Source organism: Lissotriton helveticus, chromosome 1_1 (genome assembly GCF_964261635.1).
Source record: "Lissotriton helveticus chromosome 1_1, aLisHel1.1, whole genome shotgun sequence".
NCBI classification, from domain to species: domain Eukaryota; kingdom Metazoa; phylum Chordata; class Amphibia; order Caudata; family Salamandridae; genus Lissotriton; species Lissotriton helveticus.
Window position 1 is genome coordinate 492,676,220 of NC_136057.1, and position 288,358 is coordinate 492,964,577.

Genomic DNA, 288,358 nt, shown 5'->3' on the forward strand with positions numbered 1-288,358 from the left:
TACTCCAATTTGTGACCCACTAGGAATTGCTGTCATCGCAGGAATGGTGGCGTGCTGGAGCCAGCAGATCACTATGCCTGTGATTTCTTTTCAACAAAGAGTCACAATGCCACTCTCTATGGTAATCTGGTGACACAGGCATCTTTATCCTTTCTAATCACTTCCATTGGATCAGACGGTGTTTTTCATGACTTCACAATGCACCTTTGAGGTGGCTCACGTCATGCCTTCTCAATGCCTGGTCGGGCCATTTTAGGCAATAGTTGTTTGTATAACAGGGTGCATCGCTGGATGCTGTGTCAGTAAATGTAACTGAATACAGAGCAGTGAAGCAATGTTTAAGTGTTTAAGGGGTGACTGCTGTTCAGTAAAATAAACCTTTATCATAAAATGTGTTTTAATACTCATGCAGTTGCATGTGTTCTCTTTCCCTATTTTTAGGGCTGGCCCATACTTTCACCTGAATGACACAGTTTCTTTACTCATTATTTCTCGGGGGTGGATCCTGCACTGGTTGTGAGTCCACTGATGTTGGCCAATAACCCCACCATGACAACGGTTGCCCTTCCGAAACTGTTTTGTGTCTTTGATGGTGCCTTTTGCGAATGTGTCTTTGAGAGACAGGGGTGCAGAATAAAAAACTGACCACTTATTATGTGTGAAAACAACCTCTTTATTTAAACAGGTTGCTGGACTTGGCCCTTTTTGGCAGGTTCACCCCTAAACTTCTTGACTTAAGTTCTGACATGGTGTTGGTGGTTTTAGGCCTCTAGGTACTTTAGCACTGTGGTCCAATGTAAAGTGCGTGTGCTCTCTGTGTACATTTGATAAGGTTGGCCTGCCCTCCCATAGGATTGAATTGGGGATTCCCTGACTAAGTGTGTCAGTGGTAATTCATGGCATGGGAGGAGCAGCGTGCTCAAATTTAGTATGTATGAAATTGTGAGAATAAATCCTGCGCAATGGTGTGCGCAGATTTATTGTGACTGTTGGAAATGGCCCTTTTTGCAGGGTTATCCCCAAACCTTTTGCTTCTTCCTCCTTTATTTTTCCTGACCTCTGGTTGTTGGAAATAGGACTCTGGGCACTTTACCACTGCTGATCAGTGCTAAAGTGCATATGCTCGCTGCTTAAATTGTATTGTGATTGGTTATCCATGATTGGCATATTTGTCTTGCCAGTAGGTCCCTAGTAAAGTGCACTGAGTGTTCCAGGGCTGGTGATTCAAATGCTGCTAGTGGGCCTGCAGCACTGATTGTGCCACCCACATGAGTGGCCCTAAAATGGTGTCTCAGGCCTGCCACCGCAGTGCCTGTGTGCAGTTGCTAACTGCCATGCTGACCTGACCAGTGTCCACACTGGCCAGGCATAACCCTTCCTTTTCTGTACACATTGGACACCCCTATGGAAGGCCGTAGGTACCCCCGCTGGGCAGGGTGCAGTGTATGTGAAAGGTAGAGCATGTACTAGTGTGGGTGACATGCTCTGGTAGTGAATTACATCCATTTTCATTTTTCACTATTGTAAGGCTATGTTGCCCATAGGCTATAATGGGGAATGCTGTGTATAATGTTTACTTGCATATCTTCCCATAGGAGCAAGATAGGAAAATTAAAGTCTGGTATCCCTGAACTCAATATTTAATTACCTATCTTTTAGGAAAGATGGCTTTTAAATCCTGTGTTTGAGAACAGCACTTTTAGAAAGTGGCTGTTATCTTGTCTGACCTTTCTGTGTGCCTTGGCCTGTTTGTGAATTGACTGTCTGGTTTGTGAGTGACAGGGGCTGGGGAGCCCCCAGGATGCAGGATGAGTCATCCCTAGGCTGAATAGATGCATCTGCATATTGAGTGGTGGGAGGAGATAGCACCTGGGCCTGAATAGGGCTGTGCCTGCCTTCCACAATGCTGGCTCCACCTCCTGCTGGGCAGCTGATGACCCTGCCCCTCTCTCTGAAAAGAAAGAAGAAGTCAGGAAAACAAAGTGCTCCAGGACTGACCAGAACTGGTTCGTACTACGCCAAGGCCTCTCTGCCTCCAGAGAACAAAGGAACGACTGGTATAAAAAGGGATGCCCAGACCTCAGAAAATTAGATCATCCTGGAATCAAGAAGGAACCTCTGCCAAGGAGAAAGCTGAAACTGAAGAAGAAAGACTGTCCAGCTGTTGCTCTGTTGCTGGACTGACCTGCTGTTGCTTTGCTGCCAAGGAGAGGGGAAGGACTTTGCTTTTTGTCCTGTGTCCCCGCGCTTGAAGGAATCTCCAAGAGCCTGAGGAGAGCTGGCCTCCTGTTAAGAAGTCCCAGGAACAAAAGGACTTCCCCCCAGCTTCCCCCCTGAATTCTGCTGTGCGAGTTCTGCCCTTCCTAGAGTGCTTGATCCAATTGTGGGGCCTCTGGAAGTTGTTGCCTGCTGTTTAGGAAGCTTGACAAGGAGAAAAGAAGAAGATATGCAAATACTTTACACATTGCTTTTGATAAGCCTGTCTGCTTGTGCCAAGCTGCCAAGGGGATGAGCAGGGGTTATCTAACGTGTGTATCCCCCTTACCCTGACTAGAAGCAAATGTCCCTATTTGGACATTGGTACCTACCTCTGCCAACTAGAGACCCCAGATCTAACAGTGACTATGGGAGAAATGCCACTTTTAGAAGTTGGCATTTCTGTGTGCTATGTATCTGCCTGCCTGATGTGAATTGCATGTCTGGCTTGTGAGTGACAGGGGCAGAGAGGTGTGTGTGGCTCCAGGAGGGGCAGGGTGAGTAAGCGCTGGGCTCAATAGGACATCTGGGCTGGGAGTAGTGGGAGGGGTAATCCCCTGACTCTGAATAGGATTGTGCCTGTCCTGTACAATGCTGGCTCTGCCCGCTGTGGTGTGTCTGATCACCTAGCCACCAACTGAAAGAGGGGAAGAGGAGCTTGCAAAACAAAGTGTTCCAAATCCCCCCGGAACCAGTTGCATCTGGTTCCCCAATGCCCTGCACTAAAGATAAAGAGAATGCTCGTATAAATATAGGGGCCGTGACCCCATGAAAATGTTCAGTTTCATGGTGCTGTGCTGATCCTGCTGGGGCATGCTGCTGCTGGGACCCAGGAGGAACCACCATTCGGGCTTGCCTCCCTGGTCCCGCTATGCCCCAGGGGCCTTTTACTTCCTTTTATCCTCAAGGACTTGATGGGACCGCTGGCGCACTGTGAGCAGTTTGCTTTTAATATGCCAGGACCTTTTTGCTGCATTTTTTGCGTCCTGTGAGCGCTTTGTTTTAAATTCCCCATGAAAGGGAGCACGAGGGCTCCGCATCGCTGAGCTGCCCGTGGAGGAGAGAATGCCCGGCTTAGGGATTCCCTAACCCTGGGCGTCCGAATCGGCTACGCCCACAGAGTAGGCGTAGTGTTGCCTCCTACGCATTTTGCGTAGACAGCGTAGCCGGCAACACTACGCCCACTCCGTGTGCGTAGCCGAGCCGGCCGCCACCCGCCTCCCTCCCGCCCTCCCCTACATACATTATTTAAGCAAAATACCCTTAATAGAGCAATTTTAAAGCATTTACCGTGTCCGGGGCTCGTCCGGGGCTCCCTCTTGGAATAGCGTCTCTTCATAGATACCAATGCGCATGCGCGGGCGGCCGCGCAAGCGCATTTCTCGGGAGAAATGCGCATGTGCGGCCGCCCGCGCATGCGCATTGGTATTTCCAAGAGGGAGCCCCGGACACGGTAAATGCTTTAAAATTGCTTTATTAAGGGTATTTTGCTTAAATAATGTATGTAGAGGAGAGCGGGAGGGAGGTGCGTAGTGGGGCTACGCGGAGTGCGGGAGTGGGCGTAGCTTCTCCCCCACTCCGCGTAGCTCCGCGGAGCCCCACTACGCCCGGGCTTAGGATTCCCCCACATTACCGCTGGGAGTAGCGGGTGCCCACCCCGCATTTCTACCTCTTACAAGCGGGAGCCTGCCACGCTTTATGGATGTTGATGGCGGGTGCCCACCCCGCATTTATGATTTAATTAGTGAGCGGGTGCCCACCCCGCCACTATCTGAGTTAGAACGGTTGCCCACCCCACGTTTCACCGCCGCGACCCGAGCCATAACAGGAAGTGAGGCGCGCCGCCTGACTGGGGGTGGGGCCTAGTGCGCATCACTTCCGCCTTCCCCTGTCCAGGGGAAGGCAACCCGGAATGCAGTAACTGCGTAGCGTGCTCCCGTGAACGGAGGGAAGCGCTCAGCCAGCCTATGCCAAGAAGATGTCCAGTAAAAGGATCAGTGAAGAGACCAGACAAAGCCTCCCCAGTGAGCGAGCAGAGCAGGGAGTCCAGCCTCCAGAACAGCCCTGGTGAGTGGGGCTTCAGAGGGCACACAAGTGGGACAGAGTGTTTTTGTGCCCAGGAGGAGCCTGTTGAACGGGGCCCCTCAAGCACACTTGGTGCCAGTGCCTATTTCTTGAGCGGCCCGCCTGGTAGAGGGCCGCTCCAATGTTGGGCATGTTCTATTGGTAGGGCTTCTGTGGGGGTCCAGAGGCACAGTGGTGTCCGTGGTTACCTGGATGATCCCAGCTGTCCTGCAGGAGCGCAGGCAGCTGCAATGAGGGGGCAACATGAAACATGAGTTAGAGAAGCCCGTGGGGCTGAGGAGGCACAGGTGTACCAGGGCCCTTTACTTCGTTTTTATCCTCAGCTGCACCGCACCAGTGTGGGCAGCTGCAACCTTTGGGCATAATTGTTAGAAATCCCTGAGTGGGACAACAGAGGGCATAGTGGTGCCAGGCCTTAGTCTCCACAGCTGCACGGCAATTAGCGTCAGCTGCTACGTTTAGGCCACAGTTCTTTGAGGGCATGGGTTATGAGATAGGAGTGAGATACATTCCTTTGCCCCAGCGCAATGGGGCACTTTGGATTCCACTGCCTTGGAGGCAGCCCTGACATTTTGGACGTAGGGCATTTGGGACCCTTTGAGAAGGCCAGTTGGACAGGGGGACTATTGGGTTCGTAGGGCACCAGGCGATTACTGGCTGTGTACTACGCTTATGAAATGTCCTACATTTACTAAGTTCACTTTGTGATGGTTCTGACAGTGGTCCAGTTGGCCCTGTCAGATGTACATAATCCCTTGTAGATATTACCTAGTGCCAGGTATTACTATTCTAATGTGTCATGAGAATACAAAGGCTATTTTTGATATAACCTTGTGTGGAGGTCCTTTTGTGGTGTGCCTGGTATGTTGTTGCTGTGTGCGTGAGCAAACGCTTTACACATGGCCTCCGGGATAGTCCTGACTGCTCGTTCCAAGCTACCAAAGGCGGTGAGAAGGGTTATCTTTGGCGGGTAACTCCCTTGCCCTGACTAGAGTGGTGGTCTCTGCCTGGCTGTGGCGCAAGCCTTAGCAAACCAGAGATCCCATTTCTAACACAGGTGTACATCACAACTTTTTGTGGCAAAACCACCTTACAAAACTAAAACCTTGCTATACCTCCAGTGTAGCCCCCACTCCATCCCCACCCCTACGCCCCTCAACATACCCACCTGCAAATAACTCATTTAACTGTGTTGCATTTCAATATTTCCAACTTTGTATTCCCTCTATACCCTATGACTATGTGTAAGAACCTGTAAGTAACAATGGGGGATATTATCAACAAAACGCGATACATATCGCAAAGCGCGTGTATCGCATTTTGTTTTATCGCCCTCTATCACTGGTTCACATCGCCTCATTAGCGGCCTATTATCAAGGCGCCGCTAGGATGCGATGTGAAAGCCAGCGATAGCTGCTTTTAGCGGGAGAAATCCTGCGATAAACCCAGTGCGCTAAAAAAAGCTTGCTAATAGGCAAGCGTCGTCGTAACCTGCCTATCCACCTCCCATGTAATGTAAGGCTAAGTCAAGTGTTTTATGTAGGCGTTCGGGAAATGCGATAAACGCGCTGGATTCGGGCTGCATTGGTAATAGGGCCATGATATGTCAGCGACCTTTTTCATGGACTTATAAGTCAGGAACGCCTACCTTGCAGGTCATTAGCGATGACACGCAAGGCGTAATTGAAAACGATCGCTAACATTATCAAGCAAGCACTAAAGCAGTTTAGCGCTTGCTTGATAATTGTGCGATAGAAATATCTCCATTTGCGCCCGAAAACGGACGCTAAAAGCGGCGATAAGTCTATCGCAAGCCCTTGATGATATGCCCCTAAATGTCCTAAACTGAAACTTGAACTACCTACCTACCCTCCCTTTGCACATGGTACCCCAACTAGCATACCAACAAACTTCTGCCAACTCCTGGCAAACTTTTCATGCCAACGGAGCACCTGTACAGGCAGGGTGGGGGAATTTTGCAACGCTATGCTCCCTGTTACCAGCCACCAGGTCACCTGACCCTAAAATGGTGACAGGTAGCCCAACTTGACCCCCTTAATATATATGTTTGACTATGTTTGGGCTATGAAATGTAGCCCAATACAAAATGGCAGTTGCTGGACTACAGAGCAAAAACATCTTCAGACAGAAATTGTCAGAAACACCTGTGTGCTTTTGCATTTGACTCGTGAGGGACACCTAGTAACGACTAGTTGAACTGCAGCTTTTAGAAGAATTATTTTGATATTGGATACTATAATATTCACTGACCACTGCTAATCTTGTCCCATAATGCTTTGCAGGGCCTTTGGTTGGGATTGTATTTTTGTTCATAACTGTGCTTGGGGTGGTCCTAAGAGGATGGGACCACCATTGTTCAGCAAGATGTGCTCATTGTTTTCAAGGCATCTGCCTGGTTCTCTCCCTAGGTTAGGGAGGATCCCAAAATCCTCACCTCTCTAACTGCTTGCTAAATTTTCATTTTCACTTTTGTGAAATGACTGTATGCATTTTAGCACGTAAAGATAGAGATACTTGTTATTTTACCAAAAGTATATGAGGATTCTGTTTTATTAATTGAGAGTCCAACAGAGTGAAGTTGCGGAATTCACAGAGATTTTGTTCAACTTTGTGGAATTCTGCGTAGTAGTACTCCGCCAACTACACCCACCCTTAAGCTTAACTCAGGCGCATTGCAAGCACAGGAGACATGTCTGGGCGTACCCATCCCACTTAGGACGACAAATGTAAAAAGAATAATTGATGGACTGAATGCTAAACTATGCCAAACATTCCCTCCCCAGTACACAGATCTGGGTTAAATCCATCTTTTTTGCCAGGCCAAAACCTACCATTTAATACATATGTTACCCCTGGAGTAGGCCCTAAACAGCCCGTAGGGCAGGGAGCAGTGTATTTAAAACGCTGGATATGTACTTTTAACTTTTACGTTTTCTGGTAGGGAAAAACCCTTACATTTTTTTTCACTACTGCAAAGCCTACCTCTCCCACAGGATAACAGTGGCTTGCCTTATTACAAGTAATATGTGCTAACTTTCAATTGGGAGCTAAAAGGAATGTCAAGTTAGCTGTCTAAAGAATTGTAATTTGAACCCTTCTTTAATGGAAAAGTTGGATTTTAAGTCACAATTTTGAAAATGCCACTGTTATAACGTTTTTTTGTCCTAAGCAGTTTGTGCCTACAGCCTGTATCCTGGGTCACATAATTAGGTGTAGCTGGCAGTTGGTCTTTGTGTATTGTACTCAGCGAGGTGTTGGCAGGATGGGCCATCTCTGACTTGATAGGGGTAGGAGTTGTCACCTACTAATTTGTACATCACAAAGGTTCTGCCTGAGCACCCTCACAAAGGGTTTGACACTAGTCGTTGGTGGCTCAGACTAGCTGAGGCCAGGAGCAAGGGAGGCAGGGAATTCCGAGCACCTCTGGGGGTGGAAGCCTGACAAAACTTCTCTGACTTCAAAGTAGGCACAAGGTATAAATACTAGATCCTCAGACCTATCTCTTCAGTACACCTCTGGAAATGTGGTTTCTACTGGAGAAGGACTGCTGTGCTGCTTAAGTGTCAGTAGGATTTCTGCCTTTCTGACCTTTTACTCTGCTACCTTGCTTGCTGAGAAGGAAGACTGGACCTGCACCCCTCATCCCAGGCTGATGTGAATCCAAGAGTCAGCTGAATGACCTCATTTTCTGAGCTACAGAAACATAATTATATCCAGAGGCTCCCTGCATCTGCCCAGCTGACCTTCTGGCTGGACCTGCAACTAGTCCTGCAACTGGTCTGTAATCCGGCCTGCCCGAGCCCTGCTGGCATCTGCTGGAGTGATTTCATGATTTCCAAGAGGTGCCCCAGAGGTCCTGGAAATCCTTAAGTTTTGGGCTCTTCATGACAGAGAACAGGCTAGTTTGCACCATGATCTTTCTGCCCTACCCACCTACCAACTCAAAGTTTCGGTGAACCTGACTCTTTGTGCCACGGCCACCAGCACCCACCAATGCACTATTTGCATTTTGCACTACAGCATCAGCAGCCTGCGGTGACCACCAACGTGAAACTACAGCAAAAGCGGTCTGTGACACCCAAAAGGTTCTTCATGCTACATCGATGGCCATCCGCAATGCCATCCCTACTCCTCATGGCCACTCCACCATGAATGAAACTCTTTGCACTGGACTTTTGAATGTAACTCTTTCAGCAGAACTAACCTGGTCCCTGTGTCTGGCAGGCACTACGTTGGGTCGTCTTGAACTTGTGACTTCCACATGGTCTTTCATGGCCAGTTACTGTGAGTGGTGCTTTGTGCTTATTTGCCCTATATTTATCCAAAATCTTTAAATTAGCATTTCTCCGGTTCTACTGATTGGAGTTTTGCCATATGCTCTCAAACAATTAATTTTATTTAACTCTCATTTTCTAAATTGGTTTCAGATCTTTTCTTGTTTGAATTGCCTAAGTTAAGCCTAACTGCTTTGTGCCAAGCTGTCAGAGGGGTGAGTGCAGGTTAATTTGGGGTTTGCTTGTGTATCACTCTGACAAAAATTACTGCTTGTGCAAATTAGCCTACAAATAAAAGCCATTTCGACAACCTGCTCATCTAAGAAAGAACTTAGTGAGGTGAACAAGCACCATCAGGAAACCTATTAATACTAGACATAAGACCTACATATTTATTTAACATAGAGAACATTCAGGGGGGGGGGACACAAAATATAAACAATTCCTACATTTCTGCTGAAAGCATGCACAGCAATATAATAAAAAAAAACTGGGCTCTCCAGGAAGCAGAAGCAAGCCTAACATCCCCATAACACATTGTAGCCAATCCAGACCGGTCTATAGAATGCCATTCTACCTAGCTTGAAGACAGCAACATAACATGTATTTGTAAAGCACCTTTACCCAGGGGCATCCTGGTGCTGAATCACTGATGTTTATTGTTACCCAATTCAATGGTACTCATTTTATCGACCACAGGAGGATGAAAGGTGAGTGAACCCACCAGGATTTGTACCTATGACGAAGAGGTCAAACACAGGCCCCTACAGTGGATGCATTAGCCCACTAAGCTACTAGACCTGGCTTAAAACACATCTCCAGTTGCCTCAAAGTAGGCCTTTCAGAACCATTCAAGGACTGGTCACAACCCAAAGTGAAATCAGCACAAAAATGGCCTCGATGAGCAAACAGAAACATCATCGCATATTACCATAGATGTCACTGAAAAGAAATATCTTCAATGCTGCCTTAGGAAACAAAGAAAATGCATTGAAGGAAGTGAAAGGCCAAGATAATTCCACTAGGCTTTGTTGTCATTTTAATATCACAAAAGTGATTGAGATTTTGCTCGGACCTACAAAAGCCATTTTCTTGTTTTTTAAAAGAGTGCCTAGAAAATGACAAAAATGACACGTGATCTGATGCTGGCATTGTGAATATTTCTTTCAAACTTTTTGGTAGCCCAACACTATTAAATTATTTTTCTCCAATTTAATTCAGTGCTGATAAATCATTAATTGATCAACACAATGCAATCAGCAACCCACACATTTAATTGGGATAAGCCTCACCTTTATCTGAATACATTCTAATAGGGTCTGTGAAAAGTGAAGAAAGCAATTTTAAAAAGCTACAGAAGAAAAATATTGAAGGTTCAGAAAGAAGTAGAGGTCAAGATAATTTACAAAATATAAGATTATCAGGGAGAAATATGTCTAACGTGACTGATGAAGTGAACTTCCTCGCTACTCTATATGATATCAGATATCTGCAATTTCATACCAGCAAACATTTAGATTTACTCAGGAGGTAGGCTCAATCTGTAAACACTAGAATCTATCACAATAGATGAGATTAAATCAGCTCCGGGGGAATCATTTATCAGGATCTCCTTTTGACTTATGTCCCCCTTATAATCCTCTGACTATGCAACTTAGCCTTGTAAAGCTAATTAAAGCCTTTGTAACATTTGGTAATTGTCCAGTTTCTTGGGAATCAGCTGTAGTGAAAACCTTCTTCAAGAAACCTTCTACTGACCCTCCCATCTTAGCAAATTGCAGGCCCATCTATTTACCACAACCACAATCTTGCAGAAAGTGATTATCAAGGGACATTTGTGATTCATTAAATTCATTGTCTGCTGGATGATTCCCAGACAGGTTTTCAAACAACAAGATAGCACAGAGTCATGCTTTGTTACAGCTTCTGAACCGCTAAGCAGGATTTTGGACCAGGATAGTTGCGCCAATTTGATGTTATTAGCTCTGTCAGCAGATATTGATACTGTATCCCATCCCATCTTACTGGAATGGTTTATCAGTGTTGGTAACCAGGGCTCTCTGTTCATATTGGTCCACTCTTTTCTGTGAGATCTTTCCCAACTGCTCATTGAAATCAACCCAACACCGATAGGACGGGGAATCCCTCAGGGCTCCCAAGCTCAGTCCCACCCTCTTCAATTTCTATATACTTCCAATGTCTCAGTTAGTGCAAACATTCAGTCATTTCTTCACATGCTATAGGGATATTTCTATAGGAGCAAGAGTTCAATTTCCATGAGCTTTTCAAAGGATGAGGACTATCAGTCGCTAGATGAAAGCATAACAAATGTTTGAAATTCAATCCTGTGAAAATAGAGACATTGGTCTTTGGCATCCCTCATTCTATCTGGGCACAAGTTTGGTGGCCTCCAGATCTTTTTCAACCTCCTATTCATATTAAGGCCTCTTAGAAAGGTTCCTAACTACCACTTATGAAGATGTAGAAAATCTATCGTCCATGTTTTAATTACTAATTACCCTGAGACTGAACTTTTCCAAATATGTCTTTCAGCGCTTACTGACTGTCAAGAACGCTGCGGCCCACTTGGTTTTAACACCTCCCTGTCATCCCTCAGTTCAAAGTCACTTAGGCTTTGTACATTGGCTGCCTATCTCCAAACGGGTTTATTTCAAAACCCTGGGTCTCCCTTATCGAGCTTTACACCAAATGGTTTCTGCGTATTTTCAGAAATGGGTCTGTCCTTACACCTGACATAGTTTTCAGCACCAGGATGCTCCTTGGGGCAGCTCTGCTCTTTATAAATGTTCATTTCATTAATTCTTCTGACTTGCTTGTGTTCCTTATATGTTTTTCCATCTTTCTCATCTTACCTTCCTATTTAATTACAGAATAGAGGTATTGCTGAATTGATTTGGGTAAGCATTGAAGTGCCTAATTATTTAGGTAACACATTTTTAGGGAAAATATTTGCAGCAAGACTTTTTCAAAACAACTATTTCTTAACAGGCTAAAATCATAAAAAACACTTGTCCCTAAATTTTCCAGTATTGTGAAAGGGAACGAGATCTGACACATTTGGATCACTTATTTGAATGAGACATGAACCAGATAACTACGTCAAGATTTTGTGGGTGGATATGACATGAATGTGGCAACGAGAAAGATCATTGAATTAAACCATTGCTGGTTACTTTTGTGTGTAGTATACAGATCACAGGTTTAAAACCCAGCAGGGTTGACTCAGATTTTCAACCTTGATAAAGAGAGTCCCATTAAGCTAGGTTACAATAGTGCCCATTATTGTTAGATATCTGAAATAACACACCTGTGGTAAAAAACATATACAAAAATGAATAATTACTAATTATATTATTTGAGGGATCACACTTGATAGGCCTGTGATGTGGCGGTGCATCGGATGGTTATAGTTCACCCAAAAGAGTTCTTGAACTGAAGTAATGATGACATCTGGCCGTTACTGTAGAAGCAAGGGTGGCTAAAGCAAAAAGATGAAAGCCCCTTTTGCAATCATGCTGGGGGTGGTTGCTGCTTATATCTATACTGTTGGACCCGGCCTTTTTGGCAGGTTCACCCCGAGACTTTTTTTGCTTTTTCCTAGCCTGTTTCTGTGACCAGGTGTTGGTGATTTTAGGCCTTTGCGCACTTTTTCACTGTGGTACAGTGTAAAGTGCGTGAGCTCTCTGTGTATGTGTGGTGAGTGACCTGCCCTCCCATAGGAATAAATGGGGAATATGTATGCCCATGGTAGTTCCTGATGTGTGGGGAGTGCAGGGTCGAGTTTGGTATGTGTGAACTCGCGAGATTGAATGCTGCACAATGGTATATGCGGCATGAGTGTGTCTAGTGTAGAAGTGCCACTTCTAGAAACGTTGGCATATTTGTGTAATTTGTGCCTGGCGTGTGATTGGCTGGTGAGCCTGGCCCAAGAGTGCCTGGGCCTGCTTGTGGATTGACTGTCTGGTTTGAGGGTGACAGGGGCTGGAGAGCCCCCAGGAGGTTGTCTGAGTCAGGCCGTGGATGAAAGAATGCATCTGCTGCCAGGGAAGTGGGAGGAGATAGCACCTAGGAGTGAATAGGGCTGTGCCTGCCTGCCACAATGCTGGCTCCACCTCCTGCTGGGCGACTGTCGCCTCTGCCCCTCACACTGAAAGGAGTTCCCTATAACCAGTTCTAGCTGGTTCTCACACTGCCTGCACCCTTTAGACAAAGGATTTTTCTGTATAAAAAGGGGCTGTGTCCCCTTACAAAATGTTCTTGTTTTTGGACTTGAATCTTGCCAGGGGCGTGCTGCTGCTTGGGCCCAGGGGAATCCCTGGACCCTGCCCAGCCCCTGGATACCTGATGGACTTGTCCTGGACCCCTGATGGACTTGTCCTGGACCCCTGAAGGACTTTTTGCTGGACTTTGCTGCCCAGGACTTTTGGGGACCCCTTTGCCTGGCTCTCCTGCCCCCTTCAATCATGGGGGCTGCTTTATTGCTTATAGCGCTGGGAGAGCGCTTTATTTGGTCCCATAGTGAGCGTGTCGCCATCACGCATTTTGCGTGAGGATTGGCAGGTGCCTACCCTGCGACTTTGCCGTTTATTTAATTATTCTGCGAGTGCCCACCTCGCTTCTGTATTTTATTTTAAACTCGAGGGTGCCGACCCCTCGTTTTTCCCCCGAAATCACCGCCGCGGCCCGAGCCGCCTCAAGATGGCCGCCGCCTGGTTGTGGGCGGGGCCGGGAGGACGTGGTTTCCGCTTCCCCCCGCCGGGGGGAAGCCTTCGTGGTGCCCGTCCGGTCTCCCGTGCCAAGGGGGAGACCGGGTGATGCTGCTGGCCCGAGGAAGAAGTGTGGGCTGGTGCGGGGCTCCCGTGTGCTGAGGGAGCCCCGGGAAAAGAGGAGACGCCGCCCGCCGCCGGCACCCGAGAAGGGAGAAGGAGAAGGAGTGCGGTCGGTGCAGGGCTCCCGTGAGCGAGAGGGAGCCCCGAGATGGACGACGCGGGAGGTCGGGAGCCCACCCCGCCTCCCGGAGCAGAGTGACAGAATCCCGGGTCCCAAGGAGGGGGGCCTGGGGGAAGCAGCGCGGCCTCTCGTCCTGCGGAGGGGGCCGCGAGGCACATTGCCGGTGCCTGGCCCCCACCGCATCGGAAGAAGAGTGAGAAGTGCTGCTGCAGAACTCTGGTGAGTGGGGCTCCGTGTGGCAGACCTGGGGGCAGCTTCGGAGTGCCGGCAGGAGGCACAGTTGCATGCAGAGCCCTGAGGACTCTAGGGGCCATTATCTCGTGAGTTCCCCGGAGGGGACTCCAACGTAAGGGGGCATTTCCTTTTGAATTCAGAGCCACGAAGCTCTAAAGGGGCAATGTTTATTTAAGGAGCTGAAGTGGCTCCCCCCGCCCCCCTTACTTTTGAGAGGAGCCAAGGTGCTCCAAGGCCCACATTGATCTTTAGAGTCCCCCCGAGGGACTTGGAGCATATTTGTTTCAGAGCCTGTGTGGCTCCAACGTTTGGGGCATGTGATATGCCCAGAGCCTGTGTGGCTCCAGCATTTGGCCGCAGTGTTTGGTGTCAGAGCCTGTGTGGCTCCAGCAGTGGGCGCAGTTTGCGCCTAAGGGTCAGTGAGGACCCTGTCGCAGTTTTGATGCAATTAGTGGGCAGCTGCACCGTTTAGGTCATGTTGGTGTTCCCAGGTGCCCAGCAAGTAGTGGGCACCTGCAACGTTTAGGTTTTGGCGCACCCCTGACTGGCGCTGCATGGCAGCGCGCCCTGACATTCTGGACACAGGGCTCTTTAGTCCCTTTATTAGATGGGGGCTGGTATGTGATTTTATTTAGGCGCAATGTGATTATCTATTTGATGGTAATTGCCTAATGTGAGTTTTGCGCAATGTGATGTGGTGCTAGGAAATGTAATGCATTTAATATGATTACGCACCTTGATCTTACACCTCTGAATGTTTTTAGGCATCATGTGTTTTTGCGCTATTGAGTTATGTTCTGGCACCTCTGAATGTTTTTATGCATCATGTGTCTTCCTTGAGTTTACACCTCTGAATGTGTTGGTTTATGCATCATGTGTTTTTCCTTCCCTGCACCTCTGAATGTGTTTTTGATGCATCATGTGCCTTGTTCTTACACCGCTGAATGTAGGTTTTATGCATCATGTGTTTTTCCTTCCCTGCACCTCTGAATGTGTTTTGATGCATCATGTGTAATGTGTTCTTGCTGATACCCCTAAATGTATTTTATTCTTAGGTGGTTGTTCTTTCCAGTACAGGTGGTCTTAGTGAGGTCCTGGTCCCGTGCGTGACATTCTCCTAAGGTGGTTAGGGTTGCGTAGGTGATACTTACCTGTTACCAGTAGTTACTGGTTGAGTGCTATTCTTGCTAATTTGTGCTACAGTGATTTTATATCCTTTTATTCTAATTTCTGACAGTGTTTCTATTTCTAAAAGTGTTGATTCTGACGGTGGTCCATGTGGCCCTGTCTTGTAAATAATCCCTTGTGAATATTGCCCGTGCCAGTTGGCACAATGTACATGTGTGATTTCTATCTGATGTGTTTTGACAATACAGAAGTTATTTTTATATAACCTTGTGTGGAGTTCATTTTGTGGTGTGCCTAGGATGTTGTTGCTGTTGTGTGCTGGCGCAAATGCTTTACACATTGCCTCCGAGTTTAGCCTTACTGCTCGTGCCAAGCTACCAAGGGGACGAGCAGGGGTTATCTTGGCGTGTGACTCCCTTGCCCTGACTAGAATGGTGGTTTCTGCCTGGCTTTGGCGTCAGCCTTAGCCTACCAGAAATAGCCAGTCCTAACATATACACAGTCTGGTGGCTTAGTAGACGAATACTTCCACTGTAGGGGCCTTTGTTTGACATCCTGGTCACAGGTTCAAATCCTGGCGGGTCCACTCAGACTTTTATCCTTCTGAGGTTGAAGAAATCAGTACAGTTGAGTGACAATAAACATCTGTTATTCAGTGCCGAGATACCCTTTTGGGTAAACATGTGTTTTGCAAATACACGTTATGTTATACTGTGACTGAGTGCATGGATTGCTGAAATAAGTTGAGAGTTCAACAAATGGATGCAAAGATTTCGGTAGGGACCTTACGTATGAGATGGCAGGTCATCTGCTGTTCAAGTTCATTGCATCTCCTCTCACTATCTAGGAAGATCTCAGGACCCATTCCCATCAAGACACAATTTGCAAGATATCTATAGACATAGGCAATGCAGGCATTGTTGTTTTTAATGATTTTTATTGGAAAGGTTTTCAAAAGAGGAAGGAAACAAACCATTCATTGTAATAGTACAATGTTGAGAAGTGCACGTGCTTTACATATTTGCAAACATCTATAACAGTGGAAAAATGATTTGACTAGTGAGCATTCTCGGTATTACTAAATATCATGCATCCTACAGATATAGAACGGAAGGGAGGACCATTGCATTAGGATCGCTAGCAATAACGATGTCTTTAAGGAAAATTGTGGCTGTAATTGAAAACCCTGTAGAGCTGTTAGATTGCGCTAAAGTCCCTTAATTGGATACAGTCTTCAAATGAGATTTTGGGGACATGGGCTACTTCATAGTAGGACTATTGATCAGTGAAGGGTAATTCTATAGAATATAAGGTTTCAGAATTCCTGCAGGTTTTAATTTTTTACATGTACAAATCTAATTTATCCCAAAGTTTGTGCAGTCCATGTGGGTTAACGTTCCTGTTAAATATAATATTGTCTTCACTGCTAGTGAAACAAGCCCATGCCAAGCATGTATGGGAAGGATAGACTGCTGTATGATTTCCATTCGCATGGAATTCTTTTGATTCCTATTGTTAGGAGTAGATCCATAGGTCATATATGATGGCCAATCATATTAGGAGGGGGTGCAATGGTCTGCGGACCCAGAGATATACTCATAAAGTCTAGGAAGATACTTGCATGGAAGTTCTTATTTATGGTGGCTTTCTCAATTCCTGCCCAGAAGGGTTTTAGTGTAGGACAGTTGAATAACATATGATCAATAATGGGGTGACAGATAGAGTGGATTCCCTACACTTTCCACACTGTAATTATGGTAGTCTTTTAAATAACCTGATAGCAAAATTTGATCTAGACTTGCTTAGCTGTAATAGAAACAAGTCCAACCATGCCTGTCCTACATTCACAGGCAGGCTTGCTAATACTAACATCGATCATATTTTGCTGTCAAACACTAGTGAATTTACCAACCTGTGGGTTAGGGAAGAGCCTCTAAGTGATCATAACAGCATCTCTTTAACTTTACTGGGTTGGGGATTAAAGTCACCCAATAAGGAATTTTGCTCCACTGATATAGCCCCCACGAGGCCGCACGGTCCAAGGATTAAATGGGCCGGAATTGACCCTGCGAAAAAAATCAAGGAGGTAGTGGAAAAATGTAGTAATGAGATTTCCTATTGTCTTGGAGAAGTTACCAATTCGGCAACCCTGCTGTCAAGTTACATCAGGATAAACACAGCCATTGAAGATGCATTTACAAAGAAGCAACCTAAAACTAGAATGGCCAGGTTGGGGTGGTTTGATAAACACTGCACCCTGTTCCTACGCGAACTCAAAAAGGCATTATGTCATAAACCACGCAATTATAATAACATCAAAACTCTGCGTGCTAAATATAAGGTGGCCCTCTCTAATAGGAAAAAGGTCCTGCAAGAAGAAGCTTGGGACAATCTAAAACGAGCAGCGGAAACCCAAAATAGCAAACTTTATTGGGAGACAAAAAATAGTAGCTTCTTAAACAAAGAGGGTACCCCGGAACTTACATCTTATGTAGCATGTAATGCTTGGATTGAACATTTTTCCAATATTTTTAACCCGGAAGGGCAGCCCCTAGAAACCCCGGTCCATGAGGATTCAGTTTGGTTGCCCTTATCATTGGGAATTAACTTGGATGAGGTTTATGAAGGCCTGTCCGACAGTAAAGGAGGAAAGGCCCCGGGCCCCGATGGAGTACCTATAGACCTTCTTAAAACCAAAATGAATCTGTGGGCGCCCATCCTAGTGAGGGTTTTTAATGCTGCAGCTGAGGGATGTTCCCCACCATCTTGGGGCCAGTCGGTCATCATTCCTATATTCAAGAAAGGCAGCAAATCGGAGGTGGGTAATTATCGCCCCATTTCCTTATTGGACGCCTCAGTTAAGGTGATGAGTCGAATTATGCTGCAGAGATTGGAAACCTGGGCAAATGAAAAGGACATTTTAACCAAGGTTCAATATGGTATTAGAAAAGGTATGGGGACACTAGAACAGTGTGTTAATTTAGATCTTTTAATTAACAAATATACGGAAGTTAAAAAAGGGAGCCTGTTTTTATGTTTCGCGGACCTGAGCAGTGCGTTCGATTTGGTCGACCACCCTATATTATGGCAGGTCCTGATAGAGGCAGGAGCACCAAAGGAGATTGTACATTTTTTGGCTTGGCTATATGAGAGACTGTCTTGTAAGGTACGCTATGGTTCCCTAGGCGAATGTACCTCTTTCTTTAAAGTTTCAAGAGGCATCCGCCAGGGCTGTGTATTGGCCCCCCTTTTATTTTCCCTTTTTATTAATCAAATTGATTCTATACTGTGCCAGACCCCTGCTGATGCACCTCTGATAGGAGGTAAACCGGTCCCAATTTTATTGTATGCGGACGACGCTGTGCTATTGTCCGGTACACAGATTGGTTTACAGCGCCTCATTGACAGATTTATGATGTTTATCGATAGTAGGAAACTACTAGTAAATAAATCCAAAACCTTTGCAATGTCTTGTGGGATGAAAGTTAAGAAAACCCATTCCAGCTTTTTTATTGATAAGGATAAGATGTCACAAGTTAAAACCTTTTGTTATTTAGGGATCACCTTTGCTAATAATGGGTCATGGCAACCGAGTTTGAAAACATTAGTTTAAAAACGATGAGGTCCACTAACAGCATCTTTAAATTTTCATCTAAACTTGGGGTGAGGAGTATTAAAGATATGATGAACATTTATAATGTAAAATGTGTGTCTTCAGCGCTGTATGGTGCGGGGGTGTGGGGACATTGTGTTGGTCCAAACGTACAGAGAGACGAAAATAAGTTCCTTAGAAAATTGTTATGTGCACCACCTTCTGCATCAGTAGAACTGATCCATGAAGAAGTAGGAATTGAATTTATTTCGGATCTAGCAGCACTGCGCCCCTTGCTGCTCTGGCGCTCAATCTGGGCCAAGCCTGAAACCCAATTCACTCAGGAGATAATCCTCGACTGTCTCAGGTTGGACCACTCCTCACGTATCCTGTGGCTCAAGTATATACACCATTGGTTTTATCTCCTATTTCAGTTTGACATTTTCCTTGATCCTAAATCTGTTGTTTCAATCTCAAAAAAAGACATTAAACAAAGGTTCTTAAGTCATAAAAAAGAATGTCGTGCAAAGGTGTCTGGAAAGCTGCAATCTGTGATGGCTTACCGGGACTGCAACCTACCCACTGGTTTTCAACCCTACCTCTCTGGGGTCACCCGTAACTCCCACCGGTTTGTCTTAACACGCTTACGATTGGGAATCGTTCATCACCTTGTTGCATTTCCCACAATGAAATCCAGATCTGATATAGCATGCCCTTGTGACAATGTTTCACGTCAGAGCTGCTGCCACTTTTTATTGTTTTGCAAATTCTATCATTCTTTTAGGGTAATATATTTAAAACCCGTCTTTTTAAAATACAATGTTCGTTCTACGAAGAACGCTCTGCAGCTACTTAATTCCCTAGAGGATATGGATATCTGCTTCTTCGTAGCATCATATATATTAAAATGTACAGCTGCCAGGAAGGCCATAGTTTTATGATACTTCGGACTGTGTTCTGTTGCTACTTTGGCCTCCTGTCTGTATATTAAAATGTACAGCTGCCAGGAAAGCCACAGTTTTATGATATTTCGGACTGTGTTCCGTTTTTACTTTGGCTTCCTGTCTGTATATTTGTCTGTTTATGTGTAATGTATTATATGTATAATGTATGTATTATGTATCATAAATTAATTTAGTCTTCCGGGTAACAGCATTTGTATAGTCCAAACCTAACTCCGGTCATATCATGTTCTTAGAACCCCCTCCCACTATGTTTACAATGGTTTTTAGGTTTCGACCTGGCGAGGGGCAAAGCCCCTCCCAGATCGAAAACTATTGTCTACAGTAGGGATGTTCGGACCGCCTCTGTTTCCAATTGGCTAGCTCCATAAATGGAGACTAGCCATTGGGAGACAGAGGCTGTCAATCGCGCTTTCTCTTGAAAACGCGATTCGGGGGCGTTTCTGGTGCTTTTTTTAAGCCCCGCCCCTTTGTCCCGGGCCGCGCTGCGATTGGCTGCCGGCCCGGGACACCCCCGTGACGTCATTCCCGGGCCGCGCTGTGATTGGCTGCCGGCCCGGGACACCCCCGTGACGTCAGCCAATCACAGCGCGGCCCGGGACCTGACTTGTTTTTTTTTGCTGTTTGTTTTCCTCATTTCATGCCGACCACGGCCGCCGGAAGAAGTCCAGGTGAGTGCGTGTCAGTGAGAGTGCCACTTTCTTATAGACTGTGTCAGTGAGAGTACCACTTTCTTATAGACTGTGTGTCAGTGAGAGTGTCTCGGTGTTAGTGGCAATGGCGGTGACTGTATTAAGCTCCTGTGATGAATCGATAGATGACAATGGCCTGACGTGGCGAGGGCGCAGGGGGAATACAGACGGGGCGAGGGGCGGGGCTGTTCCAAACTGCATGATATCTCCCTCCCCCTTCTCATGGCCAAGTGCACACATCTCTAAATTGTAAAAGGAAAGCAGCGGCCACGGCGGATGTTGATTGTCTAAAGTAAAGCGCTTGATATGCATGTCTGTGATATATGTAGCTCCTAGAAGCAGCAGGGCTGTGGGCGCACACGGGACATGTACACACACTGCGAGTCATGGAAGGCACGCGCAGAGAGCGCCGTCTGGGCCGGGCGATCACTGCGCGCCGCGAGGCTCCCGGAGCTATTGTGCTGGTGTCAGCTGGTGAGGGCGGGGCCACCAGAGGGAGGGGGCACGGGGAGGACAAGCCCGGGTGATGGCCCTCGGCAGCTGGAGGCCGGCCCTGAGCAGGAGGAGGCCAGCTCCCAGCGCAGCCTGCAGTGCCGCCTCTGCCCGGGTCCCAGCGCCCTCTCCCCGCCGCTGCTGCCCTGCCTACAGCTTCCACTGCCCTCGGCCCTGGCGCTCCCTGCTCCCACTGCCCCTCCACATGTCCCGGCTCTGTCCCTCCCTGCTGCCGTGCTCCTAGCCCTAACACCCTACCTGCTGTGTCCTGCTGAGCTCGCAGCTCCCTGGCTGGTAGTGCCCCGCAGCTCTGGCTGGCAGTGCCCCCTAGCTCTGGCTGGTAGTGCCCCAAAGCTCTGGCTGGTATTGCCCCATAGCTCTGGCCGGCAGTGCCCCCTAGCTCTGGCTGGCAGTACCCCCTAGCTCTGGCTGGTAGTTCCCCCTAGCTCTGGCTGGCAGTGCCCCCTAGCTCTGGCCGGCAGTGCCCCTAGCTCTGGCTGGCAGTACCCCCTAGCTCTGGCTGGCAGTACCCCCTAGCTCTGGCTGGTAGTGCCCCCTAGCTCTGGCTGGCAGTGCCCCCTGGGTCTTGCTCGCACTGGCCCTAGCCCTGGCTCTCCTTAGCTCTGTCGCTCCCAGACTCGCAGTGTTACTAGTTCTGCACAGTCTTCGGTAGTGCCTCTACCAGACCCTCTGCGCCGCCTCTCCCTGGCTCGCACTGTCCCAGGCCCTCCTCTCCCTGGCTCGCACTGTCCCAGACCGTCCTCTACCTGGCTACTGTCCCAGGCCCTCCTCTCCCTGACTCGGACTGTCCCTGACTCGCACTGTCCCTGACTCGCACTGTCCCTGACTCGCACTGTCCCAGACCCTCCTCTCCCTGGCTCGCACTGTCCCTGGCTCGCACTGTCCCAGACCCTCCTCTCCCTGGCTCGCACTGTCCCTGGCTCGCACTGTCCCAGGCCCTCCTCTCCCTGCCTCCATCTCCTGTCGAGTCCTGCCCGAGCCCCGCGTGTGCCAAGTCTTCTGTGTCTGCCCCTTGTTCGGCGGAGTCTGTTCCGGAGCCCGTTGTTCGCTGCCTCCCTCTCCTGCGTGCCCAGACTTGGACCAGCTGAGTTCCTGCCACCTGCAGCTCTCGCCCCGTAGGCTGCTGGCCTGCATCGGGGTCCAGGCCTGACTCCTCCAGAAACCAGCCGACCCAGTGCCCCGTGGATGAATGGCGGCAAAAGCCTTTTAAAGTTTGATCCGCTGCGGGTGATCTGTCCGACACATGCCGCAGTCAGCTTTGTTTTGGTCGCCCAGTTTGGTCACCCTGCTCTAAATGTTTGATGGTGGATCGGAAATGGAAAGAGGGTCTTCCGTGGATTGAACCTGGGACCCCCAGGGCACTGCCCGCGCATAGGCATGCCGGGCTTGCATAGCTCTGTTTGGTGACAGATTGAAATTCCAACACCAGCCTCCTCTTTCTTTGTTTGCCACCGACCTATCTGTCAAACGCCCACCCGGAGGACTGCCAACTCCCGCCCGGGTCTGGTGGCAGGTCTGGTGGCCACAGTGAACCGGAGGACAGCTCGACTGGGCATATGCACTGCCTGCTGCCCGTGTCACCCTCCCGGACGACATGCCCATGGTGCAGAACGCCCCATGGTGCCAGGAGAGGGGTCGAGTCGGCTGGCAGTGGGAGAGGCCCATCGGAGTGGACTGCAGTGCCCCCGAGCCTCGCTGTATCTGGCTGGCCAGTTTACGGGATGGTGGGGCAGGAGCGGGGCACAGATGGCATGGTGCCAGCCACAGTGGTGGGCAGCAGAAGCGATGGTCTGGCTCCCGGATGAAGAAGCCCGTGGCGGTAAGAGACCCAGAAATGCTTGCTTGTTCCCGCTGCCTCCAACTGCCTCACTTTCCTTATCTGCGCCCTGGTGTGTCAATATCACAATGTAATTATATGAAACTTCGCAATAGGTTTTGCTGACGCGCTTATCCGAACAAAGCAGAAACAGAATTCATCTCCTCCTTGTCTTTTATTTTAGATCGCTTAATTTTTTGTCCCGCATGGTATTTAAGGAACACATGAAATGGGAATGCTGTAATGGAGAAGAATCAAACACGTCACCCGATTCCATATCATAGACTGAGCGAATATATCAAATGAATACAGGACACAACATTTAACGTGATCTGCGAGTATAGACATTCTTTAGTGGAACAGAAAATGAAGTGTAGGTAGATTAAGTAAAATTATGTTATGGTACAGAGTCGCTATTGCTTGTTCTGTGATGTTATTGTCTGTGTATTAACTAATATAAGCAATATATTTACATACGTAGACTGTGCAGATACCTCGTGTGGCTGAATAATGCCAACTGAAAACCTAGGCTCAAATCCCAGCGTCCACGTTTACCCAAATTGTATGATCCTTGGCAGAACACCCTGCAGCGTAGTGCCTCGTGTTTCTTCACTGGCAAATTTGGGAACAACAAGAGGTGATTCTCTTCATGTTATCACTGTAAAAACGTTATTCATATGTGTTTAAAGATATTATGATGTTTCTCAGTATCTAACGAGGCCAGATTGTAGGCTGGGTTTGGCAAGGGACTATGGTGTGCATGTGATTTTTCTAAAGGTATCTGCACAGTCTACTTTTGTAGAAAAAAATGCATTACTTCGTGTTATTAATACATTAATTGCGAGAGATTAAGCTAATGGCAATGTAAATGACAATGCCATTTATTTATCTGTTTTCAAAACCAACACATAAATACAAATTTTGTCATTTACAATGCCAATAGCTCTAACTTTTTCAAAGGCGAAACCATTGCATTGTAAATGCTTGTTTAGATTGCTTTTAATTGTAGTGTCCTTGATGCCTTTTTTAGCAATGTATGTTATACATGTATGCGTTCTGCTTGTATGATTTGTTTTACAAATCGAATAAAGCTTTTGAACTGAACTGATCAATAGTACCAGTTAATTTATTACTGTTCCCTCTTTTGTTTGATGTTAACAGGCCCAACTTCAAACGTTTTACTCGTGTCCAGAAGGATTTGTGTAGGGTCCATATTTTGCAATGAGACAGGACAGGAGAGATATTTTCTTTTGCAGCAGAACTCCATGTTTCCGACCACATTTTTACAGTAGCTGGCTGAAAACTGAGCAGCAAGAAAGATTTGTTGCATTTATTTTGTGATGCAAAGATTAGTTTATTGCTGTGGTTGTTGTTACTGAGGGCCACATTCATCATCATTGATGTTGCTCAATGCAGCAAGACAACTTTTTGCACTGCGTCAAATGGCGGGGGCAGGAATATGCCATAATTACGAAGATATGGCGTATTCCTTGCTCTCACACTACTCTAGCACAAGAAGTGTTGCCTAACGCTAACGCAGGCAGCCATGGTGCAAAGGTGCCTACATTTCAGGCAGGATTGTTTTTGTGCAGGAAGGGACACCTAGCAAAAACAAAACTATCCTTGGAGGCGTTTTCCTCTTTCTAAGAATGCTGCAAAATGCAGCACACTTACAAAGAAGAAAAGAAAAGGAGAAATAAAGATTTGTTTTCACGTTGAGCCTCTCTAGGGAAGGTATACAATGCTGACGCATTCCCAGGCTTACTAGTTTTGGTAAATTGGGGATTGTGCCAAAAATCATGGGTGGATGCAAGGGAACACCTGCGCTCCACCCATGTAATGTCTTCATGTCGCAGAGAGGCATCGACTTGCGCTGCCTTGTGTTACTCCAGATTTACCAACAATACAGGGGCACAGAAGGTGGCCTTGCATGGCTTGGCAAATCTGACTTAAGGATTGCATTGCCCTTGGGTCGCCTTGCATGATTCAAGGGCAATGCAATCCTTTGATAAATCTGGCTCTTAGTGTTTTGTGTATGTTTGATGGTGGGGTAAGGGCCCATCATCCATGCTTGCAATATTGTCCATGGCGTCCTTGATATGCCACTGGGTGTGGGCGTTAGTGTTACAAACCAGCTCAAAAGAATGAAAGCATACACACTCCCTCTCTTACACAGTCACAAACTGCCAATCTTCTGTAGTTGGTGGAGTCATGTCACTCAATGGATTCCCTCTCACAACTGCTGATCCTTTGGCAAAGGTTCACTCCTGCTCATCAGGCTCCTTTGCCAGCATGGCTCTGCTCCTTTTATGGAGAGCATCAGACTAGACGTTTTATGTAGACTCACAAGTAGAAGAACACAATTAAGGGCTGCATTGTAAAATATGATTTTTACAGCTGTCAATCATTTAAATTCAAGAAAGTATTTTAATAAGTAATCAAGACAATCTGTCACAGTCCTGTGAGATATTATGGCTATTGCTACATTCTTCAAACGGTAATTTGAAATTAAAGGGTGCCAGGGCCAACGAACCGTTTGGTCACTTTTTTATGTTTCTGGTTAGTTAGACGAGTCCAAAACGTTTTGCGCTTCTTTAAAAGGGGTGCAGATCCCTTTCCAATGATAGGTGGCATGCCTCATCATGTGGGGTCACTCCTAACCAACAACTGATGTCTCTATGTGGGCTCTCTAAGAGCTCTCTTTTTGGTTTTGATAATGCAGGGTGGCTATGATTTTTATGTTGAGTGTCCTACGGTCTTATTGCTGCTAAAACATGCATTGTCTGGATCATTAATAACTGTAATTGTTGACTCTCTTTCTACAATGAGATAAGATAATGGGCTTGGTTTGTTATGACTTTATATGCCTATATTGATTGGTCAACACGTTTCTGCCTCTAATTAAATGCCTGAATGGTCACAGCTATTTTTCATTCTTCTGGACTGAATTGACCCCACTGTCTTTTCCCTATTTTAACCTTATCTCGATGTGTCAGTAAAGTGAGACATATGATATATTAAAGTCTTCATCTGTGGAGAAAATAAAATCACATTCCCGTCTCCACGTGGCTAAGCCACTATTAAGGCATTTATCCACCTTCATCCACCATCACACACTAAACACGTGTTCACACAAAACTGTATCAAATACTGTGCCTATTTGTTGCACTGTGTCTTCTTCACTTAAACCTTTGTTCATTATAGTACCATGGTTAGGGTGGTGGTATGCTAGTGGACTTTTATTTGTTTGTGTGGATTTTCCAGTTCCTGGTCTTAGTTAAAGGACTGATCTTTTTTACTAAAGTATAGTGTGAGCTCACGATGAAGTGTTTCACTCACTTCCTTGCCTCTACAGAAAGAGTCATCTTAGAGCCATTTTAGGGCCATTTTAGAGCCATCCTGTCTAAATAGCAAAGCTGATGAGTACAGAGGATTAAGACAACATTTTTCAAATGGTATGGCGAATTACTAGTTGTTAGATTAACACATTGTCATTCCTTTATCGTTTTAAAAGTATACCAATTCGTGCTATCTGTTACGTTTACTCTTTGAATTTCAGTGCTTTGCAAAAAGTCGGAATCTATATTTAATTCCATTTTCTTCTTGGATTTCCGAAGGGATGTCAGAAGACCTGAAAAACATTGGACGAATTTTAATTAATAACCAGAAATGCACAAATTGTTATTTGCATATATTTCTTCTTCTGTTGAGTCAAGTGCACTTACCTGCGTGCCTTTGTGTGCCACCCATGCTCATAAGGGCCTCCTCCCCAGAGTTGCCAGTAGTGATACCGTGGGAAACTCTATTTTTTGTTGGGGAGGAAATACCTCATGGTCATGAGTTGGTCCTTGGGGCTTGACTGAGAAATGGAGAATCACTACATCAAAATCCCGCAGTTTTTCCTTATTTTTCCTGCATTTCACCCTGACATTTTGCTGTCTTTCAGCAGGCAAAGTTTCCGTAAGACTGACAGTCCTGATTTGGAAGTAACTTCTATTACTGGCCCCACTGAGATTACTTCGCCACTTGAGATGAGGCCCCAAAGGTGCAAAGAATACCTATTCTGCCATTGTAAATGATTCCCACACTCAACCCACTGATCACTCCTGACATAACCTGGCGCACAAGAAGTCACACAGCTTTATTCAATCGATTTGTCTAGTTGACTCATCAAAGTCAGGGAAGGCAAACAGTTACGGCCTAATTACGAGTCTGGCAGTCCTTGGACTGTCAGACTCATGGTAGGGTGGCGGTCTTCTGAGCACCACCTCATGACCGTGGCAATCGCGCCACTTTGGGACTGCCGACTCCGCCAGGAAACCACCGTTCCCTGGCGAAGCGGTTTTGAGGCAGTAATATGCTTGGCAGGACCGCCGTGGTCCCAACTAGCATTTGACGACTTTCCTCACCGCCACTGATTTCATGGAAGTCTTTTCTCCATGAAAATAGTGACAGTGATGAAAGAAAGGGGGCCCTAGAGGGCCATGTTGGCCATGACTGTGGGACTTCATAATCGATGCTCTGCTGAAACTTCTTTTGACATTCCCATTGTGGTGCCTATTTTATAGGCATTGCTGTGGAAGTACCAAAGGAACCATCCACTAACGACTAAGAAAGTCATAGTAAGGCGGGCCGTTCTCATGCAGGTTTGGCAGTGTGGCGGCTGCACCTTCAAACTCGTAGTTGGGCACTTAATGTTATTTCAGCAGGTAGTATAATTGTATAAAGAGTAAACCTTCTAAAGGAATATTTATATTTTACAAAGTAGAGGTAATTAAGGTAGTAAAAATAAGGAACCAGAAAGAAAACATGAAGATACTAGCACATACTAAGACTAGGATATAAACCGAATTACATTCAATGCACTTAAGCAGTAAAGATTTTACAAAACAAATAATATTTTACATGGGAAAAATTTGGGCACTCTCAGCTGGCCTTGCGGAAATGATGCCCAGTTTTATTTTTCCTAAGTGCAAGCATAAAAAATCAGGTTGGTAAGTGCCCAGGTCGATGGTCCCAAAAACTAAAACCCCACTAGAAATCTCCAGCCAAATACACAGTAATCCCACACAATGTCCAATATGATGGTATTGGGGCATCAAAGTAACTTACCCAAAATCTCAATGTCAAGTTATAGGTTCAGTAAGGTACTTAGGAGCAAATTATCAAGAATGGCGCTAAAAATTGCTGCCACTTTAGCGGCAGGAAACTGCTGCTAAAGCAGTGATAATGGGCTTGATAATGTGCCCTTGAGAATTCCAATAGAAGCCCAGGTTCTAGTGTAAACATGGGCTTCTATTGGAATTCTCAAGGGAATATTATCAAGCCCATTATCGCCGCTTTAGCAGCAATTTCCTGCCGCTAAAGTGGCGATAAGTTTAATGCCGTTCTTGATAATATGGCCCTTGGTATTTGGTGATTTGGTGTAGATGCAGCTGATAAGCAGCTAGGTCCCTTGATACACATCCAAATCGATTATAAGACATTTTTAGCAACATGCAAATAAACATGCACTAATGACATGGTAAAGAGACATGAGAAATAATATGTGAGAAGTACTTAGTTACTCCATCGTGAAAGCACGCAGATAAATTGCTAGATGGATGCTAATTCTGTCAGTGGCAGTGACAGACACCTCCACTCGATCCTCGAAGACAACCACTGTGTGGGGGCGGGGGGGTGAAGGGGAGGCTCACGCGGTGAATTGGGCCCGCATCTTAATGAATTGAATTTCCGCTTTTAACATAGTGCTGCTAAAACCTGTTGATATATTTTAAAATTGTTAGTTACTGCTTATTTGGTTTCTCACCAATCTGTGCTTTCCTTCTTGGTTCCGCCCCGGTCCGCCGCGTCCATTGTGGCCGTTTGCGCGGAGGGTGAGGAATCCTCCACTTCCTGCCTCCTCAGCGCTCAGGTTAGCGCTCTAGTTTTCTCAATCCGACCCCCATATAATGACATCAGGTCTGAGACCGCGCAGCGGGCGCGCCGAGTGCGCGCCAAAGGCGCGCACAAGGCAAGCCTGTCTGCGCCCGTCCGCGACCGAACGCGGCTAGGGGCCAGAACCCCTGCCACCAACTCTTGGAAGACGGTAAAAAACATAAAGTACACCAGTGACCAACTGATTCGTCTTCGCCCTACATCTAACGTCGCCTGTATGCACAGTATACTACCTGAAAATTGGGCGCAGAAGTGCAGGCTGTGCCATTTTAATCCTGCCCTAGCTCTGATGAACACTAAGAGTGGGGACCAACTAACGGGGTTCTTAGTAAACTGCTGCTCACTTAAAAAACATAGCTTAGACATCTATGATGTCCTCACTGACCACCAGCCAGATCTGGTGTTTTTAACGGAGACATGGTTGGATGAAGCTTCGGCACCTGAGATTTTGGAGGCCCTCCCACCAGCATACAGGCTGCTGAGAATCAATAGAGGGATCCAAAGAGGGGGGGGGCATTGCAATGGTGTATAATACTAAGTTTGAGTGCTCATTGGAGAAAGTAAAAATTAGTAATTGTGAAGCTGGCCTTTTTTCTATTAAAATCTCCCCTGAGTGTACTATTATGGGCTATCTCATATATCGCCCCCCTGGGGGCTCTACACAGTTTACAGAAAGCCTATTGGAATCGGTGATCCAACCGGCCTTACGCTATAGTAGGTTCCTTATACTAGGTGACCTTAACCTACATTTTGAGGATGCGAAATGTGCAGAGGCCCAATCCATGATTTCCTCTTTGAAATCCCTGATGTTCACTCTTTCGGGTGAGATGCCAACGCATCAGGCGGGTCATCTTCTTGATCCCTGTGGTCTGACCATTATCTCGTTCCATTTATAATAACAGGCAGACCCAGAAGGGAAATACTCAAGAGACCTATCCTACCTAAACGCAGGAATTGGAAAAAATTTAGTCAGGAGACATTCGAATCTGTGCTAATGCAGGGAAAGCCTCCACTTAGTAAAACTTTTAAGGAAGCAAGGAAGGAGTATGATGAATGGGTATCTAAGGCTTTAGATAAGGTGGCCCCATGGAATCTAAAAGCCCCAGTACGTAGGACTAGGTCCGCACCTTGGTATAACGAGAAACTGTGTGCAGCTAAAGCTAGATGTAAAAAACTGGACTACGACAATGTCCGGAAAGAGTCATATAAGAACAGTCTGAAGGAGTACCATGGGTGGATTAATAAGGCAAAAAGACTATTCTTCAAAGAGAGGATTGAATCTGCTGAAATCTGCTGAAAACTCCTCCAAGGAGCTCTTCTCAATCTATAAGGAGCTCACAGCACTTACTAGGATAGAGACCAAAGATCTCGTCTCCACTGAGATATGCGAATCTATCGCCGATCATTTTGTAAGCAAAGTGGAGCAGATATACGTGTCTTTCCAGCAGGGTCCAGCTGAAGAAGTTTCGGCTAGGGATATCGGCCAAGGGCCTACTAAGAATGCATGTCTCCGAGGGAGGAACTCATAAAGATAATTATGAGCATCCAGTCAGGATCCCCTACGGACGTTGCTCCTCCTAAAATTCTTAGGAACCATGTTCTCCTCCTATGGAACTACATAGGTAATCTGGCTTCCCTTTCCTTCCAAGAAAGGCAGGTGCCTGAGGAATGGAAACTCGTTCAGGTAGTCCTGATTAAAAAGAAATCTAACCTGAGTATCTCTCATTTGGACAACCTTAGGCCCATTTCTCTCCTACCGTTCTGTGCCAAAGTAGTGGAAAAATTGGTTAATAACCAGTTGGTTAAATTTGTGGAGGATAACCATCTCCTACACTCCTCCTAATCTGGTTTTAGGGCGAAGCATTCCGCCGAAACTGCCCTCCTTTTCTCCACAGAATTACTTCACCAGAAAGTGGATGAAGGACAGACCGCCGCACTGATATTGCTGGACTTGAGTGCGGCATTTGATACTGTATCGCACTCTAGACTTCTTGCCCGTCTGAGCGAGATGGGAGTTGCCGGGCTGGCGCATGAATGGATGGTCTCCTTCCTGGTGGATAGAAAATTCCAAATACACTGTCCCCCCTTTAGATCCACGCCTCGAACTTTAAAACAAGGGGTCCCGCAGGGTTCCATTCTCAGCCCTGTGCTGTTTAATCTGTATATGGAACCCTTGGCCAGGATGGTGGAATCTTATGGAGTGGATATTGTATCATATGCGGATGATACGCAACTCTATCTCACAACCCAGTTGGAGACGGCAGATAATTTTTCTGCTTGTCTTGTGGCACTTGCAGCTTGGATGAAATGCAACTGCCTCCGCCTGAACGGGAATAAGACCGAACTTCTTGTGATTGGTTCCTCCCCTTCAATCTGGACATCAGCCTGGTGGCCCGCTTACTTGGGTCCTACACCCACCCCTGCTAATACTGTGAAGAACTTGGGTGTTATCTTGGATTCCAATCTCTCATACTCCCAACACATAGGCAAGATGGCGGGGAAATGCTATGGCATATTGAAGGTCCTGCGTAAAATCTTGGATCTCCTACCTATTACTAATAGGAAAACCTTAGTCCATGCCCTGGTCACGTCCCATCTTTATTATGGGAATGCCCTGCTCTGTGGCCTCAGTAAAAAGGGACTGAACCAGCTGCAATGTGTCCAAAATGCGTCGGCCAGGTTTGTTCTAAAATTACCGAAGAAGACGTGCGCTACAGATCTTGCACTGGCTCCCCATGCGAGAACGCATCCGGTTCAAGGCCATGTGCATTAGCCATCGTATTGCACACGGCAAGGGCTCGGCCTACCTCCATAGGATGTTAACTATTTATCGTCCAAAGCGCCTTTTGAGATCTATGGGCAGTATGCAGTTTTCGATACCCCGCATTTATAAAGCACGGATGGGTGGGCGTTCCTTCAGGTTCTTGGCCAGCAAACATTGGAACAAACTCCCTACTGAGTTGCGGATGGAACCGTCGGAAACCAGGTGCCGGCAGAAACTGAAGACCTTTCTGTTTCCTGAAGATTAGTATTTATTTCTGGGTTTCTCCTCCTTTTTCCTTTCTCCTCTTCATGGTTTGATTTTTGTTGGAGTCGTGTTGGAATGCATCCTAGCGCGGAGACGCACTGTCCTTAGTGTATTCAGGCGCTTAATAAATGTTTTTATTATTATTATTAGATGGATGGAACCATATAGATGAAATAATCTAGGTTTATACAAAAGAAAATCCTCAGCACATGAAAATATTGTCACAATGATTATCAAAATGCGGAGTGTGAGCACAAAATTCAACAAAGGAAAATAAGTTCTTGTTCTTTTCCTTCATTCCTTGGATCTTCAAACAGCTGACACGTGTTTCCTCGCTTACAATGGAAATTGTCAGGCGACTTTATTAAGGATATGTTTTCTTTGGGGAACATCCTTTTCAACGCGGATGTTACCCCGCAGTGCTTTTACGACGCGTCCTTTACAACTCAAGTCGTAACCACGACTTGCGCTGGAGGGCGCTAAAGGATAAAGAATAGTATATTTACTATTCCAACACCTTCCCTACTATCCACGGGGACTGGTGTTAGAATAGTAAATTATACTATTCACTATCCGCGCCAAACAACGCAAGTCGTTGTAACGACTTGCGTTTTTAAAGACGCGTTGTAAAGGCACGCGTTGAAACGGTACGCGTTGTACCATCATACATCCGTTTTCTTTATGTATATCCTTATATTCTGGTGATAATTCCAACTCACAAGGGGTTCTGTTTCTTGCGACGTCCTCTATAGTAGTGCATATATCCAAAAGGTCCAAGTGTGTCACACAGTCTCAGATTCATGATGCATGGTGACGTCGCTTCTCGTGTCATTCCGAATACGGAACACGATATAGGTTCATAGTTTCACCAGTTTTAGTTGCTAATTAAATGTATATCAGAAAGTTAATGTGATGTACTTAGGTGTTACAAGATTTCTAACCATTCCTATCAAAATAATGATTGGTGTGAAGAATTAATTAAATGTAACCTGATTTAGATAAATTTACATGCGACATTGAAAGGTTTCATATTGAATTCCATCATTACATGTGGGAAATTGTGCAATGAAAGTGACAAGAAAAAAATGGTGCTGTATAGTCATATTTAGTGCAATTGTTCTGAAACCTTCAGATTATGATCTTTATATATGTACTAATGTAAATCATTTAAAACAATATTAATACTTAATTATATGAAATTATTTTACACGTTAGTACTTTGCAAATGTAGTTCTGTGCCATACTGACATGTGATCCCTGAAATACAGCAAATACCAAAAATTTGAATGCTTATGAGTTAAAAAGGTATTAGAATACCGATTTATTTTTATTAAATGTATAGTTCTATTGTTTGTGAATTACTTTGCTGGTTTTGGAGGAACTTATTTTACTTTCCTGACTAGACACTTCCTTTGGGAACTTCTGCATTTCATGTGCTTTCCTTTCAGACTGTCGCATACAGTGTATGCGCTATTTGTGGATTCTTCCTCGATGGCACACTGCCTAGGAGCTGTTATGGCTCATGTCCTTGCTGAACTTTCCAGAGCTTTTTGTCATCTTATGGGAACTTTAAGCTAATTAAATACATTTGCGTTCTTTCAATCCTAATGTTTATTATTGATGTACTACTTTTAAAATATTTTATAAAATATTACTTTTAACTAAATCATAGACTCTGAGGTTTTCATGACTTGCCTCCTAATTGTAAACTCTTGAACAACAAAGGAGTGACTAAAAGTGTAAAATGACATACAAAGGTGGTGTTACCAAAATTTGCAGGTGCCAAACAAGTCAAAGAAAGGTGGTACACAATGAACGGGTGTGTGAAAAGGTGGGAAGTAACCTTTGTTAAAAAGTAGAACCCTCACTCACCAACATAGTTGATGACATGCTTCATTATAGGGTTCCACCAAGGAGACCGAATGTCTCCCTGGCGTGCTACCACGCCTGAGTTACAGCGGAGCTGGTATGTAACGGACGTGTGAAATGGTGCTCAAAAGAATTGATTGAATGGTGAGTTAAAAGATGGCGGACTGATCTCCAAAGAAACTTTAATGAAGGGTCAGAACACGATCATTAAAACCAAGTGAATCGGACACTAATGGTTATAAATTCGAACCAAATGTATCCTTTGAAGTGAATAGGTCGACATGTTTCTGCTTTTAAACGCTAGCTCAGCAAAGCTTTCATCAGGACCAGAATAAAATACAAGATCATGGCGCTGAGGTACTTCACTTGAATTACGATGCTACATGGTACTGCGGCAGGGGATCTCTTCACGTCAAAGGTTATCTGTCAAACGAAGAGAAACCCAAGTAAACGCCCTAAAATAGCTTTAACGGCTAAATTGCGTCAAAGCCAGTAACCGAGGTACAAAGTGATCCTAGGGATTGTGCCTAAGCAGAAACGTACTTGCGCCTCGACGGCTCCCCACCGGCAACCTAATTATGGTACTTCCGTGGCCCGAACGATGGTTCGAGTGCTCAACGCAGAAGTACATATGCCTCTGTGGCAGGTCATGTGATCGCCGTTACGGAGCCGGCATTGCGTCATCGCCATCACAGAACGGCGGCGTGTGTTGTTTAAAGGACCCTGCTCCGTAATATTTCAAATACAAAGTAACTTTATTTATTATCCCAAAATTGGACAGGGAAACAAAAATCTTGGCCAGTTGTATTGTACCAAGGCTCTGCTCTCGATGTAAATAGATACTGGGAAATTGTTCAATGATCTAATTTAACATGATTACGGACTCGATTATGAGAACCCGCATTTATGTACTAAATAGCAAAAAAAGGGGGACATGTTAGTAGGCCGGGCAAAATAAGAAAAATAAGAATAATAAAAAAGAAAGGATTTGCAGGCCCGAGGGATGTTACAACCCCCCGCGTTTTCTATCTCGTTGGAGACTTCGTAAAGGTAAAGTGAAAGCCTACCTTTAAAAACTAAAGAGTAGGGGTCTGATATCATTAGAATGGACTCAATAATAGTCAATCATTAGGGACTACATGATGGCAAAATCAACCTGATGAGTCTAGGGATTAAGGGTCTGATATCAGAAAACTAGAAAGGTCAATTCACCCCGTTCATGTATTCAGAAGGCCCACCAGATGATAATTTTTTCATTGCTGAGCCCCAAGGGATATCTTCATTGAGCCCTAGACGGTGGGTGGAAAGGCGGTAAATCCACCGTTGTTCCTTCTCAAATAGGCCTCCCTGTGGTCCGCTATTCGCACGAAGTTGTTCTATAATAGTCCATCTGATATCATTAGGCATGTGATTGTGTAGTAGAAAATGCGCCGTCAATTTTGAGGTATATTCTTCTAATGAAACAGTTGTGTAGCAGAGCATTTTTTGATATGCCCTATATGTCAGCATTAAAGCCACAAGCGAAAGAGATATAGGTCAAGAGGGATACTATCTTTGCATAGTTTTGATTATTGTTCCCTTTTTCCCCCCTTTTCCCTGACCTTGCAGATATCCTTTAGGGGGGTGCCTCACTTATACTACATATTTGAGATCACAGGGACATGTATTTAAGTACACAACATTGCCAGGGTTGCAATTGGTGTGACTGAGCTTTTGCCATAGTTTCCCTGGTTCAAGGCTCAACGTTTTTGTACTGGTGGTTAAATGGCACACACTGCACCCCCCACACGGATAATGTCCCACGACAGGGGGGAGGCCCCATGTATTCAATACAGTGCGGACTTCTTCTCCAGGTTGGTTTCTAGGGCGTGTATGTACCAAAGCATCTTTCAGACTTCTTGCCCGTTTAGAGGAAAAAAGGGGCTCATGTTTGAGAATCTTCCATTGCCTCCTAATTGTGCATTCCAATCTATTGATTAATGACAGGGAAAAATCAAAAAAGGGAGATCTCAAATCATCAGTAACTAATGCTCTTGTTTTATATTACCTTAACTGAAATATTGGTTTGGATCGTTTTAGTTTGGCTAAATTTCTTTAGAAGATTTGGGCTAGCATGGGCCATGTCAAAGCATTCCCTTCCAAATAGTGAGTCTCAAAACCATGTACTAATGTTTTGCGACTGCAATTGCAGTCACAAAACACTCGCAATTACCACCAACTTCAAGTAGGTGGTAATGCATTCACAAATGGAAAGAGGTCCCCAAAGGACCCCTTCCCCTTTGCAAATGCATGCCAAAATATGTTTTAAGGGCAGGCAGTTGTCCCCGGGACCACTGCCTGCCCTTAAAAATAAACCAAAAACGTTTCTTTTTTGTTTTTTTTAAATGCATCCCGTTTTCCTTTCAGGAAAACGGGCTGCGTTTGAAAAAAAATGCTTTATTTAAAAGCAGTCCCAGACATGATGGTCTGCTAAGCCCAGCAGGCCACCATTCCTGGGAGGGCCTGTCATTCCCAATGGGCTCGCAAATTGCAAGAGGCTCATTAATATTAATGAGCATCGCAATTTGCGACCTCATTGGGAATCGCGAACAATGTTAAGCACACTGTTGCTCATTTTATTTAGCACCTCGCAATTTGTGACTTGAATTAGTCGCAAATTGCGAGGCGCAAAATAAAACGGTCGTACATCTGGCCCATAATTATTTATTTATATAGTTTGGTATTGAGAGTAATAGAATCTAATTGTTAATATGTGAGTTAGTCATCAAATTACTGATTCTCAATTGAAATTTGGATATCAAATCTTTCATTTTTAACCCCTCAGTGGCACAATACCAGATCCATCAGAGGGTCAAGTCAGTGTCAAAAGAAATTAAATATTTGATGAAAATAGGAGGAAAAAAATTGTGACCCAAGACAAAAACCACTGCAACAGTGTCAAGAGTTATAGAACGACCCTCGAGGATCCAGAGGATAGGGACTAGGCATAACAGCTTTTTCCACATTCCAGTCGCAACAAACATGGAAGCACCAGCCTGTCCTCGTTTCCTATGAGGCGTAACCTACTCTTTTTTGAGCTTACATTTTTTCCTGACTCCAGAATCTGGATGTTTATCTGCCTGACTGTGAGCTACAGTTAGGTCCTGAGGGCCGAGGGTTGGGTGCACATTAGCGTGTGCATACCGCCCAGGTTCTTTCTCCTTTCACTTTTTGGTCCTGACGAAAACCTGGGAATCTCCAACACAGGTTGAAACATGTAGACCCTAGCACTTTCACATAGATATAGTCGGTCAATTTCACCTACTCTGATATCTTGATTTGATTTTATTATTGTCCAGTAACTTCATATTAAAGTTTTATTGAAGGAATACTGCGCCAATTTTTAAATCACTTTTTGCACTACACTCACAAAAATTACCCACTCCACTGTAATTCAGGTGTCGCAGCACACCCGGATGGCACTCGGCTGTCCGGGTGGGACCCCGATGATGAAGCATGTCACCAACCAGGTTGGTGAGTGAGGGGTCTTCAAAAAAGGAACAATTTCCTTTTGACTTCATTCCTCTCCCCACTCTCAATTAGGACCACTACCTGATCCTATGGTGATACTCCTCTTTTTTGTTTATACAAGAGTTATAGAGCACCATTATGGATTGACTAGTAAGCATTCCTAGTGTACCCACAGTTAATGTCAAATGTAGAGGGACTAATGGTGCTGGTGTGTGAGTACGTCTTGAAGCACCACCAACCAATGCCAGCCCCATTAAAGTGAGATTAGCCAAGGAGGCCTACTAAGCTTTATGAGAGGGCCTTGGAGAAGCTGGTTGGAATTTAGCTGTTCAAACAGCCTGCCCATTCACTGGCTTGCATTTCTGGCTGCCTAACAATTGTCAGGCGTACCCTATAGCCAGACAGGCACCTTGAAGGCACAGATACAGCAAGTGACAGGAGTGTAGCTTTATCCAGCCACTATGCGCTCTCACATACAAAACTACTACCACGGTTAGAAAAAAGACACCAGTAGAAGTATTTGAAACCCACTGAGGGGACTATTGCATAGAATAAATAATTCAGTCTCCCGAAACAATAATTCATGCAACCTTAGAAAATAGTGTGATGAAAAAAGATATACTCGAAAACAATAGGGTAGACTTCAGAAACAGAAGCTCCTCCTTTGGTAAATTAAAATCTTGCACAAACGTATCTCATTGACATCTAGTGCAAAGATGCTAGACATATCAGAAGGGAAGCTAGATGGGGCAGTATATGAAAACTCAGGATAAAGCACCAGTTAAAATCCAATGATCCGTCTTCTCTAATCACACAGCAGATGGTCACTTGTACACAGCAAAATCCCTCTGAGGCACCTCTATGGTAGCACTTATTGAAGCCCCAAGGCACACCTTTATGTAGGAAAGATGAAAAGAAGTCTCTGCATTACAGAGAAAGCCTGGATGAATAATCAGCAAGTAGATACAAGGACATCACACCCAAGCATACTCCATGATTTTCGAGATTTGTTTCCCCAGATCAATTGACCTTATCAACATCACCTGAAGTGGAAAACACAACAATTCAGAATGCTTGGGTAGGAACAATGGTGAGAAAAGGATAACGTCTACCGGTATGAGTCGTCATCCACGAGGTTAAACTCATTTTAAAGCATTAGATGATTTGCCGACATCCTTGAGCCCTGGAATAGTGAGGCAGAAGCCAAACACATGTAATATTTTTGTGCATAAAGCTCACATAAGTGAGAGTCAAAGATAAAATGATATAGAACAACAAATACTCATACACACCTCTGTTTAGGGTGAGAAATAGCCTAATTTAAACTCCACTAAGGTACAGGCAAACCTAGTTCCACAAAGCATGATACAACTGGAGAGTTTACATACACTAATATGCATCTGAGTATCTGACACATGTTGCAAAAGTTAAAATTCCTTTCAGGAGTTCCTTAAGAACAAGCACCAGCACTGGTTAGACTAAACAGAAGGATCTCATGCCTTCAGTATCCCAAGTTAGCCAATTGGATACATTCATAAATGAGCATTCAATTCTCTTCAGAGACCAGGAAGGAAATTGGCTGATGCAAAAAGAGACAGGAAGATATAAATCTTAGAGAGACTCAGGTAATGATAAACAAACAGACTTTCAAAGGTTTTGGGATGAATTCAATGAATAGGATGACGGAGGGGATGATTTTGAGACTCAAGTAAACACATCACTGAAAATGAAGAATAAGGTAAAGAAAAAAGATATATGATAAATAATCATTAATGTGAACAAAACACAGTTTTAATACTTTAAATTAAAAAGAAAGATTATGGTGGGATAGGATAGATGAAATAGTCCCCAAATTAAATTATCATAAAATCTCACCACAATCGACAAAGTACAACTCAAAAAATTTGTCGGACGATTTACAGAACTAATCTGGGATAAAATCCTAAATTTACTACTTTTGTTATTCACAGAAGGCATTTAGTAGTAGCAAAGTTATGACTCCTAAATTTACTACTACTAAACTGAGACAAAATCCTAACTTTGAGACTTTTGGTATTCACAAAAGGCATTTAGTAGTAGTAAGTAAATTAAATATGCCAATCATGTATTCACCAATGTCACCATGTTTAAGGGAGAAGCACATGTACTTTAGCACTGGTTAGGAGTGGTAAAGTCATCAGAGTCCTGATGCTGACAAGATATAGCAACAAGAGGAGGTAAGCAAGCAAAACGTTTTGGGGGAAGACCACTCTAAGGATCACAGGTCTAACAGAGTACTGTTTGGTAATTGCCTTTGTCTATAGAAAGCCAATGCTGCTTCTGAACATTGAAATAAAGTTTGTGATGGAAGCGTGATTGAAAATTGTTCTGAACAACAAGTGCCTTTTTAGCTTCATGTGACTCCTGCTGAGTTAAAATCAAGAGGCCCTGCCATAAAACTTATCATGTATTATGTTTCCTCTTAGGTGCGCACTTGTGCACCCACACACATGTTGCCTTCCTACTGTGCACACACAGTCTTGAGAGCGCGCACTTAAAAGTCAAACGGGAGCACAAAGCAATTATCAACCATTAAACTAAGGCGCTCAGACAATGCACTTGGATGGTTCTACACTTATGTAGGACTGTCTCTCACCCCTCATCAGGCTTCCCCAAAGTTTAACAAATGTTTAAACTATGTGCCTTTGCGATGCAGGTACTGACCCCCTGCTTCGCAACATTGAACTTTCCTGTAAGTGAGCCCAAATCACCCTCTAATGGTACAGTAAGGCCGGTGCAAGCTCTGTTACACAAATTGCTCAAAAGAAAACATTTTGTCTTCAACAAAATAACTTTATAGGGCCCTAGGGTACGCATTTATTGTTTCTCTCAGCTCTCTCTAACAGGGGGCCTATGAACATGGTTAAATGGAGAAATGTTACATTTTATACATTTTAAAATGTCGACCAGTTTTCCTAAAAAATGCACATAAACATAACTGACTAAGTCAGAAAACAATAAGAACATTATTTTAAAATGACAAGAAAACCCAAAAATGTGGCCTTGGCGAGCTGGTGCAATGGCCAATTTAAAACAAATATATATAAATTACAAGCACATGCACACAAATAAACAGAAGAAAAGAGACACCACCCAAACGTGGCAGCCATATAATTGTAATACAAATTTTAAAATTAAGAAAATAGTCATTGCATATAATTTCATTGAGCAGTAGTAGTATTTCCTAGCAGCCATGTGTACATAGTACAGGTGTAGAGACCCTTTTCAGTCGTTATGTAGACAATGGGAAATATGATTCTTAGTTGTACAAAGAAAATATACTATTGGGTTTAAACTGCAACAACCTGGATGCCTATTTTAGGCACACAAGGATTTAAAAAAACAAGATAATGAATTGCAAATAAAAAGTATTGGTGAAGGAAAATATATTGATGCACGAGACCTGTCAGGAAAACACAGGGACATATTATCAGGAACGGCGATGAAATGATCGCCGCTTTAGCGGCAGGAAACTGCCGCTAAAGCGGCAATAATGGGCTTGATAATATGCCCTTGTGAATTCCCATAGCAGCCCAGGTTAATACCAGAACCTGGCCTGCTATGGGAATTCACAAGAGCATATTTTCAAGCCCATTGTCACCGCTTTAGCGGCAGTTTCCTGCCGCTGAAGCGCCGATAATTTTAACGCCGTTCTTGATAATATGTCCCAAAATTCTTTTGAAGTAGATGTGCACATGTGAACAGGGACTGTTCCAGAGGGTGACAAGTTCTAGGAATCGTAAGGATAAACTTATCATTCAACTCAGGGGGTGCCTGTCCCAGCGCAATTTACATGCAATAAAATGTGGGACCTGTTGAAAAACAGCTCTATGCACTTTGAACTTAATAACAACTCTTTAATGGACTGTAAGCTAATGCAATTGTTTTAAGAAAGGTGAACTATTTTGGTACTTTGGAATCATGCAAATCAAACAGACAGCCACATTGTTTCAGGGATGTATCACCGTTTGACAGAGAGAACGATCATGTGCATTGATAAGAGGAGCATGAAATTTAATATGTGTGACTGTCAGAATATTTCATGTAGTTTTGAAATGGAAAAAATATATGCATGAAATCTTGGAAGTATGAGGGTCAAATATAAGTTAGCATCAGGGTAGGTTCCTAAATAATAGATTGTTGTATAGAAGGAGGGCTGGGGTCAATTATTGAAGGCCAGGCCACAGAATCCGGGGCGTCTATGCGCCCTCAGGAATAATTGCTAGCTCAGTCTTTGCTGCATCTAATTTCAAGCAGATCTGTGACATCCTGAGCATACCAGTAAACTCTGCACTAGGAAAGACGTGTTAGATTGGTCCCTCAAAGCCCCAATGATCAGTTCTTCAACAATTGGGCCAGAGTGTGAATGAAGATATTGAATAAAGAAGGAGAAAGCATTTTGCCATGAGGGATACCTTAATTGAGAACTCTGGGTTTGTTCACATTCAGAATAATTGACAATATTTGATAACTATGTAATTTTATTTATGATTTTTTTTTACATGAGGTTTGAGAGGCAGCTGGCCTGAGCTAGACCTAAAATGTGCTCAGTGCATGCCTCAACATGCCCGAACCTCATATTAGCACCTACATGCCTTATTTGTTTCAACCACTGCTTAGCCTCTTTTGCAGACCAATGTTGTAACTGTTTGTGGTGTCTTTGGACATGACATTTTTAGTTGTTGTTGTGAGGTTCCTTTGGTACTTGATTTGTCAATGTGCAGGGAGTCTCTCTTCTGATTTTGAAAGGGAAAACAAAACAAACACAATGCCCTGGTGCAAACACCATGAGGTTCCCACTCTAAAATGATCAGTAGGGTCAGTTCTATACAGTAGTAGGATCAGGTTTATGCAGTAATAAGTCAAGACTTTTCTTCCAGAACTTACTCTTCACATACCATGCAATTTCATTTGAATGTAGCTTTACAATGATAACTTGCTTTTGATATAGTGCTAGATACCATAGTCCTACCATTTATTAGTGCTGTACATAAAAGATTAGGGGCCTGATTTAGAGTTCGGTGGGCAGGTTACTCCATCAAAAATGTGAGAGATATCCCGTCCGCTAAATTACAAGTACTATAGGTTAAGATGCGCTAGTCATATGGCAGACGAGATATCCGTCACATTTGTGTGTGGTGTAACACATCTGCTGAGCTCTAATCAGACCCTAAATTAGCCTACCTAGGCTCGAGCACTGCTGATCAGCATTTATGTCAGTAGCTACCATTTAACTCACTGATACATCTTCCCAGTTATTGAACACTAGAGCACTTCTGCAGCAGTTTTTATCATTTGTGCAACTAAATGTTGTTACTATTGTTATTTGACAGTGTATAGTGTTCTTTTGCCTTCTGTCTGGCCGTGTACTGTTGCAACTGCCATCACTCATAGTAACACACTGCCTATGATCACTCCACTTTGGCTCATCACAACTCTCAAATGCGCACACAGTCAGGAAATGTGGGCACACAAAAATGTTGTCACCGCACACGGAGAAAAATAATTAGAGGGAACATTGACCATGGACATCTACTAGGTTCCAGATTACCCAGATCATCCTGTCTCGATAGACACTGGACTTTTTTTTACAGATGCAAAGCTGTCTAATGGACTTAGCAGTCTTTGTTTTATATCTTCAAGGTGTTTTGTATTTCTTTACAAGTGCATTTTTGTTGATGTGTGTCCTGACTCTGATTTAACCAAAGATAGAGGCCAAAATGTGTTCAAACAAAAAATGAAATTTGCTTTCAACAAAGAACCGTAACTCACTTTACACTAGATGCTAATCATTAATTTCATGTAATTGGCTCTCAATTATAATTAATGAAAACTAGATGCTTCATGTACCCTCTTGAACATATTTGAGATTTTTACCGACGCCTAGTTAGCAAGCTAATTAGACTAATCGTGATGGGACTTGTAATTTTACTCCCAGGTTGTAGGGGTCATTAGCTTTTTGATTTTCAAAAAATTGTTTAGGAAAAACAGAAATAAAATTAAAAGTTTAGGTAATGTCTGTCAAAAGGAACAGCAGCTGTCCAGCAAAATGTAAATTAATTGAAATTAACCACTGTGACGACATTTTGTTTCAATGTAAACTGATGACCGGCAGTTCACTCCAAATTTGGTGGGCAGTAGTTCATCACAATGGCAGAGGTAATTTCCTTCACCACCCTGACTCACTGTATTCCACCCACCAAACTCTAAATCAGATCCTTAATGACCTGAAATAATATGCTGTTGGGTGAAAAATCAGGACTGCCGACAAGTCCCCATTATGAGACGGTATAGTTGCCAATTTGAAAATCTGCTTGGTAATTATATGCAATGCCTGGTTTGATGTTGCTAAACTTACAAATTTGCAAAGTTCTGGATTTTACTAGAGTTTTCCGGCATTATGGAAATGACCACAGCACCAATTATTTCTACACACAAAATGAGCCCATATTATTATGGGAGTAAATCATTAAACCATTACACAGGTGTATCCAATGTATAAAGTAGGAATCATTAATCACAATCAAGTTGTCACTGCCTAACACTAGATATTTTGAAATAATATGTGTCTTGTCACATTATTATGTATAACATAACAGAATTAAATAGTACTAATTTGTATTTCATGATGGAGTGGAGCGTATGTGGTTAATTGTCTATGTTCCGTAAGTTTAACATCTTGCTATGAAATGTGCAGACTTATCAATATTATGAATTTTTTAGCCCACTAATACAAACTGCAGCAAATAAGTGTCACTTAAATGAAAGAGACACAATATTAATCAAGTCACAGAAACAGTAATATAATTTAGTCAACAATATTACAACTACATAAACCCTATGAATTTATATTTAATGTGCTTCATTTAGTTTTATGTAGACTATGTTTTGATTTCATCTGTAACAAATAACAGAAATGAAAGCTATATTACGATTTGATGTGAATGGATATTTTAATTTTATAAAGCGATCGAATGCCCTCGGGCATCTTGGTACTGTTGCTGTCATGAATATAAGCAATGGAGAAAAATAAACATTCAATGGTAGTGCAAAAAAAACAACAACAAAAACCAGCAACACTAAACACACAAAAATCAGTGGTGAAATGTAATGGAGACAACTGATAGATTGTTTATTCATTTTAAAAATAACTGGTCGATCAGGTAGGAGTGTGGCATCATATCACTGATTGCTTTGCAAATGTGTTTCAAAAACTAGGTACATCAATTTTATATTATCAATTAACAATTGCTATCAATATATATTATGTTAAATTTGTTTCCAGATCATAATGCTCTGTAGCTGCATATTCAGTTACTTAAACCATCAAATATATAGGTGTAGCTAATTATGTAAACTGATGCATACCCATATCCCTGTGCTATCCAGAAATTATGTGCCTAAAAGATACATTAGCTGATATTGTGTTGTATCTGATTATTGTCGCCCTTCACCAAATTTGAGCAACCTGCCTAAATGTAACAAACTATGCTAATGCCAAGCTATTGACCAATACAGTTTCCACTCATTAAACTCCTCTAGCATTTGTATTTTCATAAGAACTGAAAACAGCTAAATGGCCAAGATATAATACTTACTCTTCAACCAATTTAAAGATGTCTTCATCAAGTTCTGGGAAAAACACATCACAATTAAAGTGAGCCATAACATCGGTAAAGTATATCCGACTGCATAATGGGTGTTTCATTGCTTCCTGTTGAGATACAAAAACATTATTGCTTAGAAAATAAACATCTCCCTGTTGATTGCTGCCAACGTGCACACATTGACTCAGAGTGTTACTGTGTCCTTTAGATAGGGGAAACAGCCTTTACAACACAGCAATTACCATGCAGCTTTTACCATGGAGGTACTTACCACTTTGGGTCTTTTACCATGCATTTATGTTTTTGGGTCTTTCTTTTACCATTCATACCATTACTACGTATGGTAAGTCTGTTAACGTATATACATATATATATATCCATTCAGATACAAGTCCCTTTTGGTGGTGGGTGATTTCAACTACCACTGGGACAAGATACCCAGAGACCCTACTGAGATAGAGTTTGAAGCTAATCTCTCGGCGCTCAACCTACAACAGCTAGTGGTGGGCCCCACTCATGTGAAGGGCCACACATTGGACCTTGTCTGGTCTTCTCTGCCTAAGACAGAAATAATTGAGGTCAGTCCTTGCATTTGGTCGGACCACTTTATCATAAAGTGCTGGGTTCCGGGTGACCCCGTACTGCCTGTCCCAAATCAGTTTCGGAGGAAAGCTCGGCCCTGGAATAAGATTGAGGCTGACTCCCTAATTGCGGTCCTGCTCTCTTCTGCCCCCCCTAAAATGAGCGGTATTAATTTGGATCAGGATGCTACGGTGCTAAAGACCTGGATGCTCGCCGCTCTAGATAAATTAGCCCCTGAGCGGATGGAGAGGACTAGCTCTAAAGGGAAGGGAGCACCATGGTTTGATGCCTCACTGAAAGAGAAGAAGCAAGCCCTCCGCAAGGCAGAGAGAAGGTGGAGACTTAATTACTGTCAAGTAGAGGCTGAAACCTTTAAAACTCTACTCTCAAAATATAAGGCAGACATCTTGGAGAGAAAGTCAGCTTTCTATGAGGGAAGAATTAGGGAGGCGATTAACATACAGCGAGAGACCTTTGTGATACTAAGGGAACTCACGCAGCGGGGTGGGAACATTTCTATGAGTGATCAACCAGACTGTGACTCTTTCCAAAGTTTCTTTTTTCAGAAAGTACAGGACATCATCACTGATATCAATGCACGGCCAGTTACAACTATGCTGCCCTGTCTGGTGGCTCAGGTGCCGTCGAGGTCTATGAACAGTTTTCCTCCCATTGACGACAAGCGCTTAGCGGAACTTGTTGGACAAATTAAATCAGGCTCTAACACAGATCCATGCCCCCCAAGAATCTTTAAAATGGCCTTGCCAGGCATCCAGCCCCAGGTGCTGAGTCTACTGAACAACTCACTGGAAGCAGGCTATCTCTCAACTCAGATGAAGGAAGCTAGGGTCTCCCCACTTTTAAAGAAAGCAGGAAAGACACGAAGGCGTTAAAAAACTATAGGCCTATCTCGCATTCCTGAGTAAGATTCTAGAAAAACACGTCCTGGGCACATTAGCCGGTCATCTGGAGGAACACCATCTCCTTCATGCCAGGCAGGCTGGGTTTCGGCCCCAACATAGCACAGAACTAGTTATGGCCTCGGTCGCCGACGAGCTGAGAGTCAGGGCAGACAATAAACAACCATGCGCCCTGATTCGTTTAGACTTGTCGGCGGCTTTTGATCCGGTCAGCCATACCATCTTGCTGGACCGCATCGCGAAGCTGGGGATCACAGGCCAGGTGCTTAAGTGGCTGGAATCCTTCCTGTCAGGACGAACTCAGAGAGTGCAGCTGGGAGACCAGTTGTCTGGGATTAGTGATGTGACATGGGGTGTGCCCCAGGGGTCGGCACTATCCCCCCTGCTCTTTAATATTTATTTACAACCGCTGGTGGAGGAGCTTATGCGTAGGAATTGCGAAATCTTCAATTACGCAGATGATACCCAGCTATTGGTTCAGCTGGAAGACACCAAAGAGGCCCAGGAATCAGTGAGGAACCTGCTCAGTTTCACGGTCAACTGGATGACTAACAATCTGTTGAAAGTGAATGCTGACAAAACGGAGGTGCTGGTGATCAGCAACCGAGGGAATCCCTGGGGTGACCTGTATTGGCCCCCAGAGTTAGGAACTACTCCCTCTCCTGGGATGGTGGTAAAAAGCCTGGGTCTGAGGATCGATGCAGACCTCTCGATGGCCCCTCAAGTTTCAGCTGTGGTTGGCTCGTGCACAGGTGTGTTGAGGCAATTACGAAAGTTAGTCCCCATCTTATCAGCCTCCAGCCTGCAATCGATCGTATCTGCCACAGTTATCTCACGACTTGACTATGGCAATGCCTTATATCTTGGCTTGCCACAGAAGCTGTTGAGGAAGCTGCAGGTAGTACAGAACGATGCAGCAAGGCTGATTTTCTCCCTGCCCAGAAATTTGCATGCAACCCCCCTGCTCCAGAAGCTGCACTGGCTACCGGTAAAATTCAGAGTTCAGTTTAAGTGTCTCTGTGTGGCCCATAAGGCACTCTTTGGAAAGCCCCAGAGTACATTAAGCAACGTCTGAAGAGATATGTTCCTGGTAGATCTCTGCGCTCAGGAAAAACTTTCAATCTGATCCAACCCAGGTTTAAGTTAAAAACCAGAAGTGGGAGGGCACTGTCTGTGCTGCTCCCGCAACTGTGGAATGAGCTCCTGGCCACTCTGAAGGTAGAATCACAGCTACTACCCTTCAGAAAAAACTGAAAACCCACCTATTCAGAAAGGCAATGACTCCAGCTTAATTGGGGGGATAGCTGAGGGTTTGGGATAACAGTGTGTAATGTTCTTCTGTTAAGCGCTTAGAGACCGGCGGTGATAGGCGCTATATAAACAATCTGTAACATAACATAACATAACATTCACATGTTGTCCAGAGACGAAAGCGCGACTCCACAGAGGATTAAAAACACAGCTTTATTGATTGCAGGAGCATGACTGTGCACTCATGTTCGAAATTTAATCTGGCCTAATGCATTTCGAGCCTCCTGGCTCTTGTTCACAGGCTTTGCTGGCAAAACGGAAACCATCATTTTCGGCATTTTAACAGGTAACTTCCTCTTGGCGCCGTGCACTCTGGTCATTGAAGTGCCTATAATGAAAAAACCTTTTAGTAGGTCGTTCCGTTTGTCAGAAATGTTATTCATCAATGTTATAGCCCTCCAGTGGGCCTCCAAACACGCCTGCACAGTCCATTAATTATCCCCTGTGGCCACACTGAGGCACGAACAGTTCTTCGACCCAGCAGCACCTTACCAAACCTTTCACAAGGCGGTGCGTTTTCACGGCGGGACGGCCGTTAATTATCCATTCACATGTTGTCCAGAGACTAAAATAACATTGATGAATAAAATTTCTGACAAACGGAACGACCTACTAAAAGACCACCAAGAGGAAGTTACCTGTTAAAATGCCGAAAATGATGGTTTCCACTTTTCCAGCAAAGCCTGTGAACAAGAGCCAGGAGGCTCGAAATGCATTAGACCAGATTGAATTTCGAACATGAGTGCACAGTCATGCTCCTGAAATCAATAAAGCTGTGTCTTTAATCCTCTGTGGAGTCGCGCTTTCGTCTCTGGACAACATGTGAATGGATAATTAACGGCCGTCCCGCCGTGAAAGCGCACCGCCTTGTGAAAAGTTTGGTACGGTGCTGCTGGGGCGAAGAACTGTTCGTGCCTCAGTGTGGCCACAGGGGATAATTAATGGACTGTGCAGGCGTGTTTGGAGGCCCACTGGAGGGCTATAACATTGATGAATAACATTTCTGACAAACGGAACGACCTACTAAAAGGTTTTTTCATTATAGGCACTTCAATGACCAGAGTGCACGGCGCCAAGAGAGTGTTACCTGTTAAAATGCCCAAAATGATGGTTTCCGTTTTGCCAGCAAAGCCTGCGAACAAGAGCCAGGAGGCTCAAAATGCATTAGGCCAGATTGAATTTCGAACATGAGTGCACAGTCATGCTCCTGCAATCAATAAAGCTGTGTCTTTAATCCTCTGTGGAGTCGCGCTTTCGTCTCTAGACAACATGTGAATGGATATATATATATATATATACTAGCAGCCCGTCCGGACGTTGTCCGGGTACGAAAAAGAATGTCTTAAATAGTTAGAATAGGAAAGGCAAAGTTTTTTTAAAGTTCATGGCATAGTACATTTATTGTTTCATGCGACTTGTCTGTGCGGCGGCTCAGAACTCCTCTTTCTGTTGCGCGGAAGGTGAGCGTGTGCTCTGCGGTTTTTTGTCCTTTCCGCAGAATGCGAACGTGGTTGTCCGCTCCTGCCGACGCCCCTGATCAGTCCTGGCATGCACACTGAGGGCGTGTGCCTTAGTAGGTTCATGCACTCCCCAAAGACTTGCTTGGTGCACTTAGACGCCCCATATAGCGTCACTGCCAAACGCCACAACTCCAAGGACGCTAATCCCTCTCTCCGCAATGCTTCCAGCGTCTTTGTGAAAGCCACGCCCCTTTCTTTATGCCGGCTCTTGTGACAACGCCGAGGCTCACAAATGAGTAAAGCTTTGTTTTTGTTCCCGCCGCAAATACTGTGAGTGTTATCATTAATGGAGCGTGAATGGGCTTGCACAGTGAAATCGGCGGCCCTTTATTTATTGTTTCTAGTTTTGGGCCAGGCCCCTCTGACAACGTTGACGCCCAAAAAGGCGTGAATGTGGCGCCGAGTGAATTTCGCGCTAGTGAAAGCCGTGCCCCTTTCTTTATGCCAGCCCCGGCCCCTCTGACAACGTTGACGCCCACAAAGGCGTGAATGTGTCGCCGAGTGAAATACCGTGCTTGTGAAAGCCGTGCCCCTTTCTTTATGCCAGCCCCTCTGACAACGGTGACGCCCACATAGGCGTGAATGTTGCGACGAGTGAATAGTGTGCTCTTGAAAGCTGCGCCCCTTTTTTTGATGCCAGCCCCCTCTGGCAACGCCGAGGCTCACAAATGAGTGAAGCTTTGTTTTAGTTAGCACGGCAAGTACTGTGAGTGTTATCAGTATCAGTAATGGAGCGTGAATGTGCGCGCATATTTTATAATCGTTTTTTGTTTTGGGCCAGGCCCCTCTGACAACGGTGACGCCAACAAAGTGTAGTTTGAGACGCCCATCGCTACTTTGACATGCCCACGCTACTTTGACCCGCCCATCGCTGACAGCAGAACGCCAACGCCCATAAGGGACTACTTTACCCCTAAGGTTGTATGACCTTTGTAATGTATATGGTCGCCAGATGTATAGCCTATGTCCATCTGCTGCAACTCCCCTTTACAATGTTGTATTGGGTGTTGTGATTGGTGCTGTACTTCTTGAGATTACCCGCCTCAAAGGTTTCAGCTCTCTCTTTATAATAGTAGTATATATATATATATATTCACTGAAAAAACCATAGGTTTCACACCAGTTAGAGTTAGGAATTAGCATTTAAAAAACCTATTAAATTCACTGAAAAAACCATAGGTTTCACACCTGTTATAGTTAGCTGGAAGTTTTACTCGCATAAAACCATTGAAATTCCCACGTTATAGTTAGTTGGACTCACTATAACTTGCGCGTGCAATGCACTGCTGATGACGTCACATATTACAAGACTCATGACATGGTCAGTGACATCACTCATGACATCACTGATGACACCATCCAGTAAATGTGTGTCTTTTTAAAAAATAATTATGTGTTATATATGTATATGTAAAAATTGATGGAAGAATAAATGTTTAAATAAGTGTTTACATGGATGTTTTTAAAACAAAAATGATTAGTTAACTAGATTATTAAGTGTATCTTAGTGAATACATATATTAGTGAGTAATGTTTAAATATTTAAATATATGGATTAGTGTTTCACTTTGTGTATAAGTGGCTGCATGGGTTGGTGAGTAGCTACATGTGTAGGTATATGGGTTATTAGATGTTTTTCTTAGTATCAGTATGAGTGTTTGTATGGTTTGGTGGGGGTATTACCTAGCACATAGATGCATGAGTGACTGACTCTCTGTTTGTATGTGTTTTGAAGACAGCATATGTTCAGGACTGTATGGGTGGATGAGTGTATATATGTGTGTGTTAGTGACTGAATGACTGTCTCAGTATCTTTATCAGTAACTACATATGTTTTAATCTAATATATGTGAATATTGATGTATATAAGTGAGTATATGTGAGAGTAAGAGATTGTAAGAGTTCCTGTTTAAATAAGTATGTGTTTCTATAAGTGATTGTTTAAGAGAGTAAGTATGTGTAAGGTTCCTTAGAAGTAAGGTGGTAGTGTGTGTATAGCTGTATATGCAAATAAATGGATGTTCAATAGTTTATTTGCATGTGTGAGTATGTGTGAGAGTATCTTTTGGATGACTGTCGGTGTGTAACAGGATGTATAGGTGTATCACTACATATGATGAGTGAGTATACGTATGAGTGAATATATAGAACTGTTGGTGAATGAGTGGATGTGTATATAGATGGTAGAATTATTGAATTGGTTGTTGTAACTGGTATGGGTATCTCCATTTTTTTGAAAATTTTAGTTTCTATTTTTGAATATGTGTTTTAAGGGTTACATTACAGTGAAAGGAGGTCTGTCACTGTATCACAAGGATGGTGTCATCAGTGATGTCATGAGTGATGTCCCTGACCATGTCATGAGTGATGTAATATGTGACGTCATCAGCAGTGCATTGCACGCGCAAGTTATAGTGAGTCCAACTAACTATAACGTGGGAATTTCAATGGTTTTATGCGAGTAAAACTTCCAGCTAACTATAACAGGTGTGAAACCTATGGTTTTTTCTGTGAATTTAATAGGTTTTTTAAATGCTAATTCCTAACTATAACTGGTGTGAAACCTATGGTTTTTTCAGTGAATTTCAATGTTTTTTTAATAGCAAATCTCTATAGGTATAAAAAGTAAAAAAATGTATAGCGAATTTTATATTGTATAATTATGTAATAGTTTTTTTAAATTATTTTTTTTGCCCCGGAGCGCTCCCGGGGCGCGTACCGATGCGCTCACGGGTAAGCGCGGTGCTACGGCGCGCCCCGGGGCGTGTACCGGTGAGCGTCCCGTTAGCGCTATTGCCGCGAATGAAACCAACATCGTGACGTATCGCGTAGCCGCGTAATGCGTCATATGACGCACTGCGTAAGCGCACCCGGAAGCACGCGAGCGCATACGATCGCGCAACGTTCTGACGCGCTTACGCTACGCACCCTCGGGAGCGCCCCGGGGTGCGTAGCGTAAGCGCGTCGGGTCATGTGATCTGAAAATAACACTTTTCATTGGTGCAGATCAGTTTTGGTTTCCAAATGATGAAAACTCGGATCATGTGACTTGAAAATAACACTTTTCATTGGTCCAGATCAGTTTTGTTTTCCAAATGATGAAAGCCCCTACCTTTTTCCCTTATTCTGACTTTGTCCTTTGACTGAGGAAGACCTGTTTGGAGATCTGTCTCTAATCTTTTCTAATTTAAAATGGCTACAGTAGCAGCAGCAGCTGGAGCATCTGCACCACCACCACCACCACCAAGAGGACCACCACAACATCACATTGGTGGTCAAGAAGAAGAAGAGGAGGAGGAGGACGAGGAGGGGAGAAGGACATTCCTCCCAGAAGACAATACCCCATATAGGCCAAAGGAACATATTGTATGGGAGTTTTTTTCCATCCCATAGGGCAAGAAAAAAGTGAATGCGCCAAAGGTGACTTGCCGAATCTGTGGCATGGAACTTTCAAGGGGGAACCCTAATAGGAAATATTAATTTGGTAATTACACCATGATTAGGCATATGCAGCGCAAGCATCCCAACAACTATGCTGCTGCAGAGATGAGAGAAATGGCCAGTAACCTTCCCCAATCTTCACCCAGCACCTCCAAAAGAAAGCAACCCACTCCATCTGGACCAGACACAAGGGAGACGATGCCAATCATACAACCACGGTTCGGTGAATTCAGGGTCACTTGTATTTTTTGAGGTAAGACCATAGCTATGGTGAGCAGAGCGTAAAGCTCGTCGTTCTTGATGGTGACAACCACAATTGCCCCAAAAAACCCTAATTTTTTCCTGATTTTTTTTTGCTCCAGTTGAGCCGTTTACAATTCCCTGTTTTTTGTTTCTCCCCATAAAAAATACAAAAAAAATATAAAAGTGTTCAGAAAAGCCAAAAAAAGTAAAAAATGTTCAAAAAAACAATAAAAAAATATAAAACAACAAAAAGAATAAAAAAAACAGTTCTTTTTAGAACTACCTTTAATTTATAAAAATAAACCAATATTTTTAAAGAATCTCTGTCATTCTTTTTTCCTTAGGGTACGCGCACCGGGGCGCGCACCAAAAAAAAATAAATTAATGAAGGAGTGAGCATGAGGGAAGAACACAGAGAGAGTAATGTTAAGAGAAAGAGAGCTAGAGGGAGCAACACAGAGGGATTGTTTATTACATAGTAAAAAACAGAGAAGGTATAATAGGATGTTATTGAGAAAAGGAAAATGAATAAGGGAGCGAAATTAGGGAAGAGAGACGAAGAAGAGTAAAGTAGAGGTACTGGTAGAATGTGAGTGGGTGTTGAAAGAAAAAGGAAGGACAGTAAAGAATGGGGAAAGAAGGGTAGTGACAGAACCGGGATAAATGATCAACGGTGAGGGAGGGTGAGAAAAGAGCAGTGAGTGTAAGTAAAGAGGGGTGAAAGAGGGTGAAAAAACTGAATTAGGGTAAGACATGGGGAGTGACAGAGAGAAAAGAGAGAGAGAGTAAAGGAAACAGTGACTGAAAGGGTCTGAGTGAAACAGGAAAGAAAGGTAAGTAAGGCAGTGGGGGTGACTTATAGGGAGTCAGTGGGTGTAGGTGGGGGTGTGGGTGTGTAACGTGTGTGTGTCTGGGTGTGAGTGTGTGGGCTGTTTGGGTGTGGGTGGAGGTGTGGGTGTGTAAGATATGTGTGGGGGGTGTGAGTGTGGGGGTATGTGTGTGGAGTGTGTGTGTGTGTGCGGGGGATGTGTGGGGTGTGTCAGTGACGTGTGTGTGTGTGGGGGGGGAGGTGTGTATGTGGGTGTGGGTGTGTGGGGTGTGTGAGTGTGGGTGGGGGTGTGGGTGTGTAAGGTGTGTGTGTGGGTGTGGTTATGTGGGGTGTTTGGTTGTGGGTGGAGATGTGGGTGTGTGAGGTGTGGGTGGGGGTGTGGGTGTGTAAGGTGTGTGTGTGTGGGGTGTTTGGGTGTGGGTGGAGGTGTGGGTGTGTGAGGTGTGTGTAGGTGTGTGTGTGGGGTGTGTGCATGTGGATGTGTGTGAGATGTACATATAGGTACCTAAATCAGCCACAGAACCCAAAAGCTCTTTTTTCAGCTGCCCTACCTCTGAACACTCAAAATAATTATTTTACATTAACTTTTTTCACTATTTTTCACCAAAGTACACTCCCCGGTGCGCGAACCGGGCTCTCCCCCCGCGAAAATCGAGAAAAAAAATTATTTTTTTTGCCCCGCGGGGCCCTTTTATGGCCCCCACATCAAACCTAGGGGGTCAGGAGGGGTCTACCCTGCCCCCTTATGGTAATTTCCCCTTTGTTTTTGCCACCTCTTGTGTCTCGATCCTACCGAGACACAAGATGGCGGCCGCTCAGGACTGTTTCGAATGTTGACAGACACCCGAGAGCCAATCAGCTTTCCACGCGCGAACTCACGTTGCGCGCTGGTACGCGCCCCGGTGCGCGTACCGGGGCGCTTATAGATATATATATTTTTTTTAACCTAAATTACTCAAAATCCACTGGAGCACATATCTTGAGACATAGCAAAGGCACATCGGGCTACCAGTCCCTACAATTTTGCCAAGTTTCGTGGGAATCCATTCAGCCGTTCGGGCTAAAAGTGAGTCCAACCGCCCTATGGAAATTAACATGGTGAAAACACGTTTTGGGACCCCCCTTTTATCTCGGCCCCCGCTTGACGAATCCCCCCCAAACATTCAGAGAAGGAGCGGAACGTCGCGAGGCAAATTTGAGGAAAATTACAGGCAGATCCCTCAATCTGCACCAAAGTTATTCCCAATAGAATGTTGCGGATTCCCTATGGAAAACAATCCTAACTATAACTACCTACTGGCGACTGCCAGTAGGTAATATATATATATATATTTTATTTTTTTAACAAAAAAACATAGGTTTCAGGGATGTTATAGTTAGTTGAACATTTGACTCATATAAAACTAGAGAAATTCACCTGTTATAGTTAGTTAAGCTAACTATAACTCGTGCGCCCGCAATGCACTGGTGATGACGTCAAATATTACTCATAACATGGTCATGACATGGTCAGTGACATCACTGATGACATCTCAAATGACATCACTGATGACATCATCCACGTGAAAAATAATTCTAAGGTTTTTAAATGCTACTTCCTAACTATAACGCCTGTAAAACCTATGTTTTTTTTGTGAATTTTGAAAGGTTTTTTAAATGTTAATTTCATGTTTTCATGTTTATAAAACCTATATATTTTCTAAAATATTTTTAAATATTTTGGAACTCTATTATACTTCTTTTTTTAACTTAAAAAATTATATAATGCTGTATATCTTCCACCCAAAATATGTATATATTTTTTTTTGTTGAGAAAACTGCACTCCCATACCAGAAGCGTACCAAGCTCCATCACCACATGAATCCGATCCACCATATTGCCAAACTCGTAAATGATGCGCATTTCGTATCTGACAGGTTCGTGTCACCGCGTCCCGCAGAACATCATATACGCATGAAGTCGCCCCAGCTGCTACTTTGGTATACGACGGGTACGCAGAACCAAGCCACGTGTTACGTCATGTACGTATGGGGTCTCGCTCGCTGTGCGTGGCGTAAGCGACGAGTGCACACCGCCAGGCCCTGTGTCACGTCACAGACGTATGGTGTCGCACCGGGTACGCCATTCCCTCCTTTTTTTGTCTCATAAGTATATCTAAATAACTTTAAACAGTATATGACAGCAAGCGATAATCTAAAATATTTTAAACATTTATATATTTCTAACTTATGATAAATATATTTTCTCAAAATCGCGTCGGGTGCGGCCTACTTGCACGCTCGGTGCGTGATTGCCCAAAAAAATCAATTGATTGCTTCATAACATTTCCCATTGTAACAGTTGAATGACCCCACCCATTTTAGTCATTCTCTCTACAGTGTTTGATAAGAGACACCCCTTCACCTTAAACAGCTTTTTTGAAAGGTTTTCTTTCTGTGTACACATATCTTATACTACACACAACATGCAACGATCATCTTGATCAATATTCATGGTCTGTACATTAAGCCTTCCACGTGTGATAGCCATGCATCTCAAACGTTACATCAAAAAACAAATGTGTTTTACACGATGCCCCTGGTGTGTTTGTGTGCACATTATTGTACTGCCTTTTGGCCTGGGTATTGGTGGCTCTAAGGACTATCATCAGCCATGGGCAGAGTGCACATCCTAGATCACATGTGACAAACAGTACACAGTAATGTGTAGATTTGTATTGCTGTACGCTCTGTTGTCAGGCTTTACCAATATAGTGGTGTGTCATATGTGAGACTTTCAGATTCACGTTTGACATACATTGCTTGACTGTAATGAGCATTATCACTGTGTATGAGGTAGCCTCACTGCTGATCCTCCCTCCATCCGAGCACATTCACATGTGTACGCTTCACAATAGCAACACTTTCAATAATACTGCACACCATTGACATGCATATCTGCGCATATCCGCAACCTTGACAACGACATATAATGTTTGCCATTCAATCTTTTCGAACAGCATCTCATTAGTGATAGTTGACGCCCTCCCGATACATGCTACATTAATATAAATTGCGCATTCTGCTATGTCAAAACTGAAAAAGAAGCACACATAACTACACTTCCTGGCCAGGCAGGAACTGAACAACGCCCAGCTCCCCGGAACAATTATTCACACCCCTATGCTGGCCTGCCGTACGCAAGCCCAACCCACTTTGTGTACATATAAATAGGATAACGACTATGCCACATGTCCCAGTTCTTCCACACTGCCTCAGGTGATATGGCCGCATCCACCTTGCATATCACAATGCGCAACGAAAAAGTGATCCATGATGTGTACACCATCCTGCAATCAACACTGCAACTGAATTTTGAACACTGCTGCCCGTAGTGTTTGCACACACAACAATAACATCAGGTGGGCAGTGGGGCCTGGGTGCACAGCAGCTCCAATTGAGCACGGTGCTGAGGGAGGGGTGGGCTGCATCAGCCTGACTGAGCAAGTGTGAACAAGCGAAGTTCCTTGCGTAATGATGTGATCTCTGACCTCATTCAGTCACATCTCTGTCTCATTTTAAGGACCTGCTGGACCGTACTGTAGGCCTGAGCCAGTGGGCTGCGCTGCCCTACAGACACGTGTTGAGCACAGTGCTACGGGAGTGGTGAGCTGCATCAGCCTGGGTGCGCAGGTGCGAAAAAGCGATGTTGCCGTGCATAATGATGTGATCTCTCACCTCATTCAGTCACATGTCTGTCTCATTTTAAGGACCTGCTGGGCCGTACTGTATGCCTGAGCCAGTGGGTAGCGCTGCCCTACAGACATGTGGCGTTGGCTTTTAGGGCACTGTAGTGAGCTCATTTCTAAGTGTACATGCACACAGGCTTCCCCCACTGCATTACACGTGCACATTATGCTTCCTTTGGATGTGAATCATTGTTATAAAATATTATTATTTAATCTTGTGTATTGTCGTGCACTCCAACTCCTCTTTGAACCACAATTACCACTAATAGTTGGTAGATCGTACTTCAAAAACGAAGGATGCACTCAACTGGTGTTTTCTATTAAGCTTGAAATAAACCTTCATTTACCTCCAGACGTTTCCACCATTAAATTATTTCTCCCTTTTCAGACACTGAATCGATTGAACCAAAATGGGCAGAGCGGGTGCTCACCCCCTCATGATGCCATCGGCATTCTGACGACTTCCATCGTGGTATGAAGACACCATCCCCGACCGGAGACCTGCTCTCCCACCCTTCAAAGGTACCCCGGACTCGGAGCTTGCACCAACACGTCCTTGGACACACCGATGGTGGCAGGTGAGCAGTGAAGCCTCGGAGCGCAGGACCTACAATTGAGCACAGTGCGGGGGAAGATGCTGGGGTGCAGCACCCTGGGTGCAAAGGTGCAGGCAAGCGATATTCCTGTAGCTATTAATGTAATCTCTGGCCTCATTCATATGTTTCATTTTAAGGACTTTCTGGACCACACTCTTTCTTGCGGACAATAGGCCTACGCTCTGTCTCTCCTCCCTCTGTTCTTTTAACTCTCTCTCACCTTCTCCCTTCTACCCACTCTCTCTCTCTCCCAATCTTAATATCTTCCTTTCATTCGGACTACCTTTCTTTTCCTCTTCCACATGGCACACATACTTATGTTTCATTTTTGTCTTTCAGGTTTTGTATGCTGCTTCGGGAGGAGTCCCACCCACGTATTTCCTGTTATACTGTTGTTTGTTCTAATAAACCTGAGTTTCCATTTATTTGTGTTGTTTTAATAAAGAATTTGTTTTCCCCAATAAATAAGTGAGTGTATAGGTCTTCTTTTTCTGACAACACTTGTTTGTAGATTATTATGAAAATTGTCTGTTTATAGGAGGTTTTGAGAGAAAACATTCGTAATTTTGCGGTGCACCTATCAAATATAAACCACTAGACTATTACATAAATGAAGCCTGCGTAATTCTACAACTGCAAGGATTCTATGCGTGTATCACTTTATAACACCATGATTACTGCCTGTGTGATTACAGAACCAATAAGGCACTACCTAGGACCATCGCAACTTCATGGACTGCCGAGGCCCACCCTGCATATTTGAGGAAAGCCCCTGAGGGTGGCCATCCCCGGATTTCAGTTGGCCTTGACGCCCCCGAACAATTAGTAAACAATACCAGTGAAGGTGGTGATCCCCTAGGCTACGAAACGTCTCTGTGCCCTTCCGAGCCTAATTTACATGTGACATTAAGATCCCCAGTCCTATAGAGGCCCCGCAATATAATATTAGGATTACCCACCAGGAGCCTAATTTAAATCAACGAGTGAGACCCCGTTCTTTTTTTTCTCCATTTTTACCATCCGAATCAGCTCCATTAAAGCGAATGGAGGTTTTCCTCATCTCGCTTCAACTAGTCAAACAAGGATTTGCTATCACAGGGTGGAAGCCATGCACCACCCTCTAATAGCAAACATAAATGTCCTGTGGATGCACACCCCCGGACATTGTATGAGCTGCGCCTAGAAGGTTGCGCTCCTTAGGACCATGATGCATTGGTTAATATAAACGCATATTAACACTACTTACACAGGTGTAGTACAGCGACCAGAGTGTAGAGGCAGAGGAAGCACAAAATCTAAATCATACCAGAGGTCAGATGACATAGTTCAATGAGCCGACGACCTTAGGATGAGTAGAAACAGCTACACGAAGAAAACGGGTCATCAGTACAACGCAAGCAACTTTGAATTATTGGTGAGTGCTGACTTCTTTTTACCTTCTCCCGCTCATCGCCAAATTTATGTGATGAAGAGGCAGACAGTAGTGGATCCGATAAGTAGATTCATTGCAGGAAAACAAGACACCTTAAACACCTACCAACAGGAGCAGACAGCAAGGCAACCGTCTTCTCCAGCACCATGTACAAACTCCCCAAGGTTCCCCTCATGACAGCCCTACATTCTAACATTACATACTTACATTCTAGTAGAATTACATACTAACATTCTACTATGCCTTACATTGGAATACTACACAGATCACATGACTTTACAGCAATAAGCTCATGGTTTCATCGAGGAGTCTTAAGACCTCTAGGGGTGTGTAGGTCCCTTCCCACTCCCTGTATTATATAAACACAAACTAACACTACTTCCACAAGTATACTACAGCATTCAGAGCACATCACTTTACACCAATGAGCTCCCTATTTAGGCTCACGGTTTAATCCCCGATTCTTCAGACCTGTAGGAGAAAGTAGTTCGCTACCCACTCCCTATATACTATAAACGCATACTAACACTACTTACACAGTTATACTACAGCGGCTAGTATCCTACAGTGCCCAGAGCCCATTACTTTACAGCAATCAGCTCGGTGTGATCCCTGAGTCTTCACACCGGTAGGGGTGAGTACTTCGCTTCCGGTATAGTATAAACACACAGTAGCGGTCAGTAGTAGCTTCCCACTGCATGTATGGTATAAACGCGTACTAACACTACTTGCACGCGTATGCTACTAAGAGCAGAGCACATCACTTTACAACAATGAGCTCACGGTTTAGGCTCTCAGTTTCATACCCGAGTGTAGCAGCATATCATCTCCGCACCATGTCACTCTGAGCAACACCGCACTTTCAGACCGGTAGGAGTGACTACTTCGCTTCACACTCCCCCACAGAGCTTACAGAGCTTACAGTGCTCCTACCCTCCTTTCCTACTTTTTTGCCCTTTTTTCCCCTTACTCGCTACAACGGAATCACAAAATGGTGGCCAACACTTCCTAGTTGCAACCACTCGCAGTGCTCGTAACCAGCAAGCAGCAAGCTCATGCTCGTAACGCCTCAGCCAATCAGATGGCAGAATTTCCAAATATCGATATTTGTAAATTTTGATATTTCTCAAAAACTACTGAACGGATTTACACTAAATAAAGAAAAGCGTGCTTTCTAGACCAAGACCCTTCTCCCTGCCAAATGTGGGGTAATTCTGTTCACACGTTCAACCTGTAGCCTTGCTAAAGTTTCCTATGGAAGTTAACATGGAGAAAACATGTTTTGAGACCCCCCTTTTTTCTCAGTCCCCTTTGACAAATCACACCCAAACTTTCAACATAGGAGCTGATATGAACAAAGAATTAGTTTGGAATATTTCATGAAGATTCATCAAACGACGCCAAAGTTATAAGCAAAACAAAAAACGTTCTTCCCATGGAAACTAGGTCCTAACTATAACTACCTACTGGCGACCGCCAGTAGGTAATATACACATACATGTATATACACACACACACACACACACACACATATATAATTAATATACATATTCATATATATATATTCACTGAAAAAAACATAGGTTTCAGGCACGTTAGAGTTAGAAATTAGCATTTAATAAACATTTGAAATTCACTGAAAAAACCATAGGTTTTCAGGGACGTTATAGTTAGTTGGACATTTCTCTCGTACAAAACCATAGAAATTGCCCCATTATAGTTAGTTCAGCTAACTATAACTCGCGCACCCGCAATGCATGTCTGATGACGTCTCATATTACATCATTTATGACATGGTCAGTGACATCACTGATGACATCACTGATGATATCTCAAATGAGATCACTGATGACATCACTGATGACATCATCCACTGACTTTATGTTTCTGTAAAGTTTAAATATGTCTTGAAAATATACCAAGGTGTATTAAAAAATGAGTTTGTGTATAAGGGTGTGGATGGAGGATTTTGTAGGTGTGTGACTGATTGTATAAGTGAGTGATTAAACGTTACTGAATGCATGGGTTAGTGACTAAACTGTGTGAATGTCTGTATCAGTCTGTCTGCTGATGTGTAAGCTGCTGCATGGGTTGGTCAGTAGCTACATGAGTGTCTATATGGGTTATTGATTGGTTGCCTAAGTATGTGCATGGTGCCTGAATGTGTGTGTATAGGAGTAGTATGACTCTGTGCATAGATGTGTGAGTGATTGATTCCCTGGGTGTATGGGTACAAGAGTGCATGTGCAAACAGCTATATGGGTTAGTGAGTGTGTGTATGGGTGTGTTGGTGAGAGAATGGATGTCTCAGTGGTACATGGCCAAGCAACTATATATGTAAAAGGCAGTGTATGTGAGAGTTGGAGTATATAAATGACTATGCATGAGAGTCAGTGATTGTGAAAGTGGCTGTATGGATGAGTGTGTACTTGTATCAGTGATTGTATGAGAGAGTAAGTATGTATTCGTTTCTGTTTGAATAAATGATGTGGTGTGTGCATAACTGTATAGGTCAGTAAATGGAAGGGTGATTGATTCTTTGCATGACTGACTAGCTGTGTGAGTAACTCTATTGATGAGTGGTGGTGTGTTAGTGTCTGTAGAGGTGTCTGAGTGTTTATGACAGTGTTGTATTAATGAGTGACTGCATGTATGAGTGACTTTATGGGTGAATGAGTGGATGTGTATGTAGACCTAGTAATCAGTGAGTGTGTATGTAGTAACCTGTATTGGTGTGTCGATGGTTTCAAAAATGGTAGTCTGTATTTTACAGTGGGTGTATCAAAGGTTATATTAGTGTATGAGGAGGTGCATCAGATATTCACGTGGATGATGTCATCAGTGATGTCATTTGAGTTAGCTGAACTAACTATAATGGGGCAATTTCTATTGTTTTGTACAAGAGAAATGTCCTACTAACAATAACGTCCCTGAAACCCATGTTTTGTTCAGTGAATTTCTAAGGTTTTTTAAATGCTAATTTCTAACTATAATGTGCCTGGAACCTATGGTTTTTTCAGTGAATTTCAATGGTTTTTTAAATGCTAATTTCTAACTATACCATTCCTGAAACCTATGTTTTTTTCTGTGAATTTGAAAGGTTTTTTAAATGCTAATTTCTAACTATAACATACCAGTCGTGCTTCCAGAGTGGTGGAGAAAGGTGAGTATGGCCTCCGACACACCTCTTAGCAACCCCACAGTGTGGTATTTACTGGAGGTAACAGGAGGAGTAGTTAGCCCCCACCGTCAATCTTGGGGGCCAACTATCCCTTTTATTACCACCCGTAAGTCCCACACAGCAAGATTGTTAAGTTCTTACATCAGGCCCGCCCCCTCCCTGCACCACTGAGCAAATGTGCCCCCTAGCATGTTGTAAGTTTGGGGATTAAGTCCCCTTGAATCCTGAGGGTCCCTGGGGGCCAACTAGCCCACCCAGTACCTCCAAAAAGTGGCAGAGAGCTGCGTTGCAGAGAGATGTTCCTAGGCAACGCCCCTTTTGACACCTCTCTGAGACGCACCTCCTGAGTGCTTACTGGAGGTACCTGGTGGGCTAGTTGGACCCAAGTTCCCCTTGAATCCTGAGGGTTCCTAGGGTCCAACTAGCCCATCAGGTACCTCCAGTAAGCGCCACACAGCTGTGTTGCAGAGCAGTGTAAAAAGGGGCGTGGCCTTAGACCACCTCTCTGCAACGCAGCCCTGTGGCACATGCTGGAGGTACCTGGTGGGGTAGACAGCCCCCAGGATTCAAGGGGTACTAATTCCCCACCTTAAAACGCATCATGGGCATGTTTGTGTAGTGGTGCAGGGAGGGGTGGGCCCCCGGCTATTTGCCGGTTCCTTTTTAAAAAAAAGATTTGGGGAGGGGGCTGCGAGGCCCTCCTTCCCTGGCCACTTTTGGTCCCGGGGACCCCCATCCCCCAGGGCCTTGGACACTTTTTTAAAAATTATGCAGAGGGGGAACGCAAGGCCCCTCCTCTACAGGCCATTTATGGCCCCGGAGACCCCATCCCCCGGGCCCTGGACATCCGTTTAAATATTTTTTTTCTGAGTGCGGCAGTGTGGCCCCCCTCCTCAAGCCTAATATGGGCCCTGGGACCCCATCCCTGGGCCGGGCCTGCCTTTTAACAAAAATGTATCTAAAGGGGAGGAGGGGCATGTGGCCCCCGGGAGCCCCAATTGCCCCATGATCCCGCTGGCTCCCCACCTCCTGCGGGAGCCGGCTTTGTTTTTTTCTTAAGGGGATTTGCTGACATGCAGCTCCCCTTGTGTAAAAGTAATCTGCTTTGGATTTTGGAAGTGAGAGCAGGAAACCTGCTCTCGCTTCCAAAATCCAAACCAGTGTTTGCTATGACAGGGCGGGAACCGCACGGCACCCGCCCTGCCATAGCAAACAGCAGTGTCCCAGGCGTGGTACCTCGGGAGACTGCAGGAGCTGGCCCTGGCGGAAGGCAGTCCCAAGGGCCAACAAGGGCTCCAGGAGGGGGGCCGCGCGGCCCCCCTTCCAAACATTGCAAAGACCCAGGGAGGTGGTGGTCCTCGGGTCTGTCACGGACCCCCGCATTTACATGTTTAGTGCCCCGGGGAGGTGGTGGTCCCTGGGGAGTGTGGGGGGGGCTCGAGCCCCCACACACAGGATATTTTATTAAAAATAGAGCCCCGGGGAGGTAGCAGTCCCAGGGGCAGCGTGGGGGGGGTTGGGGCCTCCCCCTACGCTTCTGTTTAACAGCCCCGGGAGGTGGTGGGGGTCCCTGGGGCTGCGGGGGCACCCACGGGCCCCGCTAATGAATTTATTTAAACAAAGCGCGGGAGTCTGCTCTTTGTTTTTTAAATAATTTTGTTAGAATTCGTGACCCCATCGTGATTTTCACCGAAATTATTTTAAAAAATGCTTTTTTTTGGCCCTGAGCAGGTCTATGGGGTCAGGGTGTTTCTACCCTGTCCCCTTTTCTTCTTTTTTTTTAATCTTTTTCTGCTGTTTTCTTGTGACTCAGGTCTACCACGTCACAAGATGGCTGCCAACACTTCCTGGTTTGGAGTTTTGGCAGCCCATTAGAATGAAGCTTGTGGGCAGGAGGGTTTGCAAACCCACAGCGGCCATAGAACTTTATCTTTTTCTAATTTCTCAGGAACTACTGAACGGATTTATACCAGTTAACAAAACTGACTCTTTCTGAACCAAGGGCACCCTTTTTGCCAAATTTGGTGTAATTCCGTTCAGCAGTTCGGGCTGTAGCTTTGTCTAAAGTTTCCTATGGAAAATAACATGGGGAAAACACATTTTGGGACCCCCCTTTTTTCTCTGCCCCCGCATAGCTAATCACCCCAAAACTTTCAGGTCAGGAGCTGACCGGAGCTGATAATGAGTTTTTAGAATTTCGCGAAGATTCGTCAAACGGCGCTAACGTTATTGGGAAAACAAAAAAGGCTTTTCCTGTGGAAACTAGGTCCTAACTATAACTACCTACTGGCGACCGTCAGTAGGTAATATATATATATGTATATATATATTCACTGAAAAAACCATAGGTTTGACACCAGTTATAGTTAGCTGGAAATTTTACTCGCATAAAACCAATGAAATTCCCACGTTATAGTTAGTTGGACTCACTATAACTTGCGCGTGCAATGCACTGCTGATGACGTCACATATTACATCACTCATGACATGGTCAGTGACATCAGTCATGACATCACTGATGACACTATCCAGTGAATGTGTGTCTTTTTAAAAAATAAATATGTGTTATATATGTATATATAAAAGTTGATGGAAGAATAAATGTTTATATAAGTGATTACTTGGATTTTTTTTTAAATTGATTGGTTAACTGGTTTATTAAGTGTATCTTAGTGAATACATATATTAGAGAGTAATATTTAAATATATGTATTAGTGTTTCACTGTGTGTATAAGTGGTTGCATGGGTTGGTGAGTAGCTACATGTGTATGTATATGGGTTATTAGATGTTTTTGTAAGTATCAGTATGAGTGTTTGTATGGTTTGGTGGGGGTATTACTTAACACATAGATGCATGAATGACTGACTCTCTCTTTGTATGTGTTTTGAAGACAGCATATGTGCAGGACTGTATGGGTGGAAGAGTGTGTATATGTGTGTGTTAGTGAGTGAATGACTGTCTCACTAGTGTCTTTATCAGTAACTACATATGTTTTAATATAATATATGTGAATATTGATGTATATAAGTGAGTATATGTGAGAGAAAGAGATTGTAATAGTTCCTGTTTAGATAAGTATGTGTTTCTATAAGTGATTGTTTAAGAGAGTAAGTATGTGTAAGTTTCCATAGAAGTAAGGTGGTTGTGTGTGTATAGCTGTATATGCAAATAAATGGATGTTCAATACTTTATTTGCATGTGTGAATATGTGTGAGAGTATCTTTTGGATGACTGACGGTGTGTAACAGGATGTATAGGTGTATCACTACATATCATGAGTGAGTATATGTACGAGTGACTATATAGAACTGTTGATCAATGAGTGAATGTGTATATAGATGGTGGAATTATTGAATTGGTTGTTGTAACTGGTATGGGTATCTCCATTTTTTGAAAATTTTAGTTTCTATTTTTTAATATGTGTTTCAAGGGTTACATTACAGTGAAAAGACGTCTGTCACTCTGTCACAAGGATGGTGTCATCAGTGATGTCATGACTGATGTCACTGACCATGTCATGAGTGATGTAATATGTGACGTCATCAGCAGTGCATTGCACGCGCAAGTTATAGTGAGTCCAACTAACTATAACGTGGGAATTTCATTGGTTTTATGCGAGTAAAATTTCCAGCTAACTATAACTGGTGTCAAACCTATGGTTTTTTCAGTGAATTTCATAGGTTTTGTAAATGCTATTTCCTAACTATAACGTGTGTAAAACCTATGGTTTTTTCGGTGAATTTCATTGGTTTTTTAAATGCTACTTCCTAACTATAACGTGTTTAAAACCTATGGTTTTTTCAGTGAATATATATATATATATATATATATATATATATATATATATATATATATATATATATATAAATTTCTATGGCAAAATGAAACCCCTCATTTTGTTCCTTTTCAAATTAAATGTATTAAGTGTTACCACTTTATTCCAATCAAGATGACTTCAGGTGTGCCATACTTTTTTCATAAGTAAGACTGTTAGCGTTCTAGTGGTTCTTTAGAACACTCTAGGACATTCTGTCATTGGGCTATAGTTGGGCTACATCTGGCTGATATTTGGGCTACATTTGGGCTCTTTTGTCTCTGGTGGCCATCTTGGGAGACTGCATATCAGAATGTTTTTAATGAAATATAAGAGGATTTGAGAAGTCACTCAAAATGTGCCCTAATTTTTCTTTCTTCAGCACTAATCATAATTTCTATGGCAAAATGAACCCCCTCATTTTGTTCCTTTGCAAATTAAATGTTTTAAGTGTTAACACTTTATTCCAATCAAGATGACTTCAGGTGTGCCATACTTTTGTCATAAGTAAGACTGTTAGCGCTCTAGTTGTTCTTTAGAACACTCTGGGACATTCTGTCATTGGCCTATAGTTGGGCTACATCTGGCTGATTTTTGGGCTACATTTGTTTTTTTTGTCTCTGGTGGCCATCTTTGGGCTACATTGGGCTACATTGGGCTACATTGGGCTACATTTGGGCTCTAACATATTTATAGCCCAATGTAGCCCAATATATATTTTATTCAAAGTTAATTTTCTCAGCAACTACTGAACAGATTTACACCATTCAAAGAAAAGCGTAATCTGCGAGCCGGACTCTACCTTTCTACCAAATTTCTTATAAATCCATTCAGCCGTTCGAGCTGTAGCCGTGTCTAAACGTCCTATGGAAAATAACATGGGGAAAACACGTTTTGGGACCCCCCTTTTATCCCAGCCCCCACTTGACGAATCCCCCCTAAACTTTCAGGGAAGGAGCGGAGCGGAGCAGGCCATCTTCTTTGAGAAATTCGCAAAGATTCGTCCACCGGCGCCAAAGTTATTCTCAATAGAATGTTGCGGATTTCGTATGGAAACTAGGTCCTAACTACTGTCATTGGGCTATAGTTGGGCTACATCCGGCTGATATTTGGGCTACATTTGGGCTCTTTTGTCTCTGGTGGCCATCTTGGGAGACTGCATATCAGAATTTTTTTAATGAAATATAAGAGGATTTGAGAAGTCACTCAAAATGTGCCCTAATTTTTCTTTCTTCAGCACTAATCATATTTTCTATGGCAAAATGAACCCCCTCATTTTGTTCCTTTGCAAATTAAATGTTTTAAGTGTTAACACTTTATTCCAATCAAGATGACTTCAGGTTTGCCATACTTTTGTCATAAGTAAGACTGTTAGCGCTCTAGTTGTTCTTTAGAACACTCTGGGACATTGTGTCATTGGGCTATAGTTGGGCTACATCTGGCTGATATTTGGGCTACATTTGTTTTTTTTTGTCTCTGGTGGCCATCTTTGGGCTACATTGGGCTACATAGGGCTACACTGGGCTACATTTGGGCTCTAACATATATATAGCCCAATGTAGCCCAATATATATTTTTTCAAAGTTAATTTTCTCAGCAACTACTGAACAGATTTACACCATTCAAAGAAAAGCGTAATCTTTTTACCTTTCTACCAAATTTCTTATAAATCCTGTAGCCGTGTCTAAACGTCCTATGGAAAATAACATGGGGAAAACACGTTTTGGGACCCCCCTTTTATCTCAGCCCCCACTTGACGAATCCCCCCAAAACTTTCTGGGAAGGAGCGGAGCGGAGCAGGCCATCTTCTTTGAGAAATTCGCAAAGATTCGTCCACCGGCGTCAAAGTTATTCTCAATAGAATGTTGCGGATTTCCTATGGAAACTAGGTCCTAACTATAACTACCTACTGGCGACCGCCAGTAGGTAATATATTGCAAGCTCATTCTCCGTCTGCTTCACCTCACTCGCGACCGGGTGCTGCTTATATATATATCTATATATATATATAGATATATATATACATATATATAAAAAAAACATATATATATATATACGCACACATGTATATCCAAACCAAGTTCCCCTCCAAAGGAAAAGAACGAGCCACACCAGTTCTGTAGGTCAAGGCGCTCTTTAATCAACTTTCCAGGCATGGCATGACGCATTTCGTCTAACGACTTTTTCAAAGGCCACAAGATTAAAAAAATGCTTGCAAAGGTCCACCTTTTATCCCAGCTGGCCTCGCTACGATTGGGGGAAAACTGCTGGTAGGTACTAAGAAGCGTCTCGAAAACTCGGCACTCCGGTTTCTCGCAAGGCAGCCAAACATCGTAAGTATTCCCCAAGTGGGCGGTGACCGCCTATTCTCTCCTCGTACCTGGATCTTTTGTGGGAACATGCGGTTGACCTTGAACAAACATCCCCGCAGGATACAGCTCGATCCTTGGAGCCTCGCCTCAGTGTGCGTTGCTCCCTCATGAAGCCACGGTCCAACAAATAGCAGGTCACAGCTGCGGGATGTGGTGGTTTGGCGGTATCCCCAGTTCATGAGGTGAGTCCAAAACAGATGTTCTGCAGGTCAAGAGGCTCTTTAATCAACTTTCCAGGCATGGCATGATGCGTTTCGTCTAATGACTTTTTCAAATGCCACAAGATTTAAAAAACGCTTCCAACGGTCCACCTTTTATCCCAGCTGGTCTCGCTACGATTGAGGGAAGCCTGCTGGCAGGTACTAGGGAGTGTCTCGAAAACTCGGCACTCCGGGTTCTCGCAAGGAAGCCACGCATTGTAAGTACTCCCCAAGTGGGCGGTGACTGCCTATTCTCTCCTCGTACCTGGATCTTTTGTGGGAACAAGCGGCTGACCTTGAACAAACACCCCCCGCAGGACACAGCTCAATCCTTGGAGCCTCGCCTCAGTGTGCGTTGCTCTCTTGTGAATTCACGGTCCAACAAATAGCAGGTCACAGCTGCAGGATGCGGTGGTTCGGCGGTATCCCCAGTTCATGAGGTGTGTTCAAAACCGATGCCACTACTGCTGCCAAACTGCTTGTGGGGTGGGTGCTCAGTGCGCTGTGGCCGCACGCACAATATCCAAACCAAGTTCCCCTCCGAAGGAAAAGAACGACCCACACAAGTTCTGTGGTCAAGCTGGTCTTTAATCAACTTTCCAGAAAGGGCATGACACGTTTCATCTAACTATTTTTTCAAATGCCACAAGATTAAAAAAATGTTTGCTGGCCTCACTACGATTGGGGGAAGCCTGCTGGCAGGTACTAGGAAGTGTCTCAAAAACTTAGCACTCCGGGTTCGTCGCAAGGCAGCCACACATTGTAAGTACTCCCCAAGTGGGTGGTGACCGCCTATTCTCTCCTCGTACCTGGATCTTTTGTGGGAACAAGCGGCTGACCTTGAACAAACACCCCCCAGGCAGGACACAGCTCGATCCTTGGAGCCTCGCCTCAGTGTGCTAACTACTAGAGATCGCTAGTGGTTAGTTATAGTTAGGACCATTGTTCCATAGGAAAAGCGTTTTTGTACTTGCCCATATCTTTATACCATGCAAAACAAAGGGGTTGCCCTGTGTCCCTTAGAACCTGGGTATCTAATGTTCCAAACTACAATGCGTTCTGTCAGGTTTTGAAATGTATTTGCAATAAAGATAGTTGTTGAATTGTCAAATCTATATAAGAAGATCAATGTATGTTCTTCAGAAAACTGGCAGAGTGTGGGCCTATACTACTATTATTCAATCACCTAAGTAAACAACGCACAACACTAATTAATACTATTTAGTGCATTTAAAGTCAAATATCTAAATAACATGAACAATTGTTTGCTCTTTTTCATAAAAGGCTATCAAAACACAAAAATATACTGAATGACGTGACTTAGTGATAAGGTGACACACAGTAAAAAAAATAGGTTTGATATTACATAATGCAGACAAAGACTGATTTTAACATGCTATACATAAATACATTATTACAGAGATGTCAGTTCTTTCTCCTATCCACAGTTCAATAACTACCCTGTATCATTAACAATTCTGTACAATGGTTGACAGAGAACATGAAACAATAGAACTGCTGTTGACGTTTCAATCCTATGTGTATATGTTAGTAGTAAGACATCACAACAGGCCTTCCTCTTGACTAGAGGGATGTGGACAGACTAAATAATGTATGATTCTAGGAAAAACTAACTCCAAGCCCGAATGGAGTCCACAACACAGATCCATGACTATGTTAGTTCCATAGGGGCTTTGAACACGACTACGGCCCGAGCCGCTGGACGGAATTACACTGAATTTGGCAGAAAGATAAGTTTTGGTTAGAAGATCATGCTTTCAGTTATTTTCTTGTAAATCCATCCAGTAGAGTTATGAAAGAAAAAATAAATGTGTATATCCTTACAGTTGCTGTTCAGATATGCTCTGACTAACCAATTTAAAGGAGACTAGTCAATCCTGATTGATTGGTGACTTTGTCCCTGTATCCTGAAAATGATTTAAAAACAAATATGTAAGTGGGCAAGGTGAGCACCCCCAGAACCCAAAGGGCATATATGGTGGTTCCAAATCTACCCCCAACCCCCATTCTTGTTTGGCCACAATATGGACAACATGATGTGACAGCCCTTACAGGACTCTGTGGCATAGTCCCCATTGAAATGCATTGTAGTGAATAGCAGGTTTTGAGGGTCACGAAAAGGAGAACTTATAAAGGGTGAGAACAGATTGTAGTTACAATAAAAATCATTTGTTGATGGTACTATACTAATTGTAGGAATTATGATGTGTGCCTAGGTGATTTTACCCTGTGAAAACACCTTGCGCTGGTTTTTCATGAAACATGGTTGAGAGAAAACTGCTTCCCATATTTTCCAACAGAGGTTATGAAAGGTGCTCCAGAAGCTAAAATGAGTCTGACATTCTTAGTAAAACATAATTCCAACATTAGCAACCTGTTAGTTGATTCCCTTGTGTTCTACTGCAGCCTCCCAGAGTGTGCTAAAGAACAACTAGAGCACTAACTATTCTTATTTACGGCAAACGTATGGCACACATGAGGCCATCTTGATTGATTCAAATTTGCAGAACTTAAAACATTTCATTTAGAAAAGAACACAATACAGTGGTTCATTAGTCATAGAAATTATGGTAAGTGCTGTAGAATATATAATTAGGACACATTTTAAGTGAGTTCTCAAATATCTTTCTATTCTATTTCATTGAAACATTCTGAAATGCAGACTGAAATATGCACTTTCAACACCAGCAGCAGACTGTCAGTTAACTCCCTGGTGATCAGCAACATGCGGGTGATATTTGTGCTACATTTTAGCTCTTTTTTTCTCTACTGGCCATCTAGAGACATTTGTTATGAAGCTCAATAATGTCATCAATTACTGCAGTATCCTCAGTAGAAAATTCTGTCAATTTTCTACTTCAATTCCATCAAGATGGCATTCAGATGTGTCACACATTTGGCATACATTAAGAGTTTTAACATTCTAGAACACTGTAGTAAGTGTTCTTCTGATTGGATATGGGGGAAAACATCAATATGAATCAATTCAGGTGTTGAAAGGTTATAATAATGAGTGTTTCTAGCTAGTTAGACACCACACCTCTACTTTCACACTTAGCCATTAGGTAGTCTTGCTGCTGGATTTTCTTTTTGTCTGAGACTCTACTTTATGCAGAGTTGATTCCTATAGACCTTTGAGGTGGCTTATTTTATTAACTTTTGTGATCAATGATCCACAGATCATTATTCTAAAAGTTACTACTGCAGCTTTAGGGAACTCAGCTGAATCTCCAGAACTATTCTTCAAGATGAGTTTGCCTTTCTACTCATCACTCTCTTTCTTTCACCAGTACTCTTTAGATTAGGTCCTTTAGTCAGCTTATTTGGTTTCTTTAGGGAACATATCTTCATTGCTAATTCCTAACCTTCTCTTTATAATTTTAGATTTTTCTAAATTGAATAAAGGTATTTGGAATCTTAACCATATAGATAAATAAAGTCCTTAAAAATAGGCCTAACCTCTCATCATTGACACAACAAAATCCTCAAATGTCAATGATATTTCATGACTTTACCCTTTGGGTGGCTCTAATTCATGACATTGTGGAAAAGGCCTATCTTACCTCCCCTGAGCCTGGAGATTTCTCTGAACTATCGAGGAGAATCCCTCTGGGATCCAGAATTTTCTGGTAGCAGATTGGTGGGGATACACTTAGAATAGAGCCTCAAAAATATACACCTAAAGTATATTGTAATTGTCACAATTTCTGTTTCCAGTGCTCGAATCCGGATGGAGTGACTAGCTGTTACTGTCTTGACAACTGCGGTTTGGAGTTGTGAGTATCAATAGGTAGAATGATATTGCAATTGGGATTGTGAGAGTGGAGTGCATGTGTTATATGTGGACAAATCGATATTCTCAGGAACAGTATTAAAGGTCATCTTAGTGCAGAAGTTGATTTCAGGCTCGAAGACTCAAAAGATCCTGGAATATTAATCTTTAAACAAAATATATATATATATTGATTTTTGTTTGCAATACAAACACAAACCAGTACATACTTAGCATTTTGCATTTATCATTTGTTGTACAGTACATAATCTTCAATCTACTGCCCCTGGACGGAGTTTTGCCACACCAGTTCCACCATTGGGTTTGACCTTCCCTCGCAGCCTCGCCAATCTATTTTTATATGACATTATCCAGTGAGCATGCACGTCCCCCTTCCTCCAATCATGAACTTTTACACATGTGCATTTCCTCTGCATCTCCCAGGGCTCTCTTCCTGCTCTCCCTGACTTTAGGCCACATTCCTCCCAGTTGTGGACTCAATTAGGGGTGGGCGGAATTTGCGTAGTCGTGCTACCCAAAGCTCCACAAAAAGGTAAAAAATCTCCGCGAACACGCAGAAATACGCAAACAAGCAAAAAAATCCGCTAAGCCGCGGAACGCAGAATTTTGGGCAATTCTGTATTCTCCATGGAATGCGAAATTACCCAAATTACCCAAATGTCGCAAATTCCGTGAGCGTAACAGAATTTACTGCCCAGGCCTAGTCTCAATGTGGATATGTTAACAAATATGCTTTCAAGGGGTCCCATAAATCTGTAGGTCTAGAGGTCGGAGGGAAGAGTTCTGCATAAGTCATGGTTTGCTCCTGCCATAATATTAAATCTTGTAACCAGGTATTGAATTTGGGAGCTCTGCCTCTTCCTCTTCTACTGGCAACCCTTCTTTTGGCCAATAAGAATCCCAGTGCTATGAATTTCCTATATGCCGTCTTAATGTCTGCCGTATAGCCTAGCAGTGCTATGATTGGCGATGCCGGAATGGGGGCTCCTATTATTTCTCCTAACACCCTCATAACTTGCTGCCAGTAGGTCTTTACAGTATAGCAGCTCCAGGCTAGGTGTAAAAATAGAAGAAGAAGGAACGTTGGTCTTTACGATCCCATTAAATTCTAGTAAATTTCCTAGAAATGGAGATGGTGAATTACCCGCTTGAATTGATGTATTAACATAGGAAAGAAGGGTAGAAGTTGCATAGTCCCTGAAGGGCACGGAAATTAAAAAAGATAAACCTTTAGATATTACAAAACTGAAAATAGATCTAGAAGAATTAATCAGAGGGTGTTTGGATTTTGACCATTTAGGCCAATACAAAAAGATCTGAACAAGGCAGCAACCACACACAGCTATCTGGCAGGAATAGCAAAGAAATATGATGATGGATATCACAAATAATGTTACTGAGCTGAATGGGATGATTAGACTATTGAGAATCTGAGTGCACCTGGAATGCGAACTCACATTATTGAACTAAATGTATTTGCAGGTGGAAGGATGTGGAGAAGCTGGAGCTTAGGTGGGCAAAGAAACATGAAAAGGCGTACAATATGTTCTTTGACATTGTGGTTCCAGCAGATTTGTGGTCAGAATGTAACATTTCTGTGCAACGGCCAAGGGTTGAGTCCCTGAGGGAAAAGGGAACAGGTGTTTTATCACCTTTAGTAGTGGAGAAATATGAGGCAGTAATAACTTTCCTGAAAGGGAAGATTCCTCCTAAATATATTGATTGCTTAAAAGTCAAAAGAACTACTTAGAAAACAAAATAATCTATTCATAAATAACATGAGAAGTTGTTGCAGGTTTTAAGTGGCATAGTGGAAGTGAATATCCTGGAGAAAGACATGAGAATTTTTGTGTCACTGTTTGTTGAGATTAGGTCACATATTACTCAAAATGTAATTTGTTGGGAGTCAAAATCTCTAGATGAAATTCTGCTATATTCAAAGTACTGCAGTGACAAATTGGATATAAACCAGAGAAGAATTAACGAAAAGTTCATGTTAGCATGGATTAAGTAGGCTCAAAATTGATTTCAAGTTTTATTGCTGGCTGGAGGTCAGGGAATAATGCATGGAGATGTTGCCCTGCAAGCGGATTTTGTGACAAATCCAAATGGAATGTAAGTGTTTCAAGGACAAGGTAGAGGTGTTCCCACAGGAGTAGGATCAGAAGCCAATATTGCTTTTCTGAAGGTTACCGCTTGTCACATTTGCAATAGGTTGGGGCATTGGGAGCAAGAATGTCAATTTAACCCAAAAAATATTTCAGGGCGAGTCCAAACTTCACAGAGAATGACCGGTCAAAGGGTGCAGGTACGCCAGTTTCAAAATCAAATGCAGGGCCAAAACCAAATAACTACTGGGGTTTAAGAACAAATGGGTAATTCCCAAATTAATATAAATCAGTTAGCAAAATAAAACCTGAATCAAATTTAGAATGCTATACAACAAGTTCAGAATTTGAATCAAGAGATGACAGGGCAATTTCCTTTGTTTGAATGTATGAGTTTGGTACTGAAAATTCATAATGATGGTGCCTGAGAGAGAAAGAGGACTGTGTACTTAGTGCAGTCCTAAAGGTAGACCAAAGTGGCCCTCAGTTAGAACAGTGGAAATTCCAGCCTTACCTCTCTCAGGAAGAACAATCCATGTAGTAGGAGTTACCAATAAACAAATGTCAAATCCAGTTTCAGAAGAGGTCCCTGTTAGAATAGGGACCTTTGAGGAACAACACCAACTTGCAGTTTGTGATTCCAGCCCGGTGAACTTATTAGGAAGGGGCTTATTGTGCAAGCTAAGCTGCAGAATTTGTTGCATACCGGATAGTGTTGCATTTCAAACCCATGGTGACAATCTTGATTTCAAATTAATTAAACACACCACTGATGTGGGGATGTTTACCATGTTGCTGAACTACCAGAGGATCTTAGGACTGCAGTAAATACTGAGGTTTAGGATTTTACAGGAAAATATATCGGACTCATAAAAGGTGTAGAACCAGTCCTTGTTCAAATAAAGCCAGTTTTAGCAAGAACACCACCATATCCATTGTCCACTGAAACAGTTGCTGGGAAACAACTTGGAAAATAAGACATTCTTCAAAGGCAGATTGAAGGAATTAATTGGCAGCCCATGCCACTCTCATATAATGGGAATTCAAAACCCAAACAGGTAGTATAGAATAAAACAAGGTTTAAGGATAATTAATGAGATTGTAGTGCCCTGTTGTCCCGTTGTGCCAAATCCTGCTACCGTGCTTTTCCAAATCCCATGCACTGTAATGCTTTACAGTTGATGATTTATGTCAGGCTTTCTTTTCAGTGCCTTTGTGCGAATATAGCCAATTTTAGTTTTCATTTGTGTTCCAACAGAGAACAATAATGTGGTGTTGTGTTCCACAAGGTTAAACAGAAAGTACTTCCATTTTCAGTCAGATCCTAAAAAGATTTTTGGGACATTGTTGCAAAGTCATCCTGTGCCCTGGGCACCCCCAATTTGTTGCTGACTGATACTGGTGGTAACTGACCCTAACTGACCCTGGGCTCTGCCTAACCAGGCCCAGGGCCATTCCTACGCTGGAAGAGACACATCAGAATACAGTTATAACACCTACATACACTAGGGTACACAATGGTATGGTGGGGTACCCCTGTGACTGGCATGACCTACCCCATAAGCCCCCAGTATATAATATGGCAGGGGGATTGAAACTACCTAGAAGTCCCTAGTACCCTAGGGCATGGTAGTTTAGAGGCCAGCAGCTCTTTTTGCACTTGCATGTGTGCACTGCTGAAGCCCGAGGTCAGTTTAAAAGCAGCCCTGGGTGCCGGGACTGCTTTTAGAAAGTAAATCGTGTCCAACCTCAACTTTGGGGTGTGGGGCACTTACAAATGGATAACCTACAATGTTGTGGCATATTAGGAACCCCAGGGTCTCTCCTAGGTGTCCCTGGGGTGGAGGTGTCAGATATTTATAAGGTACAGCCTTATAAAATGAGTTTTCTATGCCATGGGTTAAGTGAAATTTCACATTTCACTACTTACATTGTAATAAAGTGCTGCCCAAATTCAACTTTGATGCTAGGAGCGCTGTGGAGGGAGGATCTGCAATACTTCTACAGATACAGAACCCCTAAAGTCTCCTCTAGTTGCCCCATGGGGTGGGGGGTCCTGTAGATATAAGCAAAGTAATTATTAAATATATTTTTGTAAGTCCTGGTGCTGGAAAAAGGGCCCAAATCATTTTTCCCATTGCATATCCTCTGTTCCATAGGTTAACATGCTAGGAAGATATTGATTAATAACTCTTGATAGGAGAGGGCTAGAAGTGCCATTCAAAGACTTCCCCAAATGGTATTAATAAATTCAACAATATGATTAGGCTGTCCAGAAATCGGTTAAACCTGATTGTGCCCGACAGTACCCTACCGGCTGAAAATCAGCTGACCCGGTTTAAACTGAGTATCACTGACTTTTTGCATTTGTTGCACTGTTTGGCCACTTGAGGGAGCCAAAGCAGTACAAAAAAGGGATCCAAGCTATGCATCAGTCATTTCAATGAACCATCCCATCCTCCTCCCGCTGCTCATAGTGTTGTTTGCTCCCTTCCTCCTGCCATCTGTGGACTTGCTTTCCAGTCCCGACCTCTTCCCAGTGTCCATGGCTTTGCTGCTCATCATCGCGCTGCCCTACTGTGCTGATTGTTGACCTATGAAAAATGAAAAGTTATGCTTTCCCTGCCAAGATCGGGGGCGCCGGCTGGACACAGATCACTGCAGCAGGCGCCTTGATCACAATTCAGCTCTGCTATCTGGTCGTATCTATCCTAGCTGTGCAGTTGTCTCCAAACGTCCTCTGCCCCCAGTTTCTTTCATGATGGGGGAATTTGGTCCTCCCTGGGGGTCCTATCTCTGCTATCAGTTGTTAGGAAAGGCACCATACACAACCCGATGGCTTTGGTTCAGTCGATCACTCAGTACATTTATTGAAATCGGAGCTCATGTTACACCAACAGAGCGAAGTTTGAGGAGCGCAACCTTATGTGCACATGACCAGGTCATTAAGTTAATCAGATCATTTAAGGAAGCCCTTGCCTCACAGGCCAGGATACTTATCCTGCTCGAGGCAAAGACACCTGTTGCACGAATGAATCTTGTGGGAGGTGCAATGTGATTAAATGGTGAAAACTGGCTCAGCATTACAGCTGCTAATGCTTGTCTTGCAGGAAGGATAGGGCCTTTTAGTTGTGCAGCATGGGATTAACATTTCAGCAGTATATCTACATCTTCCAGGAAGGTGAAGCATGTTTTAGTTGGTAATGGTTAGCAGCATTTCATGAATCATATGTACGTCTTACAGGAAGGAGGGCTTAATGTGTTTCAGTTAGTAAAAACTGGTGTGGGAGCACACTGCTTCACCTCCCAGCAGAGTCGCCCCTGGGCATCATGGTAGATGCAGTTCAGTTCGACAAGCGAGTACACTTGGAAAGTCTTGAGTGTTTCACCAAGTGGGTGCAGATTAGTGCTGGCCATCTCTGGACACGTGTTTCTGGATTATTATCCGTCATCAGCAGAGATTAGGCAAAATTACTTGGGGTTGCTGAGCAGGCTGCCTTATTCTTGGAACGCAGTATCTCTCCTAATCTCTGCTGATGACAGATAATAATCTAGAAACACTTGTCCAGAGATGGCCAGCACTAATCTGCACCCACCTGGTGAAAAACTCTAAAGACTTTGCAAGTGTACTCGCTTGTCGGACTGCATCTACCATGATGCTTAGGGGCGACCGTGCTGAGAGGTGAAGCAGTGTGCTCCCACACCAATTTTCTACTTGAAGGCTCCCACGAGCCGCTGTGGGCTGACAAGCTCGTGGAGAGGCACCTGCACGCCTGGAGAGATACTACGTTCCAAGGATACGGCAGCCTGCTCAGCAACCCCAAATAATGCCTAATCTCTGCTGATGACAGATAATAATCTAGAAACACGTGTCCAGAGATGGCCAGCACTAATCTGCACCCACCTGGTGAAACACTCTAAAGACTTTGCAAGTGTACTCGCTTGTCGGACTGCATCTACCATGATGCTTAGGGGTGACCCTGCTGGGAGGTGAAGCAGTGTGCTCCCACACCAATTTTCTACTTGAAGGCTCCCTTAAGCCGCTGTGGGCTGACGAGCTCGTGGAGAGGCACATGCGCGCCTGGAGAGATACTACGTTCCAAGGATACGGCAGCCTGCTCAGAAACCCCAAATAATGCCTAATCTCTGCTGATGACAGATAATAATCTAGAAACACATGTCCAGAGATGGCCAGCACTAATCTGCACCCACCTGGTGAAACACTCTAAAGGCTTTGCAAGTGTACTCGCTTGTCAGGCTGCATCTACAATGATGCTTAGGGGCGACCCTGCAGGGAGGTGAAGCAGTGTGCTCCCACACCAATTTTCTACTTGAAGGCTCCCTCGAGCCGCTGTGGGATGACGAGCTCGTGGAGAGGCGCCTGGAGAGATACTACATTCCAAGGATACGGCAGCCTGCTCAGCAGCCCCAAATAATGCCTAATATCTGCTGATGACAGATAATAATCTAGAAACACGTGTCCAGAGATGGCCAGCACTAATCTGCACCCACCTGGTGAAACACTCTAAAGACTTTGCAAGTGTACTCGCTTGTCGGACTGCATCTACCATGATGCTTAGGGGTGACCCTGCTGGGAGGTGAAGCAGTGTGCTCCCACACCAATTTTCTACTTGAAGGCTCCCTTAAGCCGCTGTGGGCTGACGAGCTCGTGGAGAGGCACCTGCGCGCCTGGAGAGATACTACGTTCCAAGGATACGGCAGCCTGCTCAGAAACCCCAAATAATGCCTAATCTCTGCTGATGACAGATAATAATCTAGAAACACATGTCCAGAGATGGCCAGCACTAATCTGCACCCACCTGGTGAAACACTCTAAAGGCTTTGCAAGTGTACTCGCTTGTCAGGCTGCATCTACAATGATGCTTAGGGGCGACCCTGCAGGGAGGTGAAGCAGTGTGCTCCCACACCAATTTTCGACTTGAAGGCTCCCTCGAGCCGCTGTGGGATGACGAGCTCGTGGAGAGGCGCCTGGAGAGATACTACATTCCAAGGATACGGCAGCCTGCTCAGCAGCCCCAAATAATGCCTAATATCTGCTGATGACAGATAATAATCTAGAAACACGTGTCCAGAGATGGCCAGCACTAATCTGCACCCACCTGGTGAAACACTCTAAAGACTTTGCAAGTGTACTCGCTTGTCGGACTGCATCTACCATGATGCTTAGGGGCGACCCTGCTGGGAGGTGAAGCAGTGTCCTCCCACACCAATTTTCTACTTGAAGGCTCCCTCGAGCCGCTGTGGGCTGACGAGCTCGTGGAGAGGCACCTGCACGCCTGGAGAGATACTACGTTCCAAGGATACAGCAGCCTGCTCAGCAACCCCAAATAATGCCTAATCTCTGCTGATGACAGATAATAATCTATAAGCACGTGTCCAGAGATGGCCAGCACTAATCTGCACCCACCTGGTGAAACACTCTAAAGACTTTGCAAGTGTACTCGCTTGTCGGACTGCATCTACCATGATGCTTAGGGGCGACCCTGCTTGGAGGTGAAGCAGTGTGCTCCCACACCAATTTTCTACTTGAAGGCTCCCTCGAGCCGCTGTGGGCTGTCGAGCTCGTGGAGAGCCACCTGCGCGCCTGGAGAGATACTACGTTCCAAGGATACGGCAGCCTGCTCCGCAACCCCAAATAATGCCTAATCTCTGCTGATGACAGATAATAATCTAGAAACACGTGTCCAGAGATGGCCAGCACTAATCTGCACCCACCTGGTGAAACACTCTAAAGACTTTGCAAGTGTACTCGCTTGTCGGACTGCATCTACCATGATGCTTAGGGGCGACCCTGCTGGGAGGTGAAGCAGTGTGCTCTCACACCAATTTTCTACTTGAAGGCTCCCTCAAGCCACTGTGAACTGACGAGCTCGTGGAGAGGCACCTGCGCACCTGGAGAGATACTACGTTCCAAGGATACGGCAGCCTGCTCAGCAACCCCAAATAATGCCTAATCTCTGCTGATGACAGATAATAATCTAGAAACACGTGTCCAGAGATGGCCAGCACTAATCTGCACCCACCTGGTGAAACACTCTAAAGACTTTGCAAGTGTACTCGCTTGTCGGACTGCATCTACCATGATGCTTAGGGGCGACCCTGCTGGGAGGTGAAGCAGTGTGCTCCCACACCAATTTTCTACTTGAAGGCTCCCTCGAGCCGCTGTGGGCTGACGAGCTCGTGGAGAGGCACCTGCGCGCCTGGAGTGAAACTACGTTTCAAGAATACGGCAGCCTGCTCAGGAACCCCAAATAATGCCTAATCTCTGCTGATGACAGATAATAATCTAGAAGCACGTGTCCAGAGATGGCCAGCACTAATCTGCACCCACCTGCTGAAACACTCTAAAGACTTTGCAATTGTACTCGCTTGTCAGACTGCATCTACCATGATGCTTAGGGGCGACTCTGCTGGGAGGTGAAGCAGTGTCCTCCCACACCAATTTTCTACTTGAAGGCTCCCTCGAGCCGCTGTGGGCTGACGAGCTCGTGGAGAGGCACCTGCGCGCTTGGAGAGATACTACGTTCCAAGTATACGGCAGCCTGCTCAGCAACCCCAAATAATGCCTAATCTCTGCTGATGATAGATATTAATCTAGAAACAGGTGTCCAGAGATGGCCAGCACTAATCTGCACCCACCTGGTGAAACACTCTAAAGACTTTGAAAGTGTACTCGCTTGTCGGACTGCAACTACCATGATGCTTAGGGGCGACACTGCTGGGAGGTGAAGCAGTGTGCTCCCACACCAATTTTCTGTTTCAGTTAGTACTGGGGCTCAGTATTTCAACTTTCTTTGCATGTCTTTTCCCACTGCCACTCATAAAAATGTATTTCACTATAAACTTCACCTGAATATGCCGCGTGAATAAGAACAGTTTCATATAGATATGCTTTGCCTACACACTGTGTTAAGTTAGCATGAGCTTATTAGGAGTTTAAATGCCGTTTTACCTTTCTGCTGCTTCTGCACACGACACATAATTGTTACTTTAGCTTTGAGCCTAGTAGAATGTTTTGCTTCACACGAGAATAATATGTTATTGCTCTGATATCAGCTTTGCTTGGTGAGCTGTGTCTGTACAGTGAGTGCTGACGCCTTCAAGGATATCTCGACACAGTGGTTGTTATGAGGTATGATCTTCGCATGTTCCTAGACATAACATACATGCAGCTGGGGCCAAATTCTGGCTTTAGGCACGTTTTATATTGCATTACACAGAGCATACACACACACTTGATGGTGCTTCGCATGCAGAGAGCTGGTGGAAGATGATGTGATCCCTTACCACTAGGATCTGAGGTATGGGGCCGCCCTGCTAAAACCCAAGAGACCTTCTTAGATATAATATAATATACTAGCAAGGGAGGGTGGGAATTAGGTGTCTAGTAGCCTTCTTCCCTCTAGCATTTTGATATGCTTTCACCCTTTGTATTCTATGGACTAGTAACTATGCTGATTACTTTGTTTCTTATAATATGTTTGCTTGTATTAGCTAAGATACTGCGCTTGAGAACACTGCATTAGAAAATAAACATTTCAAATGTGCACGCGTCCTCATTTACTCCTTGTTCTGGATTGAAATGATTGTATAACGAAAGAGTGTTCATGTGTTCCACGTTACCTGAGGTGTTCTAAGTCCATGTTCTGGTTTGTCTAAACATTGGGAGTTTGTAATAACCAATGAGACACTGTAGTTAGTCTGGTAGGGGATTTTGGGTACTAAGGTGAGTTTTGGCACACCCTAATTCACTGAGGTTCCAAGTCTCTATGCACAGTTCTGTATGAGAACGGAATCCCTGCGACATGGCGCCCAACCGTCGGTGGTCTAATTAGATGACACTTGAGTAGTGCAACATTCGGTTCTTAACCCCTTCACTATTGTTTCCGGTTAACAGTGGTGTCGGACAAACCTACCTATATTTCCATAGGTCTTTTCAAGCTTGAATCTTTCGAAACGGTTTCCTTGAATTACTACCTAGTTGTGCTACAAAGTTTACTTTGTACCTCTTTCTTTCTGAGTCACTATGGCCGCGGTGAACATTCCGCAACATAGTCGCGATGCGGTGAGCAATCATTTGCAAACTTATAATGTTCCTGTGGATGGCATGGCCGTAATAATGGTGGTGAGTGCAAAGGTGGCTTACCCATACGAAATTTTTTACTCGTGGGTGACCTTCCCAGCTGTGAACGCAAATACTACTGTGTACGACACATACACTCCCACTGCTGTGCCACAGGAATATGCTCCGTATAATCAATCAATCAATCAAAGACATTTATAGAGCGCACTACTTACCTGGAGGGTCTCAAGGCGCTTGGGGGGGGGGGGGTGCTGCTACTGCTCGAACAGCCAGGTCTTGAGCTTCTTCCTGAAGGAGAGGTGGTCTTGGGTCAGGCGCAGGTCGGACGGGAGGGAGTTCCAGGTCTTGGCGGCCAGGTAGGAGAAGGACCTTCCTCCTGTTGTCGCTCTTCGGATGCGGCGGACGGCGGCGAGGGCGTGGTTGGTCGATCGGAGGTGGCGTTTGGGAGCGTAGAAGTTGAGGCGGTTGTTGAGGTAGCTCGGGCCTTGGTCGTGTAGGGCTTTGTGTGCGTGGGTGAGGAGACGGAAGGTGATTCTCTTGTTGCCGGGGAGCCAGTGCAGGTCTCTTAGATGTCCGGAGATGTGGCTGCGACGGGGGATGTCGAGGATGAGTCTGGCTGAGGCGTTCTGGATCCGCTGGAGTCTCTTCTGGAGCTTGGCGGTGGTTCCGGCGTAGAGGGCGTTGCCGTAGTCCAGTCGGCTGGTAACGAGGGCCTGGGTGACCATCTTCCTGGTCTCAGTGGGGATCCACCGGAAGATCTTCCGTAGCATGCGCAGGATGTGAAAACAGGATGCGGAGACGGCGTTGACTTGTCTGGTCATGGAGAGGGAGGAGTCCAGGATGAAGCCCAGGTTGCGTGCATGGTCCTTCGGTTTGGGTGCGGTGCCCAGGGCGGGGGGCCACCAGGAGTCGTCCCAGGCGGAGGGCGAGGAGCCCAGGATGAGGACTTCCGTCTTGTCTGAGTTCAGTTTCAGGCGGCTGGTTGTCATCCACTCGGCTACGTCTTTCATCCCTTGTGAAGGTTGGCTCTGGCGGTGGCGGGGTCGTTGGTGAGGGAGAGAATCAGCTGGGTGTCGTCAGCGTAGGAGATGATGTTGAGGTTGTGTTGGCGAGCGATGGCCGCGAGGGGGCTCATGTAGACGTTGAAGAGGGTGGGGCTCAGCGAGGATCCTTGAGGGACGCCGCAGATGACTCCGGTGGCCTCTGACTTGTACGGTGGTAGACGGACTCTCTGTGTTCTTCCGTCGAGGAAGGAGATGATCCATTCCAGTGCCTTCTCCTGGATTCCGACGTTGCTGAGGCGCTGCACTAGGGTGCGGTGGCAGACAGTGTCGAATGCCGCGGAGAGGTCTAGGAGTATAGGGCACAGGAAGTTCCTATTGAGGCTTGGCAGCACCGCGTTTGGTTTGATGGCGCCCTATCCCACTCTTTGACAGCTCCGAGGTTAGGTCCTTTGTCCATTCCGGGCGCAACTTGGCCTGTTTTGGCTGGATTTACACCTCATCCTCAACATGGAGCATGTTCCGTTGTTGAGTTAAGACGACTACATGTAGTCACAATCAGCATGATTAGGTTGTTAGTGCAGTACATAACCCGTAATCTCCCGGGCGGGGCCCCAGGTGGTGCGGCGCTTCCTGCCGGACAGGGCGGAATGAAGCTTAGTCCTGTAATGGTCAACGCTGTGATGAGCAAGCGCCCCCAGGATAAGGATGATTTTCCTTTCTGTCTTGTCGAAAAGTTTGACCAGCTGGAAGCAGTATTTCCTAACACGACTCCTGATGAGAAACACAGGATTCTAATAATTAGCATGCCAAAAGACTTGACCCCCGAGATTGGTGACTGTGAGACATGGGGCAAGACCTTTGCGGCAGTATATGCGAGGTGCTACGGCACTCCGTCTATGACTGTCCTGCCGACGGTCCTTAAACGTGTTCAGGATGAGCATGAACCTGAGGCTGCGGTTGAATTGGGTATGCGCCTATGTGGCTCCTTTGATGTAGTTTCCGATCTCATTCTTGCAAATGTCAAGGGAGATGCGGTGAACTTTCAGGTGTCCAATGCTTTGCTGGCGATTCCCGATGTCGAGAAACCCCGACAGTTAGCAAGGATTATTGTGGCGGCTTATATGACCGTGGGCCGCAATAGCGTGGGTCTCAAGCCATTTTCTACTAAAAAGAAAAAACAACCCAAGGGCAGAACTCATAAACTGACGAACAGCCCAAGACCAAAAAACAAAATTGGCAGAAAAAACAAAAACAGGGTAAACAACAACAGCAGAGACATGAGTCTCGTCCTGCACCTCCATTGCCTGCGCCCCCAGAACGTATTTATGACTTGCGCGATCGCGCGATGATAAAATCACCTGATCGTTTTCAGGTTTCTGATCAATGCTCTCCTCGTTCTTTTCAGGACTCATCGGCCTCATCGACCGGTGGTGGAGGTGGTGGCAGGGGTCGGGGTGGCCAGCAGGGATGCAACCAGCCCCGCCCGAAAGACGGTAAAGGCAAGCAGGACGAATCTACACCGAAAATACCCCAGTTTCAGAAAAAGAAAGTCGCCGCTTTAACAGCGAGATATGCCACAGATAGTGAGAACGCAGCTTCGGAATCAGACATGGGCTCTGACCTTGCTGGACAGCGCGGCGGAGACTACCATAGTGCGAGAGGCCCTGCATCCACTACTGAAGGTGACAGCGACTGACCGTTATGTTGTTGTGGAGACAGCTGACACTAGAGTAGCTCCCCCTGATAGACTTTATGAAATAGTCCTGTTTATTGAAGGTGACATACAACTTACCATAAAATGGGTATTTTGGGAAAATCTTACGACTACCTATGACATTTTGTTAGCGGAGGCTGACTGGCCCCCACCTTTTGTTCTCGCAGCTCCCAGAGGGGAGGAGGTAATCCTCCCAAGTTTCGCGCACACAGTCTCGAAGGAGCATGCGCTGAATATTTCAGAAGAGTGGGCTAAAGCCCTTGTACCGTACACACTGTGGTTGGGATACATTTTCCCCACACCACGAGATTCCTTTGCGGTCTATGCCACAGCCTCAACCTCAATATCCCATTAGACGCGCAGCTAAGGCTTCCGTTGCGGAAATCCTTGAACAATTGGAATATCAAGGTGTAATTGAAATAGTGTGTCACCGATGAATAACCCTCTTTTTACTGTGACCAAGCCTGACGGATCATATCGTTTGGTATTGGATTACTGGCATTTGAACTCGCATTGCCGTACCTGTGCAGTACAGAATACTCATGGCTCTGCCTTAGTGGATAGTCTTGTCCGTAAGCGGTTTAAAACCACGCTTGACATATCCAACGGTTTTTACGCCCACCATTTGGATGGTCTAAGTTCCCAGTGGACCAGTTTTACAGGCGGCGGCCATCAAAAACAGTTCAAACGTTTACCAATGGGCTATAAGAATAGTCCTGGGGTATTTGCTGCCCGCATAGTCTCTCTCTTGGAGAGAGTAGAACCAGATGCTTGTTCGTATGCGGATGATATTTATCTCACCGACGACGAACTTTGGGAGCATCTGTGTCGAGCTGACTGCATAATTTGTAGCTTTGCAGACTTCGGTTACAAATTTAACTTTCTAAAATCGCACATTGCAGAGTACACAGTGTTGTGTCTGGGCTACGAGCTCAACAATGAAGGCCGAGGATTGGGCCTCACTTCTTGGAGAAATGCGCACAACTGCGCGCTCCAACAACTCTGAAAAAATTACAGTCTTTGCTGGGATTTTTGAATTTCGGGAGGACATACATTCCTGAATATGCCCAGCGTATCAAGCCTTTGTATGCTTTGATACAACCTACTTTTACCAAATCATGCTGGCTGCCAGAACACTCGGCCATTCTGCAATCTTTGCTGGCTGAATCTAAATACCTACTGACTCATGACAACCACACCAACCTGGTGATAAGAATCATCCCTGGGGCGGTGAGTTTCACTTACCTTACTTTTAACGAAGGAGACACATTACCTATTGCCTACAAGTCACACTTGTACACTTCGGCTGAAATGCAATTTTCCTCTGTGCAGAAAGTTTTAACGGCAGTGCAGATGGCGATTCTTAAGGAACGTGCTCTGTCACAGAGAAAACGCATGTTGATGGTAACCCCGTTTCCTGCATTAGAACAGTTACGAAAGCCAGTGTACCTAATTCTAAAGCTTTGCACCCTCGGTGGATACAATGGGCAGCATCATTGACATCTCCGGATGTCACCTTTATTTTTGATGCCTCCTTACAGTCGCAGGAGTTTTTGCAATATGAATTCGTCCATCCTGCACCTTTGGCTATGCGGCCTTTGGAGGATTTCCATTGCATCATATACACTGATGGTTCGGCGCAGGTTGCGCATGGGTCTAAACACGCATACGTTTCCGCTTGTGCCATTGTGGTAGGTGTCATGGTGAACGATGAGTTCAAGTCCAGAGTCGTGCACACGCAGACTCTAGGGGACTGCACCGCACAATTGGCAGAGCTTCGTGCTCTGATGCTTGCATTGGAGTACGTTGATCCTAGTGTGACAACTCTTATTGTAAGTGATTCTTACTACTGTGTCCAGTCTTACAATGAAAACTTGTTCTTTTGGATTCAGAATGATTTTTGTGATTCCAAGGGTAGCACAATAAAACATAAAGTGATCTGGGTCTGAGTGGCTGAGCTTAAAGAGCTGTTGCCACTCGTGTTTGTAATTCATACTCTTGGTCATCCGCGCGTGGGAGTCCACGCTGTTGGCAATTTGCTTGCCGATGAGGCAGCAAAATCAGCAGTATCGACATATTTAGTTGCAGCAGTTACACGGTCCAAAAGTAAGATTGATGATGATATCTTGGCAGCTGTTGCTGCGACTGAGAAGGGAAGTAAATATCCTAAGGGGGTTCCCTTCGAAGTATTCATACCACTTAAGTCCCGATAAGGTTCCTTATGTGAAAATACCTGACGTTGGGGAGACATTGATTCGCAACTCAGATCGCAGAAATACATTGATCACAGCGGCCCATGTAGGGGTTGCGTCTGCGCATGCAGGCATTTCAGCCACTGTGGCTCAGTTACAACAGCGTTTTTGGTGGCGGGGACTGTACAAACAGACGCGTGATTATGTCCTTCGATGTGACATTTGCCAGCAGATTAAGCTGCGCGTTCGCCCCAAACACAGTTGTTCATTTCTAATAAACCACTTGGGTGAGTTTATCTAGATCACTGCGGTCCTTTTTCTTCTGATACTGCGTATAAGTACTTCTTAGTAGCAGTTGATTCATGCACACGCTTTGTGTGGGTATGGCCTCACCGCAGCGCTGATTCACGGACTGTACCCTCCACCACGGATGATGCGTTGCAGATCCCGGTAGTTGGCTGGCTACCCCAAGTTGGTGAATTGGTTCGGGAGAAGATCAAAAACAAGAAAGAGTTTGGTCCCTCTTATCTGATCAGTTCCAGGGCTTCAGTTCAGTTCAGTTCAGTTCCAGGGCTTGGTGTGAAGGGCACAAGAACAGTCATTTTACCACCACTTCCTGGTCATAAGGAAAACAGGTTTATCTCCATTGACAATGTCAAGATACACAGAGTGGCTGATTCTTCTTAGTATGACACCGGCAGTCTCATGTCCTTCGATAGTGAGAAATTCTGTGTTGGCCTCAACTTCGAATCCTGAACCTGAGGTTGCCCTCGAGATGCCTGCAATTTCTAGTCCTTTACTGGGTACATTGCCTGGTACTCAACTTGATGAAACTGACTACACTTACCCAACTGACTTATCGATGCCTGGTTTACAAACTTGTTTGGCCACAGAATCCAGATTTTCATTTGACACTGTTTCGCACACATCAGGAAAGCCTTCACGGATTACAATCTATGCAAGATTATATAAAAAACATTATTTGATTCCCCCTTGGACATATATTTGGCTGGTGCTTTTTTCGATTTACCTTTTTATGTCAATTGGTTTTGTGTTTTATTTTTTCCGAATCGTCAATGGACACTATGTCGAAGAGAGAACATGCATTCGACATCTTAATGGAACATTGGCACCCCATTCCTCCTCGCATACTGCACACAGATTGAAGAGAGACTTGACCTTTGTGAACATCACTGCTTGGCCTGTCCTGTGTGGGATGCTGTTAAATTTCAAATACATAGCCCCACTGAGGTTATCAATGCCCCTAATCTGCTTAGAGTTAACATGGGGGATGTAGTAAAACAAAACATACGTTCTGATGATTGGGATGTTGAAGCAGTAGAAGCGTTGTTTTCCGATTTGAAATATTATGCTGCCTTTGATGCTGAAGATTTGTATTTAGAATCTGCTAATTATGGTGATTTATTTTGTTACCAACATTTTGGTAACCACTACCTACATAAAACTAATTCCAGGAGGAGCACTGGGAATTATACACAATGGGAACATTGTCCGGCTCCCATACAAGGCAGTTTGAGTACCTTTTTGAAAAAGTACACTTATTTTACTGATTTTAATCAGTCTAATCCCACATCATTTTATTTTAAAATGACAGAAAAGTCCATGTCCAAGGTTAGACTTACCGATACTAAATTATTGTACTCAAAGTCCTTTCTAGACCAGCTAGCTGTTGGAGGCTACGAGTTGTGGAAGGAAACAGTTGACCTTAAATCTGTTTGGAGTTCTAAAAGTTGGCAGGGACAAGGAACTAAGGCTTTGCACCGTGCATGTCTCATCCCGAATCATATGTTGTTTTTGAATTCTAACATCTCACAGACAACATGCTTTGGATTGGCTACTTTTAAAAAGTTAAATACTCCTTCCTTCCCTGATTTGGAAGAATATTCAGGTTGGGGTAATACTACAAAATATTCGATCAGAGAGTTGCAAACTCTGTTGCTAAATTCGTCCTTTAACATATCCAGTTTGGATCCCAATAGTTGATTGCTCTGGCACAGAAGTGCTGACTCGTGCCAACATCGTTTTCTGGGTTTGGCTGAAGGCTTTACACAGGTCAGGGTGGATCCCCGGATTGAGAGTGAGCATTCTGTAACTACCTATTCAGTAGGCAAATTATGTCAGAACTGGCTTAAACATTCTACCTTGGCGTCAGTTAAACTGCATTTATCTAAACTGACTCACAATGTTGATCTGAATGATTTCATAAAAGGCCCGGCTAAAGTTAGATCTAAAAGATGGATATATGCTGTTTATAACGAACTCTGGAAAACATCCCAGATTGAGGCGGCTACCCGCCTTAGGGCTATAGATCAGGCTAATTTAGAAAAAGTGCTTGCAGTGGTAGATAATAGCATTAACACGCTTTCTTCCCGCATTTACACGTTGGACAATATTGTGTCATCTGTAGTTGATATTGTGCAAGATGAAGTGTCTGTGTTATACCATGGTCAAAATCAATTGCGTTCTGTTATGCAGTTTGCTTGGACCCTGCAGACACTCAAGGCCGGGAAAGTTCCATGGCATTACATGAATACCTCTTCTCTATTTGCCCCGTTTAATTTGGCTGATAAGCAACGTTTACTTACAATGAAGGATGCTTCTTTTTCCATGTTACATATTGAACGTTTGGAATCTTTACCATTGTCTGTGGCAGAGGCCACTACTGCAACGTGGCTTATCCACGGATTAATTACTCTACCGATTGCTCTTTTCGAATTTAAAAATTGTATGAAGTATTTTGCCATTGGAAGATACAAGCCTCTTGGTAGCTCCTATCTCCATGAAGCCTGGTCGCTTCCTTTTACATACAGATGCCTTAGAGAGGGTAAGGAAGTTTATCTGAAAGGTGAAGAATGCACTGAAACACCGGATCACTCATTAATGTGTAGACATATCCAATTACAAGGCTCTTGTAATCAAAACAAGCCTAATTTAGCCTGTGTTTTGAAAGGTACCCCCGTGCCTGCTATCGTTCCCACATTTACATTACTGGCAAATGGGAGTTATTTACTGTTAAACAATGAGGATTGCCGTGGGTTAATAAAAGGCATTGCTTATGTCGTTACCATCAGTGAACGTGTGGTTTGCTGTAAAGATTTGATGTATCCACCGACGCATGCGAAACTGGATGTTTCCATCTGGCCGAGGATTCCGACCTTGAAAGTAGAGTTCAATAAGATGAGTCGCATAAGAGCTCTATTGTCCAAAAAGAAGTTGCCCTCACATCTGCTCATGAAACATTTGTCCTTCACGTAGGTAACACCCGCACAGAGGTGCATGCTTTAATAAATACTGACCTACCATTGCATTTCAGTGAACTGATTCACACAATCTTTAATGCATCCTCCACAACGGGGCTGGCGCACTTTTTTAAAGTAGTTAGCAGTGGTCTTGAGACTTCATTTCAACATATATTTGGGGTCATTCCTGCTTTCTTCCATTCGATCTTTTCCAGCTTATTTGGTGGATTTCACGTTTTACTGGCGCTGGCTGCAGGCGTTCTTTTGCTGTTTTGTTTTATTCAAATGGATGCACATCCTGTGTTCCAAGATGAGCTGTCGCGGCTGGCACTGTTTCGCAACAGGATGCTTGAATAGTATGGTGCGCTGCCGCTCGCCACCTTAAGTGCAGCTTATGGATTATCGTTTCGATTTTTCTATTTTACATGTGTCCAGCCTGTCTTTCATTGCCTGAGTTGCGATTTCGACTGGGCCCTGGATTTGTGTCTCTGCAATACGGTGTCTCCCGAGGTGGATTATAACCGGCTCATGAGCCCCTTAGTTGCGCATGAATTGCTTTGTTCTGACGGAGGGATTATGGCCTTTGCAGCGATGCATGGAATGCTGGGTCGTTGGAATATATTCGCAGCAGCGCAAGATTTCTTGGCACACAGCTTCATCAAGAACCCACCGAGTTGCCCTCTGATGGTGCTAGAGGCTCCGGTAATTGAAGAGCATGTATGTTCTTTCCCACTATTGAATTGGATGGCTGAATTATTTTCAGATGAGAAGAGTGACTTCCTTTTGGAAGCTGTTGCTGCCTATTTTGCATATTCGGTGCTAGGCTGAGGGCTGTCGATGCCTTTATTGACATTGAGCATTTTTTTTAATATTGTTTTTTTTAGGAGCTATGGAGAACTTTTTGAGTACCGGACCTATTGACTTTGATTGCGGCGAACACTAAACTGTCATGATTATGAGATTTTGTTTTTTTGGGTGACAACATTTTTTTTTCCACTTACTCAAATTTGAACTGACTATCGTTCTTGAACTCTGCATTTCAAATATGTGCCCCTTATCTTATCTTATCTTATCTTATCAGTGCTCTGATCAAGGGAGGGTGTCATATAGATATGCTTTGCCTACACACTGTGTTAAGTTAGCATGAGCTTATGAGGAGTTTAAATGCCATTTTACCTTTCTGCTGCTTCGGCACACGACACATAATTGTTACTTTAGCTTTGAGCCTAGTAGAATGTTTTGCTTCACACGAGAATAATATGTTATTGCTCTGATATCAGCTTTGCTTGGTGAGCTGTGTCTGTACAGTGAGTGCTGAAGCCTTCAAGGATATCTCGATACAGTGGTTGTTATGAGGTCTGATCTTCGCACGTACCTAGACATAACATACATGTAGCTGCGGCCAAATTCTGGCTTTAGGCGCGTGTTATATTGCATTACACAGAGCATACACACACACTTGATGGTGCTTCGCATGCAGAGAGCTGGTGGAAGATGATGTGATCCCTTACCACTAGGATCTGAGGTATGGGGCCACCCTGCTAAAACCCAAAGAGACCTTCTTAGATATAATATAATATACTAGCAAGGGAGGGTGAGAATTAGGTGTCTTGTAGTCTTCTTCCCTCTAGCATTTTAATATGCTTTCACCCTTTGAATTCTATGGACTAGTAACTATGCTGATTACTTTGTTTCTTATAATATGTTTGTTTGTATTAGCTAAGATACTGCGCTTGAGAACACTGCATTAGAAAATAAACATTTCAAATGTGCACGCGTCCTCATTTACTCCTTGTTCTGGATTGAAATGATTGTATAACGAAATAGTGTTCATGTGTTCCACGTTACCTGAGGTGTTCTAAGTCCATGTTCTGGTTTATCTAAACATTGGGAGTTTGTAATAACCAATGAGACACTGTAGCTAGTCTGGTAGGGGATTTTGGGTACTAAGGTGAGTTTTGGCACACCCTAATTCACTGAGGTTCCAAGTCTCTATGCACAGTTCTGTATGAGAACGGCATCCCTGCGACAACAGAGATTAGGAAATATTAATAACATGCGCAGGAAGAATTTTGTGTGCATTTAAGGTGACATCTGTACATTCTACAGCGCCAGGAGGCAGCCTCAGGCCACATCAAACACCGTACAGGTAGCCACATTGTACTTAGAGTATACATGCAAACCAGGGACATATTGGAACGTGCAAACACAGCAGAGAAGCGAATCCCTATTTTTAAAAACTAATATAAAAGCAAGTCAAAAGATAGGGATGCAGCACAATATCTTAACTAGTGACTAAGGGAGCATTGCAGCATCGAGGCACATCACAAAAAGGAGTACCTTACAATATACATGCAAGTAACAAGTGAAGGGTTAGTTGTGAAATATGGGCAGGTAATGAGAGGAGTGCTGAACAATATGCTGGAACTCCAAAAGAAGAGCTTTATAACACGCAAGTACAGCCCAAAATAACCTGCTTTATAGCTCAAGAGAAAACCAAAAAGCGTCACATTCTATATAGGGGCACAAAAAAAGGGTACATTCGAATATAGGGAACGTCACAAAAGGGTTGCTTTATTGTTTATAATAGGCATTATGGAGCAGGTGGCTGGCAAGTCACAAGAATGGAGCATTTCACAAGCACATTTTGCCTTTACTTACAATGTATGGTTTTAAAATTCTACCTCCTATGCTATCCCTTTGGATGGTGTTGGGGGTGGGAGGAAGCACAAACCTCCCCTCTTCCTTTAACAGAGAGGTGGGTCTGTGAATTTTAACAATGTTAAAATGAACAGCCATTTGCTGCCCAGCATTACTTAGGAAGAAATGCCACAGCCTCCGCCCAACACATCTACCTTTCTTTTAACTGTACTTGATAATTACAGAAGACAACTATCTCCACCAAGCTGTAGAAATATGAGAGGAGAAGAAGGTAGACTCTGTAGGTGGGCTGATAATAAGCAACGTGGGCTAGTTTCTGGAAAGAGCACTTGCCACTTTCTGGCCCAAAGTAGCATTTCAGAATCCCCCTCAAGTGGTTCTCACAAGGCGGCAGTAATAAAGTAAAGGACATGGTGGCTGCTACTTATGTCAACCCACTCCATCATCTGTTATCAACAAATGTGCCGTAATGAGCACTTGTATTTGTTAGCAATGCACATTTCATATGCTGCTACACTTTTTATCTGTTGGCACAGTGCCTTTTATCTGTTAATGCTGTACCTTGCATCTGTTGCACTTTGTATCTGTTAGCACAGTGCCTTGCATCTATTTGGGGGCCCCTGCACTAAACAACTCTGAATATATTATCTATTTTAGCTCATTCACACCCCCAGCAACTATGGTCATATAATTGTCAACCCTCTTCCTTGGCTAGCCTTTATCTGGGCCCATTCCTGAAACAAACCACCTCTCAGGCCGGCAACAGAAAAGCCAGAAGACTAGATGTATGAACAAGATAGCTGCGTGTGGGCTAGTGCCTCACTTATGGGCCTGTGCACAGGGTGGGCGTTTTTTTTATACTGACTGCACTACTGTCTAAGCTCTATGAGGAACAGGGATTCTCAGTCAAGTGGTACTGGACTGTGATCGTACCAACTCAGTCATGGAGAGGCCATATAATGTCACTCTGCCCAGCACTTTGACACTTGGCCTGCCCTCGGGCCTTACCATGGCGAAGCGGTCTCCAGCTAGAATGTGTCAGAAAAGCAGACAGACTAGTAATCCGACCAAGCCTTGTTTGGTGTAGGTACTCTGTCAGCACCATTAGGCATATGTTGTTGATTGGTGTTTTTGTTTGCTGCACTGCCTGAGCTGCCCGGGACTGGTATTCAGTGCCAGGTAGCACTAGACTGACCTCACCAAACTGGCTGCAGATCTACAAGGTTGATGCAGTCAGAAGGTGAGCATAAAATGCCAATTTCCACCGCACATAAAGGGACACATGCTGATATTGCTCTTACAAATTTGATATGTCACTGCAATCTTGATGCCGTAGTACTCTCCTACCTTTTGTAGAGGCCCCAAGGTGCTTTCTGTTGGTCGAGTAAGTTGCTATTTTGTTGTGTATCACTGCAGAGTTGGTTGAGATATCTGCTGTAGGCAGACCCTACTGAGGCTCTAATCTACACTTGGGAATTAACTTTGGGGGGAGGGCCCCATGCTGTAATAATGTTACTGCAATCAAGAGGTGAATTGAAAATTCAGGAGCAAATACATTTGGTAAGACATTCAGAACAGCTGTCGCTAGAGTAGGGTGGCCTTATGGTGCATTGAGGGCCTCTCCCTTGCCTCTGCTGTGGGTGAACCCCTCCCCTTCCCATGTGCCCTGGTCTGAGCTCAGCCATGATCCGGCCACAGCCTGCTGTGGCCCTTGTTCGATGGTTTGCAGCCCAGGCTCCTTCATGTGAAACATCTGTGCATCTGTCAATGTTGAGAGGGCCTTATCACAGATAAAAGTTTATTTGGGATGGAAAGATAGAGTGTACATGACCAAAGACTCACTGAAGAAGTATTGTATGGTGTACTACAATTAGTTTGATTTGTAAAAATGTATTTGGATCACATATACACTGTACATACACTGTCTATATATCATGCACTACCAGTGCAGAAAGCAGGCAATAATAAAAGCAAAAAGTTCCATAAACACTGGAAAAACACTGTGTCTGTTGTTTTTATTGGTGCGGAAATGTGTAACCACTGATAACCACTGTTTTTTAAGGTATTGAAATCACTGGAAACCTCTGAAAAAAAACCTCCAGAATTTACCAAAAATAGAAACTGAAAACAGGAAAGCCTGAATATGATATTGTTCAATTTCTCCTAAAGTATACATACAAGAAGTTATAAGACTTTCTTGTTTGTAAGTCCAGATTCAGCCTTCCAGTGGTCTGCCCTGATTGGTCAGAGTTAAGTGGATTAGCCAGGCTGCCTTGAAGAGGTGATAAAGAGCCCCTGGGGTCAACCAGCTCTGCTGGCAGGGCGGTGTGCTGTTCCATAGGAATGCCAGGCCAGGTGGAGGAGTCATAAACTATGTCCTTCAAAGAGGAAAGTAGAGACCAGTGTCATTTACAACTCTGAACTTTCCACCTTAGGCAGATGGTAGGATTAAGGAAGGTATGAGCATGCAGGGGGGGCGAGTCTAAGTTAAATAGCCATCTTAGCGGTGTGTTTAGCCAGCTCTTACCTCCTTGCTGTAAAATCAGCCATTATGGATTTGGAAGATTTGGTGCACTCTGGTACAAAATAATGCCACACTCTATAGGATTTGGTCATATCTTTGAGGAGTTACCCTGCTCCCATTGGTCAGGAGTAACCTCCTGCCTGACCCAGAGAACTTGGAATAAGTATCTGAGAGTGGCAGAGCCATCCAGATCTGCTGCTTGAAACTTGCTGAAGCAAGACCTTGCCAAGCTGAGAAGATTGCTGTGCAAAGATTTTTAAGGCCTGACCTCTGAAAACTTTACCATCTGCAACTACAGCCCTGTGGATTATTTTGCAGAAACATAACTAAAGAGTGGACTCCCTGAAAGCTACAGGTTAAAAGAGCTAATCTGGAGCATCACCACCAGTGGATTTGTAAGGGTTTTATACCAGTGGATTGTGGGAACTGAAGTCCTCAACTTTCAAGGACCATCTAGGAGCTTCCAGACCCTTGGAGTGAGTTTGAGACACACTGGGACCCCTTGAGAAACTTCAGGAAGAATTTCAAGAAGTTTGGAGAACTCTGGAGCAACTTTGAAAACAAGCTCTATAGAGGGAAAGACCCAACCTGGACAGCCAGGCCGCCTGCCTTCAACCGCGAGTCAGCCAAGTCATTCAGGTTTGTCCGGCTGAAAGCTCCATCGGTCCAACTTCCAGAGTTTTGACCGGGACTAGAAAAAATCTGAAGCCGGCGAACCCTCACCGGATCTGGCTACATGATGAGCATCAAGTGACCCCGCTAAAAAAAGCTCCAGAAAAGTTTCAAAGTCCGCTTGTAGAAAAGGTGACCGGGAGCAACCGCGAACGCCAAGCCGCCTGCCTTCCATCGCATGTCGGCCTAGATTCCTGGGTTGCCCTGCTGAATCACTAAAGAAAAAGTTTCTAAGTCTGCTCCAGGGAAGTTGACCGTGAGTTCGTGAAAAGGCAATCCTGCAAACCCTCACCAAATCCGGACTGGCTTGGAGCTTTGAGGAACCTCGCGGAAAAAAGCTCCAGAAAAGTTTCTAAGTGTGAAAGTAGAAACTGAGACCGGGACCTGCCGCGAGCTGTAGCCGCCCAGGGTTCCATTGTGATCAGCCTGAAACTTTGACTTTGGTCTGTTGCGAGCAGGTATCCCAATATGGTGCTATAATCTTCTATGTGCCATATGTTGCTAAATCTTTGAAAATGTATATCTCAGGTTGCCTACATTAGATTTTTGTTGTTTTGGTGTCATTTTAAAGATAAAAATATTTCCTATTTATATAAATTGGTATTGGATTTTTATTATGTGTTGTGTCTTCATTATTTACTGAATTGGTGTTTTTAAATGCTATACATACCTGTCTTTGAAGTTAAGCCAGTTCAGTAGTAGTAAAATGTCTTTTGTGAGTACCGAAAGTCGTAAAGTTAGGATTTTGTCTCAGATTACTGTTGTGAATCGGGCCCAAAGTGTCTCCAAGTAAACTGCAGTACTGTCAAAAAGTGGTTCACTATCTGGGGCACATAATTACAAAGGGAGTCAGAAAGGTGCCGCTAGAGAGTGTTGCAGCCATCTTACAGATGACACGACGACAAACACACAGAGAGCTTAGAATGTTTTTAGGACTAGTTGGAGACTGTTGACAATGGATACCAAATTATTCCCTGACAGCAAAACATCTCTTGAGATTAACACATCAAGATGTGTCACATCCAATTCCATGGGATAATGAATGTACCAAATCATTCCAGGAGCTGAAAGCTATATTGTGTTGCGCCCTCGCTGAATAAATGCCCAATTATACAATATATTTCACTGTTTTGCAGTGAAAGAGATGGGTGCGCACAGTATTGAAATAGATGCATTAAGGAGCTTGAAGATTTGTATCTTACATTTCAAGCACCCTTTACCCTGTAGCATCAGGACTCCTTGGCTGCATAAAGGCAGTGGCCACGGTGAGTGTAAGTATGGAAAAGAAAGAAAACATAGTGATAGGACACCCATTGATTGTGATGGTTCCTCATTCAGTTGAGTTACTGCTCACCAGAATGAAAACACAGTATGTGGCGCATAAAAGACTCAGTAAATATAAGAAGAGTTTATTGGCACCAGATAATGCGACTTTTAAGAGATGTAATGTGTTAAATATTTCTACCCTTTTGCCTGTGATTGACCAAGAAGATAAAGCTGATGATTTTGATCATGATTGCCTAAGCATCACTGAACTATGCACCAAGTCATGATCAGACATTAAGATGAACCACTGATCGAGCCCGTATATGTTATATTTGTAAAAGGTTCATGCCTGAGAAGTAATGATAGCACACTAAGAGCAGCATATGCAGTGTACCTTAAAAATTATGTGGTTTAAGCCTCCAGGCTTCAATCTATTTTTCCGCACAGGTTGCTGAACTAATTGCTATCACAAGAGCTTGCTGTTTTTCTGCACTTTCTAAAGTAACCATCTTTACATACAACTGATATGGCTTTGGTGTAGTTTACAACTTTGGCCAATTATGGATGCAAAAGGGTTTCTCAACCTCTTCAGGATCGCCCAGAAGAAATGGCAACATGTGAAAAATCTACTGGAAGCGTTACAGTTACCAAATATGATTGCGATCAAAAAGTTTCCAGGACACTAAACAGCCAGTGGAGACATTGTCATTGGCAATAGATACGCTGTGGAGGTTTTACAGTCAATGATGGTTTCACCTACAGAACGGATGAACAATGTGCTTTTGCATGATGATGGAACTGACTCTTGGGAGGAAATAAAAGGGGTACGAGAGACTGTGACAAACGCTGGACAAAATGGGTGGATCAAGGCAGGTTGTACCAAAAACGCAAATGACATTTGACTGTTTGACGATGGAAGACCAGTGTTACCAGACAGCTTGTTTTTTCCAATGACTAGGTATTACCATGGGTACCAACACATTTAGGGAGAGTCTAATTAATAAGGCTTTTCATACAAAGCTGGTTCAATCCAACATTCTAAACAATAGCTTAGGAAAATTGCAGGAGATGTGTTACATGTCAGCAATAGAAAGTAGGGAAGAAAAGACCAGTAAGAAGCACAAACTTAGGGGGCGATTCGGGTCGGAAGGGCTCCGAACCATGTTCGGAGCCCTTCCGACCGAATCGGTCAGTGCCGGCCGGATTCCATTCCGACCGAGCCATTCCGATGGGCTCGGTCGGAATGGAATCCGACTCAGATTTCCGGATGGCCTACGACGGGCTTAAGTACTCCCCCGGTTGCCCCTCTGTGGATCCCTGCACCCGGTGGCAGGCACCTTGGGGTGCCAGCCACAGGGTGCAGGGATGAACTGCACCCCTGCTTTTCTCCATGCAGGCATGCATTCCGCTTGGAATGCATGCCTGCATTGTGAAGTATACGAATGCGACCGAACCCTGTTCAGTCGCATCGTATTAGCAGGGCTGTAACCCATGACAGCAGGTCGGTGGGTTACTGCTCCTGACCTTCGTCCGACATCGAAATCGGCCCCTTAGTGAGATCAAGTGGTCCTTTTAACAGGCTACGAAAGGATTTTATCAAGGTGCCTGTCCAAAGTGGGTCAAGATATATCCTTGGGATTATCTGTGTATTCTCCCGATGGGTGGAAGCTTACCTGACAAGAAGAAATGATAGTCTCACTGTAGCAAAACTGCTACTACGCGAAATCATCCTTAGGTTCGGCATGGTGTCCTTTTTGAGTCAGATAGAGGGACGCACTTCAACAACGAAGTGATGAAGATGCTATGTGCTACTTTACAAATTGAACAAAAACTACACTGTAGTTACAGACCAGAGGCGTCAGTCATAGTCGATCAGATGAAGAGAATAGATTAATAGAATAATAAAGTCCACAATGGAAAACGTTTGGGCTGCATTATCTTTGAAAAGATCAGATGCATTACCATTGGTGCTGATGAGTGTCCGATGTATTCCAGATGGAAAGACTACCTTATCTCCACATTAAATTCTTATGGGGAGATTCATGAGATTACCATCTGTCCCTACAAATGACTTGCTGAATATAACTAATGATATGATTATGGACTACTCGCTGATGTGGTTCATTCTGTTTCTCATCAGGTGTCTGAAGCCACACCAGATCCCCATCATGAACGGTGCCACACCCTCAATCCTGGAGTTTGGGATGTGATCAAGAAGCACGTTCAGAAGATTTGTCTTGAGCCCAAATGGAAAGGCTTCTACCAAATTGTGCTGGAGTTCCGAACAGGATTCATACTTCAAATATACAGAGAGTGAATAATCCAGAAGAAGGACCATTGGCGTTGGTCTATAATTTTGAATGAAGAGCATAAGTGGTTGAACCACTGTTGGAGAAACCAGACTGACCTGTAAAACCAGCAAGAGAGCAGAAAGAAGAACAAGTAGCTGAGCAAGCAGAGTACAGGAAGGAGTAAGGTGTGAAGACAAAAGATAAGTGCAGGTCTCTGTAATATCACAAAGTGGGTTCAAAATCTCCAGTCAGGAAATCAGAGAAGCTGAAAAGGAGTTCAGGGAAAACAAAATGCTGCTGAGGGAACAACCTCTGAAACTAAAAGACAGAGTTGACAAGCTGAATGGTCCAGAAGTTCAAAATAAAGGGAAATAAAAAGGAGTTCATCGATTGCTTGCACTCCAGATACAGTGCGTGAGGAAAGCGAACCAGAAGAAGATGATTCGCTTGATCCAAATCATCAGGTGTTGAGAAGATCAAAAAGAACTTGGTTCCCTTGCAGAAGATATTCAGCTTCTGAATGATCATATTACGTGAATCCCGAAGTGAATTTGACTATGAATAACATATACAAGGAAAATTAGAACCTCAATGAGAAAGAAATAGAGACTGTGTTTGGAAACTTTTACAAAATGTAGGGAAAAAAATCGAACATACAAGAGTGAAAAGCTGAACTGTGTCTGTTCTACATTTCTATTATTTTAGTTATTTGTTTTACTGAAGACTAACCTAGGCCCAAGAACAAAGTTACAGAAGAATAGGGATAACATCCTAAAAGAACATGGGGTAGTGTTAAGGATTGTCTGACAGGGACTTGTCCAAAAAAAAGAAGAAAAGAAAGAAACCCATATTTCAAACTCTTACATTTCTGTCTGAAAAGGATGTGTTGCATTAGAAGGAATTGTAAATGTATTGTGTGCGTGATTTTGACAGTAACAGTCATTATGATATCAAGAGTATTAATAGGGTACTATTTGACCCCAGTACCGGAAACACCTAGGGTTAACATTACTTATGATTTTGCACAAAATGTCTGGAACAACCCCTTTACTACACACTTCAGAAATATTATAGAAGATTATTCTACTAATGTCAATTCTAGATTAGTGCCGAAAATACATGAATGATTTAGATGTTAAGGATTGTTATGTTTGTGCATATTTGCTATCTTCAGTTTTAGAAGAAGTCACCTACTATCTCTTACCCTTATGTCATCCAATCTCAAGTAGTATTCTGCTTCCATTAGTTTATAGGAGGAACCACTTTGAATAGTTCTAATCTGATTATGATTTAGTGCTGTCACAAGTCCCTGTGAGGAAAAACATGAATTTACACCAACAAAGAAAACAATGGACTCAGCTTGGTATTATTTCTCCCCACATTTACTGGTAAACACTGTAGAAGCATAGAAGAGAATTTTAACTTGCTTAATGCATCTGAAGAAAAGGCATACATTGTGATGTGAGAAGAAAGGTACATGAACATGAAAAGGAATGCTGATCAAAAGGGAGATGTACTGGGAAATGTATGGAAAAAGGAGGATTATTAGTTCAGAAGGAAACTAATAGATCCCAAACTTAGATGAGACGCCCAACATAAAGGAAAGGTTTGCTTTTATAAGAAACATAGACACCCAACATAAAGGAAAGGTCTGCTTTTATAAGAAACAAACCCAAAAATGAACAAGACATGTAAGGATTAGCAGTTGTGACCACACCTTTGAATAATTGGAGGGCAATTGGCAAATTTTACAGAGAACTGAGGATGATATTCCCAGGGATTTATTACATGTTTGGACAAAATGCTTACTTTTTATTATCAACTGAATGGGAAGGTACATGCTATTTACGTATGCCGATTCCAAAGATGTATCTTGTCAGGAGTATAGCAGCATTAACACTAACACTACCAAATAGACATATGTGAAGTGCAGGGAGTGGAGCATTATTAATGGGAGACATATTTGGAGCAGGAATACCACCAGTGGGGATAATATTAAATATGGGAATATACGAAAATAAGCAACGGAAGTGGATAAAATAGCAACTAGTACATCTGGAGCTTTATTACTAAATTAACACAGAATAAATTGCTATGCAGTCTATGGTTTTGCAAGACAGCCTTGCATTAGACATTCTTTTGGCTGAAAAAGGGGGAGTAGACACATAGAGGAATTTGCAGGGAACATATCAAGTCTGAGACCTGAATTACAAGAATTAGAAACACCTAGTCTGTATACAACTTTTGGGAAGGGTGTACACACAATTGGCTCTACATACCCCCTTATCTCCCCTCCATTGTGAACTGTATTGCATTGCATTGCATTGTTCAGTACTTTTAGGCATTGATATCCTAAGGTGTTCATCTTGTATGCCTGTGCATTACTCAATAAAATAATTGCAGCACAAAAAATAAATACAATTGGCAACTGGCTCTCAACAGCTGCTCAAAAGCAATATTAATGGCCATATTAATTGTCCAATTATGCTTCATAATCCTACATATCCTATACTTGACCTGTACATATATATTATGCGCGAGAAATAACTCATATCAATGAAAACGTTATGAAAAACACATGGGTTTACTGGGAATAAAGAATGATGACTACATGAAGACACTACAACACACAAGGGATAAACAGAAAGAGACAGGATAAATTCAAGGACAAAACTACATTCTTCACAGCGGGCAGGGAAACAGACACATGCTTTGCTTTCAGCAAACAAGAGCGATTTATGCTCTTGCTTGCTAAAAACAGAGCACTTGTTTGCTATGGCTTGGCAGAAATGGTGCTTTCCCCAAGCAATAGCAAGCTTCCATGCCCCAGGGTGGGCATCCCGGGACATTGCTGGTGCCGGGCCTGGGGGTGGCAGTCCCCAGGGTCATGTAAGGCTTTGCAATGGGTCAAGTGGCCTCCTTTCTTTGGTAAGTAAGCCCCAGGGAGGTGGTGGTCCTGGGGCCAGGGGTCCGCAACAGACCCCCTTGAGGAGAGGTGCCGGTCCCCTGGGCTACATGGGGGGCCAGAACCCCCCCACATATTAATATTTATTTTAAACCTGGGTAGGTGGCGGTCCGTAAGGACTCCCCTGCATTGTTTTGCTTCTCATTAATCAAGGTCTGTGGCCTGGGGAGGTGGCAGTTCTGGGGCTGCGGGTGTCCGAGCAGGCCCCCCTGCATTTTTATTGGTTACAGCTCTGGGGATGTGGCTGTCCCCTGGGCTTTGCATAAGCCCAGGAGGGAGGCCCCTAGAGCTCCCCTCCTTCATGCCCCCAGTATTTGGCCCACCTCAGGCCATTAAAAAAGAGGCCCATGGGAGGCTGCATATCTTTTTTTTTATCTTTCCACAGATCCGTGGATCAACCTGTAAGTCTGCGGCCCAATTTTTTTTTAAATGCTTTTAAAACATAGCAGGGTCCCTCCCCCATATCGGGGAGGGGTCAAGGTTTTCCTAATCTGCCTCCTTTTCTTTATATTATACTTTTCTTCTGGGACTTGGCTTGAAGCCCAGTACCAAGATCACTGCCAACACTTCCTGGTTGAAGTGTTGGTAGCCAACCAAATTTTATTAGGATCTGCGAGTCCACTTAAAGGACTCACGTCCCTAGATATCAATATTTGTTAAACTTTAATTTCTCTGACACTACTGAACGGATTTACACCAAATCACAAAAAAACACGCTTTATGGACGAAAATCTAGCTTTCTACAAAATTTGGTGTAATTTCGTTCACCAGTTTGGGCTTTAGTCATGTTCAAAAAATGAAAAAACCCAATAGACATAACATGGGGAAAACGCATCATAGGATCCCCCTTTTTTCTTGCTTGATGGATCACACTGAAACTTTCAACACTGCAGCTGAACCAAAAAGGGGAAGTTTTGTGAAAATGTTGTGAAGATTCATCAAGCTGCGCCTTAATTATTGGCAGACCAACATTTTTTTTGATCCTAACTATAACTACTTACTGGCAACCACCAGTCAGTAATATATGGTGATAGCCAGTAGGTAGTAATAGTTAGGACCAACTTTGCCTATAGAAGAAGCGTTATTTGTGTTGCTAATAACTTTGGAGCCGTTTGACGAATCTTGACAAAAGTTTCAAACCTAGTGTTCTAATTACTTTAGCTGCGGTCTGGAAAGTTTCGAGGAGATTCATCAAGAGAGGGCAAGGAAAAATGGGGGGGTTCTAAAACACTTTTTCCCCATGCAATGTTTATGGGGATTTTTTAGTTTTTAGACACGACTACAGCCAGAATAGCTGAACGGAATTACACAAAATTTTGCAGAAAGGTAGATCTTGCTCTAAAAAGAACCCTTTTTGTAATTTGGGGTAACCAGCAGTTAGGAGTGATTAAAGAAAGAAATGTATACATATCTAGGGACACCGAGCCTCCACAGATCCGCAGGTACCCACTGATCCAGAGAAAAGCAAGGCCCTGTACGATAATTATACATTACTTCACGTTAAATAAACATAGAAATTCACTGAGAAAATTAAAGGTTACAGAGGCGTTATAGTTAGGCTGATGTTTTGTCCACACAAAACCATAAAAATTGAGCAGTTATACTTATAGTCATACTTATCTGAAAAGAACTATAACTCGTGCCATTAAGTACTTTTAGGACACGAGTTAGAGTCTCCGAAAATAGGTATAACCATAAGTAGAACTATAACTGCTGAAGTTCTATGGTTTTAAGTGTGTAAAACATCACCATATATCTATTTTTTTGGTGATAGGAATATTGCCAGGCACTAAAATCTCAGGTACTGGTCCCCACCAGGTTGGTAATTGAAGACATATAAATCTTTACTGAGAAATTCTCAACCATAAACAATAACGTTTCTTGTAATGTTTTGTGTCCTTTTTATTCACTTGATGAATCCAATAACACAAGAATACAGCATATGTTTTGGACTTACTTGAGCTTCTTCAGGGCTCTCAATATTATACTTGTCGTACGATTTGTTGATTCCTATCAACAGTTTCATTGATCCATAAAATACCAAATCTGTGTCACAAGTAACTTTTAGCAGTATCAGCTGCGGTTCCGTCAATGGTAACATAGAGGTTTTTCAGACTTTAAGTGGAGCCGGAAAAATGCAGTTTGGCGAGGTGAGAGTCTACAGCTTCAAAGTGTCTCTCCCTCTCTCTCAAATTCTAAATGAGTGTATGGATTTCAAGCTGTCCAAATTTGCAACTCCTACCCCCTTCCTTTTCATCCAGGGAGCAGCCATCCTTCATTGAGGATTTTATGAAAAAGGAGTCTTTCCTAAGCTAAGATAAGACAGTTGTCCCCAGTTTTAGTTGTCAGACAGCATGGCCAAGCCTTTCTGTAAGCATGCTCTCAATGATATAAATACATTAAATATACAATAGTGATTATTAAATTGAATCACTTACCGCAAATGATTTCGTTCCTCCCAAAACCCAGATTGTCTCGATTTGTTGAGATAGAGACGGTCCATGAGCCAACTGAATAGCATCTTCTAGGTCACGGCAGATGAAATCAGCATGCATCGGCAATGAACTACAAATTAACAAAGCAACAAAAACAGTTTGCATTTTTACTGTGAGCAGACAATTCCATTTGTGTTAAATCTACTTTATTTGAGACTCAGGATATGTTAAAACATACTTATATGTATAAACCGTTGTCATTAATTCTAGAAAGTGTGTTAAAAAAATACCTGCAGCCTAACTCAGAATGTAGTATTTTTTTTGGGGGGGGGGGATTCAAAGAGACCTTTATTGACTTTATGCAAAACTGACACAGCAGGCTTGCCTACATCCCAGTGGGCCGGCACTGCACCTTGTTTTAGTCCTCATCAGAAGGGGTAAGGGAAGAATAACAGCAAGCCGCCTACAACCCCATCGGGCCGGCCGAGTCAGGAGGGCATGCAAGTTGTTCAGCTGACTAGTCAGATCTCTAACAAACTTAAGTAACCCTTAAACTTAGTAAAGCCACAATACTCTTACCACTGGTCTTCAATCTTGGTTGACTACCACTAATTCAGTCTCCTGACAAGTGCCACCATCCGGCAATGACTCCGCCTCACATGCCCGCAGGTTACACAGATCAGGACAGTCGGCTTCCTCTAGCATCTCGGGAGTTCAGCCCTTCTCGGTGTCCCTCCCCGTCCCGCCCGTCCACCCCCTCCGGTGGAGGATCTGGGTTCATGTCATCAGTGTCAGTGTGTTTCAGGAGGTAAGTTTGCAGGGGGGCTCAAATGTCCTGTGGGCAAGATGCAGGTGGCAGAAGTTCAGCATGAGTATGAAGTTGTTCCTGAAAATGTTGTTCAGCCACTCCTTAAATTTGGGAGCCCTTCCTCGCCCTCAACGGAAAGCTATCCGTCTTTTTGCTAATAGAAGGGCCAGGGAGGTGTATTTCCGGATATTAACAGGCAGCTGCTCCGTGTATCCCATGAGAGCCACAAGGGGGGTATAAGGTATGTGCACCCCGGTCATTTCATCCAACGCGTTAAGAGCCTCCGTCCAGTATTCCAGGATCAATGGGCAGTCCCAGGCTAGTTGTCCAAACCCCACACCCTCTGCTCCACATCTATCACAGCAGTCAGTGTCCCGCAGCCGTAGATGGTGCAGGCAGACAGGTGTATAGTAAAGTTGGTGTATGAGTGGCAATCTGCTGTTGGCAGGGATTTCGCCAGTATGATAGCAGCAGAAGAACCACTGTTCCTCCATGAGGGGGTGTCCCATCTCCTCCTCCCACTTGGCCCTGGCCAGGGCGTGGTCTCTCACCCACTCCCCCTGTGTGGTGTGGTACAGTCGTGACACCACATGCTCTGGGGAAGCTTGCTGCAGTAAAACGTGAAGGGAAGCCATGATGGGATGCCTGAGTCTTACGTAATAAAATCATTCCAAAGGGGTGGGGAAGGAGGTGACAAAAAACTCCTAACTGGTGCAAAATGTCCCTTGTGTGTATAGTGGACCCCAAGTGAGCATGCTCTAAAAATGTTATCCTCTAGATAACACGTAGATAGTACAGTCTTCTACTATTGCGGAAATGAGTATCATAGAGTAGAGCAGCAGTCACAGTTTCATTGATGGCTCTATAACATAGCAAATCCGTAACATCCCACAGCATCCCCCCTCCTGTGTGACAGGTAAGTCGTGTCTTCCCCGCAGAGGTGCCAAGGGTGAGTATAGTAAAGGGCTCTGGAGCCTCTGCGCCAAGTCCCGCCAGGCCAGAGTGGTGCATTGAACAGTAGTGGATGCTAAGTGTCTGGGGACTGTGGGGGTGCTCAAATATGCCGAGCAAGCTGTGGGAGCCATGTGTCCATCTTCCACTGCCAGATGAGGCATATATGGGGGGTGTATCCAGTAGGCCGCAAAGTGAGCCTGAGTGCAAATGAAGTAAAGTTCAATATCAGGGACTACAAAGACTCCGGCGTCAAAGGGACGTGTGAGGACTTCCCACGCCAGTCAGGGCTGCTTTCTACCCCATATCAATCTGATCATCTGTGTTTTAATACTGTTAAAAAAAATGACAGCTCGGAGTGTAAGGTATGTTAGTGAACAGGTAGAGTAGCTTCGGTAAGATTACCATCTTGATCAAAGACACTCTAGCGGCCATAGATAGGGGCATTGTAATCCATCTGGTTATTTTATCCGTCAATTGGTCCAGTATGCGGCCATAGTTGTCCCGCATCAGTTCCTCCCGGCAGCGGGAGATGTAATTGCCCAGATACGTGACCGAGTCCCCGCACCAGGCGAGCGGATAGTCGGGCTCGAAAGGCAAGGTAGAATCAGTTAGGGCGAACATTTGGGACTTCCCCCAATTCACATTTATTCCGGACAGTCTACCGAATAGTATCATTACTCGGAGGATTGGATTAAGGCTGGCGTCGGGGTCTCTCAGATATAAGGTCAAATCATCTGCGTATAACAATATTAAAATGTGTCTCTTTGGGTAGACCAGGGCATACTCCCGGTGGTGTTGTCTGATTTTGGCCGCCAATGGTTCTATTGCTATAGCAAATAGAAGAGGTGACAGGGGGCACACCTGTCGGGTACCCCCAGTTATTGTGAAGGCGGTCGATTGCACCCCGTTAATCAGGACCCTTGCCTGCAGTCCCGAGTACAGCAGGTTAATTCAGGCCAGAAAGGGTGGGGACCCCATTCGCTGCAGTACGAAGGCAAGATAATCTCATTTCAGAGAGTCAAACGCCTTAGTGGCATCTAGGAATATCGCTGCAGCGTATGTCTCAGGGTCTACGTCTTGGAGTAGCGCGAACAGTGTGCGCAGGTTGCAGGAGGTGCCTCTAATGGGTACAAAGCCTGACTGGCCCGGGAGAACCAATGCAATCATCAGGTGGCTAATGCAGTTGGCAATTAATTTAGCTAGGATTTTTGCATCCACATTTATTAGTGAGAGGGGCCTGTACGAGTCGCAATACGTGGCTGATTTGCCTGGCTTGGGTATGGAGATGATGTGTGCTTCACGCTTAGAGGGGGGCAGGATCCCGGACTCCCTAGCTTCTTCGAGCACGTTACGCAAAACTAGGATGAGCAGGTGATGAAAGTTTTTGTAGAATTCCGCCGGGAGGCCATCCGGCCCCAGCGCTTTGCCAGATGGTAACTGCATTATAGCTGTCACCATCTCCTCATCCTCATGATGCCACAGAAGAAATGCCCGTTGGCCATCTCCCAGCCATGCAATTGCTGTGTCCTCAAAAAAGGAGTCAAACTCAGCAGATTGATCTCTCTGGGTTTTATACAGATATTTATAAAATCTGCGGAAGGTTGCCACAATGTCTGCGGTATTCCTGTGCAGCTGGCCATCCTCGTCTTCAAATTCAAGGACTGTAGTTGAGAACCGCGGAGGGCGGATTAGGGATGCCAATGCCTTTCCTGGGCTATCTCCCTCCCCTTATTGGCGTGCCCTGTAATACTTTCCCCTGAATTTGCACTCGCTTTCAGCTGTTTCTTGGTACTCATTTAGTGTGCTCCGGAGCTGATCCTGCAGCTCAGGTGTTGGGGCTGTCTGTAAGTTAGTCTCAATATGTTTGAGGTCAGCCTCTAGCTGGCGCAGCCTGGCCCTGATGTCTCTCAAGACTCCCCCACTTTTGGCGATGCACAGACCGCGGATGGTTACTTTAAAAGCCTCCCAAATTGTGGAGTAGTGCGTCACCGAGTTTTTATTGCACGGGAAGAAGTCTGTGATCTCCTGTTCAAGCTCTTGTTTAAAGACTGGGAGGGCACCAGACCACAATCCGTGGCTCTCGTAGCCTCTTCCGTTAAACCACAATAGGCCTTTGGCAAGCGCAAGTGGTAAGATATCCATCATGCTCAGTACCAAACGGAAAGCAGCTTTGGTGAAGTACGCTCTCCGACTGCAGCAATATTTGTGAGTGTATACGGGTGGATTCCCGTCGCGCTTGAGATTAATGTATTATTTTGATTTTAAACAAGAAAGCTTATGTGAAAACCGACGGGCAGAGTCCCACAGTGCACAAATTAAGTATCAAAGAAGTTAAAAATTAAATTGGGCTTACCCGAGCATGCTGATCACTTGAGGTGTACTGCTTCAATTCCCAATTGTCCCCCAGGCCACCGTAGGAGCGTCTGCTGATGCAACAGTGTAGTGTATTGCATTCTTGTTTACTGATGTTCTGATGTCATTATGAGAATGTATTGGGGATAATTACAATCCTTGTTTACTGATGTCATGATAAGAATGTATTGGTGAGAATGTATTCATTTGATTGTTGGGAGCTTTCAGCAGTCTGGAGTTCGATGGGCTATGACAGTTGCTGATCGGACTTCGGACTGGTGAGGCGCTCCTTCTGTGGTTGTTACCGATGGATTAAACTTCCAGTTTAACCTATTACGTCTCTTCTGGATTCTTTATGACCATATGGTCATTTCTACATATTGGCGACGATCGGGATTTGTTACAACCACCGACCCACGCATCTGATGGGATTTTAACTCTGCCACGTAACGGAAAAGACTTTTACTCTTTTCTTTTCTTCAAATTTCTGTAAGTACTGTGGCGAGTTCGTTTTTATTGGAATGAATACTTGAGAAGTTAAAATTAAGAACCAAGACTGAACGAGTTACCTGAGTTTGACTTTTGAAAGACTTGCTTTGACTTTGCGTTTTGGGTGTAAATTAATTTAAACCCTCACAAATTCATGCGGTGTGGTGCGGAAGACTTTCTGTGACTTTTGTGATGTTGAGTCAGCGCAATACTCTTCTTCAAGTCAGCGCAATACTCTACTTCAAGTCAACGCAATGTACTGGTGTCTTTAACGGAAACTGGCACGCACCTGCATTTTATAAACAAGCATCTCCAGAACGATTCTTTGGAACTTTCTTCTCGAGCTTGTGTTCTCTGTGGGACTGTGACGTCTTGAGATGCATTGCGGGAGTAGCTGCGTGTGACGTCTGACGTTTCACGTTTCACGGCGGCCATCTTTGTAAAACTTGGAAACTGACCGCTAGGAATTCGCTGGGTTTCGTTTTCCTCACGTTTCATCAGTTATTCGCCAGATCTTCAGAACTCCTACAAGACTTATACAAGGCTTATTTTATGCTTTCTAAAGCATCGTAACGGATTATTTGAACTCTGTTTTATTAAAATCCTGTCCCTTTCTCTACGGTCTCGGTTAGTGGCCACGGAAATCCACGGAAATCTTCGTTTCTTCGTGTAGATCTACTGAATGCTTCGGAACCTCCAGCCCTTCGTGCGATAACAACACCGGTGATTCGCACACCTTTCCTCTGGAATTGTATTTAATCTGTGTTTATTTATTTATTTAATTATTTTATTTTTTCATATTTGTGGTAGCATTTTTCAAGTGTCAAAGTATTTAGTCACAAATCGGATTTGTTCGCATTTTCTTTAAGAAATGTCTTCTGCTAAAGAGGTCACTCAACCCCCTCCTTTTTTTAGATAAACCTGGCAAGCCCATATTATTATGGTCTGAATGGTTTGGTCTATTTGAGAACCATATTGTAGCCATTGATGCTACCGATTATGCTCCTCCTCGCAAATTTGCGTTATTGTTTGGCAGTTTAGGTTTGGCTGCCCAACGCATCTTTAATAGTCTTGTACCTATTCCTCCTCCTTCTGGCCAGTCAGGTGATAGACAGTGGAATGTGTATGTGGAAGCCGTTGCCAGACTTAAAACATTATGTTGGAGAGACACAAATTTTATAAGAGAAAGCAAAAAGATGACGAGAAAATTGATGAATATATTTCTGCTTTGAGGGTCTTAGCTATCACTTGTGATTTTGGTCCTCTGCTCGACAACTATATTCGAGATCAATTTGTTTTTAATTGTGCTTCTCCTAAAGTTAAAGAAAGGATTCTTAGCTGTAAGAATCCCTCTTTATCTGAGGTTATAGATCTTAGCCTTAGCATTGAAAGATCTATAATTTCTACAAAGGCAATGATAGTTGATTCCTCACCTAAAGTGAATTTGGTTTCAGATGAATTAGAGGAGGAGGGTCTATATGCTGTTGGGTCAGCAAACCAAATCAAAATCAATCTAAACATGGTTTCTGTTTCAGATGTGGATCTAAGTTTCACATGGGCAATTTTAAAGGATGCCCAGCTGTTAATAAACGCTGCACAGGTCGTAAGAAAATTGGCCATTTTCAGAAAGTATGTAGGTTTCAGAAGAAGCCTCTTAAGGTTAACTGTGTGGATGTAGATGATTGTTCTGAGTATTTTGACAATCTCTTACTGATGGTGGAAACAGAGAACAATCTAACTTTCATCAGGGGCCCTTTATGTGATGCTTCTATTGATGATATTAAGGTTCACAGACCACGGATGGTTACGTTAAAAGCCTCCCAAATTGTGGAGTAGTGCGTCACCGACTTTTTATTGCGCGGAAAGAAGTCTGTGATCTCCTGTTCAAGCTCTTGTTTAAAGACTGGGTCAAGCAGGGAGAGTGGATTCAGGCGCCAGTTCGAGAATGGGCAGAGTAAGAGTGAAAAGCACTTGGGAGTGATCGGAGTAAGTGCGGGGGAGATGGAGAGCATGTGTCAGCCACGGTATGAGCCCTTTAGTGATAAGCCATGTATCTATTCTGGACCAGGAGGCATGGGTTCTGGTGAAGCAGGTACCCTCCCTCCGCATCGGGTGCATATGTCGCCACGCATCTACGAGCTCATTATCAGCAGCAATCAGTTTTAAAGTGGATTGGGAGTTGGAGTAATGATGTGGCTGTGGGTGTGAGAGGTCTAGAGCAGCAACAATTGTGACATTAAGATCCCCCATATCAAGTGTATGGAACCTATTTCCATGATTTTGCCCTAGAGTACCCAGAAAAATTCTGGGTCATCGGAGTTGGGACCATAGCAAGAGACAAATGTGAAGGACTGTGTGGCTAATCTGCCCCAGATTATGGAGTATCGACCCTGCTTAACCACCATGGACCCTAAAGGAGTGTAGGGGAGGGTTTTCCTCACGAGGATACACGTGCCTCGGGCATATGATGAGTAAGAAGAAAAGCTGTTATAGCTGGCCCAGCGAGAGGCAAATGTAGGGGTAACACTAGGATTGAAGTGTGTCTCCTGCAACATCACGCAATGTACATTATGGCGATCTAGGTAAGCTAATATGTGTCTGCGCTTGCAAGGGTAGCCCAGGCCTCGCACGTTCCATGTGAGGAACTGGTATGTAGGAAGGCTCGGGGGTCACTCATGGCGGCAGTCGTAGGAACATATGTTCATCAACGATGTGTGTCGAACAGCAGTCGTATAGCGGATTAGCAATTAGGAGCAGATGACCAGTGTCTTGTGGCGAGTCGTGAAACTGTACGTCTCTGTGGCAAGTGTTTAACATAACCCCTCCCACACCAGCATCTCAAATCTACCGTGGCCCCCAACCCTCCCCCTCCCCTCTCTTCTGTGTCCCAAGAATAACATAACTTCAGTCAAAACAGTAAAGTACGGAAGAAGAAGAAAAAAAAAACCTATCAACCCCAGCTGAAATACAACAACAGTAGTAAGGGTTCACCTGGTGGGTGGATTCCAGAGGGCGACCAGAGTCTCCTCGCAGTAGCGAGGGCGTTCGGGCAACATTGAAGGGTCAGCTCAGGCATGTTTGTATGTTAAGTCTATGGCTTAATAGGTGACCATCACGAGGATATATAAATCCTCCAGGATAATGTCATTACTGGCTTGCAGGTCACAATAGTAGGACAAGAGAACTTATCAAGCCAGTCCTGTCAGGGGCATAACATTCTCAGCAGTGCTGGGCAGAGGGAGAGCCCGCTTCATGGGACAGCGCGGGTCAAACGGTCCAATGTTTTCATCTCAGCTCTCCCCTCTGCGCCCAGTGTCCATAGCAAATTAGGCACCCCTCCGACATTGCTTCATTCTATGTCGGAGGCGCCGCCATGCTCATCCGGGGGAGGGGAGGAGAGGTACGAGCCGTCGGTTGTTTGGGCAAAGTCTTGAGGGAGTTCTGTGCTTGCTGTGGGGTGTTGAAGAAAACCTGTTTCCCCAAATGCGTGATTTTATGACTTGCAGGGAAGAGCATAGTGTAGGGCAGATTGAGCAGCTGCAGTTTCTTTTTTACAGGGAGAAACTTCCGCCTTTGTTCCTGCACCGCCATGGTAAAATCGGGGTAGAGAGAGATGTCCATACCTTCGAAGCGGAGCTGCCCATGTTCTCTAGAAAGGTCGAGGGCATTGTCACGGTCTCGGTAATTTAGAATCCTAGCTATGATCGGCCGGGGAGTGGCACCCGGGACAGGTCGGGCAGAAAGTGAATGGTGCGCCCGCTCCACCACCAAGACCGGCGAGAAGGCCTCCCTTCCAAACAGCGTTATGAGGAAACGCTCAACATAGTCCTCCATTCGTCCTGTAGATGTTAACTCAGGTACGCGAAGAATTCAGGGATTATTGTGGCGAGAGCGGGATTCCAAATCCTCATTCTTGGCTGCTATTACCTTGAGGACCCTCTCCATCTCTGATGTTTGAGACGTAGTGGCAGTAGGGGTGCCTTCTAAGTCCGTAATGCGGCGCTCTGCCTCCATCAGACGGTCTTCATGCTTGTCAACCCTATGCGTGACTCCATCCAGCCTTGCATTCATGGAGTCCATCTTTGACTCGATGGAGGTCAAGCTGGATTGCATGATGAGTAGGAGTTCTTTTAAATCTGCAGTGAAGGGGGGTTGGGGTTCCACGTGATCGGCCTCCTGGTCCGTTTGTGAAAAGGTGGCCTTTCGCGCTTCAAAAGTCAGCTTCGGTTGGCGTCCATCCGGCTTCCCATCGTTGAGAGTTGGCTCGTGTGGGATAATACCTGAGCAAAAGGGAGAGGATCCCTTACCGATCGCTGAATCAATCAGCCTCGTGCCACTTCTAGGGCATTGTGCGTGGAGTTACTCGATGTGGCATTACGGGTCAAGGGTGGTCCTACGGGCCTGGAGCAGTCGGATGACACATTGTAATGACAGGTCCCGCCCCAGTGAGAGCCCCTCCGTGGCAAGGCTCAGTTCCAGAATGCAGCAGTTATGTGCTCCCAAATTCTGTGTTTTTCAGCTAGGCCTGCAGCTCTTCCAAAGTACCTGGCTGTCTCCCAGCAGGGAGGAGAGGGGGCGACATCAGGAAGCCCATGGGCCCACAGCAGTGTCTATGTAGGCCCGGGTTGTGTAGTGTAGCGTTGGGGAGCGATTCACTCAGGCAGGCATATCCATGTTTTTAGTGGCCCTGCACGACCCTAACAGCCCCTCAGAGAACAGGTTGATTGTGGGGGTGACAGTGGGGGCCAGGCCTCCTCTCGTGGCAGGCTGCTCCGCCACCGCTATGGCCCTCAGCACCGCCGCGGCAGGCCAGGCGCGGGCCTCTTAGTCCATGGTGGTTCAAAGCGAATTCCCCTTCGGCGCTGGCGCAGCAATGCAGGTGGAAGCCCCCGGCAGTACGGATTGATGGCAGGGGTCAGGTATGCTCAGCAAGGGTCCAGTAGATCTTTGTACTCCGCCGCCGCAAGGCCCAGCAGAAGCCAGCCGGCTATCTAGACAGCTCCCAAGGCCGTGGGGGGGGAGGGTCGCAGCGGGCCTCCACGTGTGCAGTTTCAATTCTGCCGGGTTGTTTTCTCCCCGCATTAGTTTCGGGCAATCTTCCGGCCCGGACCCGCCAGTCAGCGAAGGGCAAATCGGGGGGCCGCCGCACTATCTGTTCTCTCCACAAGGCAGCAGCGGGCCCCTTGTTGGGGCCTCTCGTGCAGCGTCCGCAGCTCACCGTGATGCTGTCGCAGGCCGCGGGAAGGTGGCCCCCGCTGAGTATGGTCAGTGGTCGGCAGCGTTACCCGCCCTCCGTTGTGTCCAGAGCCTCCCCCGCAGCAGACGAGCACAGCGCACATCCTTCCTCCGCTAGTAGTCGGCTGCGGCCGCCGACATCTTGCCGGCCACAGCTCCGGGGCCGGGTGGCGGATTTCCAGGTTCCTGCGGCCAATACACTGCCACTTTTGGTCCCAGCACAGTGCCATGCCGTCTACACAGCCATATCAGTGCACTACAGCTGTTTTCTGTGAGAGATGACCAGGATTACAGGCGGATGGCGGCCTGAACAGCAGGAGCCTCACGCAAGTGCAGCCATCTTGCTTGGCGCCCTCTAGCGCACCCCACTCAGAATGTAGTATCTGTTTGAATCTTTTGAGGAGCAAAATCATCAAAACAATCTAGCCCTATAAATTGGTTTACAAAACCTTGCAGCTCCTCTTGAGAGGTTCATTCAGTTTTCCCGATCCTTAACAGAAAAAATGCTCTTAACTGAATTTTATGGCAAGGCAGGGACACCAATATTATGCATTTCTCTTTAATTGCCAACTCACAGCACTAACTACATAACAATGAAAATAACTTTGAACAGTAATCTTTAACATTCTAATGTCTATTTAACCCTATGTGTAGCTGCCTTCTTCCTTATTTGTTGCTGCTCACAGCTAAGATAAGTTCACATTTTACTCCTGCTCATTTATAGTGTGTAGGACACTGTAATTGTTGTGAGCATGTTTGCTAGTAACCCTGATTAAGGACTGGTTTGCCTGATTGTTATACGTAGGCTGAATAATGCTTATTTAATAAGGTCTTTCAAAATGTTTGTTCCCATCCAGCTCGTAGTGCAATGACTGGGAGCTTTGATGTATTCAAAACTAGTGTCGACTCACGTGGCCCCAGGGGTCAGGCACATTGCTTAAAGTTTTTCCCTTCGTTTTAAAGCATTTTTGAGTGCACAGTCATGATTTGACCTGTGCGCTTGAGCGATGTAGGAGGGCACCAGACCACAATCCGTGGCTCTCGAAGCCTCTTCCGTTAAACCACAATAGGCCTTTGGCAAGCGCAAGTGGTAAGATATCCATCATGCTCAGTACCAAACGGAAAGCAGCTTTGGTGAAGTACGCTCTCCGACTGCAGCAATATTTGTGAGTGCATACGGGTGGATTCCCGTCGCGCTCGAGATTAATGTATTATTTTGATTTTAAACAAGAAAGCTTATGTGAAAACCGGCGGGCAGAGTCCCACAGTGCACAAATTAAGTATCAAAGAAGTTAAAAATTAAATTGGGCTTACCCGAGCATGCTGATCACTTGAGGTGTACTGCTTCAATTCCCAATTGTCCCCCAGGCCACCGTAGGAGCGTCTGCTGATGCAACAGTGTAGTGTATTGCATTCTTGTTTACTGATGTTCTGATGTCATTATGAGAATGCATTGGGGATAATTACAATCCTTGTTTACTGATGTCATGATAAGAATGTATTGGTGAGAATGTATTCATTTGATTGTTGGGAGCTTTCAGCAGTCTGGAGTTCGATGGGCTATGACAGTTGCTGATCGGACTTCGGACTGGTGAGGCGCTCCTTCTGTGGTTGTTACCGATGGATTAAACTTCCAGTTTAACCTATTACGTCTCTTCTGGATTCTTTATGACCATATGGTCATTTCTACAAACAGCCATTTTATGTTGGCTCCACCTAGGGATTTTAACTGCAGAACGGAAAATCGTCTTTTGAGAATAAAAGGGGGCTGGGAAACTGTTTTTTCCAGTCAGCTTGCTGTGAGGTCAAAAGTGAAGGCAGGTGTTTGGTGATTCACTCGAATTCCTGTTGAAAGAAAGAGGTATTTTTTGACAGGGAACCTAATATTATAGTTCACTAGAGGTTATTGTTTCTACTTATAAGGAATATGGAGCAAAGTGGGACAATTGATGGTAATGTGGAGGTGAGAGTCCAGGAATGTGTTGAAAAGGCAGTCTCTGCCTTGACATCTCAAATGGGAAAAAACCTGGATGATTGTATTGACAAGTTGGAAGGAAGATTAGGCAAAAGAGTAGATGAGAGGCAGTTTAAGGAGGTAGTAGGTGATACCACGGCGAATGGAAGTAGTAAAAAAGCTACCCGGAAAAGTAAACATCTAGGTAATGAAAAAGCCACAAAAGGAAATGGGGCCTTTATTCAGAAAAGCAATTGTAAGTCGACTCGTAAGGAGTTGAGTGACAAGGCTGTAAAGGCCAATAAAGGGGATCACAGAGCAATTGCCGGTGAAGATCCTCCAACAGTGGGGATATCGTGATTTCATGCTCTTCAGATTTTGACTCCTCGGAGGAGGAAGAGGAAGAGAGCTAAAAAGGAGAGGAAAGAGAAAGATAATTTGGCCCAGGTTAAAGACCCCTTGGGTGATCTCATTTTTGGCTGTAACACAATCCAGCACCACCTCTCTCCTCAAGGGGCCCCAACCAAACATGTTGCACAATATGTTGAATATAGGATAAGGAAAGAGATGCCTGACGAAGTGTCCAATAAGGTGGCTTACACACCCGAACTGGATGCAAAGATGCTTGTCTTTTTAAATAGGTTGGGCAGAGACCCAAGAAGGGAGCTCAATAAGGGGCAGAAGGAGTGTCGGGACTGCCTTCTAGACGTTTGGATTTTTGATTTATATGAAGAGGCTTTTACTGTTCTAGAACTAAGGCAGTGGGTGCAAAGAGCAGTATGCTTGTTAGGGAATTCAAACGCATCCCTGTGTATTGAACATGGAAGGAGCCTACTCATGAAGATAGACCTGACACTAGTCAAGGTAGCAGGAAAAGAGTCGTGTCAGGAGGCAAATGGCCTCCCCATTGGATAGGACTTTGTTAGGTAGATGGCTCGGTACGCAGGAACCTTTAGCTCAATCCAAAAGGTCCAAAAGGCCATCAGGATGGTTTTGGACCAGCCGAGAGAATTATGGGTCGATTTCCCTGCCTAGGCATTGGAATCTCACGGAGCTCTTATTCAGGTGGGTACAGACACGGAAGCTTTCAATCAGATATACCCAGTTTCTACCCGCAGAGGGGAAGAGGACGGTTTAGAGGAGAAAGAAGATCAAGACATCAAGGTATGTTTGGCAAACATCCCTTTGTCTTTTCAGGAAAAATTGGGTGGCTGACTCGCCCATTTTTTAGACAGACGGAAAGAGAGAACTTCCAATCCTGGGTGTTACAAACTGTCAGTGATTATCAAATAGACTTTGTAGAAAACTCTATCCAGGTAAGACGACCAACCCCTTTAAGATTTGCAAAAGAGGAAGAAAATCTGGTAGACCAAGAGGTTCAGGAGTTGGTAAAGAATGGGGCCATAGAAAAAGCTTACAATGTCTCTGCAGGTTTTGTAAGCAATCTGTTCCTCATCAAGAAAAAGAACAAGAGCATGAGACCAGTGGTAAATTTAAAGGACTTGAACGAGTGGGTAGAGTACAATTACTTCAAAATGGAAGGTATTCATATGTTGATGGACCTTTTGAGGAGAGGGGATTGGTTAACCCGTCTAGACCTAAAAGATGTATACTTCACAATTCCAGTCTGTCGCGAACAGAGGGACCTTTTGAGATTTGAATAGCAGGGAATCATGTGGAGATTCAAAAGCCTTCCCTTCAGTTTAACATCAGCTCCATGGTGCTTTACCAAGCCAATGAGACCAATAGTGGTGTGATTGTGTACAAGATGGGTAAGGCTCATTATTCATTTAGATGATATCCTGACTATGTTGCAGAGCAAGGAATTGGCTCAAGAACATACTATGATGGCAGTTCAAGTAATAGAGGATTTGGGTTTTGCAGTAAACAGAAAGAAGTCATGTTTGGAACCCAGTCAGGAGACTGTACTTTTAGGTTTTCAGATTTGGACTTTGGATGGTGTGTAGAAGTTGCCGATGGAAAAAGTGAGGACAATTCGCAAGAAAGTTTGGAGATTGTTAGTAAGTGAATGGATAACCTTGAGACAGATAGCGAGGATTCTAGGCCTCCTTTCAGCATCTATAGAGGTGGTCTTTCTGGCTCCCTTACATTTTTCGAGCTCTTCAGAGGTTAAAATTGTATTTGCACAATGGGGTAAGATATTCACACAAAGTCCAGACAAATTCGGAAACAAAAGAATAATTAAGGTGGAGGTTGGAGAATCTGGAAACTTGGAATGGAAGGGCAATTTTCGGGTCAAGCCCAGATATAGTGATAGATTTGGATGCCAGCCTTCAAGGATGGGGAGCAAAATGTGGCTCTTTGACGTAGGCCAGGAAAGGGAACTGCATATTAACTACCTGGTGTTGTTGGCAGGTTAATTTGCAGTGAAGAGCTTTCTCGGGGATCAGGTGAGATGCTGTGTACTTTTGAGGATGGAAAACATTTCAGCAGTAAGATATGTGAGCAAACTGGCGGGCCCTCATTCAAAAGCTTTGCCAGACTTGGCAAAGGAGTTTTGGCATATTTACCTGAGCAGAAATATTATGATTCAGGCACAGTACCTACCAGGGTTAAGCATTACTATAGCAGATTGGAACTCAAGGCAGCTGAAGGATTTCAGAGATTGGAGATTGAACAGTGAAGAGTTCAAATCGATGAACAAACAAATAGGGTCCACTTGTGGTTGACCAGTTTGCAAACAGAGTGAAGGCTCAGATTCCCAGATTTTACAGTTGGAGACTAAACGCAGGGGTGGATGCGACAGATACTTTTCTGTGCAGTTATGTGTTTCCTCCTTTTGCTTTGATTCAGAAAGAGTTACTGAAAGTGAAAAGAGAGAAGGCAGAAATAGTTTTAATACCCCCTTTTGGACACCTCAAGTATGGAATCCAGATGTTATGGAGATGTTTATTGCCGACCCAGTACTTTTTAAGAATACCCCAGAATTGTTGACAAATGCATCAGGGAATTATCACAAATTGGTTATTCAGGGACACTTAAGGTTGATAGCTTGGCGATCCTGGCAGGTGTCAGGGTTATCATTGCTTCATAACTTAATAAGGAATCATGGGCTCCAGGGACTTCAAAGGTGTACAGGATGGTCCGGAGGAGATGGGCTCTTTGATGTGCTTCGAGGAGTTTGCATCCCGTATCAGCACCTTCTGTTGGAGGTGGTGAATTATCTTACAGACATTTTCCTTGAAGGATTGTCCTACAGTTCTGTTAACATTGGCAGGTGGGAAATTTCAGTAGGACATGAGTTGATACATAGGTTGCCTGTAGGTCAACATGATGTGGTAAGGAGACTGTTGAGAAATGTAAGAATTAAGGTCCCACCGTGAGCAAAGTATTTGTCTTTGTGGGATTTGGATCTTGTACTAAAAGAATTAGCAAGTTGTACAGAAATGAATTTATGGGCCTAAGAGAACTTTCCTTAAAGTTGGTTATGTTGCTATGCCTAGTTTTCTTTTAGAAGTAAGGGCAAAATACATTTCAGGGTGAAGGTTCTTTCCAGAAGGGGTGTGCTTTTATATCACTAAGAGAACGAAAACGATGTCTAGAACAATATTTTATCCCAATTTAGATTAATGTAGGAAGTTGTTTGTGGTGAGATGTTTGCGTGATTATGAAAGGAGAATGGAGAGTTTGAGATGCAATACAGGTTCACAATTGATAATTTTTCTCCGAAGCCCTCATAAGGCTTTGTCCTGTCATACTTTGGCTTGTTGGGTCAAGGAGGTCATGAGACAAGCATGGATAGATTTGCCTAAGTTTGGAGATCATTCTACTAGAGGGGCTATGGCTTCTAAAGCCTTTTTATTGGGAGAAGGATTACCTTGGCATTTTAGCTGCAGCTGATTGGTCATTGAATTTAGTATTCAAGAAGTTCTATTTTAAGCCTGTGGATTGTCAAGTGAGGAATATTATGGCAAGGCTTCCGACTTGCATAATATTGGCCCTGTGCCTTGTCATAAAATTCAGATTTTCCACAGCTGGGATGGATAGAAAAACATGATTTTATTAAAGACACTTAGACTGATATCATCCCTCCCTTTTGATTCCCTCCCAATAATATGTTTTTATGGCTCTTTTCAGGAGGAGATTACATGAAATAATGTGAACAGGAAAAGATTTTGTTCAAGTTGACATTCTAAGGATTGATTTATTTAATACTTTTCTACCCAATACAAACTGCCAAGGATCTTTGCAGTAAAAGAAGGAAGATGGCTGCCACAAAAAGGATTAAGGAGACATTTGAATGTTAAAGATTACTAATGTAAGTTATTTTCATTGTTATGTAGTCGCTGCTGTGAATTGGCAATTAAAGAGGCATGCATAAGGTGGAGAAGTGTGGCTCACTGGTTAGAGGAGGCAGACTTGGAAGCAGAGGTCAGCCCGGGACCAGGGTTCAATTCCCGGCTTGGCGGGGTCTTGAGTCCTAAAATGTCCATGGACTCGACAATTCTCGCTCCGGTGCCTACTCGATTCACGGGTTCACACTCTGCGACTCTGGGCAATAGCTTGCTTAATCTCCACAACGGCCCCTCGCGGCGGGATGCCTGGCTTTCACCTTGCGGATACCCTGCCGGGGTTATCTCACAGGGGAATACCAGGACGGGTTCCCTAAGCAAGCGCTTAGAAACCGCTTGGTGATTTGCGCTATATAAATTCCTGTACATTTACATAATATCAGCTTCCGTGTCTTTAATAAAATCATGATTTTCTACCCATCCCAGCCGTGGAAAATCTGAATTATTGTTTCATCAGAAAAAGTTTTTTATTATGGAGTACTGCTAAGAGAACACTGCAGACCTTCTTGCCGGGCTGATATTTATCATAGTATTGTGCAACACTACAGTCAGATTTATCAAGCCGTGCAAGGCAATCTTGTGTGGCCCTGCCAGCCGGCTTGGACCATCTGGACTAATGCAAGGCAGCCCAAATCGCTGACTTGCGTTACTCTGTGCTGGGGTGACATTCCATGGGTGGAGCGTCGGTGTTCCCACGCATCCACCCATGGATTTTGGCACATTCACAGATTTTCAATTAGCGATAGGCCTGAGAATACGTCAAAATACTACGCCTCTTGTCAAATCTATGGTACTGTTTCAACAAAATAAGTAAAAAAAAACTCTTAACGTTTGCTTGAAAGACAATATATCTCAATCCAATTCGTGAGATCTTTCTCCAGCTAAATATATTTTGCTGATTTTGATGCCCAGAAACGTTTTTTTGTCATCGTCACAGGTTTCACACTCCCCTACTAAAGAACAATGCACAGAATTCTACTTTAGATCCTGTAAGCTATGAAAATGTTTGGACAAATTTCAAGAGCTTTATGCAAAAGGTGCTAGTAGCCCCTACTCAAAACTTAATATGAAAGTTGAACTTGACCAGATAATATAATGTTAATTGTAAATTTCTTAGAACGTACCTTAGAGTTTTGCTCAAAACTACAACTAAACAATTCCTCAAGGGCATATAGTCCCCTTTAAATTGTTCAGAAGTCTTTCGGCCCCAAATGACCAGATTTTTCTTTCCTGAAAAGCACAAAATAAAACGTTCATTGTTGTGACAACATAAACAATCTTAATTGTTAATACAATCTTGGGTTTTGTAAAGTCACATGCACTATAGATTCAAAGAGTGGACTGTTTCATTTTACAATTACACACTACAGAGACATTGCTCGTTCTCTTTGACATGGTCTTGGAATGGCATGAGTTGCCCAAATAATTTCCTATAATTAAATACAAACTATATTAATATATAACTGATAGTATATCACAAAGATAATTATGTATTCATAATTATTCGGAGTGTTGCTCAAAACATTAGATCTTTATTTAGTAATCAACTTGTTTCCCAGCAACAGTGAACTAAGACAATCAGATTCCAGTAGAAATGTTATTTTTCTCAGTTTTGTAGATTGCCAATTTCAAATCTGATATCCCAACGACAGCCTATATCGGATAAAAGTCAGAATATACATATTTTAGGTGGGATAAAAAATGGATGCTAATAAATGTATTATTTAGGAAATCATATTACAATATTTTGGGCTTGTGATCCAAACACATTCGCAAATAAGGATGTGAAATTTGCACACTTGGGGCCAGATGTAAGAAGCTTTGTTCTGCTCACAAAAGGCCTATTTGTGACCAGAAAGAAGCATTTTCTGATGTACCAAACCTTTTTTGTGATTTGGTAACCTATTACGAATCTAAATATGGGTTTGTGAGTCGGTGTTTGGAAGGGGGAGAGTTTAGGGCATCCCTTCCTCATACTGAATCGCAGTGGAATGCAGGGATTTTTTTAGACCGAAATGCGGATGCAAAATATTTGCATTTTACCACTAGCTTCAAGTTGGTAGTAACCCTCGGCAAATGGGTAGATGTCCCCAAGGGAACTCTTTACCTTTGTGAATGGTAGTACAAAAAAAAAATTCAGAGCACCACTGCCTGCGCTTAAAAAATTCAAAGAAAACTTTGCATTTTTCTTATTTAAACGCAAACCATTTTCCTTTACGAAAAACGGACGGCCAAAAAGAAAATTATTCCTTATTTAGCAGCCACCATCCCTGTGATTCTAGTGATTCCCAATAGGTCACAAGTTGTGCCCTACCTCATCAATGTTCATAAGGTAGGTGGATTTGCGACCTACTAGGAATCACTAAAAAAAACTCATGGGGTTTCATACATTAGGAATAGTAATTAACTAATTGTGATTCAAGGAAAATTGCAATTAGGTAATCGCTATTTTCATTACTTATACATGTGGCCATAAGGGGTCTATTTACTAAGATTGTACACCATATTTGCGTCACAATAGTGAAGCAAAATCTTTTTACCTATTTACTCTCCAGCGCAAAACTTGTTTAGCACTGGAAAATCACTTAAAAGTAAATCAAAGCAGACCGCAGCGCTGCTTTGCATTACTTTGCACCAAGGGGGCATTACCATGCAATCGCCCAAGCTTTCTGATGCTAAGCCCTGTTTCCTTAATAAAGTATCATTATAAACATAAAGACCTGTTCATATAAGGCTCCTCTTCTTGAGGTATTCGTATAAGTGGAGGCAGGGATTCTCTCACTCTTTTTCTACCACTCCTCACTTTTATTAGAGGTAGTGTCTTACCACTTTACTGCCCACTTTTTCTAAAATAAACCTTTTTGCAACTGACAGTCAAAAGACCACATACCGCCTATATACATAGGGGTGTATCTTAAATAGTGTGCACACCACCAGTTGTGCTTGCTGATTGGTACTGACCAGCTATGCTCATTTTTCTCATCATTGGCCACCATCTTGCCTTCAAGCAAGCTCGATTGGTGGTGCGCACCTGAGGTGCCATCTTGTCCTTTCAAATTTTTTTGTTAAAGGTAACACTTAGATTGATGTAACCTGTGTCTTTCACTCACCTGTTTATTGGAGTAATTCCATACTTTAAACAAGTTTCCTGACTTGGACAAGTCTTGCATTCCAAATTAATCACCCTTGCAGATAGATCTAGTGGAAATCTAGGATCAACCTTATGCTTGGAATAATCCCCGTCCTGATAATGACCCTGGAATTGTCCTATACGAGTGAACGCTGATAGCACGTTATGCACAGACTGCTTCCATAATATAGGAATATTTTTTACTGTCTTATGGTGACATGGTATACTGGTCAAACTTGATTTGCTCAATAATTAAAAGCTCTGAAGAGTTCTTATGAATGAAATCGGTTGGCTACCATGAAAGTGTTGGATTATGCCTTTATGATTATGAAGACATTTATAGAATAAAAACTATGGGGTTCATTTATGAGCCACTGCGCCACTTTAGCGCCACCGGTACGTCACTTTTTGTGACGCACAGGTGGCGTAAAACATGCGCCATGTTGTGTCATATTTACAAAGTGACGTATCTAGGTAGATGTGTCACTTTGTAAACCTCTGCACTACATTTTAACTGCGCCAGGTATAAAGTATGCAGGGTGGGAGTTCTGACGTAAGTAAGCCTCGTAAAAGTGACGCAGGGAAATCTATGAGATTTCACTGCGCCACTTCTAGGACACACATGCATCCATATCTTATGTCTGCTTCACAGCAGGTGTAAGACTGATGCAGGAACATTTGAAACGGGACTACCCCATGTGAAATGACCCATTGCTGAAGTTGCGTCACTTTTGTGGCACACTCCAGCAATGCGTAATTTTTTGCGCCTACAGATACGTCAGAAATACTGACTTATCTGTAACTCCTTGCGACATGATGCGTCATACTGTAAATATGATGCATCAGTGGTGTCGCGAGGAGGGCGCAATGAAAAGTGACGCATTGCTGTTTACACGCAGCGATGCGTCAGTTTTCATAAGTGAGGCCCTATCTTTTCTTTACTTCACATTGGATCCCTGTGTGATTACGATATCAACTTCGGAACCAATTCGTTTGTTGACATTCTTAGGTATGGGACTTACAAGAGTGGGATTGTATTGATATATAGAGTGCTGAATGACACTTTGGTCAGTTCTGAAGCAGACAATATTAATTTTTGTCTCATGTTGGGGGCTGATGGTGGTAGGTTCCTGGTTTCATGCACTCTTGTATGATGCAATGGCAAAAAGACTTTACGGAAATTAAGATGGCTTATCTGACTTTTCTTAATCTGTTAGACTTATACATGCTCCTCTGAATTATTATTAATTTAACTTGGACAGCCATTTGATGTCTATTGCCTTGTTTTTTCTCACATTTCGGGTCTTTTTTGGTTTATTGTCTTTGTCACTTACACCATCTGATCACCTCAGTCACAGAACGTATAGACCTTATGTAGACATAATGTATATACTGTATTCCTTTAACTTTTGCAAACATGGTCTCCTTGAAAATGTTATTGCCAATTTTTGCTATTTGATAGTACTCAACACTATCTCCTAATATATTCTTGAAACTGTTGTGCAATTTAAATGATATATGATTGGACTTTTGTTGTGCTTGCAATAATGAACTGCATACCTTTCATCATGCTTTTTGCTTTATGGTACAGCCACACACTAATCCCATGTTCATGTATCGACTTAGACCAGGGTCTTTTGACAGTGATAGGTTCTGGGCCTATTCCTAAAACAGGAGTAGAGTACCAAGCGCATCTTCATTGCAACAACAGGGGACTATCTGTGTTGTGGGTTTCATATCAAGAAGTCGATGGTGGCAGAGTACCATGGTTGGTAAATTATAGTTGGTTTATAACAAGTACTGAGACTTGATTGTGCTGCGCACTGTGCAATTAGTGACAAACATCATCAATATAAACACTATGCGCAAACGCTTTTTTGTTCATTACTCTTCTCAAAAAGATTTTTTAACTCATAAATCAACATAATTATGCACTTCACTCTGTCAATGACATTTTTACATGAATTCACATCTTGTGCATTGTATACAAATACTCGAAAACAACACTGTATTTAAAAGATCATGCAACAGTCAATTTTATGCCCAATGCATTTTGGGACATAGAAAGTCCCTTCCTCAGGTGAAAATCTGTAAATATAAATTAAAGTAATTCCATTCATTATATTTTATTATTACTTTATCGAATGAATGTTTATATTGATGGTGTTTGTCACTAAGTGCACAGTGCGCAGCACAATCAAGTCCCAGAACTTGTTATAAACCAATTATTTAATACAGCAAGAGTCGACAGCCCTGGCTTTGCTGCAGCACCCTAGAGGAAAAGAAAAAGTAAGGAGTAAAACAGGAGTGCACCCCCTAACACAACAATTATGGTAAATTATAGTGACAGGATTTTACCAATGAGACATGAAGGCACTCTTATAGGCCATTTCATATAAGGTTCCGCTGCTCATGATTAACCTGGAATCCTGAGCATGACATCCCATGAAGACAGACGTCAGGCTTGGAATGTGGCACATAAAAGGGGAACTGAGCTCAACCGTCTCAAAGGAAGAGCATTCAGTATACGCAAGAACAGTATAAAAAGAGGGGAGGCGCGCGACGCGGCAGACAAGATGGCCGCTCCCCCTTGAGCTCCGCGATTTCGGCGGCGCTACTATGACGAAGGACTTGTTTCCAGCTAGCGTTTCTGGGCAGAAACGGCTGTTTTCGGCGTCGGAACTACCCCCTGCTGTTGGGTATGTTTGTAGACTGCCACCTGCATTTTTTGATATAGAAAAATGCGAAAATAATGTCTCATCGAAAACGGCCGCCATTTTGTTTTTTCCTTTTCACTCGTTTTTTTGTGAAATAATTTTCTATGTGGCTTCTGCTCCTTGGATTTGGCCCTTCAACCTTTTTTCCTTCATCTATGGTTGTTTTATGAGGCACTTTTTCCCCTCTTTGTCAAACGCTGATTCCTGACACTATTTTTTACCTCAGACTCTCAATTCTAGTGTCGAGCACCTGCTTCAGGATTTACTTCAGGACTTACTTTGTGACCCGCTTCTCTGTGGTGCCACCCTTCTGCTACTTCTTGTCTCCGACTGCATTTTTCTCCTCTTTGGATGTGTTTTTTCTTGCCTCATTAACACGGCTTGTCACGTGCTTTCTTTGCTGCGCATCAAGCGGAGTCGCCTTTCCTCACACGCTGTGCTGGCTCCCTCCGCACTGCTATGATGGAATCTGCGCACAATCCCAAAGCCTCTACTGCAGCCTCTTCTACACGGAAAGACCCGGCTTCAACTGGCAAACGCCCTAAGAAGGACCCTCCTTCTCCCTCCAAATCTCCATCTCCTGTCACCCTTGAGGATATTATGGAGGAGCTTTGCCTCATTCGTCCTTTTATGGCGGATACTACTACCACATTGCAGAGATTGGACGAGAAGTGGTCCAATTTGGACAAGAGAGTATCGGACGTCGAACAAAAAATTAGCGATGCTCAAGATGTTGCTGCCACAGTACTTGGCCTCACTAAGGATGTTGAACTGCTCAAGAAGACCTCTGAGGATTTGGAAAATCGAAATAGGCGGAATAATCTGCGTATTTATGGTGTTCCAGAGAATTCGGAGGGGTCCGACATCATCCAATTCTTGAAGACCCAGGTCTTACCTATTGTTGGTCTGCCTAAACATGTGGATGTTAATATTCAACGTGCGCACCGTCTTGGCCCCAAGAACTCTTCCTCTTCCTCGAAACCCAGAGGCATCATCGCCTATTTTCTTCTCTACCCTGACCTTATGACTATTCTGCACTCTGCCAAACAGCACAAACAATTATTGTGGTCGGGTCACAAACTTTTTTTCTCTCTGGATGTTTCGAAGCAGACTGCTGCACGTCGCAAGGAATTTTTGGACTTACGACCTACTCTTCGATCCATGAACGCCAGATATGGCCTCATCCATCCTTGTTTCTTCAAGGTTACATACAAGGAAAGGACATTCAACTTCGACGATCCAGCTGATCTTCGGAAATGTATCCACTCTCACAGAGAAGATTCCATGGAGCTTAGCAATTCTTAATTTCTTACTGTTTTTTGGCTCACTGTAATTTGTCTATTGTTCCTTATTCCCATGTCTTATTGTGCCTCCTAGTAAAACTCCTTTGTTTTACTCCCTTATTTCCTAGGTCTCCTCTTCAAGTGTTTTGGTTCCTTGATCTCCCCAATGTACTATGCTGTTGTTCATTTTAGTCGCCCCAGTTCGCTGCCCCTCCTTCATAATTGTTTGGTAAGTCTCCTTCATTTGTTTTATATCGTCGTGTTTGGTCCTTCATTTGATTTGTCTCTTCCCTCATTTTTCCCTTATTTCATGTTATTGTGACCATGCATTGGGCGTCATCTCTCTTTTTTGTGCGGTCGTCTTGTCTTGTTGCTCCCGCTCTCACTCTATTGCTCTTCATTTTAGCTGTTCTGTATGGCTGGAACCCTTTCGGTTTTCGCCATCCTCCTCTTTTCTCACTTTCTCAGGGGAGCTGTGTTCTCCAAATCCTCTTTTCTTCCATTGTCCCTCTCTCCTTTTCTATTTCTTTCCTCATGGCATTTTTTCACGTACTTCTGCTTCTTTTCTCTTTCTCACCTTTTACAGTTTTTTCTCTCTTCATGTATTCGTGGCATTGGCTTATTACCTTACTTTTTGCTTGTCTCTCTCCTTTCAGATTTTTCCTTCCTTCTCAGCCCTAGGCACTTGCTCTACTGCTCTTATCTTTTTTCTCTTTCCTATTTTTATGCTTACCTCTCTTTTTTATTTTTAAATGACTGGTCTCTGAGTTATTTCTTGGAATGTCAAGGGTCTTCGCAACCCGATTAAAAAACAACGGGTTCTATCCCACTTAGCCCGACTGAAATGTCAAGTTGCCTTGTTACAAGAAACTCACCTCTCCCAAAAAGATCTCTCCTCTCTGCGCAAACAATGGGTGGGTGATGTTTTCTGTTACCCCTCAGATTCGGATGGTAGATGGTTATACTTAGATGTTAAGGTTAATGATACCGACTTATCTTTTTGCAATGTTTATGGCCCAAATGGTATTGACCCCACTTTTTGGTCTGATTTTGCCAAACTCCTTTCCTCTCATTCTAGTGTTGATTTGATTGTTGGAGGTGATTGCAACCAATTAATGGACCCCTTTTTGGATCGTAAATCCCAAACCAGATATGTTCCCAATAAAATGCAAAAATCCTTTTCCCGAGCAATCTCCTCAAGAGGTTTACTTGATTCCTGGAGGCTTTCTCACCCGGATACTTTGGAATTTTCCTTTTTTTCCCCTGTCCATGCTTCACACTCCCGAATAGATTATATTTTTCTCACCCAGCACACCTTCCAATTTATGACAAATGTTGAAATTGGCTCTATTCTTATTTCCGATCATGCCCCTGTCATCCTAGGTATTGATTTTCCCTCCCCAACTCCTAGCTCTCACCGTTGGCGTTTCAATAATTCTCTTCTTCTGGATCCGCAGTTCATTGACCAATTCACTCTTTTTATGGACGATTTTTTTCGTACTAATCTTAATAAAACTTCTTCCTTTCATTTTGTTTGGGACGCTTTTAAAGCCTCGGCCAGAGGCTTCATTATTGATTTTGTTTCACGTAAAAAGAAACTGCCCCTCTCCAAATCTTCCCTTATTCTCAGACAAATTAAAGACCTTGAGCTTATTTTTTATACATCCAACTCTCCTGAAGCTCTCTCTTCCCTTATCAAGGCTAAACTTCAATTTAATAAAGTTTCTTGTGAATCTGCCTGTAACCATCTTTTAAAATTCAACTCCAAGATGTATGGTGGGCGTAATAAAGCGGGTAGATCTCTTGCAAATTACCTTAAAATGAAGAAACAAAAATCTAAAGTCGCCGTCATATCTGATGCCGCTGGAATTCGTCACTGCACGGACGATAAAATTCTTGATTGCTTCGTCCAGTATTGTTCCTCTTTATATACACCTGAATCTTCCCCTACTCCTTCTCAAATCGATTCCTTTTTCCTCAATATACCCAAATCCTCCTCTGCTGCCCTCGATTTCTCTTCTTTGGATGTCCCCATTTCTGAGAAGGAAATACTACAAGCAATTACTCTTTTACCTTAAGATAAATCTCCTGGCCCAGACGGCTTTACGGTTCGTTTCTATTTTCAGTTCAAGTCTTGTTTAATACCACACTTATCCTCCCTGATCTCTTCTTTTCTCTCTTCTGGCGAGTCTAAAGGTTCTTTTACCCAAGCTATGTTATGTTTACTCCCCAAAAAAGATAAAGATCCCTCCCTCTGTAAGAATTATCGGCCAATTTCTTTAATTAATACAGATTGCAAAATGTATGCCAAGATGTTAGCTTCTCGTTTATCTACCTTTGTTCCACACCTTATTAATATCTACCAGTCGGGTTTTGTTAAAGGTAGGTCTATTACCCATAACTCTAGAGCTCTTCTCAATATCATTCACCTAGCTTCCAAAATGACAACCCCTCTCACTATCATCACCCTTGACGCCGAGAAGGCTTTTGACAGGGTCAATTGGGATTTTATGTTTGGGGCTCTTCGCTGGCATGGTTTTAGCCCTCACATCATTAAACTTATCCAATTATTGTATTCATCTCCCTCTACTTCTATTTGGGTTAACGGTGCTCAGTCCTCCTATTTTCCTCTTCATGCCGTTATCTGACCCTAAGGATGCCACCCAGGTCCTGTATTTTTCATTACAGGCTGTCTCTAACTCTCCTTTTAATGGGATTTTGGTCTACCGTCCGCCCGGGCCAAGAGCGGATTTTAGCCTAAAACTGCTTCAACTCCTTGAGCCCTACTTTGGTCGGGAGAACCTAACTGTTTTGGGCGATTTTAACTTTCACTTAGAGCTATTGGAATCGCATGACACCTCCACGTTGTTGGAAGCACTTTCAGCCTGCGGACTTTTCCAATTGGTGAAAGGCTCTACCCACCGAGCGGGTCACACGCTCGATGGGATTTTCTCCAACGACCAGAGACTTTTAGTTGCGGATCCCTTTTCCCTCTCCTGGTCAGATCATCTGGCTGTTCCTTTTAACGTCTCTCTCTCTAGCCATGACACTCTCAGGAAAGTTCCAAGTACTTTTGAAGTATGTAGGAATCTTAAGAACATCGGGGAACAGTCTTTTGACCCATGGATTCCCAGTCTGTCTCCTATTTGGGAGATGGATCCCTCTTCGGCTGCTGCGCTCTATGATAACACTCTCATAGAAGCCTTAGACGAATTGGCGCCGGCTCGCACGTGCCACTCAGCCAGGAAAAGACCTTCAGCTCCCTGGTTCACGGAACAACTTAGAGTTCTAAGGCAGGAAGTCAGGAGGCAGGAACGGCGATGGCATGCAAATTGGGATCTCAAAGACAGGGAAGTTCACAAAGCCCTGCTCAAGAGATACAATGCGGAAGTCATTGGGACCAAACAAGACTACTTTGTGACCCTGACTTCCTCTCTTTCATCTCCCAAAGAGCTCTTCAGGATCGTGGACTCCCTTACATCTCTTCAGGTCCCCAATCCTGTTATTCCATCTCAGGAGCTCTGCAATGACATTGCCCTCTTCTTCCAGTCCAAAATATCGGACATCTATACTTCCCTGGAGTCACAGAGACTCCTAACGGCAGAGCCTCCGGCCATCGCTGCCCCGGATGTTTCCGTGGCGGAGCCTCCTGTGGCCGACTATTTGGAATCTTTTCCTCCGCTCTCCCTACAAGATCTTGACATGCTGCTTGAGAAAACGAAGTCAGGCTCTCCATTAGATGCCTGCCCTCTTAAGATCATGAAGCAGTGTAGAGGATCTCTCTTACCCCCGTTACTTGAGATCATGAATGGGGCTATGAGGGAGGGTGCTTTTCCACAGCAGTGGAAAAATGCTGTGGTAAGGCCTCTCCTTAAGAAACCCTCCCTAGATCCCGGGGTATTAAAAAACTTTCGCCCCATCTCACTGCTTCCGGCTCCTGCAAAGATGCTTGAATCCCACTTAAATGGGCATCTGGCTGCCTTTGTGGAGAAGTCGGGCTGCTTGGACCCTTCCCAGCATGGTTTCAGGAGGGAACATAGCACCGAGTCCGCCCTCACACTGGTCCTCGACTCCATTCGTATGAGTGTGGACGAGGGTCGGACATCCCTCCTGATCCTTCTGGACCTTACGGCTGCCTTCGATACCCTATCTCCCCGGGTCTTAACATCACGTCTGGGGGAGATTGGGGTCCGGGGGGCAGCCCTGGGTCTGCTCTCCTCCTTTTTAGATCATAGGGAGCAGAGGGTAATGCTGGGAAAATTTCTATCTCCATCCCTGTCTGTGCATTGTGGGGTCCCTCAAGGGTCGGCGCTTAGCCCCACCCTTTTTAACATCTATGTGACCCCCCTTGCCAGACTTATTAGATCTTTTGGGATGGAGGTAGTCTCCTACGCGGACGACACTCAGATCCTCGTGTCTCTCTCCCAGTCAATAGAGCTGACGGCCTCCAGATTTAGATCTTGTATGGAGGCCGTCGGCCAGTGGATGATTTACAATTCACTTAAATTGAACGGGGAGAAGACCGAGGTGATGGTGTTCGGCGGAAGGGAAGACATTTGGTCCATGGAGTGGTGGCCTGACTCGCTTGGTTCCTGCCCTAAACCCACCTCCTCGGCCAAGAATCTCGGAGTGATGATTGACCCTATGCTCGATATGCACCAACAGGTCAGCAGGACGGTATCTACCTGCTGGGGTATAATTCATGTCCTTAGAAAAATCAGGACCTACCTCTCCCTGCAGGCAAGAAGGCAACTGGCTGTCGCCCTTCTGGGGTCTCGTCTGGACTACTGCAATGCGCTGTATGCTGGACTGAATAAGAGTCAGCTGCAGCGCTTGCAGGTGGTCCAGAATGCGGCAGCCAGGTTTGTTCTTGATCTCCCCCGACGCTCTTCGGCAACGTTGGCTAGAAAGCAGCTTCATTGGCTGCCGATGAAGGAGCGCATTGTCTTTAAGTCCATGTGTATGGTCTATAAGGCCTGGGTATAAAGTAGCCCTACAGGCATTAGATCCATCTTGACCTACTACAATCCTGGCAGGAACCTTCGCTCCTCCAACTATTGTCTTCTTCAGGTCCCCCGCACTCGGAAAGCCAGATGGGGTGGCAGGGCCTTTTCCATCTTGGCTCCTAACTGGTGGAACGATCTCCCATTAGAGCTCAGGTCCCTCCCCTCTCTGCAAACTTTTAGAGCTGCTCTTAAAACCCGTCTCTTTGCTCAAGCATATAATTTAAGCGCATGAGTGCTGGCTTTCTGATCTTTATTGTTAGGCGCCTTGACACCTTCGGGTTTTAGTTTGCGTGGTACAAGATGCATAAATAAATAAATAAATAAATAAATAGAGGCACTAGGCAAGGCTGCCCCCTTTCTCCCCTTCTTTTTATTTTAGCGTTAGAGCCTTTCCTTCAGAAAATTCGCCTTTCCACCTCCTATTCTGGTTTTGTTTATAAGTCGTTAGATATTAAATTCACAGCCTATGCTGACGATATTTTACTTTACATCTCTAATCCTGCTACTTCCCTACCGGCACTTTTTTCTTTACTTACTGAGTATTCCTCAGTCTCTGGTTATAAGCTAAATATTGATAAGTCTGAAGTCTTACCTCTTAATAAATATTGTTTTTCACACATGTTTCAAGGTTCGGGCTTTGCTTGGAATCCCACTAGTATTAAATGTTTGGGTGTTTTATATTCTTCATCTATTAAAGACACTGTTAAAATTAACCATAAGTATATTCTTTCCAAGCTCTCTGTCCTCATTGAGCGCTGGTCTCCTCTATTCATCTCCTGGTGGGGTCGATTGGCAACTGTTAAGATGATGCTTCTGCCTATCTTTAATATTTACCTTTCCATGTTACCTATCTCTCTTCCTGCCTTTTTCTTTACTCAAATCAATCGTCTTCTTACTCGCTTCCTCTGGAATAATCGCAAATCCAGGATATCCATTTCTCGCCTTCAACAACCAAAGCACTTAGGTGATGTGAATTTTCCTAACTTTGTTCGTTTTCATTCCTCCTTTACTTTAAAACAAATGTGGCCTTTCCTTGCAGATTCGCCTTCCCCTACTCCCACTGCATGGAGTGCTTTAGAGCTAGCTCAGCTTTCCCCTTTTCCTTTTCATGCTGCTATTCATTTATCTCAACCCCCTAAACGCTTCCTTTCTCCCACTTTTAAGCTCTCTAGGGCGCTTTCCCACTCTTTGTTTCGTTCCATCTCCACTCTCTTATCCCGTTATGGAATAATCACTCTTTGAAGATCAACAACAAGGCCCTCTTCTGGAAAGAATGGATTGACAAAGGCATTAGTTATACGCATCAGCTTTCTGTTGATGGTTCCTTATTGGATTTCTCTTCCATTCGTTCCTCTTTTCACTTATCCAACAAATATTTTCCCCAGTTTCCTGACCTTCATCTTGCCTTATCTACTCTCCTCTCTCATCCCACTACTTTATCAGATATTTCCCCTCCTGATTCCTCTCCTTTAACTTTCACTATGCCACTTAAAGCGGCCACCATTTATAAGATCCTTTCCCATTCTATTTCCGAACGCCCCAAATCCAAACCTGAACTTGCATGGGAAAAGGATTTAGCACAGGATTTTTCTATTTCAATTTGGGACTCCCTCTGGTCTAAAATTCACACTGTCTCCCGTTCAGCTAGCACCACTCAGACTCTTTATTTTTTTTATAATAGGCTTTTTCTTACCCCACACGACCTGTTTAAGTTTAAAGTCCTTGAATCTAGCCACTGTTGGTCATGCTCCCACCCTGATGGCACTTTGTTCCATATGTTTTTTCAATGTCCGTTGGCTGCATCCCTCTGGCAGCATATTTGGTGCAAGTTGAATGAGATTTTAAACTCCAATCATATATTTGATATTGTTCACATTTTCCTAGGTGGTTCCTCTCCTATTTGGAATGTTCCACGCAATGTTCGTAATTTTATAGATTTGTTTCTAGCCATTTCTTTGCAGATAATTACTTCAAACTGGAAAGACACTTCACAGATTTCTTCTACTGCCTGGTGGAACTTATTATGCCATCATCATAGACTTGATCGTGCGCATGCTACGACTACCTCTCTCTTAATTAAAAGAGATTTGTTATGGTTACCTCTAACCGATTTTCTTTCCAGACGCCTACCCTGATCTGCCTCCTCTTTCTTTTCTCTTTCCTTTCTCTTTCCTCCTCCTTTTCTGTGCCTCTCTCATTTCTTTTCCGTTTCTCTTTCCCTTCCTCACCCCCTAAAATCTTAAAAAAGCATTTTCCCTCAGTATATTTTTTTATATTTTCCCTTCGGGGTTTGTTTTTATATTCCACATTCAGATTGTATTATCTCATTTTTTTTTCTTTCTATTTCTTTACTGATTGTGTTCCTGTACTGATGTTTACCTTGGCTTATTTGATTCAATAAAGCTTTCTAAACTCATAAAAAAGAACAGTATAAAGATTCATTGTGGTGCATTGCTGCGGTTTATTCAGGAGTAGGTACTCAAGGTCTTCCGTTCAGCCAAGGGTTGGAATTGCACTGACAACCAACTTTCCAGAGGCAGGAGACATCACCTGGACTCCAATCTGCAGGAGGATTTAATGGAATGACCTCGGTGCTGAGATATCCTATTTTTCCAAAATGGGGGTTACTGTTCCTGGTAAGGCACTAAAAAAGTGTCAAGACAAAGAGAAAAGGAACTGCTAGGTGCTGAACCAGTTTCTAAGGGACAATCAACAAGATTATTTCTTGTTGCCATCACACATCCCTGGGGACGTCATACTTCATTATCATCATCCGGCAGGTGCTCCTCGTTGGGCCACTGCTGCAATGCCCTACAGGCCCCCCACTCACTTTTCACTACCCCACTAGGACACCCTCACTCTCATCAAATGGTGAGAAAAATCAAAAGTGACACTTCGGGGGACCCCTAGGTCATTGCAGCGCTGGCCCGATGAGGAGCCCTGAGGATGTGTGAGAGCAACAAGAAATACACTTGTTGATTGTCCCATAGAAACTGGGTCAGCACCTAGCAGTTCCTTTTCTATTTGTCTTGACACTTTTTTACTGCCTTACAAAGAACAGTAACCCCTATTTTGGAAACATATACTGTCTTTTTTGAGCATGGGTACTGGACCTTTATCAGCTCCTAGTCCCCCTTCTTCCTTTTTGCGATACATGCTGAGATATCCTACCTATGAGTGAGGAAAGGAAGTGCCAACACTTCATGAGGAGTGTACCTTGCAAGAGGCTGCTGTAATGGGCCCTGGCCTAGACATCCTAAGCAAAAGCAGAAGGACTCGCAGTACTGCGGGATCAGGCAGTGCAACCACATCATTTATATGCATCATAGCTGTCAGGCACCTGGAGCGGTGTGCACATGTGACAGCCCAACTGAGGGCCTGATGGTGACCCTTTGTACCCCAAAAGTGGACTGCACTGCATAGCCATGGTACTGCTAAGTGTACTGTCAAGTTGGAACCAGCCCGGAAGATTAAGTTTCCCAAGAGGTGCCCTAGCAGCCTCATGCGGGTCATGGCCTCAAAGCACTGTGTGCCAAAAACAGCATTCAGCGTCCATCGTGATGAAGAATCATAATCTGTTAGCATTTGCCCATAGTGCTCAAGAAGAAGCCCATGTACTCACCGGAGTGTTGCAGTGAGCAGCATTGTGAATCAAGTACCTACCAGTGAGCCAGAGTGACCCAAGAGCTGCAGCCTCCGCTCCTTACCCTAGTCTTTAAGTGACACACTGTGCAGCCGACTGCCACATGGCTCCTGATGAGAATAAGGTCCCAGGCCGAGCTCTCCCTGTGCGGCTGCATTGTTCATGCTTTTTCCCCATCTTTTGAGTGTTTTCTCCTTGCTTTTCCCTGATTTTCACTGCCTTATCCTTGCTTTTCCCAGATTTTTTTTTGTTGAAATTGTTTTTATTAACATTTTGCACATTATTAATAAAACATAAAGTCTGAGCAGTGCTCATGTAGTAAGTAGGAAAAGAAAGAAAAGCAAGTGTCAATAGTACGATGCACAATACCCAATACCCAATAGTAACAGGAAAAACAAAGATGTAAGTTATGATGGGTATTTCCAACCATGAGTTAATGTCCCAGGGAGAATAGAGCAGTGCTGGCGAGTCACGGCACCAAGTAGCATGTAAACGATTCAGGTATAGTGCAGTTCAAACCCAACTAGCGACATAGGGCACAACAAAATGAGGACAACATAAGTTAAGGAAGGGTAGGGTGGAGTCGCCTAAGACCTGCTGCCGTGTCTATTGTAACCGGGGGGGGGCAAAAACTGTCGGGACCTGGTAATAATGGGGCCCTGAGACAGAAGGGTTGGGTCATCTCTGGTGTCAGCGTTACTCTGCGTTCCCGCCGGCTGGGGATATACCTTGAGTAACAACCTCATGGAGCGCATTCCGGTCCCCTGTGTCCGTAACCAGCCCTTGGAGATTGGAAACTATTGTGTCCTACTGAGGCCTCAGGGGGAACATGCGACTGCCAAGCAAGTCCCCCCGACATAGTGCTGCACCCTCCACCTTAGCCCAGTTGGACATGGATCTGCACTAGGCAAGTGGGTGGGGCGACAGAGGGGATTTCCATCGCCTGATGATCAAGCGTTTTTCTGTTATTAGATGCAGGTCTAGAAATCATCTAGCAGCCCTATATTTTTTGTTTCTGCTGAAGAGGTGCAGCACATGGGCCTCCCAAGTAGGGGGAATGATACGGGAAGTGCAGGGTGTGAGGGTGACCGTCACATAGTTCCAATAGTCGGTCAGGGCCGGGCAACCCCAAAGCATGTGAAGAATGTTGGCATCTAACTGCCGGCTGCGGGGACAAGCCGCATCCGTGCGGAGGAAGTACCTGGTGGTTTGAGCGGGAGTAAGGTAGGCCCGATGTAGTACAAAGAATTACATTTGTTTGAATTGTTGGTTACGGGGGACGTAGGTAGGGATGCCCTGGACAACCGCCTACTCTTTATCTGTAAACGCCCTCCCCAGGGCCCCCTCCCAGTGAAGTCAAAGCTGAGTGAGGTCTACCTCCGGGTGTTGCCGGAGAGAGGATGCGAACCAGCGCGTGAGAAGTCCTCCTGTCCCCATCACGTGAAGGTATTGCGAAGTGTGGTATGTGGAAGGTTCCTGAGGGAGTGTACCCCATTTGGACGCTAAAAAGGCTAAGATCGTTCTATGCAGCAGAAACTGCCCAGGGCGCAGGTTCTCCTCTGCTATGAGTTCCTGGTATGGGATAAGAGTGCCGTCCTGAAACAGCTCCCCCACGTCCTGTATCCCCTCCGATGCCCAATAACGTAGCTCACTCGCCATCGTGTAGGTGTCTCCGCGTAGAGTGCCCAGCAGTGGGACAGCGAGCGGGTACAGAACAGTGGTACTAATGAGGAAAAGGCACCTACGGAAGCACTTGTATGCTACAGTGAGTCGAAGAGCATTGGGGGGTCTGAGCTTGGAGCAAGGATGGAAAATTTGTAAAAGGTTCCTCTGCATCAGCGGAGGCTGGGAGGAGGCCGTGTCTGGTAAGTAACAGGAGGATATTCACCTGGGAGGCCAGGTAGTAATGCTCGAAGTTGGGTACCGCCAGGCTGCCCAGCTCGGTAGGCAGATACAGCTTTCCCATGGATACTCTGTGGCATGATGTCCCCCATATGAAGTCCCGCACCACTGCCTCCTATTTTCTGAAAAAGGGGGGAGAGAGGACAGGGGGGTAAAGTGGCGAAGTAGTAGAGAAGGCGGGGAAGTACCACCATTATGACAAGGGCAATTCTCCCAGAGATTGCCAATGGGAGAGTCCTCCAGAAACCCATCTGCAACTGAATCGCCATGGCAGCCCGGAGCACAGTCCCCTCGAGGAGTTTGGATTTGGTATGATGGACTCGGACCTCTAAATAGCGAAAAGGGTCAATGCACCAGGCCACAGGTGTCCCCCCAGAATGTAGCCCTGATCGGGAGCATCTGCCAAGAACAGAGAAAGTATAGATTTCGCTGGATTAACGCGCAGTCCCGAGGCACGCGTAAAATGGCTGAGCGCTCGATCAAGTGAGGGGGGGATATTATGGAGTTCCCGAGCATATCACAGTAGATCATCTGCGTATAGCAAAATGGTGTGAGTGCCATCTCCGAGCTCAATCCCCATGTCTACATGAGTGCGGATATGGACCACCAGTGGCTCCACTGCCAATGCGAACAAAAGTGGGGACAGCAGGCATCCTGTCGGGTTACACGCCACACGTGAATCGGGTCTGAGAAGTAGGGCCCCATCCAAATCCGAACCGATGGATTACAATACAGCAATTGCACCAAACTAAGGAAATAGGGGCCAACCCCAAAGCGAACCAGGACGGCAAAGAGGAAAATCAAAGCCAGTGAAGGCCTTCTCAAGGTCCAACACCATACAGCCTGAGCATGGCCAGTCGACCGGGGCCACTCGAAAATAGTGATGTATGTTCAGGGCCAGGTGATTGGCAAGGACTTTTGCCAGAATCTTATAATCCGGATTCAATATTGCAATCGGCCGATAGGAGCCGGGTGACGTGGTGTCCTTACCAGGTTTCAACAGGGATACCACATTAGCGGAACGCATGGTTGGGGGTAGAGTCCCAGACAAGATTGCCTCTGTGTACATTGAATGGAGATGTGGCACTAAATATTGCGCATAGGTTTTGAAAAACTCGGCCGGGAGGCCATCCGGTCCCGGTGTTTTACCAGAGGACAAGGACCACAGTGCATCTCATAACTCGTCCTCTGCGAAGGGGGAGTCCAGTTCCAGGGACTAGTCTACCAGTAAGAGTGGGCAACTCCACAGTGTCCAAAAGGTCCCCACATCCTGGGCATTGCCCGCTAGGTGGGTCTCATATAGCTGAGTGTAGTGTTCAGTCATCAGCGTGTGAATGTCTCTTTGGGTGCTGCGCTCTCGGCCCAGATCGTCGAGTAATAACTGTACGGGGCGCTGGGGGTGTTACCGTCTGATCAAATAGGCCAATAGTCTTCCTGCTTTGTCTGCTGTCATGTGAGAACGGGCCGAGTGCGCCAGATAATTATGGCATCTCAGTCGGTCCAGGAGGGCCTCCCGTTAGGCATGGGCAGTATATAGGTGCTGCTGCCGCGCCGGGTTGGTGACGGCCTGTGTCTCGAGTAGGAGCAGCTGCTCCTCAATGCAGGATAGTGAGGTGTCTAGTCATCTGCAGACACTCCAAGTCTGCCCCAGACAATTTCCCCTAACTACTACTTTAAAGACCACCCATTCGGTGAGAACCGAGTCCGTGGAACCTGTATTAATCGCGAAATAGCTAGCTATCACTGATTCTAGTGAGCTCCGGGGAGGGGGTCTTCTAGGGCCACAGTCTGCAGGCTCCAGGCCGGTATCGGAGGAGGTTGCGCCTTCCAGGCCATGTGCATCCCCATGGGGTTGTGATCAGAGTGTGTCCGACCAAGCTAATCTGTCGTCTGTATCAAGGGAAGGAGAGGCGAGGATTCAAGTATGCGATCAAGGCGTACATGTAATTTATGAGGAATAAAAGGAGTATACTCTGGAGTGAGGATGGCGTTCCCACCAGACGTCTGAAAGAACCCAATTGCCCATCCAGGATTTTAAAAGTTGTGCATTGGAGGAGGCCATGGTACTGGTGAGAGGGGGGAAGGAGCGGTTGAGAGGGACATCGAGTACTGCGTTAAAGTCTCCTCCCAGTAGCCACGGGATATCCCTCCACCAGAGCAGGGTCTCTGAGAGATCGTCCAGATAGGCACCCTGTGTTACATTTGGGGCATATAAGGAGCCATTGGGTCTGTCAGGACCTCCCTCTCCTCCCATGGAACCCCCACCTTGTCCCATATCACCACCCCTCTGGCCATGGACGAATAGTTAGTACTGTATATCTGGCCTCGCCAGCGACGGTGCAAGCAGGTAGCTTCAACAGTCGTTAGGTGTGTCTCCTGTAGAAGTGCCAAACTCATCTTGCGGCATTGCAAATAGGCGTAAATGGCGTATTGGTTGGAGGGTATATGAATGCCCCTGACATTCCAGGTTATGATATTAAGATCGGTCATCTGGACAGTTGAGATCAGTAAACTCCATCCGTGTACTATGGTACCCACTGTGTGAGGAACCCTCTTGGGGGGAAGGGTTTAGAGGCAGCAGGTCCATAGGTATGGTGACGTGTGTAGGAGGAGAAAAATAATAATGTAGAGCTGTAGAGAACTTTAAAACAGGTAAAGAGCCGGACCCCAACATGTGGAACTGCCCAAACAATCCCGCCAAGTCATGGCTACTGAACTAGTGTCATTGTACGACTTCAGGAGGATAAACCAGTGAAAGGGAGGAGCAAGTTTAAACTTCCCCCTTAGTGACCCCAAAAGAGCAGGAGATAGTGCATTAAGGAATTACTAAGAATGGCATGCCGTGGAGCAACATCGCGTTCTAGTATAGGCTAAAGTCAAATAATGCCATCCGCAGTTTGCGGGGTGAAGCCCTGAAGCGGGGGAAATCTGCATTTAAGGACTATTCAGGTGTGGATTCGGAGACTCTGGACTTTGGCAGAGAGGCAGCGGAGTACACCAGAGATGGAAGTCCGAGATTCTGAGACAAACTAAGTTAAAATAATGCCATCTGCAGTTTGTGGAGTGGATCACTGAAAGAATATCGAGGAGCAAAATATGGACCTGCCAAAATATCATGGACAAAATATAGAATGCCAAAATATCGAATTCCTATCTACAAACAGGTAAGTACAAAAATATCAAATCCAAAATATCGTAAATAATATAGGGGCATATTACCAACAATTAGCGATATTTATCGCTAAATGAGCTTAGCGATATTTTTTTTATCGCCGCGCATTGCCGGATTTTATCGCAGAGATAACGTGCTATTACTTTAGCAACGTTTCTCTCAAATGCGATGAAATATCCAGTGATAGAGGCTCAATGTGTGAATATCGCTGGAAATCCAGCAATATTCAGGCATCATCGCGAACAGGGTCTTAACCTGAATATCCATCTCCCATTGGATATACAGGTTAAGAAGTGGTCTGAGCAGGCGTTAGGTTTTGGCGATATTCGCGCTTAGCGCACATTTTTTTATCGCTTCGCCTGCGTTGATAATAGGCGATAGCAATGTTAGCGACTGCTTTCAGTCGCTAACAGTTTGGGTATGCCCACTTTGCATGTCATTAGCGATAAATATCGCTGATATGCAAAGCGGGCCCCAAACCGGTCGCTATCGCCTACAAGCTGTCGCTAACTGTTGTTAGTGACAGCTTGCTAATAGGGCGATAAAATTATCTCCGCTTTCGCAGGAAAAAGTCCCACTAAAGCGGCGATAATGCCCTTGATAATATGCCCCATAGTTTGTTAAAATATCAATTTTTTTAAATGTATTAAAAGTAATGTAAACTTAATAAAATAATAAATATAATTAAAAAAACATACTTAAAAATACTTAAATTACCTTAAAATTAATAGATGATTAATGTAAGTTAAAAAAACATAAACATGCATTTTTTTAATACATATATATTAACTTAATATTAAAAAATATATTCAATATTTTTAGCGTAGGATAGCGGGAGGGTAAAATGTACTATTCCCACTCCAGTGAGTGCATCAGTAGGGAAAGCGTTGGATAGCGTAGGGGTAAAAAGTACTAATCCCACTCCAGGAAGTGCAACAGTAGGGAAAGCGTTAGATATCGTAGGGGTAAAAATTACTATTCCCACTCCAGTGAGTGCAACAGTAGGGAAAGCGTTGGATAGCGTAGGGGTAAAAATCACTATTCCCACTCCAGAGAGTGCAACAGTAGGGACAGCTTGGATAGAGTAGGGGTACAAATTACTATTCCCACTCCAGTGAGTGCAACAGTAGGGAAAGTAATGATTTAATATTTAAATAAAAATAAATTAATTATCAATACCAATAAAAAACGTAATTAAAATTAATTACCAATTTCAAAATATTTAATAAAAAATTCATTATAAATACCAATAAATATTATTTATTAAGAATTAATTCCCCATTAATAATTAATTAACAACCAATTAATTTTCAATACCAAAAATGTAATACGTAATAACAAAAATTACCAATTAATTATTAATTAACAATAAATTAATTATCAATACACAAAAATAATTTCAATAATTACTTAATTACAATTAAATTACTTCCAACCCTATTCCCTTATAAACCCACAACCTGCTCGAATAATAAATGAATACAATTATAATTATAAATTAATCAATTAATTAAAATTAATTACCGATTTATAAACATTAATTAACAATTAATAATTAATTAACAATAAATGAATTATCAATAGAAATAAATAAAAGTAAATATTTACTTAATTACAATTAAATTACTTCCCACCCTATTCAATATATTTTAATGCCTATATTATGTAGTTAGATATTTTAACAATCGATATTACTTATCTGCATTTCGATATTATTAACCACTATATTATGGCCATTCGATATTATGTCCATTCTATATTTTGAATTCGATATTTTGTCCATTCTATATATTTTATTCGATATTTTGTCTAGTTACCCTGTGGAGTGACACCCCGGAGTGGGGGAAGTCTGTGTCCATGGACCATTCAGGGGTCGACTCAGTGGCACCGGATTTTGTCAGTGAAGCAGCAGAGTTAGCCGGGATGGAGATCACACGGGCTGGAAGCCCGCCATCGTTTGTAGGGCTTCCTGGCGCTCCTGTCGAATTTGGTCAGGGTGAGGGGCGACTATTTTAGGTCCCATGTCATTGTTCTTCTAGTCCAAGCGCCTACCTCAGTGGGGGTTCTCGCTGCGTCGGGGCTCTTCTGATGATTTGGGTACTGTTGCCAGCCCCTGTTCCTCGAGCCAGTCCCAGACCTCTTCGGGGGAGTTGAAATTCTTAGTGTTGCCGTCTTTAATAATCCGCAGGTGGGAGGGGAATAGCATGGAGTAACAGAGGTCCAGAACACGGAGCTGCTTTTTTATAGCGTTGAAGGTGGCTTATCTCCGTTGTACTTGAGCTGTGTAATCAGGAATGAGGAGACGGTGACATTTTGTACCTTGGGGGCCTGGAAGTTTGCCAAGTTCTTGGAGAATTGCGTCCTGGTCCCTGAAATTCATGACACGTAACAGGAATGGGAAAGGACGAGCCACACGGGAGCCTGCGGATGGGGACCCTATGGGCTTGCTCCACTACGAATTGCAGGGAGAGCGAACGGGGAGCATCAGCTCTTTTATCCAGGTGTCTGTGAAGGTCTCGAGATCCTGCCCCTCAAACCCCTCAGGGAGATTGACCACGCGGACATTGTTACGTCGTGAGCGACCCTCCGGGTCATCCACCTTCTCCTCTAGGGTGCAAACCCAGTCCAGCAGATCTTGTAGTGTGAAGGAGTGATTTTGGGATTGGGGTTTAAGGTCCATAATTGTGTTCTCAGCCTCACGGACCCTGTTTGAGAGTTTATGTTGGTCGGCCCAGAGGAGCGTAAAGTCCGAGGTGATGGTATGGGTCTGGTCCAGGGCATTACTGATCTGCTCAACCACCGTTAATACAGTGTCTAGTTTGGCTGTAAGGTCAGGTTGACTCACCCCTGTCATGGATCTGGGAGCCGCGTGTGTCGTTCCGGCTTGACCCTCAGGGGGTATGTCGCGGTGGGTATTGGTGCGTAGTCGCCCATAACGATTTGCTGCGCACTCCGCAAAGGAAGCAAGGCCAGGACGTCAGACCTCTGCAACTTTCCCACTCAGTGGCCGAGGTCGCGCCCACGACCAAATCCCCTGAAAGGCAATAGCGCTGGAATCAGTGCTGTGATCTACCATGATCTTAGCGACTGTAGGGCCACTCCGGATGTTAACTCTCCCCCCGTATCTGAATAACTCGCGGGCTGCGCAGTGTAAAGTGTGCACTGTCTTCAGGTGACACCCCAGCCATTAGACTGGGAGAATGGGATCTGTCTCTTGCATGGGCTCAGGACTGGGAGTCTTGCAAATACAGGGCAAGTGCAGCCTCTAAAGAAGTTAGGCCAGTCTTTGCTCTCTGCGCTGGGCTCAGGTGGGCCCTCACACCAATACGAGTATCGCGGTCGTCTCCCGTATGTCCATCAAGCTGCCGCACTACTGACTCCGCAGTAGGGCCAGGCAGGATCTTCAAGCCTGACCGACCACCGAGGCCACCCACCACAGGCCAGGCAGAGCAGGCACAGCTCAAGGGCACACACAGTGATCCCAACTTCACACCCCAGTGGGGGCCCCAGGCCCGACCGACCCTCGTGGCCACCCACCACCGGCCAGATGGACCAGGCACAGCTCAAGGGCACACTGCGATCTCAGCTTCACACCCCGGTGCGGGCACCCGGCTCAACTGACCCTCGTGGTCACCTACCACAAGCCAGGCAGAATAGGCGCAGTTCAAGGGCATACAGCGTTCCCAGCTCCACACCCCGGTGGGGGCCCCAGGCCCGACCAACCCTCGTGGCCACCCACCGCAATACGGCGCAGCACCAGTCTCACCAACCTAATGGTGACATCCTCATTGCGTCCAGACGGGGTCTCCCTGGGCCCGACCGACCCCCGTAGCCCCCTGTCCTCGAGCAGGCACTGCAGCCACAGTCTATAGGCCTATCTGAACTGCCAAAATTCCACCAACTGTCGCCAAGCAGACTGCGGTAACGGTTCAAGTCCTCGTTGCAGGCGTCATCCGCAGTAGGGTCAGGCACGATCATTGCCTCTTCACCAGTCGGCGCCCACGTATGTCTTGCACTCCTCCGGTGTTTCGTCAGAGAATTTTTGCCTGCCTTCCATTCTGCGCAAATGGCTTTAGGCACTGTTTACAAACTGCTGGTCTGTCTTCAAGGGCCTCAAGCTGACCCTTGGAGGCCCTCTGGGACATTTGGCAACCAGTAAAAAATATTTTGCCAAATGCAAACGGAAACAATGTGACTCAGTAACTTGTTACCGAATCACTTTTTCTTTTGCTATTTGGTAGTAGGAAGTGGCGTGTTTAGGGTGTCACTTCCTAATACCGTATAGCACTGGCATGTACAAATGTTGTGCAACCAGAATGAGGTCACAAAACATTCATAATTTACCTAGACGGCAATCCATTTGTGAAGAGGTCCCTTTGTGAATGTGGGTGAAAACATTTTTTAAGAGCAGGCAGTAGTTTCTTGGACCATGCCCTTCTTTTAAAAAGATGAATAGAAAACTTTTATTTTTTCTTTTTTTAATGCAGAAGGTTTTCTTTTAAGAAAACGGGCTGTATTACAGAAAAGTAATATTGTTTTATTTAAAAAGCAATTACAGCATGCCACCATCCCTGTGATTGTAGCCATTCACAATGGGTTGCAAATTGCGACCTGCCTCATACATATTGATAAGGCAGGTCCATTTGCTACCCATTGGTAAATTGCAAACAATGTCTGAAACACTGTTATACATAGCTGTTTGAAAATTTCCTAATTGTGAATCACAAAAATTTGCAATTAGGACTTTTTGTACATCAGGCCTCATGTCTGCATTTAGAAATCCACAGTTTGCCCCTAAATGCCTGAGTCAGTCACCACAGACTCTTCACACATCATCATAGACCTTTACCTTGACTTTAGTTACCCAGAGCTGTTACTTAAAAATCCCTGGCCGGCCCAAAGAGAGTCTTGGTATGTCTGCAAAAACCTCATGCAAGTCCACAGAAAGACCCTCAGCCTCCCCAATATACCATCAAGAGACTTTTACAGTCACGAGCTGGTCTTAGAGACCCCTAGTTGGCCCATACACACATACTGTAGGACCTAAAAGACCCTAAGCATGTCCCATACACCCCAGCTGTCTACCAGATACCTCCAGCTAACATTTAGAAGAAGTAGATGCCCCTGGAGGTCCTTAACCAACATTAAGACACTGAAAGTATATGGTTAGAAACCCTCAGCCTGCATTTGGATGTGTTTAGAGATTCACAAATGGCCCTCAGACTGCATACAACCCTACAAGACTGTCACCTCACAATCGGTGGCCCATAACTTACTAATGGACATTCAAGCTGATCCTGCAGCAGCCCCACATGGCTTTCAAAGACCCTAAGCAAGCCCTCAGTCATTCCTAGCAGACTTTCAGAGACTCTCAGCTAGGCCCTTGAAACTTTTGGTCTGCTGCCAGACACCTTAAATGAATTCTAAAATATCTTCATACCTCCCTCAAGCTCTTTATATTACCCTCAGATATCCTCAGCACACCCCTAGAGATCCTAAGGCTCACCACCCTTCAGGAGCCTGTAGTTGATCATTAGCTACCTCAGACACATCTCAGTCTTTCTTCAGACACCCCAGCTGGTCATTAGATCCAACTAAATATCTCTCAGAGACCCAAAGCCTGTCTACCGACACCCCAACTGGGCCCCAGAGGCCCTCAGTCTCCTGTTAGACACAAATAGCCTGCTCCTAAATACCCCATCTGACCCATAAGGGCCTGGGTCAGCCCTATGCATGTCCCCTAGGCACCTCCTTCAGGCCTTCAGACATTTCCAGGCGTGAGAAACTGGGTTGTTGGTTGAGGGATGGTGTTGGAAATAGCCCTTTTTGCAGGATTGCCCCAAACTTTTTGTATTCCTCCTCCTCTTTTTCTGACCCTGTTTTGTTGGCATTAGGACTCTGGGCACCTTACCACTGCTGACCAGTGCTAAAGTGCATGTGCTCTCTCTTCTAAATAAGTTTAATTGGTTTACACGTGTTTAGCATATTTGATTTACTCATAAATCCCTTCTAAAGTGATATACCATTTACCCAGGGTCTGTATTTTAAATGCTACTCGTGTGCCTGCAGCACTAATTGTGCCACCCACAGAAGTAGCCTGTCAAGCCTGTCTCAGACCTGCTACAGCAGGGCCTGTGTGCGTAGTTTACTGCCACTTTGACTTGCCATTTAAAACTGCTTGCCAGGCCTTAATCTCCCTTTTATTAATTTTAAGTCACTCCTAAGGTAGGCCCTAGGTAGCCAGAAAGGCAGGGTGCTATGTAAGTAAAAGGTTGGACATGTACTTTTATATTTTGCATGTCCTGGTAGTAACTAACAGCCTATTAAATGTTTAACTACTGTAAGGCCTATTCCTCTCATAGGCTAGCATAGGGAATTCCTTAATACACTTTTAAGCTGCAATTCCTGATAAGAGTGGAATAGCTTTTTCATGTCTTATAAGTTTGGAATGGCAATGACAAATCATCCTTACTGGAGAAGTTGGATTTAACATTACTGTTTTAGAAATGTCACTTTTAGAAACTGGACATTTCTCTGGGCTTATAACTCGATGTGCTTTGCAACCTGTCTCCAATACATGTCTGGGCTGGGTGACAGCTACACTTTGTGCATTCCCTTTAGACAGCAACAAACACAGGAAGGTGATGCTCATCTGCATTCAGAGCACTTCACAGCACTTATCTACATTCATCTGCATTTTGATGGGTCTACCTGGGCAGGGACGAATGAAAGCGCCTGACACCTACACTTCAATAGGTAGTATCCTGTCCACACACAAAGCACTGATTTACTAGTTCCAGTGTGATTAAATAACACTGTAGCATCAATTTAGCCGTGCTTTGTCTCTTTGTTTTGAATATTATTATATTTTCCCCTCTTTTCACACAATTTCGATGTTTTAATACTGGGACCACCGTAATATATACTGTCTTGCACCCAGGTCCCAGGGATTTTGGGTTTACCCGTTATTTGTAATTGCAAAACTGAGGGAAGCCCACCTGATGTGTTGCCGTAGCAACCAAGCTTCTCCTTGATGACGTGACCACGTTGCACGTCTGCAGGGAAATATCAGCGTGACCTCGTCAGCCACTCTAAACCGCCGAGGGCGATCCAGCATGGCCCAGTGCTGCACCACTTTGTTGACACAAAGGTTCTCCAGTGACACCAGGACCAATCTGACTATGAAAGGTACAGTGCCCTGGGCTCAGACCTGCAAGGTCCTCTGCGATTGTAGGGTCCACACGGCACCCCTTAGTTGCTCATTTTTGTCTGTTTGCACATAACAATTTTACTGCATATGTGGCCAATTCCTCACTTGGAGAGTTGGCACCGGCAGGGTACGGAGCCTGTACCTGCTGAGATCCCTGTTTAATCACTTCAGTCTGGTAAGACCACAAAGAAGGCAGCAGTTATGACTGCTTCTTTCCGGCATGAACTTTTCCCTAATCTTCCTAAAGGAAGCAAATGCATTTCTAACACTATTATTTTCCCTGCCTATTTTCAAAACGTTATAACTAGGAGAAACACTTATTGAATCGCCATCATTCTCATCTTGTGTCCCTCCGGGTAAAGATTACTATCTTTTAAACGTGTATAATGTGAAATGTATCCAATGTATTTTTACTGTTCTGATCTTGTTTTGAACCTAATGCAAATATAAATTTAATAAAACCTCAGTGGTGTCTTTTTGTGGTGTAATCATTGAGTTATTGTGTTGTGTCTGTTGCACAAATGCTTTACACATTGCCTCTTTGATACGTCTGCCTGCTCTGAGAACACCTCACACGAAAAATCCCAAACCAATAAAAAAATGTAGATTACATTTAAATAAATTGTTTGACACTAAAACAACAAAATCCACTTAGTAGAAAAGGAGTTATGAATTTTGAAAGATTATAGTGAAAACTAGCGCCTAAAAGATAAAAACGCTACCATTAGGCATCTAGTCATGTGAGACTGGGACAAAGTCAAAATTTATGGCCGGCTTTAATGGAGCGTGGTCTAAACACAAAAAGTGGATTTGGCGCGTTGTTTTTTTACCTTCGAATTTTCGAAGAAATTCATGGAAAAATGTCTTAGAAGGCAAAGTCTCAGATGGGCAAGGAACCTGGCAGTGTCCGAGGAGGAGGCGTCATTGTCGGCTGAAGTTGGGGTGTATAATCCTCCATTTAGATTTAGTTGCGATGAATAATCTTTCATTTAGACTTAGCCTTTTTTTGGGAAGTTGAAGATCTCCAGCAGGATGAAACTGCAGACTGAAGCCGATTAGGGCTCCATGAGCTCTGTTACTCCGTCTGCAAAGAGCCACTGAGCAGGATTTGCTGCTGCAAGAAGAATGTAGCAGGAGCTGCTGCAAAGTCAGATGAATCAGCGAACCACCTTGGGTGGATTCAAGATCAGGTTGGTCCCGGTATACCTAATTTACCAGAGCACTTTGTAGCCAGAAAATGTGTAAGTACCACGTTTGGACTTTAGCTATCAAATCACCTTTAGCACCACTACCAAGGGTCCAGGACTGGAGAGGCACCATTTGGAGGTTCGGGACTCACTTAGGCAGGGTCTAGGTGTGGATTTAAGATGATCGAAGCCTTATCTGTCCCTTGGAACTACTACCTGAGGTCCTGGGTTCAAGGAGAAGAACAGGGATCAAGCAGCAGGGCAGACCTCTGATGGCCCATAGCAGGCATAAGGCAGCAGAGCAGTCCTTGGTGCAGCAAAGTAGTCCCTCTGAAGTACACAGCAAGCTACCCTCTGAGAGTACTTCTGCAGGTCCAGGAGCGAACTAAAGAGTGGGTCTGGGAGTATCCATTTTATCCATGGTGCCTTCTTTGAAGAGGCAGACGTTTCTACAAGCTCCGCTTTCAAGGTGTTTGGAATTTCCTGCCAGGAAACACTGACTGTTAATTCTAACACTTTAATCCATATATTAATAGAAAACGCCTAACGAAAAGTGACCAAACTACAATTAGAATTCTCAAACCTAGAGAAAGAGATGGAAGAACTTGATCTAAAAGAAGCCACCAATAGTCAAAAATGTACCCTCCTACATCCAGGACACAAAACATATATTAGGTGTGCTGGCGGATGTTCAGAGGCAACCAAACATGATCATGGCCACTTTGGACGTGGTATCACTCTATACCTCAATTAAACCTGACTTAGGACTCAAGATAATCACACAGTCTCTACACAATAGACCTGCTACACTATGGTTACACACTAGCATGGTCATTTCCATGATGGAAATCATACTGAATAAAAACTGTTTCATGTACAACCAACAATGGTACAGACAGATAAAGGGAGTAGCCATGGGCTCAAGTTTTTTGCCCTGTTTTGCCAACCTGTATATGGGCACACTGGAAACTGAATGGATATGGGGTAGGAAGGAAGCACAATGGACGGAATAGATCATCTATTGGGGAAGATACATTGACGACTGTCTCCTCCTCTGGTCCGGATCACAAGATAAACTTGATTCTTTCTGCAAATACCTCAACTCCAACGATATGGACATGAAATTCACTTGTCACTCCAGCCCTTCCTGTGTCCCCTTTTTAGATATCGAACTATATGTCAAGGATAACACCCTACACAGCAGACTCTACCGCAAGGAGACATCATGCAATGCCATTGTCCATGCAGAGAGCTTGCATACCCTCCATCAGATACAGGAAATTCCATATGGGGAATTCACAAGAGTAAGGAGGAACTGCAGCGAGGACGCAGAATTTGAAAAGTGTCTGTCAGATATGAAGTACAGATTTGCCAAGCGTGATTACAAACAACAGACCATAAGCAAAGCAGCAAAGAGAATTGGTAAAACAAAAAGGGACACAACTCTACTAACAAATATCAAAGGCACATCAGCCAAACAACCTGTGAGGCTCATAACAGATTACGAGATAAGTGTCATAATGATACACAGTTTTAACAAACATTGAGACACTTCACTAGCGGACAAAACACTCAGCGAATGCAAAACTACCCGACCTCAGATCACGTTCAGGAGAGGCAGGACATTAAGGAACAGACTCAGCCCAACGGTTCCACGTTCCAGCACTGTCCCCTCCTGGCTTACCGCCCATACTGTAGGCTTCCACAAATGCGGTTGCTGTGGGGGTCTGTAAATGGGTTCTTAATGGAACTAAGGAATTTAGAGACTGGAAAGGTCATAAATACACCATTTCCCGTAACATCAACTGTAACACCAAATATGTTGTGTACATACTGGAATGAAAATGCAAGAAATACTATGTGGGCAGCACCATCAGTGCTTTGAAGGAACGCATCATGGAACGTATCAAGGCCATGTGCAATGGAGATGCCAGATACCTGATGTCCTCTCACATAGCTACGTTTGTAACACAAGGACCAAACAAAACTCTGACTTTCTTTGGAATGGATGTCACTGAACCGAGGGTCAGAGGTGGCAATTGTGAATTGAGACTTAGAAGACTAGAAGCCACTTGAATAATGCGTCTCCAGTCTGTGAAACATGGTCTGAACATCGACCACAAACTGAAATATTTCTTGGGAACCTAACGCTTCCCATTTTCCATCTCCCAGGGTTTTAACTTGTCTGAACTTTAGGAAAGTACACAATCAATGAACTACGAGTGTCTCAACACACAATTTTCCAACTTAACACATTAAGTCTATGCCATGTACCTCTACGTAGCAAACCCTCAGCTACCATTACTGTATAACACTGCCCCCCAAAATATACTGCAGGTTTGGCACCTGTCCTAAATACTTGAAAGCTCGGATCCCGAGATACTTCCAGGCTCGGACGCTACGTTCCAACTGCCGCGTTCAGCTTGCTGCCCCTCGAGTGAAAAGGGCTCGACTGGGGGGTCGAACTTTTTCGGCAAATGTTGTAACATTGTGGAACACATTGCCCCCAGCAATTCAGCAAGCCCCCTCTGAAATCTGCTTCAAGTGGCTACTAAAAACCTGGCTCTTTACCCAACCGCACTAGGCATCTTTCACTGCAGTCCTCTTGGTTAACTGTGTTCTTTTCAGCGCCGGGACACCTCCTCGTGAGGTAGCTGTTCGCGCTATATAAAATGCCGTATTATTATTATTATTATTATTAAATGGTTTCTTCCCTCTATTGTTTTGTGCTATAATCATGTATGCATGCCTCGCTCAAAGACCTCCTCCATTGTATTATTGTCACAGTTATTTGTCTCAAGACCTATTTTCATTCTGTATCCTTTTTTCTTATGCATCACCCTGCTGTACTGGGATGTACATTCTACCTTTGTCTCTTTTTCCTCGCATCCCTCTTGGGCCCTCTCTGGCCGTTTAACTAGTCATACTGTGTTTTTGCTTTATTCCAGCACAATCACCTTCCTTTCAGCTCCCACATGCCAGATTAATTATTGTGCCCTCTCTGGCCGTTTAACTTGATTTTCGAGTTATACTGTGTTTGTGCTTCATTCCAGCACAATCCCATTCCTTTCAGCTCCCACATGCCAGATTAATTATTGGGGTCCTTTGCTGTCCGTAACAGGCACCATGACAGCTTTTTTCATTTGTATACATTTACTTAGCATATTGCTTCCATGATTGGGGTTCCGTTGCTGTCCTTAACAGGCACTGCAACAGCTTTTTTCCTTTGCATGCTTTTTCTTAGCACATTGCTGCCGAGAGGCCGTGGCCCCACCTTCTTTCGGCCACAAATACTCACTTCTGCGTCCCGCCACGTATAGAGGCTTTTTATGCTCTAGTGTTCTATCCCTTAATCTGTCTTAAGTACTTCCACTTCGCGTGTTGGTTTCCATTACTTTCATTCACACAACGAGTACCTTACAACGCTGAAGCCGGGGCCTAGGTAAGCCCCTGAGGACCTCTGTTGACCACCACAGATTTCCTTTTGAAGGAAAGTCTTTTCAGACTTCTCGTGTGTCCATATTCTCCACAGATCTCCACGGACTTACCCGTCCTTTGACGCCATGTCTCTCTACTCAGAGACACTAGGGGAAGTTTATTCTCAACTGTTCTGATCGTTTACTTTGATCGTTACCCGTGCCGCAACCGGGTCGGAAATATCACCAGTTTTGTGGTGAGTGCACACCATCTGTGTATTTAAAATTTTGGCATTTATGTGACCTCACTTGAGTCCCTTGACATTATACTTAAACGGACCCATCTTTGCTCCTTTTTCCATCAGATTTCCTGACCCCTCCTCCAAGCTTACAGGTACTTTTATAATATATTTTTCATATATCTTTAGCAAGTCTCCTTGAAGCAAAATGAGTATTAGGTCATTGCTACACTATTGAACCCTTTTCCATTTCAGAGTCACATCCCTGCCTCAGTGAAATTCTTTGAACTACCTTTTAATGCTACAGTTGTCCTTTCTCCTTTACTTTCGATCCCGTTTCCCGTTATGTCCTACCATTTGTTTCAGACATTTCTGTCACTTTAGGTGTTTGCTAACTCACATAATAAGTCACGTATTTTTTCCGTAATGCTTTTCAGTCTGTGTATTTAAAAATGGTGCACAAAAATATGCTGTACGAGTGCTTTCTATGTTTCCGCCTTTCAAAAACATGTACTTCTGCAGTCTCGTTCTATATTACCTACTAGCAGCCCGTCCCGATGTTGTCCGGGTATGAAATAGAATGTGTGTAATGTGTGTATTTGGCAAGGGCAATTTGTTTTAAAATCTCGCGGTAGACAACATTTTTTGTTTCTTTAGAATAGGGACGGAGAAGGCCCAGCTGCAGGCCTGGTTGATGTTAGCAGGCGCGTGTAATTGGTGTAGTGATCTGCCGCGTGAGCCCGGCTACAGCCCTGGTTGATGTTAGCAGGCGCGTGTAATGTTGTTGAATGAGAGAGTTATCAGCCGCACGTAAATCCGTTTAATGAGAGACTTGAGTGACAGCGAGTAGGAGAGGCTGCAGTAATTGTCCCTGCAGACACGCTCATTTGCGTGATCTCCGCTTGAGGCCCAAATGCAGGCCTGTTTGATGTTAGCAGGCACGTGTTCCCCCACTTGAGGCCCAGCTGCAGCCCTGGTTGATATTATCAGGTGCGTGTAATTAGTGTACTGATCAACCGCCTGAGCCCGGCTAGAGCCCTGGTTGATGGTAGCAGGCGCGTGTAATTTCGTTGAATAGAGAGTTCAGTAACAGCGCGCAGGAGAAGCTACAATAATGTTACTTACCAGGCCTCCAGGTGAACGCGTTTGTCACGCCCCCAGCACACGGCCACAGCAGACAATCTTCTGATTAATGTACGACCCATATGGCATGAAGGGCGGAACGTAGCACACGCCCCCAGCGTGCCCCTTGATGCGGGGCAATTGTGTTCACATGGCATGAAGGCCGGACACACGCCCCCAGCGTTTCTCACGCCCCCAGCGTGTCACGCCCCCAGCGTGCCCCTTGATGCTGCGCAGCTACGTAATTGGCGCTTGTATGTACGACTCACATGGCATGAAGGGCGGACAAACGCCCCCAGCGTTTGTCACGCCCCCAGCACACGCCCACAGCCCACGATGTGATGGCCGTAGCACACGCCCCCAGCGTTGGTCACGCCCCCAGCCCACGCCCACAGCACAACGCAGACACGCCCACAATGAACTACTTTGCTGGCACGGTTCTTTTACCTTTTAAATGTATAGAGGAGTTGGCCTAACGGCTAAGGCGCTCGACCTCGTACCTGGGGATCTGGGCTCGAGTCTTGGTAACGACGCCAAACATCCTGTGATTCTGGGCAAATCACTTAATCTCCCAGTGCCTAACAAAAATGAATGTGTGTCCTCATGTAACGTAACTGGTGCTATGTAAAGCGTTCTGATACCTGATTCAGTTCGGGTCAAGTTCGCGCTATATAAAACTCTGCAAAAAAAATATATATATATGGTGGCCGTTTGCACAGCCTATGTCCTTCTGCTGCAACTGCCCTTTCCAACGCTGATTGGTGCTGTGGTTACTGAGATTACCCGTCTCAAAGGTTTGGACTCTCTCTCCTTATAATATTAGTATGGATATGGATATGGATGTTTAGCGAAATAATGTTTTTACGATTTGGTGCCTCTTCGTGGTGTTTATCTCTTCTTTACCTACTTTGTCATAAAGTTTCGATTGTCCTACATCATCCGTTTGCATATGCCACCGTGTTCATGATAGCTCAGTATTTGTGACAAGAACTTGGCTACGCTACCATTCCAACACATGTGTTGATTTTCATGCTCCTTGTTTCAGGCTTGCCACTGTGCAAAGAATTTTTGGTCTTATCTTGGATTGCAGATCATCATTGCGCACTGTTGTCGTTTAAACCTCAAGCCGCTTTGTTTCCCTTTTTGCCACAAGCTACCATTCCCACACGTGTTGATTTTCATGCTCTTTGTTTCAGGCTTGCCACTGTGCAAATAATGTTGGTCTTCTCTTAGATTGCTGATCATCATTGCGCAACCATCAAACAACTTACATTATGTATTTCAATTTTCACACACCTACCCCACAAATTTGGTCTTCTATGAGTTATGGAGTCACTTTGACAATGTACTTTACACACCAGAGGGTCTCCACAGCTTTTATTGGTGCTTTCTATGTGATCACCCGTGTTCATTCTACTTCTTGCTCCTTGAAACGATGCACCTTTTAGCCTTTTTTTTCTTTTATTTTACTTGTTTTATCTTATGTCCTTCCCAGGCCTGAAGAGTCACATTTGTACCACGTTGTGACGAAACACGTGTCGGCTGGTTTGTTTCTTTCTGTACTGATCTGGATTGATATATTATTCCTCTTTCATGAAACTCCTGGTGTCGACCTTTGTTATTTCTTCAAAAATAATTATTTAAAATGTTGGTTTTTACACTAAAACCTACTATCCTCATACGTGTGCACAGGACTTTGTTCTGCAGTGGAGCCAGCCTGACTACGGGTACACTGGACTATAGTTAAGTTATTGGCTTGAGAGCAGGTCTCAGTCTATTAATGCGTAAGTGGGGCTCCAGGTCTGCCTCCATCCTGCCTGAGAAGGTCTATCCAGGCACATTGAATCTCTCTATTGTGTGGCTTACTAGGAGGTATAAATAAAGGCCAACTGTGGTGGACAGGGCACCCTATATAGCGCTGGTATCTCCTGTGTGCCTCATCCTCCTCTGAGGTGCAGTGCAGGTTGAAACTTGGAGCCCCCGAGAGTCCACAAACACAAGGGCATGGGTCAGGTTGTGATAAATAGCGCTGGTGTCTCTTGTGCCCCTCCTTCTCAAATAACAAGAGCAACAGGTAACTGTCTTTCTGGACCTAATTGGTACCTATTGGAGTTGGCATGTCCAAGAGTGCCCATATGGCTGTTTTCAAGTTTCTTGTCATGGTTGACCCTACACAGCTATCATAGATCATTATAAATATTAATTGCATTAGTTGAAATGCATTGATTTGTTGTTTATTAAAAAAATCATATCTCCGGAACCTCTGCTGGATTTTTGTTGTTGAGGTACCTATTTAAAATAAAATACAACTTATTTTTATAAAATACTGTCATATTTTTATTGGGACATGTTTTCTGATTATTTTACTGTTTTTGTACTACTTAATGCTTCACACCTGCTCCTTTGAAAACGCCTGACTGACTGACTGCTCTGTGCCATAGCTACCTTGGAGTGAGAATGAACTTGAATGGACCGGAAACAGGTTTGCGACATTATTTCACATTGACGTTGCACAACCACACCACATAAAAATCCACATTCCTCACAGTGGATCAAAATTTAACTCACCAATAGATGAAGCCATTTGACCAGAGACCCTCCATGTATGTTCATTATAAATGCATTTTTGGAAAAACAGTAGTCTAGTGAGACAGTTAATGTTGTCTCAAAGGCCAGACCTAAAAAAGACTGGGTCGTTTTATCCTCTGCAGCAAAATGAAAGAAAGTTTCAACAATGATCCCAGCTCAGCACCAAATCATCCCAAAAACATAATTTCTGAGGTTTCTGTGTTGTAAGTGCTTAATAGCCTCAACGTGTACATAAGAGTGCAAGATGTCAAATAACTGAAATGGTAACTATCAGTTATTCGATCACTGCGTAAATAACAAATTTGACATCAGCAAATGTTCATATTTGATTTCAAAACCCCGAATTATGCCAAGATATGATATACAAAAAATTAATATCCAGTTGGACATTCAACATAATGAAGACATAAAAGACATTTCATTAATCAACACTTACCAGGAGTTTGTACGGTCGTGATTGTGTTTAAACAGTACTGAAATTCATTCCTTAATAAAAACAGAGAATGTTACATATTAGAGTAGTCCGACATCATGTAAACAAAATGTAGGATGGATCTATCATATCAGTAGGATCTCATCAAGACACTATTACACATATTTATATGAAGAGGTTTTGCAAAGAGCACTCCAAAAAGTCATTGAAATAGTACATGAAGATATCTTTTTGTAGCCTCGCGTTATGGGGATCAAACCCAGATATTGATGACTCAACCTCCTATACATTATAATGAATACTATTACTATTACATTAGGCAATATGTCCACTATAAAAGGCATTTCAGTTTGCTAACACCGAGCCACTGAGCTGTTCAATGATTCAAGTGTTTCCACTGAAAATAAAAAATCATTGGAAAATCCAATAGGTTCGGCTTTAATGTGCAGATGCATGCAATAATAGCTACACACAAAAAAAAAGTGTGCATGGGCTGCATCCATCAATGCGATTTATCAACTTAAAGCAAGAACTATTGGCTTTGCCACTGTTCGGTAAAAAAGGAGCAAAAATGATTCCTTTCTCTATGGATTGCATAGAGGAGATGAAGTACTGAATGTGAAAGTGGTGATGATGCTTGTACGTTTAGATGTTAAATAGTTCCTCATGGATTTCAAAGGAAGCACTTCCTAAATGTGGAATGATACACTAAACAGGCATATTTGCGGTGAGAGGGTAATAATACTCTGGGTGGAGCCAAGGTGCACTCTTTCTATATTGTCAAGAATGCATAACAACAGGTAAAGCAGACTGGTGCATTATCAAGCCAAAGCTAAGAAGCAATACCGTGTATCTACTTTCAATTATTGCATCTTAAAACAGTTCTTTTTAATCCAAATCTCTCCACCACCAAAAAACTGAAAACCGAGTTTCCTGTGACTAGTTCAAGGTAGAACGTGCTTCGACCATTCGATGTGTGTATATTAAACATGCAGGCATAAGTATATTCATAGTTTTATCATAAACTCTGAAATTGATGGTGTTCAGACGGCAAATGTTCAATATCTGAAAATTGAGGTGACTTGAGGTTTGTCCAGGTGGATTCGAATACATTGGTACAATATGCAGAAGAACTGATGCAAAATGTGTTTGATTGTTAGTGTCTCAAGTCATGTACGTTATGTCTAGTTAGAGGGCTCTTTTCTACTTACGGTAAATGCCATGCCATATCTCCATTCTTTCCAATCCCTCTGTTTCTGCAAGCAGCCACAATCAGGTGTATTGGTTTTGGCTCGACCTGTTCTGTGTTTTTGGACATCTCGGTGAATGTTATTGTCAGTGGCAGTAGAAAGCTAAATCTGTGGATGATACAAAAGGCTTTTCACTTTATCTGTTAAAATCATTCCTTGCCACGCCATGACACTTTTCAGTACATGCCTTGTTCAGCTACACCAATAACATCTGAAGGACCTGATTTAGAAGTTGGCTGATGGTTTCCTGTCCGCCATTGTGTCAAAGACTGGCAGTGGAAAATCTGCTGCATTGAAATTATCTGACATGATGGCGGAGGATTCTCTGTCAGTAAAGCTGCTGTGTGCCACACAGCATGAACCAGTCTGGGGATGGTGAGGAATTCTGTTGATAATTCCACCATTGCCCATGTCAAATGATAGAGTTACTACCATGAAATATGTATTCTGGGAATGTACCCCTAAATGGCAACAAATTCTCAGTTTCTTGATTTCTGATCCCTAATGATTGTTTCTCAGAATTTTAGAGACATAGAATCTGTCTTTTTCAGAAGGTCTGCCACTCTAAAGAAGACAGCTGTTCCGACATCCTGGTCGAGATAAGACTTGGTGGAGTTGCTACTCAGGCACTTCTCCATCTGAAACTGGACTATGGCAACGTTGCCTTGTGGGTCTCCCAAAAAGCTCACTTGCTCCTCCAGTCTTAATTCAGCAGCCAGGCTCATCATGGGTTCTAAAAAAAAGTTATCACTTCACCCCTGACCTATGTGCACTGAATGTGCTGCCACTTGAGGCCAGGATGGATCTCAAAACTGCTTGCATGACTCAAAGTTTTGCACCACAACACCCCTTAACTATCTGGCCCTCTCGAGTGAGAACAGATTCTCCAGAAACACAAGCTCCTTACTGCTCAAGTCTCAAAAATTCAAGAAAAGTAAAACCTACTAATGTGTCCTTTCTCCAGAGTGGTCTCTAATATCTGGACCCCCCCCCCACCGAGATCAGATGTAACTCATCCACATCCCTCTTCAAGAAAGAAGCAAAAAAATTAATATCCAACAAATTCCTCTTTCGCTGAAGACTTAGCCACGCCTCCACTCCGTTTCACCCCGCTATTTATTTTGTCGGCTGCCTTCCATCACTCCGTAACTTGCCTGAGCCTTGGATATATGTTTTACTTCACCCCCCCCCCCTTGTTATTCTATTCTATGCATCACTACCTCAGGGATAACGGTGCCACTAGTCCCCCAATCTGTATCTTTTATGTATGCTGCTGAACATATTCCTCTTTGTTTTACAGTCGAATTGTAAGCTATTCTGCTTATATGCTCCCACTATCCATGGTTTACTATATGTTTTCTCTCTCCGTATCTTGTGTTACTGATATCGTTCATACTCCGTAAAGCGCTAACTTGCCTTGAACACTAGCTCTAAGTTGCCATGTGCCAATCTATGCATCTACTTGTCCTTCCCTAGCTACTCCCTTTCATATCTACTTCAGGACTTTCTACTGTCATGTATCCTGTCTAATGGACTCTTCTTTTATACAAATGTTACTTTGTATTTTTATCAGTGTTTTTTGTAACCCTGGTATGGGCTGCTATTTTGCTCCATTCCCCGTCGTACACCATTTGCATTTTTACCACTACTATATATATTTTAATGTAGCCTTTATGTACCTCATGTTAATATTGCTGTGATTATTTTTACTATTAATATATACTTTTTGCATTTTGACCACTACTATATATATTTTTATGTACCCTTTATGTTCTTCATGTTATTATTGTTGTGCTTATTTTTACCATTACTATGTCTATCCATATGCACCTGTGATGTACCGCATGTTATTATTGCTGTGCGTACTCAGTAAAGCACTCTGATACATTGGGGTCAGGTTCGAGCTATATAAAACTCACAAATAAATACATAAACATATTGTTTCTGATTGTCACACCAAAGCCAGACTTTCAATGGTTGGAGCTCATAATGAATTTGTCCTGGGACTCGTTGGAGATTGTCTAAATAGTTGTGAAAAGGTAGGAGGGTTTGGATATGTATTTCTTGGCTGCTCTGAGATTGAAGCAGGATCTCTCCGCGGTTTGACAAGCCAAGATTAATATAGTGAATGTAAAGAGAAGGAGAAAATACTGAGGAATATCGTTTTGATTTCTAGAATCTTGTTTCCATTCTTCCTTCATTATTTTCCTTTTTGTGATCTTGTTAAAAACGGCCCCAGTTGTTTGTCGCAGACAGCATTATAACCGGTGGTTAAACCAATATACTGAAACTGGGCTGTGGGTTTGCAGCTTGCTCCTGATTGGATGGCTTTCTTGCCTTTTTCAATTCACTCACTACCCCTGGTCTGATGGTGTTCCTCACTATTGTATTGTATTGCATTACAAAGTATTAAAAGTGCTTTATGGTGAGCAGCAAGCTACTCCTGAACCCAAAATCAGTGGTTTATCCAGTACTTATTGTGATTAGTTATCTGCAGGCAAAAATCAATTGCATGCTGACCCCAGTAACTTTGTGATAGATTATATTAATACAGGTTAGGTGTGAACATTAGTCGGGCTATGTGGTTTTAGGTGAATGACTGGTGAGAAGGATAGTATGATCGGGATTAGGTAATGACAGGTTGCAGGGATACGTTTTTAAAGAGGAGGGGCTGTGGTCTATGTAATGAGGTATCAGCCAATCAATAGGAGTGATTAAGGCAGCCAGGAGTGAGAAGAGGCTACATTCAGAAATAGAAGGCATGCAGATGATGGAAGGTAAGAAGATTGTCTCTCTGAAAAAGAAAAGAGAGGAATCAAGCGGAAGTGAGGCAAGGTCGATTTGTTTTCATGCAGGGTTTTTGGAGTATAGTAGGAGAAGGCTGTCTAGAATTAGGAAGCAATCGGGGAATGTAAACTGTAGAAAGAATCAACATTACGCATAGTGCACCACATCACGGTCATACCGCTTTAACGTGCAATTACAAGTGTACACAGCATTTAAATATTAAGAGCCTGAGTGTGCTGTGTGCCAAACAATGAGCTGTGCTTTTAAACCTGTTCTGGATTATTCCAAACGTGGTTCAGGGTGTGTACGATGAGCAAGGGGAGCTGGCGCTGAATAAAGAAGAGGTTTGATTTAAATATCTTCCCTCTCTAGTCTGTAAATAAATGTTTTTCACTCACTCACAAAAATGTGTTATTTGTCACTGGCTGAGACCATCTTGCCAATTCACAGTCAGATTTATGCCCTGTCATCTAATCCCATCAAAGTGTACATTGTGTGTGTTGGTGCATGTGGCCATTATAGTATATACATTGTAATATAAGCAAAGCAGAGTAGAGAGCATTTTTTAAGCTGCTGGCCTGTTCCTGTATACAAGATGGCAGTGATGGTGGTCCCAGAGAGTGGAAGTGTATCACAACTGATGCAAGAAGGAGGAGACCTACACGGTGGAATGAGGGCAAAGGAGACAAGGCTGCTATGGAAATTTTATTAGGTCTTTTTGCTAAAAGTAGATCCTGATAAGTGTTCCTGTGGCACTGCCACTTGGTGGATGGTGTGGGAGGAGGGGATCTGCAGTCTCGGTTGTTTAGTGTGAGAAGTATTTTAGGTAACATCCTTTTGACTCCTTTCTGTTTACTGCCTTTATCACTGCTCACAGCCAGGTGCAGGTAGTTCACACCTCTTTGTGCCTCTGTTGTGGGTGCTCCACATTGAAGTCTACCCTGTTGTGAAGAGCATCACCCCACACATAGGCTGTGTACTGCAGAACACACTAGAGGCAACTGAAAGAGAACCAACCGAAACCAGTTCTTCTGCCTGTGGATTTCTAAAAAAAAAGTACACTCAACAACCCAGATCTGCAAAGAAAAACAATGCTGCATGTTGTGGACTTTCTCTCATGCCTCCCAAAAATGCATAATGTTACCTGCTAGTGCACACTGAAAACAGCCCGACCATCACACCAAGAACCCCTATGTCTGCAACTAGTTTCCACAAGCCATAGCTCCCACTAAAATGTTCAAACTATTTCTCTCACATGTCCAGAACAAAAATCCACACAAAACAAAAGCAGGCAAATGGTATGCAAAGCACCTCTAATATCTGGAAAAATAAACAACTTGCTGTACCATCCACCCATCGCACAAGCATAGTATTAAACAGCTACATTTTGCTTAGTGTAGGTCCCGAGGTAAAACGCTTCTAGTATATGTGTGAATATTATTTATTTGTAAATGGAATAGAAACACCTTATGATGCCTTTTGCCTCTTATTCTTGAAAGCTGTGTTTTAAATTTTCAACATGAAGCAAATTTTCCAAAATACTGTTCATCGTGGAAGACCACAGAGACAGTGATTAACTTCTACCTGTCCCCCCTTTTTTTCACTTGCACTTTGGTTTTAAATTGGAAGACTTTTCAGAGTAAGCACCAAAGGAATATTTGCATTGCATAGCCCTGAAGTTTATCCTATTTTAACTCACATTTTTTTGTTTGCACTGCTCTTATTCACTAAAATTTCATAAACAAGCAAAAAAATCCCTTTTGCACTTGTCTTTCGCTTGTGAGAATCCACAAGAGGATACAACTTAACCTCCTCGCTACTCCCTAATGATGAAGGGAGAGTGGGAGACAGTTGTTTGGAAACCCAGATGATGACACTGAGCACTTAAATGTGTAATGATGGGATACCAAATATCCTGAGGTGGTTCTTGCCTACCTTTTCATTTCTGTTTTCTGCATCTTCTTGTTTTCTCACCTTTTTGATAAAGCACATAATAATGTTAGGCGTTCTTAGACTCAATTTCTGAGGTACGCGGTATACTAGACCACGGATTCTATTTGTTTTTGACATCGTGGAATTTAGCCATCTTCCACGATGAACAGTATTTTGGAAAATTTGCTTGGATGGGAACCCAATGATGAAGCATGCCACTAAGTAGGTTGGTGGGTGGGGGTTCTTCTACAATCCTAATGGGTTCCCTGCAAGGGAGACTGTTTTTCTGATGGCCCTGATGACTGGGTTATTTAAAGCATAGTTTGAGTTTGTTCTCTTTCTTTGTTGAATCTCAAATTAGGGGAGACGAACGAGCGCATATGTTCTCTCCTCTCTCTCTTCCCTTTGTTGATTAAGATCGAACATTACCATGAGGAAGGTTGTGGGCATCCTTAAGCTTAAAGGTTTGGCTTTTGAGAGTTGAGAATGCAAATTTGCAGAAAAGAAAGTCACATTTTTGGATCATGAGATCACTAATGTTGGCCTCAGTCCAAAAATGAAGTTGGTGGAAGCCATTGTCAATGCTCCTTCCCACAGAAATATGGAAGAACTATGATGCTTTCTTGATTTAGCTAAATTGTATGCACATTTTGTGGGGAATGTTTTGCACAAAATGCATCAAGTTAGGTCTTTAATGAAACACAACTCTCAATGTGAATGAAGATTGCCAGTGGTTGTTTGATGTAACCAAACGAGCCATTGTAAATGCTCCCATTTTACAAGGTTTTGATGGATTTGGGACAGGAAGTTGTAGTTATTCTGACCACAAACCACTGAGTAAATTGTTGACAACAGAAGGGTTTTGCAGAGCATCAGCAAGGGTTGCTCGTTTATCCATGAGATTGCAGGATTTCATGTATGTGGTACAATATTTACCTGGCATTAAGAATGTAAATGCCAATTTTCCTAGTAGAATGTCATTATCGCTAAAGGAATTTGACCAAGACCAATAAAGTGACTGTTCTGTTGCTGGAATTTTTGCGAAGGAGTGTTCCTGCTGTATACAGAAGGAGGAATTGATGGAGGCATGTATCAAGGATGACACATTGATGGAAGTGAAAAACAGGATTATGAATGGCTTGGGAATGGTACGCAGGAAGGAGTGGGATGGTGATTTGAAAGCTTTTTGGGAGGTCAGAGACAAGCTAAGTGCTTGTGATGAATTCATTTGCGGAGGGGAAACAGTTGTTCCCCTCAGTCCTGTACAGAGTAAGTTGATTATTATTGGACATGAAGGACATTCAGGTATTACTAGGACCAAACGCAACATCAAGATGTTGTATTGGCGGCCGAAAGTGGATCTTGAGATTGAAAGGTTTGTGAGGACTTGCGCAGACGGTGAAAATGCTGACAAATTGTTGAAGACTCTCAACCTGCCTTTATCTTCAATTGGTAGTCCCAATGTACCCTGGGAAGAGGTAGCATTATATATTATGGGACCTGTTACATGGAAGGATGGGAAATGCAGGTATGGGATTGTGTTGGTGGATTTATTCACCTCATGGATAGAACTGGGAGTGGTGGACAAGGTAGACACGGGCACTGTCATTAATTTTTGGAGGACCCTTTTCTTAGATGCTAGTGGAACTGCAGCTTGATGTAAGAATAATGTCAATGCTTTGCATTTGACTCATGAGGGACATCTAGTAACGACTAGTTGAACTGCAGCTCTTTGTAGAATTATTTTGATATTGGATACTATAATATTCACTGCCCACTGCTAATCGTGTCCTATAATACTTTGCAGGGCCTTTGGTTGGGATTGTTTTTTTGCCAATTTATGCGCTTTTTGTCAAGGCATCTGCTTGGTCCTCCCCCTAGGTTAGGGGTGACCCCAAAATCATCACCTCTCTCATTGCCTAATGTTTTCATTGAAAAAGTTCACTTTTGTGAATTGGTTATATGCTTTTTAGCATGTAAAATTGCTTTATCAAAGCATCTGAGGATGTTGTTTATTTAGCTGCTTCGCTACGTGATTAAACTCAGTTTTTGTAATGTGCTAAACTACGTATGCTCCGTTAGCGTAGCGTAGTACTAGGCCCAGGGTTAGTAAGTATACCAACTTTCCCACCACCTCACATGTCCTGCCCACATTTGCTACTATAACAGACAGTTACACATGTGGGGGAGCTCTCTGCACAGAAAAGATAGGATTGGAGGAGTAACACAGATCAGTGAATAGCATTTTGTAGTACACGAGTGGTACCACTGTAGTACTACTCAGGTACTACAAAATGCAGTTTATAAATAGACCTCGATAGGGTCAGATGTTGTAATTTACTTCTCAATTCTCAAAGAAATTGACCATCAAAGAAAAATATTTCCAGGAAATTCTCAATCAGCACTCATGAAGCTCATCAGACTTATCCAGGGCTACCCACTGTAGTTGGCCATCCAACTAATGATTGGGTGCAAGATAAAGGCTTTTTCAACTCAGTCTTTCTCACATCTTTATTGCAATAGGTCTTCCAATGTTCTTGTCTTCTATTTTGTATTAAATTTCTTGTTTCACGTTGTTTCCAGCGGTTTTCATCTTTCCTCCCATCTATTCTCTCTCTTCGCCCTTTTTTTCTCTTCTTTCCATCTTTCTTTCTTATTGCTTTCCAGCTTTCTTCATTCTTTCCATCTCTCTTACAACTTTCCTGCCTTCCTACTTTTGCTCATCCTTCTGTCCTTTTCTGTCTTTCACCCTTTTTTCCTCTCTTGTTGCTGCCTATTTTGCTCTTTTTCTTTCCTTACTTCTTTCTAATCTCCCTTGTCTATGACTTTTCCTTCAAACCACCTATCTATAAAGTGCTTCTTTCATGCTTCCCTGTCATTTTCCATCCATGCACCCATCCATCTTTCTCTCTAACCTTTCCTCTTTCATCATCCATCCATCATCCATCATCCTTCCCATTTTCTTTTTCATTTCTTCCTTCTTCCATGCATTCATCAATTCATCCTTATTTCTCTTAAGTCATCAATCCTTCCTTTTATCTACCAATACTTCCCTTTCCAATCATCTGTTCTCCTCTCCATCCACCAATTCTTTCTTCTGCCCATGCCCTGTTTTTTTCCATTATCTATGCTTCCTTCTTTCATCCATCCATCCCTTTCTACACTCCTTCGTTCTTTCCACACATTCATCCATCATAATCTCCACCCATCCACCTCTCCACCCAACCTTCTCTCTACCCTTATCGATATTCTATGAATCTAGAATTTATGATTCTTTTCCTATCTGCTTTTATGTTTCATTTGTTCCTCCACCCCATAGTTCCATCATAATATCCTTGTATATTGGTATTTCTACGCTCCTGTTTAGTGACCAGCATTTTCGATCAAACTCAAAGGAGCGATCAACAACAATTTTAAGGTTTTATGTTATCACAACTACTCACTGAAAGCTACTCCGGCACAAGATGTTAAAGAGGTGCATTCTTGATGCCCTTGAAGCGGCCTCCAATTAACGCAAACTGGAACTTATTCCTACTAAAACAGTAAGAGCTATGAAACTGTGCAAAATACTTACTATATTTGCTACTTTCATATTGGTTTAAATTAAAGTCAGATGAACGTTATTACTTTTATGCAAAGCAGCCAGTACAGCAAGAATAGAGATGAAGAAATGTAAGAAAGACAAGCACTGTCAAAGCCAATAGTGCTAGTGTTGACTGCCAACCTTTTATCTTTGAGAATGTTTGTTGTGTTGTGGTGTTTGTAAAACTCTATCCTGGGGAGCTGTCAGGCCCTTGCCAATATAAAAAAATAAACATTGGCTAAAAATACAAATATTGTTTGGCCTCTCAAAGCACTCTTTGACATAACAGCGCCTAGTACTGATCGAACATCCTTTGTGTGGCTGTGCTCTTTGTAAATGAGCAGAATGATGGTACTCACTTTGAGATGAGCCATTGGCTGAAGTTGGCTGACTGATTGCCCCATGTGTATGCTGGTGGGGGGAAAAGTGTGAATGACTCAACAAACCAAAGGAAGAGGCTCAGGCTGGCTGAGAGCCTGTATTAGTAAGAATATCATATATATAATTGTAGCAAAATCAAACGGTCTTGAGTAACACCAGACCTAAAAAACCTAAGGGAAAAGGTTTTCTGCATCTATGCACTCAGGATCTGGAATCGTATCCATGTAACTATCAGAACCGCCTCCGACTGAGGAAAGAGCTGAAGACGCAACACTTCAATAAGGCTCCTTATCAACATCTTTCGATTGGCTGACTTTAGAATCCCAACTCACTCTCTACATGAACAATTCTGAATGCTAAAAATGGCTTTGGCTCTCTAAAGTAATCTGTCACTCTTGGAATATTCGTGCTATGCAAATACCCAAATAGGAACATCAAAGCAGTGGTACTTGTCTAATAGCTATCAGAACCTTCACTGCATATTTAAATGTGTAAATACTATCAAAAACTGCATATTTGAATATCATACGTGCTTGTGTACATTTAAAGGTAATACAGCTTAGACCAAGGTTCAATAACAAGTGTCATGGGCTTAAATAAAACAAATCAATGATGTCAAATTTTGGGGCAGGTTTTACAAACACTTTGCACTTCTGCAAAACCACATTTAGGGGCATATTATCAAGAAACAGCGTTAACATTATCGCCGCTTTAGCGGCAGACAACTGCCGCTAAACATGGGCAGTGAGCTGGGGCTACTGCAAGCCTTAATATGGAAATGAAGAGCGTATGGAGAAAGTATCGAGACGTGAATATTTGCATACAGTTTATTAACGGCGAAAGCATCCATTTCACATATGACATGCAACATATCAACCTCAATTCATTTGAATTTTCCAGCCTAGTAAAACTGCTTGCATTAGAGCAAGTTTGTTACCGGCAAATGTTTCAGTACCGTGCCGAAGAAGCACAGCAGCAAACTTGTGCAAAATGAGTCACTTTCACTAGTTTAGTCTGCACAGCAAAAAACGTTACAGATCTTAGAATATTTTCTTACCTGATACTCCAAGTCTGGGTCCCAGCACAGAAATGCCAGCTAGCACAGCCTGCTCGCAGACCTTGGAGGACCTGTCCCCGGCGGAACTTAAACTCCCAGGTCCTCCTCGCCACGTGACCTGTATGTCTAATTCAGCCCTGACAATTAAAACAAAAGCCTTGCTGTCTGAGGAGGGGCTGGCCTTGCATGGGGCTGGGACTCGTGCTGAGACGGACTTAAGAGGCACTTGTGTCCCCGCCGCTCCACCGTGTGGGGAGGCAAGTCATACGGCATTTTGAAAATGCCGTATCCAATGCATTCTCCGTCTTTCTTTCATCTTGTAGTTGACTCGCAAACCACGGATGTCTATATAGACAAACTATCCTGCTATTTTCAGCTTCCACTGTACACTGGCAGTCAGGCGACCCACGCATATCCAATGATGTTTACGGAGGCATTGGTTCAGAATGTGTATTCCTGCAAATGACACTATCGCTAAATGCACATCGTGACATGTTCACGCTCTGGGTTTGATTTCCAGCAGAAGCAGGAGTGTGAATGATGTCTTGTGCTACCTTTAGGCCATGACTGCCACGCGCTCTGATGGTGGTACAGTGGGGCTTCATTCCCCGTTCCTGTTTTTGTAAGTTTGTCATTCACACTTGTGCTGCGATGTCGCTTATTAAGGCGAGAAATATAAGCGCAATTCATACTAAGGATGCTCATGGCTATTGCATAGACTATACGTAACCTATTTCTGTTTTGTGTATAACGTTGACATTATAGATGTAAATAATGTCCAGTTATTAACCTGGCTCTGGATAAAGAGCCATTAAAAAGGTAGGGGGCGCTATCTGCCACAGTCCCTACTCTTTTGAGGTCGCTGCGCAACACCTGCTTAACATATTTATAAATTCATATGGCACAGAAGCAGTTAGCCTGTTTTTTGTGATATATTCTCGATAAGGCAGGTAACGTCAGCAGCCACTAAGTGTGGTTATGGCCAGAGAAGGGCCCCACATCACGTTTGTGTCCTAAAGACAACGGGGCATATTACCAAGTAATAGCGATAATTATCGCTATTGCTTGGTTAAAGACAAAAATTTATCGCCGACCTGCGGCAATTTTTATCGCAGATAAACCTTGGTATTACCAAGGTTTATCGCAAATGCTATAAAAATCGGCCCCAATGCATGAATATATTCAGGCATTACCGAGCTAATGCTCTTAGCCATGTTATCCACCTCCCATTGGATAACATGGCTAAGAACTGCTCAGGGCAGGTGTTAGCTTTTGGAGATATTCGCGCTTAGCGCGAATATCTCCAAAAGTTGGTAATAGGAGATAGCGATGTTAGCGACTTTTTCCAGTCGCTAACATCTTGGCACGCCAACTTTGCATGTCATTAGTGATACATTTTTCTGACATGCAAAGTGGGGCCCAAGATGGTCGCTATCTCCTACTAGCTGTCGCTAACTGGTGTTAGCGACAGCTAGGTAATAGGGAGATAATTTTATCTCCGCTTTCTTGGCTTTTAAAGCCAAAAAAGCGGAGATAAACCTCCTTGATAATATGCCCCAACATCTTCTAGCAAGCTTCGCCGGCTCTTGCTTGGATAGTGCTCTGGGCGGAGAGACACGTGGCGCCCTCGCTGCTGAACACAAGAAGGCAGCAAGGGGCGCGTTGTGTGTGCAGGCAGCAGTGACTGGCCCTGAACACAAACACACAAGCACCTTCACTTCCCCGCCCCTACCTCACCCACAGACTGTTTGATGAGGTGTGAGGGGGAAACGAGGTGTAGATGTATGGCTGCAGGAGGTGAGAGGGAGATGGGAGGGCAAGGAAGGAGACTGAGAGTGTTAAAGAAGGGCATGCACCGTGTTAAAATAAGCATTGGCAAAGCCAATAGGTCTCCCGTATGCAAGAGCGATTGGCTTTGCCAATGTGTTATAGCAGCGTTGTACACCAGTGAGGCTGCTGTTCAGCATGGCTACAAGTTAATGGTGAAGAGGAGAGTCTCACAGAGTGGAATGGCGAAGAGTGGAATACAGTGTTATAGAATGGAGAGCCAGTGAGTGTCGTGTTATGGAATGGCAAAGAGTGGAGTTGCGTCAAGTGGCGTACAGTGGAGTGTCGTAGAGTAGAATGGTGTAGAGTGCATTGCCGTACAGTGTTGCAGAGTATAGTGGCATAGAGTGCAGTGGCTTAGAGTGCAACGACCTAGAATTCAGCGGCATAAAATTCAGAATTGTGCAATGCACCATTGTAGAATGCAGAGGTGTACATTAGAGTGTTGCATAGTAAAGTACGGTGGCATAGAATGCAGTGGTGCAGAGTGGAGTGGTGTAGAGAGTGCAGTGGTGTAGAGTGCAGTTGTGTAGAGTAGAGTGTCATAGAGTGCAGTGGTGAAGAGTGGAGTGCTGCAGAGTGACAATAGCGGCGAGTCAGGCTGCTTGAAGCTCACTTAGCGCTAGCCTCCTCCGTGTGTATGTTCATTGTATATACTGCTATGGTGTGATTTTCGACACTTGATGCATATTTTAAAACTGTTTTAATTTACTTACTTGCTGCTTCTCTTGCTCCTGACCCCGTTCCGCCGTGGCTGTGTGCCGATCGAGCGGAAAGTCCTTTTGCGAGCAACACGCCCTACACCACTTCCTGCCTGCCACGCTGTCGACGCAGGTCAGCGCGCTAGTTGCTGCAACGCTCCAGGCTACTTTTAGGGGTGGGCTTCTGCGCTTCTTGTGACAATAGCGGCGAGTCAGGCTGCTTGAAGCTCACTTAGCGCTAGCCTCCTCCGTGTGTATGTTCATTGTATATACTGCTATGGTGTGATTTTCGACACTTGATGCATATTTTAAAACTGTTTTAATTTACTTACTTGCTGCTTCTCTTGCTCCTGACCCTGTTCCACCGCGGCTGTGTGCCGATCGAGCGGAGGGTCATTTTGCGAGCAACACGCCCTACACCACTTCCTGCCTGCCACGCTGTCGACGCAGGTCAGCGTGCTAGTTGTTCCCTCCCCTTGGGCTATATAAGATGGTGACCTGGCGGAAGCGCAGCGGGCGCGCCGACTTCGCGCCGAAGTTGCGCCAAAGTTAAGCCCGTCTGCGCCCGTCCGCGGCCGGCCGCGTCCAGCGGCTTCCCATTATGCCCATCGGATAACTTATTCCTCCATGGATCTCCTCGCCCTCCAACGCCCTGGCCAACTCTATCCCCGTGCTATTGGTGCCGCCCGGGACTGCGGCATTTTGACCTCTCAGGGCCCCTTTTCAGGTACACATGCCCTGAGTACTCCCATTAATTGCAGTGATTCTTCTATTATTTTACCAGTTGCTAGGCCACCTGTACCACATTCTTTGGCAATAGTCTACCTCAATACCCGCTCGCTGGTGAAGCACCAGCTTGAAATATTTCAGATGTTGGACGATAATAAAGTAGACATTCTTCTCCTTTCGGAGACTTGGTTAACTGATGACTCTACCCCTCACGTCCTCGCTGCTGCTCCTACCGGCTATTATATTTTACAGTCTAACAGGGCAGTCGGAAGAGCAGGCGGGGGGGTTGCAGCTATTATTCGTTCTCAATATAAGTTTACTATCCTTGAAACTATCACTCTCCATAAATCTGACATTCTCACCTTGAAATTTATTTCCCCTAGGTTTTCCTTTATCTGTGTTCTTGTATATAGACCCCCTGACTATATGCCCCTTTTCTCCCAGCAGTTTGGTGATTTTGTTTCTCGGCTAACTATTAATTCCGCCAAAATTCTCATCATTGGCGATTTTAATTATTGGCCGTCAGGTACCCGTGAAAGTAGCCTTTCTGAAGAATTCACGGATCTTTTACTTGGCCTGAATTGCAATCAGCACATTACAATGGCCACTCACAACAAGGGCCATACCCTCGATCAAGTTTGGACGGCCAATCTTGATATTTCCCTTCCTTCAGTGTATTCCTGCCCTTGGTCTGATCACTTTTTTATTTCTTTTCCCCTGAATTTCATTCTGCCTTGCCACCCTCCACTTATTACCAACTTTATCACGCGTAACTGGAAGCGAGCTAATCTCACAGAATTCCATTCTATTTTAGCTACGACAGCCCCCAGTGACATGGCCTCGACATCTGCCCAGGCTAATGTCCTTGAGCAGTGGCTGGTGCATGAGAGCGATGTAGTGGCCCCGTTAAGAACCACTAAAACTAAACGTCCCCACGACGCTCAGCGGTGGTTCACTGATCAACTGAAACTGGACAAACTTGCCCTCCGACAAGCTGAGCGCCGCTGGAGGCGCAACTATGACCCACTATTAAAAATTGCATACTTTGACCTATTAAAACGTTACAAAAAATCTATCCTACTGGCTAAAACCTCCTACTTTTCTCAGAAAATCCTGAATTCCGCCTCTAAGACTAAGGATATTTTCTCAATTGTGGAGGAACTCACCTTGCCAGACCGTGTCATTGCCCAACCTCAACCTACACAAGCCCTCTGTGATTCCCTTAATTCATTTTTTATCGATAAAATCATCACCATTAAAAACAATATCCCTCTTCCTTCTTCACCTACTCCCTCTTTTTTACCCCCTATGAACCCCTGTCGTTTCAATGTGTTCCCTCCCATTTCCCCGACCGAGTTTATCTCTCTGCTACACACGGTAAGCTCGGGTTCCCCTAATGACTGCTGTCCCCCTCAAATCCTTAAAGCCGCCTTTCTGGCATGCCCTGATCCCCCGCTGGCACTTCTTAACAACTCGCTCGCCACAGGTTCTGTCCCGGATTCTTTCAAACAGGCCATTGTAGTCCCTATACTTAAAAAGCCTGGTGCTGATCCCTCTGTCCTGAGTAACTATCGGCCGATCTCCCCTCTCCCCTACTTGGGGAAAATTTTGGAGACCTATGTTACCCGTTGACTCAGCGCATTCATTGAGGGGTCTTCTTTCTTAGACAACCAGCACTCCACTGAAGCTGTCATCGTGGCCGTAGTGGATGTGCTGAGGCAAGGCGCCGATAAGAACTTGGCCCAGGCACTTGTTCTGCTAGATCTGTCGGCTGCTTTTGACACGGTCGATCATGCTATCTTGATCGACCGTGTCCATAATGCGGGCATTCAGGGCATGGCTCTAACTTGGATCAGGTCTTTTCTGCACCAGCGCTCTCAGTCAGTTCATCTGTCCACCTTCTCAGCCCCTTACTCTTCTCTTTCCTGTGGTGCCCCTCAAGGCTCTGCTCTTTCGCCCCTTTTATTTAATCTGTACATGCAACCTCTTATAGTTTCTCTCCGCCACACCCCGGTTACTATCTTCAATTATGCGGATGATCTACAGTTGATTTTTTCTGTTGATCCCTCTCCCTCCTCCTGTGCCAATTTCCAATCCACCATGCTTGCCATCTCTGAGTGGATGCATTTTAGCCAGCTGAAGCTTAATCCCAACAAGACAGAGTTATTATTGATAGCAGGGTCAGCTAACCCTTGGAGCTCTAGTTTTTGGCCCCCCTCTCTCGGCCCTCCGCCCTGTCCTGTCAACTCGGTGAAGAGCCTTGGTGTAATTATACCCAGTGACTTATCTATGAGACCTCAAATTAATGCTGTTACATCCTCCTGCTTTTTCCATCTACGCAGGATCTGCAAAATTCGTAGGTTCCTTACTACTGAAGCTCTCATACTTGTCATCATGGCTCTTGTCACCTCCCGTATTGACTACGCTAACTCCCTCTATGTTGGGATACCTGCTTACCATCTCCATCGGTTTCAGCTGGTACAAAATCAGGCGGCCAGACTGGTCTTCCAACAGCCCAAACACCAACATGTCTCGCCCCTGTTGAGGAGATTGCACTGGCTTCCAGTGGCTTTTCGCTGCATCTTTAAATTGGGCTGTACTGTCTTTAAGGCCCTCCTTGCTCTTGCCCCGGCTTTTACTACTTCCAGCCTTAAGCGTCACATTCACTCAAGAAATCTCCGGTCCACTGCCCACAACCTCCTAACTGTCCCCAGATATAAACGCAAAAAGCATGGAGGCTTGTGTTTCTCTTTTCTTGCCCCCTCAATGTGGAACTCCCTCCCGATTTCACTTCGACTCTGTCCCAATTATACCTTCTTTCGCAAACTTCTCAAAACTCATCTTTTTCAATTAGCTTATGAGTAATCCTGTTGTTTTGTCCCTCCGCAATTGTCTATGAGCGCCATGAAACCGTTTGGTGACCGTGAGCGGTAAAAATGATTTTAACATAACATAACATAACAGTGCAGTACCACAGAGAGGAGTGCTACAGAGTAGAGCGACCTACACTGACGTGTTGCGTAGTAGAGTGTTGGTGAGTGCAGTGGTGTGGAATGATGCAGAGTAGAGTGTCATAGAGTGCATTGGTGTAGAGTGTAATGGCATTAAATATGCAATAGTGCTGAGTAAAGTGGCATAGAGTGCATTGGCATAGAAAGGTGTAGAGTATTCTGGTGTAGAGTACAGTGATGCAGAAAATATTGCGGTGGCAAAGAGTGCAGTGGTGTTGAGTACTTGTTACTTTACAAATGGAGACAGACTTGCACGGTTCTGGGTCATTCTGTTCTCAACTCTAAACTGAAGCTAACGCCCGGGGCTTTTCTCCTGATTCATCTTTGAGCCATCATTGACTCACACACGGGTAAGAGCAAATGGGGTCATAACTCATATTCCTGGCTAAGCACACCGCTCACACCAGAACTTACCCCTGATCTTTAATTTATTTTTAGAGACATACCTACCACATGGATTTTCGTGATTGGGACCATTATTGATGAAACAATTATCTCACTGACTCCAAATGAAGCTGACGCTCGCGGCTTCTCATTACTCATCGATGAGTCATTTTTTACTCTCACGACAGACACGGATTGCCGTGACCTGAACAATTATTGATGCAGCAAATAAATTACAAAAAACAACAAGTGATGGACTGAATGTGGATCAATGTCACACACTCCCCCAGTCAAAAGATCTGGGCCCAAATCCATCGTTTTTTTGCACTCCACACCACCCTGGGTCAGATAATGGCTTTATGCAAATCAGCTCTGACCCTGTTGCCCCATGGGAACAGTCCAGTCCGAACTACAACAGCCATATCTTTCCCAGACCGGAATCAAGCATCCGAGGACCGGACCGGTTTCGAGGTAACACCTCTCTTCAGCCCGGCTAGCTTGACTCCAAGTGGTGTGGAGTGCCTGGGACCCACGTCTGGGCATCCCCAGCGCACTTAGGGCGGCAATTGCAAAAAACAACAAGTGATGGACTGAATGTGGATCAATGTCACACACTCCCCCAGTCAAAAGATCTGGGCCCAAATCCATCGTTTTTTTGCACTCCACACCACCCTGGGTCAGATAATGGCTTTATGCAAATCAGCTCTGACCCTGTTGCCCCATGGGAACAGTCCAGTCCGAACTACAACAGCCATATCTTTCCCAGACCGGAATCAAGCATCCGAGGACCGGACCGGTTTCGAGGTAACACCTCTCTTCAGCCCGGCTAGCTTGACTCCAAGTGGTGTGGAGTGCCTGGGACCCACGTCTGGGCATCCCCAGCGCACTTAGGGCGGCAATTGCAAAAAACAACAAGTGATGGACTGAATGTGGATCAATGTCACACACTCCCCCAGTCAAAAGATCTGGGCCCAAATCCATCGTTTTTTTGCACTCCACACCACCCTGGGTCAGATAATGGCTTTATGCAAATCAGCTCTGACCCTGTTGCCCCATGGGAACAGTCCAGTCCGAACTACAACAGCCATATCTTTCCCAGACCGGAATCAAGCATCCGAGGACCGGACCGGTTTCGAGGTAACACCTCTCTTCAGCCCGGCTAGCTTGACTCCAAGTGGTGTGGAGTGCCTGGGACCCACGTCTGGGCATCCCCAGCGCACTTAGGGCGGCAATTGCAAAAAACAACAAGTGATGGACTGAATGTGGATCAATGTCACACACTCCCCCAGTCAAAAGATCTGGGCCCAAATCCATCGTTTTTTTGCACTCCACACCACCCTGGGTCAGATAATGGCTTTATGCAAATCAGCTCTGACCCTGTTGCCCCATGGGAACAGTCCAGTCCGAACTACAACAGCCATATCTTTCCCAGACCGGAATCAAGCATCCGAGGACCGGACCGGTTTCGAGGTAACACCTCTCTTCAGCCCGGCTAGCTTGACTCCAAGTGGTGTGGAGTGCCTGGGACCCACGTCTGGGCATCCCCAGCGCACTTAGGGCGGCAATTGCAAAAAACAACAAGTGATGGACTGAATGTGGATCAATGTCACACACTCCCCCAGTCAAAAGATCTGGGCCCAAATCCATCGTTTTTTTGCACTCCACACCACCCTGGGTCAGATAATGGCTTTATGCAAATCAGCTCTGACCCTGTTGCCCCATGGGAACAGTCCAGTCCGAACTACAACAGCCATATCTTTCCCAGACCGGAATCAAGCATCCGAGGACCGGACCGGTTTCGAGGTAACACCTCTCTTCAGCCCGGCTAGCTTGACTCCAAGTGGTGTGGAGTGCCTGGGACCCACGTCTGGGCATTACGGCACGCAGTAAAACTGTCAGTCCTTTCCCTCACTGGGGTAAGTTTCTCTATATTATAGTCACACCACTAATCCATGAGTACTGTACTATCATGCAGATTCATTATTCCCTTTATTTCTTATTTTCCTACTCTCACCAGTTCCTGGCTGGGTCCCTTGTTAGTACCCTCCTTTTTACTCTCACATCTTTAGGGTGCACTCATTTCATTCTGACAGCTGATTCCTATTTCAGGTATTACTACTAGTCTACAGTTAGCATATCCTTACAATCCTGCCTTCTTAGGCCAGACACTGATACCCTCTATCATTCTTTCAGATGTCCCTACATTGCTAGGTCCTGAAGAGACCCCTTATTGTTGGCAAAACGTCGTCGACAAACGCAACGCAAACCATTCATCAGTCTCTATTACTGTATTAGAAGGCTTTTGATACTATTGTTTTGGTCAACTTTGTAACTTTCGAAGAAATCTTTTTATGTCACAAAATGTCACTAACTGTTATGTAGGTGAGGATATAAAGAAACACAACGGTGGACTCCAGATGCGTACTCAAAATGAAGTCTAAAGTTCAATAATCAGAAGAGCGGTGTGCACAGTCCTCTTCTGCGCCTGCCGCTGAACGACGCAAACCGTAATGTCCAGGAACAAATATAGACTAAACAATGGAGCAGTGCACTTCCCAAGTAGTGTAATGTCCAATAAGGAAGCCAAATTAGTGTCTTCTTTGAAAGGAACTTTGTTCAGATTTCATCAAACATAATGAATGTACATCAGCCAACGCGTTTCGTTCGATTTCCGAACTTCGTCAGGGCTGGAATTAAAACACAAAAATACAAATATAAGTTCTATACACATTGTACAGTGACACATAACACATATAGTGGGTCTTTAAAAAATGATCATATTACATAATAGACCATTATTATAAAAGTGACAAAGGGTATTATATACAATTCATTTGCATTTGATAGAAAACTCAATGGAGTACCTAATTTAACAACCGCATATCATTATGCAATCCATATATCCTGCCTCAGTTGGAAATGGACAGCATATCACTATATGGACCAAAGAGAATTTGTATATATATATCCCAAAATTCTATTCCCCGAATAAACCAAGCACTTTAATCCAAAATCAATGTAACATATAAAGTGGGTGGGACACTACATGGTACATTGTGTGTGGACTTATACAGATAGCTTGAATATAATGAACTAAACACCTGGCAAATATGTATAGTTCACAGCTTGTCTAATGGGAAATTTACAGAGATATATCTCATATGACTGTAAAACCCTATTGTTCATGCACATAACAAGGAAATAAAATCAACTTAATTGGTAGTATATTCAACATTATTATAAACTCAATTCATTATGGTGAAGAAAAGGAACTTTTCATAAATCCTGTTGTACACATTGTCGTGTGCGTGTGCAACCCCTAGGATTGTTTTAAATTTATTCTAAAGAATTTGGAAGAATGCCCTTCATTATATTTGGCCCGTATACTACATCTGTTATTGGGCATTTACTCTGTATTCATTTGGGTTGCCGTTTTTATTATGCATAATATATTAAAGAGATATGCTTATTTACACGGTCTGAGTAGTGGTTCTTTTACTATGTCTCCTTTTGAACGTATAGTGTTTCACCTTGTCGCCCTGATCGCTTAAGTATTTAAGTTGGTGTTGAGGATTTATTTCATTGTGGTATCTTATACGACTTATGCCACAGTATAGTACAGACTTGTTATAGTTTTCTTGGTTCTTTTTCATTTTCTCTCTCTTTTTCTAAATTTTGGGATACAGATTATCGACTGAGAGCCCTTAATATGGAGGCTGCACTGGCATGCTGATTGTATATTTGCACATGACGATTTTGGATTTATTATTCATAACCCATTATATGTGGGTTAGGATTTATATTTCATGGATTTCCTATGTGTACAACATGATTTATGAAAAGTTCCTTTTCTTCACCATAATGAATAGAGTTTATAATAATGTTGAATATACTACCAATTAAGTTGATTTTATTTCCTTGTTGTGTGCATGAACAATAGGGTTTTACTGTCATATGAGATATATCTCTGTAAATTTCCCATTAGACAAGCTGTGAACTATGCATATTTGCCAGGTGTTTAATTCGTTATATTCAAGCTATCTGTATAAGTCCACACACAATGGACCATGTAGTGTCCCACCCACTTTATATGTTACATTGATTTTGGATTAAAGTGCTTGGTTTATTCGGGGAATAGAATTTTGTGATATATATACAAATTCTCTTTGGTCCATATAGTGATATGCTGTCCATTTCCAACTGAGGCAGGATATATGGATTGCATAATGATATGCGGTTGTTAAATTAGGTACTCCATTGAGTTTTGTATCAAATGCAAATGAATTGTATATAATACCCTTTGTCACTTTTATAATAATGGTCTATTATGTAATATGATCATTTTTAAAGACCCACTATATGTGTTATGTGTCACTATACAATGTGTATAGAACTTATATTTGTATTTTTGTGTTTTAATTCCAGCCCTGGCGAAGTTCGGAAATCAAACGAAACACGTTGGCTGATGTACATTCATTATGTTTGATGAAATCTGAATAAAATCCCTTTCAAAGAAGACACAAATTTGGCTTCCTTATTGGACATTACACTACTTGGGAAGTGCACCGCTCCATTGTTTAGTCTATAACTGTTATGTAGGTTCCATGCTCACTGGGGACCCTATGCACCTTAATTCTGAATAAATGTTAAGAATTGTGCATATAAACATTTGAATTTACAAGTATCCCACAGTATATAGTCTTAGCTCTCTCTAACATCCACCTTACCATTGTGCTTTTGATTATTATTGTTTAATAATTACATTTGTCCATAGGAACCAATGTTACTGTTTATATACAATATACCCTGGTTCCATGTGAGTAGGGTGTCCCTTGTTTCTTGTACACGTGTTGAGTAAACTGGCACAGAGAAAACTGATGCAGAGTAGAGTGAAGTGGCATAGAGTGCTCTGGCATAGAATTAAGCAGTGTACAATGCACAGTTGTAGAATGCAGTGGTGTAGATTAGATTGTTGCCTAGTAGAGTGTGATGGCACAGAGGGCAGTGGTGAGGAGTGGTGCAGAGTAGAGTGGCATAGAGTACAGTGGAGTAGACTGCAGTGGTGCAGAGTAGAGTGGCGCAGAGTGCAGTGGAGTAGTGTGGTTCTGATTAGAATATAGTGACATAGAGTGGAGTACCCTAAAGTGGAGTGTTGCAGAGCAGAGTGGCATAGAGTGCATTGGCATAGAATGTAGAAGGGCAGAGTAGAGTGGCATAGAGTTTAGTGGCGTAGAGTGCAGTGCTGCAGAGTAGATTGTCGTAGCGCGCAGTGGTGTGGAGTATACCATAGAGTGTAGTGGTGCAGAGTTCATTGTCATTGAGTGGCATAGTGTACAGTGGTGCAGAGTAGAGTCCAGTGATAGAGTGCAGTGGCATTGAGTACAGTGAGGCAGTGGCATAGAGTAGAGTGATGTAAAGTAGAGTACACTGGTGTAGAGTTTTTGGCATATAGTGTTGCAGAGTATACTCACTTAAAGTTCAGTGACACTGAATGCCGCAGCGTAGATTGCAGTGGAGTAGACTATTGTGGGGCATGATAGAGTGCAGCGGTGCAGAGTGGTGTGGTGCAGTAGAGTGACGTAGAGTGCAGTGGTGTACAGTGCAGAGGTACAGAGTAGAGTGGCACAAAGTGCAATGGCATAGAGTGGTGCAGAGTATAATATAGTGCCATAGAGTACAGTGCTGTAGAGTGACGTAGAGTGGCAGAGAGTGCAGTGGCATATAGCGGGATAGCATGGAATGCATTGTCGTAGAGTGGAGTGATGCTGAGTAGAGTGGTGTATAGTTCAGTGGCAGAGAGTGCAGTGTTGCAGAGTAGAGAGGCACAGAGTGCAGTTGTGTATAGTAGTGTGGCATAGAGAGCACAATGGAACAGGGTAGAGTGCAGTGATAAAGTCCAATTGTGTATATTGCATTGGCATAGGGTGCAGTAGTTCAGAATAGAGTAGAAAAGAGTGCAGTGGCACAGCGTGGAGTGGCACAGAGTGAAGTAGAGTGGTGTAGAGTGCAGTGGCATAGAGTAGATTGTTTCATAGTAGAGTGAAGTGCCATGGAGTGGGGTGGAGCAGGGGATAGTGCAGTGGCATAAAGTAGGAAAGATTGCAGTGACATGGAGTACAGTAGCGCCCAGTAAATTAGAGTGGCATACAGTGGATTGAAGTAGAGTGCAGGGGTTTGAGTGTTACAGAGTAAAGTGCATTGGTGTAGTGTATATTGCCATAAAGTGCAGAGGCAATAAGTGCAGTGTTGCAAAGTAGCGTTGAGTAGAGTAGACTGGAGTGGCCTAGACTGGAGTGGTGTAGATTGCAGCGGTGTAGAGTGGAGTGGCGAAGAGTGCAATGGTGTATAGTAGAGAAGCATAGAGTGAAGTGGCATAGAGTGAGGTGGTGAAGAGTGGAGTGTTGTGGAGTGGAGTGACGCAGAGTGCAGTGACATGAAGTGGAGTAAAGCGGAGTGGTGCAGAGTAGAGTGCAGTGGTATGGAGTGGTGCAGAATACAGTGGAGTGGCGTAGAGTGTGCATGGTGATGTAGCACCCTGCCATTGCAGAAAACAAATTTGCAACTGAAATTACCATTACATTTGCACATACATACTGTTTTACTAATTAAACTATACAACAAACAAACAATAGTGTGTGAAATTGCATCATTGAGTGCAATGATTTATTTTGATCATATTAAAATATTTGATTCCAACAAACTTCAGAATTAATAAAAAAATGTGCTTCATTTGTGTTTCTAATCCCGACATGTTCTGAAATACTTGCACAATTGATTTAGATGTTGTTGTGTGCTGGAAAAAAAGCTTGTATGTAGGAAGGTTTCAGGAAAGAGGTTTTGTCGTGACATAATTGTCCCACATGTAGTCTTCATATCGCTGCATTAATTTCCCATTTTGATAGCTAATGTTTTTACATTTATTGTTGCCCGGCGTTCTCATTGAACTGCATTGTTCCTCGGTTACCTCTCTTCTCTCCAGATTTACCCCACTAAACCACATCTATTTCTGTGAAGCTTCTTCTTATGCCCCGCTAGGCTCCGTGCCCGGACACTCATGAGTAGCCACGCGCGTTACAAATTCATATAACATAACATAACATATTACTCCTTCCTTGCCACGTTCATTGGTAAATGTATGCAACACTGTTTTCCTTAAGTGGATCCAGGGGATAGCTATCATATCTCAGTAAGTGGAGAGATAAAGGAGAAAAAGTGTGTCAGGGTCACTTAGCATCCCAAATATTGTATTACCCAACTAGAGAAGGGCGACATGTCTTTGGGCCTATGTGAATGCCAACCTGCCTACAAGCAATAAAGGCAGAAAGGGGGAATGCCTTAGCAATTATATGGCATGTGCGGGGTGTGTTACAGGGCAAATGGTAAGGTGTAAGAAAGGGGTAGGGAGTATGAGTGGAGGCTACGTGGGTTCCATGTGGAGAATGAGAGGTTGGCAAGGGGGAGGAATCATGCGGCGGGGCAGATCTCCCAGTAGATATTAGCTCAAATCTTACAAGATAATTAGGTGATGTATAAAGAGCAGGTCTACAGTTTAATTTTTATATTTCCATGAACCCCTTATAAGCACACTTCCACAATATTGACTGAACTTCTCTTATCAGATGAAGTTCTCTTTGTCTGCAATGAGTCTCCTCATGGGCAGACTAGTGACCTGGTTTCTCTCATTATGTGAGGTCCTTCTTACCTGTCCTGACACTTCTACCGTAATGACTGGACTTCTCTTATCATGTGAAGCTGTCTTATCTGCCCTAAGTCTCTCCATGAGCACTCAGCTACAAGAATAACCTAGCTTATTCTGTCATTTGTCTGTCCTGACTCTCCCCCATCTGTTGCACAGTCACTATAATGACCTTGCTTCTATTATGAAGTGAAGTTCTTCTTTTGTATCCTGAGTCTCCAAATATCTCACGTCCAAATGACCAAACTTCTCTTATCAGGGAAGCCATACTTACCTGCCACGAGAATCCTCACCAGCACACTTCCACTGCAATGATCAAACTTCTCGTGTCTATTGAAGCTCTCCTATCTGCCCTAAGTCTCACTATGGGCACAAATCTACAAGAATGACCTAGCTAATACAGTCGTTTAAAGCCCTTCTTATCAGCCCTGACTCTCCACAACAATGGCCTTGCTACTATTATCAAGTGAATTTCTTCTTGTGTACCCTGAGTCTCCTCACAGCCCACTTCCACCACAATGACCACACTTCTCTTATCATGGAAATTCAGCCCTTCTCGTGTGCCCTGAGTCCACTCAGAGGCACACTTCCTTAATAATGACCTGACTTCTTCCTTCATATGAAGTGCTTTGGAGTCTCATTACAGGGCTTTAAAAGAGAATTCATTTTGACACTCCTTTCCCATTTCTTTCCTTAGAGATAGTAGTCCAAGTTGAATGCCTATCCCATCATAAATATTGCACTGTTATTCTCAAGTGCCATTGCCTTGACTCTTCCATAAGGCCAACTCTTTATGTTAAGACCAGAACACCTCTGAGTAATTTGCCCATTACCTCTCATTTCCCAATTTTTCTGTATGACCTTTATCAAGATATTTCAAGGAATCTGTGGCTGGGGGAGATTGGTTTGTAATGGCCTTTGGTATATTAGGAATTCTGAGTGAACTTGCTGCCTTATGGTGGGTTGGAGGAAAGAGGCAATATGTTCAGCTAGAATGCGTACTACCAAATTACCTTTACTACTTGAGACACCCTGCTCGGAGGAAGTGTACCAGCTGACCAAAAGGAGTACTGACATATGTGTTTCAGCAACAGGTAAAGCCTGTGCGTTTGTAGGTGAAGAAATTAAACTAAGTGAAATACCAATGCATAAGATACTTGAAGTACAAGAGTAGGCTCCTGGACTGATCACCTAGCTTGTCACCTGCCAGTGGCCGCCAGTTCCTGCTATTTCCAGCCTGATCCAGTTGTGGCCTTTTTACCCAGAGATACCTCAGCTGCCTGTGTTTTCCTGTCCCAGTTTTTTTCGCTCACTGTTCTTCCCTCCAACAGAAGTCCTGCCCACCTCAGGACCTACTCAATGCAGGCAGCAGTATAACTGTATTAGTAGGCACCTGGACATCTAACTTGTCACTTGCAAGTGGCCTCAAGTTCCTGTTTGTCCTTGCCTGATAAAGTTGCCACCTTTTGACAAAATGACACCACCACTGACCAGGGTTTCCCTCCTGGGTTTTTCCTGCGAACAGAAACCATACCCACTCAAGGACTTACTGTCAGACAGCTCTGTGCTATATAGGAATTTAAAGCAGTTCGGACCTGTTTGTGTCGTACCCACCAGGAGCGATGTTCCGAAGTATAATACTCCAATGCCCAACAGCGCTAACCATTATGAGCGTAAAAATGACCCACAAGCAGAAAGCACCAAGGGGATAGGGGGAAGAAAACAAGGTAAGTGAGGGAAGAGAAACTGCGCGTGTGTCCATACGGGGTCTGCCACTGTCCGCCCTCTTGAATGCTGGGTCAATGAATGCTGTGTCATCTACCAGTGAAAGGATCAATACCCCACCATAATTACTCAAGATTATTTTCAAAATACCTTTGCCCATTCAAAAAAGTTAGGGAAAATTAATGAATCTGATATTGTTGCTGTAAATTTTTCTGGTACAAAGATTGAAATGATTGGTTTTTTCCAAGTTGAAATTCAGTTTAAGAATAGGAAAGCCAATATTAAGTTATACATTTCTATTAAAGGTATCAATGTGTTGGGGTGGTTGGACCAATGGAAGTTAGGTATTTTATTGAACCCCAGGGCAAAAGAACCAGTATCTCTGTGTGATGACAGCTTGATGAACACAATTTCTGTAGTTGAACTCTCCAACAACTCCATAGGAAGTGGTAAAGGATGTGACCTTATCAAGCGTTTTGATTCTGTGTTCTGTGAAAATTTAGGAAGACTTAAGAATTTTTCACACAAAATTATATTAAAAAAGGATCATACTCCTGTTATTCAAAAACTCAGAGGGGTTCCCATCAACTTAAGAGAAGAACTCAAGACCATGTTAGATGATTTATTGAAGGAAGGCATTATTGAACCGATAGAGTCCTCAGAGTGGGTATCTCCCATAGTTTTGGTAAGAAAACCGGATCAAAAGTTAAGATTGTGTGTAGACCTGAGAGCGTTGAATTCCAACATAGTTATTGATTGCCATCCGTTGCCAAACATAAATGAGTTGGTGTCGTTTTTTGATGGTGCAAATATTTTCTCTACATTAGATTTAAGATCTGCCTACCATGAGATCGAATTAACAGAAGAGTCTAGAAAGCTTACGGCATTTATAACGCCTCAGGGTCTTTTTCAATATGTACGTATGCCATTTGGACTAGCGTCCGCTGCATCTGTTTTTCTAAGAGTCATGTTTCATATGTTTAGAGATATAGATACATATGTAAAATGCTTTCAGGATTATATACTTATGTTTTCAAAGGATACTAATGAACATGAACAACATTTGCAGGAAGTATGTAAAAGACTACAGAATAATGGGTTAACAGTGAAAGCACATAAGTGTAAACTCTTTCAGGAGTCAGTTGAATATTTGGGACATACTCTATCGGGTAAGGGTGTGTTTCCCAAAAAATCCAATATGGAAGCTATTACTAAAGCTCCTGTCCCAGAAACCAAGGATCAATTATTATCTTTCGCTGGTATGTGCGAATACTACAGCAAGTTTGTAGTGAATTTTGCCGATAAGATGGAACCGTTAAGAATGTTGTTAAGACAAGGTGTGGAATATATTTGGTCTGATATCTAACAACAAGCATTTGATGAAATTAAAAGAGACCTAGTTAAAGCTCCTACTCTAAAACCTTTTATAATTAACAAAGAATGTATCATCACAGTTGATGCAAGCCAGTATGGTTTGGGTGGAGTTTTGTCATGAGGGAAAGCAGTGAGGAATGGAATGTGGCATTTGCTTCGAGAACTCTAAATGAATGTGAGCGTAAATATTCTGTAATAGAAAAGGAATTGTTAGCGTGCGTTTGGGCGATTGAGGATTTTAGACTTTATGTATGGGGATCCAAATTTACTTTAAGGACTGATCACAGACCCTTAGTAAATATTTTATCTGTTGGAGGTGGATGGAACTCCACGGGCAGAATCGCGAGACTTACTTCTAGGTTACAGGAATATAATTTTGTCACAGTATATGTTCCTGGCAAAAAGAATGTCACGGCTGATTGTTTGTCACGTTTACCGTGCAAAGTGGATGATGTCAGTGTAGTTAATGAATGTGATTTTGTGTTAGCTACCCAAGATGTGTTACAGGAAAAATGTAAAATCATTACTGAATCAAATTGGCAGGAATGTGTAAAAAAAGATTCCAAGTGGGAAGATTTGGTGAGTTTTATTCAGAATGGCTGGCCAAATAAAAATGATATCAGGTCAGAATTAATGCCATTTTATAAAGTTTCGGATGAGTTGGAATTTGACAGTGGTTTCATTTTCAAGTCAGGCAAATGCATACCGCCAGAGAGCATGCAGGAGATCATTTTACAGGTTGCGCATGACACACATCCTGGTATTTCTTCAATGAAACGGTTGGTTAGATCTTTTTTTCTGGTGGCCAGGTATTGACAGATTTGTTGATAGAACAGTTAGAGAGTGTCAAGAGTGTGTGTGTAAGGAAAGAATGTTAAAGGTACATACTCCACCGCTCAAAGTAGTCAAATGGCCTTCAGAGCCGTGGCAAAAAATTGCGTTTGATATATCAGGTCCTTTCAATATGCTACCAGAATCCTCACGGTATGCTTTAGTAATAGTAGATTATCATTCCAAGTGGCCTGAAGTAAAGTTTGTCCCAAAGGCTACTACTGAAGCTGTCATTAGTTTTTTTTAAAGAAAATTTTACTAGAGAAGGATGTCCTTCTGTAATGGTTTCTGACAATGGGGTTCAATTGACCTCTATTGAAATGTAAAAGCATGCGTTGTCATGTCATACATCCCCTTTGGTAGCATTGTTCATGTTCTCACAACTCTCTTTTTAGGATCACACGTGTCTCAGGGGTATTGATCCTTTCACTGGTAGATGACACAGCATTCATTGACCCAGCATTCAAGAGGGCGGACAGTGGCAGACCCCGTATGGACACACGCGCAGTTTCTCTTCCCTCACTTATCTTGTTTTCTTCCCCCGGATGTATGACATTACAACGCATGCTTTTACATCGCATGCCTTTACAACGCATAGTGCTTTGGGGCGCTGGAAGTGAATAGTTTAATTTACTATTCCAACTCCAGTCCCCGTGGATAGTAGGGAAGGTGTTGGATAGTAAATTAAACCTATTCCCTATCCTAGAGCGCACCCCAGCGCAATGCATTGTAATGGTTTGCGTTGTAAAAGTTGCTTCGTAAAGGCACTGCGTGGTAAAAGTTGCGTTGTAAAGGATGTTTCCCTACCAAAGGTGTTCTGCAAAATGACCTATAAACATGTATATTTTATACCTAGAACAGTGTAAATAAAGTAGGATTCTGGAGCCTAATTATTTGTGACACTTTGTTGCAGTATCCAAGACCAGGCACAGCATAATCAAGGTTGCAGACAGGTAGGCTAGACCTCAGAACACAGTGGACATCTCTTGGAATCAGAGCGGAAAGTATGGGTATGGTACTCTTAAAGACAGAGTCCAGCTCAAGGTAAGCAGGTTTCTGGGTTATGCTGGGGAGCACTCACTCACTCTATGGTCCTTTCTGCACACACTACTGCACACATTCCCAAAAATAAAATAAATGCAAGGCCCCTAGGCATACCAATTAATTGCTTGCTATAGTATATCTTTAAGTACTCTTGAGGTCCATATACACAGAAATAATAATGCTCATGAATAAGGCTCTTGGTAATAAGGCTCTTTCCCGCGCACACCAACAAGAGTGCAGGCAATCCCCAAGGCAGAGCTGTGCAGTATACGAAGGATCTCCCAAGCGCTATCTTTGCAGCTGAAAGTCTTGTAAATGCACTTCATGTGCAGTTCTTTGTAATTTGACGTTGATTATATGCCCCCGATGGGCATGCACACTTTTTGATACATTATGCTTAGCTTTTCCTTTGTTTTGCAGGATATGGTTAAATGGTTAGGCACATCAGAGAGGCCACTGTCAAGGTGAGGAGGCCGGTGCTGCAGTGATGAGGGGACTCGAAGGAGGACAGAGAATAAGGAGATGAGGCTGGTCTGGGGCTGAAGCTGGATTGTCAAGCGAGGCGTGACTCCGTGAGCAGCCCTAAGATGGCCGCCTGGACTTTTATGTCTCATGCATCCAAGAAACCACCAATTGCGTAGCTTAGCTCCTTGTCACAGCATATCCGGGAGCTCGTCTGGGAGGCGCTTACATGTGTGTGTGTGTGTTTGGGGGCATGACCTTACCTGATGCTCACTGTTTTAACACATAAGAGTCCACAAGGGGCTGAATGGGAGATGGGAGCCAATGCACCCCTTGACACTTACTTCATGCAGGCCACAGTGCAACTGCATCAATAGGCACCTGGAAACTTAGCTAGCCACTTTCCGGTGGCCTTCGGTTTCTGCTTGTTCCAGCCTGATCCAATTGCTGCCTTTTCACCAAGTGACACCACCACTCCCTGGGTTTTACCAATGGGTTTTTCCCAGTCCCAGTTCTTCCTGCCAACAGAAGCCATGCCCACCCCAGGACCTACTTAATGCAGGCCGCAATGTGACCTTATCAGTAGGTACCTCAACACCGAGCTTGCCAATTATCAGTTGCTTCTGGTTCCTGCGTGTTCCAGCCTGATCCAGTTGCCATGTTTTAACCAAGTGCCAACACTGATGCCTGGGTTTTCCCGCCTGGGCTTTTCATGCTCACCATTCTTCCAGCCAGCAGATGCCCTATCCACTGAAGGACCTACTTAATGCAGACTGCAGCATGACCACATAAGAAGTCACTAAGAAGACATCTAGCTTGCCATTTGCCAATGGCCTCCAAATCATTCTTGTTTCCAGCCTAATTCAGTTGCTGCCCTTTTACCAAGTGACACCGCCACTGCCTTGGGTTTACCGTCCATGTTTTTCTACTCACTGTTCTTACCACCAACAGAAGCCTCGCCCACATCAGGACCTACTTAATGAAGGCCACAGTGTGACCGCTGCAGACGGGACCTGGACACCCAGCTTGCCACTTGCCAGTGGCCTCCAGTTTCTGCTTGTTCCAGCCTGATCCCGTTGCTGCCTTTTTACAAAGTGGCACAGCCGCTGCCAAGGTTTTTCCACTATTGTTTGTTGCCGCTCACTGTTCTTCACACCAACAGAAGAACCATCCACACCAGGACCAACTTAATGCAGGCTGACGTGAGTCCGCACATAGCAGGCATGCCACTTGCAAACCTGTATACATCTGGGCCATGCCTAGTGGAAAGAACCCTGACCCCATAACCATCCATTGCAAAATCACAACCAAAGCTGCCATCCGAGCCAGTGAAAGCAGCGACTACTCCTGAACCATCCTCCATAACAACAACACACACTGTCAACCATGCTGCTGCTATGCATCCCCCAGCACCATGGTAGAACCTTTTTCCTGCACCCATTGCGAATTCACCTACAACATCTCAGATGGAAACACCACCACCTTCAAACAGCTGATGCATACCATCAACACCACCCCACTCCAACTGTCTGCCATGGACCTCAATGTCCACTTTCTCTAAAAAAACTCCACAGAAATCTGGGACTTCCTCAACAGCAACACACCTAACCTTCTCTTCCTGATCAAAACATTGCTCAACCCAGCCTTCATCCCGGACATCGTCACAACCATCACAATCGCCTACAACATCATACACCAGGACCGATCCCACAAACCATGTAGAGAACTCACAATCATCTACAAAAACATGATTGACTGCACCACCTATACGAACTCGAACACCAACCTTATGGAGTGCCTTCACTTCAAAATACGAATGGACTACAACGCTCCCTTGAGGGAACCCTCGACTTCCGTCCACCATGCCCCCAATCAGAATTCTGCAACAATATTGTAGACTTCATTGCTCCTCTTTCGATCAGATCAACCAACTATATCCTCCCCGGGACCTTAATCTCCACCTGAAGACACCACAGATCAAAACTCCACAGCCCTCCTCAACAGCCTCAGCAACCTTGGACTGACCCTGCTCGTCCAAAGACCATCCCACACAGCCGGCCACACCATCAATCCTATTTTCTCTTCCACCAACAGGATCACAACTACCCATAAGACCTGGCTCACATGGTTCGACAACTGTGAAAAAATACCTGAAGAATACTGGTTCAAGACCCTACAGGAAAGCACACCCAACCACACCGGAAACTCAATGTCAATATAAACTTCTTCAATAAATGGCTCACCAACTGTGCCCATCACAGAAAATAAAGCAGCTGGTACATGAACGATCCCAGGGAGTGAAACGTCACTGCAAACAACTCTGCTCCATCTACATAACCTGGACATTAGGAGATGTACCCCACTCTTCTTCTAATAATGCAGCACGATTGAGCAGATTGGGCAGTAGGCCACTGTTAGAATGTAATTCTGACACTCTGGGCCGCCGGATTTTTCACTTTTTGAGCCCCTATTAGTTGAGCTTTTACTGTGGGGGAGCCTCATTAGTTGGGACTCACCCACAGTGAACTATTGATGAAAGAGACTGCATGTGGGTTTTACTGGGGTCCCCCTAGCTTGACTAGGCCGCGGCGCTGCAGCTGGAGTAAGGGACACCGGGCTGGTTACATGCACACACGTGTGTACATGCGTGTGTACGCGTGTACGGGCTGCGCAGGGGAGATTCCTAGCGTGCACAGCCCAGGAGCAGATACAAAGAGAATGGCATGGCGGGACATATGCAGGATTGGGTGGTGACAAGTAATAGGCTTTATGCACTGGGAAGAAACATGCCAGGGAAAGGCAGTGTGTTTTACTGGTTTCACTTCATCGTTCTCCTATGGGGATGGGGAGCCCATGTGCTAGTTTCACTCTCCTAAGGCCTACCAATTCCAGACATGCACTAAAGTCCAATGTAACTGGTGTGAGAAGAAGTATCCTGAAGAGTCCAAAGTCATATTTGTACTGCTTTTGGGTCATCCAGGAATGTTATATTTCTCTGAGTCAGCTATAACCAGGGCCTGGCTGGTGGCCGACCCCAGCAGGCTGGATTATTCACCTTCCTTCCAAGAGCAAAGGCCTCCTCTCTAAAGAGAACATGGGTTGAGATACAGGCTCATCCATTAGCAGCTATCACCGGGTGCCAGGCACCAGGCTGCACAAGGGAGAAGGCAGCGTGGGGGAACGGGCTTTAAGAGACCATGTGGCAGGAGACCCCTGGACCACATCATCTTGAACTAACCTAGAGGCCTGGGCAGGAAGGTGGGAGCAGGGGCAGTGAAGTGATGTGTCACTGTTTGATGGTACATACAGAGACTTCCTGCCAGCCCCCTCCCCAAACTTTAAAAAGTGTGTGCACAGGAAGAGAAGCTCTCCCTGGGGTGGTCTGCTGAGGCAGAGGGTGCTGCAGCCGGGCGCTATGGGCAGTTGGAAGGAAGAACCCCCTGACTGTCCCAGGATCCTGAACAGCGCCAGGAGAAGAGACCAGGACCAGTGCGCAAAAGCAGGGGCCTCTGCATAGGCAGAAGAGAGGCCCAGGAGAAGAGCCAGGTGAAAGGCTGGCGCAGGGAGCCAGTGAAGACAGCTCCCTGCTGAATCCCTCCCTGCTGAATCCCCCCTTTGCGCTCCCCGTGAAGATGTGTAGGGGGAGGGGCCCGGGATCCCAACTCCGGGCCACCGTGCCCCCCGTGAAAAAGAGTAGGCGGGGACCGCCGTTGTGCCCCTGCGAAGTGGTCTTCAGGGGCCCGGGACCCCTTCACCAGGCCCCGCAGCAAAGCCGGGGGAACGATGTCGAGCTCCCTGTGAAGAAATGTCCCAGGGGCCCGGGACCCCATCTCTGGGCCCCTGAAGTGTCGAGGGAAGACGAGGGAGTGCCATCGTACTCCCCTGAGGCCAGCGCGAGCCTACGTGTCTGCCCGCCAGAGCGGGCAGACCAAATCTGCCGTACCGGCTCCTGTGGCAGCACACAAGGGTGCTGCCCAGCCAGGGAGCCAGCTGGGGCAGCCTGCAGGGGTCCCGGGGTTGACCGGGACCTCGGATAAGAAGAGAAGTAGTGCGAGGGGCCCGGGTGGGAACAGGCCCCCGAAAAACACCACAAGTGGCCGGGGGTGGAATTCCCAAGCCTAAGCATTCACCTGGATATGACCGAACCCTCCAACGAGGGAAGCAGCGGCCGGAGGCCCACATCACAGCTCTCCCCGAAGCAGCGGGAGAGCCACTGTTATACTATTCACAAGGCAGGAGAGCCTCGCCCCATACTGCCTTGCAGGCCAAGATAGGCCTGCAAGGGAAAACCTCTGTTTTGCGTGTGATGGCCCCAGCATGAAGAGAACGTCTCATGGGGACTTGAAAAGAATAACCCCTCAAAGGCTCAGCCAGGAGTCATCTGCTTCCCTATGGCTGGAAATTTTGTTCTACAGCTGGGGGTGCTTTAGGGACTGCCTCAAGAAGTGTACTGCTGAGTTGGGGATGTCTGGAAAAGGGCATCCCCTGGAGGTGAAGAAGTGTAATTGCACCTGAAGTGCATTGGCTAATGTTATTTCTTTCAGAGAGACTGAAGGTCACATGTGTAGTGTGAAGTGCCTGTGTAAGGTGATGTTGTAAGCAAAGTGGGGTTATGTTGCCAGACATTCCTGCTAGGGTGTCTGGCTGTATATGCTAAATCCTGTGATTTAATCTGTGATGCCTTTAGGGGCTGTAATTTCAATGCATTCTAATGAGCAACAAATGTGATGAGTACTGTCATTCTAAAGTGATGCTTAAACATGTATTCTTGCTGCTGTGCTTAGGTGAAGAACAATCCAGACTGTTAGCCCATAAGATGTAGAGGTGTATCCTGTATGGTCAGTGGGAAATGCTCAGTCAGCATTATGTGTCACCAGGACAGGGTTGCCTATTTTAAATGCTTGTTGAGGTAATGGGGTGAGTCGCCACTGGAATGGTGCCAGTGTGCAGGGCCCTTTCTCCAGGTTATGTTCAACTATGTGCATTGGGGGTGTAGTGTAGTACCTATATTCCCAATAGGCTCTGCGCATTGGAATAATATATCCTATAGATTAGACATAGGAGTGAGGTAGACTAGGTCTCTATTGAATATATTAAACTTAATAGTGAGTGCCAGCTAGCTCAGAGGTCACTAGAAACTTTCTTGAATTCACAAGAAGGGATTAGTTTCTGACAACCGCATAAACATGAAAACTTTGTTTCCCAAGAATAAGAAATATATCTCTAGAGTCGTGGAAACAATAGATAAGTATTTCACTCAGTCAATCGTGCATGCTTCGTTTCAACAGAGGTGCAGATAAATAGAGAGACGGGCGTTTTCAATAAAAAGGTTTATTGAACAGTCTTCTTTCTCATGCAAGAAAAGTGAACTGCTACAATTGTAATGCAGACTGCAAAGTATAATGCATACAGCGAGAACAATATTATAAAATAATACTGTGAGATCATCGTATGGTTTCTAAACCATATATAAATACATACATAAATAACATGACTAAAAATACTCAACTAGTGCTTCTAAAATACGCCTACCCCAATGTACCTAACCTAAGTCTAGTATGCGGGAAGAAGTAAGTATTGTGTAGCATAGGTTTAGTTTTCTTTGCCAATAATCTAGCCAATATTTCTCTAGGTTCTAATCAGCTCCATACCTTAGTTTAGAATAAAGGAGGTCTGGTATCTCTGTCTCAGGACTCGATTTCCCAACACCCCGCAAGGGGAGCTTGGAAACACTGGAGCTGGATTCTCGCCGAGAGAAATGCAGCCTCTCGATCAGTGCGTCAGCTGGAGGGTCGGCTTCCTTCCGCACTCCAGCCCAAAAGCATTATAGAACGCAATTGTGACTGACCATGTTGTAACATGACCAAGTCCTGTTCCATTATGGCGAGCTGCGTCGGGCAAGTAGATAGTGGAACTGCTCCGAACCACCGTGTCTTGTTAGAGCAAGTGAAGGCATATTTATACCTTGAATGTGTCTAGTTTGATGCAAAGTCGGGCATAATAACGTCAGGAAAGAACCTTTAGGAAATAGTAGTTCTTTGTAAAGTACACGAGTTCTTGGTCAAATCAATATTCAAGCAAAGGAAGGTCCCTGGCTGCTTGAGCCAATTTTCCAAGAAATCGTTGTGACGTTTGTTACTGGTGGAAGTAGCCATGCCTGTATTTGGTCTGCATGGGCTATGTCTAAATAAGGGATTGATGTCAATGCCTATATTAGGGCAATGTGAATTGTACCTATATAAGGGCATGAATCGGGAAAATTAACTCGAAGCCTAAAACGCCACACAACACCCACTCCACTTTATTATGTACAACATTACTAAGTTCTAAAACACATAAAACATATCTAAACATGATGTGTTAAAAACCCCACCCAAAATACATTAAAAAAATGCATTCGAAATGGTTGTACACAAAAGGAGCATTTGTGCTGTACGCATTTAAAAGCAATGTTTCATTCAAAGCATATAGATGCCATTTAAAAACGCTATCCCAATGAATCATGAAAATACATTTATGAAATGGCTCTTAAATACAGAAGAAAAGTCAAGAACATTCCATGACAGAATATATAAATTGTTTGGTTGTGGACAAGGTCAAATATTGTCTTTTGGAAGTATTCAAAGAATTCTTGTTCTCTAGGAATAGTTCTACTTTAAGCAGATTACTTTGTGCCTAAAAAAAAAATTCAATTTTAGAAAAAAGTCAAATCATAGAAAAATAGAGTTCCAAAGTTAGAAGTTTGTTTGGAAAGTGAAGGTCGAATTCAGAGTCTCGCAGAACACTGTGTGCTAACTTTAAAAGTCAGTGTCATTGTTTGGAGAAAACATCAAATCTTCTAAGCTGGTAAAGAATTTGTCTACTACTGTAGGTGAAAGTTGGACTACCTTGTTAAGCAGATCAATTGCACATAGATGAGAAGCATCGCCGTCAGCGTCAGCCGCATTAGCAATGTTCGAAGTAGATGGTACCTGTGTGCCTGTTGCTCCGCGTATCTCACCGTCTGCAGTTTGCATCTGTGAGATCTCAACGAATGCCGTTATCAGGATTGGTAGCCGCTGGGGACAACACAGTGCATGAGCCATTACCGGTTCAAGCAAAGCATTAACTTCCATTGGCAGGACTGATGGGAGTGTCAGAGAGATGTCTAGCACGCATTGTTCTCCACATAGCAGGCATCGTAGAACAGGTAAGATGCAATCTTGCCAGATTGGTCGGAATTAAAGAAACCACGTGGTATTCAAATCTCTTACACGAGTCAAGCCCAGTAATTTGTATCATGCGCTCATGACACTTCATTGCCAGGAGGGTGTTCTCCAAGGTGACCTGGGTATCGATAGTGACTTGGCTTGCAATACCCAAGCAGAAGGAGCAAAAATAGTATCCCTGCTACGAGTTCCAATACGAGAGGCAGGCCGCCAAACACAGAGTGCACGAAGTTTGGAAATATGCCTATGACTGCTTCAAAGGGTGCCAATAGTCCCGAAAAAATCGTCTTAAATATATGTACAATACCACTCGTATCAGACATGTTTAAAAACTCGTCATGGAGTGCCCATTCATTTCAATGGAAATTAAATGAAATCGTTGGACATTCTATAGCATCCAAGTGGTTAAGATACGACCTAACATTTCTGAGAAATGTATAGGGCAGTTTGTCAATAAAAGGGCATGTATATCTGCAGAAGTCCTTGCAACCTGCAGATCATACGTCTCTTTGGCCGAGGTCAGTGACACAGTTTTTTGTAATAGAATGGTTTTCATTCTGCTTAAAGTATCAATTCGTATAGAAGAGATTTTCAGTGAAGGCCATAATGGCGACTTAGTCTAATGTCAGTCTTAGTTTTAGGAAACAATACTTGCATACAGCAAGTGACCCTGGCTGACACAGTTACGAAATAGGGTGTTCCTGGCAACATGCCAAAGCAGCTGTGATCATTCAACATAATGTAACTTCCATTAGAAATCTGCCTAAAAATTTGATCTATCACTGCAGCCGGAGAGCCTTGCAGGCGGCAGGATAAGTTGTTCGAAGAACCATCGCAGGCCCAGTGTAAATTAATACCCTGACATAAGAGTGAACCGCTTAGTGTATTTTGGCAATTTGTACCACTAAGAAACACTTCTTTTCCCCCACTCCAACATTTGTGTGTATAAGGTAAATCCCATGATGTCTTGATGTATTCTTTACCCAACCTTTCATATACGCCTGCTGGTATATGTTTCAAACAATACTGAAAATGGAAAATCGTAACAGGCAGAGTGATTGTACCGTGTATTATCCATTCTGTTGCTGGTTTCTCAGATACAGTTAATGGTAATCTTTACAGTTTTCCAATGCTCATCACCGTGTAGTCTGCTCCCCTCTGTGCCAAATTAATTTGTTTATCTGTAAGGTTAAATTCAGAAAACAATGACGTGGTGTTGATTAGACGCCATGGCACATAGCCAGAACGAAGGTTTTGCAAAGTCCAGCCCAAAAGCATTATAGAACGCAATTGTGACTGACCATGTTGTAACATGACCAAGTCCTGTTCCATTATGTCTATGGCAGAGGATACTATGCTGTCCAAAGAATATATTCTGGATGACAGAGTGGGCAGCAGAGCAAGCAGCATTACCGCCGTGAGGGGAACGGCATCAGAAGCACCTCACCTCACCTCTTGACACCCGTCGTGAGGGGAACGACTTGCACATACGCTGCCATCCACCCGGTGCAGCAGCAGCTGGGGAACTACATCACCCAGCTGCCCCGTGCTTGGACGCAGAGGGACTGACGCCGCGAACACGCCCGGAGGCGCCTTATCTACAGGGAGCGCCGAAGCGCTCAGGGGGCACCAGAGCAAGCAGCATTACCGCCGTGAGGGGAATGGCATCAGAAGCACCTCACCTCACCTTACCTCTTGACACCCGCCGTGAGGGGAATGGCTTGCACATACGCCGCCATCCACCCGGTGCAGCAGCAGCTGGGGAACTACATCACCCAGCTGCCCCGGGCTTGGACGCGGAGGGACTGATGCCTCGAAAGCGCCCGGAGGCGCCTTATCTACAGGGAACGCCTCTCGCCCCGCGAGTCGCGTTCGGGAGCGACCGGGAGAAACCCGGGACAAGGGCGGGCAGTCTGTGGCCGCCCGGGGCAGGAAGAGGCAGGGCTGGGCCACCCCTCTAAGATCCCGGTAAAGACCTGACCAGGTACTGTTGACTTTGACTTTGTATCACGAACAATGGGGAAACGGAAAAAGTATGGAAGGGGGACTGAATGCTCCAATCAAAGTAAAAAAGCCAAGGAAATCCAAGAAAGCCCTAAAACACGCAGGGGAAAACTGTGTCATGAGCCGCATCGAGGGGCTGGTGGAGGACTGTGAACTCCTACTTAGGACAGATGACTTGTTAAACGGGAATGTTGATGCAAATGAGGGGAGAGTTACTGAAGAGCAAAGGGAGACTGGTAAACATGGCTCTATAGTAATCCCGGATATGTTCTCAGGGAAAAAGCATAGCAAAAGAGTGTCCCCGCAGAAGTAACTGATACCCCATGTTCAAACGTGATTGTTAACATAGATCTAGAATCAGTAGCAATCTGCCCACCAGTAATTGAGCCTATTATAGTTTGTAAAAACAGGTTTTCTGTGTTAGCTAATACTGACACCCCGGACGCTGAGATTGTGGCCAAATTAAATTTACTATGTCCCCCACACTCGGTCCCAGGAATCGTGAATATGGAACAGAGGGGGTGTATAGAATCCTCTTTGTCTTCCACTACTCAAGGGGCCAACAGTGTTGCCTTAATTAATATAGTAAACAAATTGTGTTAGACAATAGAGGACATGCATTTAAAGATTGAGGTTCTAACCAGTACTGTAAATAAAGCCATATCTGGGAGAGGTGCATGTTCAAACTGCTGCATGGTAACAAAAGCAGGGTCTGATAAATCGTTAGCCCACCGTAATGAGTCAGGGACAGGTACTCTGATGAAGGGGGAAATAGAGATGAGCAAAGCAAGGAAGGAGCACTGAATAATGGGATGGTGAAACGAAGTAAGAGGCCTTTGCTGGCCCAACCCAAAGAAGTTGTTGTGCTCCCAAACACAAAAGCGAGAGATATTTCATCTGCCCCTAAACCAGGATATAATGCCAACACCAATACACCCCCCTTGAGGCAGGACAACTTTTTTTGCCAACAGAAGCAAATGACCTAGTGGTAGTTCTTACGGGTGTACCACCGTTGAAAGCCAATATCCACGAGTCAACTGAGGATCTAGTGAGGAAGACAAAACATTGGTTAGACTGTAACCAGTGGGGCAATAACCTTAAAGTATCGCCTCACATCCTGATGGCAAGACGCATAGCATGGGTAGGACCTAATGCAAAGGAAATTGAGGGCGACTGCATAGTTGTTAACTTTAATAGAGTGGATTTAGCAGGGAAGATATGTAGGACCGCTCACCTTAGGGCTCAGGGGGTATTAAGGTTTTACCCCTGGCCTTTTTCTATCCACCAAAAAAAGGGAAACATCAAAATACTGGGGTCCCGAGGGAAAAACGAGACCTAGGGGACACCCTACCCAGACCTGGCCAATCTTCAAACAATGTAAATAATGGGGGAATAGTATCTGGCCCTCAATTTGCAAGGAGTATAGTAAATACGCGAGGGGAAACACAGATTGCACCTAGACTACAATCATTTACCACTCTTGATGAGAATGACTGACTGGATATAGGGATTCTAACCAGAGTAGTCAAAGTAGTAGCCACCCAGAGATTTCCAATCCCCAGGGGCAAAGTGAATTAAGTAGGCCCAAACTCGGTATCTTGAGCTGGAACATCGCCGGTCTAAGAAACAAAAAAGATGATCCTAAATGGCTGGAAATGATTAAACAGTTTGATCTTGTAGGGCTGCAGGAAACCTGGAAGTCGGAGGTAGTTTGGTGGCTGGATGGTTATACATCCTTTTCCAATCCAGCGGAGTTGGTTCCTTTTGGTAGAGCCAAAGGGGGGTTCCTTCTGTTGTTTTCTGTGAAATTACCGTGGCTGTATAAAAGGGTTGAAGTAGGCACACCCCACTGCCTAGCAGTGGAAATGGGGGACCGTAATACCGTAAAACTCCTGGTGGTAAACTTTTATAATTCGCCAGATTGCCCGAATGGTACTGAACATTTGTTGATTTTGAAACTATTTTTAGAGGATTATATAGAAAAGCAAACCACTTATTACCTGATTATTCTTTTAGGGGATTTTAACATACACCCGTGTGATCAGGATGGCCAGGGGGATCTGGACACTGGGGAGTCCACAGCCTATCCCACACTGTCAGGACCTCTAATTTACAAGGCGCAACAGTCATTCATGCACAGAATCGCCTGGCAAGGCTGGAGCCAATGACAAGTTCCTGGTCAGAAAGAATGAGGAAGTGGAACTTCAAGATGGCCGCTGGTACTCGCCGCGGTCAGCATTCCAGTGTTTAGTCTCATAAACAGCCGAGTCCAGGTGATGCGCGTGATAACAAAGAACTGCGCACTTCACCGACGGCGTAACCCGGAGTGGAAGCGCATTCGTAGTCTCGGAGGAGTTTTTGGTAAAAGAATCCTAGTCCCATGAGAAACGTTAACCTTAAGCCCCCAAGTTCGTTTCTAAGTACATTCCTTACCATCTCCTGAGGCGGACGCGGGAGGATACTTGCTATAATTTTTAAAACTGTTTGAAATCTTACTTTGTTCTTAATTGCACGTTCTCCCCCTGGGCACTAACTTCTGAGAGGCTATTATACCTGGACATCCGGCACAGCGGATTTTAGCGCTGTTACGGGGTTCCATACAAACATTGCCACCATCACTCAGCACATCAGGCCACGCCCACTATTGGAGGCCACGCCCCCCACCTACGATATAAAAAAGCACTGAAAACAAGCGCATTTAGATACATTCCCTACCATCTCCTGAGGCGGAAGCCGGGAGGATACTTGCTATAATTTTTAAAACTGTTTGAAATCTTACTTTGTTCTTAATTGCACGTTCTCCCCCTGGGCACTAACTTTTGAGAGGCTATTATACCTGGACATCCGGCACAGCGGATTTTAGCGCTGTTACGGGGTTCCATACAAACATTGCCGCCATCACTCAGCACATCAGGCCACGCCCACTATTGGAGGCCACGCCCCCCGCCTACGATATAAAAAAGCGCTGAAAACGAGCGCATTTAGATACATTCCCTACCATCTCCTGAGGCGGAAGCCGGGAGGATACTTGCTATAATTTTTAAAACTGTTTGAAATCTTACTTTGTTCTTAATTGCACGTTCTCCCCCTGGGCACTAACTTCTGAGAGGCTATTATACCTGGACATCCGGCACAGCGGATTTTAGCGCTGTTACGGGGTTCCATACAAACATTGGCGCCATCACTCAGCACATCAGGCCACGCCCACTATTGGAGGCCACGCCCCCCGCCTACGATATAAAAAAGCGCTGAAAACGAGCGCATTTAGATACATTCCCTACCATCTCCTGAGGCGGAAGCCGGGAGGATACTTGCTATAATTTTTAAAACTGTTTGAAATCTAACTTTGTTCTTAATTGCACGTTCTCCCCCTGGGCACTAACTTCTGAGAGGCTATTATACCTGGACATCCGGCACAGCGGATTTTAGCGCTGTTACAGGGTTCCATACAAACATTGCCGCCATCACTCAGCACATCAGGCCATGCCCACTATTGGAGGCCACGCCCCCGTTACGTACCTTACCGGCACTACCCTACGTCTATAAAACATGTGCATTCCCAGGACGCGCAGCGGACTAGCGCAGCGGGAGCGCCGTTTGCGCGCCGAAGGCGCGCCTAAGGCAAGCCCATCTGCGCCCGTCCGCGCCGGGACCGGGCCCAGGGCCATATCCCCTGATCTAATACATGCAGATAGCAGAAGACTGATGTACTCCAGCCAGGAGCTTCTAGCATTAAGACCTCATGCCACGTGCAATCCTATGGATCCACATAAGGAAGGTAAGACATGTCTGACCTGCTCACAAACATTTTCCTTTTCACAGATTAGACATCTTAGCATGACCTACCACCAACCTAAAATAACAACTTATAGAAAATCATCTATTAAAGCTCGTCTTATAAATGTTAGATCTATGGTCAAGCATAATGTTCAGACAGCTGAGCTAATCGAAAGCCAAAATTTGGATCTTCTGTTCGGAATCGTAACAGAAACATGGGCAGATGAAGCATCTGATGCAGATCTGACCCTTGCAATCCCAGAGGGTTTCTCCATCTACAGAGCAGACAAAAAAATAAAACGCGGAGGAGGTTTAGCAATCATAGCGAAGGAGGGACTTCAGATTAAAAGCTCAGATAAAGGAAGTAACCCAGATTGCGAAACGCTCACCTTTCAAATAAAAATCACCAATAACTATGCTTTCAGTGGTCTACTAATTTATAGACCACCAAATGCCAAAACACCTCTAATTGAGTTATTAAGCCCATTTCTAGAATCCAGTGTGACGTATGGTGACTATACAATTCTAGGAGATTTTAATATACACCTGGAAAAAACATCAGACCCCAAGGTAAAGTCATTTAAAGACGAAATGGCAAACTTTGGTTTAGAGCAGAAAGTATATACAGATACGCATTGCGCCGGCCACACTCTGGATGGAATTTTTACTTCATGTCAGAAGTTACATATAACTGATACGCTCTTGATTCCAATGGTCTGACCATAAGATGGTCTCCTTCTTCTTAGAAAATATGCAAGATATAGGAAGACTGGTCAAAACCAAAAAAAACACATATCATGACTGGTCCAAAATCCAACCCCAGATATTCATAGATACTCTATGTTCATCGTACCCAATTTTAGATGCAGACAGCAATAAAGCTTGTAAACAAATTAATACATGGCTAAAGAACGCAGTCCAAATTACAGTCCCACAAAAGAAAATTACTCTCAAAAGAAAAACCCCTTCACAGCCATGGTTCTCCGAAGCTCTGAAGGAAAAAAAACAAGAATGTAGAAGAGCAGAAAAGAAATGGAGAGCTAACTATGAGGCACAGCAAAGACTAGAATATAAAACAATACTTGCTAGCTACAAAAAATCAGAGAAAAGCAAATACGTCATCCAAAAAATTAATGCATCAAAAAACTCCAGAAAAAACCCTCTTCTCCACGGTTAAAAAAGTATCGAAAATTGAAAATACCATCCCAGAAGAAATGTCATCAGATATTTGTAATATTCTGGGTGAATTCTTCGTAAAAAAAGTTTAATCAGTCTACGAATCTTTCAAAAATTACAAAACAGACAAAACTGATCAGAAAGATCAAACTAATGCTCAAACAATAAATTCAGAGGAACAATTAGTCCAACCTACAATGTTCCAATTTACTATTCCAACAAAAGACCAAATTCAGAAAGAATTACTTAACATTAATTCAGGCAGCCCAACAGACCCATGTCCGCCCAAAATAATGCAAATTTGCTCAGAACAAATGAGCATTGTACTAGCAAAATTATTCGGTCAAATAATCGATACCAATACCTTTCCGGATGACTGGAAAAAGATTTCCATCAGACCACTACTAAAAAAAAACAATCTTGATAGAGACGAGCCAAGCAATTATAGACCCATAGCCAGAATTCCTTTCGCCGCTAAAATATTGGAGAAACTTTTGAATAAACAGTTATCTCGCTATCTGATTGACGGCAACTGGATGGACGACTCTCAGTTTGGCTTTCGTGAAGCACACGGAACAGAAACTGCATTAATCACAGCAGTAGAAGAACTCCGGAAAGTGATGGACAACGGAGCGAAGGCCGCCTTGATATTACTCGACTTATCGGCGGCCTTCGACGCGGTCAGCCATGAAATTCTTTAAAATCGATTAAAAACAGCAGAAATACATGATTCAACATGTATCCTCATGGAATCCTATCTTGCCAATAGAACCTTTGCAGTGGAAGTAGAAGTTGCAAAATCCAAAGCCTTTTATCTACCATGTGGAGTTCCGCAGGGATCGTCGTTAAGTCCCACCCTTTTTAATCTTTATGTTGCCCCACTTGCAGAGATAATAAGAAATTGTGGTTTTACCCCAATATCATACGCTGATGACACTCAAATTGTAGTGACCATCAATAAAAACATAGAAGAAACAGCAGAAAAATTCCAACATTGTATGATACAGGTCAGCCAATGGATGGAAAGGAATTGCCTGAAGCTCAATGGAGACAAGAGTGAAGTGATGATATTAGGGGGTGACATAAACATCTGGTCCCCCGCATGGTGGCCTAAGGATATGGGCAGATGTCCTAGATCATCAGAAAAAGTGAAGAATCTGGGCTTTACCCTTGATATGAATTTATCATTTGAAGCTCAAGCCAATAAACTGTCATCATCACTCTGGTACATTTTAAAAATGATAAAAAAACTATTTCCATATTTACCACAGGATTCTCGCAAAACAGTAGTAACAGCATTAGCATTAGCAAGACTGGACTATGGAAATGGTCTATATGCCGGAGCCAGAAAAAAGATCATAGATAAATTACAACGCCTACAAAATGCTGCAGCTAGACTGGTTCTAGACATACCCAGGTTTGAGCCAATCAGACACAGACTGAAAAGTATTCATTGGCTGCCAATCCAAAAGAGGGTGAAATTTAAATCACTCTGTCTAACCTATAAGGCACTACAGGGAAAAGGGTTTTTGAGGCACCATTTGAAACAGTATGAACCCATGAGATCTTTGAGATCGGGCCAGATGAAACTAATTGCTGTTCCCAGATTTAAAAGAGCTAACTGGGGAGGGAGACGTTTCCTGATACATGCTGCACGTGCATGGAATCAACTGCCTTTTAACATAAAAACCTGCCCATCTCTGGAAACCTTTAGAAAGGAAGTAAAAACATGGCTTTTCTCCGAATAACACCAGACACTGCTACAGAGCTGGAAAGGACTTATCTTAGCGCCAAGACGCCCATGGGCAATCGTTGCGCTCTATAAATTGACAAATCAAATCAAATCAAATCATAAGTACCCGCGAGATGCGCTAACACAGCGGCGCATGAGTTGACAATTCCTAGTACCGGAGTCAAGTTCTGTGGAGAGAAGCTTCAGCGCATTCAAGTTGTATGAGGAGGAGTTCGGTGGCGAATTTACCCGCGTTAGCTGTATCACGTCGGAGCACCTGTGGAGAAAGAAAGAGAAAGACAGAGATAAGTGACAAGAACGTTCATGAACTCAGTTTTAAGTTAAAATGAATTTGAGTCTGAAGTTAACTTACCTTGATAAATGTGGAAAATATCAGCACAACTGCATACGCTGAAAACAGGAATAGAGAACAGTTGGAATCTAAAAAAGAAGTACAGTATAAAACGGAATTAGTAAAATTTCAAGAGAAGGTGTACAGAGAAAATAAGCTAAAAAATAAGTAAGTCAGGAAACCTCATATAAATACTTACAGAGTAGCCCTAGGTGGTTGAGCTTTCAAGTTTAACATTAAAATTAAATGTATTCACAGTTAGCAGGAAGAATTCTAAGAAGACAGCAAAAGGCACCCAGGATAGCTGAACAGGAGAGCAGATAGAAAGTGAGTAGTGGGAGTTAGAATAAGGATAGAGGCAGGACACAGGAGAGGAAGGATTAATACATTGTGCCATTGTGAATTACAGGAAGAAACCATAACAGAGAAGTTCAGTCATATACGAAGCCTTTACCAGACAGAAGAGAGGGCAAGACTCTTGGCAGAAATGGTAGGTGAGAATTAGGGAGAGTAATAGGAAAGAGTAGAGAGGGAGCGAGAGATATAAAGTTAAGGTTATTGTAATCTTTCCCACAGGTTCCAAGCCAGTGAAAGTCTGCGGGTCGGACTGACGATTGGAGCCGTCCAATAGGATCTCTTCTTTGTTGTTTATTATTTTATCCAATTTCCCCTTCCCCCAGAGGTAATAGGTTGGAGTCTTATATTAAATGAGCTCTAAGTTATTGCCTTAGGTGGATTCGGAAGCCAGCATCTCTGTTCCCGTGCAGTTACTACGAGTATCCTTTTTAAGATCTGACAGAGTGAAGTGCCCAAGTTGCACCTTGCACCTGAACAGAGATGGCCGAAGGGATAGATCTGCAGGGTTTAGGAGTGATCTTAGACACAATACAGAAGGAGTTAAGTGCAGTAAGAGATGAGAACCAAAACCTAAGATTGGAGATTGTGAATTCCAGAAAAGAAATAGCTGAACTAGAACACAGACTTAGACAGCCCCTTAGTGCAGGACAGGAAACTCAGAACCCTTTGTCAGATAGTGCGAATAAAATGACCACCCAAGTGATCCATTCCTTGTCCCCAGTTATACCCTTGGCAGCCCCAGAGAGATTTAGTGGGGATCAACAAAAGGCGCAAATATTTATAACTCAGTGTTCCCTGCATTACATGTGTCGCTCTTCAATTTTCCCTGACGCACAATCCAAGGTCGCATTCGCATTGTCTTATCTGAGTGGGGACGTGGCAGCCTGGTCTTTGCCACTCATCACCAGTAACGATCCAATCCTAAGAAATTATGAGGAATTTAAGGATGAATTTTTACGAATATTCGACCGGAGGAGGATTTCTCAAGTCGTTGACAAGGAGCTGCTTGATTTGAAACAAGGGAATCGAGAACTGGTTGGTTACCTGGCCCAATTCAACAAGCTTGTGGTAGAGACAAACTGGCCCGAGAGTAAGCGAGCAGCAATGTTCTACCGCGGCTTAAAAAATGAACTCAAAGATGCCTTGTCTGGGATTCCGAATAGACCCACTGAGATATCTGCGTTGGTGGACCTTGTACTAGAAATAGACTTCCGACAAGGGGAAAGAAAGGGTGAAAAAAGGAGAGAATTCTGACCGACAGTCCCAAGGTTTGATCGGGTTCGATCAGAAACTAGTCGAAGTAACGAAAATTCCTCAGGGGTGGAGCCAATGCAGATCGGAACAATCCGTGGACCTCTGTCCAAAGAAGAGAAGGAAAAGAGAAGGACGGGTAATTTATGCATGTACTGCGGAGCAGGGGGCCATTTTGCCAGGAATTGCCCAAAGAAGCCCAAGGCTAACTGCAAGCCGAAGGAAAACTAGTTGCACTACCTGTTAGAGGAGTTGAACAGGTGGGTGCGATTCTAGAAAAGACTCCAGAAGAACATCGAGTGGCCAATACACTACAGTCGGCAGCTCCTCATATAAATCTATCTATGGAAGTGAAGTTCAGACACCTAACTTTACCAGGGGTGTCGGTAATGATAGACTCTGGTGCCACGGGGAACTTCTGTGACTTGAGATTTGCTCGTAAAGTGGGAATACAGGCAATAATGAAAAGCAAAAGTGAACCTGTAAAAGCCGTGGATGGGACTAATCTGTCCTCTGGTCCAATAATTAGCCACAATGAAGTAATCCATCTTGTCGATGATAGTGGCCATGAAGAAAAGATCCAATTCAACTTGATAGATGCTCCCCAGTTTGAATTAATCCTAGGCCTGCCTTGGCTCACTGAGCACAACCCCACGATAAATTGGAGCAACCGAAATATTAATATGGATTCGAAATACTGCTTGGAAAACTGTTTTGGACACAAAGAAAGAGGATTAGAGATCGAAGCCAGCCCGTCTCATTCCCTATGTCAACTGGAAGGATCAATATGTGTGATCAACGCTCAAGAAGTTCCAGAAGAATATTCCATGAGGTGTCCAATGAAGTAGAAGCCGAACAATTGCCCCCACACAGAGACTATGACTGCAAGATAGAGATTGAACCCGGATCCAATCTGCCCTGTAGTCGGGTGTATGCATTGACTGAAAAGGAACATCGTCACCTCAAGGAGTATCTAGACAAATATCTAGCTAATGGATTTATTCGACCTTCCCAATCCCCGGTATCATCGCCCTTATTCTTCGTGCCGAAGAAAGGAAGAAAGAGGGAGACTTGAGAACCTGTATTGACTATAGAGCCATTAATAGGATCACCAAGAAGAACAGGTATCCACTACCCTTGATATCGGTGTTATTAGATCAAGTGAAAGGAGCTCAAATATTTACGAAGCTCGACCTGAGGGGAGCCTACCACTTGGTCAGAATGAGAGAGGGCGACGAGTCGAAGACAGCCTTCCGGACCCGTTTCTGGCTGTTTGAATACCAAGTCATGCCCTACGGACTCTGTAATGCTCCGACGGCATTTCAACATTTCATTAACGATGTGCTGAAAGAATTCATAGACCAATGCGCCATCGTGTACATTGACGACATTTTGATTTATTCTGTAGACAAAGAAAGACACAAGGAGCAGGTCAGATGTCATGATCGCCCTCGCAGACACTACGAGGGGACTTAAGAAAGGACAAGGTGCGCGTTCCCTCCTCCTGCACTACAAGTCCCAGAATGCCAAGCGAGCCGGGAAAACGGGAAGGAGGGTCTTTTCTATATAGCTCCGCCTCTGATGAGGATCAGTGCTTGACAATTGTTCTTGTGGAGTCATGGACGGGCGGATGGTGTTCCCCGCCTGAGTGATCCCGGAGAGATTACCGACGCCGATCAAGAGCCTGCGCGGCCAGAGGAGTTTGTCTACGCCGATCAAGAGCCTGCGCGGCCAGAGGAGTTTGTCTACGCCGATCAAGAGCCTGCGCGGCCAGTGGAGATCGCCAGCGCCGATCAAGTGCCAGCGCGGTCAGAAAGCTTCAAGCCAAGTTCCGAGCAGGAACCATAGCGGTCAGTGGAGTGGAGCAACTTCCAGAGAACCGCAAGTATCATCCCGGAAGAACGGGCTCGTTCTTCCGTCAGACCGGAGAATTTGTTATTGTTTTACGGAAGTTCCAGTTATTCTTGTTTTTGTTTGCACAAGTCCGTACTATTCCAAGGTCGGGGGTTATTTCATTTACTGTATGCTCAAGCATCATTGAGGATACCATTGAACGGAGAACGACTCTCAAAGCACTAGATTCAAATATTCGTTCTCAGGAGTACTGCACTGAGCGGGAAAGTGAATTTCAACTTTACCCTTCAGTCTATCGGAATAGGAGGAGCAGGTCGGCTCCATTTACAGTGCGAGTGATAGTAACTCTGGTAAGTGTGATTACTCAGGGCCAGGGGAGAACAGGGGAAAGAAAGGAACAAGATACTTATACCTGTCCGTTGTCTTCCCCTGCTGCAGCACATTCATCCAAGGAGGTTTTCCCCGGAACCAGATTCAGAGGGCCTCATCCCGCACTCCGTTCTTTCCTTCACCTTATCCCTCCGGCTTTCTGCGATACCCATTCAGACGGCGATCTCTACGACGCCCCTGGGTGTGGTGTTTAGGCAAGTCGGAAGGACATTCTTCCCATCGTCCCTGCTGACCGGATTGCTCAGGTTAGTGGTGCGCGAAGGTATTGGCGCCGCTTGCAATCGCGACAGATTGTCAAGCCCACGAATACTCTTCAGCCCGGACGATGGATGCCGAGGCTACCTTTGCTACCCTGATGGACAGCTTTACGGAACTTCGTCAGGAGGTACTTACCTCTCGTGCCGAAAATCAGGCATTGTACCAGGAAGTCACGCTCATGCGAAAAGAGATGTCCGACTTATCGTTGAAAGAACCAGCGGTACGCCCTATACTTAAACCAGCCACCTTGCCTCCCCCTTCGGCTTCCCGAACCGGGGGTTATTTCTTGCCCTTAACAAATCCCACAGCAGTCACGGATGCGGTACCGACGGTACAGGTGATTCAGAACCAAGGAATCCCGTTGGCCCCTCCGGAGAGGTTTTATGGGGATCCCCGTAAATTCGAGACATTCCTAAATCAATGCCGTCTTCATTTCCTTTGTAAACCTGTGGTCTTCCAGGAGGAGGCGGTTAAAACGGCATTTATGATGTCTTACATGGGAGGGAATGCGTCAAGCTGGACCATTCCCTTATTGGAACGTAACGACCCGGTGTTACATAATTTTTCGGAGTTTTGCCTTGAACTACGCAAACTATTCGATAGGAAATCTCATATGCTCACCCTTGATAGAGAACTTATGACGCTTAGGCAGGGGTCGCAAGACTTGTTATCTTACATAACTACCTTTAATCGCCTGCTCGTGGAAACAGATTGGCCGGTGGAGAAGCGAATTTCCCTCTTCTATCAGGGGTTAAGAGGAGAATTAAAGGATGTGTTGGCCCAGGTTGTACAACTTCCCGCCACGGTGTCTGAATTTATAGATCTCACCGTACAGTTAGATCATAGATTACTGGAACGTAAAGGGGAAAGGCCGAGAGGAGATAATCGTTTCTTCTATCCCCCTTCCCGTCCCAAAACCGGAGGAGAGGAAAGGATCAAAGGGGTCGAGGAGCCCGAACCCATGCAGATCGGAGGGGTCAGGGGACCTCTTTCGTCCGAAGAAAAAGACAAAAGGCGACGTCTGAAACTATGCCTTTATTGCGGAAAAGGAGGACATTTCATCAAGGAATGTAGAGCCCGTAATTACGTTCCTGGACGCTCTACTCTTCCTCGGATTCAGGCTACCCAGAAAGACAGCGTACCGACGGAAAACTTCAGATCTTAAGTCAGACGGAGATCTCCGACTTAAGATGCCAGCAACCTATGATCTCCCCCGTATTGGCCAACACCCTTCATCCTGCTGTGGCTCACATGAATGTACGTGTATCCCTCTGGATTGCCTCGCACAACAGATTACAGATTGATGCCCTTCTCGACTCTGGGGCCACTGGTAACTATATTGACCAGGACTATGCGTTACGGATGGGCATCCCTTGCGAAAAGAAGCTGCGTCCCGAGACGGTGAAGGCAGTGGACGGAACTATTCTGTCGTCTGGTCCTGTGGTCTATAACACCTTGTCCCTTTTGATGGAATTCGGTGAGAACCACCAAGAACACATCCAATTTGATCTGATTGATGCCCCGCAGTTTCGGCTCATCTTGGGTATGCCATGGCTTACGTTGCATGATCCCTTTGTAAGTTGGTCGTCCAGAACAGTCAGCATGACCTCTCCTTATTGTAAGGAACATTGCATGAATCATGAAATGCGTCCTCCTGTTCTGATACCCTCGCCAGCGGCCTGCTTGGCGAGCGCCTGTGGCTTGGAACTGTTCTGTTGTGCCACAGTGCTTCCCGTGGAATATCTGGAGTATCAGGCGTTATTTGACAAACAAGAGGCAGCCCGGTTACCCCCCCATAGGGTTTATGACTGTCGAGTTGACCTCATACCGGGGGCGGATATCCCTTGTAGCAGGGTTTATGCATTGACGGAGAAGGAGACCCAATATTTGAAAACATATATTGACGACAATCTCGCTTCCGGATTCATTAGACACTCTACCTCCCCGGCGTCTTCACCGATGTTCTTTATCGCAAAAAAGGACTGTGACGAGTTGCGTCCCTGCATAGACTACCGTGCAATCAACAAGGTGACGATAAAAAACCGTTATCCACTGCCCCTCATCCCGGTCTTAATGGACCAATTGAAGGGGGCGAAATACTTCACAAAGCTCGATCTTCGGGGGGCATACCACCTTGTCCGAGTACAAAAGGGCGACGAGTGGAAGACCGCGTTCAGAACCAAATTCGGGCTATTTGAATATCGGGTGATGCCCTTCGGACTCTGCAACGCCCCTGCGGCCTTCCAATTCTTCATGGATGAGGTGCTTCGGGGATGCTTGGAAACATATTGCGTGGTCTATATCGACGACATTCTGATATACTCTACGACATTGGCAGAACATGTTGTCCATGTGAAAACTGTGTTGCAGAAGCTTCTGCAAAACTCATTGTACGCCAAGTTGGAAAAATGTCTCTTTCATGTCCAGGAAGTCGCCTTCTTGGGGTACATCATTGATGCTCAAGGGTTCCGAATGGACACACGCAAGGTCGAAGTGATCTTGACCTGGAAAACTCCACAGAATGTTAAGGCGGTACAGAGTTTTCTTGGCTTCGCCAACTACTACAGACGTTTTATCCAGGACTTTTCGAAGGTCATACATCCCATCACCTCCCTCCTGAGAAAGAACGCTCCTTTTGTATGGGGACCTGAAGCAGCACAGGCCTTTCAAGTTCTCAAAAATAGGTTCACCCAGGCCCCTATTCTGAGACATCCTGATCCGCAATTGCCCTATATCCTCGAGACCGACGCGTCCCAATACGCTCTTGGGGGAATCTTGTCCCAAAGACATCCGAAAACGGGGCAGTTACACCCAGTGGCATACTACTCCAAAAAACTTACACCATGTGAAATAAATTACTCCATCACGGATAAGGAACTCCTCGCTATTAAACGAGCCTGTGAGGAATGGCGACACTATCTTCTAGGAGCACTGCACACCGTGGAAATTATCACGGATCACCGCAACCTTTTGTTTCTCAAAACAGCCAAGGCTCTTACCCCAAGGCAGCTCCGATGGACATTGTTTTTCTCCGATTTTGATTTTATAATCAAGTATCGACCTGGATCCCGTAATGGAAAGGCAGACGCCTTGTCCCGACTAGGTACAGAGGATACGGTGGAACCAGTAGAGTCACCATATATCCTTCAAGACACAGACTGCTCTGAAGTTTCGATAGCCCTGGTGTCCTCCGAGGACTTTCTGGATGATTTGAAGGTGGCGATAGCGGATCTGGACATCGATACTTGGATACAGGAAGAGCCAGGAAATCGACGTATAGAAAACGAACTGGCCTACCATTACCAAGCGTTGTACGTCCCCCAGCTACAGTTACAGCAACAGGTGCTCAAATGGGCGCATGACTCAGTATTAGGAGGACACATGGGCATCTATAAGACCACAGCTAATGTAGAACGTTCCTTTTGGTGGAAGGAAGTTCGCAAGGACGTTACAGAATACGTAAAAACATGTGCTGTTTGTGCCCAGGGCAAATCGGTACATACGAAACCCTCAGGTCTACTACGCCCATTACCCATTCCTCCGAAACCATGGCATACCATCTCCATGGATTTCATAGTGGAGATGCCTCCCTGCGGCAATCAAACAGTGGTTCTGGTAATAGTAGACCATCTGACAAAAATGGGCCATTTCATTGCTTTACCGGGGTTGCCTACATCGATGGAATTGGCCAAAGTGTTCCTGCAACACGTTGTACGGGCGCATGGAGTACCTAGTGTGCTTATAACTGATCGAGGCACACAATTTACTTCTCATTTTTGGAAAGCACTCTGTGCCATCTTACAAATTGATGCCAAGTTGTCAACCAGCTATCATCCTCAGACCGATGGTAAGACCGAGAGGCTTAACCAAACATTAGAGCAATATCTTCGATGCTTCACCATGCAAAACGCCTTGGAATGGACCACACTGCTGTGGTTGGCGGAATTCGCCTATAACAATGCTGTACACTCCACCTTGGGGTGTTCCCCCTTTTTCTGCCTTTACGGTTTCCATCCGAATATGCTTCCCTTCGACTGGCCAGCGGAATCCATGGTTCCTTCCATCCATGAACATCATGCGCATTTGAGAGCCATTCTGATCGATGCGAGACATTGTTTACAGTCGGCGCAAGCGGCGCACAAACTGTTTGCAGACCGGCGGAGGTCGGAGGAGCCCGAGTACAAGGTGGGGGACAAGGTGTGGCTATCCACACGCAATATCCACTTGAAGGGTGTCAATAAGTTTAAGCCTAAATTTATTGGTCCCTACGGTATCAGTGAAGTGGTGAACCCTGTTGCCATGAAATTGTCCCTGCCAGTGTCATGGTCCATTCATCCAGTGTTCCATGTGTCTCTCCTCCGGCCTTGTCCGTTGAGTATGCGCTTGCCGGAACGTCCCCCTGCAGTGGATGTGGAAGGTCAGGAGGAGTACGAAGTGCAACGGATCCTGGACTCCCGGTTGTTTCGTGGCAAGGTTCAGTATTTGGTCGACTGGCAGGGATATGGGCCCGAGGACAGGACATGGGAACCTGGGGACCATTTGCATTGTCCTGATCTGGTTGCGGAGTTCCATGAGCGATTCCCTGGCAAACCGGGTCGACCGCCGAGTCGGCAGTCCTCGAGAGGGGGTTCTGTCATGATCGCCCTCGCAGACACTACGAGGGGACTTAAGAAAGGACAAGGTGCGCGTTCCCTCCTCCTGCACTACAAGTCCCAGAATGCCAAGCGAGCCGGGAAAACGGGAAGGAGGGTCTTTTCTATATAGCTCCGCCTCTGATGAGGATCAGTGCTTGACAATTGTTCTTGTGGAGTCATGGACGGGCGGATGGTGTTCCCCGCCTGAGTGATCCCGGAGAGATTACCGACGCCGATCAAGAGCCTGCGCGGCCAGAGGAGTTTGTCTACGCCGATCAAGAGCCTGCGCGGCCAGAGGAGTTTGTCTACGCCGATCAAGAGCCTGCGCGGCCAGTGGAGATCGCCAGCGCCGATCAAGTGCCAGCGCGGTCAGAAAGCTTCAAGCCAAGTTCCGAGCAGGAACCATAGCGGTCAGTGGAGTGGAGCAACTTCCAGAGAACCGCAAGTATCATCCCGGAAGAACGGGCTCGTTCTTCCGTCAGACCGGAGAATTTGTTATTGTTTTACGGAAGTTCCAGTTATTCTTGTTTTTGTTTGCACAAGTCCGTACTATTCCAAGGTCGGGGGTTATTTCATTTACTGTATGCTCAAGCATCATTGAGGATACCATTGAACGGAGAACGACTCTCAAAGCACTAGATTCAAATATTCGTTCTCAGGAGTACTGCACTGAGCGGGAAAGTGAATTTCAACTTTACCCTTCAGTCTATCGGAATAGGAGGAGCAGGTCGGCTCCATTTACAGTGCGAGTGATAGTAACTCTGGTAAGTGTGATTACTCAGGGCCAGGGGAGAACAGGGGAAAGAAAGGAACAAGATACTTATACCTGTCCGTTGTCTTCCCCTGCTGCAGCACATTCATCCAAGGAGGTTTTCCCCGGAACCAGATTCAGAGGGCCTCATCCCGCACTCCGTTCTTTCCTTCACCTTATCCCTCCGGCTTTCTGCGATACCCATTCAGACGGCGATCTCTACGACGCCCCTGGGTGTGGTGTTTAGGCAAGTCGGAAGGACATTCTTCCCATCGTCCCTGCTGACCGGATTGCTCAGGTTAGTGGTGCGCGAAGGTATTGGCGCCGCTTGCAATCGCGACATCAGAGGTGTCTTGGGAAAGTTGAAGGAAAACAGACTGTTTGTAAAATTGGAAAAATGCGCTTTTAACGTGACTCAAGTAGAATTCTTGGGCTTCGTTATTTCGCCAACAGGAATACTTATGGACCAGCAAAAAATTGACGCGGTGGTTAAGTGGAAGTCTCCAGGAAGTGTTAAGGAGGTCCAAAGTTTCATCGGATTTGCTAACTTTTACCGCAGGTTCATCAGCGAATTTTCTCACAAAATGTTGCCAGTTACCAAGTTGCTGAGGAAAGGTATTCAATTCAATTGGAACCAAGAAGCTGAGGAGGCATTCAATTCGTTGAAGCAAGATTTCACTACGGCCCCAATTCTTCAGCATGCTGATCCCAATGAACCTTTTTACGTAGAAACTGACGCCTCAGACCAAGCAATAGGAGGAGTCCTATCTCAGCGTAACAAGGTGTCTGGGCAATTGCATCCGGTGGCCTACAGGTCAAGGAAATTATCTCCGGCAGAGTGTAACTACACCATCACGGAAAAGGAACTGTTGGCGATTAAGGACGCCTTTAAAGAATGGAGACATCACCTCATGGGTGCCCAATATCAAGTGACAGTCTTTACGGACCATCGCAATTTAAAATTCTTAAAGACTGCTCGGACATTGACTCCCCGGAAGTTGAGGTGGTCGCTGTATTTCGCCGACTATGATTTCATAATTACCTTCCGACCAGGAGCACAAAACGGAAAGGCGGATGCCTTGTCCAGAATTGACACAGAAAATCAGAAAACGCCCTTGGAAAATCAATCCATTATACCAAGAGAGAAAATCATTGGTGCCACGACTTCAATAAGCTTGGAAACCAGTATTTCAGAGATAATGACGCCAGACGCAATGGAAGCATGAGCAAGAGACGAAGAAGGAAGAAAGGTTATTAGTCAACTCCCTTATTTTCATGAAAGTCTGTATATTCCTACAAAAGAGCTGCAGTTACAGGTCATACAAGAAAATCACGATGCGAAATTGGCAGGACATAAAGGAGAAGCAAAAACCAAGGAACTAATTAAGCGACATTATTGGTGGCCAGAGATGAACAAGGATATAGAGAACTATGTCAAGACTTGCGAGGTCTGTGCGCAGGGAAAATCTGAACGGCAAGCCCCTAAAGGTTTACTACAACCCCTGCCCACACCACCCTACCCCTGGCACACGGTTACATTGGACCTCATCACAGATCTACCACTTAGTAAGGGCTATGACACTATATTGGTAGTGGTAGACTCTTTCTCGAAAATGGCACATTTCACAGCTCTGAAAGGGATTCCATCTGCCAAGCAGTTGGCTTCACATTTTAGTACCGACATTGTAAAAATACATGGCATACCTAAAATTGTGATATCTGATAGGGGAACACAATTCATTTCCCATTTTTGGAAATCCTTTATGGTGAGCTTAGGAACCGAAGTAAGATACTCCACTAGCTACCATCCCGAGACCGATGGTCAAACAGAACGAGTGAACCAAGAATTGGAACAGTACTTGCGACTGTTTCTTCTGAAACAGGAGGGGGACCGGGTAGATTACTTGTGGGCAGCAGAGTTCGCCCACAATAATGCTAAAAATGTGTCCATGGGTTTTTCTCCCTTCTACATGAATTATGGAAGACACCCAAATTCAACCCTTCGACAGGTAGACTTATCAGTCCCAGCAGTCCAGGATATTGTGTCCCATCTAGAACAGGTACACCAAGATGCCATAGAAAGTTTACAGAGAGCCAAAGAGAAATATAAAGGTTTTTTTGTTTAAATTTGTTTATTGGGTTTTAGGTTGCATGTACATAAACAATACGACAGTAATCAAAAAGGTAGACGAGCATTGCAAAATGATACCATAGAAATACAGTTTTAGAAATAGTCACTTTGCGGCACTTCACAGTTCGGGTCTGTTGTCTGTCAACCTCTATTATCCATGTACTCAGTAGCGTGTATCACGTGGCCTCCCACCAGTGCGTGTGCACCAGCCCAGGGGGAACCGTCCCGTTCACGTAAGTCTGACAAACAGTGTCAGTGAGGGGGTGAACTCGTGATATGTCGGTCACTATGAGGGTGGCGCAGGAGGCACCGACTGTGTGGGTATGGTACGTGGTGACATATGGCATCGTGGCAGCGTTATCCGTGGGCCTGATCAGTGAACCATATGCAAGGATATCACCCTGTCTAATTTGAGCTACCTAACTTACCCAGGAACGGAGGGGTGAACTGAATAACATGGGAGGGGGGAAAAAGTCAGGGAATAGCGGGAGGGAGGAGTCTAGGTCTCCTTATTGGAGCATAGTGTCAGTGCTCCCGGGTCGCCTGGCGTAAGTATGTGGCGGGCGTAGTTGGTATGTGTCCGGGTGCTAGAGGGTCGCTGGGTGCGACCGCTCATGACGTTCGTGTAGTATTCGTGGCAATGTCATGGAGGTGGGGGGGTTGGTGTGGCCGGGCGTGCTTAGAATTGCGAGGCGGTAGGTGACTCTTGAGGGCGCGTCGCCTGTGTGAATTTATACAGTAGTTGGGTCCACTCCAGGGATATGGGATGCTTGCGATGGCCACGTACCTCCTCTTCCCGGAGTATCTCCTCCTCCGCCTTGCCCCATTTATTTACCGCGCCTATCCACGCCGCCTCTGGTGGTCCCGTGGGGGCACTCCAGTGCATGGCGATTCCGCGCTTTGCTAGGAGGATGGCTAGTGATAAAAATCGATGTTGCGTTTTCTCAGCTTTCCGTCTACGGAAAATTCCGAGCGCGCATGCCTCCCATGTGTTCATGGTTGCAATGGCCGTGACCTCCTCTAGGGTCCGGTGGACTGTGTCCCAGAAACGGCGGAGGGTGGGGCAATCCCAGAACATATGTCTGAAATCCGCCCCCGGGGTTCGACAGCGGGGACACTCGAAGTGGGTGTGCGGAAAGAACCGCTGGAGGCGGCCCGGTGTGAGATAGGCCCTATGAAGGACGTTGAATTGTATATTGCGGAACCTGGCGTTTCTGGAGACTTTTTTAGGAAATTCCAAGGCTGAGTTCCATTCCCTATCGTGGACCACTCTGCCGAAGTCCGTCTCCCACTTCTGGCGTAGAGATTGGAGAGATGAGAGGAGTAACGAGCGCACCGCTTTGTAGAGCCATGTTACCAGGTGTCTCCCTACACCCATGTGCATAATCGCGTGAATCACTGGGTGCGTCGTGGGTTCACCGGCATCTGGGTTCCAGAGTGCGCGGCTGCTGTCTATTAATTGCCTATGGAGCAAGAACTGCCCGGGGGGGAGATCATATTGGTCCATCATCTGCGCAAACGTTTTTAACTGTCCGTCTTCGAAAAGGGATTCGATCTCCGTGACTGACAACTCCTTCCAGACCTGGAGCGTACCCAGGGAGTAATATGAATCTCTGCGAGGGAATCCCACTAGTGGCAGCAGGGGTGAATATGGTGGCTGCATTTTGGACATGCGGTGTATGCGCATCATGCAAGTACGGGCAATGGACACTTGCATGGGTCGAGTCCGTAATGGTTTAGTGCCCGGCAGTAGAAGTCGGACGATCGCGGCCTGCGACAGAGGACCATTAGCTGTGATGGTTTCCCCTGTGTGACGTCCCGCCGTCCAGTAGGACAGCCACTGGAGTTGGGCCGCTAGGAAGTAAGCTTCAAAAGCCGGGGCACCCAGTCCCCCCTCCGTGGTAGGGAGGTAGAGTGTGGATAGCGCCACCCGTCGTCGGCCCCCTCCCCATACCAGTTCCGTCAGGAGAGTGTTTAGTTCTCCGAAGAACGATCGTGGTGGGATCACTGGGAGGTTCACGAAGTTATACAACAGTCGGGGGACCATAATCATTTTTGCTAGGGCCACTCAGCCTATAGGCGCCAGTGGGAGTGTCTTCCAGAAGCTAACTGCTGATCGTAGGCCAGCTAGGGTTCTGCGGTGATTTCCCGCATATATGTCCTCCGGGGTGTGATACAACCGCACCCCCAGGTATCGGGGGGCCTCAGCATTCCATGCGAGTGATTGGGCGCCCACCTGGGCTTCGAAGGGGGCCATGTGGGGGCTCAGTGGGTATATGGAGGATTTCCCCCAGTTGACCTTGAGGCCCGACACGTCCGCGAACTCCTCCAGCGTTTTCCAGATGCATGTCAGGTCGCTCGTGGCGTCCCTAACATAGATTAGGAGGTCATCTGCGTACAGAGATACACAGTGCCATGTGTGCGCTAGAGGAATACCCCAGTCCTCGCCCTCTCGTCGTAGGCGTATCGCTAGTGGTTCAACCGCCAGGGCGAACAAGAGGGGTGACAACGGGCATTCTTGCCTGGTCCCCCTTTCCACGCTGAATTCAGGAGAGATGTAAGTACCCATCCGGACCCTGGACGTGAGTTGCGAGTAGAGGAGCCTGGTATAAGCGGTTAGGCGTGGGCCAAAATCGTTCTTCGCGAGGACCTCGAACAGATATGGCCACAGGAGGGTATCGAATGCCTTCTCGAGGTCTAAGATGAGGCAAGCCGCATTCGGGAACTGTTCACGCGCTACGTCTTGGATGTGGAATAGTCTACGGAGGTTGTGAGACGTGTTGCGGTTCGCCACAAACCCATTTTGGTCGGGAGGGACCAGTTGGGGTACGACCTGGGCACATCTCATCCCCAACATTTTACCTAGGATTTTACAGTCTGAGTTGAGTAATGCGATCGGCCTGTAAGACGACGGGAGCTGGGGGTCTCTGTGTGGTTTCAGGAACGAGACTATTAGCGATTCTCTGAGGGAACGTGGGAGGACTCCCATCTTGAGCGCGTCTTCGAACATGGTCTCTAATCGTGGGGCTAGGTGAACTGAGAATGCATGGTAATATTCGAGGGGGAAGCCGTCCATGCCTGGGGCCTTGTTCCTGGCAAGCGCTCCTATCGCCGCTTTAATCTCGGTTCGTGTTATTTTCCGGTCTAGGTCCTTCTGGACCACTGGTGAGACCCGGGGGATGTGTAATGTGAGGAAGAAGTCGGTTATCGCGAGGGGGTCACCCTGACATGGAGTCTGATATATGTGAGAGTAATATGTGTGAAAAACTTGCATGATCGCGATCTGGGAGGTCTGGAGTCTGTCAACCTCTATTATCCATGTACTCAGTAGCGTGTATCACGTGGCCTCCCACCAGTGCGTGTGCACCAGCCCAGGGGGAACCGTCCCGTTCACGTAAGTCTGACAAACAGTGTCAGTGAGGGGGTGAACTCGTGATATGTCGGTCACTATGAGGGTGGCGCAGGAGGCACCGACTGTGTGGGTATGGTACGTGGTGACATATGGCATCGTGGCATCGTTATCCGTGGGCCTGATCAGTGAACCATATGCAAGGATATCACCCTGTCTAATTTGAGCTACCTAACTTACCCAGGAACGGAGGGGTGAACTGAATAACATGGGAGGGGGGAAAAAGTCAGGGAATAGCGGGAGGGAGGAGTCTAGGTCTCCTTATTGGAGCATAGTGTCAGTGCTCCCGGGTCGCCTGGCGTAAGTATGTGGCGGGCGTAGTTGGTATGTGTCCGGGTGCTAGAGGGTCGCTGGGTGCGACCGCTCATGACGTTCATGTAGTATTCGTGGCAATGTCATGGAGGTGGGGGGGTTGGTGTGGCCGGGCGTGCTTAGAATTGCGAGGCGGTAGGTGACTCTTGAGGGCGCGTCGCCTGTGTGAATTTATACAGTAGTTGGGTCCACTCCAGGGATATGGGATGCTTGCGATGGCCACGTACCTCCTCTTCCCGGAGTATCTCCTCCTCCGCCTTGCCCCATTTATTTACCGCGCCTATCCACGCCGCCTGTGGTGGTCCCGTGGGGGCACTCCAGTGCATGGCGATTCCGCGCTTTGCTAGGAGGATGGCTAGTGATAAAAATCGATGTTGCGTTTTCTCGGCTTTCCGTCTACGGAAAATTCCGAGCGCGCATGCCTCCCATGTGTTCATGGTTGCAATGGCCGTGACCTCCTCTAGGGTCCGGTGGACTGTGTCCCAGAAACGGCGGAGGGTGGGGCAATCCCAGAACATATGTCTGAAATCCGCCCCCGGGGTTCGACAGCGGGGACACTCGAAGTGGGTGTGCGGAAAGAACCGCTGGAGGCGGCCCGGTGTGAGATAGGCCCTATGAAGGACGTTGAATTGTATATTGCGGAACCTGGCGTTTCTGGAGACTTTTTTAGGAAATTCCAAGGCTGAGTTCCATTCCCTATCGTGGACCACTCTGCCGAAGTCCGTCTCCCACTTCTGGCGTAGAGATTGGAGAGATGAGAGGAGTAACGAGCGCACCGCTTTGTAGAGCCATGTTACCAGGTGTCTCCCTACACCCATGTGCATAATCGCATGAATCACTGGGTGCGTCGTGGGTTCACCGGCATCTGGTTGTCAGAGTGCGCGGCTGCTGTCTATTGATTGCCTATGGAGCAAGAACTGCCCGGGGGGGTCTGTAATTTCCGTGATGGGTTTCAAGTCGGGATCCTGTCTAACTAACCAGGCTAAGAGTGTGCCTCCCCTGTTGCCCTCCCGGTGTACCCTGGTGGCGTATTTTCTGAAGTTATATTTACGCAGGTCCCTCAGTGTTTCAGCGTATTTTGTCTTGGCCTCGGCTACTCGCAGTTGGGTCGCCGCGCCGCGGTCGTCTGCCTGTAACAGGGTCGCCAGCGCGCGTTCTGCAGTACGTAATGCGCCTTCTAGGACCATTCGTACCCCTATCACTTGCTGTATACAGTGGCCCCTTCCTGTCACTTTGTGCGCATCCCATTCTATGAGGCTAGAGGATGCTGATCCCGTGTTGAGCCTGAAGTGTTCCTGCAGGTGTTCCCCGTGGTCATGTGTGAATACCTGGTCTGTTAGGCACTCCCGAGGGAGCTTCCATGTCGGCACCGGAGGGTGGGACGGTTTCCATCTAAGGGTCAGGGTATGAGCGTCGTGATCTGAAAGCACTCTGCCAAGGTAGTCTGTGTGTCGAGGTTTGGCATGTATGGTAGGTGAGCAGAGGAACCTATCAAGTCGCACTCGAAGGTCGTGCGGGATGGAGTGGAATGAGTACAGTTTCGTTGTAGGGTTTAGTGCCCTCCATGTGTCAGTCAATGTCCAGTGTTGAACCCATGTATTGAACAACTCCGTCTGTTTGTGAAGTGGTGAGCGACGCGGTGGTGGGCGGGATCGGTCGAGGGCCGTGTCTAAGACACAGTTGTAATCCCCTCCCAGGAGCCAAGGGGTGTGGGTGTGGTGTGCCAGCGTGTTCGTGAGGCGAGTCCAAAAGACGTTCTGCTCCACGTTGGGGGCATAGATACTACCTATCAGGATAGACTGTCCATCCAGTTGCCCTTCCAATAGTAGGTAGCATCCCTCCCTATCCACCACTCTGGTCTGTTCTCTGAAGGGGACTCCCGGTCGGACCCAAATCAGTGTGCCCCTGGCGAATGCAGAGTACCCCGTGGCACAGACTATGCCCCTCCACTTTTTCTGTAATCTGCTAGCTTCCGTCGTCGTCAAGTGAGTCTCTTGTAAGAGAGCTATGTGGGCCTGCTGTCTCTTCAGATAAGCATAAACCGCATAACGTTTGCTCGCCGTGTGCAGTCCTCTGACATTAAGTGTGATAAAGGTAACATCCGTATTAGGGGATTTTGTCATGTGTGATTGTCAGTTGTGTTGGTCTGTCTTCCCACCACCAATTTTCTGTAACCAGAGCCTCTCCCGCCCGTACAAAGTCCCTCCATTCATGTTTCCATAGTGACCAAATGTCCTCTCCCGTAGGGGTATCAGGTTAAAATGGGAAGGGGTGTAACATGGAAACAACATTCGGGAAACAGTCCCAACTGAAGGGGCCTATTGCGTGGCACAATAAGTCCAAACTGTACATCTCGTACTGTCTCTAGTTCGTTTGGTGTGAGGGGGTGGTGTGGCGGTGGTGCCGTGGGCCAAGGTCTAGGCCGCCCGCCGCACCGCGCCTCTGCATGCACATATGTCTCCACCATTACCTTAGGTGTGGTTTCCCGACATCCCCCGTCAACGAGCATGATCTGCCATTTTGATCTTACCGCAGTCTGAGTCAGCAGCCTTCAGATAAGCGTGTCCGCCGTCTGCGGAGTCACCAGTGGCGGAGAAGCTGAGCCGTCTCTGGAGGTGCGGGCATCTCTCTGGCCTTCGTCCTCGGATGTGAAGATGTGAGGGCCTCGATCCTCCTCCCGTTCGGCGTCTGGTTGTCGGACCTCCGCCGCCGCCTGTATGGCCTGCCGTCGGTCCGCTATGATTTGTTCCAAGTCCGGGACGCGTTTGGTGCTGGGAGTCGGCGGTCGATTAATCTGCTTGAGAGTGACCTTCTTGGATCGTAGCCGCCGCCGTTTGTTAGATGCGGAACTCGACGGCGTATCCTCACGGTCTGACTGGGGCAGATTGCGATGCTCTAACCAGTGTCTCGCCTCCGTGGGATCCGTGAAGAAGTGTGTCGAGTCTTCATGGATGATTTTGAGGCAGGCCGGGAAAAGGAGGGCATATTGTATCCCGTGTTGGCGTAGGGTTTGCTTCACCGCCTGGAATGTGGCGCGTTGGCGCTGCACTGCTTGGGAATAGTCCGGGAAAACCATCACATTTTTGTCTTCCACTCTGAGGACTTTCGCTTGCCTGGCCGCCCGCAGGATCGTGTCCCTGTCTTGATAGTGCAGAAGCTTTAACAGGAATGGTCTGGGTGGGGAGCCAGCCTGAGGGCGTCCGGTCGGAACCCTGTGCGCTCTCTCCACAGAGAAGAATGGCGTGAGGTCTTGGGCCCGGGTGAACGTTTTTATCCATGTCTCAATGTATTGAATTGGGTCTGCCCCCTCCACTCCCTCTGGTAAGTTGATCAGGCGTATGTTACTCCAGCGGGAGCGCCCCTCCAAATTGTCCGCCTTGCGTTCCAGGAAGTTGACCTTCTCCTGCAGTTCTTTGATGGCTTTTTGGTTGAGCTGGACCTGCGGTTTCATTTCATGTAGCGTGTGACCCTCTTGTTTCACCTTGTCCGCCAATTTCCTATGGTCATCACGTAACAGGGTAATGTCCGAGGCCAATTCCCCGAATTTGGTCTCCATGGACATCCGGGAGTGTTCGATGGCCGCTAGAACTTTGTCAAGCTTCGTGGACATGTCCGTATCCTGCGGTGGTCCTCCGGTCTTCGAGTTGCGTGAAGGACCCGGGGAGGGTTATCGCCTCTGGGCCGACGCCGGTGTCGTGGTCACCGTCCTCTGTGGTCGCCCCATGAGTGGCTTGGATGACCTGCCGGTCCGACACGGTCTGCCAGAGACGTCACGAACCGCCTCTCGCGGCGATGTCGGCTGGTTGAAGCCCCCGAGGGTCTCTCCATGCAGTCCTCCCTGGTTGGATGGGCCGGTCGTCGTCGGGCTGCGGGAATGCTGTGTCGGGCACTCGCGCGGGGCCCCGGCAGTGGGGCACAGGATCCGGGCGAATACCTCCCCCTGCGTTGCCGGGCTGGCTGGGGGTTGGGGAGGCCCTCGGCGCGTTCTCTCTTTGCCACACACTCCCCACCTTTCTGTCGCGTTGCCGGGTTGGTCGGGGGCCAGGGAGGCCTCCGATGCGATCTCTCACTGTCACTCGGCCCTTCCCACCGCACCACTGCTCCGGGGGGCGGTTGCGGCGGGTCAGCGGCTCCCAGCGGGCTCCAAACAGGTCGCCGGGGGGCCCGGTCCAGGCAATGAAGTGCGGGGCTCGCCGGCTGTGGAGCGCACGGGCCGTCACACCAAGGCACCTGCCACAGTTGCGGGGTCCCTGGATGGCAGTGTGTCGTGGATGACCCAGGGTGCAGGTCTCAGGGTCCCCGGCAGGTCTCAGGGGCTTCACCGCCTGGCGCCTCCGCTGGACTACTCGGGCGGCGCCATTTTGGAGCGAGGAATCCATGGGGGCATCTGCTCACCTCCGCTCCGGTCTCCAGCACCAGATCTTGGGGGCAGCGACAGCACCCGCATGTACTCCCTTTGCGTTGTCTTCAGGGGCCGCTCACATACGGGCACAGGTCGTCTAGTTGCGGCGGGTCCGCCGGGGCTTCTCGGCGGGTAGGGGAATCGCGTCCCTATCGAGAGATGTCCTCTCATGGCACCGCAGTTTCTGGTGCCCGGGCGGCAGTGCCCTCCGGGCGTGCAGGATGTCTTCCAGGGTGCAAGAAGTGCTTCGGATCCCGTTACCGGGAGGTCCGCGTCAGTCGTTTGGGACCTCCGGCGTTAGCCCCTGGGCGCCGCCATTTTAGGTGGGATCTGGCGGCGATCGATTCAGGTCAGTTCGGGCGCTTCACAGCCACATCGCCGCTCACAGAGGCTCCCGGGGTGGTCGCGGGGCTCCTCACGCCATCGGGGGGTGTCGCATGTGTGCGGTGGCAGTGGTCATCTTCGGTGTGGCGGGCAGCCGACCGGAGCTCTAGGGAAGCCTGTCCGCCATCTTGGCCGGCTTAGCCACGCCCCCAAGAGAAATATAAAGGTTATGCAGATAAGAAGAGGAGAGAGGGTCCAAAACTAGGAAAAGGAGATAATGTGTCGTTAAGAACCAAGAATTTGAGGTTGAAAGGAAACCGAAAGTTCCAGCCTCGATTTATTGGTCCTTACCAAGTAGAGAAACAGATAAATCAGGTATCTTATAGGCTAAACTTACCGTCACGACTTACGATCCATCCAGTTTTTCATGTTTCATTGTTGAAGAAGGCCCCAAACAATTTGCGGAAGATTTTACCACCAAAACCCATCAATCTAGAGACAGGAACTGAGTACGAAGTCAAGGAAATCCTGGACTCAAAAAGTTTGAAAGGAAAATTGTTCTATCTCATAGATTGGAAGGGATACGGTCCTGAAGAGCGATCTTGGGAATGAGAAGAGGATGTTCATGCTCCCAGATTGGTTAAATCATTTCATCGACGCTTCCCCACTAAACCAAGGGGGAAAGAATCTACCTTGTTGGGGGGTACTGTCAGGACCTCTAATTTACAAGCCGCAACAGTCATTCATGCACAGAATCGCCTGGCAAGGCTGGAGCCAATGACAAGTTCCTGGTAAGAAAGAATGAGGAAGTGGAACTTCAAGATGGCCGCTGGTACTCGCCGCGGTCAGCATTCCAGTGTTTAGTCTCATAAACAGCCGAGTCCAGGTGATGCCCGTGATAACAAAGAACTGCGCACTTCACCGACGGCGTAACCCGAAGTGGAAGCGCATTCGTAGTATCGGAGGAGTTTTTGGTAAAAGAATCCTAGTCCCATGAGAAACGTTAACCTTAAGCCCCCAAGTTCGTTTCTAAGTACCCGCGAGATGCACTAACACAGAGGCGCATGAGTTGACATTTCCTAGTACCGGAGTCGAGTTCTGTGGAGAGAAGCTTCAGCGCATTCAAGTTGTATGAGGAGGAGTTCGGTGGCGAACTTACCCGCGTTAGCTGTATCACGTCGGAGCACCTGTGGAGAAAGAAAGAGAAAGACAGAGATAAGGGTCAAGAACGTTCATGAACTCAGTTTTAAGTTAAAACGAATTTGAGTCTGAAGTTAACTTACCTTGATAAATGTGGAAAATATCAGCACAACTGCATACGCTGACAACAGGAATAGAGAACAGTTGGAATTCTAAAAAAGAAGTACAGTATAAAACGGAATTAGTAAAATTACAAGAGAAGGTGTACAGAGAAAATAAGCTAAAAAATAAGTAAGTCAGGAAACCTCATATAAATACTTACAGAGTAGCCCTAGGTGGTTGAGCTTTCAAGTTTAACATTAAAATTAAATGTATTCACAGTTAGCAGGAAGAATTCTAAGAAGACAGCAAAAGGCACCCAGGATAGCTGAACAGGAGAGCAGATAGAAAGTGAGTAGTGGTAGTTAAAATAAGGATAGAGGCAGGACAGAGGAGAGGAAGGATTAATACATTGTGCCATTGTGAATTACGGGAAGAAACCACAACAGAGAAGTTCAGTCATATCCGAAGCATTTACCAGACAGAAGAGAGGGCAAGACTCTTGGCAGAAATGTTAGGTGAGAATTAGGGAGAGTAATAGGAAAGAGTAGAGAGGGAGCAAGAGATATAAAGTTAAGGTTATTGTAATCTTCACCACAGGTTCCAAGCCAGTGAAAGTCTGCGGGTCGGACTGACGAGCGGAGCCGTCCAAGAGGATCTCTTCTTTGTTGTTTATTATTTTATCCAATTTCCCCTTCCCCCAGAGGTAATAGGTTGGAGTCTTATATTAAATGAGCTCTAAGTTATTGCCTTAGGTGGATTCGGAAGCCAGCATCTCTGTTCCCTTACAGTTACTACGAGTATCCTTTTTAAGATCTGACACACACCCCATTTTGAGCATATTAGACAGGGGGAATGCTTGGAGGAAGTTCTAGCGGCAACCCAATACATTTGGACAAATTAACAGGACCCCGACGTTTACTGGCAGGGGTAGTAGCACTGTCATTGACTATATGTTTTTGTCATCTTTATTGTTGTCTAGTGTCACTTTTTATGGGGCAAGATACTCACATTTTAGTGATCACAATCCGGTCTTTTTGGAATTAAATAATGAATGTGGTTTGGTGCAACCCGGGAGACACATGAGGGTAGAGGTTAGCATCAAACCAACTGATCAAGGAAGAAGGATAAAATGGACAAAGATAATCCCGGAGATTTCTTTAGACACCCTTTTTTGTTGATAAAGGATATGTTGAATATATGTCTGGATACTATATCTGGGGGTATGATTATCATTGAGGCATTCACTGCCATTTGTAAACAAATATCCTCGAACTTAATGGCCCAGGTAAAAAGGGGGCAACAAACGGCCGAGAAATGGTTTGACACTAGCTGTTCGCGGGCACATAGCCTTTTAATTAGAGCCATTAAACAGACCCCACAAAATAGGATTAATGTGGCTATACTTAGAAAGGACTACAAGCTAGCTGTAAGGGCCAGGAAAAAGGACATTAGAACAGAAGCTTGGGAGGCCTTGATGTCGGCTGATGTCTTAAAGAATAGCCATAGCTTTTGGGAAATTGTAAATAAACCTTTCTTTTCAGAAAATGGCAACAACGTAGTAGAATGTAATATCACCGAGGCACAATGGCTAGAACATTTTGAGGCTATATATGAGACCCCTATATTGTCTGATCCTGCCCCTTGGGCTGTTCTAAGTGATGCAAACCAGCCTCTGAGTTTTAAAGAGGAGGAAGTAGTCTTGGCCATTAAGGCCATGTCTAGCAACAAGGCCCCAGGCCCAGATGGCGTTCCAGCCGATCTATATAAAACACAGCCACTTTTCTGGGCACAAGTTCTGACAACATTTTTAACACTGCAGCACAGGGATATCACCCACTATCCTGGGCCACGTCTATTATAGTTCCTATCTTTAAACAGAGGAGATGCCTGATGTTATAGACCAATCTCTCTAATTGATTCGGCCGTAAAGGTCCTGGGGAGGGCGGTCTTAGGTAAAATGAAAGGATGGCTAGATGAGAATAATGTAATATCAAACTCTCAATATGGTTTTAGAAGTGGCAGGGGGACTTAAGATCAGTGCCTCAATTTATACCTGTTAATTGGCAAACATACTTCAGCCAAAAGGGGAGTACTCCAGCTGGCATTCATGGATTTATCGTCAGCTTTTGACCCGGTAAACAGGTCAAAGCTCTGGATGATCCTCCTAGAGATGGGGATGGAAAAAAGTCTCGTCCACTTCCTAGCTGACCTGCATCAGAACCTTACGGCAGGGGTGAGGATCGACCAAGATGGGAACTGCACTAGGCACTTTAGTTCTGGGCGTGGAGTACGACAGGGTTGTATTTTAGCACCTTTGCTTTTTACTCTTTATATTAATAATTTAGGTAAGTTTTTAGATATAGCCAGCTTAGATGTCCCCAAAATCGGCCAGGAGCGTTGCCCGGTGCTTCTGTACGCCGACGATGCTGTTTTGTTATCATGCACAGCAGTCGGCCTACAGAAGCTGCTGGTGGGATTTGGTAATTTTATGAATTCCTTGGATTTAAAGGTAAATATAGCCAAATCACACGTAATGAGTATAGGTCACCAGAGCAAACGATCTTGCCGGACTCTTTACTGTGAAGGATTCGAAGCTACTAGGGTAACTTCTTTTATGTATTTGGGGGTTCTCTTTCATGAGAAAGGAACATGGACCGCCCAACACAAACTTAAGGTTAATGGCATGGCTAGGGCAATTGCTGCTGTAAATGGGTTTGCTAAACGGTTAGGAACGAAACCTGTTGAGGCAATTGTGAACATTTATAAAGCTAAATGTATTGCAATTGCCACATATGGCTCCTCTATCTGGGGGTATAGACCCATGGAGGGGATACAGCTAGAGGAGAACAAATTTCTACAGGGTATATTATCGGTTCCTCAATCAACACCCACCTATGCTGTACACCAGGAATTGGGGGTGACTTACATAACAGATACACTTAGGCTGGCGCCAGTCATTTTCTGGCTTAAATTATGGCTTAATCCCGAATTAGACCTTAATCATGAATTGATCCGGGATTGTCTCACTCTGGATTATGCACATAAGATTAGGTGGCTTCTTTATGTAAGGGAAACACTGGTAACTGTTGGTCGACAGGACCTCTATGATGAACCCGGGACGATTACGAAAATGGATCCCAGGGGGGTGAAGAAACAGCTTTTAAATTTGTGGGCAGTACAAAGGGAGGAATTGGAGTTGAAAAAAGTAACGGTAAAAGCACATTATCTTTTAAAAACTACGCCGTTGATGGAACCTTATTTGAAAACTGTAACCAGGCCTTTCCATCGCACACTCCTTACACGCTTCCGTTTTAACTTAATTCACCTTTCGCTAAGGAACTCCAAGGGGTGGTGCAGGCTGGAAGAGCTAGGGCCATGCATCTGTGATATTTTCTCAGTCCAGGACACAATGCATTTAATAATGTTCTGTGATTTGTATAGTGACACCAGGAAGAGGTTTCTTTTTCCCCTACTAAAAAGAAAGGGTTTTATCCAAGTTAAGCCAGCCTTATTGTATTTACAGCTATGAAATGATCCCAATGAGATTTTTTTATATAGCCAGTTTCCTTATGACAGCTGTCCGGCTGAGAAATAGCCGTGAGGAGGAGCCCATAACTAATGAGGTTTTATTCCTGATTTTATCTTTTTATACATTGTTTTTATGATTGGTATTTTAAATGAGGTTTATATTAAATATCTTCGATGTATTGTCACTTTTGCCCTGAAATGCACTTTACCTGACCAGTACTGTATCGCGTTCTTTGCACATAGATTGCTAATGCCGGATTGTATTATACTGTGGACACTTTATATTGTATTTTTGCACATATATGTTTGTATTTCGTCTTAGTACTTTTATGGTTTTAACTTAACCGAATAAAGTGGTTTGACTGACTGACTGACAGAGTTGTTAACCTATTGTCAACTAAAGAGAGAGATTGCTCTAAATTAATAGGATCAATTTCTTGTATTCGTTCTGCAGTCTCTGCTTGCATTGTTTTCCATGCTTCATTATAAATGGCATAGATACCGGCGTATATAAAACGTTTATGCCACAGTTTTGCAGGTCCTTGTAAGAAGTCCTTTAAATCAACGCCATCTTTAAGTAAAGATAAGTGTTGTTTTACTTCCTTTAGTGTAGATTTTTGTAGCCACTCAAGGCACAGTTTTCCCACACTGTATGATGTTACTATTCCTGGATGTTGTCTCTGGACATATCTTGGATCTGACCTAGTGAACATGAACCCTTGAGTTTATTCAGGAATCTATCTAAGTTGACAGCGGGTTGTGTCTGTGGGCCAGATTAACCATTTTTCCAATCAGGATCTGTTCTGTTGTTAAGTAAAATAGATTTTACGTCAACCACCCCCTTTGAAGTGTTACTTCTTCAGGTGTAGGTGTAGGTACTGACGGTTTGTTTAAATCTTTTATGTTAGCTAATCCAAGACAAGATGTCTGTTGGACAGTGTCATTCAAAAACATTATTTGTTCTGGGACAATGCAGGCTCTAAATAAGGCTTCTAATCACTGCATCTGCCAGTATTTTCTGCCCCAGACAGTTTTTGTCTCAATGTTGCCTTTCCAAAAGTCAAAACCTAATGTAGACAGCTGAGCATAAAATGCTGCAGAATAAATTGCTTTGTATTTGTCAACATACTTTTAATTCCTGTCTTATTAACATTTTTAAAGTAAAATGATTCCGGATTTGAAACATTATACCCTGAAAAGTATGGAAATTTGCCATAAAATGTTTTTAGCTACCCTTTGGTGGCGTGGGACAATGTTCCCATTGGTTATAAGTTAATATATTTCTAGGATTTGCAGATTTATGCAAGAAATGATGACTATAGAGATTTTAACAATACATAATCTGAAGAACATTTTAAGTATTCATGATTTGTAAATGTTGCTGACATTTCTAAGTCTGACATCATATTAATAACAGTCTCAAAGTCCGAATCATCAGAAAAGTTGCTGGGTGAAACAAAGTCACTCAAGGAAACCTTGAATTGGTGTAGAATCTTCAACAGCTCTGCCGGACCAAGAATGTCATATTCAGTTCTGTCCAGAGCTATACCAGCTGATATAGGAACTGCTGTGATGTTCACTGCTGACAAGTCTCTTTGTTCATGATGGGATGATTTTGTGTGGCTTGAGGAGTAAGTTGATGTTCTTTCTTACTGTTTCTTGACAAACTGTTATTTGCGTCTCAAGAGGTACAAATTCCATGGCTTTGTTGCATAGTCCTCTATTCTGTTCTGCAGAGTCTTCAAATGTTATCAGTCTCTCAGTTTGAACCTCTTGGATTGTAGCCAGATTCGGGCATCTACTACATCTTTGGAGTCCACTTGGCCTACTATTTATGATCGGCCACATGATGTGGTTTGACCAGGTCAATGGATACGAACATGTTCTCCTTTCTTCCATCAAGGGGCAGCAGTAACACTGTTCTTGATCCGTGGATTACTAGCACAGGTACTGGTTGTCTGTATGAAGGCCCAAATTCCTTCTTGTCCGCGATCTTTTCCCTGACTAGATCCGCAATCTTTGGAATCCAGGCTTACCTTTCAGGGACGGGTGGTTTCTCTTCAGGGATTGTTGGCTTTTGCAACGTGTTGCTTTGACTTTTTCTTGTTTCATTCAAGTCCTGCAAAACAGCCAAACGGTCTTTGATATCAAAAGGTTTTTGTTTTACCACTGAAGTGTGACGATCAAGATCCTGGACAATCATTCTAGTTCCAAAAAGGATTTCATATGGAGTGATTCCCCCTAGAGAACTTCTTGGCAGATTATTAAGACTACGTTGGACACTTATTAGATGTTTAACCCACCAGTAACCCGAGCCTAGTACCCTAGCGGTTATAGATTGCTTTATGTCCCGGTTTTTTCTCTCCGCAACCGAATTTCCCTCAGGATGGAATGGACTAGAATACCGCAATGCAACACCCAGATTGGCCATGGCCTCTTTGTAAGTGTTTGAGCTAAATGCAGGAACCTGGTCAGAATGTAGTGTGCCGTCTGCGTATGTGCCGATAAGGACTCGCAAATCTTTTATAACAGTTCGGGTGTCAGCCGTGCGCTGGGGCCACATCTAAAGGAATCTTGTCTTAATATTTGTGTGAACTCATTTGTCCATAGGGATGTCTGCATGTAGACAGTCTAATGCTGTCTAACAATGGTGTCTGTACTGGGCTGGCTACACTGTAGTCAGGTATCTGGCGGCGTTCTATGCTGCGATCTCTTTTGCAGTCATGGCAATTAATTGTAAATGTGTATATGTGACTACTCATCCCTGACCACCAATACATCTCTTTTAATTCTAGTATAGATTTAGAGATCCCCTGATGCATCAGACCCTCTCCCAAATGGGCTTCGTGTATGAAAGCTACTCTACGTTTCCTGCTTGGAATTACCCTATCCCCCACTCCAGGGATTCGAGCAAAAGGAACGGAGTTGGCATCAATTGTGTATGAATTTTCCAGTGGATAGTTTAGAAGTAACCCTGCAACGCTGCCTTTGCTTCTGGCATTGAAAGCTAGCATTATTTCGCCGTCTATTTTTGTTTTAGAACGAGTGATTGCAGCTACGGAAGCCGTTTGCACAGCTGCCTTCGCGGCTTCATCAGCCAATGAATTCCCTGCAACGTGAACACCATCACGTTGATGACTCAGTGAATGGATCACGTGAGCTTTTTGTAGTTCTTTTCGTAACTGAACTACTTTTTCCCAAAGCAATTTATGCATGATTGTGCCACCTTTCACATCTTTGAAACCGTTTTCCATCCAGTTCTGCAAGTATTCATTATAAGATTGAATGCAATAATATGAATCGCACACTATGAGTGTAGGATATTCGCGATCAGTATTTTCAAGCGCCACCTTGAATGCTTGTAGTTCAGCTCGCTGAGCTGTACAATCTCCTAGAGATTGAGTTTTAGTGACCATAGGTCGGAATTTACCATCGCGCCAGCGACCTTTAACGATCGTGCACGCAGCACTATAAGCTTGTTTACCCCAAATTGCGGGTTGTGCTGATCCGTCTGTATAAATTATACATTCACATTGTTCTAGAGGCAGAATCTCAGTGGGCAGAGGACATTCTTGTTTGTATTGTCGCAATTCTGGTGTTTTCAAATTGGGGTCAAAAACGTATTCACCGTGTGTTGCAGCAAGAGAATTAACCCATTGTATCCATCTCGGATATAAAGCCTTTGCATTTGGAATGCTCGCTTTTGTCACTGTCTCTAAGGCGGGTACAGGAGTAACGACCATTATGCATTTACCCTGTGTGAGGGCTCTCTCCTTTTCTACTGCTGTTTGAACCGCTGTCAGAATTTTTTCTGTAGAAGTGAATTTCATTTCTGCTTGTGTGTACAAGTGAGATTTATAAGCAATAGGTACTTTTTCTCCTTCATTAAAGGTTAAGTATGTGAATCTGCATCTTCCTGGAAAGATTGGGATCACTAGGTTGCGTACGTTTACACGTGTCTGTAAATGTGTTGTTGCTCATGTCTGTTTGCACTGAACGTAAAAGGTTTTGTGTGTTTTTGAGTACAATTAACTGTTTTGAAATCAGGTTTGATTAATTCGTAGAGAGGTTTAAACCTTTCTGTGTAATTTAGAATGTAAGTTCTTCCGAAATTTAGGAAACCTAGAATTGACTGTAAGTTTTTCAGCATTTTTGGAGGTTGGAGCAGCGCAAATTTCTCTAGAAAGTTTGCCGCCAGGCTTTTGACTTCACTTGATAATTCATATCCTAGAAAAAGGACGTTGAGGTGGGAAATTCGTGATTTTTTTAAATTGAATTTATACCCCTCAGAGGCGATGCCCTATATTATGGTGTTCATCCTGTTCAAGTGCCTATCCAAGTCATCGTCTGTTAGATAGATGTCATCGACATATGATAATGCCTCATCATCATAGGTTTGCAGTAACTCTGTTAATCTGGCTGAAAATAACCCTGGACTATTCTTGAATCCCTGGGGAGACGACAGAATTGACGCTTTGTCCCCATAATTGAGAAAGCGGTCAAATACCTGCTTTCCGGTGCAATGTTTTGACAGAAGAAACCATTTGAAATATATAATGTAGTTTTATATTTTTTGCTAACAATGTTAATCATTAATGCTGCACTGTGTGCATTTTGTACTGCGAAAGTTTTGCAACAGGAGTTTAAATGTCTGTAATCCAAAACAAGACAATATGTATTGTCTGGTTTGGGGACAGGAAACAAAGGATTGTTCATGGACGAGGTGCATGTTTCAATCACCCCTTGGTATACAAGTTCATCTAAGATCTCCCTGACCTGTTTTTTAGCTTCTTGCTTAACTGGGTACTGCCTTTGTGCAGTTGGTTGTGTTTTTAACTGGATTTTAGGTTGAGGAGAATCCTCATCCCATCCTACATGATTTTTAAATAATGCAGGAGCCTGGGCTATTGCCCATTTCCTGGCATAAGTATATTTTTTATGAATTGGAATATGATTGGAAAAGGCTGGCATAATGAGGTCTTCACCATGTGAGCACTCCCTGACAAATTCAGGTGGCCAGTCTTGTTCAGCTAGAAGAATGTTATAACCCTTAGAGAGTTTCCCCCAAAAGAGAGCTCTTATTCTTCTAGTTATATCCCCTCCATCTGGAGTGTTACTTCATATAACTTGTGTGGGACACTAACCCTGATATCAGCAGTTTCAACCTGGATTTACTCATTCAGGTCCAATTTCTCCAGATGATCCTTCAAGATCTTGCGAGTTACGGTTACTTCTGCTGCACTGTCCAACATTGTCTGAGCCCACTCCCTGTTCTTGAGTTGTGTCCTCAAGATCCTCGGCATGTCTGATTTTTAGACCTGCTACCTTCTTTTTGGTGAATTGGGTTTTCTTGTTTTTTGGAACGGGCTGATCGGCTTTGGACTTCACGCGTTCTTCCGTGTGTTCTGATCGTCCTCTTCTTTCGGATTTCTGTGAAGAAGTCTGAAAGGTACGAGAGGAACTTGTATAAGTATCTTGATATCTATCAGCTTTTCTCAAATTACCCCTGTTCCCGATGTTATACCTCCTTCAGAGGGCTCCTTTTGAGGAGACCTACCTCGGGATTGAGAACGCTTCTCTTCAGAAGTTTGTTTAGTGTTCTACCACTTCTTTTTAGGAAGAGTGAGAGTGTTTTAATAAAGACCTTTTCAGGACTTTCAGTCAGTTGGGGTTTCACTGGTTTACCACCCAAACTGTCTCTACCTAGTTCTTCATTGGATTTCTCTATTATTCTGGCTAGTTCCTGAGGTTGCTCAGTTACATCAAATTCTCTTAACTTTTGGTGGATCACAACAGATGCTGCATCACCATTAATATTAGCTAATATTATTGTTGAGACCTGTTCGAAATCTTTCAGTAATTTCATACCTAGATTTAACGCAGGTTCTGCCTCGTATTCATTTTGTATCTTTTTCAGTATATCTGGTATTACCGCCATAGATGGAACACCATGTGTTTTGGTGTAGATTGCAGCAAAGACTGTACCCCAAGTGTCGCAGTCTTCCAGGTTTGGTACGATCCCCATTGGCAAACAGATTGTTAAAATCCTGTGTTTCTCATGAGGGGTAATATCAGGAAATACTGCCTCTATTTGAGTAATTTTTTGAGCCAGCCAGAATGAAATTTGTTCCCTTTTTGCGGGTAATTTACCAATTACTGATCGTATAGTCTGTGGTGTAATTTTATTTGTATTCCCCTGGTAAGGGGTGTGTTGTGGAATCCTTATAGGAGGTTGGACTGTTAGAGTCCGCATGACATATTGAACCAATTGTCTGTATATTTTTATTAGTTATTTTATTTTAATTAATAGTTCTGCACCTGTCATTTCTTAAATGGCAGGATGTAGTGTATAGCTGGCTAATACCGGCCATGTTGCTCCTGGTCTACCTAGTGGACCGAGCCTGGTAATGTGATTTTGATGTTGTAGGGCGCCTTTAAACCAGAGTGCATGCTCTTGGTAAGTTAGTGGAATTTCAATATCCTCGAAAGGAATGCATTCCATTGGATGTTCCTCTTCTTTGTAGAAGTGAAACACATTTGATACTGAATTTGCTTCAGGAAAGATAATCCATGAATAGAATACCTCCGTCTGACGATATGCATGTGCCTCTATCACATAAATTACCCTACCACCTCTTGATGATAGGCCATTTGTTATAAGTTTTATAGTGATGGCTTTCCTTAAATTTTCTGGGATGATTATAGCATCAGTGCCATCTTCTTGGAAACCTGTAAAGTCACACCTGGTACAGTATTATTGCCTGTGGCTCCACCGTTCTCGGTGCTGCTGCCGTTATTCGACATTGTTTAATGAAAGTTGCAGAGCAAGTTTCAAGGAAACAATGATAAGGTGCACAATATTTTGGAACACTATATATTCTTCAACGTTGAACAAACCAAAAACTAATACATAGGATTTTAGTCCTACTCAGTTATGGCGGATATGTTATCCTTTTACCCACTCCAGACATCTATTGGAGTATTTTACAGGAAGAAGGGGTCTCTGAGAAAAGCACGACTGAGTTACAATAGTATCTAGCATTAAATTAGTGCCTTACCAAATGTTGGGCGCCATGTAGTGTAGTTCCTATGGTAACAAGACAAAATATCGAATTCAAAATATAGAATTACCAAAATATCGAAGTCAAAATATAGAATGGACAAATTATCGAATGGACAGAATATAGTGGTGAAAAATATCGAATTTAAGGTAAGTAATTTAATATTGAATATTAATATTTTACCCCTACGCTATCCAACGCTTTCCCTACTGTTGCCCTCTCTGGAGTGGGAATAGTAATTTTTACCCCTACGCTATCCAACGCTTTCCCTACTGTTGCACTCTCTGGAGTGGAAATAGTAGTTTTTTACCCCTACGCCATCTAACACTTTCCCTACTGTTGCACTCTCTGGAGTGGGAATAGTAATATTTACCCCTACGCTATCCAACACTTTCCCTACCGTTGCACTCACTGGAGTGGTAATAGTAAATGTTATATTTATTATTTCATTAATTTTAAATTACTTTTAAGACATTTTGACTAACTATATTTTTTAAAACTATATTTTTGATTCAATATTTTTGTACTTACCTGTCTGTAGATAGGAATTCAATATTTTTGCATTCTATATTTTTTCTTCGATATTTTGGTAATTCTATATTTGTGAATTCGATAATATGTCAGTGATACAGTTCCTATATTCCCAATTGGCTCTGCGCATTGGAATAATATATCCTATAGATTATATGTAGGACTGAGGTCGACTAGGTCTCTATGGAATATGTTAAACTGCAGCTGAAGGTGCTGGAGCTGTGCTCAGAGCGTTTTGAGCTCTTAAAGAGGAAGGAGGGGGAGATCGCGCCACTCCTCACCGCCACACCGAGTCCTTTAGTGCCGAAGCTACCGAAGTGGCCAAAAACTGCTGTACATTTGGACCCCAGCAAAACCGTAACCCGTAACTTGGAACTTGGAACCTGTAACCCGCAACCCAAAGAGGTAGAGCGGTAGAACCCTGCGGCAGAGCCCTTGCTTCCGCTTCTGGTCCCACTCCTGCTCCCACTCCAGCTGAATCTGAAGATGAAAGCCTCATACTTACTGGGCTTACAGGTTGGTGAGCTGCCTGACGTTTGGGATCTCAGGTAAACAGGCAAAAGGGTCTTTGGTCAGCGGAGATGAACGAGGAGAGAGCTGAATCGACCCGCGGTGTCATGGTGCTACGGGTGATCTTGACGATTTTTACGAGCCTCTCTTGTCCAAGTTGCCTTCCAAACTTTGTTTTCACGGCCCCCGGACCCATTCGCAAGAGCCTGGCGGGCGTACCTGACGGGATGGGGGCTTGATATCGATCTGCTACTGCCGCCTTCTCCCTTACGTACTACTGAGTGTAATTACCGGCATTTTACACCAGTGTGGTGCCGGCTGCCGGCAACTGAGGCAACCAAGGACCAGCCTACGGTCAACTTATACCTACTGCCACACCTTGCCAACACAGACAACACCGTCTACAACTACAGAAAACTGCTTACAACTACAGAAAACCACTCTACCCTACTCCAGGAGAAAAGACATACACTAACTCAGACAAAGCCATTAAAACCCCTGGATGAGTTGGGAGGCCCCTACCTGTTTATCTCTTGCATCAAGCCTCGCCATATCTTTTGGACTGCATTCTCACCACCAGCCTTCAGCAGACTCTGCCATTCTGCCTTCGAGCCCCAAGAGCGCTGCCCCAGGACTCCACCTCCCAGGGGGCATCGCACTTCTCTCGGCAGGAGCCACCTCAGGCAGCTACAGCTGGCCCATAAAGCCTTGTTGGGGCTCCCGCGGCCAAGGGCGGGCCCGTTTGAGCCTGTTAGAGGCCGGGCCGGGCCCCACCATTTTGAAACTCTGCAATACTTTAAGGTCAGTTCATTTCTGTTTATCTGTGCGTTGTTATTTCGTGTAGGGTCTGACCTCCTAGGACAACTGTTGATATAGTATCTAGTCCACGATGTCCACCATGAGTGAAGTGTGGCAGGGACGCTGGACCAGTTAAGTATTAGCCCATAAAATTGCCCTGACTGAGCGTCGCTTATCGCTAGACCCCCTGCAATCTAAACGATCTTCGTTGGGAGGTCTAATCTCTGCGCGCTCTCCCGAACATCTCTTAGTCACAGGCACTAACCCCCTTGAACTGGGCGGAGGTAACAGCCAGTTTCTTGAGGAACCTGCGGGCATTTCTACAATATCGGAGTCTCATTCAAGCCTCCTGCCCGCCGAACCAGCGCAAGAGGACGCTGCTTGCAGTACATTTCCTTGTGTCTCTACACGGTCTACGCCTAAACCCAGTACCAGAGCCGGCCACTAAGAAGAAGAGGGGAGGGGGCCCCCCCAAAAATTAAAAAAATGCAAAGGTGCCTAAAACGAGCAAGAATGGTGGGTCCGTGACTACAGCATTGCCAACGATAACAGAGCCTCAGTCAATTACTCCCCTATTGGGCGCCCCAAACTTGGACCCAGTTGGTGTTTTTCTGCCTCATGATGACGAGGGCTCTAATCACAGCATCTGTGTCGCCAATTCTTGAGAGGTTGTCATCAATCGAGGGAAAATTATCCAATTTTGAGATGCTTGCTGTGTCCAACTCTGGTTCTACTAAAGCCTCATTGGGGGGAAAACTTTGGGCCTCTGTAACGTTAACAAATGTGCTCCAAAATCCTGCAAAATCCTAATCCCCCATCAGCCACCCCAATAACACCTAATCCAATGTTTATATCATCTAGTAGGAATGATGGGGCTGGTATTGCCTCCGATGTTGGTGTGGTGGCACATGGAGGTTATGAAGGCGAGATGGTGAATACATGTAGCGAATTTGCCCAGCTCATTCCGACCACTCCAAGGGTGGAGGGTGATAAATCCGCTTCAAAGACAGCAAGGCTAGCGAGTAACATACAACCAAATAATTTTATTTGTGGTTTAGATAACCAACCTATTTCTGCCTCTGGGTGACCTGTTCATGGCTACACATTAGCGGATCGTGGCATGGTTCCTGGCCTTCCTAGAATGGATCACAAGGCTTTACATCTCCCTCCTGCCTCCGCTCCACTGGTGGTGGTTTTGAGCAATGTCCCTCCCCTACACCCCGGGCAAAATTAATCTACTGAGCAATTAATGGCAAAAACAATGCACTGGCTCAATGTACATATGAAGGAGGCAGGGGTGGGGGGGATATCTGTAACCAATTGATAATGGCTAGACGCTCGTCTTGGGTTGGACATTCTACCAAGGATGGGGAATGACTGTGTGGTGCCAATTTTAACAATTAACGCGTAGTTAGATTCTTATTGGAATGTCTAGGGTCCAGGGATGAAGGGCATTGTCAAGGTAAAATTTCTCTTCTGCCCCTAGGGTTTTTCTATAGGCCATGCTATTACTTCCCGTCATGTTCGGGGACTCGTAGCGTCCATCACAGCGCCATAGGCCAACCCTTTTATCCCAACCTAGCCAATAGATTTGTACCCTTGTCTGGCCTAGACACCAGTGATTGACTGTTACCTGTACAACTATTAAGAACAGAGAATATCCCAAATCAAATTTTCACTCCCCATGTGATAGATTCAGGCCCTCTGTCAGTGCCAACTAGAGAGTCACAGTGGATAGAGGACCAGGTACAGACAGCACAGTGTGTGGGATTAAGCCCCAGCACATTGAGTATTTTATCATGGAACATTGCTGGGTTGCTATCGAAGACTAGCTCCTCTGATTGGTTTACTTTCATGGAGTCCTATGATATTATTGCGCTTCAGGAGACCTGGTCATTGAGTACAATTTTTCGGCCAGGATATCTGGCATTTAGTAAGCCAGCAATTGCGAGCATCAAAGGGCGACCCTTAGGCGGATTAACTGTGTGGGTTAGACAACAGGCGGGTTACCAGATAGAAGAACTAGTGACTGATAATCAGGACTTTCTGGCTATTAAAATCACCCCTGAGTATGATCCCGAGTATATAGTGATAGATGTCTACGCTAGAGGGCTAGTGGGTGGTAAGGCTTCACTGATCATCTCCAGCCTAGATACATTCATCAAATCATTAAGAGGGTCATATAACTGAGTTATCGCAGGGGATTCCAACTGTACGTTCGAGCCACTTGGCTTAGAAGACGGTAGCCTTACCTGTGATGAGGATGCCATTTGGGGTGTTCCGTCCTTGACACTAGCTCCTATCAAGAAATGGACAGAAGCCGCCCTGCAGTTGAAAAGTTTAATACTGGAGAGGGGGCTTTGGGCTGTCAATGGTAGATCAAGATCAGACAGTAAAGACAACCCCACTTATTCCAAGGGATGAGAAGTAATAGAATAGATTATTTTCTTATTAACTTGGAATTGTGGCACATGGTGAGGGACATGGAGATTTTGAAAGGATTGGAGAGCGATCATGATCCCCTGATATTGCCCTTAGCGGTAAAGTCCTGTCCTCCCTTGAGGGGCACTATGGATATCGTAACAGTAGATGTAATTCTGTCCAATGACTGCCACAGTTTAAAATGGGCAAAGATTTCTGAGGACGAGGGACTTTGAATTGGATAAAATCAACACTTGCAGATTCTGATACTGCCCTCTCACAACTCGACCCTAATGAGGACACTCTTCCTGCCCTCACAATAGCTCACGAGGCCCTGTTTGCTAAGTTGAGATCCTTTTTTATATAATTGCAAAAAAGAACCAATATGTTCCCTATCCACAAGTCGGCTACGTGGTACAACGGGGCATGTAGGGTAGCTTACAGGGATCTGTCTATAGCCATAAGGGCAGGTACAATGCAGGAAGTAAGGAATTTGAGGTCCATGTACAAGGCAACCCAAATACGGCCCAAGAAGGCCTTCAACGAAAAAAGATGGAGGGACTTGCTAGACGTTAGTAATGGGAAAAATTGGTGTCGATTTTGGCATCTAATCAAGTGGGGTAGTGACAATCCCGGCCCGGCACCAGTCAACAATGTCCCTCCAGAGGTTTGGGTAGCACACTACCAAACCCAATTCTCATCCCCTGCAATTAGTCCTGGGCAGTATCAATGTGTGGCCTTAACATTTACCATAGGGGACTTTGAGCGTGCTCTTGATGGGGTAACAACAGGTAAGGCCCCGGGCCCGGATTGTATCCCGGCAGATATATTTAAATCTGACAGGGAGAATTGGAATTAAATATATTCATATTTTTGCGAATGGCTTGGTCCGAGGTGCCCCCAATCCCGAATCCTGGCGTGTGGCTGAAATTATCCCCGTTTACAAAAAGGGGTATCCTGCCAGCCCGTCCAATTATCGGCCCATAAGCCTTATAGACACGATGCAAAAGTCGGTGGCCCGATTAGTGCTATGCAGGATTAATAGATGGATCGATGATAACGAAATTTTATCCACCTACGAAGCAGAATTTCGCTCCCATGTTAGCACTATCATTCAAGTTTTCAGATTCATGTTGATATATTGGAACACAGTGATTTTAGCTGGGGGGACCTTGTACACAGCATTTATAGATCTTAAATCTGCATTTGATCTAGTACCCTGCAACAAGCTGTGGGACAGTCTTAAGAAACAAGGGATATCCGCGGAGATGTTATATTTTATTATAAAATTACATGAATCTACCTATGCCCAAGTCCGATGGGGTCAACAGGGTGAGTTAACAGAACGTTTTCCTGTGAACAAGGGAGTTTGGCAGGGTTGTGTTCTCGCCCAACCCTCTTCTCGTTGTTCATAAATAATGTTCTCTCATACTACATCGATTATCCTACGGAAACCCCTTCTCTTGTTGGATCGAGGGTTCCTCTTTTAATGTTTGCAGACAATACTCTGATTCTGTCTAAAACGCATGCTGGTCTGCAAAGAGCCCTCGACCACTTCAGTCTCTTTGTAATGACCATGACTTAGTAGTCAATGTTGACAAGACTAAGTTCATGGTCTTACACAAACATATAAATGTGAGAGCTAGACTGGAAATGAATAATTTGTCCTTGGAACAAACCGACTCCTTTACATATCTGGGTGTAACTATGAGCAAAAGGATGAACTGGAAGCCACAGATGGAACTGTTAGTCTTAAGACACAACCAACAAGCAGGGGCCCTTTTAAAAGAACACCGATTATCCCAAACTAAACAAGTAGCTCCAGCTATAACTATCTATCAAGGGAAGGTCAGAGCCTCAATTATTCATGGCGCTGAACTTTGGGGTTTCGAACATCTAGTTCCATTAGTCCAAGCACAACACAGGTTCCTGAGGGCACTGACCGGCCTCCCACAATCGACATCACTCAGACCACTACTTGCAGATTTGGGTTGTATCTCGTTTGAGGAAGCTGCGGGCTTTAGACCTCTCACCTATTAGCGAAGACTTTGGACTACCTCTGGATCACAAAATAGAATTCAGGCTGGAGGCCTACTGCGATACCATTATGAGCCCAGGTGACAGGAAACTCTACCACCAATTTAGAGTGGGCTCTCTACCCCTAAAATCTTTTACTAAAAAATAGGGGACCAATCAAGACACCAAATGTTATTTCTGCCCATGTGAGGAAGAGACCTTATTGCATGTTCTGTTTGTGTGCCCTGCTTACAAGGGCCCTCGTCATAAATTGCTCAAGCCGGTTTGTACTTTACTAGGTACAAGATCTTATCAAACAGCCTTGTGTATCCTATAAACCGATACTAGTGAAGTCATAGTTATTGCTATGGCCATGTTCAGGAGTTGGACGTGGGCCCTTAGAAGGACTAGTTTGCAGGGGTTTAGGTAACATGATAATGCTGAGTCCACTGTGTTCTTGTAGTGTGTTTATCTAGGTACCTGAATCGATATTCCTATTCTTTGCCCTTGTGTGGTTATAAATCAATAATATCCGTACAACGGCATAGAAACCCCTTTCATAATTCAGTCATAGCGCATGCTGTCACATTAAGCAAGCCTATTCCTCCAGCTCCCTAGAAAGCACACGAGTTCTTAAACAAATCCAACCCTCCAGCAACCTGGGAAATCCCCGCTGCCGTTGTTTTGATTTCATCCAAGAACTCATGTAAAACACTATAAGAACGACCAGTTCTTAGTGACATCTTTTATTGACGTCATATGTCCAGCCTTACGTCAAACCCGGCACCTTTCAGGTATAAATATACCAACGTTGCCTTAAGCAAACACACGGTGGTGATGAATCTGGAGCAGCTACTACTTGCCTGAGAGCCCAGCTGATGCGAGAGCCCACGGACGCTGCCCCTCCCTTTTGATGCGCTGAGAAAGACGCTGTCTTTTCTCTTGCCGAGAAATCCAGCCTCCGGCGTTTCCAGCTTACCCTTGCGGGTGACTGGGATACCGAGTCCTGAGAGAGAGATACCAGCCCTCCTGCCTTCTAATACCCAGGTACTGAACTGACTAAACCCTTACAGAGAATTCTTGAGTCAGATCCTTGGCAAAACAAACTTAACTTAAACTGCTACTTACTTACTCCTTCCCACGTAGTAGGCTTAGGTCAGGTACACCGGGGTAGGCGTAGTTAGAAGCACCAGTTGAGTACGATTAGTCAATGTATATATGTATGTATCTATTTTATCCATTTTAAAGTATCATATGGCTAAGAAACCATATCAATGATTTTACAGTATTATTTCATAATCCTGCTTTTACTGTATGCACTCTACTTAACTATAAGTATTGCAATCATAGCAATTCATTTCTCTTGTATGAGGAAAGAGACTGCTCAATAAATAACACCTTTTATTGAAAACGCCCGTCTCTCTTTTTCTCTGCAATCTGGTGAAACTAAGTACGCACTTATTGACTGAGTGAAATAGCTGTCTTTTGTTTTCACACAACTCTAGAGATATACTCTTATTCAGGGAGAGCAAAGTTGTCATGTTTTATGGTTGTCAGAAACTAAATCCCTTCTTGTCTATCCAGGGAGGTTAAACTCCTCCTCGCTTATTCGAGAACGTTTCTAGTGAACTCTGAGCTAGCTGGCAAAAAACTTAAGTCTAATATAGTCAGTAGAGACCTAGTTAACCTCAGTCCTACGTCTACCTACTGAAGATATTATTCCAATGCGCAGAGCCTATTGGGACTATAGGAAGTACACTACATGGCGCCCAACGTTTGGTAAGGCGATAAATCTAACGCAAGACGTTAGAGTAACTCAGTCGTGCTTTTTCACACAGACCCTTTTTCCCGTGAATACTCCAAAGACGTCTGGAGTGGGTCAAAGGTTAAAATCCGCCGGAACTTAGTAGGAAGAGATTTCTATGTATAGTTTGTGGTTTATTCAACGTTGAAGGATACAGTGTTCCAAAATATTGTGCACCTAATCTTTGTTTCCTTGAAACTTGATCTGCAACAAAAAACTTCCTGTCAGTAAAATGTCAGACGGTGAAGAAGATAGGGAGGCAGCTAGAATAGCAGCTCAACTCCTAGCGGATGACATAAGTCTCCTGCAGACTGACCCGGATGCAATACTCATCCCAGTCAACATAGGAAAAACTATAACTATTAAACTTATAGAAAATGGACTAACATCGAGAGGTGGTACAGTCATATTCGTAATTGAGGCACATGAATATCGGCAGACAGAGGTATTCTATTCATGGATAAACTTTCCAGCAGCAAACGCTGTCACACGTGAGTTCCACTATTACAAAATAGAGGAACCTCCGGAAGAGTACACTCCTTTCGAGGAGGTGGAAATCCCATTAAAATACCAAGAGCACCTGCTCTGGTTTAAAGGCGCCCTAAAACATAATAATCACATCACCAGGCTCGGTAAACTAGGTAGACCAGGAGCAACATGGCCGGTTCTAGCCAGCTATACACCACATCCAGACATCGAAAAAATGTTGATACCTGAACATCTAGTCCAACTAAAAGTACTAATTAAAATACATAGACAATTAGTCCAATATGTGATGCGGACTTCAACAGTTCAACCAGCTATTAACATTCCACAGCTGACCCCTCATCAGGGGAACACAAATAAAATTACACCACAGAACATACAGTCATGTCTGGGTAAAGTACCCATAAAACGGGAACAAATTACATTCTGGTTAGCACAAAAAATAACTCAAATAGAGGCAGTATTTCCGGATACTACCCCTACTGAGAAACACGGAATTCTGACTATCTGTCTTCCAGTGGGGATAGCACCACATGTGGAGGACTGTGACACTTGGGGCACAGTCTTTGCCTCCATTTACACAAAAACACATGGTGTTCCGTCCATGGCGGTAATACCCGATGTGCTAAGACAGATTCAAAATGAATACGGTCCAGAACCTGCTTTAACTCTGGGTATGAAATTACTAAAAGATTTCAAGCAGGTCTCGGCTAAATTATTAGCCAACATAAAAGGGGAAGCAGCATCTGTGGCGATCCGCCAGAAATTGAAAGAAACAGATATAGCAGAACAACCATTTGAACATGCCAGAATCATAGAAAAATCCTATGAAGAGCTAGGAAGAGATAGTTTGGGTGGGAAACCAGTAAAACCCCAACTAACTGAAAATCCTGAAAAGAAATTTATTAAAAATAATCTAAACACTCCAAAAAAGAGCTGGGATGGAAATAAACAATCCACTCCCAAAGAAAAAAGATTCCAGTCCAGAGGAAGGTCTCCTCAGCGCAGAGAAAGATCTCCGGACCAAGGACACAAGTCTCCCCAGAGGGAGCCCTTTGAGAAAAGATACAACCTTAGAAATAGGGATAATTTGAAGAAACCTGATAGATATCAAGATATTGATACACGTCCCTCTCGATCTTTTCGGACTTCCTCGCAGAAATCAGAAAGAAGCGGACGGTCAGAACACAGGGAAGAGCACGTCAAGTCCAAAGACAAGGAACCTGCTCATCAAAGTAAAAAATTACAATTTCCAAAATAGAAGGTAGCCAGTATTAAAATAATCAAACATGCCGAGGATCCTGAGGACACAGCTGAAAAACGGAGAGTGGGCTCAGACAATGCTAGACAGTGCAGCAGAAGTGAGCATAGCTCGCAAGATCCTGATGAATCATCTGGAGACAGTGGACATGAATGAATACATTCAGGTGGAAACTGCAGATACCAGAGTTAGCAAACCTCATAAAATATACGAAATAACATTACGTATAGAGGGAGATAAGACTAGGAAAATAAGGGGTCTATTTTGGGATAACCTCTCCAAAGGCTATGACATCCTTTTAGCTGAAAAAGACTGGCCACCTGAGTTTGTCAGAGAGTGCCCTCATGGTGAAGAAATGATTATGCCTGCCTTCTCAAATCACATTCCAATTCATAAAAAATATACACTTGCAAGAAAGTGGGCAGTAGCCCAAGCACCTGCATTGTATAAAAACCATGTTGGATGGGATGAGGACTCTCCTCCTCAAAAAATCCAGTTAAAATGTCAACCAACTGCACAGAGGCAGTACCCAATTAAGCAAGAAGCTAAAAAACAGGTCAGGGAGATCTTAGATCAACTTGAATACCAGGGGGTGATTGAAACTTGCATCTCACAAATGAACAATCCTTTGTTTCCTGTCTCCAAGCCAGACGATTCATATCGTCTAGTTTTGGACTACAGACATCTAAACTCATGTTGCAAAACTTTTGCAGTACAAAACTCACATAGTACAGCACTAATGAATAACATCGTGCGCAAAAAATACAAAACAACATTAGACATCTCTAATGGATTCTTTTGTCAAAACATAGCACCTGAAAGCAGGTATTTGACCGCTTTCTCAATAATGGGCTCGCAGAAAATTCTGTCGACTCCCACAAGGGTTCAAGAACAGCCCAGGATTATTCTCAGCAGGAGTAACAGAGTTACTACAAATGTATGATGATGAGGCATTTCTTAGAGAAATGTGCTGTAATCCAAGCACCAAGAACGCTGAAAAACTTACAATCAATTCTAGGTTTCCTGAATTTCGGAAGAACTTACATTCTAAATTATGCAGAGAGGGTTAAACCTCTCTATGAACTAATAAAACCAGATTTTAAAACAATCAATTGGACTCAAAAACACACAGAAATTTTGAGATCATTGCAAACAATGTTAGCTAAAACAAAATTGCAATCACGCGATAACACACGCAACCTTGTGATCCGAGTCATCCCAGGAAGATGCGGATTCACATACCTAACCTCTAATGAGGGAGAAACGGTACCAATAGCATACAAATCACATTTGTACACAAAAGCTTAAATGAAATTTAGGTCAACTGAAAAAATTCTAACCGCTGTTCAGACTGCGGTAGCAAAAGAAAGAGCCCTAGCTCAAGGTAAACGAATAATCATCGTTACACCAGTACCAGCTCTAGAAGCGGTAACAAAGGCAAGCATTCCAAATGCTAAAGCGCTACATCCTAGATGGATACAATGGGTTAATTCTCTTGCTGCAACAGACGTGGTCTACGAATTTGATCCTAATTTAAAAACACAAGAATTTCTCCAATATGAATTTGAATGTCCTCTGCCGACCGAAATCTTGCCTCTTGAACACTACGGCTGTATAATATATACAGACGGATCAGCACAGCCCGCAGTTGGGGGTAAACAAGCTTACAGTGCTGCGTGCGCGATTGTTAAAGGTCGTTGGCACGAAGGAAAATTTAGACCACTAGTCACTAAAACACAATCTCTAGGAGATTGTACAGCTCAGCGAGCTGAACTACTAGCATTTAAGATGACGCTTCAAGATACTGATCGCGAGTTCTCCACACTCATAGTGTGCGATTCATATTATTGCGTTCAGTCTTATAATGAATACTTGCAGAATTGGGTTCTAAATGGTTTCAAAGATGCAAAGGGTGGCACAATCAAGCATAAAACGCTTTGGGAACAAGTAGTTCTTTTACAAAAGGATCTACAAAAGACTCACGTGATACATACACTGAGTCATCAACGTGATGGCGTTCACGTTGCAGGGAATTCATTGGCTGATGAGGCCGCGAAGGCAGCTGTGCAAACAGCTTCCGTAGCTGCTATCACCCGGTCAAAAACAAAAATAGACAGCGAGATATTGCAAGCTGTCAGCGCTACAGTAAAAAATGCGATAAAAACACTCACGAAAGGCTTTCCAGTAAAGTACTCATACATAACTGATGCGAATAACGTTCCATTTGCTCGAATCCCTGGAGTGGGGGATAGAGCAATTCCAAACATGGAACATAGGTTAGGACTAATTATAGCGGCACACGAAGGGCTCGCCTCTGCACACGCTGGTGTCTCGGTCACAGTATCATTATTAAAACAGAGATACTGGTGGCCACAAATGAGAAGACAAACTAGGAACTATGTTCTAGATTGTGAAATATGCCAAAAAATGAAAGTTTCGACAGTGAAAAGACCAGCACAGACGCCCCTTCTGATCTCAGATAAACCATTAGCGTGTGATTACCTGGACCACTGTGGTCCCTTACAAAGGGATGGCAACTATAAATACATCATGGTCGCAGTGGACTCCTGCACGAGATTCATTTGGATGTGGCCTCAGCGCTCGGCTGACGCCAGAACGGTTATAAAAGATTTGCGAGTCTTTATCGGCACATATGCAATTGGCATGCTACACTCTGACCAAGGTCCTGCTTTTAGCTCTCGAGCTTATAAGGAGGCCATGACCAGCATGGGCATTGCATTGCGGTATTCTTGTCCCTTCCATCCGGAGGGAAACGGGATTGTGGAAAGAAAAAACCGAGACATAAAGCAATCTATAACGGCAAAGGTATTAGGTTCGGGGGTTGGGTGGGTCAAACATTTAATAAGTGTCCAACGTAGTCTTAACAATCTGCCAAGAAATTCTCTAAAAGGTTTCAGTCCGTACGAACTATTGTTCGGGACTAGAATGCATATCCAGGACCTCGATAGTCAGACTTCAGTGGTAGAAGGAAAATGCTTTGATATCAAAGATCGTTTGGCTATTTTACAGGACTTAAATGAAACAAGAAAAGACCTGAGCAACATAAAGTTGAAACAACAGCCAACAGCCACTGAAGAGAAACCACCTGTCCCAGCAAGGCCTGTCTGGATTCCAAAGATTGGGGATCTGGTCAGAGAGAAAATCGCGGTGAAGAAGGAATTTGGGCCTTCTTACAGAAAAGCAGTACCTGTCTTAGCTGTCAACGGAACAAGATCAGTTGTACTACCGCCCCTTGCTGGTAAAAAGGAGAACCAAGTTGTATCCATCGACCTGGTTAAACCACAATCATGTGGCCAATAATAAGTAGTAGGCCAAGTGGACTCCCAAGAAATAGCAGAACACCAAAGTTTGCTACAAATCAAGAGGTTCAAACTGAGAGACTAATCACATTTGATAAACCTACAGTGAATCAACGAGGACTATGCAACAAAGCCATGGAACCTATGCCTCTTAAAACCCAAATTGCAACAATTCGTCAAGAAACACCTGTCTACAACGATGTAGCCCCAGACTATGCTAATGAAACAAAGAAAAACCCAGAAGCAATTCCAACAATTGACAGAACTGCATCAGGCTACTTCATCAATTTCGATGACTTTTCTGAGGATCCGAGCGAACCTGAGGAACAGCCAACAACAACAAAAACTTTTAAAGACAAAACTAAAGAACTCTTTCATCAACTACAAGAAACCTATCTGATTTCCCCATGGATTGAATTTTGGGTGGTGCTAGGTGTACTTTTCCTCCTGCTTTGGCTCATCATGGTGCTATGCTTGGGACACTTCATTGAGGGAAAATATATTACAATGGACACAGCAAGCCAGAATATTAACCTGGTCCTAAAGCCACACAAGTCTTCACACATCGAGAAAAGAGAACTTTCTTCAGTAAACTTCACAGCCAATCCGATACCCGGTGGGGTAGCATGGGACAAAACAGATTACGAAATATATGGCCCGGTCGAGCTCTTGAAGTATCCTCATCAATTTAATGTTTCATTAAGTGACTTTGTAAAACCGAGCACATTCTCTGATGATTGGGACTTTGAAAGTATTAATGATATGATGTCAGACTTAGTTATGTCAGCAAAATTTACAGAACATGATTATTTACAGGGTTCATCAAATTATGAACAGATGTACTGCTACAATCACTATGCTAACCATTATTTGCATAAATCTGCTCAACCTAGAAATGTTTTAAATTATAATCAATGGGAACATTGCGCAACTCCACCAAAAGGTAGTTCAAAAACATTTTATGAGAAATTCCCATACTTCTCAGGGTTTAACAAACTGTTAAATAAGACAGGAATGAAAACCATGCTGACAAATATTAATCTATTCAGAAACATTTTTTGAAAAAATGAATACATTTGGTTTTGATTTTTGGAAAAAAACCATTGAAACAAAAACCATCTGGGGTACCAAAGATTGGCAAGTCCAAGGAATAGAATCATTATTCAGAGCCTGCATGATCCCAGAACAAATTATATTTTTGAATGACACAATTCAACAAACAACCTGTCTTGGCCTAGCCAAAATTAAAGACTTATACAAACCGTCTATTCCAAAGCCAACACCTGACAGTAATAGCACTACAGATGTTGAGATAGACGTATCCCATATTTTAAACCAAAACAGAACACATCCTGGTTGGTAAAAATGGTTGATCTGGCCCACAGACACAAATAACTGTCAAGATAGATTCCTGAACAAAATGCAGGGGTTCAAATTGACCAGGCCAGACCCTAGATACTCCCAGAGACAACATCCAGGGATAGTTACAACATACAGTGTAGGAAAACTCTGCCTTGAATGGCTACAGACATCCACACTGGCAGAAATTAAGCAACACTTAACTTTGCTGACTTGCGTGATTTCATTATGGGACCACGCAAACAGCATCAAAAACGTTTCATAGCGGCCTCTATATATGCAGCTTATAACGAAGCTTGGAAAGAAACTCAAATTGAAACAGCAGAGAAATTACGGGAAATTGACCGTATTAATTTGGAAAAATCACTTTCTGTTGTGGACAATGGGTTAATGACTCTGTCTTCCAGAATATATTCACTGGACAGTATTGTATCATCTGCAATCGATATAATAGAGCAGGACTTACTAATGTTACAACATGGTCAGTCCCAATTGCGTTCTATTGTACAGCTTGGCTGGACGTTACAAAATCAGCGTTCAGGCTACGTGCCTTGGCGTTTAATCAACACAACGTCACTGTTCTCTATCTTTAACCTTACTGATATACAAATCAGCTTGGCACAAAAAGGAGCAGAGTATACTTGAAAGAGTACCATTGACGATGTCAGAACGACCTGTCATCGAATGGATAATACACGGAATCATAACTATTCCGATAACAACTTTCCAATTTCGATACTGCCAAAAGTATATACAGGCAGGCCAGTATGAAAGGTTGGGTAAAGGATACATTAAGTCATCATGGAAATTACCTTACACACACACATGTTATAGTGAAAAAGGACAGAATGTATTTCTTAGTGGTGATAATTGTGAAAAATCACTAAGTGGTACACTTCTGTGTCAGGGTATAAATCTACATGGGGCCTGTGAGGGGACTTCAAATAACCTTTCATGTCACCAGCTTGGCACACGTGCAACTCGAATAGAGCCATTCTTTAGACGGCTTTCGAACGGGAGCTACATTCTAATTGTGGACCACAGATGTTGTGGCTTGATGCCAGGAAAAGCTTATCTTGTAAGCGTTTCGTCCATGGTCACTTGTGGTATGCAAGTATTGTATCCAAACGACACTCCAGATAGGGAGGGAAAAATTTGGCCCAGTTTGAAAATCTCTTCTATTTGAATTGATACTTTAAGCAGAATGAAGTCTGTTCTTCTACAGACGCCTGTGCCCTTGACGTCATCAAAAGAAACGTATGATCTCCAGGTTGCAAGGACAACAACAGAGATACATACACTATTATCAACAAATTGCCCCTTACATTTCGCAGAAATGCTAAACCAAATCTTAAACATTTCAGATACGAATGGTATCCCGAGTGTATTTAAGACAATTTTTTCGGGACTGTTGACACCTTTCAAAGCAGTCCGAGGCATTTTTCCTAATTTTGTCCATTCGATCCTTGGCGGCCTTCCACTCCTGTTGGGACTCGTAGCAGGCATTTTATTTTTTGATACTCCTGCTTCATTATGGCAAGCCATGTCACAAACAAGACTCCAGCAACAATGGAAGCAACGATCCTAGCTATACGCTATCGGGACCACATAACTAAAGTCCTTGGATTAGCCCGGCTAAGAGATCTGAATATGACCTGGTTTCTTTCATTCAGACCCATCTGGCAGAACTGTATCTTACCTGTGCTAAGATGTATGCTATGCGGAGAAGAATGCGTGTTGGACGTCTGTCTTACACTACAATCAGAAGTACCATTGGATACAGATACTTTGCTAAGTCCTGTAACGGCTCATGCATCGTGTTGTCCCCAGCGGTTAACCATCCTGATGACGGCATTCGTTGAGACTTCACCATTGCGATTAAAGGGTAGTGAAGTGCAAGATGAGAGCAGCATCAACCAGGTACGACCTTCTGTGAGCAATGCTGATCAATACATCGATGATAGCAATCATTCTCACGACTGCACAGTTGCGGCATTTTCCAACTTGGTCGAACTTTCACCTGAAGCGGTAGACTGCTTTTTTGAAAGTCTGTCTGAAATGATGTTCTCCCCTGAACAAAAAGAATAACTTTTAAGCAAACGAGCACTCAGCGTTCCCTGAACTCTGAATTTGGCCTTCAGCTTTGAAAAACAAAAGCTTCTGGAAAATATTTGGAACTGTTTTGGCTTCTTCCCCTGAAAAACTTAATTTTTTCCCCGATTCCAAAATATTTACTTTTTTTTGGCACTCATCCTCTGCTTAAAGTAGAACTATTCTTAGAGAACAGAGCTTCTATTTTTAGGAACTCTAGAGACAATATATTACCTCAGCCTCTAGCATATTTACAAATAACTGTATTTATATGTGATGAAATGGTCTCGCACTTTTCTTTTCTATATTAAGAGCCATTTCATGTGTAATTTTCGCAAAATCATTCCGCTGATATATAGGCATCCTATTTTATGAATGATTACTCTGCTTGAAATACTGTACCTATAGTCATTTTTCGTGTATTTCGCATATGCCATTTCAGATGCAAAAAATTTATTTTGGGGTGGATCGGTATACACATGCACCGTTAGATATGTTTACTATTGCTTAGTTTAGTAATTATGGACATGAATTCGTAGAGTGGGTGTAGTGTGTTTATCTAGGTACCTGAATCGATATTCCTATTCTTTGCCCTTGTGTGGTTATAAATCAATAATATCCCTACAACGGCATAGAAACCCCTTTCATAATTCAGTCATAGCGCATGCTGTCACATTAAGCAAGCCTATTCCTCCAGCCCCCTAGAAAGCACACGAGTTCTTAAACAAATCCAACCCTCCAGCAACCTGGGAAATCCCCGCTGCCGTTGTTTTGATTTCTTCCAAGAACTCATGTAAAACACTATAAGAACGACCAGTTCTTAGTGACATCTTTTATTGACGTCTTGTGTCCAGCCTTACGTCAAACCCGGCACCTTTCAGGTATAAATATACCAACGTTGCCTTAAGCAAACACACGGTGGTGATGAATCTGGAGCAGCTACTACTTGTCCGAGAGCCCAGCTGATGCGAGAGCCCACGGACGCTGCCCCTCCCTTTTGACGGGCTGAGAAAGACGCTGTCTTTTCTCTTGCCGAGAAATCCAGCCTCCGGCGTTTCCAGCTTACCCTTGCGGGTGACTGGGATACCAAGTCCTGAGAGAGAGATACCAGCCCTCCTGCCTTCTAATACCCAGGTACTGAACTGACTAAACCCTTACAGAGAATTCTTGAGTCAGATCCTTGGCAAAACAAACTTAACTTAAACTGCTACTTACTTACTCCTTCCCACGTATTAGGCTTAGGTCAGGTACACCGGGGTAGGCGTAGTTAGAAGCAGCAGTTGAGTACGATTAGTCAATGTATATATATATGTATCTATTTTATCCATTTTAAAGTATCATATGGCTAAGAAACCATATCAATGCTTTTACAGTATTATTTCATAATCCTGCTTTTACTGTATGCACTTTACTTAACTATAAGTATTGCAATCGTAGCAATTCATTTCTCTTGTATGAGGAAAGAGACTGCTCAATAAATAACACCTTTTATTGAAAACGCCCGTCTCTCTTTTTCTCTGCAATCTGGTGAAACTAAGTACGCACTTATTGACTGAGTGAAATAGCTGTCTCTTGTTTTCACACGACTCTAGAGATATACTCTTATTCAGGGAGAGCAAAGTTGTCATGTTTTATGGTTGTCAGAAACTATATCCCTTCTTGTCTATCCAAGGAAGTTGAACTCCTCCTCGCTTATTCGAGAAAGTTTCTAGTGAACTCTGAGCTAGCTGGCAAAAAACTTAAGTCTAATATAGTCAGTAGAGACCTAGTTAACCTCAGTCCTACGTCTACACTACTGAAGATATTATTCCAATGCGCAGAGCCTATTGGGACTATAGGAACTACACTACATTCTTAGCTACTTCAATCTACTTGCTCATATGAATGAAACTTGATGCTTGTAATATGGATATAATGTTTCTTTTATGTTTTTTATCCATTTTTTTAGAGGAAAGGATATATAACTATTTTATATTAATTTTATTGCTGACATGTACTTAGAATTTTAAAATAATTTGATGATGATCTGTTTAATATCTTTTTAGGAAAAGTAATCATGTATTTTTTTATTTGGCCTGTATTGTGTTATGTGTCTTTTATGATTCCTTATGATCGAATAAAGATGAATTTGATTTATATTAAACTTAATAGTGAGTGCCAGCTAGCTCAGAGGTCACTAGAAACTTCCTCGAATTCACAAGAAGGGATTAGTTTCTGACAACCGCATAAACATGACAACTTTGTTTCCCAAGAATAAGAAATATATCTCTAGAGTCACAGAAACAATAGATAAGTATTTCACTCAGTCAATCGTGCATGATTCGTTTCAACAGAGGTGCAGAGAAATAGAGAGACGGGCATTTTCAATAAAAAGGTTTATTGAACAGTCTTCTTTCTCATGCAAGAAAAGTGAACTGCTACAATCGTAATGCAGACTGCAAAGTATAATGCGTACAGCGAGAACAGTATTATAAAATAATACTGTCAGATCATTGTATGGTTTCTAAACCATATATAAATACATACATAAATAACAATGACTAAAAATACTCAACTGGTCCTTCTAAAATACGCCTACTCCAATGTACCTAACCCAAGACTAGTACGCGAGAAGAAGTAAGTATTGTGTAGCATAGGTTTAGTTTACTTTGCCGAGAATCTATCCAAGATTTCTCTAGGTTCTAAGCAGCTCCATACCTTAGTTTAGAATGAAAGAGGTCTGGTATCTCTGTCTCAGGACTCGATTTCTCAACACCCCGCAAGGGGAGCTTGAAAACACTGGAGCTGTATTCTCGCCGAGAGAAATGCAGCCTCTCGATCAGTGCGTCAGCTGGAGGGTCGGCTTCCTTCGGCACTTGCTGTAGCGAGCTGCGTCGGGCAAGTAGATAGTCGAACTGCTCCAAACCACTGTGTCTTGCTAGAGGAAGTGAAGGTATATTAACACCTTGAAGGGGTCTAGTTTGACGTAAAGTTGGGCATAATAACATCAGGAAAGAACCCCTAGGGAATAGTAGTTCTGTGTAAAGTACATGATTTCTTGGACAAATCAATATTCAAGCAAGGGAAGGTCCCTGACTGCATAAGCCGATTTTCCAAGAAATCATTGTGACGTTTGGTATGGGTGGAAGTAGCCATGCCAGTATTTGGTCTGCATGGGCTATGTCTAAATAAGGGATTGATTTCTACGCCTACATCAGGGCAATGTGAATTGTACCTATATAAGGGCATGAATCGGGAAAATTCACTCTGAGCCTAAAAGGCCACACAACAGGGGCAAAATGATGTGCATACATGGGAGTGGTGGTACTAGACCCCACCTGCCATGCGGGAGAGGTGGAGATGTTATGCAATGTCACAAGGTAATTCCAACAGCTTATGTATATTTGTAAATTGGTGCATAATTATTGAGTAGTGTGTGTGTTTAATGAATGTACCCTTACTTTTATAAAGCAAAATACAGACTGGATACTCAAATATTGAGTGTTATTTCTGAGAACCTGCAATGGCGTTTACTAGCCCACACCACCTCCCTGAGTAAGCCTCAGACTGCTCTGCAACGCTAACTTCTGAGAGTCAGGCGCTACAATTGGGTGCTTGGTTTCCAGTGAAGGACAAATGTAGTCATGTTATTTGTTATCACAGATACTGCCTTGTTTTCCAACAACCACTACCTCTCCTCCGTGATGGCGAATGAAAAACCCTCTGGCAGCTCCTATTCAGTGGTCCGGGATGGAACGCAACAACCCCTACACCTCAGGCTCCATCATCCACACCTAAGGCCCACTCAATGGTATTCTCAAAAAATCACCCTCATTGGGACCCTCTTCACCACTATGTATATGAAAATGATTGACCTCACCCAAGATGTGAAAACCATTAAATTAGACATGGGTCTGTTCCATGCCAAAGTTGATGCTTTGGACCAATGCCTTACCACAGTAGAGGGAACCCTGGTAGAACTGGAGGCCCTTGGCTCTGGCATATGGCACATTAAACAGAAACTGATTGACTTGGAGGAGCGCTCTTGCCGAGACAATATTATATTTTTTGGCATTCCGGAAAAGATGGAACAAGTAATTGTACATGCCTTTCTTCTTGACCTTATTCCAAAGATAACCGGCCTGACATTCTGCACTCATGTGGAATTACAAAGAGTGCACAGGATACCCTCCAGGCATCCACTGGCAGAAGGGGGATACAAAACTCCATCCTATTATAGCCTGCTTTATCCTGCATGGTTTTACCCAGCAAATCCTCTTAGTTGCACGTAAACACACTCATATGACATTGAGGGGCAGAGTCTCTTTATTACCCCGAAACCGGTCTCAGGATGCTTGTTTACGGTTCAGGGAAGACCAGGCTTGGCAGTTTGGGCTGGACTGTTCCCATGAGGCACAGGGTCAAGACTCATTTGCATATAGCTGGGTCTGAACTGAGGTGGTGAAGTTAGCTGAAGAACAATGAGGGATTCAACCCAGATCTGTGACTCGGGGTAAGTGTCTGAACAGTTTCAGTGCTCTGTCCATCATCTCCTTGTGCTTGCTTTGTTCACGCTAAGTTGGCAGGGTATGCCCAGAAGTGGGTCCCTTGCTCACTTTGCCACTGGATTTAAGCTATCCTGGCTGATGAGGGTTGTTACCCGGAAAACGGTCCCAGGAGGCTTGTTTCCGGCTCAGGGAAGACCAGGCTTGGCAGTTCAGGCTCGACTGTTCCCATGAAGCACAGGGTCAAGACTGATTTGTATATAGCTGGTTCTTAACTGAGGTGGCAAAGTGATCTAAAGAACGATGATAGATTCAACCCAGATCTGTGACTGGGGGTGAGTGTCTTAAAACTTTTCAGCTCTCAGTACATCATCTCCTTGTGTTTGCTTGGTTCGTCTTGTACATAAGGCGCAGCCCCCATCGCCACCAGAAAGTCACTATAGGTGATGTTGGTGTGGCGATAGGGGCTTGTACATATGCCCCAGAGAGCCAAACGTGTGCAAAATGAGGCACTTTCAATATTTTAGTGTGCACAGCATAGAGATTAGAGATCTTAGAATATTTTTTTCCATTTTACTTCAAGTTTGGTTTGGGGCCCAGCACAGAAATCTGAACTAGCACAAGCTGCTTACATTTCTTGAATGAACTCTACATAGTGGACCTCAAGAACCCAAGCCCTTTTGCAACATGAAGACCAGGTCTAAAACCATATCCAATGCATTTGCCGTTTCTCCTACCTTGATATTGTGTGTATGAGGTTGTCAATACATGGATGTCTCTATGGAGTAACTATTATGCTATTTATAGCTTCCGTTTCAAAATGAGGATGATTAGTACATCAACCATAACAAGACTGCCACATTACATGCATATACAATGTTCTTAACATGGTAAATGTTCCAGAATTAGCCTTCCTGCATATTTTGTTCTGCGAACACTGAAGAAGAAAAGCCTTTTCAATGCCATAAATGATTGCATATTATCAATTGCTCAACTAGCACGTAGACTTTTTCAAACGACTGATGCAACTTGAGCTTACACATCTGTTTGAATTATGCTTTGTCCTGCCCTATTTTTTAGACTGTGACTGCCATGCACTCTGATGGTGTTACATTAAAGGAAGTCTTGTCATAACATAATCACACCACTCATTACACTAAGCTGTGACCCTCCCCCCCCTAAATGCAGGCAACTTGGGAGGGGCTCACGTATATCCCCTTCCTGGGACAATAACAGCCCAGGGACCCCATCCCCTGGGGCCTGGCCAAAATACTGCAAGGGGCAGGTCTAGAATGCACCAAAATGGCCTTTTAGGCCCCCTCTCCAGGCTGATTTAGGTCCCGTGGATGACATCCCCCAGAGTCCAGCCATTTTATTCTTGGTGCCTTGGCCCCAGCCAGGGCATCCAGAGTGCACTGTTGGAGGCTACAGGGGGATCCTGAATGCCCACACGATCTAGGCCAGCTCACCACCTCCAACTGGAGCCAGCATTGCTCCAGAACACATGGAGCAGCAAACAAGTGCTGCTCCCTGCATCTGGGAGCAATTTTTCATATATTTTCTTTCCTGCTGGGAGCGGACTGACTGTTTGCTCCCACTTGGCAGCAACTGTCAAAGCTTCCACCAAGCAAAATCAAAAATCTATGTCTCGAGGTCGGCACCTCGGGACCCAGGGAGCCGGCCCTAAAGGGAGGTGGGCCACAGGGCCATTAGTGGCTCCATCTGGAGGGGTCACATGAATCCCCTCCTTTGAATTTGTGTGGCCTGGCCCCAGAATTGTGGTATGACCCGGGGCCAAAAACAGCCCTGGAGGTGGTCCATGTGGCGCCCCTCCTCGCACAAACATTGGCCTTGCCCCGGGGTGGTGGCGGTCCCTGGGACCATAAACAGCCTGGTGGGCGGTACATCCCTTCTTCCCCTTTAATTTTACTTGCCCCCCCCTTTCAATATACTTATATAGATTTTCCCCTAGGACCTAACCAACCCGGGGCTGAAGTAAAAACAAGCACTGTGTTTTTTACTGCAAATTCTTTTTCTTTAAATGCTTTTTGGCCCTGGGAAGGGTCCATGCAGGACCCACATCCAGGCCCCTTTTCTTTTTTTGAACTTTTCTTTAACTTTTTTTTGGGACTCAGGCGAGTCCGAGTCCCAAAATGACTGCCAACAGTTCCTAGTTGAAGTGCCAGCCAAACAAGTCTCGCATGAGATCTGTTGGATCTATGTAGGATTCGTGTCCCTAGCGATCTTTCATGCTTTTTTCTTACATAACTTAAAACTAATGAAGGATTTTACATCAAATAACAAAAAGGGTGGGCGTGGCTTGGCCAGCAGCAAGATGCTTGTGCTCTCCCTCCCTCACCAAGGACCCCCTCACTGCCAAAACCAACCTCCACGAAGGAATAAATGCAGTCGCCGAATTTATGAAGAACAGCTGTCTGAAGCTGAACTCGGACAAGATGGAGGTCCTCATCCTGGCTCCACCCCCTCAGCCTGGGACGACTCCTGGTGGCCGACCGCCCTGGGAGCAGCTCCAACAACCACCAACCACGCACGCAACCTGGGATTCATCCTCGACCCAACACTCTCCATGACCAAGCAAGTCAACGCCGTCTCATCCTCCTGCTTCAACACCTTCCGCATGCTCTGGAAGAACTTCAGATGGATCCCAACCGACACAAGAATAATGGTCACCCAGGCCCTCGTCAGCAGCTATGGAAACGCCCTCTACGCTGGAGCCCCGGCCAAACTGCTGAAACAACTGCAACGCATTCAGAACGCCTCTGCCCACCTGATCCTCGACATCCCTCAACACAGCCACATCACACCCCACTTGAGAGATCTGCACTGGCTCCTCGTCAACAAGAGGATCACCTTCAAACTCCTCACCCACGCACACAAGGCACTCCACGACATCGGACCAGCACACCTCAACAGATGACTCACCTTCTACACCCCTAACCGCAAGCTCTGCTCCGCCAACCACACCCTTGCTACCATCCCCCACATCCGAAGAGCGACCGCCAGTGGCAGACCATTCTCCTACCTCAACGCCATGACCTGGAACACCCTCCCCATCCTCCTACATCAGACCCAAGACCTACTTACCTTCAGGAGACTACTCAACACCTGGCTCTTCGAGCAGTAGCAGCACCCCCCCTAGGGCCTTGAGACCCTCACAGGTAGTGCACTTTACAAATTTCATGATTGATGATTGATTGTTTGATTGATTGATTGACGACTGAGCGAGCTCTGCAGGCCGAGCCTGTTCTATCCGCCATCATCCACCTACAGAGAGGAGCTAATTCTGTTCTGCCCTTCGCCTGCACAGTGAGCACTGTGACCGCCATCTGGAGCCGAAGACCGCGGCGGCACGGCTTGGCAGTGAGCCCTCAAGTTACTTCACCAGCAGCGACATCCTTTTCCCTGTTGGCTGCCAGCCCCTCGGCGGATCGCTGACACAGCACTGTAGACTCCCGCATCCCCAGGTAGGGCAGTGACGTGTGGCGCTCCCCTTGCCGTCTGTCTGGGCCCCGACTCCCTGCTGGCTTCAAGTGCGAGCCTTGGTGGCCGCAGTGTCCTGGCCTGCAGAGGCTCACGTCCTGGGCTCTGATCTTGGGCTGATGCTGCATGCTGCTGGACCTTGCGGCTACACTATCCAACCTCTGGGTTGCTGACGGTTGGGGCTGGATGCTCTAACTGTATTACTACAGCATACACCTGTCCCCACAGTCCAGCCCTTGGACTGCCTGGGGCATGCCTGGGGCCTGCATTCCACAAATTACTCCTCCTGTAACATTCCTCCCATACCGCGCCCCACCTGGCACCCTGCCTGTTTGTACCTGGAGAACTGGACCATTATTATACCTGGATCCACTGACTGCCACCTGATTCGTGCCCGCTGTAGCCCATGTGCCGCTGCCTTGGTTCCCCTCCACTGTGCCTGTCAGCTTGGCGGCCCCGCAACACTCTGATTCACCATTGCTGGCCAGCTTCTGCCACTTCTTGCAGCCTGTCTGCACTTTCTCATGGGCCCGTGGAGGGGGCCCGTGCCGGGCCTCGCGGAGGTGCCCTGGGCCACGCCTGTTTTGACACCCCAGGACCCCCAGGGCACTGCTAAACTTCATCACTGTCTACATGCTGAATTGCCCTACAAGACCATTATGGGGAAATCCGATGCCAGGCAACCTAAGCTTACATTCACTGGGTTGGGATGGGCAGAGGCGGTGAACTATCCCCAGATGCCAGTGCACAATCCAGCCAGACAGATCTGCCCGGTGAACAGGACGACAGTCTTCATTCTATAATGCTCAGTGTCTAGTCCAGCCTAAAGGCCATAGATTCTAAGATAGATTACCTCACAACACGCCTAGATCAGGTCAAGCAGCTGGTCGAATCTCATGATGCCCACATTGTTCAGCTTGAAACCAGAGTCTGCGAGGCTGATGACGTTGGGCCGAGAACAAGCAGAGGCTCCTCAAAATGGATAAAATCCTTGAAATTATACGCGCCAAGAATGAAGACCTTGAATAGCGCTTCCAAAGAAACAACATTTGTGTCATCGGTATACTTGAATCCATTGAGACTGGGAGAATGGAAGACTACCTTGACTCTCTGATCCGTGAACTTTTCAGCTTGGTCCTGTCTGACCATTTCATCATTAAGCACGTTTACAGGTCCCTTGGCATAATTGCCAGCCTGTTAAATTATTGAGACCGTGACTCTATCCTCCGAAGGGCCAGAGAGATGGGGAAGTCAGACACCACGGTAACGTTCTGTCCTTCTACCCTGACTTCACTCTATCCGTCCAGGTGGCCCACAGAGACTTTCTACCCGTCAAACGCATGCTTCCTTCAAGAGACACACCTTCTCCCTGCCAACGCATCCAGACTACGGTATCGACATTGGGGGTAAACCTATTCTGCTTTTTATTCTAACTATGCGAGAGGTGCTACCATTCTCTTTAGGAAGGACCCCATGGCATGCCACACAATCCTTCATTGACACTGTGGGCCGGTATGTGAGGGCACTCTCTACAACTATCCAGTGATTCTTGAGGCGCTCTATGGCCCCAATACTGATGACACTCAAATCTTCTCTCGAGTATGAAACATTATATTCTCCCTCGCCCCCACCCTCTGATATGGAGAGGTGACTTTAATGTCACACCCTCAGGGACGCTGAGCCCGCATGCATCATCCTCAGGCCACGGTCACCCTATGCACCATATCTGAGGATATCTCTTTGATTGATGCATGGTGCCACTCCCATCCAGACATGCGCGAGGACACTCGCTTGTCCAATACACACGGAACCTGGTCCTGGATTGACTTGTGGCTCATTACCTAAGATGTTGCTTCCAGGTTTTCTTCCGTAGATCATTTGGCCCCCACCTTATCAGATCACGCCCGGTCTACTTGTGCTTGCGTTTCCCAATCACTCTCCGCCGCATGTTTGCCTAGTGCCTGCTACTTGATGTACTACACGATACAGATTTCTGCGAGGAAATCCTCTGTGCCATCACTGAATATTTTGATCATAATACTGGCTCTGAAGAGTCTCCCTCGACGCACTGGGAGTCCTTTAAAGTTATGATTTGTGGGGAATGCATTGCAAAACAATCCGGGGGGCTCAAATCCATCAGAGGAGCCCTTGAACACCTGGAGACAGATATCAAAGCTCTTGATCAACATCAGGCCCAGGACCCCACCGCCGCTACCCTTGCTGATATTAGAATGAAACGTTCTGAATTCCACGCAGAGGCTGACAGGGCGGTAGCGTTTGTTGGTAAGGAAATTTGGGCATGCCAATAGGGGTAGAGTGACCGCCCCAGTAAAACCCTTGCTAATCTATTAAGGGAACCAAATGCCTCCTCATACATCACAGGGCTCAGGAACGAGACTGCCAGTAGGACCACCTCCCCAGGTGACATCAATGCTAGGGTCTCCGCTTTTTACGCTTTTTACGTCAAATTTTACCAGCAAGGCAACCCCTTGCGAATTCCCGGACCAATATTTCGACTCTATCTGGCTTTCGTGGCTTGGCGACGAGCACCACAAATACTTGGATGAGCCATTCTCTACTGAAGAGATAAATAAAGTAATCGTGGGAGTCCCCGGTGATAAAGGTCAAACCTGCATTTTATAAAGAATATGCGCCCCTTCTTGTGCCCCATCTCGCCGAGATGTACAATGAGCCCCTCACCCTTGGCAGATTTACCCCCTCACTCTGCTAAGCTATGATCACTCTTCTCCTCAAACCTGACAAGTCACCTGAAAGTTGCGACTCTTATCGTCCTCTATCACTGATCAATACAGATAATAAAATATATGCCAAATTACTGTCAAACCATCTTCTCCCCCTCATGCCCCTGATAGCCCGCCCTGACCAATCGGGGTTCATTTCAGGTCATGCCAGACCGCTCATCCTTTGCATCATTTTCTCCATGATACACCGGAACAACCCTACTTTACCCGCGGTGGCGGCCGTGTTGGATGCCACCAAGGCCTTTGACACACTGGAGTGGCCTTTTCTTTTCTATCTTTTGAACAGGCTGGGCCTCAGCCAGAGCTTCATCCAAAAAATCCAACTTCTTTACACACCCGGTCAGCGCGCATTAAGATTAACGGTCTTGTTACATATTTGGGAACCACAGTACAATCTAGCCCCCGTGACAAGGGAGGTGATTCGATTTGGCTGCTACTCCGGGGTGCTGGTCAATTGGGGTATATCCCTCCACTGTGTCTTGCTAGAGGAAGTGAAGGTATATTAACACCTTGAAGGGATCTAGATTGACGTAAAGTTGGGCATAATAACATCAGGAAAGAACCCCTAGGGAATAGTAGTTCTGTGTAAAGTACATGAGTTCTTGGACAAATCAATATTCAAGCAAGGCAAGGTCCCTGACTGCTTAAGCCGATTTTCCAAGAAATCATTGTGATGTTTGGTACGGGTGGAAGTAGCCATGCCTTTATTTTGTCTACATGGGCTATGTCTAAATAAGGGATTGATTTCTATGCCTACATCAGGGCAATGTGAATTGTACCTATATAAGGGCATGAATCGGGAAAATTCACTCTGAGCCTAAAAGGCCACACAACAGGGGCAAAATGATGTGCATACATGGGAGTGGTGGTACTAGACCCCACCTGCCATGCGGGAGAGGTGGAGATGTTATGCAATGTCACAAGGTAATTCCAACAGCTTATGTATATTTGTAAATTGGTGCATAATTATTGAGTAGTGTGTGTGTTTAATGAATGTACCCTTACTTTTATAAAGCAAAATACAGACTGGATACTCAAATATTGAGTGTTATTTCTGAGCACCTGCAATGGCGTTTACTAGCCCACACCACCTCCCTGAGTAAGCCTCAGACTGCTCTGCAACGCTACCTTCTGAGAGTCAGGCGCTACAATTGGGTGCTTGGTTCCCAGTGAAGGACAAATGTAGTCATGTTATTTGTTATCACAGATACTGCCTTGTTTTCCAACAACCACTACCTCTCCTCCGTGATGGCGAATGAAAAACCCTCACGGCAGCTCCTATTCAGTGGTCCGGGATGGAACGCAACAACCCCTACACCTCAGGCTCCATCATCCACACCTAAGGCCCACTTAATGGTATTCTCAGAAAATCACCCTCATTGGGACCCTCTTCACCACTATGTATATGAAAATGATTGACCTCACCCAAGATGTGAAAAACCATTAAATCAGACATGGGTCTGTTCCATGCCAAAGTTGATGCTTTGGACCAATGCCTTACCACAGTAAAGGGAACCCTGGTTGAACTGGAGGCCCTTGGCTCTGACATATGGCACATTAAACAGAAACTGATTGACTTGGAGGAGCGCTCTTGCCGTGAAAATATTATATTTTTTGGCATTCCGGAAAAGAGGGAACAAGCAATTGTACATGCCTTTCTTCTTGACCTTATTCCAAAGATGACCGGCCTGAACTTCTGCACTCATGTGGAATTGCAAAGAGTGCAAGGATACCCTCCAGGCATCCACTGGCAGAAGGGGGATACAAAACTCCATCCTATTATAGCCTGCTTTATCCTGCATGGTTATACCCAGCAAATCCTCTTAGTTGCACTTAAACACACTCAATTGACATTGAGGGGCAGAGTCTCTTTATTACCCCGAAACCGGTCTCAGGATGCTTGTTTACGGTTCAGGGAAGACCAGACTTGGCAGTTTGGGCTGGACTGTTCCCATGAGGCACAGGGTCAAGACTCATTTGCATATAGCTGGGTCTGAACTGAGGTGGTGAAGTGAGCTGAAGAACAATGAGGGATTCAACCCAGATCTGTGACTCGGGGTAAGTGTCTGAAAAGTTTCAGTGCTCTGTCCATCATCTCCTTGTGTTTGCTTTGTTCACCCTAAGATGGCAGGGTATGCCTAGAAGTAGGTCCCTTGCTCACTTTGCCACTGGATTTAAGCTATCCTGGCTGATGAGGGGTGTTACCCCGAAAACGGTCCCAGGATGCTTGTTTCCGGCTCAGGGAAGACCAGGCTTGGCAGTTCAGACTGGACTGTTCCAATGAAGCAACGCGTCAAGACGTATTTGCATATAGCTGGGTCTGAACTGAGGTGGCAAAGTGATCTAAAGAACGATGATAGATTCAACCCAGATCTGTGACTGGGGGTGAGTGTCTTAAAACTTTTCAGCTCTCAGTACATCATCTCCTTGTGTTTGCTTGGTTCGTCTTGTACATAAGGCGCAGCCCCCATCTCCACCAGAAAGTCACTATAGGTGATGTTGGTGTGGCGATAGGGGCTTATACATATGGCCCAGAGAGCCAAACGTGTGAAAAATGAGGCACTTTCAATTATTTAGTCTGTACAGCATAGAGATTAGAGATCTTAGAATATTTTTTTCCATTTTAATTCAAGTTTGGTTTGGGGCCCAGCACAGAAATCCGAACTAGCACAAGCTGCTTACATTTCTTGAATGAATTCTACATAGTGGACCTCAAGAACCCAAGCCCTTTAGCAACAAGAAGACCAGGTCTAAAACCATATCCAATGCATTTGCCGTTTCTCCTACCTTGATATTGTGTGTATGAGGTTGTCAATACATGGATGCCTCTATGGAGTAACTATTTTGCTATTTTTACTATTCCACTTCAAAATGAGGATGATTAGTACATCAACCATAACACGACTGCCACATTACACGCATATACAATGTTCTTAACATGGTAAATGTTCCAGAATTAGCGTTCCTGCATATTTTGTTCTGCGTACACTGAAGAAGAAAAGCCTTTTCAATGCCATAAATGATTGCATATTATTAATTGCTCAACTAGCACGTAGACTTTTTCAAACGACTGATGCAACTTGAGCTTACACATCTGTTTGAATTATGCTTTGTCCTGCCCTGTCGTATTTTTTAGATTGTGACTGCTATGCACTCTGATGGTGTTATATTAAAGGAAGTCTTGTCATAATATAATCACACCACTCATTACACTAATGATTTAAGGGATTCAGTGCCGGATGCACAAAAGCTTACGCAATCAGTAACCATTTGCAAACTGATTATCAAGCTCTAAAAATGCTTTCTCATATGTACGAAAGGCTATTCAGTCACTGTATTTTACATACAAAATACATGGTGATACTTTAATTTATCAACTTAAAATAGAGATTCGTTATAAGGAATTAATATAGCAAATTCCTATTTCTATGTTGGAAAGATTCGCAGCTATGAACTAGTCGCAGAATGGTCTTTTTGCATGTATAATTTACCATCAACCTAAATAAACAGGTCTAGAATGCACCAAAACCTTTAACAATGGTAGCTTTGCATATCATGATGAGGAGGCCGTGAATACTAGTTGGACTGCAGAGGAAAAAGTGGAGACAGGAAATAATTTTTACGTTCAGAATTACCCTCTTTCAGCACACTGAGGAGAACATTTTGAGGCCTAATTTCTGCACTTAAATCACAACGCAATACCTACGCATCTGCAAGTACCGTGTTCATTTCGCATCTTAGCTGCTGGTAATTAATAGGCTCATACTGAAGTGGCAAGTTGGATTTACCAATGTGCCTTATCATGAAAAATCATACAACCTTCCCTAGCACTCAACAGGATTAACAACTGACAAAATTAAATGTTATCCCAAGTCACTATAACTCGCGCCCTATGGTAACTATAACACACGCCCCCGACATGCACAGTTTTCTCCCAATAATTTTATTGCAAATGTTGCAGTTATGTTATGAATGATGTTATAGAAGATGTTATTACTGATGTAATATGTAGGGTAAGTAGCATTGCATGTCGAGTGCACAAGTTATAGTTACCATAGGGCACCAATTATAGTTTCTTGAAGTTCTATGATTTTATGCATGTAAAATCTAAACCCAACTATAACATTCCTCTAACTTTTTATTTTCTTAGTGAATTTCTAAGGTTTTTTAACTTCTTTTTCCTAACTATAACGTCCCTGTAACCTTTTGATTTTCAGTGAATTTCTAGGGTTTTTCTAACCTTAAGTAGGCACCCACCCGAAAGTCTCGCACAGCCTTTGGATGTGCAAGGTGGGAAAGGTTGGGCCCAGAGCTTGACCTGTGGCCAGAAACTGTGACCCTCCCCCCCCCCTACAGGCAGGCAACTTGGGAGGGGCTCACGGATATCCCCTTCCTGGGACAATAGCAGCCCAGGGACCCCATCCCCAGGGGCCTGGCAAATTACTGCAAAGGGAGGGGGCCTTTTAGGCCCCTGATACAGGTTGATTTAGGTCCTGTGGAGGACATCCCCCAGAGTCCAGCCATTTCATTCCTGGTGCCCTGGCCCCAGCCTACAGGGGGATCCTCAATGCCCACACGATCTAGGCCAGCTCACCACCTCAAACTGGAGCCAGCATTGCTCCAGAACAAATGGAGCAGAAAACAAGTGCTGCTCCCCGCATTTGGGAGCAATTTTTCATATATTTTCTTGCCTGCTGGGAGCGGACTGACTGTTTGCTCCCACTTGGCAGCAACTGTCAAAGCTTCCACCAAGCAAAATCAAAAATCTATGTCTCAAGGTCGGTACCACGGGACCCAGGGAGCCGGCCCTAAAGGGAGGTGGGCCACAGGGCCATCAGGAGGGGGTCACATGAATCCCCTCTTTTGTATTTGTGTGGACTGGCCCCAGAGAGGTGGTATGACCCGGGGCCAAAAACAGCCCTGGAGGTGGTCCATGTGGCGCCCCTCCTCTTACAAACATTGGCCTTGTCCTGTGGTGGTGGCGGTCCCTGGGACCATAAACAGCCTGGTGGGCGGTACATCCCTTCTTCCCCTTTAATTTTACTTGCCCCCCCCTTTCAATATACTTATATAGATTTTCCCCTAGGACCTAACCAACCCGGGGCTGAAGGAAAAACAAGCACCGTGTTTTTTACTGCAAATTCTTTTTCTTTAAATGCTTTTTGGCCCTGGGAAGGGTCCATGTAGGACCCACCTCCAGGCCCCTTTTCTTTTTTTAAACTTTTTTTTGGGGACTCAGTCGAGTCCGAGTCCCAAAATGACTGCCAACAGTTCCTGGTTGAAGTGCCAGCCAATCAAGTCTCGCATGAGATCTGCTGGATCTATGCAGGATTCGTGTCCCTAGCGATCTTTCATGCTTTTTTCTTAAATAACTCATAACTAATGAAGGATTTTACATCAAATAACAAAAGGGTGGGCGTGGCTTGGCCAGCAGCAAGATGGCTGTGCTCTCCCTCCCTCACCAAGGACCCCCTCACTGCCAAAACCAACCTCCACGAAGGAATGAAAGCCATCGCCGAATTTATGAAGAACAGCTGTCTGAAGCTGAACTCGGACAAGATGGAGGTCCTCATCCTGGCTCCACCCCCTCAGCCTGGGACGACTCCTGGTGGCCGACCGCCCTGGGAGCAGCTCCAACAACCACCAACCACGCACGCAACCTGGGATTCATCCTCGACCCAACACTCTCCATAACCAAGCAAGTCAACGCCGTCTCATCCTCCTGCTTCAACACCCGCCGCATGCTCTGGAAGAACTTCAGGTGGATCCCAACCGACAGGAATAATGGTCACCCAGGCCCTCGTCAGCAGCAGGCTGGACTATGGAAACGCCCTCTATGCTGGAGCCCCGGCCAAACTGCTGAAACAACTGCAACGCATTCAGAACGCCTCTGCCTGCCTGATCTTCGACATCCCTCAACAATCAAACATTTACATTGTTTGATTGATTGATTGTGCACTGAGCGAGCTCTGCAGGCCGAGCCTGTTCTATCCGCCATCATCCGCCTACAGAGGGGAGCAATTTCTGTTCTGCCCTTCGCCTGCACAGTGAGCACCGCGACCGCCATCTGGAGCGGACGACCTCGGCGGCACGGCTTGGCAGTGAGCCCCCAGCCCTCAAGTTACTTCACCGGCAGCGACATCCTTTTCCCTGTTTGCTGCCCGCCCCTCGGCGGATCGCTGACACAGCATTGTAGACTCCCGCATCCCCAGGTAGGGCAGTGATGTGTGGCGCTCCCCTTGCCGTCTGTCTGGGCCCAGACTCCCTGCTGGCTTCAAGTGAGAGCCTTGGTGGCCGCAGTGTCCTGGCCTGCAGAGGCTCATGTCCTGGGCTCTGATCTTGGGCTGATGCTGCGTGCTGCTGGGCCTTGCGGCTACACTATCCAACCTCTGGGTTGCTGATGGTTGGGGCTGGATGCTCTAACTGTATTACTACAGCATACGCCTTTCCCCACACTCCAGCCCTTGGACTGCCTGGGGCATGCCTGGGGGCCTGCATTTCCCAAATTACTCCTTCTGTAACATTCCTCCCACACCGCGCTCCACCTGGCGTCCTGCCTGTTTGTACCTGGAGAACTGGACCATTATTATACCTGGATCCACTGACTGCCACCTGATTCGTGCCCGCTGGGGCCCATGTGCCGCCGCATTGGTTCCCCTCCACTCTGCCTGTCAGCTTGGCGGTCCCACAATATTCTGATTCACCATTGCTGGCCTGCTTCTGCCACTTCTTGCAGCCTGTCTGCACTTTCTCATGGGCCCGTGGAGGGGGCCCATGCCGGGCCTCGCGGGGGTGCCCTGGGCCTCGCCCGTTTTGATACCCCAGGACCCCCTGGGCACTGCTAAACTTCATCACTGTCTACATGCTGAATTGCCCTACAAGACCATAAAGGGGAAATCCGATGCCAGGCAACCTAAGCTTACATTCACTGGGCGGGGATGGGCAGAGGCGGTGAACTCTCCCCAGATGCCAGTGCACAATCCAGCCAGACAGATTTGCCCGGTGAACAGGACGACAGTCTTTATTCTATACTGCTCGGTGTCTAGTCCAGCCTAAAGGCCATAGATTCTAAGATAGATTACCTCACGACACGCCTAGATCATGTCAAGCAGCTGGTCAAATCTCATGATGCCCACATTGTCCAGCTTGAAACCAGAGTCTCCGAGGCTGATGACGTTGGGCCGAGAACCACCAGAGGCTCCTCAAAATGGATAAGATCCTTGAAATTATACGAGCCAAGAATGGAGACCTTGAATAGCGCTTCCGAAGAAACAACATTTGTGTCATCGGTGAACTGGAATCAATTGAGACTGGGAGAATGGAAGACTACCTTGACTCTCTGATCCGTGAACTTTTGAGCTTGGTCCTGTCTGATCATTTCATCATTGAGCACGTTTACAGGTCCCTTGGCTGGCAGCCACCTCCTGGGACCCCTGCGAGACCCATAATTGCCAGCCTGTTAAATTATTGAGACCGTGACTCCATCCTCGGGAGTGCCAGAGAGATGAGGAAGTCAGACACCACGGTAACGTTCTGTCCTTCTACCCTAACTTCACGCTATCCGTCCAGGCGGCCCACAGAGACTTTCTACCTGTCAAACGCATGCTTCCTTCAAGAGACACACCTTCTCCACACCAACGCATCCAGACTACGCTCTCGACATTGGGGGTAAACCTATTCTGCTTTTTATTCTAACTATGTGAGAGGCGCTACCATTCTCCTTAGGAAGGACCCCATGGCATGCCACACAATCCTTCATTGACATGGAGAGCCGGTATGTAAGGGCACTCTCTACAACCATCCAGTGATTCTTGAGGCGCTCTATGGCCCCAATACTGATGACACTCAAATCTTCTCCCGAGTATGAAACATTATATTCTCCCTCGCCCCCACCCTCTGATATGGAAAGGTGACTTTAATGTCACACCCTCAGGGACGCTGAGCCCGCATGCATCATCCTCAGGCCACGGTCACCCTATGCACCATATCTGAGGATATCTCTTTGATTGATGCATGGTGCCACTCCCATCCAGACATGCGCGAGGACACTTGCTTGTCCAATACACACGGAACCTGGTCCTGGATTGACTTGTGGCTCATTACTCAAGATGTTGCTTCCAGGTTGTCTTCCGTAGATCATTTGGCCCACACCTTATCAGATCACGCCCGGTCCACTTGTGCTTGCGTTTCCCAATCACTCTCCGCCGCATGTTTGCATAGTGCCTGCTACTTGATGCACTACGTGATACAGCTTTCTGTGAGGAAATCCGCTGTGCCATCACTGAATATTTTGATCATAATAGTGGCTCTGAAGAGTCTATCTCGACGCACTGGGAGTCCTTTAAAGTTATGATTTGGGGGGAATGCATTGCAAGACAATCCGGGGGGCTCAAATACATCAGATGAACCCTTGAACACCTGGAGACAGATATCAAAGCTCTTGATCACCATCAGGCCCAGGACCCCACCCCGCTACCCTTGCTGATATTAGAACGAAACGTTCTCAATTCCACGCAGAGGCTGACAGGGCGGTAGCGTTTGATGGTAAGGAAATTTGGGCCTGCCGATAGGGGTAGAGTGACCGACCCAGTAAAACCCTTGCTAATCTATTAGGGGAACCACATGCCTCCTCATACATCACGGGGCTCAGGGACGGGACTGCCAGTAGGACCACCTCCCTAGGTGACATCAATGCTAGGGTCTCCGCTTTTTACGCCAAATTTTACACTACCAGCAACGCAACCCCTTGCGAATTACCGGACCAATATTTCGACTCTATCGGGCTTTCGTGGCTTGGCGACGAGCACCGCAAATACTTGGATGAGCCATTCTCTACTGAAGAGATAAATAAAGTAATCGTGGGAGTCCCCGGTGATAAGGCTCAAACTTGCATTTTATAAAGAATATGCGCCCCTTCTTGTGCCCCATCTCGCCGAGATGTACAATGAGCCCCTCACCCTTGGCAGATTTACCCCCTTACTCTGCTAAGCTATGATCACTCTTTTCCTCAAACCCGACAAGTCTCCTGAAAGTTGCGGCTCTTATCATCCTCTATCATTGATCAATACAGATAATAAAATATATGCCAAATTACTGTCAAACCATCTTCTCCCCCTCATGCCCCTGATAGCCCGCCTTGACCAATCGGGGTTCATTCCAGGTCATGCCAGATCGCTCAACCTTTGCACCATTTTCTCTGTGATGCACCGGAACAACCCTACTTTACCCGCGGTGGCGGCCCTGTTGGATGCCACCAAGGCCTTTGACAAGCTGGAGTGGCTTTTTCTTTTCTATCTTTTGACTAGGCTGGGCCTCAGCCAGAGCTTCATCCAAAAAATCCAACTTCTTTACACACCCGGTCAGCGCGCATTAAGATTAACGGTCTTGTTACATATTTGGGAACCACAGTAGAATCTAGCCCCCGTGACAAGGGAGGTGATTCAATTTGGCTGCTACTCCGGGGTGCTGGTCAATTGGGGTATATCCCTCCACTGTGTCTTGCTAGAAGAAGTGAAGGTATATTAACACCTTGAAGGGGTCTAGTTTGACGTAAAGTTGGGCATAATAACATCAGGAAAGAACCCCTAGGGAATAGTAGTTCTGTGTAAAGTACATGTGTTCTTGGACAAAGCAATATTCAAGCAAGAGAAGGCCCCTGACTGCTTAAGCCGATTTTCCAAGAAATCATTGTGACGTTTGGTACGGGTGGAAGTAGCCATGCCTGTATTTGGTCTGCATGGGCTATGTCTAAATAAGGGATTGATTTCTATGCCTATATCAGGGCAATGTGAATTGTATCTATATAAGGGCATGAATCGGGAAAATTCACTAGGAGCCTAAAACGCCACACAACAGGGGCAAGATAATGTGAATACATGGGAGTGGTGGTACTAGACCATACCCGCCATGCGGGAGAGGTGGAGATGTTATGCAATGTCACAAGATAATTCCAACAGCTTATGTAAATTTGTATATTGGTGCATATTATTGAGTAGAGTGTGTGTTTAATGAATGTACCCTTACTTTTAGAAAGCAAAATACATACTGAATACTCAAATATTGAGTGTTATTTCTGCGCACCTGCAATGGCAATTACTAGCCCACACCACCTCCCTGAGTAAGCCTCAGACTGCTCTGCAACGCTACCTTCTGAGAGTCAGGCGCTACAATTGGGTGCTTGGTTCCCAGTGAAGGACAAATGTAGTCATGTTATTTGTTATCACAGATACTGCCTTGTTTTCCAACAACCACTACCTCTCCTCCGTGATGGCAAATGAAAAACCCTCACTGCAGCTCCTATTCAGTGGTCCGGGATGGAACGCAACAACCCCTAGACCTCAGGCTCCATCATCCACACCTAAGGCCCAGTCAATGGTATTCTCAAAAAATCACCCTCATTGGGACCCTCTTCACCACTATGTTTATGAAAATGATTGACCTCACCCAAGATGTGAAAAACCATTAAATCAGACATGGGTCTGTTCCGTGCCAAAGTTGATGCTTTGGACCAATGCCTTACCACAGTAGAGGGAACCCTGGTAGAACTGGAGGCCCTTGGCTCTGACATATGGCATATTAAACAGAAACTGATTGACTTGGAGGAGCGCTCTTGCCGTGACAATATTATATTTTTGGGCATTCTGGAAAAGATGGAACAAGCAATTGTACATGCCTTTCTTCTTGACCTTATTCCAAAGATGACGGGCCTGACCTTCTGCACTCATGTGGAATTACAAAGAGTGCACAGGATACCCTCCAGGCATCCACTGGCAGAAGGGGGATACAAAACTCCATCTTATTATAGCCTGCTTTATCCTGCATGATTATACCAAGCAAATCCTCTTAGTTGCACGTAAACACACTCATATGACATTGAGGGGCAGAGTCTCCTTATTACCCCGAAACCGGTCTCAGGATGCTTGTTTACAATTCAGGGAAGACCAGGCTTGGCAGTTTGGTCTGGACTGTTCGCATGAGGCACAGGGTCAAGACTCATTTGCATGTAGCTGGGTCTGAACTGAGGTGGTGAAGTGAGCTGAAGAACAATGAGGGATTAAACCCAGATATGTGACTCGGGGTAAGTGTCTGAAAAGTTTCAGTGCTCCGTCCATCATCTCCTTGTGTTTGCTTTGTTCACCCTAAGTTGGCAGGGTATGCCCAGAAGTGGGTCCCTTGCTCACTTTGCCACTGGATTTAAGCTATCCTGGCTGATGAGGGGTGTTACCCCGAAAAGGGTCCCAGGATGCTTGTTTCCGGCTCATGGAAGACCAGCCTTGGCAGTTCAGGCTGGACTGTTCCCATGAAGCACAGGGTCAAGACTGATTTTCATATAGCTGGGTCTGAACTGAGGTGGCAAAGTGATCTAAAGAACAATGATAGATCCAACCCAGATCTGTGACTGGGGGCGAGTGTCTTAAACCTTTTCAGCTCTCAGTACATCATCTCCTTGTGTTTGCTTGGTTCGTCTTGTACATAAGGCGCAGCCCACATCGCCACCAGAAAGTCACTATAGGTGATGTTGGTGTGGCGATAGGGGCTTTTACATATGCCCCAGAGAACCAAACGTGTGCAAAATGAGGCACTTTCAATATTTTAGTCTGCACAGCATAGAGATTAGAGATCTTAGAATATTTTTTTCCATTTTACTTCAAGTTTGGTTTGGTGCCCAGCACAGAAATCCGAACTAGCACAGGCTGCTCACATTTCTTGAATGAACTCTACATAGTGGACCTCAAGAACCCAAGCCCTTTTGCAACATGAAGACCAGGTCTAAAACCATATCCAATGCATTTGCCGTTTCTCCTACCTTGATATTGTGTGTATGAGGTTGTCAATACATGGATGCCTCTATGGAGTAACTATTATGCTATTTATAGCTTCCGCTTCAAAATGAGGATGATTAGTACATCAACCATAACACGACTGCCACATTACACGCATATACAATGTTCTTAACATGGTAAATGTTCCAGAATTAGCGTTCCTTCATATTTTGTTCTGCGTACACTGAAGAAGAAAAGCCTTTTCAATGCCTTAAATTTTGCATATTATTAATGGCTCAACTAGCACGTAGACTTTTTCAAACGACTGATGCAACTTGAGCTTACACATCTGTTTGAATTATGCTTTGTCCTGCCCTGTCGTATTTTTTAGACTGTGACTGTCATGCACTCTGATGGTGTTACATTAAAGGAAGTCTTGTCATAATATAATCACACCACTCATTACACTAATGATTCAGTGCCGGATGCACAAAAGCTTACCCAATCAGTAACCATTTGCAAACTGATTATCAAGCTCTAAAAATGCTTTCTCATATGTACGAAAGGCTATTTAGTCACTGTATTTTACATACAAAATACATGGTGATACTTTAATTTATCAACTTAAAATAGAGATTCGTTATTAAAAATTAATATAGCAAATTCCTATTTCTACGTTGGAAAGATTCGCAACTATGAACTAGTCGCAGAATGGTCATTTTTCATGTATAATTTACCATCTACCTCAATAAACAGGTCTAGAATGAACCAAAATCTTTCACAATGGTAGCTTTGCATATCATGGCGCGGAGGACGTGAATACTAGTTGGACTGCAGAGGAAGAAGTGGTGACAGGAAATAATTTCAGAATTACCCTCTTTCAGCACACTGAGGAGAAGATTTTGAGACCTAATTTCTGCACTTAAACCACAACGCAATACCTACCCATCTGCAAGTACTGTGTTCCTTTCGCATCTTAGCTGCTGGTAATTAATAGGCTCATACTGAAGTGGCAAGTTGGATTTACCAAAGTGCCTTATCATGAAAAATCATACAACCTTCCCTAGCACTAAACAGGATTAACAACTGTCACAATTAAATTTTATCCCACGTCACTATAACTCACGCCCTATGGTAACTATAACACACGACCCTGCCATGCAGAGTTTTCTCCCAATAATTTTAATGCAAATGTTGCAGTTATGTTATGAATGATGTTATAGAAGATGTTATTACTGATGTAATATGTAGGGTAAATTGCATTGCATGTCGAGTGCACAAGTTATAGTTACCATAGGGCACCAGTTATAGTTTCTTGCAATTCTATGATTTTATGCACGTAAAATCTAAACCCAACTATAACATTCCTCTAACCTTTGTTTTTCTTAGTGAATTTCTAAGGTTTTTTAACTTCTTTTTCCTAACTATAACGTCCGTGTAATCTTTTGTTTTTCAGTGAATTTCTAAGGTTTTTCTAACTTTAAGTAGGCACCCACCCGAAAGTCTCGCACAGCCTTTGGAAGTGCAAGGTGGGACCAGTTGGGCCCAGAGCTTGACCTGTGGCCAGACCCTGTGACCCTCCCCCCCCTAAATGCAGGCAACTTGGGAGGGGCTCACGTATATCCCCTTCCTGGGACAATAGCAGCCCAGGGACCCCATCCCCAGGGGCCTGGCAAATTACTTCAAGGGGAGGGGGCCTTTTAGGCCCCCTCTCCAGGCTGATTTTGGTCCCGTGGATGACATCCCCCAAAGTCCAGCCATTTCATTCTGGGTGCCTTGGCCCCAGCCAGGGCATCCTGAGTGCACTGTTGGAGGCTACAGGGGGATCCTGAATGCCCACACGATCTAGGCCAGCTCACCACCTCCAACTGGAGCCAGCATTGCTCCAGAACACATGGAGCAGCAAACAAGTGCTGCTCCCTGCATTTGGGAGCAATTTGTCATATATTGTCTTGCCTGCTGGGAGCGGACTGACTGTTTGCTCCCACTTGGCAGCAACTGTCAAAGCTTCCACCAAGCAAAATCAAAAATCTATGTCTCGAGGTCGGCACCTCGGGACCCAGGGAGCCGGCCCTAAAGGGAGGTGGGCCACAGGGCCATTAGTGGCTCCATCAGGAGGGGTCATATGAATCCCCTCTTTTGTATTTGTGTGGCCTGGCCCCAGAGAGGTGGTGTGACCCGGGGCCAAAAACAGCCCTGGAGGTGGTCCATGTGGCGCCCCTCCTCTTACAAACATTGGCCTTGCCCCGGGGTGGTGGCGGTCCCTGGGACCATAAACAGCCTGGTGGGCGGTACATCCCTTCTTCCCCTTTAATTTTACTTGCCCCCCCTTGTCCCCTAGGACCTAACCAACCCGGGCTGAAGTAAAAACAATCACTGTGATTTTTACTGCAAATTTTTTTTAAAAAAATACTTTTTGGCCCTGGGAAGGGTCCATGCAGGACCCACCTCCAGGCCCCTTTTCTTCTTTTGAACTTTTTTTGGGGGACTCAGTCGACACCGAGTCCCAAAATGCCTGCCAACAGTTCCTGGTTGAAGTGCCAGCCAATCAAGTCTCGCATGAGATCTGTTGGATCTATGTAGGATTCGTGTCCCTAGCGATCTTTCATGCTTTTTTCTTAAATAACTCAAAATTAATGAAGGATTTTGGGGAACATCCTTTACAACGCAACTTTTACCACGCACTACCGTTACGACGCAACTTTTACAACGCAAGTTATTACAACGCATTGCGCTGGGGGGAGCTCTAGGATAGGGAATAGTTTAATTTACTATCCAACACCTTCCCTACTATCCACGCGGACTGGAGTTGGAATAGTAAATTAAACTATTCATCATCCAGCGCCCCCCAACGCAAGTCGTTGTAACGACTTGCGTTGTAAAACCTGCGTTGTAAAGGCATGCGTGGTAAAAGCATGCGTTGAAACGTCATACATCCAGAATTTTACAGCAATTAACAAAAAGGGTGGGCGTGTCATGGCCATCAGCAAGATGGCTGTGCTCTCCCTCCCTCACCAAGGACCCTCTCACTGCCAAAACCAACCTCCACGAAGGAATGAAAGCCGTCACCGTATTTATGAAGAACAGCTGTCTGAAGCTGTACTCGGACAAGATGGAGGTCCTCATCCTGGCTCCACCCCCTCAGCCTGGGACGACTCCTGGTGGCCGACCGCCCTGGGAGCAGCTCCAACAACCACCAACCGCGCACGCAACCTGGGATTCATCCTCGACCCAACACTCTCCATGACCAAGCAAGTCAACGCCGTCTCATTTTCCTGCTTCAACACCCTCTGCTTGCTCTGGGAGAACTTCAGGTGGATCCCAACCGACACAAGAATAATGGTCACCCAGGCCCTCGTCAGCAGCAGGCTGGACTATGGAAACACCCTCTACGCTGGAGCCCCGGCCAAACTGCTGAAACAACTGCAACGCATTCAGAACGCCTCTGCCCGCCTGATCCTCGACATCCCTCAACACAGCCCACATCACACCCCACCTGAGAGATCTGCACTGGCTGCTCGTCAACGAGAGGATCACCTTCAAACTCCTCACCCACGCACACAAGGCACTCCACGACACCGGACCAGCACAACTCAACAGATGACTCACCTTCTACACCCCTAACCGCAAGCTCTGCTCCGCCAACCACACCCTCGCTACCATCCCCCGCATCCGAAGAGCGACCGCCGGTGGCAGACCATTCTCCTACCTCGCCGCCAAGACTTGGAACACCCTCCCCGTCCTCCTACATCAGACCCAAGACCTACTTACCTTCAGGAGACTACTCAAGACCTGGCTCTTCGAGCAGTAGCATCTAAGCATGGGCGTAAAATCCGTTCCGCTCGCGGAATTTGCGGATTTTCGGCAAATTCGCAATCCGCGAACTCTCGCGAATTTGCCGAAAATCCGCAAATTTGCACGCAGCGGATTTTTTTGCTTGGTGATACAATTTAGCGGCGCGCGGCATTCGCTTACCGTCATTCAGCGTTTGCAGAGTTGTTTTTTTCCATATTTTGCGTGTGCTGCGCCATTTTGGATCTTGCTGCGGGATCCCACAGGAGTTTGGCGACCGCGATTACGTCATCGCGGCTTGCCACCTTGCACAGCACGCATCGCGAGAGTTCGCAATTGCGAACACGTAGATGCGGCGAGCAGCAACAATCTCGCACTCGCGAAATTTCAACATTTGCAATTTTGCACAAGAATCCACCAGCAAGCAGCATAAACCTTCTAAAAATGATGATTTTTATCAGAATAACTCCTACGGTTGACATTTGCCTGCACTTTTTTTTCAAGGAGTCCATTTTGGGGGGGTGGGAGGAAGGAAGTGCCCCACAGTCTCCAACTTCCTGTTCCTGTCCAGCAGGCTCCTCCCAGTGCTTTCTTCATGTGCTGGTCACTTTCATTTGGATCTTGACCTGGAAGGATTACTTTTTGTGGATGCTGCTGGATATTTGGATTTTGAGGCCTTTTTGACTTTCTTTGGATCACTTTTGGATTAGAAATCAACTTTCACAAGTAAGTTTGTTTGGGGCATTACAGTTGCTGCAACTACAATTTTGGAACTTTTTCAGAACCTTAAATAAAAGATATTGCGGGTAGCCACAGTATCCAGTAGGACCAGGGTTAGTTATGGGTGCATGATACAACTGTTTTGTTGAATTTAAACATCATTGAGGGCATGGATGGTATGGGATTGTGCTGATTTTTGTGTGTTTTTCGATTTTTTGGCTGTTGTTGGGGCCTTTTGCCCAGGGGTAGTGAGTGGTGCATGGACTGAGTCTGTCTGTGGGGTCTCTTTAATGTAAGCATCATGGAGGGCATGGATGCCATTGGATTGTGGTGATTTTTGTGTGTTTTTCGTTTTTTTGGGGTGTACTGTTGATGGCGACTGGCCATGTGGGTGGGGGCCATTTTGAGTGCTGGTACAGGCAGGCCCTGGCCATGTGCTTGGGGTGCAAGGGGCCAATTTGGAATGCAGCCAGTGTTGTCAGGCCTGCACCCATTTGTCCTAGCTTCCATCCATTATGCCCAGGGGTAGTGAGTGGTGCATGGGCCTAGTCTTTCTGTGGGGTGTCTTCTTGAATTTAAACATCATTGATGGGATGGGATTGTGCTGATTTTTGTGTGTTTTTCGATTTTTGGGGCTGCTGTTGAGGCCTTTTGCCCAGGGGCAGTGAGTGGTGCATGGACTGAGTCTGTCTGTGGGGTCTCTTTAATGTAAGCATCATGGAGGGCATGGATGCCATTGGATTGTGGTGATTTTTGTGTGGTTTTCGTTTTTTTAGGGTGTACTGTTGATGGCGACTGGCCATGTGGGTGGGGGCCATTTTGAGTGCTGGTACAGGCAGGCCCTGGCCATGTGCTTGGGGTACAAGGGGCCATTTTGAATGCAGCCAGTGTTGTCAGGCCTGCACCCATTTGGCCTAGCTTCCATCCATTATGCCCAGGGGTAGTGAGTGGTGCATGGGCCTAGTCTTTCTGTGGGGTGTCTTCTTGAATTTAAACATCATTGAGGGCATGGATGGCAAGGGATTGTGCTGATTTTTGTGTGTTTCTCGACTTTTTGGGGTGTATAACTGATGTTCCTCTGTCTTCCATTGCTTTTAGGTGCACAAGAGAACCACCAGTGCCAGGAAGAAGTCCTGCAGCGGTGTGTGTGCAGCATAACGTCACGCGACGTCACGTGTGGCCACAGACAAGACAACTCTGCAACTCGTGCAACTGCGGCCTGCTGTTCTGACCTCTGAAGATGGCCCCAAAAAAAGTTCCCCGTAGCTCCTTTAGCAAGAAAGTTGCCAGTAAGGAGCAGAAGAAGCAAGTGGCGCACTAACCAAGGAGACTGGTGTGACGACCGCCACATTTTTTGGGAAAAAAATAAGTACGCCTGCAGCAGCAGCGGGGTCTTCTGGGGACCAAGCTGCCGGGAGCAGCACCCCCGCTCCATTGGGCTCAGTGCCACCACCACCACGCCAACTTAGGTCCAAGCCATTGAGTGCTTTAGAGGCCGCCAGTATAGTTGTTGAATCACCATCGACCAGTGATGTTGGCTCATCGCAAGAAAGTAGCAGCAATGTCCCTCAATGAACACAGGTTGTTGTAACTCATCTGACGAGTGTTCAACAAACACAGCCGCAACAACAACCACCTGTGCAAGCAGTACAAGCCCAAGTACATGTGGAAGGAGAGGCAGCGTAAGGAGATGCGCAAGCAGTGGTGCATGGAGCGGCACAAGTGCCCACAATAGTTGTTCCTCCCGAAGTAGGGGCACATCAGGAAATCGACATTCAAGCCGAGGTATCACATGAGGAAGCCACTCCTCCTGATGATTCATTGTCTTCCAGATCCCCAGCAAGGAAAAGATCAAGGATGGTGGAGGAGTGTGGCTCACTGATTAGAGCGGCAGACCCTGATGCAGAGGTCAGGCCCGGGACCAGGGTTCAATTCCCGACGCGGCAGGGTCCTGAGCCCAAAATGTCCACGGACTCGATAATTCTCGCCTCGGTGCCTATTCTAATCATGGGGTCCCACGCTGCAACTCTGGGCAATAGTTGCTTAATCTCCACTACGGCGGCCCACCCGCTGCGGGATGCCTGGCTTTCACCCTGGGGATACCCAGTAGGGGTTATCTCACAGGGAAAAGCCAGGACGGGTTCCCAAGGCAAGCGCCTTGATGCCTTCGGGTGATACGTGCGATATAAGTCGCAATACATACATCTTCTTCAAGCCCCCTTCCTTCTGATGATATGGATGAAACTTGGGATCCACCACTGCCGTCTGAGAGTGAAGCACACCATGATCTGACAAAGGTAGCTAAGCGTAAAAGGAAGGTCCCCGAAAGTCTCAGAGTTATGGAGTGTGATGATGACGCTGAAGAAGAGGTGGCGTATACTCCTGCTGATGAAGACTCTCCTGACGACGTTGCAGTCATCATAGGCGTCACTCCAGCCTCAGCGGGCATGCAGCAAACAGACATTTGTACCCTATCCCGAAATGCTGCTGAGCGTGATGATGGCGACGTGACAACGGGACCACCACAAATGCAGTTAACTAGTACACCACCACCTACCGCTTCCATATTTTCTCGCCAGAAGGGACCTCCATCCACCTCCACCTCAATTAGTGGTGATGCAAGTGCACAACGTAGTAAAGTTCGGCAACACACATCCTCCACGTCATCTGGCATTAGCAGCATGACCAGCAGTATTGCCTCCTCTGCCCCCCACAGACATTTGAAGTCCGCAGTTTGGGACTTCTTTAGTGTTTGCCCAAAAAGGGAAAACATAGCCATTTGTAGCATTTGTAAGCTTGCAGTTAGTCGTGGTAAGCTTGGTACCAACTATGGTACAGGAGGCCAGAGAGGTCATTTTAAGAGACAGCACACTGTCCAATGGCTTGCGCACCTAAAGGAGATCAAGGAAGCCCGAATTGGAAGTCAACAAACTGTATCCGTTGATGTTTCATCTGATGATGACGATGAGGAAGAAGCGTCAAACATTTCTTCACCTACACCTAGTACCCCTGTCAGCAGCACACCCCCTGTGCGCCACACTAAGAGTGTGGGGGAGAGTGAGACACCAATGCGAAAAATGTCATCATCACCGAGCGTAACTGGGTCGAAGAAGTCATCATCTTCCCGTAAAAAAATGGTCCAGCCCACCATTAGAAGCATGTTGTTTTCAGATGCGCCATTTGAACGCAACCACCCAATGGTGCGTCTGTATAACACTAAGCTGGCTAAAATGCTAGCGCTGGACCTTCTCCCTTTTTCTTTTGTGGAAGGGATTGGTTTTCTTGAATTAGTGGCAACGCTCTGCCCTAAATGGAAGGCTCCTAGCCGGTTCTATTTTGCCAGAGTTGCGGTTCCAGCACTACATGCAGATGTGCTGGAGGCGATTGGGGCAGCTTTGAAGAAGAGTGCTGTTCACACTATACATCTGACAACAGACATGTGGACTAGTGGCACAGGCACTGATTACATGTGCATCACTGGCCACTGGGTCTCTTTTTCAGGAGTTACAGCAAAGCTAAGGGCAGGTGTTGACACGGACAACGTTTTTAAAGCTGCTCGGAAACATGCAACACTAGCCATGTTTGGCATGGAGTCAAGTCATACAGCAGAAAACATTTTGCAGGAGTTTAACACAAAGGTCTTTCGATGGCTGTCCCCCAAAAAACGCATGATTGGTTATGTTTCCACGGATAACGGCGCCAATGTAGTTAAGGCCATGGATAAGGGTAACTATTTCAGAGTGCCGTGTTTGGCGCACTGTATAAACCTGGTTGTTAAAAAATTCTTGAGTGAAGAAAGTCCAACGTGCGAGTTACTGACCACCTGCCGAAGAATGTGCACACATTTCAGCCATTCTTTTAAGGCCCGGAAGCATCTGAGGGGCCTGCTACATGAACGTCGACTGCCAGTGAAAGCACTCATCCAGGAGGTGGCAACACGTTGGAACTCAACCTTCTACATGCTTGAGCATCTGTATGAGCAGTTTACGGTACTCAATCAGTATTTCCTTACACTGGGTACAGCTGTGAAGGACCTGAGGTTACATGCGGAGAAATGGGAGCTAGTTAAAAGCCTGACAGACATGCTTCGTCCTTTTGAGGTCTTCATGCGTGCAGTCAGCAGGGAGGACTGTAGTTTGGGAAAAGCTATCCCATTGTTGCGCATGCTAGAGCACCAACTGAAGGCGGTGTCTTCTAAGTTTCAAAAAGATGAAGAAAAGCAAGAAGCTTTTGATTTGGCGGAGAAATTATTACAGCGCCTACTTTGCGATGAACGTCTTCAAAAGATCCACACAGAACAGCATTACATTTGTGCTACTATTCTGTATCCACGCTACAAAAAGGCACTAGCAGGCAGAGCATTGTTTGCTTTTGGTGACGCAGAAGTTTCAAAGTACAAACGTTGGCTAGCTCTGTCAGCCATGAGGTTTTGAAAGAGAACGGAAGGAAATTGAAGGAAAAGGCAGTACATCAGCATCAGCAGGCCATCCGGAGTCCAAAGAATTCACTTCTGCACCTGTGGCTGTGGCAGGAGTGACCTCTCAGCCGTTAAAGACACCAGCAACCGGATCATCTGCACCAGACACAACAGCAACATTGTGTGAAGAAGACGATTGGCTAACTGAGCTTGGGTTTGCTTCTGAAAAGGTCCCAGCAAAAAGTACGCAAAGTCGAGGAACCGTGCAGAACCTTGAGTCGATGGTGCAGGACTATCTGAATGACCCAACAGAGGTCTATATTCATGATGACCCATTGGCGTATTGGCATGGGAAAAGAGAATTGTGGCCAGAAATCACCAACCTGGCTATAAATGACTTGTCTTGCCCACTCTCAAGCATGTCTTCTGAACGTGTTTTCAGTGCTGCTGGTGGCATTGTAACTTGCAAAAGGACCCGCCTCTCGCCAAAAAATGTGGAGAGGTTAACAATGATAAAGATGAATCAGCACCTCATACCAGCAGATTACAAAGTACGAGAATACACGCCGGAAGAAGACGAGGAGGATACCAACTTAGATGAGGGAATTTCTTCTCTGTTAGGTGACCTACTCCCGCCTGAATTCTCAGAGTATGAGGACGAACTCTGCTTCCCTGACACTGAGCCCTGAAAATGAGCCAATGAATCAATAACTTTCTTTTTCGTCCTTATTCACTTTTATTTCTGTGTGTATGTCTTTCTTTGTTTTGCAAAGTCAATATAAATAAAAAATGTAATCACCCAATCACAAAAACAAGCCCATCAGCAGAACTGTCTTCACTTATTTGCTTATTGATTTGAAGGTGCCGCAGTCTGCATTCCTCAGGTTCAAAAAGTTCACAAGAACATGCTCCTCTATCCTCCTCCTCCAGACTCCTATTTCCCTCAAAGCTGAGGGCTGGATTACGCCCAATGAAGAAAGACTCTGCACTTGTGGGGGTGTTCTACTTCTTTGCAGGTGAGTTGACGGCTCTGGGGCCATTGCTGGGAAGGTCTAATACCGAAAAAAAGTGGTTTAGACAAAATCGGAGGCGAATTTTTCTTCGCGTTTTTGCTGACTTGCTTGTCTTTGAGGTGCTGTTTGGGGGGGTTCCGGGTGTTTGTGGGTGGGTTTTGTGGTCTGGGAGCGCTGCTGGCACAGTCTAATTTTGATTGCATTTGTTTTTCAGGAAATCCATGGTGGAAAATGGGAGTTATGACCTAGCTGCACAGCGCGTTTGGACAGAAGGCCGAAAAATATTGTAAGTATGAGATTTTCCATTTTTGCTTTTTGCCTGTTTGGCGGTGTTGTGCTTTTTTGCGGGTGGGTTGACGGCTCTGGGGCCATTGCTGGGAAGCTCTAATACCGGATAAAACTGGTTTGGACCAAATCAATGAGGAAAAAGTTTTCGCTTTTACTGACATTTCGGTCAATTTAGCGTTTTCGGGGGCCGGTTTGGGGGGCTTCCTGGTGTTTGTGGGTGGGTTTCGGGGTCTGGGAGAACTGCTGGGTATGGATAGTTTTGATAGCAAGAGGTTTGAAGAAAATCCATGTTGGCAGAGGGGAGTTAGGGCCTAGCTGCAGAGCGCGCGTGGAGTGATTTTGGAAATTGTTGAGAAAATGACTAAGTGCCCATTTTTGTACTTTTGCTTTTTGGCTGTTTGGGGGTCTTCTACTTGTTTTCGCCTGGGTTGATGGCTCTGGGGCCATTGCTGGGAAGCTCTAATACCGGATAAAACTGGTTTGGACCAAATCCATGAGGAAAAAGTTTTTGCTTTTTCTGACATTTCGGTCAATTTAGCGTTTTCGGGGGCCGGTTTGGGGGGCTTCCTGGTGTTTGTGGGTGGGTTTCGGGGTCTGGGAGCACTGCTGGGTATGGATAGTTTTGATAGCAAGAGGTTTGAAGAAAATCCATGTTGGCAGAGGGGAGTTAGGGCCTAGCTGCTGAGCGCGCGCGGAGTGATTTTGGAAATTGCTGAGAAAATGACAAAGTGCCCATTTTTGTACTTTTGCTTTTTGGCTGTTTGGGGGTCTTCTACTTGTTTTCGCCTGGGTTGACGGCTCTGGGGCCATTGCTGGGAAGCTCTAATACCGGATAAAACTGGTTTGGACCAAATCTATGAGGAAAAGCGTTTTTGCACATTAACTTAGGGCTCGTTAGGGTTAGCACTAGCAGCAGGGTTGCATGTGTTTCGGGGTGTTCTAGATTTTTGCAACTGAGTTCTGGGGTCTTAGAGCACTCAAGGGAATCTGTAATTTTGGTTGCAAGTGGCTTGAAGAAAATCCATGGTGGGGAAGGGGGGATTTGGCCTAGTTAAAGAAAGCGTTTGGCACTATTCTTAACTTATCGCTCGTTAGGGTTAGTAGTATTGTATTGCATGTGTTTGGGCGGGGGGCTGTTTGTGGGGGGGGTTTGCGAGTCTTGGAGCGGTGCTGGGTATGGATACTTTTGCTTGCTTGCAAGTGGTTTGAATACAATCCACGGTGGG

The 288,358-nt window shown here is 44.9% G+C and overlaps 1 protein-coding gene across 1 annotated transcript; it reads right to left on the minus strand.

Moving 5' to 3' along the window:
- Positions 1 to 24,951: 24,951 nt before the first annotated feature.
- On the minus strand, positions 24,952 to 169,964 carry LOC144769926 (dihydrofolate reductase-like). The gene is made up of 8 exons (XM_078654121.1): positions 169,860 to 169,964; positions 160,081 to 160,227; positions 158,873 to 158,922; positions 122,945 to 123,050; positions 105,719 to 105,845; positions 101,520 to 101,624; positions 44,526 to 44,641; positions 24,952 to 26,175 (listed from the first exon to the last, which is right to left on the minus strand). Exons 2-8 carry the CDS (start codon positions 160,185 to 160,187, stop codon positions 26,100 to 26,102), a joined length of 687 nt encoding a protein of 228 aa, XP_078510247.1. The 5' UTR covers positions 160,188 to 160,227; positions 169,860 to 169,964; the 3' UTR covers positions 24,952 to 26,099.
- Positions 169,965 to 288,358: the final 118,394 nt, after the last annotated feature.

Coding starts and splice junctions, on each gene's coding strand:
- LOC144769926 (XM_078654121.1), bottom strand. CDS start 160,187: ATGTCCAAAAACACAGAACAGGTCGAGCCAAAACCAATACACCTGATT. Junction 123,051..158,872: donor CACGACCGTACAAACTCCTG/GTAAGTGTTGAT, acceptor TGTGCTTTTCAG/GAAAGAAAAATCTGGTCATT. Junction 26,176..44,525: donor ATCTTTAAATTGGTTGAAGA/GTAAGTATTATA, acceptor AATGTTTTTCAG/GTCTTCTGACATCCCTTCGG.